This window comes from Rhineura floridana, chromosome 8 (genome assembly GCF_030035675.1).
Source record: "Rhineura floridana isolate rRhiFlo1 chromosome 8, rRhiFlo1.hap2, whole genome shotgun sequence".
Classification (NCBI taxonomy): Eukaryota; Metazoa; Chordata; class Lepidosauria; order Squamata; family Rhineuridae; genus Rhineura; species Rhineura floridana.
In genome coordinates this window covers 117,540,429-117,828,786 of record NC_084487.1, presented here as the reverse complement: position 1 = coordinate 117,828,786, position 288,358 = coordinate 117,540,429, and the positions used below count along the sequence as shown (strand labels likewise).

At 41.7% G+C, this 288,358-nt stretch overlaps 5 protein-coding genes across 13 annotated transcripts in view; 2 read left to right on the top strand and 3 right to left on the bottom strand.

Annotated features, from left to right (window-relative positions):
* Positions 1-81,318, bottom strand: part of LMNTD1 (lamin tail domain containing 1) — a 327,152-nt gene extending 245,834 nt beyond the window's left edge. For 3 of the 5 annotated variants that reach the window (XM_061582240.1, XM_061582244.1, XM_061582245.1), the window contains exons 1-3: positions 81,095-81,318; positions 47,089-47,159; positions 35,842-35,929 (exon numbers count right to left, since the gene is read on the bottom strand). In XM_061582240.1, coding sequence (XP_061438224.1) covers positions 35,842-35,929; positions 47,089-47,132 — 132 coding nt within the window. In that variant the 5' untranslated portion in view covers positions 47,133-47,159; positions 81,095-81,318. Of the gene's footprint in view, positions 1-35,841; positions 35,930-47,088; positions 47,160-81,017; positions 81,049-81,094 lie in introns of those variants that run through there. The other 2 variants (XM_061582242.1, XM_061582241.1) reach the window with 2 other exon arrangements.
* Positions 81,319-106,922: 25,604 nt separating this feature from the next.
* Positions 106,923-255,530, top strand: RASSF8 (Ras association domain family member 8). Of its 4 annotated transcripts, XM_061582228.1 has the most exons (7): positions 137,137-137,777; positions 160,335-160,397; positions 163,845-163,991; positions 232,428-232,629; positions 243,828-244,714; positions 247,626-247,770; positions 250,297-255,530. In XM_061582228.1, exons 4-7 carry the CDS (start codon positions 232,527-232,529, stop codon positions 250,416-250,418), a joined length of 1,257 nt encoding a protein of 418 aa, XP_061438212.1. In that variant the 5' UTR covers positions 137,137-137,777; positions 160,335-160,397; positions 163,845-163,991; positions 232,428-232,526; the 3' UTR covers positions 250,419-255,530. The 4 variants fall into 4 exon arrangements, with proteins under 4 accessions (XP_061438213.1, XP_061438212.1, XP_061438211.1 ...); XM_061582229.1 differs by lacking the exons at positions 137,137-137,777; positions 160,335-160,397; positions 163,845-163,991 and adding exons at positions 106,923-107,017; positions 111,004-111,090; XM_061582227.1 differs by lacking the exon at positions 160,335-160,397.
* On the top strand, positions 227,716-228,159 carry LOC133390028 (histone H2A-beta, sperm-like). The gene has a single exon (XM_061637868.1). It carries the CDS (start codon positions 227,716-227,718, stop codon positions 228,157-228,159), a length of 444 nt encoding a protein of 147 aa, XP_061493852.1.
* Positions 255,531-260,024: 4,494 nt separating the features above from the next.
* Positions 260,025-264,668, bottom strand: LOC133390027 (uncharacterized). Of its 2 annotated transcripts, XM_061637867.1 has the most exons (4): positions 264,559-264,668; positions 262,472-262,656; positions 262,085-262,212; positions 260,025-260,449 (listed from the first exon to the last, which is right to left on the bottom strand). In XM_061637867.1, exons 1-4 carry the CDS (start codon positions 264,662-264,664, stop codon positions 260,428-260,430), a joined length of 441 nt encoding a protein of 146 aa, XP_061493851.1. In that variant the 5' UTR covers positions 264,665-264,668; the 3' UTR covers positions 260,025-260,427. The 2 variants fall into 2 exon arrangements, with proteins under 2 accessions (XP_061493851.1, XP_061493850.1); XM_061637866.1 differs by lacking the exon at positions 260,025-260,449 and having other exon boundaries at positions 261,678-262,212.
* An 8,616-nt stretch (positions 264,669-273,284) lies between these two features.
* On the bottom strand, positions 273,285-281,084 carry BHLHE41 (basic helix-loop-helix family member e41). The gene is made up of 5 exons (XM_061582224.1): positions 280,666-281,084; positions 280,318-280,381; positions 279,873-279,980; positions 279,157-279,268; positions 273,285-278,495 (listed from the first exon to the last, which is right to left on the bottom strand). The coding sequence occupies exons 1-5, from the start codon at positions 280,725-280,727 to the stop codon at positions 277,435-277,437; spliced, it is 1,407 nt and encodes a 468-aa protein (XP_061438208.1). The 5' UTR covers positions 280,728-281,084; the 3' UTR covers positions 273,285-277,434.
* Between the last annotated feature and the right edge of the window lie 7,274 nt (positions 281,085-288,358).

The window sequence follows — 288,358 nt, the reverse complement described above, 5'->3', positions numbered from 1 at the left end:
TAACTCATTGTTGGTTTTATTATTTTGAATGTTTTTAAATACATGTCTTTAACTGTTTTGCCAATAATTTTACTGTTTTAATTCTTTCTGTAAACTGCTTTGAGATTTTTTTTACAATAAAGCAGTATATAATAATAATTGTAAATAAAACACATAAATACATTTTGGAGTCACTGTGGCCCTGGAGTCTCTTCCCACTTTTAGGAGCAAAGGAATCTGCCTTATACTGACTCAGGCCATTTGGTACCACATAGCTCAATACTGATGACATGGACTAGCATTGGCTCTCCAGGATTCCAGGCAATAGTCTTTTCCAGAGACTGAATTCTGGACCTTTCAATGCAAAGCATATGCCCTACCAATGAGCTACCACCTTTCCCCTGTTTAAAAATGTATCTTTTAAAATGGTTCTTTTCAATTCACTCTTGAATGCACATTATACCTAGGGCAGATCCACACCATTCATTTAAAGCACATTCAAAACCCATTTGAAGCACATGAATCCCACCACAGAAGCATGGGAACTGCAGTTTGTTAAGAGTGGTGAGAAGTATAACTGTGAGGGGGAAATGACACTTCCCAGGATTCTTTAGGGGAAGTCGTGCTTTAAATGCAAGTTGGATGTGCTTTAAATGTATTGTGTGGGTCCACTTAATAAATTTTGCCTGCATGTAAATTGTTTTAATTAATTTTTCAAAATGGAAATGAGCTATAAAGTGTAGTGGGTGACCATGGGCTGCTCACCATCTCTCAGCCTATCTACCTCTCAAGATGAAAACAATGGAGAACCACGACCACCCCAAGGAAGAAGGGCATACTTAAAATGTAAAGGAAGCATTGTACAACCATAGTGTGAAATAGGATACTTATTGGGACACAGTATGAAGAAATATTTATATAAGTATGACTATCAAATATGTTTATTATTTACACAACCTGTAAAGATATTTATAGTGCAATCCTATGTTTGTTTACTCAGAAGCAAGTTCCAATGTATTCAATGGGGCTTGCTCAACCAGGGAAAACTGCAGCCTCAAGTGATAAGGAACTTGTTCTTTTAACATGCTTTTTAAGTTGAGACCTTATCCCAATCTGTGTTCGAATTGCTTTTTAATATGTTTTTAAACATTTTCTTTTAAAAAAATGTTTTTAAAGATGTTTTGTTTTAATATATCTTAAAGTCTGTTTTTATTATTTTAAAAGTGTTTTTAGTGCTTTTGTTTGCCGCCCTGGGCTCCTACTGGGAGGAAGGGTGGGATATAAATCAAATAATAAATGAATAAAAAGAAATAAATAAACTTCATTCACCCAACCCAAAATTTGGAATCATGCCACTTTAAACTGTTTTGCAATTGTTTATACTTTTTTATGGTTATTTACACAAAAGTCCCATTAATTTACAGCACAATCCTAACCATGTCTACTCAAAAGTAAGTCCTAATGGAGTTCACTCCAGGTACATGGAAAGCAAGTATTGGATTAAATACTTTCGTATTTCATAGCCCAGGGTCTGACTCTTGCACACAAGAGAAAAAACAACCCTTTAAGCCATATTACTTACGCAAACTGCAAAATCTCAAAGCCACCATTTTCTGACGTTGAAATTAAGCCTAGGCATGCCTGGATCAACAAGTCACAACCAGAGCTTGGAAAAGTTATTTTTTTGAACTACAACTCCCACCAGCCCAATCCAGTGGCCATGCTGGCTGGGGCTGATGGGAGCTGTAGTTTAAAAATGTAACTTTTCCAAGCTCTGGTCACAACCCTGGCTTCATTTATTGGCTACAATCCTGAAAGGGCGGGGTTAGAGCCAGAGCTTGGAAAAGTTACTTTTTAAAACTACAACTCCCATCAGCCCCAGACAGCATGGCCACTGGATTGGGCTGATGGGAGTTGTAGTTAGAGCTAGGAGCTATTATAAAGATCTGTAAAACAGATTTAACAGTCGTGTGGGGGGCAGTTGACGTTTTGGTGTATATCTCGGGGAACCAGACCACCTAGAAACTTTCTTTTAATTGCAGCTGAGAGTCTGGAGATTAAGGGGTGCTAGCTGGAGAACTGGAGGGGACCCCCAAAAACCAGAGACTCTGGCTGAAAACCAGAGATCTGGTAACCCTAATTATTGGAGGCCACTGATTCATAGGGTCGCCATAAGTCAGCTCATAACAGATTTTTTAATTTTAATTGTACCATTGTTTTATTGTTATATTTTATTTTTCTATATTTATTTACAGAGAATTTATATTATGAGGCTCCTTATAAATAAAATAATATGTAAATACCAACAAGAGTACGTACATTGTGTTTTAAAACATTTGTAATTGTTGGTACGAGGGCCAGGAGTGCAATAAATGATACACTTTGCCCTTTTACCAGGCAAAGGAAGAAAGCCAGGCTCCTAATGTTCATATTAGACAGAGCCAATCACAAGCCCTCATACAATTTGTCAAATGGACTGGTGTTGTATATCCCGTCTCTTATCTGTTTGAAAAGAGCTCACCTCTGGGACCTTGTCACACACAGTCCATGTAACTCACTGGGCAATAGATACTGTGCAGTGTGAGTCAGCTAATAAGGGGGAGCATTTATATAGGGATTTATAATCACAGTGGCAGGGTTGAGCAAGAGAAAGAGACAAGAATACAAATTATGGTTACATGCGAATGGGATTTCAGATGCATGGCCACTGGTTCCTTTTTGCTGGTTAATTCCCAATGGCATCTTCAGCAGTCATGCTGGGATTGGTATCAAACAGCAGGCATGCTGTTTGAATAGATTCTGATCCTGCCCCCAATGCCAGGCCAAACCTACTTATCTTGCTGTAAACAACAAAGTTGTGGACTGTTCCCATCCCTTGGCCAGGGAGCAGCACAGTGTGCATTCCCACAACTTAGGCCGCTGCAGACTTGTGATTTTCACAGAGATGCAACAGCGCTCTCTGTGAGCAGGAGAAGAGCCCCAGCCCAGGTCCTAGATGTTCTGCAATTCCATCCTCACTGAGAGGATTTCCACCCCCACTCCCACCCCCATCCCCGCCTCCATTCTTCACTGAGAAAACAATTTATCGTCCCAAAAAGTAAATGCAGGATATTATTGATGGGAAAAGCTCAGAAATGGTAACAAGGATCATTAACACTGTAACATTTGAGTGAACAAATGCAGCATTTTGCGCAGACCTGCCATAACCAATTACATTTCTACATTAGATTTTGAACAAGCACGCTGCACATGAAGAATTTGCCTAATGTGTAATGAAGCCATATGTTTTAAATCCATATTTTCCCAATTAGACAAATGGACATAACATAGTTCAGTGGTTTCCCAGGATTCTGAGACTGTCTTTGAAAAGCTGCACAACCTCCTTCACCAATATGTAAAATAAATTATTTATTCCTATTTGATCTCTAATTAGAAAGCTCTGTGGGTTAATAAATTAGTATTTAAGAAAAGTGCTTGGAAGGCTTTGGAAATCACTTTGTCCTTTCATTCAAAGTTGGAGGCCAGGTTCAAGGCCAGGGATGAGCTGTCCTTATTAAGTTCAGCTTTTTGATAGCGTAGTCTTTATAACGGCAGATCTCAACATATTAATTTTAAAGCAGAAGATGGCTTGGAGCTTGTTCACCACTGTTATGTCCTGAATTGCTATGATCTGCTACTGTCTTAAAACCTGTTTTCCTCTTCAGACCTCTGCTGCTTGGTTGCTTTTCTTTGCTCATGTTTCTTCGTTCTTTCATGCCAATTTCATTTTGCTAAGCTGCTTCTTAGCTTGATTTGCATACATTCTATTGCTCCCGCTTGCTTTTTCCGCATTCTCCCCTCTCTCTGCTAACACTAGCATTTTCTCTCAAATCCGGATTCTCTACCATTATTTTTCACCATCAATCACTCTTTTTTTCTGGCCACTCCAAAAGGCTGGAAATCCTTCCCCCTCCTGATAGCCATTTGGCCTCTTTTCTCACTTCATTTAAGAAACTAACAAAATATTTCTCAGTGTTTTCCAAGCGAAGTGCTCTCCATCTCCCTTTCCTGCTATCCTTTTGTTTCTTATTCCATAGCATGTGCAGGCTGATGGTTCATCTTTTGCAATCTACCCAGTGACAGGCAAAATCATCATCATCATCATCATATAAATTATGTATGGTACGTTGTCATTTGAATGCAAAAGAAACACTATGCAAATAGGGAAAAATGTAATCTATGCATTTTTGTGGAGTGCAGGCAACAACACTGAATCTCGATCATATTTGTTGACTTGATTTCCATTCTGGACATGGGACAAATAAGAGAACATTAGCAATTGTGCTCCCATTTCTGTTATTGTTGGAATTCTCCATCACTAGTCATGACTATCGTAAGTCCCATTGATTTTAATGGGAACCAACTTCATATTCACACTATACATTAAAGCTCATTTGTACCACTTTATCAATCATCATGGCTTCCCCCAAAGAATCTTGGCAACTGCAATATACCCCTCAAAGAGCTACCATTCCCAGTGCGCTTTCCAAGGATTCTCTGCGGGAAGCCATGTGCTTTAAATGTGCTTTGAATGTATAGTGTGGATGTGACCTAAGTGCAGCAATACTACTCCAGCTGGGAAAAGCAGAGCAGAGTGGGGGATTGAACAATGAATCCCAACACTTGCCTCTCACACCAGCTAGGGCAGATGAGTGGTGGTGGTTTTCTTCTAATTTTTTGCTGTGCCAGCTTTAGGCTGACACAGCTGAGGGGGCGGAGTATTGGGGCCCTTGGGGATTTGCAGAGGTTTGGATCCAGAAGATTTAAAATCTCCACTGGAGCTTCCTTTCTAGCAGTGTTCCTCAGTGCCAGCAGAGGCCTACTCACCATCCTAACCTCCCACACACTTTTATTTATAAATGTATAAATATATTTGTACAGCGCTATTTCATTAAAAACATCAACATGGTTTACAACGTTAACAAACAACAACCGTACAATTAAAGCATTAAAAATACAAAACAAAGGTTCATTATTGTGAAAAGCCAACTTCTTAATTGCCTGCATAAGCCTGGCAAAACAGAAAGGTTTTCAGCAGGTGTTTAAGTTAAAATAGAAGGTGCCTGCAACTTCAGCTTGGGGGAGAGGTTAGGATTGCACTGTTAGTCTTGATTCATCCCATTCATCATCATTATTTTTATTCCCTAATCCTGCTTTTGTACACAGGGTTGATAAAGGGTGGGGTTTTTTCCTTGTACGCTTTCTTTCTTAGGGCTCATCTACATGGTGGTTTACTGTGTGTTTGGTGCTACTCACATCTCCTTTTAATTCACATGATGTTACTGGCAAACAGAAGCTATCACACAGTTTTCCCCCTGTAAATCCGTACTAATCCAATCCACTGATAATACGAAAAGTGGAGGAAAAACCATCTCCACTGCGCTGTGCTCCCCCTTTGCTCCGATGACTTTAAGTGGGTTTTTTCAATTGTTTCCCTCTCCATGCCCACTCCTCCTCCTCCCTTCTCTCATTTCACTTCCTGTGAGCTGACAAGCAACTTCTGGCTGCTCTGCTCCATTCTGCTGACCTTTTTTATGTTGCTGCAAATGGTGCCATTATTTTCCCCCTATCTTGTGCACAAAAGCAGAACACTGCTCAAAGAAAGATTTGTATTTCAGGTGTATTGTACCAGTGAAAATACAAATAATTGCAATTCCCAGTTGTTTTTTAAAAATGGAACCTACTGCAGCTGGTAGAACAAACTCAGCATGCTTGGTTGCCAAGCAACCAGAGGGAATGGAAATGTTAAATTAGAGGGCATTAGAGGGCTCTAACTCTTAGAGCAGTACGACAGTGGAACCAACTACCTAGGGAGATGGTGGGCTCTCCAACACTGGAGGCATTCAAGAGGCAGCTGAGAACGCGTCTGTCGGTTATGCATTAATTTGGATTCCTGCACTGAGCAGGGGTTTGATGTGATGGCCTTATAGGCCCCTTCCAACTCTACAATTCTATGATTCTGTGATATACAAATAGCAGTGACTCCTTTGCTTCTGCTATGAATTGGCATCTGTACTATGTGGTCTGTATATCTGATACTTGAGTTGAGTGGGTCCTCAACCAGACTTCAAAGATAAATAAGTAGACTGGTCCCCCCATGCCCCTCCTTTCTTCTCTATCAAGTTGCTCTTAGATATACTGCAGAGAGTTTAGAAGTGTTTTGCTACTTCTTTCTTTGTCTTGTCAGAAAAAGGTCACTCCAGGAAAAATGGAAAGTTCCATGGAGGTTATAGCATGGGCCTTTCACCTTCAGATCACAGGCTAAAATTAGTCTCTTACGGCTCAGCAGTCATTTGAAGGCACTATCGCCTCACAATTATTTATGTGAAGTGAAGTTTGAAGGGTGACTCCTGTTTTTACTATCCAGGTGTCTCTATAACAACAAAATCTATTATGAGGGTTCCCAAATTTTGCTTTCAAAAATTCTGGCACCTAGGTAGGAGCAGGTGGACAAAGCCAGGGACTGGTCAGGGGTGGAATCTGACAGACTTCAGCAAGACCAGAGCTAACAGCAAAAGCTATCTTTTTATTCCTGTGATTGATGCTGGGCCTGACAGATTTGGTGGACTGAACCTGTCAAGACCAGCACCTTGAATTGGGCCTGGTGACAAATAGGCAGCCAGTGAAGATCTTTAAGGACTGGTGTTATGTGGTCCCATGCAGTTAGGTCCATTAAAACCCTGGCCGCTGCATTTTGCACCAGTTGAAATCTCCAGGCCATTTCAAGGGCAGCCATGCATAGAGTAAATTACAATAGTTGAAACACGAAGGTACTAGTGTAGGAATTACTGTGGCTATCAGGTGATCCCTGTGCAAGAATAGCCATAGCTGTTGAATCAACTGGAGCTAGAAAATGGCACTCCTTGCCACTGAGGTCACCTGGGCTTGCAGTGTGTAGAACCCAGGAGTATCTCCTGGGTACACACTTGATTATTCAGGGGGAGTACAATCCTATCTAGAATATGCCACCTTCCTAATGTCTGGACCCAGCAACCACCAACCACAGCATCTCTATCATGTCAGGACTCAGCTTCAGTTGATTAGCCCTCATCCAACCTGTCAGGCCCAGGATGTGACTCAGGAACCAGACCAACGGCTGTAGTTAATTCGTGTTTTATTAGGGTAATGTCCAAACAAAGACTGCGTTTTCTCATGAAGCAATACAGGGATACAGGTCCTGCGGCATTGGGAGAAAGTTGACAGAGCAAGGGACTTCTTCCCGCCTGTTCTTTAAGAAGGGGCCAAACGGGCGCGCAATCTTTCGCTCCTCCTTAACTGCCCCTCAGGTACTGCCCGCCTTCCCCCCCTTCTCTCCTGTCTTTTCAGCTGTCTGCGTGTGCGCGGTGAGGGGGGAAGCATCACCCCCTCCTCTTCTGAAGTTTCCGATTCCAGGATGGGGGATAGGGGAGGGGCTGATGGTAAACTGCCTCCCCGCTTTTCGGCTGTGAGCAGCCCTCCCTCTTCCCCCTCTTGCTCTGAGCCTGAAAGAGGGGGAGGCGTGAGAATGTCCAGGGAGGGCTCAGGCTCCCCGTTGCTAAGCGACCTTATCACTGGCAGTTCCTCTGTTTCGTCTTCGCTCCAAAGGGGGGAAGTTCCTCCCCCTTCCCTCTGCCATCCATCCGAATACTCTTCTCCCAACTCTCCGGGATCCAGCTCCCCGGGATTGGGACCCCAGCTCTGCCTTCCGACACCATCCCCCTCCCAGGCTGTGCCCCCCTCCCCTTGTCTGGCTTGGGACGGTGGGGAAAACGTTGATGGAAAAGTTTTACCAAGTCTGGAGCATGCACATCAGCTGCATCTTCCCATGATCTGTCAGCCACCCCATAGCCTTTCCAGTGAATCAAGTACTGCAGCTTGTGGCATCTGATCCTGGAATCTAAGATCTCCTCAACTTCAAACTCAAGCTGCTCATTTACCAGGAGTGGAGCTCCGGGAGGTTCCTCCGGCCGTAACTCACTGGGACGGGCGGCTTTCGTTAAGAGGGATCGATGGAACACAGGATGTATTTTAAACGTGTCAGGCAGCTTCAGTCGGTACGCCACGGGATTGATTTGAGTTTCTATTTCGAAAGGACCCACCCTCTTGTCTTGTAATTTTCTACATTTGCCCAGCATCTGGAGGAAGCGGGTGGACAGCCATACCTGGTCTCCCGATTGAAGGGGGGGCCCTCCTTCCTGTGCAGGTCAGCAACTTGCTTGTACTCCGTTTTGGCTTCGTTTAACTGCTGTTTCAGTGTCTGTTGCGCCGCTTGCAATTCCTTAAGGAAGTTCTCAGCTGCCGGTACCAGCATTCCTTCTGAGCTGCTTGGAAAGACTTTAGGATGGAATCCATAATTAGCGAAGAACGGGGTTTGTTGAGTGCTGGAGTGCAGAGAATTGTTGTAGGCGAACTCTGCAAAATGCAAATATGATACCCAGTCAGTCTGTTGATAGGACACATAACTTCGTAAATATCTTTCCAAAACGTTCCGTCTGCCCATCTGTCTGGGGGTGATGGGCGGAGGAGAGTTTTAATTCCGTCTGCAACTGTTTCCACATTGCTCTCCAAAATTTGGCTGTGAACTGAGTTCCTCGGTCTGAAACTACGCTGTTTGGCAATCCATGCAGCCGGTAGACTTCTTTTATGAATAACTTGGCCATTTCTTTAGCCTCTAAGGCCCCTGCACAAGGAAGAAAGTGTGCCATTTTGGTAAGTAGATCCACCACTACTAAGATGGCTGTCATTCCTTGGGACTTGGGTAGATCAGTCATAAAATCCATGGAGAGGTCCTTCCAGGGTTCGTGTGGGACAGGCAACGGTTGTTACAGTCCTGCTGGTGTCCCTGTTTGTGTTTTTGTCCGCAGACAGACAGAGCGGGACTTTACATAACTCTCAATATCCCGACGCATTTTAGGCCACCAGAAGTCCTTGGCCACGTTCTGAATGGTCTTGTAAATCCCAAAGTGTCCCGCTGTGATGGAATCATGACACTGGCGTAGGATTCTGAGCCTTAATTCCCCTTCTGGCACATATCTGGCGGTTTTGAACCATAACAGTCCATTTCTCCAGTGAAAGGTTACTTCTGAGTCTTGACCTTGTCCCGTCTCCTGCTGATATTTTAGCATGTCTGCATCTTCTTGTTGTGCCTTTTTGAGTTCCTCTTCCCATGAAGGCTGGGATACTCCCAACGTTAATTTCTCTGGCGGGATTACGTACTGAGGCTGGTCCTCGGATTCACTTTCTTTGTATTGTGGCTGTCTGGATAAGGCATCCGCTCTCTGGTTTTTGGCTTGGGCATGGTAAGTAATCTGGAAGTTAAACCTAGTGAAGAACTGGGACCATCTTATCTGTCTCTGGTTCAGCTTTCTGGCTGTTTGGAGGCTTTCAAGATTCTTGTGGTCGGAGCGCACTTCAATTCGATGAGAGGTCCCCTCTAGGTATTGACTCCAGTTTTCAAAAGAGTCCTTGATGGCCAGCAGCTCCTTCTCCCAAACTGTGTAGTTCTTCTCTGCAGGCTTTAACTTCCGAGAGAAGTACGCACAGGGGTGCAGCTCCTTCCCTTCTTGGTCTAATTGTAGCAGGACCCCCCCGATGGCAAAATCTGAAGCATCTGCTTCCACTACGAAAGGGCGGTTCGGATCAGCAAAGCGCAGAATGGGCTCAGTAGCAAACCTTCTCTTCAGCTCCTCAAAGGCCTCGGTGGCGTTCTCTGTCCATTGAAACTTCTTCTTCCCCCTTAAACAGTCAGTCAGAGGAGCTGTTAATTTGGAAAACCCTGGAATGAACTTTCTGTAATAATTGGCAAACACCAAAAAACGTTGTACATCCTTTTTGGTGACAGGTTGGCCCCAGTCCAATATGCAGCTTACTTTCCCTGGGTCCATCTCCACGCCTTCCGCTGAGATTCGATATCCAAGGAAGTCTAGAGACTTGAGGTCAAATCCACATTTCTCTAATTTAGCATACAGGTGATTTTCTCTCAGTCTCTTCAACACCGTCTTCACATGCTGGTCGTGGTCTTCCTGGTTCTTTGAGAACACCAGGATATCATCTAAGTAACAGATTACATACGTGTCCAACAAGTCTCTAAACACGTCGTTCATGAATTTTTGAAAAATTCCTGGACTTCCACAAAGCCCGAACGGCATGACCAGGTATTCATACTGTCCGTAAGCGGTCAAGAATCCTGTTTTCCATTCATCTCCCTCCTTCATTCTGATCAGATTGTACGCTCCTCTCAAATCCAACTTCGTGAAGATTTTTGCAGAGCGCAGTCGGTCCAGCAACTCTGAGATCAGGGGCAGCGGGTAGCTGTTGGGGATGGTGATCTGGTTCAATGCGTGATAGTCATTACAGGGTCTGAGTTCCCCCCCTTCTTTTTCACAAACAATAGTGGCGCTCCAGCAGGGGATTGTGAGGGGCGTATGAATCCTCGCCTCAGGTTTTTATCCAGGAATTCCTTCAGGGCCTCCCTCTCATTCTCTGTGAGAGAGTAGATTCTCCCTGATGGGATGCTGGCTCCTGGCACTAGGTCAATCGCACAGTCGTAAGGGCGGTGGGGGGGTAAAGTCTCTGACTCTTTTTCATCAAACACATCTTTGAATTCTTCATACTTTGGCGGCAGGGTCACTTGCTCGATCTCTTGCACTGCCCCCGCTAAGGTGTTCTTGATTCCTTCAGGTTGACAGTTCTCCTGGCAATACTATGAGGTGAACCACACCACCGCCTCCTTCCAACTTATTTTGGGTTCATGCTTTGCTAGCCAGGGCATTCCCAGAATCACCTCAAAGTTCGAGAGATCTGACATGTATAGCGAAATGAACTCTTCGTGCCCAGGGATTTGAAGTTTCACTTCCTCCGTGGCTTGTGTCACCCCTCCTGACTTCAGGGGTCTCCCATAGATAGTCTCCACAGCTAGGGGAGCGTCCAGTTTCCACCGGGAAATTCCATGACGCTTGACTAACTTTGCATCAATAAAATTTGTGGAGGCTCCACTGTCAATTAAGGCAGTGGAATTAAACACCACTCCTCTGGAAGTTGTAATCCGAATAGGCAAGACCAACACCCCCTTTGAGGGAGGTTGGATCGTTGGGGGGCCTTTATACAATGCTGCCCCCAGTCCACCGGCCTGCACGTGGACTGGGTGTTCTAGTTTCCCGACGGCTCGGCTTTCCCCCCTTTCAGTCCACAGTCTCTGGCCACATGGCCCGGCTTTGAACAATAAAAGCATAAACGTTCCCGGCGTCGTCTTTCCTTTTCTTCTTCCGACAGTCTTGGCCTAGCCCCTCCCTGTCCCTCAGTTGCATTACCTGCCATCCCTGCAGTGGGAAGGGTCTTGTTGCGGGATGCCGAGGCTGAGTATCTCGGGACCTCCTGCTTCCTTTCCAGGTGCCTTCCTTCCATCCGGTGATCTATCTGTAGGCATAGCTGGATGAGCCCTGGTAGGTCAGCGGGGGGGGAGGTCCTGGCCAACTCATCCAGGATTTCAGCATTTAATCCACTCCGGTACATAAACATCAGGGCGGTGTCATTGTAACCAGTTTCCTGGGACAGAATTTTAAAAGCGTTAGTGTACTCGGAAACAGTCCCTTTAGCTTGCTTCAGAGCGCCTAGTTGCCGCGCTACTGTTTCAGCCCTTTGCGGGTCTTGAAACATCTCGGTCATCTCCTGTATAAATCCTCTGTACCTTCCTAAGACAGTATCCTTTCTCACGAGATACGGAGTCACCCATTTTGCAGCTTCTCCCTCCAGGAGGCTAATCACGAAAGCTACTTTAGCCCCATCGTCTGGAAATTCCGTGTGCCTGACATCCAGATATAACTCACATTGAGCCACGAAGGTTGCCAACTGATCACTTTGTCCCGCGTATTTTGGGGGCAATCCAATGGGAACCTTTACTACGGCAGCTGGAGGGGCTGTTCGCATCTGGTCTATCGTGGCCTTCAAGGTTTGATTATCCGTCTTCAGCGCCTTGACTGCTGCTAGCGGGGCTTGAACATCTGTCTGCAAATCAGCTACCTTAGTCCTCAAGAGTTCCACTTCTTCCGTCTCAGAAGTGGGGTTCGTCCCCCCCGCTGCTCCCTTTGACATCTTGTCCCAGTCAAGTGAAGAGAGCGTTGAGGGTGATTTAGGTGGCTCTGTCAAGCTGTCAGGCCCAGGATGTGACTCAGGAACCAGACCAACGGCTGTAGTTAATTCGTGTTTTATTAGGGTAATGTCCAAACAAAGACTGCGTTTTCTCATGAAGCAATACAGGGATACAGGTCCTGCGGCATTGGGAGAAAGTTGACAGAGCAAGGGACTTCTTCCCGCCTGTTCTTTAAGAAGGGGCCAAACGGGCGCGCAATCTTTCGCTCCTCCCTAACTGCCCCTCAGGTACTGCCCGCCTTCCCCCCCTTCTCTCCTGTCTTTTCAGCTGTCTGCGTGTGCGCGGTGAGGGGGGAAGCATCACCCCCTCCTCTTCTGAAGTTTCCGATTCCAGGATGGGGGATAGGGGAGGGGCTGATGGTAAACTGCCTCCCCGCTTTTCGGCTGTGAGCAGCCCTCCCTCTTCCCCCTCTTGCTCTGAGCCTGAAAGAGGGGGAGGCGTGAGAATGTCCAGGGAGGGCTCAGGCTCCCCGTTGCTAAGCGACCTTATCACTGGTAGTTCCTCTGTTTCATCTTCGCTCCAAAGGGGGGAAGTTCCTCCCCCTTCCCTCTGCCATCCATCCGAATACTCTTCTCCCAACTCTCCGGGATCCAGCTCCCCGGGATTGGGACCCCAGCTCTGCCTTCCAACACAACCCATTACTGCCCCCAGATACTAATCAAGCACCTGCACAGCTTTACCTTATTCATATGGTATGGAGAAATACAGCAGAGTGTTATCTGCATGTTGACATTTCCTACTGACATGGAAAAGGGAATATCTGGACTTTTAATGCCCTGGGTTATGGAACTCTTTGACGCAGAAAATCCAAAATCCCCCAAATTCCAATGCAATCAGGACGACACTCTACCATTTATTAATTAACAATTCCAAGAATCCTGCATTGTTTTGTGATGTTCTACCTAGTACCCAAAACATCCAACCAATATCTTCTTCCTTCTTTTCAAAAAGTAGCCTGAGTATCTCCATGCCTTTTTGTTCTCACAGAAAACCCCTTTCAGTAAATATCCTAGTAGTTTTCTAAATCTATAACTGCTCTTTTATCCCTGAGCATCCGTCCTGCCCATGCCTGTCCCTAAGTTCCTAGTCTGATGTCCAGCTATGGCCTAAGAATGCTGGCACCTATCCCAGTGAATGCCCTACTGTGGCCTGGGAAGCCTGACCCTTAGATCCATCTAACTTCCTTCTCTCTATCTTCCTCCATGGACCTCAACATACATGAGAATAGGTAAAAGCTCCCACCCTTTCTCGGCCTCTCCCTCTCACCTGCCTGACCATTTGGCTGATTTTCTTCTCCCCACTGCTCCTCCTGTCTCATTCTTGCCCCCTCCCCCACCCTGCCTGGATGCCACAACAAAGTCTTCAGCTTCCTGCAACTCCCCTCTTTTTCCTCCTTCCTTTCTGGGATAGCTTTAAGTGACTGATTGTGGTTTTGTATATTATTGCCTTATAATAAAGATACCTTTTCAGGCTTGAGTCCTAAAGTCTCAGTTTCCTCTCGGGAAACCCTGGGGAATTTTATTTATTTATTAAATTTATATTCTGCCCTTCCTCCCAGAAGGAGCCCAGGGTGGCAAACAAAACGCTAAAAACACTCTAAAACATCTTAAAAACAGACTTTAAAATTTATTAAAAGAAAACATTTTTAAAAACATATTAAAACAAAACATCTTTTAAAAAAAGAAGCTTTAAAACATCTTAAAAAGCAATTCCAACACAGACGCAGACTGGGATAAGGTCTCTACTTAAGCTGTGGACATACTGAAGTGTGGTCATTTTTTATTTATATGTATGACGATAACATTGTGCAAGGTGCCATCTACCACCACACACCCTGCTGGTGGGGTTGAGTGTGGCATGCAGATATATTTTTTTTAAAATTTAACCAGCTCTTTTGTACAAGTCTGGTATGTCAGAAAATTTGATTCTCAAAAAAGAAAAAAATGAATAAACATTGGCCCTGCACAAAGGAAGACAGATAACCTGTGTACATGCCAACAATGGACCTCAGGTTTCCAGAGCTCAGGAAGGATGGGGAAGTACTAACTGAGGGGAGGGGACAACAATACACAGTGCAAATACATCCCATCAAGCACCATCCAGTGGCATGGATGGAAAACCTTGAGACAAAGTTCAACTGAGTGTCTATGTGTGGACAAAAGTGCACAAAAGCACACATGAAAAAGTCGGATCTGCATTACCTATGTGTGCATCAATACTCTGGTGTGTATAGGGTTGCCAGGTTCAATCCCTGAGACTGATCCTGTATCTTTAGGAGAAAAGAAAGTCAGGCAAGTGCAGGTGTTCTTGCAACCCTGTAATGGGAAAAACCACAAGGTGGAATTCTCCCTCCCCCCTCCACAACTTTTAAAGATACAAAAGACCTCTTGGAGGCTGGGCCTTGCAACCAAGAGGTCTTTTGTATCTTTAAAAGTTGTGCAGGGGGAAGGGAGAATTCCACCTTGTAGTCTTTCCCATTACAGGGTTGCAAGAACACCTGCACTTGGCTGACTTGCTCTTCTCCTAAAGATACAGAATCAGTCTCAGGCCATGGACCTGGCAACCCTAGGTGTGTATGCACTCAAGATGTGCCCTGAAAAGCATGGTAATAATGAATGATGGGGTATGTAGTTCAAGCATTCACACTAAGTGATATTGATACTGACAATTTTCTGGTAAATTCCAGTTTGACTGACCAGTGGTAGAGACACATTTACTGTTGTGCCTGTTCCAGTGCATCTCTACCTCTCTTTTCTCAAAATGGGGGCACATGACACTAGTCAAACTCTGCCCCTTTTAACTCTTAAAACCTTGTCAGATCAGCTGCAGTGCATTTTTTAAAAATTCAACTTCAGGGAGGTTTCACAACTGACTGGTAGATCAACCCATTCATGTTCCAGGTGTGGCCAATGGAAACACTTTGCTGCAGGCTCAGGCAGAGACAGTGATTGGCCCAATGCTTTGCTGTGGGCAGTCCAAAATGGTCTGACGACCATGCAGAAAGGTGGTGTGGCCAGCAGAGGGCAGTGTTGCTTCAAAACACAGCTAGAAAAAAACATTCTGGCAGCTTTTCAGGTGACTAGTGTGCCCACAGCCCAGGAATGAGAACTTAGGATTCTAGTGATAACTTGATGAAGATGTCGACCCAGTGCGCAGCAGCTCTGAAAAAGGCAAACTTCATGCTAGTGATCATTAGGAAAGGAATTGAAAATGAAACTGCCAGTATCATAATGCCATTATACAGATTCATAATGCTGTGTACAGTTCTGGTCACCTCACCTCAAAAAAGATATTGCAGAGTTGGAAAAGATTCAGAAAAGGGCAAGCAAAATTATCAAGGGAATGGAGCAACTCTCCTATGAGGAAAGATTACAGTATTTGGGACTCTTTAAGTTTAGAGAAAAGGCAGGTAAGAGGTGACATGATAGAAGTGTATAAAATTATACCTGGCATGGAGAATGTAGATACAGAAAAGTTTTTCTCCCTCTCTCATAACACTAGAACCCGTGGACATCCAGTGAAGTTAAATGTCGGAAGTGTCAGGACAAAAAGAAAGAAAGTCCTTCTTCACACAGTTCATAGTTAAATTACAGAATTTGCTCCCTCAAAAGACAGCAATGGCCACCAACTTGGATGGCTGTAAAAGAGGATTAGACAAATTCATGGAAGATAAGATCACCAATGGCTAGTAGCCACGGTGGTTATGCTCTCCCTCTACGGCTGGATGCAGTCTGCTTCTGAATACCAGTTGCTGGAAACTGCAGGAGGAGAGAATACTCTTGGTCTCAGGTCCTGTTTGTGGGCTCCCTGTGGGCATCTGGTTGGCCACTGTAAGAACAGGATGCTGAACCCGATGCCTTTTCCAGCAGCCTTTTCTTATGTTCTTATATTACTCAAAAACGTTCTTGCAATTAATGCCAATTTCTGGCTTTTCATGCAAAAAATTCTGGCAAGCGGCACACAGATAAAAATTCTCTGCATCATTATTTCTCTGGTTGGTCAGCAAGCCTAAATACAGCCTGCAGTAACAAATGTGAGGTCTCACTGGATTTAGAAGTCGTCCTGTAAGAATTATCTTTTCTGTGCTGTAACTGAAAAATACCAAAGGGAAAACTTCTTGGTTTTGGATTTGGGTAAAATCACTGTAAGACAAATTAAATGCTTCAAGAATGCTTAGTTAGACATATGTGAACATCCTTGCCTTCTTCCTGTCCAATTTTGCTATCTCTTGGTAATCAGTCATCTGTATTCATCTTACTTAAATTAAACAGGTTCTGGAATTCAGCTTCCAGAAACCTTTAACTCTACTAATGTCTGTTGAAAACCTTCTGAGGGTCCTTTGTGTCTAATATAAATAAAAAGTCTGGGGGTAAAATACTCCAACTTACTAGCTAACAGTAGTTTTTGTTTACTTCCCATGCCATTCACAGTTGACATATTTTCAGCCATATCCCACTGCCTTAATTACCCATAACTGTCCCATTTATAATTTATTGATTTTTGACCTTCATTTAATTCATGTGCTTCACTGCTCCATTAAATATTTTTACTTTTTGTTTTACTTACTAGTTGACAGCATTTATTGCTTGACTTTGTAACTACCCTGTTGATCTTTTTGAACTTCTTTTCTTCCCCCTGAACTTGTCTTTCTTAAGTTAGTGAAGCTGTTCTTCTTCCTGTCAGTCTAGAGCAACAGATAAATAAAAACACGGACTGTGCTATCCTTCCTTTCAGATAAGTGAACCTCAGGTCAACTGAGCTGACAACCTCTTGCTCAAAGAGTTTTAATAGTTTCTTTTCAAATATTTTTGTGTGACCCATCATCCATGAGAAGTTTTCTGTTCTTCTAATTGAAATTGGCCTTTTGATTTTAGCAGTGGGTTAAACCTTTGCCCACTCTAATGGAAATGTAGATGAAATGTGAAGTCTACTAATTCCTGAAGTGGACCAGTTGTTGGATGTGTAACCATAACCATAGAGGAAGAAGGGCCAGGTCTTGGTGTCTGCAGCTGGTCCCTAGGCAATTGTCTCCCCAGTTACCAACTGGAATTGCAATTTCAAAACAACATTTTATTTATTTGTAGGGAAAGGGCAATAGCTTGGGGTTTCAACTGATTTGTATTGGGGAAAACAAACCAGTGATACCCACATTAAAGGTTAGTGCAATAATGACCCATAGCATTTCCCAGAGACAACATGTAAGGAAGAAACCTGTTTTCTTTGACTCTCTGAGCATTATGCACTACTCTATATGGGGTCAATGTGTCCAACCTCTCTCTCCTTCTGAGGTCACTCCAAGTGGGAAATGACCCAGCTGGATTACTGCTGATCTGTGTGGATTTTCTCTCAGTAGCAATGAGGGAAAGTTGTCCTTCCAGCAACAGTAGCTTCCATGAGATGCTCTACTAGAATGTTGATTAATTCTCAGCAGATAAGATCTCAACAGCTTACACAGAAGTCTTCAAGAGTCCGCAGACTAGGGTTGCCAGGTGTCCAGTTTTCGGCTGGAGACTCCATTCTTTTTGGGTCTTCTCCAGGTTTCCAGGGTGACTCACCTTAATCTCCGGACTCTTAGCTTTCATTTAAAAAGAAATTAAGTTTCTAGGTGGTCTGGTTCAAAAGATATAAACCAAAATGTCAGCCAACCCCCCCCCAACTTCTGTTAGTACAGGCTGCTCTAATCCCTGCCCTTTCAGGTTTTTAGCCATGTCAGGGTTGTGATTGACAACAGCAAGAGTTAAACCTCATTTCAGGTTCTGAGAACAGTTTCCTTTTCCTGCTTGTCTCACATCAGGAATTCAGTAAATATATAGCTTTCAGCAGCATACTTTCTCTATACTGGCATACCCTGCTTAACGTCGCTTCACTTAACGTCGCCTCGCTATAACATACATGCTCCATACGCCACCATACCCCACTTAACGTACACGTGCTTCGCAATTACGGACACTTAATGGCATGATGCCGCTGCCAACTGGTGGTGATTGCTGTGCAGTACATGCATAGATAATTGCTTCACTTTAAGTACATTTTCACTTTACACTTTCACTTTCACTTTACATTGCGTATGTTAAAGCGGGGTATGCCTGTACAGGATTGGGAGTTGCTTCTGAGTAAACATGCATAGGATTGCACTGCAACAGATCACAGCAGGATCTTGGTAGGCATAATAGTGTACATGCAAGGTTTTTTTAATTACTTACAAAATGGTATATTATACTTTTTATTTTTCAAATAATTATTGCGTGCCTCCCCAATCTCTGAGCGGTGAGATTTCCGGGGTCCCTGCACTCATCCAGGGCTTGGTTTCCTTTGGGAAGAAGGTCAGCAGAGACTGCGGTGTCTTTATGAAATATGGTTTATTTATTTACACACATTCCAACCTGAGCTTAGGATGGAGGGGTTCAAGGCATCAGCAGTCAAATATCCAACTTTCCCATCAGTGTTACAGGAGGCACCCCAAATGCCATGGTGCAGAGAGCCAGTCTCTCTGCCTGCCTCCAGTTCCCAGCAATTCTCTAGACAACTAAAAACACAAGCTTTTCCTAGGCTCCAGGAGGGGGGGAAATGCTCTCCTGAAGAGTTTCAATAACAAAAGGGTCTTCCTGGCCCATTCACCAGTTGCTGGGCAACATAGAACAATTATCCTACCTGACCACTCTATTAGCTCAACAAAAGAGACTCATCTGACCAGCAGAGCGAGTTCCTCATTCCAAGGCACAGGATTCCAAACCAGAGGCTGGAAAGGGGACCCACAGGGATCATCCATTCCAACCCCATATAACATAATTTTTGAACAGAGGTTTTAAAAAGTGTACATGCTTCAATGTTATTCTTTTCTAATTAAGGAGTCAAACAAAGTTTACATTTTACAGGACTGTGGAAGAGGGCAGCTTATTTGTCTTATTTATAACTTGTTTTGAAAACTTTCCCAACATGAAATTTTTCTGGGAGTAAAGCTGCAATGCTAATTCCACATACCTGGGAGTTAACTCCATTGAATTCAGAAGGACTTACTTTTGAGTAGACATGGTTAGGATTGTGCTGAAAATCAGTGGGACTTTTGAGTGAACATAGAAAAGGATTGTGTTGTAAATCTTTCTGTCCTCCTCCGATCCTTTTTTTATTTAAAGCAGTTAGGCAGGGCTTACTTAGGTGTCACTGCTTTTATTTGGCAGGAAACTAATACTTTTTTTTTTAATGTTCTGCAATGGCCAACTGTTTTTGACAATGAACTATTATCTGGGATGTATGTATTTTTACATCTCCAGTGTGTGTGCATATGGAATATTTCCAACAACCCTGTGAGGTAGGGTTGGAAACCAAGGCAACTCACAACAAGCAATAAAGCCATTTAAAATTCAATGACTGTAAAACAAATATAAAACAGTTGAAAACCGCTTAAAGTGGCATTTTGGATTGGGTGTGTGAAGTTCCTTATCATTGAATTGCAATCCCGTGCATGCTTCCCTGTCTGAGTAAACCCCATTGAATACATTGGAACTTGCTTCTGAGTAAACATGCATAAGATTGCACTATAAATATCTTTACAGTTTGTGTAAATAATAAACATCTTTGATATCCATATTTATATAAATACTGCTTCATACTGTGTCTCAATATGTATCCAATTTCATACTACAGTTGTACATTGCTATTTCCTCTACGTTTTAAGTGTGCCTTTCTTGCTTGGGGTGGTCATGGTCCCCCTCCATTGTTTTCACCCTGAGGGGCAGATAGGGCTGAGAGATGGCACTATAAATATCTTTACAGGCTGTGTAAATAATAAACAACTTTGACATATTTCTTCATACTATGTCTTCATATGTATCTGATTTCACACTATGGTTGTAAATTATTATTTACAAATTATTATTTCATCTACATTTTGTGTCCTTCCTTGGGGTGGTCATGGTCCCGCTCTGCTGTTTTCACCCTGGGGGTCAGATTAGGTTGAGACATGGTGCATAGCCCATGGTCACCCGGTACACTTTGTAGCTTATTTCCATTTTAAAATTTAATTAAAATGATTTATATGCAGGCAAAGTTTATGAAGTAACGCAGATCCACATAATATATTTAAAGCATATCCAGCTCGCATTTAAAGCACATGACTTCCCCTAAAGAATCCTGAGAAGTGTAGTTTCCCCCTCACAGTTATAGTTCTCACCACCCTTAACAAATTACAATTCCCAGGATTCTGTGTTGGGATTCATGTGCTTCAAATGTATGTTGAATGTGCTTTAAATGCATGGTGTGGATCTGCCCTAGTATGCTATGCATTCATTAGTGAATTGAAAAGAACAGTTTTAAAATATACATTTTTAAACAGGGCTGCAGTTCAGTGGCAGGGCACATGCTTTGCATGCAAAGTTCCAAAATTCAATTTCTGAAAGAGACTATTGCCTGGAATCCTGGAGAGCCAATGCTAGTCCATGTCATCAGTACTGAGCTAGATGGTACCAAATGGCCTGACTCGGTACAAAAGAGGAAAGAAACCCAAGGGCCACATTGACTCCAAAAATTATTTATTTATTTTATTTACAACATTTATATACTGCTTTATTGTAAAAAAACCTCAAAGCGGTTTATAGCAGGAATTAAAACAATAGAATTATTGGCAAAAACAGTTAAAGACAGGTATTTAAAAACATTCAGAATAATAAAACCAAAAATGAGTTAAAAACAGATATAAAAAACAATAGCTTCTACATGCCTGGGTAGGCTTGCGTAAACAAAATAATTTTTAGCAGGTGCCAAAATGAGTACAGTGAAGGCACCTGCCTAATGTAAATAGGCAGGGAGTTCCAAAGCATAGGTACTGCAACACTAAAGGGTCAATTTCTTACCAGAGCAGAACTAGTACTATGTGGAACCCATAACATGGAAAGCACACCTTGAACTTGGCCTAGTAGCAAATCAGCAAGCAGCGCAGATTTCAGAGCAGGGGTGTTATGTCTTGATGGGGTCTCACTCATGTCAGCAATTGTGCTGCACCATTCTGCACTAACTGCAGCACCCGGGTCAGGTTGTGCTGCATTGGGATTTCTGTGACCTTGGCTAACTGGCTGCCAGGATTTTTTTAGTTTTGGTTAGGAACCCTGACTGGTTGTGGCATACTGAGTTTTCTGCCTTACTCATAGGAATCTTGTTGTGGTTGGTATGGTATAGTATTTAGGAAATCATCACTGTCTTTTGTTTTTGTTTTTCTATTTGCATTTCAGTTACCTTTATCCTCACCCCCTTTCATACATAGAAGCAATGACAGTGGTTCCATGTGGTCAACTCAACCCCCTTAAACCCACTGCTGATGCACCTTGTTATTTGCATGGTGGTTTTTTTCTTGCCCAATAGTGGTGAAAGAGAATTCACATACTGGGAAGTGTGGCTTCAATTGCTGTTTTTCCTGACCTACAGCCTGTAAAGGTAGACCAAACCATGTGTGTTTTCTCTCTGTCAGTTATTACTCATTGGAATTGGGTTGGCTGGCAAAGTGAGTTTATAGCAACCCACAGAGTAGGCAGGAAAGAATAAAGAATCGTCTTAACTCTTACTCGTTTCTCAAACCTCTCTCTGCAGTGAAGGGCCAAGTCTGTAAAGAAGTTTGGAGCAGCCATGTTAAAAGGCATGAAGGTATTCCAGGCAGGGGGTTGCCAACCCTGATTTGATATGGATATTGTTGCAGAGGATACCTAGTCAAGCCTTACCAACAGCACAATCCTAACAATATTTACTCAGAAGCAAGTCCTGTTGAGTTCTATGGGGCTTACTCCTTACTCCCATCTAACATCTCCACAACATAAGGCTCCCTTCTTCCTACAATGGCTTTCTGGTGCCTGGCTGGGCCTGAGGGCACTTAAACCTTCTTGCCCGAAGCAAGTAGGCTAGATTAATGTTCCTTACCCAAGCTCTCTAAGCAGGTGAGAAGGAATGATCCTGTCACTTCAGCTGGATCTAGAAACACCCTCATTTAGCTAAGATTTCTATATTAATATCCAATCAGAGAATTTTTTTCATTTGAGTGGTATGCTCCAAGCAACTGTAGTTGATGCTTAATGTATCATGCTTAATGACATCACTAAGGCCCATCCCATGACATCACTAGGGCCTGCCCTTGAAATCTCAGGGTTTGGGATGCTTCTGACCTGGCAACCCTACTTCAGACTTCTCAGGAAGAAAGGCAATTCCTCAGGAGACATCTCCTCAGCATGTTTAATGAAAAGCTGTTGGCTGTCCTCCCCAGTCCTCTCACAGCAAACCCTCCTCCTTAGAAGGAATCAGCTAGGCCTACCATCTCCTCTTGCTATGCAACAACTCACAGACTCTCAAGAAAATCTTGCTCTCTCCCCTCCTGCCCCCCGCACACAACTAGTGATAAAAGCATTCTTGGGCCTGTCATTTCTTGAAGACATACACATGTTCTACTGCAAAGGAAATATAGATCTCTCACACTTTGTGGGAAGGCAACAACAGCATCACATATGTTCTATTTTTTATCCACACCTTCATGTTCAGAACAAATGTCCAATAATAAATCTTCAAAGAGCTTTGAACCATGTTTGATCTTGCACTCTTTCCAGCCCCCAAACTCATAAATAACCATTCAACAGCAGTCTTTCACCTTCACAAGTCAATAACAGCTTTTCTTCTTTTTAAACACATGTTGGATCTATTGCAGATATCTGGTGTTGAATAAAAGCAATTTGGAATCCTTGGAACGCTATAAATGTTGAAATAAGGACTATTTGATATTGAGTAAATACTACCTATATTATTCTTACCAGAGACAACAATATTTGAAGTGTTCAGATGTTACCAGGGAATCTATTGACTTTGGGAATTAATAGTAAATACAATATTAAATACACATTTAAATCTTGCCAGGAAAGAGACACCCGCTGATCAGCAGTACTTCATAAAGGACCACTTGTTGAGGGACTGTGGTAATATGCCTCCATATGTTTTCTAGACTTGTACCAAAAGCACACTTGCTCACATTATAGCAGTAAGAGCAGGAATCCAAAAGAATTCTGGGAAAGATTTGCAAAGTTCTTGTAATCCAAAACAAGGAGCATGACTTCCGGAAGATGTTGCATAGTGGCTAAAAAGCTGAGCTGTGAAACAAGAGGTCGCCGCTGCAAGCACACATTTGCAAGCAAGCAATTCTCTTTCAGCCTGAGCCCCAGTCTATAACACAGGAATAGCAAAGACCAAAGAGACAAGACATAAGCTATGGGTAGTGCACTTACCCATGTCAGCTGCAAAATGGGCCAACTATTTAAATCCTGGATACGTAGCAGACTGCCTCCCCCAGTACGGACCAAGTCAATTTTTAAGATTTACTGAAGAGGTCCTGCTGGTCATTCGATGACCAGCAGCTTGGCACTTGGCGACAATGTAGAAGTGGGGCCTCTCAGTCATAGCTCTCACTCTCTGGAATGCCATCTCTTGGGTAATTCACGAAGTGAAGACAATAAGGACCTTTTAATCCCTCTTTAAAACATCTATGATTGCCTAAGCTTTCCTGGACTTGGATTCCTAATTTTTGATTTTCTATTTTATGTGGAGTTCAGTATTATTTGTGATATATAATTTTGTTTTGTTGTTACCTTGTTTTTAGGAAATGTTATTGAATATTATTGTATTTTCATTGTTTTTATGTAAAGTGCTTAGTTATTTTATTGCATTAAGGGGTATGACATTTTTATAAACAAATAAAAACTAATGCTCATGGCAAGTGCATTTAAATGTGACAGGGCATGCACAGAACACTTGTAATGGGGAAGTGCTTTATTCTTCCTATCTGTCTTGATTTTATAGCAGCCTAACTTATAGGAGTGTTATAAGGATTGCTGAGAGGAAATTTTTTTTCTTTTCAAGGTGTTGGTTTCCCTGATAGATGACCTTCATGGGGACAGGGATGGGGGATCGCAATCCTGTTACTTTGGCTCAATCTCTCCGCAACCGTGGTATCTTCCTGGACCAGCTCTGTGAGTAGGGAATTAGAGGGGGGGACTGCTTTACAGTGGTTCTGTTCCTACTTATAGGGCCCAATTTCACAGAGTGGTATTGGGTGGCTATGTCTTGGCCCCCTGGCAAATATGCCACAAGGGTAGGGAACATTTTTTTCAGCTTGAGAGCCACACTGCCTTGTGGGCAACCTTCTGAGGATCACATGTGAGTGTTGGGTGGGCCAGAGGCAAAAGTGGGCACAGAAATAAATGTACATGTTATCTTTATACTGTAGGCTACTTTATATACACACACCCATCTCTATCCTCCATCCAGACAAGCAAGAAGCATGATCAGAGTGCAAGGACTCATTTCAGTATAAAGCAAGGCCAGTAATGACTGTGGTTTGGGGCAAGTGGGGGTGGCCTGGCGACAGTCCAAGGGCCAGACAGAGAGACCTGGAGGACTGCCTTTAGTCCTTAGGCTGGGGGTTCTCCACCCCTGTGCTACAGTGTGCTGCAGGGTACTGCCTTGCCCCCAGTGCCGCGTATGGTGTTCTAGTGCTATACTAAAAATAATAAAATAGTGTGCATTTTTTAAAAAATGATAATGAAAACCTTTCAGTCACTGCCATTTTAGCAACATGGTTAATGGCAGTGACTGGAAAGAGTTTTTAAAGCAATTTTAAATTAAAACTAACATTATAGCATTGTGCTGTTATAGCACTATAACTAGGACAGACAGACAGACAGATAGATAGATGATAGATAGATAGATGATAGATAGATAGATAGATAGATAGATAGATGATAGATAGACAGATAGATAGATAGATAGATAGATGATAGATAGATAGATGATAGATAGATAGATAGATAGATAGATAGATAGATAGATAGATAGATAGATAGATAGATAGATGATAGATAGATAGATAGATGATAGATAGATAGATAGATAGATAGATGATAGATAGATAGATAGATAGATAGATGATAGATAGATAGATAGATAGATAGATAGATAGATGATAGATAGATAGATAGATAGATAGATAGATAGATAGATAGATGATAGATAGATAGATAGATGATAGATAGATAGATAGATAGATAGATAGATAGATGATAGATAGATAGATGATAGATAGATAGATAGATAGATAGATAGATAGATAGATAGATAGATGATAGATAGATAGATAGATAGATAGATAGATAGATAGATAGATAGATAGATAGATAGATAGATGATAGATAGATAGATAGATGATAGATAGATAGATAGATAGATAGATAGATAGATAGATGATAGATAGATAGATAGATAGATAGATAGATAGATAGATAGATAGATAGATAGATAGATAGATAGATAGATAGATAGATAGATAGATAGATAGATAGAAAGAAAGAAAAGCATTTCAGCACTAATTAAAATATAAAATTTATAATGAGTCACTGCCCACATCAAAACCCCACCTTCTGAAAAATACAGAAGACCAGTTAAGGCTTTTACACTTGTGGAGATTGTGCTGCTCTTCTGAAAAAAGCTGGATATTTTGAGGCCTAAGAAAAGACTGAACAACCACAAAGAAAATACAGAATGACAATGATTGGACAATAGGGTTTGTGTCTTCCCCCTTTTTTCCTCGATGGAATTGTTCGCCATTGTGCCTTTAGAATTTCCTCTTTTAGAAACTCCATCGAGGAAAAAAGGGGGAAGACAGCAGAAGAAGCCAAAGTGGCTTCACAGAAAGCTTAGAGATGACCTGAAAACAAAAAACGAACACATGAAGGAAATGGAAGGAAGGCCAGGCCACAAAGGAAGAGTGCAGAAAGGTAGCACGGAATTGCAGGGATGGCATCAGGAAGGCTGAGAATGAGTTGAGGTTAGTGAGGGATGCTAAAAGCAGCAAAACAGCTTTTTTCAGGTACATCCATAGTAAAAGACAGAGGAAAGAAATGGTGGTACAGCTATTCAATGAGGATGGCAAAATGATAACAAAGAAAAAGCAGAAGTGCTCAATTCCTACTTTGGCTCAATCTTCTCCCAAGAGAGGGTCTATGACCCTCCTGGGAAATGTGAAGTTGAAGGGGCAGGATTACAGTTTGAGAATGATAGACAAATGGTCAAGGAATACCTAATCACTTTGAATGAGTTCAAATCTCCAGGGCCTGATGAACTGCATTCTAGAGTATTGAAGGAACTGGCTGAAGAACTCTTGGAACTGCTGTCTATTATCTTTGTGAAATCATGGAGGATGGGTGAAGTGCCGGATGACTGGAGGAGGGCTAATGTTGTCCCTGTCTTCAAAAAGGGCAAAAAGGAGGGACGTAGGAACTACAGACCAGCCTGACATTGATCCCTGGTAATATTCTGGAGCAGATTATAAAGCGGTAAATTTATAAGCACCTTGAAAACAATGCAGTGATTACTATAAGCCAACATGGATTTGCCAAGAACAAATCCTGCCAGATTAATCCTTATCTCATTTTTTGATAATATATCTCGACTTCAGCAAAGCTTTTGACAAAGTGCCCCATGATATTCTGATTAACAAGCTAGCTGAATGTGGGCTTGATAGAACAACTTTCAGATGGATCCACAGTTGGCTACAGAATCATACTCAAGAGTGCTTATGAATGGTTCCTTTTCAAACTGGGGGGAGGTAATGAGCGGGATACTGCACGGCTCAGTCCTGAGTCCCGTGCTCTTCAACATTTTTATTAATGACTTTGATGAGGAGGTGCAGAGAATGCTTATCAAATTTGCAGATGATACAAAATTGGGAGAGATAGCTAATACCTTGGAAGACAGAAATAAAATCCAAAGGGATCTTGATAGGCTGGAGCATTGGGCTGAAAACAACAGAATGAAATTTAACAGGGATAAGTGCAAAGTTCTACACCTAGGAAAAAGAAACCAAAGGCACAGTTAAAAGATAGGGGGTACTTGGCTCAGCAATACTACATGCAAGAAGGATCTTGGGATTGTTGTTGATCACAAGCTGAATATGAGCCAACAGTGTGATGCGGTTGCAAAAAGACAAATGCTATTATTGGCTGCATTAACAGAAGTATAGTTTTCAAATCGTGTGGAGTATTGGTTCCCCTCTATTTGGCACTGGTTAGGCCTCATCTTACTGCATCCAGTTCTGGACACCACACTTTAATAAGGATGCTGACAACCTGAAACAGGTTCAGAGGAGGGGGACAAAGATGATTAGTGGACTGGAAACAAAGCACTATTAGGAGAGACTGAAAGAACTGGGCGTGTTTAGTCTTGAGAAGAGGAGACTGAGGGGAGATATGATAACACTGTTCAAGTACTTGAAAGGTTGCCACAGAGAAGGCCAGCGTCTCTTATCCCAGAGTGCAGGACACAGAATAATGGGATCACCTTACAGGAAGTCAGATTTCAGTTGAACATCAGGAAGAACTTCCTAACTGTTAGAGTGGTACTACAATGGAACCAATGACCTAGGGAGGTGGTGGGCTCTCCAACGTTGGAGGCATTCAAAAAACATTGGACAGCTACCTGTCAGGTATGCTTTAATTTGGATTCCTACATTGAGCAGGGGGTTGGACTTGATGGCCTTATAGGCCCCTTCCAACCCTATGATTTTATGACTTCTGTCTGTCTCTAGCTGCAATCCACTAGTTTATGCCTGGGATGGACAATCTTTTCCAGCTCCAGGACCACATTTCCTCATAGGGGTGTGTGAGGCATCCTTCCCTGGCTCTCCCTGTCAGGTTCCTACCTGCGCGTGGCTACTGCCTGTCACTAGGCACCACCAGGGACTCCCCCAGTCCGGACCACTCTCTCTTATGGTTTCTCTCCCCGCTCTAGCACCAATCTCAACAGATCCCCCTGATAGGCAACCACCAGTAACGTCCCAATACTAGTATTCCCAGAGACTCTGAATACTGGTATTGTTATTCTCTTCACCGCTGCCACCATTTGTTACAGTTCCCCTTCAGCCTTGGTCATTACCTTACCCTCCCTTCTGGTCTGTGAAACCCCAGCCAAGGATCAGGCCTTTGGTAAACCAAATTAAGTATTTATTACAGATAACAAAGCTAACAAGATTAACAAGATTTCTTCTTAAGGCACATAAGCATATGGTTTTACTCAATACTAATCCGAACTCCACCCCCCACCTTCTTCACTCTCTTCTGGCAAACAACTCTCTCAAACCCCACCAAGCAATCCACTCTTTCTCTTCTCCCCCCTATTCCACTCTCACTCTTCCTTTTATACATTCAGCCATTTTAAACGCTCAGCCAATCATCTTGCATTCTACTGCCCATTCACTCCCCCTCCTCTTTCACTACTTACCATATATCTTCTAAACAACCAGCACTTACCATATATACATTAATATAGGAACATCACATTTCCCCCCCTTAAAACAACGGCAGAGTATTATTCCTGTTCCAGGATTTATATGTCGCGTTAACAAATAAAAGTCTCTATGGGGAAAATGTCTTTCTTTGTTCCTCCGTCTGGTCACGTCACTGCAGTCCCAGCCACTTGCCTGGAAAGTCCATCGGCCAGTACATTGTCCTTGCCTTTGATGAACTGGAAGTCCACTTGATAGTCCTGTAGGGCCCAGGACCACCTCTGCAGCATAGTATTATGGTTTTTCATAGTCTGCAACCATAACAAGGCCTGATGATCCGTAGTCACTGTGAATCTTCGTCCCCACACGTATGGGCGCAACTTGTTCAGTCCCCACACGACCGCTAGGCACTCCTTCTGGACCGACGAATAGTTTTTCTCCCTCGGCGTCAGCTTGCGACTCAGGTACGCCACTGGATGTCTGGTGCCTTCTCTCTCCTGCAGCAAGACGACTCCCAGCGCCAGGTCCGACGCATCTGTAGCCACGATGAATGGTTTCTCATAGTCTGGTGCTATTAATATGGGTCCTTGGCACAAGGCTTGCTTCAGCAGATCAAAAGCCTTCTGACATTCATCCGTCCATACCACACGCTCAGAACACTTCTTCTTTGTTAATTCATGCAAGGGGGTTGCTATTTCCCCAAAATTTCTCACAAACTTCCTATAAAATCCAGCCACACCCAGAAATGCCCTTACTTGTTTTTTGGTTAAGGGGATCGGCCACGCTTGTATTGCCTCCACCTTGCTCCATAAGGGGGTGATTTTCCCACTCCCCACCTTATGTCCTAAATAGATTACTTCCTTTAGTCCAAACTGGCATTTCTTAGCTTTTATTGTGAGGCCTGCTTTTCTTAAGGCCTCCAATACTGTTGTCAGGTGTTGAACATGCTCAGGCACCGACTTGCTAAAAATGGCCATGTCATCGATATAGGCCACTGCAAAATCTGACATGCCTCGCAACACAGTATTGATTAGCCTCTGAAATGAACTTGGTGAGTTCCTTAGTCCCATGGGTAAGGTCACAAACTCATATAACCCATCTGGTGTACTGAAGGCAGTTTTGGCTCTGGATTGCTCGTCTAGTTCCATTTGCCAAAATCCTTTACAGAGATCTAGTGTAGAGATAATGGTTGCTGCCCCCAATAACTCTAACATTGCGTCTACCCTAGGCATAGGATACGCATCTGGGACAGTAATTTTATTGATTAGCCGATAATCAATGCAAAACCTTGTCGTTCCATCTTTTTTCGGAACCAGGACAATACTTGAGGCCCAGGGACTGATGGATTCCCTGATCACTCCTAATTCCAGCATATCTTCCACCTCCTTTTTGATCTCATTCAAAACTTTCCCATTCACACGGTACGGAACAGATCTGATTGGAGCATGATCTCCAGTATCAATGGAATGTATAACTATACTGGTTCGGCCAGGTTTGTTGCTAAAGAGATTCCTATAGGTTTTCAAAACTCTCAGAATCTCTTCTTTTACTTCCTCCTTCACCTCCTCTGACCATTCCACTTGATCTACCCCTCCTTTGTCTTTGCTTTCCTGTACCAAATCTGGAAGTTCAGGCCCACTTCCCTCAGGGAATAAGGTAACTTGCAACACCTGTGCATCCCTGGTATGGTAAGGCTTCAACATATTTACATGAACCACTTTGCTTTTGTTTAATTGGTCTGTGGTGATTACATACGTCACTGTGTCAAGCCTTTCTCTGATGGTATATGGTCCTTCCCAGTTAGCCTGTAATTTGTCATGTTTCCTGGGTATGAATGCCATAACCATATCTCCCACATCATACACACGTTCCCTGGCTGTTCTGTCATACCAGTAACGTTGCTTCTCCTGTGCTTGACTCAAATTCTTTTTCACCATCTCCATCATTGATGTTAATTTATTGCGGAATTCCAATACAAAATCTACTACAGATGTTTTGTACTCTCCCAGGGTTCCTTCCCATGAATTTTTTAATAGTTGCAAAGGTCCCCTCACTTTTCTAGTGAACATGAGTTCAAAGGGTGAGAAGCCTGTTGACTCCTGATGGACTTCTCTGTATGCAAACAAGAAGCATCCCAACTGTTCATCCCAGTCTTGTGGGTGATCTTGAACATAGCTTCTGATCATGCCCTTCAAAACGCCATTGAATCTCTCTGTTAACCCATTAGTGGCGGGATGGTAAGTAGTGGTCTTTAGATGTTTTAGACCACAACATTTCCACATACATTGCATCACTTCTCCCATGAATACACTGCCTTGATCCGTCAGCACTTCATGAGGGAAACCCAGCCTCATAAAGATTTTTAATAAAGCCTCTGCCACTACAGGGGCTTCCACGGATCTTAGTGCTTCTGCTTCTGGGTACCTGGTGGCAAAATCCACCACCACCAATAGATATTTCTTGCCATGCCTTGTGGGTTTGGAAAAAGGGCCCACCAAATCTATCCCCACTCTATAAAAGGGTTGTCCAATTATAGGAAGGGGCTTTAAGGGTTCCTTAGTCTTTACTCCACTTTTTCCCACCTTTTGGCATATTCCACAAGATAGACAATGTTGTTTTACATCTTTGGAGATGTTTGGCCAATAATAGTGTGCTGCCAATCTCCTCTTGGTCTTTTTTATTCCCAGATGTCCTGCACATGGGACATCGTGGGCTACCTCTAGCAATCTGGTTCTGTATTTGCTAGGTACTATCAATTGCTTCACTGGTTCACATTCATCCTTTCTCTCAGCAGGCATCCACAGTCTATATAAAATCCCATTCTCACACACAACTTGATTCCTCAGTTTGTCAGTGAAAGGAATCTGTTGGGTCAGAGCTTGTTCCTTTATCTGCTTCAAACTTATATCTTTTTGCAGCTCTTCCCTGAATTGATCTGCCTCATCATTATCAGAGACCACTTGATACAGTTTGTCTCCTTCAGCAGGCCTGCTAGTGGTTGCTATGGTGACCTGAGGCTGGTTAACAGATTCCACCCTGTTTGTTTCAGCCCCCCTTAATATGGCTTCTTTTTCTCTGCCAATTTGCTGTCTGGTCACTACATAGATCTTTCCTTGGGCGCCCATTACATCTCTTCCCAGTATTACTGGTTCTTGTTGCTGGGCATTAATGCCTACTTTATATCGGCCCTCTCGGCCTCTCCAAGTCATATCCACCAGGGCCACAGGCAAACTTTCTGGTTGACCCCTCACTCCTTGGATAGTCACAGTTTCCTGAGGTAATATTACCTCAGATTTTATTAAATCTGGCCTCAGTAATGTCTGAGCGGCACCAGTATCAAGCAATGCCCAATAATTTGCCCCTTGTACACCCACTTCCTCTCTCAGACTTGAATCAAGGTCTGTTACTTCTGTCCAGTTTATCTGGCAGAACTGAACCTTTTTCGCTGTTTCTAAAGCCTTGGGCTCTGTTTTCACTGCCCTTGTCTGAGCAGGATTACTAATGGGGTTGGCAACCTCACATTGAAAACGTAGGTGCCCCGGTCTACCACATTTGTAGCATAAATTCTCCTCACTTTTAGGGTACACAGATCCACTCTGGGGTGTCCTGTGCCCTTCAGATTTTACTGGAGGACTCACTCTCTGTGGTACCACATCCCTTCTGCCAGCGTTATATGGTCTGGGTTTAAAATCTCTTGATGTTTTCCCCACCCAGCCAGTTCTGTTGGAGGCGAAGTGATCCGCCATCTCTGTGGCCTCCTGCACCGATGTAGGGGAACGGTCTTTGACCAGGAGCCTTATTTCTGGTGGTAACTGATGGTATAATTGATCCAATATCATGAGGTTTTTCACCTCCTCCACAGACTGAGCTTTTGCACTTGTCAGCCATTTCCCAAATATGTCCATCAGTTTTGCCCCCAGCTCCATGAAAGACCTCCCTGTCTGTATCTGGCAGTTTCTGAAAAGCTTTCTAAAATGATCAGGCCCCAGTCTGAATCTTTTAAACACTGCTTCTTTGAATTCAGCATAGGTGACGGGCCTGTCTGAGGGGAAATATTGGTATACCTCAGCCAATTCCCCTTTAATCAGGTTTGATAAATACTGCATGTATATATCTTCAGGTAGCCCCCACAACTGAGCTGCTTTTTCAAAGGTGCTGAGGTAAATTTGAGGATCTTGACCAGACTCATAGACAGCAAAGTCCTTTGGAGTAATTTTTATTTTTGCTCCATCTCTGTCCTTTCTTGTTTCATCAGAATGAAACTTCTCTCTTTCAAATTTTAGCTTTTCTACTTGTAATTCGGCATCCACTGCTCGTTGCTTCTCCCTCTCCTCAAACCCCATTCTCAACTTCTCAGTTTCCAACTCCCTCTGTTTGTCTTTTTCTTCAGCCTCAAAGACCCGCTGTTTGTCTTTTTCCTCAGCCTCCATCCTCATTCTCTCAGTTTCCATCCTCAACTTCTCTCTCAAGTACTCTATATAAGCGGGATTGCTTAAATATCCTTCTGGGGTCTCTTCTCTGACAGGTTGTTTTTGCTGGGCAGTTGCAAATCCTATAAGTGCTACCCTCAATTCATCTACCCCTTTACCCTCGTGAGGTAAATTGAATGTTACGCACTTCTCCACCAGCTCCTCTCTTTTCATTTTTATATATTCAGCCATGGTGTTTGAGTTCACTCACTCTTTGCCACACACTCTTTGCCAGTCACTCTCACAAGTAATCTTGTTTTGTTATTTCTGTTTGCCACACCACTGGTAGGGATTCTCTAGTATTCGTATCTCACTGCTACAGCCAACACCTGTGACGTAGTCTCCTTTGTTCGTATCTGGATTCTCTGTTGTTCGTATCCCACCGCTACTGCCACCACGTGTGAGGCGTCCTTCCCTGGCTCTCCCTGTCAGGTTCCTACCTGCGCGTGGCTACTGCCTGTCACTAGGCACCACCAGGGACTCCACCAGTCCGGACCGCTCTCTCTTATGGTTTCTCTCCCCGCTCTAGCACAGATCTCAACAGATCCCCCTGCTAGGCAACCACCAGTAATGTCCTAATACTAGTATTCCCAGAGACTCTGAATACTGGTATTGTTATTCTCTTCACCGCTGCCACCATTTGTTACAGTTCCCCTTCAGCCTTGGTCATTACCTTACCCTCCCTTCTGGTCTGTGAAACCCCAGCCAAGGATCAGGCCTTTGGTAAACCAAATTAAGTATTTATTACAGATAACAAAGCTAACAAGATTAACAAGATTTCTTCTTAAAGCACATAAGCATATGGTTTTACTCAATACTAATCCGAACTCCACCTCCCTCCTTCTCCACTCTCTCCTGTCAAACAACTCTCTAAACCCCACCAAGCAACCCACTCAGTTCTCTTCTCCCCCCCTGATTCCACTCTCACTCTTCCTTTTATACGTTCAGCCATTTTAAACACTCAGCCAATCATCTAGCATTCTACTGCCCATTCACTCCCCCTCCTCTTTCACTACTTACCATATATCTTCTAAACAACCAACACTTACCATATATACATTAATATAGGAACATCACAGGGTGCCACATAATGCCCCCCCTGGAGGCAAAAATGAGCAGAGCAATGAATGTGAATCTTACCTTTGTACAGTAGGCTCTACCTACCCAAATGTCAAAGGATTTTACACTCACACCTCTCCATCCAGGCAAGCAAGCGTCTGTATACATTCCAGCCAGGAAAAAGCACTTGAGGGGGGTTCAGAGCAAGGTTGGTTAGGGATGTGACCTGAGAGAGGGGGTGTGGTTTAGGGAGGGTCTTGTGGCCAAGATAGAGAAGCTTGGAGGGCCACATTTAGTCTCCGGACCTGAGATCCTCCATTCCTGGCTCATGCTAAGCATCTAGCTGTCTGTGTGCTGTTGGGCAACTCAACAAAGGCAACACTGACATTAAAACAGAGTGCCCAACAACAGTGATTGATGGATTCCACTGCTTTTTGGTAGGAACATGTTAAGCAAAAGGTGACTTTTCAATTATGTGTGTGTTGTTTTTAAAAATGCACATGCACTGCAGTGTTCTACATTTTCTTACCATTTAACTATTTCTAAATTACACCACCTTGGTTTATTTCCTCTGGCTTTTTTTTATTAACAATTATTTTTATTAACAATTGTAGTTAACAGAATTCCATATCTTTCCATATTATTTTCTAAGCTATAGTGTGCTAATAGGCTTTTTTATTACATTTGGGAAAAGGTATTACTTCATTTTAATAAGCCACTGTGGTAGTTAATAGTCCAGATGGAGAAAAATGTATAGTTTATCTCTTGTGCACTGGATATATGAAAAACACAGCATGTGATATAATCTTATAGTCATACATTTTGACAATAGGTTGTGGCAGTTTCCACTATGGTTTGCTTCACGTTTGCTTTATTAGCAGATGGAATCTTCTGAAACTTTGCTATCCAGTTTAGGTCCACATTACTCATGTCATAGACCTGTTGCACGCCACCCCAATCTCTGAGCGGTGAGAGATTTCCAGGGGTCCCTGCGCTTACCCGGGGGTTGGATTTCCTTGGGAAGAAGGTCTGCAGAGACTGTGGTGTCTTTATGAAATATGGTTTGTTGATTTATTTACACACATTCCAACTGGACCTTAAGATGAATGGCTTCAAAGCATCAGCAGTCTAATAGATCTTGCATTTCCCATCAGGCTTACAGGAGGCACCCTAAAACCATGGTGCAGAGAGCCAGCCTCTCTGCCTGGCTCCAGTTCCCAGCCTTTCCTCAGACTCAACTAAAAAAACAAGCCTCTCCTTGGCCTCAGGAGCGGGGGGGGGGGGTTTTCTCCTGAAGAGTTTCAATAACAATAGGATCTCCCTGGCCCAGTTAATGGCACTTGAAAGGTTAACTATTAACTCACCTGGCCGCTCTATGAGACTAACACAGGAGACTCATCTGGTCAGCAGAGTGGGTTTCTCATCTCCAGGTACAGGGTTCCAAATCAGAGGCTAGAAAGGGACTCACAGAAATCATCCATCTCAACCCCAAACCCATAACAGACTTTTCCTTCTAGTTGCATTATGAAAGCCTTAGTCTGTATGAAACTCCCATTTTGTACGATCCCTGGAATTTTGTTTTGAAAAGGATGAATTGGAATTTCTGACTAGGCTACGGAGCTGGATTAACTAAGATGTTAAATATGGTGTAATGTAGGATCTCAACCTAATGGGTCTCTGCTGTGGCAACAATTAACTGAGACTTTCCCACAGTAAAGAATGTGCTTCCCCTTTCCCCAGAGGCAGAGGCAGCTCCCAACATTTTGGTACCGAGAAATAAAATCTACATGGCAAAAATATAATAATAATCTAGAGCTGTTGAAAGAATGTCAAAAAGCCAAGCGTTCTGATAAGGCTATTGTTATCCTGACCTGTAAATAGATTTGCTTTTGATGTTCCAGTTTATGTTGAAGCTGTTGTTCTTGCAGCATCAGTAACTGGGGAAATTCTTCTTCATGCCTAAGTGGGATTAAAGAGGAAATTTAAATTATTCATATAATTGATTTTGATAGGCCTGGTTTGGAAATACTGCTTCCACTGACCAGGTCATCCTTGTTGGTTGTAACAACAAACCGCTGTTACTTCCCTTCTGGCACATGTCAGAGGTGTGGGGGGGGCGGGAAGCCCAAAGGTTACCCAGACTCATTCACAAAGTGATTAACTCTGATTTCATTTTGTGCCCAAACTGGGCTATATGCTTAAAATGTTTCATATATGTATTATCCTGGCAGTTCTTATAACAACCTTGTAAAGTAGATCATTATTATCATGCCCCTATTTACACATGATGGCCTGATTCTAATATCATCCAATGGGTTCAGGACTGAGTTGCTCATTGAATCTAGGACCTCTCTGTTCACTCTCTTAGCTACTATGCAACACTAGCTGTAGCTTTCACCCCAAAAACAAAACAGCAATGGAATGTACTTTCCCAAGTGATATTTTAGGTCAGATGGCCTGTAAAAGAAGGGAGAGAAAGTTCTCATAAGGTAAAAATAACATAATGCCACCTTAAAACACATTGTATTTTGCAATTTAAGCTTGAATGCATCCACAAGTGAGCCTGTGAACCTTACTTAATCGCCTAACAACATATTGAGGAGGATGCATACTGGTATATATATTTTCAGCAAAGAGTTCTCTGTACAAGAGCACTCATGCATTTCAGACACACCTACCCTCTTCTTGGCTGGATTGGGCTCAGGGTCAATATAAACTTCTGCTCTGGAGCAGAGGACAGATTTGCACAGCACTGATTGGCCAGCCTTTGCATCTACGATAAAGAATCGTGCCACTTTCTTGGACCAAGACTGTGCACAGCATTGATTGACCATGCTTTGGGTCAAGCATGAAGCAACCTTTCCCTCCCACCACCAGCAGTTTTCAAAGTGTAAAAAAAAGCAGTGAAAAAAGGCTGTTGAAAAAACATTGAACACACATTTGAGCAGATAAACCTGGAGGGTGGGGGGAGAGAAAACATAGGAGACAGCCCTTATGAAGCATACTTCTGGTGTAAAGTATTTATGTGTCAGTACAGGAAAGAAGATGGGAAGAATCAGAGTGTGCCCTGCAGCAAAGCCCTTTGTTTCCATGCATGCCTGTATGCACTGAAGTCTAAATATGTCATGCTTCCTGAACATGGAAATTGTGGCACCCTGTTTGGTGTGCAATTTGTGCCCAGCAATGACATGAGCCAAACTGTACCTGCTGAGCTGGTAGAATACCTTAGACTGATATTAGAAAAGAATAATATGCAGAAATCAGGGCTTGAATCCAGAGTTCACACAAGCAGACAGGGAGCTTTCTCATCCCCTGTTTCAATTGTAACCCCCTGTGCCCCCACCCCTGAAAGCATTAGACAGGGTGAGGTGGTCACACCTCAGGCAACAATTGCTGTAAGGGAGGAGAGCAGCACCAACACACAGTCTTCCCTAGGCCCCCTAAGCTAGCCTGCTATCTTCAACTGCAATAGAAGATGCACCATAGCGTACTATACCATAGCTCACTGGCGGAGCATCTGCTTTGCATGCAGAAGGTCCCAGGTTCAGTCCCAGGTGTCTCCAGAGAGGGCTCCTGCTTGAAATCCTGGAGAGCCACTGCCAGTCAGGGTAAACTGTACTAAGCTGGATGGACCACTAGTCTGACTTGGTATAAGACAGCTTCCTCACCAGTATTGATACGGCAACTTTGAACAGTTTCTGTACTTAGAAGGGGGGGAGGACCATCTTGTCCTTTGCCTTAGGCAGCAAAATGTCTTGGTCTGCTCCACCGAAAAGCATCTCCTGAGGGTCAGGAAAGTGAGAGGGGGCTGTTCTGGGAAGAGAAAACCTTATGCAACAGCACATATGAGCAGAGGAGAGGGATGAGAAAACCCATTCACAAGTGGCTTCAGCTTATGCAAACTTTGAATTCAAGCTAAGAACTGAAGGCCTCAGTGAAGAATATACTGTGGTATCCAAATGTATTTTTAGCTACATTGTCAAGTAGCTAGGGACATCAATGAGTGAGAATTGCATGGCCAAGACAGAATTTCATTCTCCTCGCTAACTGCCAGAACAAGAATATGCAAAATCAGAAGACAACATTTGTGTCATTATTTTCACTGTTAGTGTGCATGTTCACAGTCGCTAAGGTTTTTGTAAAGCTTAAGTCAGAAGTTCCTGTATAACAAAAGTTAGAAAAAGTTAGCTTTTAAGGTATTAACATATTTATGTTATTTTCCTTGCTATAGGGTGATACAATAACTATTCATTTTTAATAAAGTTACACTGAACATTTCATCTCCTCCTGCCTCCCCTGAAAAGAAGCATTGAAAGAATTGTGCACTTGGAGAAAGGTTCTCATTTGCCATGTTCTCGTCAAGGGAAGGCACTCTGCACATTCTTAAAGGCGTTTTTATTTATTTATTATTTATTTATTTTATTATTTAATCTGTATCCCGCCCTTCCTCCCAGCAGGAGCCCAGGGCGGCAAACAAAGCACAAAAAACTTTAAAACATCATAAAAACAGATCTTAAAATACATTAAAACAAAACAGCGTTAAAAACATTTAAAAAAAAACTTTAAAAAAGGTTTAAAATATTATTAAATAACATATTAAGCAATTCTAACACAGACGCAGACTGGGATAGGTCTCAACCTAAAAGACTTGTTGAAAGAGGAAAGTCTTCAAAAGGCACCGAAAAGATAGCAGAGATGGTGCCTGCCTAATATTCAAAGGGAGGGAATTCCACAAGGTAGGTGCTGCCACACTAAAGGGTATCAGAATTTTTCAGAATCAAACATTGTTAATGCATGGCCTGCTTTACACATTGAACAGGCCCCCAGTCCAGGTTGGGTAGCAGAGGAGAGGGCACACATCACTCCCTTCCACTATGCACCTAACATGAGGAGAAAGACTAATGTGAACCAGGACCTTATGTACAGTGGCCCTTTACACGGGCAGCCCATCTATCTATCTATCTATCTATCTATCTATCTATCTATCTAACTATCTATCTATCTATCTATCTATCTATCTATCTATCTATCTATCTATCTATCTATCTATCTATCTATCTATCTATCTATCTATCTATCTATCTATCTATCTATCTATCTGTCTATCTATCTATCTATCTATCTATCTATCTATCTATCTATCTATCTATCTATCTATCTATCTATCTATCTATCTATCTATCTATCTATCACCTTGGTAACAGCATTTGTATGTTGGCAGCTGATGAAGGCGGAAGCTGAAACGTTTTGTTAATATAATAAAAACCTCTGTTTGGTTAATCACAATTACGTTCATATATATATATTTAGGTGATTAACGGAATCCTTCTAGGGATCCAGAGCAAGCTTGAGTGAAGTTCTGTTTGTTGCTTTCAAAACTGTCTTATATATTATTCATCCTGTTTAGGATTTCAGGGAAGTGTTGTATAGCCAATTGTGTCACAGCATGAACACAATAATAAAACAACATATAAAATCCTTGGGGAAGGACCTTGGCTCAGTGATGGAGCTTCTGCCTTACATGTAGACGTTCTCAAGTTCAATCCACAGTATCTTCAGGTAGGGCTGGGAGAGGCTCCTGCCTGAAACCCTGGACAGCTAATGCCAGTCAGTGTAGACAATACGTAGCTTGATGGGCCCATGGTCTGAGTCAGTATGAGGCGGCTTTCCATGTTTCTTAGGAATTAAAATGAATAATTAATTAAAGTGCCTGGGTGAATGTTTTTTCCTGCCATGAGGCAGATTGAGGCAATTGCCTCAGGCAGCAAATGCTGAAGGGGGTAACATGGACAAAGCTGTGTATGTCACGTGTGTCACGCCCCTCAGCTAACCTGTCCCCCTCAGATGCAGTGGAGGCCACTGCATCATTGCCAGCGTAGAAGATCCAACTGGTGGGCTTTTGTACATGGAGTGGGAGGAGGCACCATCTTGTGCTTGCCTCAGCTGGCAAAACACCTTGAGCTGGCTCTGCCTGGCACCAAAAGGGGAGACTCTTGTGGGGGGGCATTCCATAGTTGGGGTACTACCACTTAGCAAGCTTTTTCCTTTTGTTCTTAAACAACAAACCTCTGATAAAAGAGAGATTGGAAAGGGATCTTGTCAGGGCCTGTGTCATAGATATGCTGATATGCAAAGACAACTGCTCCTTTAGGGCAAACAGGACACTGCCCCACCAACCTCAATCTATCCTCAGCCAGTCCTCACCTGCCTGCTTTCTTGCTTACAACCACTTCAGGATGCAGGCCTGCCTGTCAGCTTCCTCTTCCTCCTTCGTTTCAGTGTTGCCCCTTGTTGAACTCAGCAGGGAAGAGGATGGGGGCAAAACTAGAATGAGCTGGCGCTGCCTGTCATTGGCTACATGCACACTAGTTCCTTAAAAAGCAGCAAGATCATTTTGTCTAGGTGCAGTTTGAAATAAATCTGCACCCAGCTGTACACATCTTTATTGTTTGATTGGAATACAGCCAGCCCCCTGCTGATGTCAGACCTTTTAGGACCTTCCACCGTGAAGTGTTTCCCATTGGACACACCTAGGAGTCACAACTGATCAATTGACCAAGCAGTTTTGAAGTCAGCGTGAAGCTGGTTTGAAGGGAAAACATATCCGATCTCAGATTTTGAAAAGGGGCAGTGTTTGACTGACGCCGTATATCCCTGGATTCACAACACAAAAGTGGAGATTCACTGAAACCAGTATAACTGCAAGTGTGCCCATAGCCATTGGCTCTGGTTGCGGTGCAATTGACACGAAAAACTTTTTTGTCAGTTTCATTTCCTCCTGACATATTTATAGAAAAGCCCCCTTTTTTATTAACTAGTATGAAATGCAATTTTTATAGTGGGAGACAGTGTGTGTGCGCATGCCTTCTGTCACATCCGCTACCCTCGGAGTTGTTCCTTTCCCCCTCCGCTGGGGTGGCGTGCAGCAAACTGGAAGGGAAAAGCAGTGCTTTGTGTGCAGCTGCCGAAGTTGTTAGCCTGGGTCACAAAAGTGATTGCAGCGGAACACTTTATGCACTGTGGACTTTCCCATTTCTATCATGCCAGGGCATAAATGTCGATGCCACCACGTGCTTCGCAACCCAACATTCTCTTCTTGCAGATCAGCGGTGCTGTGTAGGAAAGTCGGGAGGTAGTTCAGCTTCGCTTTTGCAAAGCCCGAGGGAGTTTGGGTGGAAAGAGTTTGAACCGTGCTGAAGTTTAAAAGAGAAAGAAAGAAAGAACAGGAGTGAAGGAAGGCAGTTTACTGTTGGGGAAAGAGGCGAAAGAAAGGAGGGCTGCAGCAGTTCAGGAGCGGTCAGTCGGAAGTTGCTTGTCAAGCCGACAGAAATGAAATGGAATTAATCGAGAGTTTAGTGGGTGGAGAAAGGGGAGTATCTGAAAATGATGATCCACCCCCCAGCAAAAAACATTGGAGCAAAACACCTACATGGGGAGTAACGCTGCAAAGCAGAGACGGTTTTTCCTTCACCTTTTGCATTATCCCCAGATTGGTTTAATGCAGATTTAAAGGGAAAAACTGCATCCTAGCTTCTCTTTGCCTGCAATGTCATGTGAACCCTGCAAATTAAACAAGGGTGCAAGTAGCACCAATCTCACAGAAACTTGCCATGTGAACGAGCCCATAGTGTGGTTTACAGGTAGGTGGTTCCTGATTAGGATCTGGCCTGTGGAGCCAAAAAGGTTCACCACCTCTGCCTTAGTACAGAGATGGAGAATCTCAGGGCTGGGGGACAAATGTGGTCCTGCAGCCCTCTCTATCTGGCCCTTGGACCCTCCCTAGCCACATATCCTCTCCCCAGGACACCCTTTGCTGGCCCTGATTTGTATCCTCCTTGAATGTTCTGGCTAGAAGGTATCCTTGATCTCTGATGGACAGGGGATAAAGAGGGGCGTGTGAGTGTGTGTAGAAACTAGCCTGTTGTGCAAAGGTCAATTTCACATCCATTGCTCCACTCACTTTTGCCTCTGGCCTCACCTGCCACTGGGATGTGATCCTCTAGAAGATTTTCCAGAAGGGAATGCATCTCTCAAATTGCAAAAGGTTCCCCATCCCTGCTTTAGCAAGTTCACCTGTGCCCAGGATATCTATATAGTTTGTGGTAGCAAGAATACTAATCATTACTCTCAAAGATCATACTACTGCAATGCTTCTTGTTATTACACTTTTTAAAAATTGTTTAATCTCATGTTTAGTGCACATAGCACTGTACTAAGAAGATGTCTCCTAGGGGCATTAGCTACTATCAGCATTAGAAGGGCCATACAGATGATCAAGCTACCCTAGAGAGATATTATCTTTCAGTCTGGAGGAATAGCGTATTCGTCTGTATTAATTACAAGTGGGGCCTGCAACAAAATATGCAGTGTGGGGTGCTCATGTTCAGGGTTCCAGCTAGCCATTCCCTCCTCCAGGATACTGTATTCCAGTCCCCTCCCTCTGGTTTTCTCTTCTTTCCTCCCTCTGCTCCAGCAGATACTCAGCATTCTGTACCCATTCTTCACTTCACTGCTTTGGCTTGGGGCTGCTGCTGCCCCAGTAGATTTTTCCTTCAAATATTTTTTGTACATTTAGAAATTGGAGTGTTTCCTTGCACATGCTTATATCTCTCTCTTGTTTCTCAGTCGCCCCATTTTGACTACGATCCTGCTGGTGCTCACCGACTGAGTTTGTAATTAGAAGGAGTGGTCCTGCCTTTAAGATTTTTTAAAATCATATTACATATGCAGAAATGTAGTCCAATAGTTATCTGTATGGACTTAAAAGTAAGATCTCTTTTTTTGGCTAGCTGTGTAAATGCTAATGACTTCAAAAACTACCATAGCCTTTCCCAACTGCTTTTCCCCTTTTCTTTTCTGTAGGGAGAAATTCTATCTTGATGGGCAGCCCACTCAGTATGTGGTTCTTTCCAAAGATTCTTAGATTCAAACCTTATTTTTAAAATAATAAAAGGCTTCTCTCTAAAAGATTTGTACAGAATAGTATTTCTATTTTTCTAAATTAAGTAGAGCATCCCAGTAAGCCTTTGGCTGTGGGGCAATACAGATGTCTTCTTTCCAGGAGCCATCCCTGGTATTGTTTTTCCAAAATTCAAGCCGTAGTTCAGGGTGACTGGCTAAATTCCATTGTCTGCAGCCATTGAGGATAATGTGTGTAGGTGACTGGACAGTGCCCATGACACCATGGAATGACAATTTACACACAAACACTTCCTGTAGGCATACTTTTTCTGGGGGGACATTATAAAAGGTGGGGTTGGCCGGGGTGCAGTCATCCAGGGTTGTGGGGGGTGACCCTTTGCTTTTTTGGGACCAGGATCCATGTGTACAGCTAATCAGCATGAAAGGAGAGTGTGTCAGCCACTAAGAGTCTTCTCACTTGGCTAACAACATGCTTCCTTGTTCTTTTGTGCTGATTGGAGCCATTCAAAGTGAAAGAAGGTGAGTCAGTCACTAAGAAACCTCTTCTCAGTAGTTAACACACACCATCTGTTTCATGTTGATGAGTTCATCGGGTAAGTGAGAAGTGAGCTTCATGACAAAGTACCTTGGTCACCCAAATCCTAGTCCCATACTCGGCTTCATTTCAGAATTCTTAAAATCAAAACATTTCTGGGTTTAGCCCCCATGGAGAAAGAATAGGGGGGAATCCTATGCACATAGCAGCTTTATTTGAATTCTATAATTCTGTAATTGCAGAAGAGACAGTGAATTCTGGGGGCATGGCATGATTATTATGAAGGGATCTCTCACTTCTGAATTTGACACTACATTACTGGGGTTGGCCTTTCCAGGCTGTATGTTTCTCTGTTCTAGTGCATAAAGATGCACATGTCACATAGCCCCAGTTCTGGCACCAAAGTTTGGAAATCTCTCGGGCATGATGTCCCCACAGGCCCTCTTTCTGGTGGGTCCCCACTTAAATCCTAACCCATGCTTGTAAAGGTGGGGTGCCGTTGTGGGGTGGGGTGCGAACCCAGGCAGCAATGGGCTGAGGCTTAACCTCCTGCCCACATTCCAGTTCTCACAGGACCACCTGTAGTCCCGGGCAATCCCATAAGAGCTCTCAGAAGGGGCTGGGCCAGGCTTAGGCCTTCTGGTGGGCCTCCACTTAATCTCTCACCCAAAGAACCAATGGGCAGAGTTGCAAGAGAACAGGCAGCAATGATGAAGAAGAGGAGACGCAGCAGCAACTACCACACCACCACCACTCTGGGTGAGGGAATGGGCTAGTGAGCAACAGTGGTTGCTAGTCGTTAGTATTTTCTCTGCTTACCTATCCTAGCAGTTAGGTAAGCAGCAGGCAACGAAAACAGTGAGGCAGTGGGTCATTCCAGGCATCGAGAACAGGGCTGGCAATGTTGGGTATTCCTGTAGGAATCCCACTTTTGATCCCTAGAGCCTCCTTGCTGTCAAGAAAGGACAATCCCTCTCCCGAAGCAATCTCCCACTGTCTCAAGGTTTTATTGTCTTTGAAGAATATGCCGTCTTCCTTTCCTAGTACTGGAATTTATTTCCTCAGTTGTTTGTTTATTTGTTTGCACATATATAAAGCTCTTTGCTCCAAAAAAGGTTGCCTTCCCCCTTCCTACCGTAACAACTTTCTCCATAACATCTGAACATTACTCACACTATGACTCCCAAATAGGTGCTGCTATTGCAACAGTAGTGTTGAGTGTAGTGTATTGGGTCAGTGTGGTTATGACTGGTTGACTGAGCATGTCTGTAATGCATTGTTCTTCCATTGATTATTTAGGGCTGCCTGAAAAACAGATTCAGGCATGCCCCCTGTGGGTGTTTCTTTTTCTTTCTAGAATATTCAGTAAAAGAGTAAGAAGCAGAAAACTCCACTTCTGACGCCTGTGTCTTTCTGGCTAAAGGGAAACAGGAGGACTCAACATTGAGGGAAGCCAGTGCCATAAGTCTTAAAAATAAAGTTTCTTTCTTTGTTTGTTTAAAGGTATAAATCCCATCATTTGATTACAGAGCCCCCAAGACAGTTTGCAACAGAAATGTATAAACAAATACAAAGAAATACTATAAATTGTAATAATATCACAACAAAACACAAAGAACTGAGAGGCAACACTAAAAAACATTCGTTTCAATATGGTGCAAAAGTACAACAATCCAAAAACCTGGTGAAATAAGAATGTTTTCACAACCTAAAGGGTAACATAAACAGGAAGCCAACTGAGCTTCCCTAGGAAGGGCATTCCAAGCCTTTGTGCCATTACTGAAAAGGCCCTGTCCTGTGCTCCAACCTACTATGCCTCTACATGGAGAAAGGCCTCCATGTAGGGCTTCTAATTTAAGGGTAGGCAGACTCATGTGGGAGAAAACAGTCTTTCAAATAATCTGGTCCATATATGGCATCAGGTGTAGGACAGGGGGGCCTGACTTGGCCAAAATGGTGTTGTGGGCCAAATGGAGAGGCCTAAGGGCCTAATTAGCCCTATGGGTCAGAGGCTCCTCCCTAGAGATTTAGACAATACTAAGCTAGATGGACCAAGGATCTGACTCAGTAGAAGGTTCCTATGTCCCTATGTCTTAAGTCTCAGTTTATTTGCCAACATCTCATCCATAACTGTGTTCAAGCAAACATCTTGGTACTCAACCTGTGAATATACATACAGAGGTCACCTGAGACAAGGAAAACATTACCAGAAATGTAGTAAAAGGCACAGATTAACTTTAATTGTGCCTTTTCAAATACCCAACCTCACTCAGCAATTAAGATACTCAACTCTGAGAGGAAGCCTGCCATTAAGAACAATTTATTCTAATCTCAGTGGTATTTTTATAACAGGCTGTGGTGGGAGAAACATAGTAGATCATCTAATTCTTCATGTCACAATATTTTTTTGTTTAACTCTGCTTTGTTCATAAGGGGGAAGAATGAGCTTATTACTAACTACTCAATGACTGTCAAGAAACATTGAAAATACCTTCTGTTTCACATCACACCATGAACCCAAAAACATAGGAATGTAGGAACACCTCTGCCAGATCAGGCCAGAATTTTGTTTCTATCAGGGATCAAACAAATGCCTTCAAGAAGCCTATGAGGAAAACACCCACCCTCTGTTTTTCCCCGAGGATTCAGATACACTGCTTCTGACCACAGAGGTTCAATTTAGCTATTGTGGCCAACAGCAGTTTCATATCAAAATAATAAATGTAAATGTAATCAGGTTTCATTAATGTGTAAGACAATATACTGAGCTGGATCAGACTAAAGGTCCATCTAGGATAGCATTCTGTCTCTTAACGGCAACCAGCAAGATGTCTCTGGGTCCGCATACACAAGTATGGTGATGGCTTTTCCTGGTTGTTTGTACCTAGTATGAAGTATTCAGAAGTCTATTTGTTTTGAATATTTCTAAACTACCTGCCCAATAGATTCCTGGGCAGTATACAAGAGAGTTAAAAATTATTCAAACAAAATACAGTAACGTACTTCACAGAAATGTACAGACTGAGAGGCAACAAAAAACCTACAGAAACTTAAAGCTGGCTGTTGTAACTTAACCTTTTCGAATGCCGAAGGAAATCAAAATGCCTTAACCTGGTCCCAAAAGTATTGTAGTGCCACTTGTGGCTTTCTGGTGAGGGCATTCCCGAGTCAGGGTGCCATTGCAGACAAGGCCCTTTTCTTGTGCATACATAACACATCACTGCTAAGAGAGGCAGTCAGAGAAGGGCCTCAAACAAAGATCTTAAAACATGATATGGGAAAATGTGCTTTAAGGTATTTGGGACCCAAACCATTTAGGGCTTTAAAGTTCAGTACCAGCCCTTTGCATATCGACTCTGATTGTGTAGATTCTGTTTAATTTACATGGTTAAGATTTGTTGATAGACCTGACCTCCATGAATTTGCCTTACATTTTTAAAAATGCCATCTAACCTAATGGCCACTGGCACACCTTTCAGCAGTTAATTCTGTGCTTTGTGAAGAAGCAGTGCTTGCATCGCTTTGCGAGGCTGCCTGAAATGGTTTTCCCTTTTGCCTCTGCAGGCCTGTGATGTTGGAGCAGGGTGAAAAAAGATTATGGTAAGCAACAGCATTGCAGCAAATGTGGGGTGCAAAGCAGTGTTTGTGGCTAAAACCTCACCTTTCCCTTGTACGCAGTTTGGGACCCTTGGACAGGTCAGTCATCTCTCTGCTGTCATACTGGTTTGTATCCTGGAAAACATGCATAGTTTCAGCAAATGTAGGAGCAAAAGAGCGCTAACTGGGCTTGGTGTTTGGGACTCAGTCTCCAACCCCACCCCTGTCTTGTACCTGGTTGTGGGTTTGAGCAAGTCACTTTTCTCCCTCCAGTCCAGCATTTTTTTCCAACAGCAGAAAGCCAAATGTTTCTGGGAACTCGCAAGCACAGCAAAAGGGCAACAGTATTCCCTTGTTATTTAGTATTTAATACTGTCAGAACATTTATTATGGCTAACAGGAGAGATTTCAGGTGAGGGAATTAGTTCACTGTTCCTGTAAGAACTGGAGAGCAAATGTTGTTAGAACTGGCTGAAACCAGTAAGCAGACTATGGTGGCTGAGCAGAAGGAAACCAGTCCCAAGTTTATTATACAGCCACAAGGGTGGCTGTATACTATAGCCAGCATGGATTTTTTGCATTCCTCAATGTTAAATTGAAAATACCCCCATCCCATTCTGATGCTTCCCATAAACTCATTTAAAAACAAAACCTTACAAAACTTGTAGTCCTGAACTCAGAAATGCTTGCTTAACAACCCTCTAAATTTTCATGACGATACACAAAACAGTCAGAGAGAATCGGAAGTGCAAAGTGTAAAAAGAGAGAGAAACCAGTCCCCTGTTGGGTTTTTTTTCTGTCCATGTTCTCACTTGTTGAAATTAATTAAAAATCACCCATTTTCACAGAGTACCTGTAATACTATTACTGCCCTTGCCCCATACTCTGACTTTCATCTTCTGCAGTTTAAAAGTTAAAAAAAATGCCTGGCTGATTTTTAATTAATTTAAGAAATTTAGCACTGGAGTCAATGATAAGGCTGGGCATGCTCAGTAAGAACCAACTGTCAGTGTTCTGAAAGCGAGATTCACAGCTGCTTGGCTAATCAGGGGGTCACACCCACACCAAACCTTTATTTCACTTTAGACAGTCATGACTTCCCCCAAAGAATCCTGGGAAGTGTAATTTGTGAAGGGTGCTGAGAGGAGACTCCTGTTCCCCTGACAGAGCTCCAGTGGCCAGAGTGGTTTAACAGTCAGCTGCTCTAATTGAAGCTCTGTGAGGGGAACAGGGTGTCTCCTAGCAACTCTCAGCACTAGGGTTGCCAGGCTCAGGGCCTGAGAATGATTCTGTATCTTTAAGAGAAGATAAAATTAAGCCAAGTGCAGGTTTTCTTGCAACACTGTAATGGGAAAAACCACAAGGTGAAATTCTCCCTTCCCCCTGTACAACTTTTAAAGATACAGAAGACCTCTTGGAGGCTGGGCCCTTCCCCCATGGTCTATTTTACCTGTCTTAAGCATGATTGCACAGGAGTAAATCCCACTGAACTCAATAAGCATGCAGATGATCAGACCTGCCATTCTCCTCCTTTTTCTCTCCTTCCTCCCTTCTTCTTCCCCTCCCCCTTCTTCCTCCTCCCCTGCTCACTCCAGCCCTTCCTTCCTCCCTCCCTCTTCTTCTCCCCCCCATGGTCATTTTTACCTATCCTAAGCATGATTGCATGGGAGTAATCGCACTGAACTCAATAAATATACAAATGATCAAACCTGCCCTCCTCCTTCCCTCCCCCTCCTGCCTGCTCCCACCCCCCTCCTCCCCTCTACCCTTCCTTGATGAATCCTTGATGATGCAGGCCTCTCAGATTCAATAGAATTACTTATTTTATTTTATCAGCTGGATACTTACTACTCATTCATCACTCCAAATTAAAAGACAGAGCATGATACACATCTGTACAATATATATAGGTCAGATTTATTATTTATAAGATCTAAAAATACCAAAGGAGTTCAGGAACATCCAGCTACTAAAAATCCAAAGTACTCAGTGTAGAAGACCTTTACAGGTTGAAATGCGTTTGGGAAAGATCTAGTACAAGATCTGAATGCAAGGAATGTATTAAGGATATTTTATTGCCATACATTATGGTTTTTAATGATGTTTTATGATTGCTAGTTAATATGTATTAAAATTACATTTAATGCTTTAGATCAGCCTTTCCTAACCAGTGTGCCTCCAGATGTTGTGGGACCACAGTTCCCATCTTTCCTGGCCATTGGCAATGCTGGCTGAGGCTGATGGGAGTTGTGGTCCAACAGCATCTGGAGGCACACTGGTTGGGAAAGGCTGCTTTAGATGTTCTTTAAATTTGCCATACATGTCAATGTTTAGAACACTAAGGATCCTCTGTAGGAGGCAATCAACACAGATGGCTCAATCAATTATTTTTAACAAAACAGAACTAAACCCTGCAACCATGGTGTTGTGATATTCCATGTTTGCTAGCTGTAGGGCTGTTTTTTCTGTTATAGAAAAAATAATTCATATAGATGCACAAGATTTTAGTGGTGAGTCTGCTGTGGAAGTCTACTAGACACATTTTCCCACACAGATCAAACTTCCCACTAGGGATGGTGTAGAATATTTGCAAATTTGGATTTGGTATTGAATTGAATTCTGGGATAATCCACAAGTTCGTCTCATCGCTGAACAGGCTCCCACTCTTTGTGTGCATTCATGACTGTTAGCAACACCACAATTGTTTAAAAAAATCCACGGCGAGTTTTACGTAATTATTTATGTAATTATTTTTGTAATCAGCAGTATAAGGAATAATGGGGAAAATTACATAATTTTTAGGGGAAAATAACAACAAAAAAAGGGAGAAACAGGAATCGCGATAACTAGTGGACCACAATTTATAGTGACTAGGAATTGGCAGCCCATTTGACAAACTGAAAAATGGAACTGAATCAGATAGCGAACCCCATCCCTACTTTCCACACATATCTTCTAGTTTCCTTTTGCACAGTGCAGATCAGCAGCACATTGTATCAGTAACAAAGCCATTCCTTCCTTTTTAGAGCATGCCACCTCCCACTCCTTCATGGAGCACTTTTTAAAGTGCAAAATTAAAAAGATAATAAAGCACAGAACAAATGCCTGAGCAGATGAACATACAAGGTGCCTGAAAACCAGGGCTGTGGAGTCGGAGTCGTGGAGTCGGAGTCGGGAGCAATTTTGGGTGGAGTCTCCCAGGTCATAGTCCAACACTCTAACCACTATGCAACACTGGCTCTCACAGTGTTTAGGATATTATAAATGCACATATATTCAACACTGGCTATTTCTTTATTTCTACTTGAATTCTGCCCATGACTTTATTATATATTTTCTGTAGGCATTTACACTTTCAAGTACTCACACTTTTGCTCCACAGCAATGTATGCACTCTGTCAGCTATTATTAACAGATGCCATGATCATAGCATTTTGCTATTTTTAAGTATAAGGCCAATTCAGACTATTTCAGAAAGTGCTGTGTTGTCATTTTTGGCAAAGACAGAGAGTTTGTTTAAACATAACGGTCACAGTATGAAGGGAAACTATGGAAATTACCTGGAAATAAAACACTAGAGGAGGAGAAAGGACACACATCTATGGTCTCCTGTCATCTGGAGCTACCATCTAAAGAAGATCTAAACTGCGGCTGCCTTTATTTCAACCAGCAACTTGCACATGGGAACAAAGATCTGCAAGTCTGATGTCTTAATTCAAAATCAAGTGTTGGGATGTAGTGACTAGAATGCTGGGCTTATCTTAGGGCTGTTCTTATATCGCAGAGGTGGCTAACCATTTGACCCAAGGGCCACATCACCCTATTGTAATTCCTCTGGGGGCCGCATGCCTGCAATGAGTATGGCCTAAAAGGCGGGCAAGGCCAAAAAGATGGGGACAACTGCATTCTCATGTCACACACATGCAGGCAGCCACAATTTCTTTCTCATACATAGACATATGCAGGCCGGCACTTTCCTGAGTAGCCCTCTCTGCCTCCCTCTATCAGCAGGAGAGCGGGAGGAGGAAGTCTGTCTAGCCCCCTCCCTTGTCCTGCCAAGCCTGCCTTGCTATGGAAGGATTTTTGGGGCCGCTCCTGTTTTTGCCAGCCTTCTTCCTTCATCCTGCACCTTGATTCAAGGCACTCCATCCGATTTCTCTCACAGTTCCCAAACCCAATGCAAGTGCTAGCAGAGTGCATGGTGATAATTGTTAGCACTTGGGTACTATCAAAAGCTTCAGATGTTTCTCTAAGTGCTGGTGATCATTTCAGAGAAGCCTCAACGTGGTGGTAGGATTGGGAATCATCATGACAGAAGCACAATGGAGTGCCTTGAAGGAAGGGACAGAGAAGCTCTCTAAAGACTAATACTGTTTGTTAAACACACAAACAACTGCTGCTAGTTGCACACTCCTTCACGCAACTGCAGAGTGGTTTGTTACATTATTTTTTTGCCCCAGTGGCAAGTTGTCAGGGTCTTGGGGTGGCATTTGAAATTGTCTGGAGGCCAGATTAGCCATTCCTGCTTAATTTCAGACCTACCTCTGAATGTTCAAATTTCATTAGAAGAAAACTGCATGTATCTATCTTTTTTGCTTACAGAGAGATAAGGAGGGGATACAATTTAATTTTTATATTTTTGTGTATATTCTTTTGTATTATAAAATCCCAAATAAAAATATTTTTTTAAAAAGAAAGAAAAGAGATAAGGTCGGGTGGAAGGACATGCACACACAATGGCAGCATTCTGCTCAGTTGCTCAGGGCTGTTACTGGTTTTGCCAGTGAGTGCACAAGCACTTGAGGATCGACAGTACTTAGCACCAATTTTTAGTTTTATTTTATGAGAAATTTTTAATAAACAACTAATGTACACATGTTTGCCTGCTTGCATTTCTTTCTCTTTCTCCCCATTTTAACTTGATTTTATGATACCTTCTCATACACATAATTTCTTGCTACTAACATTTAACCTTCTCTTGTCCTACTGTTTTTCTGTACAATTCCCCATTTCACCTGTGTTTCTCTCAGCCCAGGTTCCAAATGTTTGGTCACAACCACACCATACATTTAAAGCACTTTAGCAGCCATGGATTTCCCCTGAAGAAACTTAGAAACTATAGTTTGTTAAGGACGCTGTGAGTGGTTAGGAGACTCCTTGCAGAGCTACAATTCCCAGTACCCTTAACGTTCCATGCTTTAAGAATTATGGTATTTATCAAGTGCCTGAGAGCCAGTGTGGTGTAGTGGTTAGAGTGTTGGACTACGACCTGGGAGACCAGGGTTTGAATCCCCACATAGCCATGAAGCTCACTGGGTGACCTTGGGCCAGTCACTACCTCTCAGCCTCAGAGGGAGGCAATAGTAAACCCCCTCTGAATACTGCTTACCTTGAAAACCCTGTAGGGTCACCATAAGTCAGAATCGACTTGAAGGCAGTCCATTTCCATTTTTGTATCAAGTGCCTAAAAGACTATGTGCCTGGACATCATGATGTGATATAATCTCTATTCAGAAGTTCCAAATTAGGCATATATTAGCCAAATCTGGTTCACACATGCTCCATGTTGATGACTGTAGTATTAAGTGATGTTCTGACTATTTGAATGAGTTATCATCACAAACCAAACACTGCAAGCAGACCTTCTGTATCACCTCACCTCACCTTAAACACAATGCTTTACAATGGCGTCAGTGTTCACACATCTCACACACCTGTTGAGTCATCAAGTGTTAAGTAATTAATTGATGAAAAATGGAGTGATGTATATGCAAGTGTGAACCAGCCTCTAGGTACATGAGGGTCATGAGGAGCAAAGGGGAGATTAAACTTTTGAAAACATAAGCAAGATGCTGGATACATTTCCTCCTTATCTCTAGTAAATAAATTTAGATTGAATACCATAAAATGACTCTAAGAATGTTGTTTTTGCTTACTACCTCCTCTAATAGGGCCAGCAGTGTCGTGGCAAATTTAGAAGTGCAGGGCCCCTTCATAATAGTCACAGCCACGCCCTTTCTAATATTATACAACCTTCTAAGATTAATGTCAAGAACGCCTGGTTTTGCTAAGATTTGCTAATAAAGATGGTTCTGTGGCAAGGAATTGTGGGGAAAACATCTTGCCTGAATTAGGGCCTCTAACAGGCCGTGAGACTGTCTCTTCTCACAGCTGAATCCAGTAAATTAAGCAGTTAATGAGAAGAGGGCCAGAGCCCCGCATGACTGAGTACTTGGGCACCATCCTGCCCCAGGCTTGTGGTGCTCACCCGTGTGTCCCACCTACCTCTTCCATCACTGTGAATGCCGTGCACACTGCATGCATGCCTACTATCAACCAAGATGGCGATGGGGGCATCAGGCCCTTAGGGTTAATGGTAGGTATGATACACAGCATGCACGCAATTCATAGCAACATTCACAGCGACAGGAGAGGTACGTGTGTGCAGTCTTATTGAAGCCCGTGTTGTCTGTATGGGGGGGGCTGGGAGCTCCCTCTCCGTGATCCATTGCAGGGTTGGGAGTTGATGCTGCCATGGATCAGGAGTGCTACCCTCACACCCTAAGGAGGGGCCCCTCTGGGCTGCAAGGGCCATCAAGGAGGGCCCAACCTGGTTGCCCTCTGGTGCTGGTCCTGAGTGAAAACACCTGCTTATCAGCCTGACTGGTACCTCAATGCCACAGACCTGGAAAGGTTGGAGAAACTGTATGACCATTAAGCGAGAAAGCACTAGAAGGTTTCATCATCAGCAAGCCCTCTGAATGGCTAATTAATTCCTGGCTGTTGCCGGGCTGTTCCCCAATAAATATAGAGCTACGATTTTGGCTTTTGTTCTCCAGTGTTCCTATCTGATGTTAGGGTTCCATCTTTCTATTGCTGTCCAGGCCATTAATCTCTGAGGGAGATGTGGAACCATGAAGTTATTCTGCCTGTCTTCCTATCATGTGTGAGTATAGAAGCTAGACAGATTTGTTACTTTTGTCCTGTGATTGAACTCTCTGCATTTTTGAATTTTACCTAACCTTCTGGATTTAGTTTAAGGAAATATTTTGCTGCTATATTTTTGCACTTATAATTTTATTTTAATAAAGACAACCTCTTATTTACCTGTGTGTGTTCATTGCAGGGGAAGTTTGGCTCTGAATCTAACACCTTGGCCATTTGGCCACAGCCCACCATATTTTTGCCTGAAGGCTCCAAGACAAGGAGTTCATTTTTTGGCTCATGTATTTTCGAATCCTTGGTGGGTCTATTTCTGAAACTTTGGGTTTCCTCTTGACCCAGAGTGGGTGACCAGGTTTAAGGGGGGGTGGCAGTCTACCTATCTTACAGGGTTGGTATTTGGATTAACCAGTCCTGGTAAGGGAGGCGCAGGTTGTGCCTGGCTGGAATAAATTGCCCTGGAGTTGGGAATTGACTCCCCCCCATTTCTTTGCAATTACAGAATAATCTGGCCAGGTTTGAATACTGTTTTCTGCTTCTCTATCCTTATTAATGCCTTCTCCCGTCCCTAGGAGCTAATCAGCATGAAAGGGAATTTCTCAGTGGCTGACTCACCTCCTTTCACTCTGATTGGCTCCAATCAGCAGCAAATGCTGGAGGTATAGGGACCCTGCTAGAACTTGGCTCCAGGCATGTAGTGAGACAATTGTAATTGGGTGGGCAGAGACAAAAATTGGGGAGGCAGAAGGGATGGGGCATCGGTCACTACAAAAGAGGTTTCTGGGGGGAGTTTTCTTAGGTACTGACAAAAATAAACCCCAATTTATGCATTTTAGTTAGGAACTAGTATTTGTGAAGTTTACAAAAAAAGCAAATCAAATTAAAATACAATATTTTCCACATGCAAAATAGTTACGTAAACTAAATAACAGTGACTAGGAACTAAATGTGTATTGTGCAACTCATCCTACCATAATGATCTGAACTGTCAATAAAGTCTAACATGCCATGATTTCTCTGCAAGAAAGAAGAAACTGTTTACTTGAACTACCTTCAAATACGCCTACACACGCTTCGTACCAGCCCAATATCTCAGTAACCTTTCCATTGTTAGTGTCCCGTTCAGAGCCGAAAGAATGAGGCTGGATTGTGTGTGCAAGTAAATCTCATTTTATTAGAGTAATGGATACATCAAAGGCATTGTGCTTCATAGGAAACCCTACACTAACTCACTAAAGTCCCTAACTATACTCTAGACATGCTCTGCAGCGTGTGAAGGAAGTTGACTCAACGACCCCCACTGTGAGCGGCAGGCTTATATAGGAAATGTTTTTGAACGTAATCTCTGACTCCTTCGTAATTCCTGTCTTTGCCCTGTCCGTTTCTCGCGGCGACAGGAATGAGGAGACGGGACGTGCATCCAACAGCTCATCTGAAGACACCTGCTCCCAAGGAACAGGCTCGAGGTCAGGGGGCGGTGCCATGCTGGAATCCTCCTGGGAACTGCTTGGAAAAGGAGGGGCTGGCACTGACTCTGAAGCTTCCTCCCCCAAGACCTCGGCATCAACTGGGGGCGGTGTGCTCGGCTCCTCAGAAAGGGCATTACTCGTGGGAACTGGCTGAAGAGCAGGCTGCCCCCCTCCCGCACGATCCTGCTCAGACACAACAATCCCCAACTCGGCTTCTTCTGGCTGCGGAGGTGCCTGAAACTCATGCCTCCCCCCTTCCTGTCCCTTCTGAGTTGGCTGCAGCGCAACAGTTAGATACAGGAAAGCCTTTACTATGGCGAGATTCAACGTAATGCCATCAGTTCTCCTCGAGGGCAGATTTCGTGGAGTCCCACGCGCAGCAAGGCTGTGCCCATGTGGGATCGGAGAAGTCAAGACTATAACGCATGCACTCTTATATTGTACTTTTTATCAAAACATTTGTTCTTTTAGCATTACTCCTATCGTCCCAATGTTTCCTGGTCGTGATCCTCTATTTTATACGAAATTTTTGCTGCAAGATCACTACCCACAAATCACATATATTGTTGCTAGATTCTGTGCCATGGCTATCACAACTCGTAGAACAATGGTAACTCAAATGTCTACATGAGAGACCCGGCATTGGAATATCTATTCTAGTTTGTCTTAATAATGGTTTCAAACATTGTGTGATGATTTTGTATTGGCCTTTGGCTGTAATAAAATTCATTTCAAATTCATTTCATTTCTTCAAATATGTTATATTCAAAAGCCAAGATTACTATGTTTGCTATCTGAACATGGCAGAAGAAGCCAAAGTGGCTTCACAAAAAGCTTAGAGATGATCTGAAAACAAAAAAAGGGCACATACAGGAAGTAGAAGGAAGGTCAGGCCACAAAGGAAGAGTACAGACAGGTAGCAAGGAATTGCAGGGATGCCGTCAGGAAGGCTGAGAATGAGTTGAGGTTAGTGAGGGATGCTAAAAGCAACAAAAGAGCTTTCTTCAGGTACATCCATAGTAAAAGACAGAGAAAGGAAATGGTGGTACAGCTCCTCAATGACGATGACAAAATGATAACAGATGACAAAGAAAAAAAGTGCTCAATTCCTACTTTGGCTCAGTCTTCTCCCAAAAGAGGGCCTATGACCCTCCTGGCAAACGTGAAGTTGAAGGGGCAGGATTGCAGCTTTGCATCCTAGAGTATTGAACAAACTGGCTGAAGAACTCTTGGAACCACTGTCTATTATCTTTGTGAAATCGTGGAGGATGGGTGAAGTGCCTGATGACTGAAGGAAGGCTAATATTGTCCCTATCTTCAAAAAGGGCAAAAAGGAGGAACCTGGGAACTACAGGCCAATCAGCCTGACATTGATCCCTGGGAAAATTTTTAAGCAGATTATAAATTTATTTATTTATTTCATTTACATATCTCCCTATAGCCGAAGCTCTCTGGGTGGTTTACAGCAATTAAAAACATTAAAAACAAATATACAAATTTTAAAACACAAAAAACAATTTAAAAACACAATTTAAAAAATTTAAAAACAATTTAAAAACACATGCTAAAATGCCTGGGAGAAGAGGAAAGTCTTGACCTGGCGCCAAAAGATAACAGTGTTGGCGCCAGGCGCACCTCATCAGGCCAATCATTCCATAATTTTGGGGCCACCACTGAGAAGGCCCTTTCCCTTGTTACCAGACTCCCAGCTTCCCTCCGAGTAGGCACCCGGAGGAGGGCCTTCGATGTTGAGCGTAGTGCACGGGTGGGTTTGTGTCGGAAGAGGCGTTCCATCAGGTATTGTGGCCCTAAGCCATGTAAGGCTTTATAGGTTAAAACCAGCACCTTGAATCGAGCTCGGAAACATACAGGCAGCCAATGCAAGCGGGCCAGAATCGATTTTATACGTTCGAACCGTCTGGTCCCTGTTACCAATTTGGCTGCTGCATTTTGCACAAGCTGCAGTTTCTGAACCGTCTTCAAAGAAAGCCCCATGTAGAGCGCATTGCAGTAATCTAACCTGGAGGTTACCAGAGAATGGACAACTGAAGCCAGGTTATCTCTGTCCAGATAGGAGAGTAACTGGGCCACCAACTGAAGTTGGTAGAAGGCACTCCATGACACCGAGGCTCCTCAGCCTCAAGTGACAGATATGGTTCTAGGAGAACCCCCAAGCTACAAACCTGCTCCTTCAGGGGGAATGCAACCCCATCCAGGACAGGATGGACATCCACCATCCGGTCAGAAGAACCACCCAATAGCAGCATCTCAGTCTTGTCTGGATTGAGCCTCAGTTTATTAGCCCTCATCCAGTGCATTGTCGCAGCCAGGCACTGGTTCAGCACATTGACAGCCTCACCTGAAGAAGATGAAAAGGAGAAATAGAGCTGCGTGTCATCAGCATACTGATGGCAATGCACTCCAAAGCTCCGGATGACTGCACCCAATGGTTTCATGTAGATGTTGAACAGCATGGGGGACAGAAATGACCCCTGCGGAACCCCGTACTGGAGAATACACAGTCAGAACCCTAAATGCAACAATACAGCGACTAGTACGTGGGGACAAAGAGAACTATTACAATAGTTACTGAATAGAAATAGAAGAGGACAACAAAAAGGGCAGAACAAGAGCCCTGTTCCAAAAGATTAGAGAAATGAAAGGGAAATTTAAACCAAGAGTAGGGATGTTGAATAATCAAGAGGGGAACACACTGAATGACCAAGATGAAATAAAAGGAAGATGGAAGCAATACACAGAAGAACTCTATAAAAGAGATGCCAGGATGACAGATTCATTCACGGAGGAACCGTATGATGAAGAACCAGAAATTTTAGAATGCGAGGTGAAAGCTGCTCTTAAAATACTTGGAAGAAACAAATCACCAGGAACAGATGGCATACCAACAGAGTTGCTACAAGTTACTGAGACTGAATCTGTCCAAATTTTGACAAAAATGTGTCAACAAATATGGAAAACTAAACAATGGCCCACAGACTGGAAGCGTTCCATATACATCCCAATTCCAAAGAAAGGGGATCCCAGGGAATGCAGTAATTATCGAACTATTGCCTTAATATCCCATGCAAGTAAAGTAATGCTTAAGATTCTACAACAAAGGCTCTTACCATATATGTAGCGAGAAATGCCAGATGTCCAAGCTGGATTTAGAAAGGGAAGAGGCACCAGAGATCATATCGCAAACATACGTTGGATAATGGAACGGACCAAGGAATTTCAGAAGGAAATCACCCTGTGCTTTATAGATTACAGCAAAGCCTTTGACTGTGTAGATCATGAAAAACTATGGACTGCTTTAAAAGAAATGGGGGTGCCACAGCATCTGATTTTTCTGATGCGCAACCTATACTCTGCACAAGAGGCTACTGTAAGGACAGAATATGGAGAAACATATTGGTTCCCCATCGGAAAGGGTGTGAGACAGGGTGTATTTTATCACCCTATTTATTTAATCTATATTCAGAACATATTATACAGAAACCAGGATTGGACCAAGAAGAAGGAGGTGTGAAAATTGGATGGAGAAATATCAATAATTTAAGATATGCAGACGATACCATACTACTAGCAGAAACCAGTAATGATTTGAAACGAATGCTGATGAAAGTTAAAGAGGAAAGCACAAAAGCAGGACTACAGCTGAACATCAGAAAGACTAAAGTAATGACAACAGAAGATTTATGCAACTTTAGAGTTGACAATGAGGACATTGAACTTGTCAAGGATTATCAATATCTTGGCACAATCATTAACCAAAATGAAGACAATAGAAGACTAGGACTGAGGAGGGCAGCTGTGAGAGAACTAGAAAAGGTCCTCAAATGTAAAGATGTATCACTGAACACTAAAGTCAGGATCATTCAGATCATGGTATTCCCGATCTCTATGTATGGATGTGAAAGTTGGACAATGAAAAAAGTGGATAAGAGAAAAATCAACTCATTTGAAATGTGGTGTTGGAGAAGAGCTTTGCAGATACCATGGACTGCAAAAAAGACAAATAATTGGGTGTTAGGACAAATTAAACCAGAACTATCACTAGAAGCTAAAATGATGAAACTGAGGTTATCATAATTTGGGCACATAATGAGAAGGCATGATTCATTAGAAAAGATAATAATGCTGGGAAAACAGAAGGGAGTAGAAAAAGAGGAAGGCCAAACAAGAGATGGATTGATTCCATAAAGGAAGCCACAGACCTGAACTTAAAAGATCTGAACAGCGTGGTTCATGACAGGTGCTCTTGGAGGTCGCTGATTCATAGGGTCGCCATAAGTCGTAGTCGACTTGGCGGCACATAACAACAACAACAACAAAATTCTTTCTGTAAACCGCTTTAAGATTTTTTTATAATAAAGCAGTATATAAATGTTGTAAATAAAATACATAAATAAATTTTAGAGTCACTGTGGCCCTTGGTTCTCTTTCAATTTTTAGGAACAAAGGAATCTGCCTTATACTGATTCAGGCCATTTGGTCTTATCTAGCTTAGTACTGATTACATAGACTAGCGTTGGCTGTTCAGGATTCCAGGCAATAATATTTTCTTGACATTGGATTTTGGACCATGTGCCCTACCACTGAGCTACAGCCCTTCCCCTGTTTAAAAATTATATTTTAAAATTGCTCTTATCAATTCACTAATGAATGCACAACATACCTAGGGCAAATCCACACCATGCATTTAAAGCACATCCAACACACATTTGAAGCACACCAGTCCCACCACAGAATCATGAAAACTGTAGTTTGTTAAGGGTGGTGGGAACTATAACCATGAAGGTGAAACTACACCTTCTTTGGGGGAAGTTGTGAGTTTTAAATGCGAGTTGGATGTGCTTTAAATGTATTATGTGGATCTGTATTAATTCATAAACTTTGCCTGCATATAATTCATTTTAATTATTTTTTTAAATGGAAATCAGCTACACGGTTTACTTGGTGACCATGGGCTACTCACTATCTCTCAGCCCTATCTGCCCCTCAGGGTGAAAACAATGGAGGGGGGGCATGACCACCACAAGCAAGAAAGGCACACTTAAAATGTAGAGGAAATAACAATGTACAACCATAGTATGAAATCAGATATATATTGAGACACAGTATGAAGAAATATTTATATAACGTGGATATCAAAGATGTTTATTATTTACACAACCTGTAAAGATATTTATAGTGCAATCCTATGCATGTTTACTCAGAAGCAAGTCCCAATGTATTCAAACAGGGAAGCATGCACAGAATTGCAACCTTAAATGATAAGGAATTTCACTCACCCAACCCAAAATTCAGAATCATACCACTTAAAGCTGTTTTGCAACTGTTTTATACTTGTTTTATGGTTATTGGATTTTAAATTATTTATTTCTTGTAAGCTGCATTGGTTTCCAACCCTACTCCACAGGGTTGTTGGAAAGATTTCATATACACACACACTGGAGATGTAAAAATGCATACACCCTATGTAATAGTTTATTGTCAAAACCAGTTAGTCATTGCAGAACTTTTTTTTTTTTGAAAAATCATTAGTTTTCTACCAAATAAAAGCATTGACTTTTGGGTGAAGGGCTGGTAATAAATTCTAATTCTAATAAAAATTCTAAGTAAGCCCTGCCTAGTTGCTTTAAAAAAAAAAAGGACTGAAGGGGGAGAGAAGGATTTACAACACAATTGTTTGTGATATTCACTCAAAAGTCCCATTAATTTACATCCATAAAGATTTAACATCCATAGTGACCTAAATATCTTCTGACTGAATCTTAATGGGACCTATTTATTGCAAGAAATGTGTGGAGTCCCGCATGTATGATCTCATGGATGGAATGAATGGTTTTAAAACATAATCAAAGAACTGAGAAATTGGTTCTAATATTGAATCGTTACCTGAAACTATAGGATGACCTGTGGGAGGATTAACACCCTTATGAATCTTTGGCAACACAGAAAATAAAGGGACCCTTGGATTTTTCTTGAGCAGAAATTCAAACTCAGATGTGATTACATATCTTTATTACGATCGAAGATCAGCAATACAAATATAATACAATCAGCTGGATATCGGAATAGCAGTAAAATGCAAAATAACAGCAAGGGCTGATTAAAAAGTAGTTCGGCAATGGAACCGACTGCCTAGGGAGGTGGTGGGATCCCCTTCGCTGGATGTCTTCAAGCAGAGGCTGGACAGCTATCTGCGGGAGATGCTCTAGCTGTGGATTTCCTGCTGTGAGCAGGGGGTTGGACTCAATGGGCTACAAGGCCCCTTCCAACTCTATGATTCTATTATTCTAGTCCAGGAATGTTATAAAAGAATCAGAGTGGAAGGAGTCAGGCTGCTTCGCAGCGCATAGTTCCTTTCTGCGAACCATAGCGGCTACACAGAATGAGGCGATCTTTGCAGTAATCCGAGGATCCCGATCCGCCAATAAACGTCGCAGAAACTTAGCCTCAGAACTAGGATAGAGATTAGCTAAAATTGGAAAAATAAACTTGTGGCGAAGGTTAGAATAGAAAGGTCAACAGAGCAATACATGACACACCGACTCCACCTCCTCAGCACCACAGGGGCAGGTTCATTCAGAATGTGGGACACCCTTATATCTGCCCTCCAATAGCGCTGAAGGAAGAACATTGAATCGTGCCAGGGTAAATGCTCTCCTAAATTTTGGGGTAGATACATTCGAAATATAGGAGGTGGGGACAAAGGGTTTCATATTAATGTGGCTTAAGGAGTAGACAGCAGCCAAGCACTGGTTGTTCTGGAGTTCAATGTCTGTAAGGCGTTGATTGATTGTTGTTTTGGCCCTCATATACCCTAGGGCCCCTATCGCTGGTAGCAAGAAGCCAAGAGATTCTAATTTGTTGGACAGCGTCTGCTTCCATTGAGACTGGAAGGGATCTTCCAGAGTTAAAGGGGCCAATCCTGTGGGTATGAATAGTAACTTCAGCCAATAGCTGAATCTGAGCATCCAAACTCGGGTCTCGATTAAAAGGGCACCCAGTTCCAAATGTAGTGCCACACTAGGGACACAGCACGGGACACCCATTACCGACCTCAGAAAGTTGGATTGAACCACCTCCAGCAATGTATAATTGCCCCCACTACAAATTTGGGTCCCGTAAAGTAGTTGCGCAAGAGCCTTGGCATTAAACACCTGGACAGCCGCAGGAACATATGAGCTGCCCCTTGTATAGAAAAAGGCAAGCAAAGCCTTTACCGTTTTCTGGGCGGTCTCAACCGACCTTACGAGATGTACCTTCCAGGATCTCGAGGACTGGTATACTATACCAAGGTAGCTAAAGGCATTAACTTGGACAATAGAATGATTTGTCAATTTGCCATCTGTACTTATGCCTCTTCCTGGAGAAAACTAAGACCTTGCATTCTGCATAGTTGATTTTTAAAAGTTCATCAGTACAGAAGGCTGCAAGTTTTCTTAATGAGCGGCGCAATCTAATCGGCGTTTGAGAAAGTAAAACAATATCATCAGCGTACAATAAGCATGAGCTATGTCTCCTCATAAGTGCAGGGGGATGAGAATTTACTGTCTCTAGGCGTTTAACCAATGGATTAATATAAAAATTAAATAAAGAGGGGGCCAAGACACATCCTTGTTTTACACCCTTAAAAGATGCAATCGGTGCAGACAGATGTCCAGCCCGATTGCATCTTACCCTTAGCTGGGTCCTTTCGTGCAAACATCAAATTAAGCAAAGTAAACATCTATCGATGTTTGTGTCCCTTAGTTTCACCCACAGCCTCTCACGAGATATTACATCGAAAGCTGATTTGAGATCTATAAAAGCAGTAAAAAGAGCCCCTCCCTTGCGTAAAGAGCATTTTTCGGCCAAATGCTGAAGGACAAGGCCCTGGTCCATGGTGGAGCGCCCAAGTCTGAATCCGGCCTGTTCGTTGGCCAAGATGTTTTCATCATCCATCCAAGATGTTAGCTTCTCTAGAAGATGGCTTGCGTAAAGTTTACTAATGATACTAAGAAGGCTTATGGGTCTATAATTTGAAGGATCCATCCTCTTGCCCTTCTTATAGATGGGTATCACAATGGCCATTCTCAGATGTGCTGATCCAACCCATAATATGGCCCTCCTCCGGAATATCTTTAATGTGTGTATTCAGTCAGAAGATATTTTGGTCACTACGGATGTTAAATCTTTGTATACAAGCATTCCATAAGACCAGGCATTGGAAATAATTTTTGACATTTTACAGAAATGAGAAGTACGGAATCCACCAACTCATTTTTTGATCTCCTTGACCGACATAGCTTTACAGAGAAATTGTTTTTCATTTAATAAAAAGTTCTTTTGGCAGACCAAGGGGGTGGCCATGGGATGCCCTATGGCTCCAGAGGTGGCTAATTTATATTTGCAACATTTTGAACAACAGTTTATTTTTGCCAACAAACCACATGGTAGAAATATGCTCTCATGGCTAAGATTTATAGATAACATATTTATGATTTGGCAAGGTACAAATGACGAGTTGAGGGATATTTTTCACTGGGTTAACTTTCAAGATTCCAGTCTCAGTTTTGAGACAACTTCTAGTAATGAACAGGTTAATTTTTTGGACATTATAGTCAAAAAAATCTACAAAGAGTTTAATAACCACCATTTATAACAAACCCACTGATAGAAACACTTTCCTGAACTTTGACAGTTACCATCCTGCTCATCTCAAGATACATACAGCCAGTTCTTAAGAATAAAGCATAATTGTTCAAGAAACCTAAATTACATCCAGGAATTCCAATCTTTAGCACAATGTTTCTACGATAGAAGATATCCTGTTAAGGTGGTGAGAACAGCTATGAACAGAGCTAATGTCTGCAAACATGATACTCTGTTGGAAAATGGAAATGGACTGCCTTCAAGTTGATGCCGACTTATGGCGACCCTATGAATAGGGTTTTCATGGTATGCAGTATTCAGAGGGGGTTTACCATTGCCTTCCTCTGAGGCTAGTCCTCCCCAGCTGGCTAGGGCCTGCTCAGCTTGCCACAGCTGCACAAGAAACCCCTTCCTTGTCCGCAACTGCCGGGGGGGGCAATTGTGCTTCTTGGGACCAGTGGCGTCACTAGGGTTGGTGTCACCCGGTGTGGTAACTCCTTGGCGAGCCCCCAAATGTCCTGCTGAGTGTGCGAGCGTGTGCTCGCACACACACACACAAGGCCAGCCATCCATGCTCTTGGGAGGGCATGCGCCGGAGGGGCACCCAGCCAGAGAAGCAGGCCTGGGAATGCCAGTGCACCTCCCCGCACCCCGCTAGTGACGCCACTGCTTGGGACTATGCAGCTTGCCTACAGCTGCACAGATGGCAGGGCACATAACCCCTGAGCCACTCACTGTGGGGGTGATCTTTAGCTAGCCCTTGACACCCAGGAGACACGAGCGGGAATTTGAACTCACAGACTCTGGACTCCCAGCCAATAGTGCAGAACCGTATGCTTGCATTCTTCCATTCAATCCAATCACAAAGGGACACAAAACATATATTCGCTCCAATTGGCATTTGGTCCAAGACTTGCCAGGCCTAACAACACGACCCATGGTAGCATTTAAAAGAACAAAAACCTTAAAGATTGGTTAATCGATACAGAATATGCCACAAGAGTGGCTGTATACTATAGCCAGCATGGTTTTTTTCACATTCCACAATGTTAAATGGAAAATACCTCCATGCCATTCTGATGATTCCCATAAGCTCATTTCAAAACAAAACCTTACAAAACATAGTCCTGAACTCAGAAATGCTTGCTTAACAACTTTCTCAATTTTCATGACGATAAACAAAACAGTCAGAACGAATCGAGAGTTCAAAATCTAAAAAGAGAGACAGAAAACCCAGAGCCGTTTTGGACTTTTTTCTCTGAGTTCTCATAATCTGTTGAAATTCATTAAAAATCAGCCATATTCACAGAGTACCTGTAATCCTATTACTGACCTTGCCCCATACTCTGACGTTCATCTTCTGTAGTTTAAAAGTTAAAAAAAATGCCTGGCTGATTTTTAATTAATTTAAGAAATTTTGCATTGAACTGAGTGATCTCGGGCATGCTCAGTAAGAACCAACTGTCAGTGTTCTAAAAGCCAGACTCACAGCTGCTTCGCTTGGCTGATCGGGGCCACACCCACACCAGGCTTTAATTTCACATGAGACAGTCATGGCTTCCCCCAGCGAATCCTGGGAAGTGTAGTTTGTGAAGGGTGCCCCTGAGAGAGCTCCAGTGGCCAGAGTGGTTGAACAGTCAGCTGCTCTGATTGAAGCTCTGTGAGGGGAACAGGGCATCTCCTAGCAACTCTCAGCACCCTTCACTAACTACACTTCCCAGGATTCTTTGAGAGAAGCCATGACTGTCCAAAGTGAAATAAAGGTCTGGTGTGGTTGTGGCCAGGGACAGCTTTGGTTTAATTTGGGTGGGAGGCTACATGTGCCTGCTGTAGAATAAAAAGGTGGGGGAAACCCTGAAAAACAATGGTACTGTTCACAGTGTTTTCCTTTTGGAAAGGGACTTCCCCTCTGCCCAGTGCCCACCCACCCAATCACCTCCCCTCCCCCTCCTCCTACCTGTGTTGGACTACGACCTGGGAGACCAGGGTTCAAATCTCCACACAGCCATGAAGCTCACTGGGTGACCTTGGGCCAGTTAATGCCTCTCAGCCTCAGAGGAAGGCAATGGTAAAAGCACCTCTGAATACCATTCACCATGAAACCCTATTCTTAGGGTCACCATAAGTCAGGAAGTCCATTTCCATTTTCAAACGTGATTGCACAGAAATTAATCCCATTGAACTCAAAAAGTATGCAACTGACCAAACCCACCTTCCCTTCTCCTCCCTCCTATACCCTCCCTCTTGCCCCTTCCCTCCCCTCCCCTTCCAATCCCCTCCTTTCCCCTCCCCGTCCCCCTCCTTCTCCTCATGGTCAGTTTTACCTATCTTAAGCATGATTGCACAGGAGTAAATACCATTGAATTAAGAACATAAGAACATAAGAAGAGCCTGCTGGATCAGGCCAGTGGCCCATCTAGTCCAGCATCCTGTTCTCACAGTGGCCAACCAGGTGCCTGGGGGAAGCCCGCAAGCAGGACCCGAGTGCAAGAACACTCTCCCCTCCTGAGGCTTCGGGCAACTGGTTTTCAGAAGCATGCTGCCTCTGACTAGGGTGGCACAGCACAGCCATCATGGCTAGTAGCCATTGATAGCCCTGTCCTCCATGAATTTGTCTAATCTTCTTTTAAAGCCATCCAAGCTGGTGGCCATTACTGCATCTTGTGGGAGCAAATTCCATAGTTTAACTATGCACTGAGTAAAGAAGTACTTCCTTTTGTCTGTCCTGAATCTTCCAACATTCAGCTTCTTTGAATGTCCACGAGTTCTAGTATTATGAGAGAGGGAGAAGAACTTTTCTCTATCCACTTTCTCAATGCCATGCATAATTTTATACACTTCTATCATGTCTCCTCTGACCCGCCTTTTCTCTAAACTAAAAAGCCCCAAATGCTGCAACCTTTCCTCGTAAGGGAGTCGCTCCATCCCCTTGATCATTCTGGTTGCCCTCTTCTGAACCTTTTCCAACTCTATAATATCCTTTTTGAGATGAGGCGACCAGAACTGTACACAGTATTCCAAATGGGGCCGCACCATAGATTTATACAACGGCATTATGATATCGGCTGTTTTATTTTCAATACCTTTCCTAATTATCGCTAGCATGGAATTTGCCTTTTTCACAGCTGCCGCACACTGGGTCAACATTTTCATTGTGCTGTCCACTACAACCCCGAGGTCTCTCTCCTGGTCGGTCACCGCCAGTTCAGACCCCATGAGCGTATATGTGAAATTAAGATTTTTTGCTCCAATATGCATAATTTTACACTTGTTTATATTGAATTGCATTTGCCATTTTTCCGCCCATTCACTCAGTTTGGAGAGGTCTTTTTGGAGCTCTTCGCAATCCCTTTTTGTTTTAACAACCCTGAATAATTTAGTGTCATCAGCAAACTTGGCCACTTCACTGCTCACTCCTAATTCTAGGTCATTAATGAACAAGTTGAAAAGTACAGGTCCCAATACCGATCCTTGAGGGACTCCACTTTCTACAGCCCTCCATTGGGAGAACTGTCCGTTGATTCCTACTCTCTGCTTTCTGCTTCTTAACCAATTCCTTATCCACAAGAGGACCTCTCCTCTTATTCCATGACTGCTAAGCTTCCTCAGAAGCCTTTGGTGAGGTACCTTGTCAAACGCTTTTTGAAAGTCTAAGTACACTATGTCCACTGGATCACCTCTATCTATATGCTTGTTGACACTCTCAAAGAATTCTAATAGGTTACTGAGACAGGACTTTCCCTTGCAGAAGCCATGCTGGCTCTGCTTCAGCAAGGCTTGTTCTTCTATGTGCTTAGTTAATCTAGCTTGAATAATACTTTCTACCAGTTTTCCAGGGACAGAAGTTAAGCTAACTGGCCTGTAATTTCCGGGATCCCCTCTGGATCCCTTTTTGAAGATTGGCGTTACATTTGCCACTTTCCAGTCCTCAGGCACGGAGGAGGACCCGAGGGACAAGCTACATATTTTAGTTACCAGATCAGCAATTTCACATTTGAGTTCTTTGAGAACTCTTGGGTGGATGCCATCCGGGCCCGGTGATTTGTCAGTTTTTATATTGTCCATTAAGCTTAGAACTTCCTCTCTCGTTACCACTATTTGTCTCAGTTCCTCAGAATCCCTTCCTGCAAATGTTAGTTCAGGTTCAGGGATCTGCCCTATATCTTCCACTGTGAAGACAGATGCAAAGAATTCATTTAGCTTCTCTGCAATCTCCTTATCGTTCTTTAGTACACCTTTGACTCCCTTATCATCCAAGGGTCAAGCATGTAAATGATCAAACCTGCCCTTCCCTCCCACTTCCTTTGTCCCTCCCCCTCCAATCCCCTCCTTCCCCCTTCCCTCTCCTTCCGCTGCCCTCTCCCCTCCCTTTCTCTTTCCCTCTTTTCTCCCTTCCCCCTGCACCTCCCCCAAGGTCAGTTTTACCTATCCTTACCATGATTACATAGGAGTAAATCCCACTGAACTCAATAAGCATGCAAATAATCAGACCTGGCTTTCCCCTCCTTCTCCTCTCCCTTCCTCCTCCCCTCCCCTCTTCCTTCTTCCTCTTTCCCTGCCCACTCCAGCCATCCCTCCCTCCCCACCCAGTCAGTTTACCTATCCTAAGCATGATTGCACGGGAGTATATGGTGAGTGGTGGCAATACCTGCAATCAGCCCAAATAATAGCAACAACACATGTGCTGTGCTGATCTTGTTTTAGCAGGGAGGAAGCAACATTATTAAGACAGTTGACATAGTTCAGATAATCACTTTAAATATGTTTGATTTAGTTTGCAATTTTAGTAATGTTTAGTTATGCTTCTATTTCTGTGAATATGTGAAGTACAGCAACACTTTGCAAAATTTACACTAAAAAAACTCCAAAAATAATTGTGGAATAATGGCACTGACTATTCTGCAGAATAGTCTGCAGTGGATATCAGGAGTGTCTCAGTTTGCACAAGATAAAATAGCGGGAGGTGAAATATATTGTACCAAAATTCTAGGTGTACTCTATGTTTTTAATTGACCGTGTCCACCTTGCCTTAATTGAAGTGGTTTAAACATAGCAGGCTAAAAACATGCATCTTGGGCAGGCTAGGTTTGTTTCCCCAACAGCTAGAGTTATTGCTGAAGTAGCAACATATTGTAATCAATCTGATTTTACATCAAACTACAATTTCAGATTCAACAGTTAATGCACCCAAAATAGAAATAGAACATGACCTCTAATTTGAAATGCAAAAGGCTGTCTTCACCATCATATGACACTGACCAATAAAAAGTCTTTGATATTAATAAAAATAAATTTGACACAGATTTCTAGGATGAATAATGAGAGAAATAAAATTTTCTAGTCTAGATTAGATTGTCTGTAGAAACAATGAAGCAAAGTAAGAAGAACACCAACAAACATACAAAAATGTAATTCTCCATCTTTGGAGATGGCAGGTATTGCCACCACTCACCATATGCTCAGAGGCACATGTTAACAAATTATTCCAAGCTACTCAGGAAGTGGATTGGACTGTGAAAGACCAACCCAAATGGTGTTTGCATTTTGACCAATTTGTAGGGCAGTCCAATATCTCAGAGAGGAGGTCAGGTCTCCTGCTGCCCTGGTGCATTCACTATAGCTGTCCAATTTCCCTGCTTTTAAAAGTTTGATAGAAATATCTGTGGGCTGTAGGTACATTCTTAAACCGCAAGGTTTTTTGCCTATTAATGAATCTATATACTGAGTATGAACACTAGCAGCCTTTGAGTTTGATTTATATTCAGTGTGGGGCTTCGGTAAAGAATTTTCATTGCTTTTACAGAGCCAAGGAAATATAGCTCCACGGGTCAGTACAGGGCAATGTTTGTTTGTTTTTCTGGGGGGAGGAGTTTTTCCAGCTGCTTTGTTATGGCGATCAAAAGGTTCTGTTTTATTTTAGCCATATATTGTGGTTTTATAACATGTTAGTTCAATGTTAGTGAATGGATATGTGTCGTGAATCACTGGGAAAATTTTAAATGTTTTTTTAAATGATTTATATTGCGTGCGGTCTTTAAAAAAAATTTTTTTTTAATGTTATGCCTATGTTTATGACCAATGTGTTGTCTCCACGACACTAATTTGAGTTTGGTTGAATGTTTTTAGCTCCTGAGGAAGGAATATATTCTGCAACACGTTGAGCAACATAATAAATCTATAACTAGCACCAGAGCTTGTCTCCTCTTTTTGACCTTCATTTGATGCTTTCCCCCCTTTTTGTTCCTGCTATGGAAAAGCAGCAACAGAGTTAAGTAGCAGCTGTTCAGTTTGCTTTTTACATATCAGAGCATGACGCTGGCTGGGGCTGATGGGAGTTGTAGTTCAAAAAAGTAACTTTTCCAAGCTCTAGATAACACTATGATTCTGAACCAAACTGTGAGTGACTAGCTTCACTTTTATCTGGTCATTATTTGTTTAATGCATCTGCCATAAATCAAAACTGAAAATCTGAGGTGAGAGGTTGGCACAATACGGCCTGTTTTAAATGCACTCAGATTTATTTCTTTATAACTTTATTTATAACTTCTCATTGTAAATGCCAGCCCCATCCTAGTCAAGCCCCTTCCTCATAGTTCTCTCCAAACCAAATCCAAAGTCCTAAAAACTTTTCCCTTTGGGTAGGTGCCCCACAATTTGGGAGAAACACCACTACAGCTTGTGACAAATATAAATTCGCCAATGAAAACTGGATAACACCAAGACTCCAGTTTTCAGAACATCTGCCATAGGATCACTTCTCATTTACAAGCCAGAGACCAATGATTAGTCCAGGATGTACAGATGGATTTTTACAAGACACTAGCATTAAGTTTGGGATCATCTTGTCAAAGCAATTAGTGGGACTGGACAGGAGGAAACTTCTTTTCATATGCAACCCACAGAGCAAGAAAATAACTAGCCTTATGTTGTGACAGTTCCATTATCTTGCTTTTACACGGATGATTTATGGCTTTGTATTAAGCACATGAGTCACTGTGATGTTAAAATATACCTGTCTCTTACTTAAAATCACATCTGCTTGATACCTTTTATATAAATAATGTTTAAAAATAATGTGCATGGAATTCATCAATATGATTGAGAACAAGGCAAATAGGAAACCTAAGAGTAGGGCTGCCATAATAATCCACCAGGTTTGATTTCCAATGTGGATATTGTTGTTCCACAGTTGCAGACTACTGTCCCTAACTTTACTTATGCTATCTAATTTACTTTCTGTGTCAGAAAATAATAAGGAGCTAGATGTGCAAACTCTTGTTTAAGCTAGACAAAGAAGAGGGGGACGCAGATACTGAGAGAGCATTGGAATGCACATCTAAGCATGGGTGTCTGTTAACATTGCACTCCTCTCAATGGAATGCACATTCCAACCAGCACTCCAATGCACATTCTCATCCACAACTAGTACATGTACCTAGAGATGGACTGTGGCATATATGGGCAAAGCCTAAGGTGCAATATAAACAAGCAAAGCCTGGAGCTGGCACTTTCCAAAGTAGCATACAGGCAACTGCTTGCAAATGCAGCATTGCTCTTTGCTCCTTTTCAAACGACAGTGTGCCTGCACATCATTGCAAAGCAGCGAAATAGAATTGAAACCATGGCTTAACCAACAACATCTTATGTGTATTTGTATATTTTTTATTTATAAAAGCAAGCATATCAGAGACATTCTGTGGACTTTCTATGGATACACAAAGCTGAAAACTCAGTGGCAATAAAATGACAAGCTTCAGACACCCTTATTTAAGAGTTTATTATTTGCTAAGGCAATAATGTCTATATCCAGCACCTAGTAAAGGAGCTGAGCTAGTGAGTTCTGAAACAGTAAGTGAGCTGGAGCTGGACACTGAGGATATCAATAGGGAGCTGTTAACCCAGCAAATTCTAGAGGAAACAGAGAGGCTTATAACCTCACTGCCAATTCCTTCTCTTTTGATTATCTAGGAGTCACTGTTCACACCTAAGTCTTCTCCCAAGTAGGTGCTGGTAACAGTGATTTTTGTATCCAAACAGTCACTCCTATGCTCGCTCGGGACCTCCTACTGTGTCCACTGCCACTTTTGCTTTACGGGCCTGGTTGACAAAGGGGGAGAATTGGGGATCAAGGCAGGGCTTATGCAGTGGTTGGATGGGTAATTGTGGGGGGCAGCTCAGGTAAGAACCCCATGAGCTGAGGCACTCCAGACTGCTTTGGGACTTTTTGGGTTCTTCCAGGTCTTCAGTTGTATTGGGGTTCTCCATGGATTCCCATGCCTCTTCCTCAGAGGAGGCCTCTCCAGGATCTGGGTCTGGATCTCTCATTAGAGACATAGATAGCTGGACTTGGGATGGGCATGCAGACTGTGTGGTGACTTGTTTGCCTGGCACAAAAAGTTGCAGATGTCACTCGTCATCTAGATGGCTGGTAGAGAAGACTGGGGCAGAATCAGTGGCTGTGGAAGTAAAATTTTGGTTGCTAGGTAGGAAGTTGAAAGCCAGGACTGTCTGAAATGCTGCCTGTTCCATACACAAGGCCAGCTAGACAGGCAAAACTGAGGAGTCTTAATGTATGGGTGAGATGGTGGTGTTGGAAGGAGGCATTTGGATTTGTCAGGTGCTGGGGAACATTTTGCGATAAGCTGGGTCTGTACTAAAGGGACAGGCTGCACTGAACCAGAATAAAACCAGACTGTTGACAGTTAAAAATGGTGTCAGAGCAGCTTTTCAACTGATTCCTAGGAAAGACAGCAGGATTTGAGATGTGCATGATTCAGGATAACTCATCCCTAAGAATGAGGGTAAAAATGTTTCTGAATGTCAAAATGGGAGGGGGTAAAACCGGACAATGGAATCAATGGGACTTGACAGTAATTCAAAAAGGCCAGAACACTGTAGGGTAAAACACACATGCCAGAGATGTTTGGAAAGAGGCATTGTGTATAGATGTCTCCTTCTCCTTCTCCTTCTTCTCCTTCTCCTTCTCCTTCTCCTTCTCCTTCTTATTCTTATTCTTATTATTATTATTATACTCTGAGCCTCCAAGCCAAGATGGGCACACTGGAGTACTTGATTTTAAAAGAAAGCATAGGTATAGTGGGCATAATGGAAACACAGTGAAACTCTATAGGAAGGACAAGGAAAGCAATACTGGTCTCACTCTGTACACAAAAGAAGACATGAGTACAACCAGCTAGAAATACAAAAACGTCTTCACAGACTTTCTGTGGGGGCAATACCAGGCCCCACGAGTAATTTAGTACTGGGGGTGTATTATCACACACCAAACCAAAATGCCCAGGGTGATCTTGAGTCAGAGAATGAATTCAAAGAGGTATCCAATGGAGGATGTGCTGTAGTAATGGGGTACTTCAGTTACTTGGACCTTTGGACAACCAGGAAGTCAAAGGTGTGCTACAGGAAGAAAGGGGGATTATTTGTGTCAGTCTTCATGGTGGAAGATGCAGCACAGATCCCTTTGCCAGTACTAATTTTCTCAGGAAGGGGATCTGAGGAACTGAGGCAAATACTGGTAACAAGAGTTCTAAGCCTTACTGAGAAATTAAAAACAAACAAAGATGGTATCCACTGATGAATTCCTACATTATTCACATGTGAAATTGCTGGTCTTTTTAATATACATATACACATAATTTTCTTTATAATTGTATCTAACAATGAAAAGAAGACCATTTTTTAAATAAAAATTAATTCCTTTCAGGTCCCCCATGCCATTCTGCTGCTTCCCATAAGCTCATTTCAAAATAAAATCTTACAAAACTTATAGTCCTGAACTCAAAAATGCTTGCTTAACAACTGTCTAAATTTTCATAGTGATACACAAGACACTCAGAGAGAATTGGGAGTTCAAAGTGTAAAACAAGAGAAAAAACATCCAGACCCCTGTTGGACTTTTTTCTGTCAGTGGTCGCATAATTTGTTGAAATTCATTAAAAATCAGCCATATTCACGGAGTACCTGTAATCCTACTACTGACCTTGCCCCTACTTTAATCTTCATCTTCTGCAATTTAAAAGTTTAAAAAATGCCTGGCTGATTTTTAATTAATTTAAGAAATTTAGCACTGGAGTCAATGATAAGGCCATGCATGCTCAGTAAGACCCAACTGTCAGTGTTCTAAAGCCAGACTTACAACTGCTGGGCTTGGCTACTCAGGGGGCCACACCAAACCTTTATTTCACTTTAGACAATCATGACTTCCTCCCAAAGAATCCTGAGAAGTGTAGTTTGTGAAGGGTGCTGAGAGGAGACTCTTATTCCCCTGAGAGAGCTCCAGTGGCCAGAATGGTTTAACAGTCAGCCACTCTGATTGAAGCTCTGTGAGGGAACAGGGCATCTCCTAGCAACTCAGTACCCTTCACTAACTATACTTCCCAGGATTCTTTGAGGGAAGCCATGACTGTTTAAAGTGGAATAAATGTCTGGTGTGGTTGTGGTCAAGAACAGCTTTGGTTTAAATTTGGGTGGGAGACTACACATGTCTGCTGTAGAATAAAAAGGTGGGGCAAACCCTGAAAAATGATGATACTGTTGTTGTAAAAATCCAATCACACCGCAATCCAATCACACCGCAATCCAATCACACCGCAATCCAATCACACCGCAATCCAATCACACCGTCATGTAGCAGGAAATTGAGGTTGAAACAAAAGAAACCAAAATTAATCTCAAATGACTGGTATGCAAAAGGAATGTGGGCGGTTTAGCCAGTGGGCGGTTCACGGCTAGAGGCGTTTTTTTAATATACTCTTGTAGTTTTGCATTTTAAACTGTATAAAAAGCCTTTGTTCTTTCTCCCCAGGGCCAACTGAACTCAGCCCTTTGTTGCTGATGTATCTGATCGTGCCACTATTGCAATAGCTTAGATAAATAAAATCTTTTGAACTTGTTACTGTATCAGGTCATTCTTTCTTGCATTCATTCCCGCCTGGAAAGAACCCTCTTGGTTCAAAGTATTTTTGTAACACTGTGAACAATGTTTTGCTTTTGGAAAGGAAAGGGGCTTTCCCTCTGCACAGTACCCACCCACCATATGATCAGAGGCACATGATACCAAATTCTTCCAAGCTACACAGAAAGTAGATTGGACTGTGAAAGACCAACCCAAATTGTGTTTGCATTTTGACAAATTTGTAGGGTAGTTCAATATTTCAGGGAGGAGGTCAGGTCTTCTGCTCCCCTAATGCATTCACTGTAGCCGCCCGATTTTCCTGCTTTTTAAAGTTTGATAGAAATATTTGTTGGCTAGTTAAATAAATATAAATAAATTTAATTTTTGAGTCGCCTATCTGGCCGAAACCACTCTAGGCGACGTACAACATTAAATTCAACAATACATAATAATACAATACATAATAAAATACAGCGCAGTCAACAATAACCATTTTTAAAAGGGGCAGTACAGGGCCATCAATAGACAATTTTAAAACAATATAAAGAAATTAGCCCACCCCGGGGACCCCAAAGGCCTGTCCAAAGAGCCATGTTTTTAAGGCTCGGCGAAATGTATCTAGGGAAGGGGCATGGCGAAGATTGAACGGGAGGGAGTTCCAGAGAGTGGGGGCCGCCACTGAGAATGCCCTCTCTCTAGTCCCCACCAACCTAGCTGTTTTCGTTGGTGGGATGGAGAGAAGGCCCTGTGTGGCTGATCTGGTCGGGCGGCTTAGTTGGTGGTACTGGAGGTGCTCCTTCAGGTAAACTGGGCCAAGACCGTATAGGGATTTAAAGGTTAAGACCAACACCTTGAATTGGGCCTGGAAAACAACTGGAAGCCAATGTAGATGAAATAACACCGGCGTGATGTGATCACGGCGGCAGCTGTTTGTAAGCAGGCGTGCCGCCGCATTCTGCACCAGTTGTAGTTTCCAGACCGTTTTCAAGGGTAACCCCATGTAGAGCGCATTGCAGTAGTCTAAACGAGAGGTAACCAGGGCATGTACCACCAGTGGGAGCTGATGAATAGGAAGGTAGGGTTTCAACCTCCGTATGAGGTGTAGTTGATACCAAGTTTGTTGTTATGTGCCTTCAAGTCGATTACGACTGATGGCGACCCTATGAAACCACGAGGACTTTTTGCCTATTAGTGAATATGTAACTTGTCCCTAAGGTCAGGCTTCATACTCTACAGCTCTACTTCTCCTTTACATCTTCTTCAGGTGAGGCAGTCGACGTGCTGAACCGTTGCCTGGCTGCGACAATGGACTGGATGAGAACTAACAAACTGAGACTCAATCCTGACAAGACTGAGATGCTGTTGGTGGATGGTTTCTCTGATCGGATGGTGGATATATACCCTGTCCTGGATGGGGTTACACTCCCCCTAAAGGAACAGGTGCGTAGTCTGGGAGTCATCTTAGACTCTTCCCTCACACTTGAGGCTCATGTAGCCTCGGTGGCCCGGAATGCGTTCTACCAACTTCGGTTGGTAGCCCAGCTACGTCCCTATCTGAGTAAGGAGGACCTCACATCAGTGGTACATGCTATGGTAACCTCGCATCTGGACTACTGCAATGCGCTTTACGTAGGGCTACCTTTGAAGACGATTCAGAAGCTACAGCTAGTGCAAAATGCGGCGGCCAGACTGCTAACAAGAACTAAGCGGTCTGAGCATATAACACCTCTGCTAGCCCATTTGCACTGGCTTCCAATATGCTTCCGGGCCAGATTCAAAGTGTTGGTACTTACCTATAAAGCCTTATACGGCGCGGGACCACGATATCTGTCGGAACGCCTCTCCCGATATGAACCGGCCCGTACACTACGGTCTACTATGAAGGCCCTCCTCCGGGTTCCAACTCATAGGGAAGCCCGGAGAGTGGTGACAAGATCTAGGGCCTTCTCAGTGGTGGCCCCCGAACTATGGAATGGTCTGCCCGAGGAGGTGCGCCTGGCGCCGACACTATCATCTTTTCGGCGCCAGGTTAAAACCTTTCTCTTCTCTGAGGCATTTTAATTCCTGTTAATTCTAAATTATTATATTTTGATTTTAGACTGTACAGTTTTTTGTACAGTTTTGTATTGTGATATACTGTATTGTGTTATTTTTATTGTATTTTTAATGTTCACCGCCCAGAGAGCTGTTGCTAGTCGGGCGGTATATAAGCTTAATTAAATAAATAAATAAATAAATACCTGAAAGCTGGAAAGTGGTCAATGTAACACCACTTTTCAAAAAAGTGGATCCAGAGGGATCTGTGAAACTACAGACTTAATAGGTAATCTGATGGAAAGCATTGTTAAATATACCATTACAAAGCATACAGAAGAACAAGTCTTGCTGAAGAAGAATAGGCATGGTTTCTGCAAGGGCAAATCTCCTATGAGGACAGTTTACAATGATGGGGCTTTTCAGTTAAGAAGAAAAAGTGTTTGTAAATGACAACATAATGATTGGCTATCAACTTGCATGGCTTTAAAAGGGAGCAGATTCTTGGAGGATAAGGTTATTAATGGCTACTAGCCATTGTGGATGTGGACTACCTCCAGTATCAGAAATAGTATGCCTCTAAATACCAGTTGTTGTGAAACACAAGTTGGGAGAATGCTGTTGCATTAATGTTCTGCTTATGTGCTTCCCATAGGTATCTGGCTGGCCACTGTGAGAACAAGATGCTGGACTGGAAGGGCCTTTGGTCTGATCCAGCAAGGCTCTTCTTATCTTCTTCTTCTTCTTCATTATTATTATTATTATTATTATTATTATTATTATTATTATTAAATATATATCCCACCCTTCCTCCCAAAAGGAACTAAGGACAGCAAAAAGATAACAAAGCACTGAAAACATCTTAAAAGCAGAACATTTTAAAATATAGTATGCATCTGTATTGGAACTATTTTAAAAATGTTTTTAAAGATATTTAAAAAAAATTCCAACACAGATGCAGACTGGGATAAGGTTTCTAGATAAAAGGCTTGAATAGGAGGGAATATAGGGGGTGAAATGATCCGTCAATTATCCAAGAAATAGCCACAGCTGTATTACCAGCCAGAGCTTGTGTTATGCAAGGTAAGGGTGACACTTAAAAAAAAAAATCTAGATGGGTACTCCTAGTACCTCTTGGCTTCAAGGAATGCCAAATTTTTAATCAGTGGTATCAAAAACTATGCTGCAATTTAATAATCTTGTGCGAAATATGAAGGCTTTGAAGATAAAAGGTATTAATCTTTTACATGTCCTGTAGAATTTCTGCATATAGCATTATCAAGAATCGGTAGAATTCACAACAGATTTAGGCATAGAGTGCTCTTTAAATGGGTGTTATGCATAGGAGGGAGTTATGTTGTTATGTTATGTTACATTAGAGTTAATTTCTAGGCCGCCTTTTGGCCAAAAAGGTCCCCAAGGCGGCTCACAGACAAACTGAAAAACATAAATACAAATCTAAACAACACAATCTACATGAATTCAAACCAACAAAATTATAACATTTTTTAAAAGCAACAAAAACAAAAAGCAGACATGCCATTTGATTCAATTAATTTGTATTTTTTTAAAAAAACTTTGATATATCTCTAGAGCTGGATGAATATTTTATAAACAAAATACAATAAAATTTAATTCAAAATTAATCATCTTCTCCAAGTAGTTAAATGGGCTGTAATCTACCTGGACTGGGTGCCTCCTTGTGCTTTTTATCACCCATTTGAGGCTTGTTTCCAAAAGGGTTGTACATTTGATTCACCAGTGCACAGGTTCTGTAAACATTTGGGACCACTCTTCACATATATGTATGCATCACAGTTGAAGACAGTGTGGATTTGCCCAAACTGAATCCTACTTGCTCCCCTATGCCTGAAATTAGGGGCTTTCAAACTGTTGAGGGATGGGGAAAGGGTTTAGCAATGGTTTCTTACCATATTAGTGGAAGTCATTCCCTCCATAAATTTCATATAAATTGTATGTGTAAAATGGCCTTTGACTTCACTCTTTGAAAAAATGCCGCATTTCTTTCCAAAGGGCACTAGGAGAATGGTCAGAATGACAGGCGAGTCAGATCACACCCTCAGGAAAAGCCTCAAAGAAATGGGCTGAATCACCAAAAAAGTATCCCAGCATTTTGTAAAATGGAAGGTACTTAGACATAGCATGTGTATTTGCTTCAGAACAAATGAAGAATTGAACCAAATAGAGTCCATCCAGTTTGAGTTTTGCTCTTCCTGAAACAAGTGCATTGAAGAATGGCTGGGTACCAATGGATATGTTTTGTGGCATCCCATTCATATCTATTCACTATTCAGGGTGGGAGAGGCTTATCTTACTCTGGTGGTGACAGGTGAGTTGATTTCAATGCCCACCCCAGCAGCTGCCATTTTTACTCAGATGTCCAGGATGTTACTTCATTCCATGTAGCTGCCACCATTGCCCCCCTGCCAAATGCCCAAGAAAAATGCACCATCCAGGAGATTGGAGGTGGGGAGGTAGCAGTAACTGGGAAGGGATGCAAAACTTAGGGGGAATGGAAAAAAATTCAAAAGCAAATAAATGAAATAAATGTATATCTAATTAAACAATAATGAAACAATTGCAATTGTAACTAATATACAACTTTTTTTTCGTAACTAAAACAAATGCAATATTGAATTTTGAAAAAGTCTTGTACACCTGTAGATTAAACCAACAGCAGCTCTTGGCTCCCAACATTGCAACCACATGAAGAGGCCAGGACAGGCAGTTGTGCCCTTTCAGATCACATTTAAGAATTTATCAGGAACACTGGATCTCTGGCTATTTCATTAATCTGCATAACAAGACTATTGCTTTAAGCAAATATGTGGATATATATATATATATGCTAAGTATGTATGGTAAAGGCACAAAACCCACTCTTGTTGTTTTAAAGAGCGGCTGTTGAGCGAACCTATACTGACATCAGCACTACAGTTATTATGAAGTCTAAATTTTAGGGTTTTTAGGGTTTGTCTTTATGATGTTTTAAAGTTTTTAGTGCTTTTGCTGCTGCCCTGGGCTCCTGCCGGGAGGAAGGGCGGGATATAAATAAAATAATAACATAAATAAATAAATAAATAGGCACAAACACTTAGCAAATGCTCTTAAACTAAACAGAATTTGTGTATTTGTAATTTAATCTGGATTATATCTAATAACAGGTTTTGAACCTTCCTCTGACTGTTGCTCCCCTACTGCAATCACTTCACCGCTAGCCCTAGGCAGGACAGAAAGCAAAGCAAAACACACAGATCACTTATCAGCCTTAAACAGTAGCTAGTACGGGATAGTCCACACAGCTATCTCAGTCATGGTAAATGCTCTGTCTGGGAGGGTGCTGCATTTTCTCAAGGAGAAAATATTGCACTTTAAATGCTCATATCATGTAATATCACCCCAACAGAAGTGCAACCCTGAGGAAAAAATGGCAGATTGAACACAACAAATTAAAACCATGTTTATTGCAGGAAAAAAAATGTGCAGAGAGAACTCTTGGAGAAAGATTTTGGGAAGCAAAAAGTACATTGCTCTGAAGCATAATTAGACATAATCTGTGCAACAGCCTGAATTATACTGATTGGAAATGAGAGATGAAGGGTTAACAAGGATTCCATCTTCTCAGCCAATTAAGAGCTAAGTAGGAAGGGAGTTTATGGTCTGCTCAACATTTCATCATCATTATGGTCTACTCATTTGTAAAACTGCCCTCAGTTTCCTCAAGATGACCACCCTCATTTTGGACATAAAAGTTGTTCAGAATTCTCTCCTGTTAAAACTGCCCAGGCTACATTGTACTGAAATTAAATCAGAAACTGAGATAATAGGGATACTAATGAAAACAAGGATACAAAACTGCCAAATTTCTGATTGACTCCCCACCCCCATGGGCAAACATTGCTGAAAGATGATGCTGAGTAGTTTCAAGTTTCATTCCTTAGCAAAATTCTTGTCATATAGCTTACTCACATAGCTATGATCAGCATGTCTCTGAAGAGAAAGTATTTAATCTCCTGATCATTACATTGAATGCTGGCTCAGGTTACCTTCCTCCTGTGTTATATCAGCTGGACACAACGTAGCTGGGGAAGGACTTGAAGTTAATCCTGGAATTTGCTGTGCTCTTCTAGCTACCCATCAGAAGTTATAAGTAAATTATAACAACGTTGTTATAACACTGACTAGCTTTCTGGAAGTTGCTGCATATTATAATTCTCCCCATGCCAGGAATCTTGAGTGGAGCATCAATGAACAGCAGCCACACCTTACATTATGCTTGATCCCTGTGACTAGCTTAGGCAGAGTTGTTGTCCGTTGCTGTAGGCAACTACATTTGATTTATTGTCACCATGAACTTTCCATCCAAGAAGTGTGGCCACTCCTGTTCTGTTTCCAGCAGAGGCAGCTGTATGAAGTGGGAAAACGAAAACAGTACCAAGTATTGTGAAATTGTGGCCAGACTATTGTGAAAGCCATAAGCCTGTAAGCATTTTGATTTCGACAGGACTTTTTTTGCTTTATTTTTGGGGGCACACACGTTGGGTAGAAACACACTCGCTCTTCTGCCAGTTCCAGTGTGTCTCCACCTCTCTCTTCTGAAAACAGGGGCACACGACGCTAGTCAAACCTTGCCCCTTTTTACTGTAAACCTGGTGGGAGCTCCTTGTCTGTTTTTTTTTTAAATTCAGCTTCAAAGAGATTTCACAACTGATCAGCAGATCAACCCATTGCGCCTCCAGGTGTGCCTAATAGAAACATTTTGCTTTAGCAACTTGTGTGTTCACAATGTTTGCGTAGCTCTTATTTAGAGATCGGTTGAAAGTTTGGTTTTGTACAATTTCTACATATTATGCTATTTAAAAAATTATTTTGAATTATTCTTTAATTCATGGTATGGAAGTTTGAATGCAAAAAGCTCCAATAGATCACAGGATACCAATTGTCAGCAAATGCATAAACAACTTTACTGTATGTAAAAAAAGAAATTAAATTAGTAGATCTCCAGCTTATCCTAAATCTCTTAATAGCAGCAAGGATATATATTGCTCAACTCTGGAAATCAGCAGAAATTCCTAACAGTGTAGAATGATTCTAAGAAGAAAAAAAGATATAGCCCTACTTATGAAACTGATCTACCATTCAAGAGGCTTACACAACTCATAAAGTGATAAATTTATAGAAAAAAATGTCCTTGTTTGTTAGTTTCTAGAATGAGAAATTTCAAAACATGCAACTCTATGTTTTCTTTTCCATGTTGTAACTACAGTAGGACATTATAGAAGTAGTATGGCTTAATGACACTTATAAGCCCATAACCCTGTGTGTTATTCAGTGTATTTATTCATGTCCTTTATTTCCTGTAAATATTGGTTTCCGTCAATTTGTATATTAGGGTGATGGGCTGTCAGGCTCATCAATCCTTTGCTGGCACCTAACCATTTAAGCAGGCCCCATTCCAAGCCATTAGGCACTAAGTAGGCAATGGCTGCTGAGGAAACCAGATTCCTTCAGCAGGCCTCTTCTTCCAGGGTGGCTGTTTCAATGTAATTCTTTCTCCAGAGTGTCCAAGTCTTCCTTTTCCACTTCAGTTTCCTAGGAAATAAATCCCAAAGTACAGGGGCAGTCAGATCTTCCCAGAGGCACCTCAGGGTTCCAGGTAGAGTTACCAGGTCTCCGGTTTTTGGGGGGCCCCTCCGGCTCTCTGGCTAGCACCCCTTAATCTCCGGACTCTCAGCTCCAATTTAAAAAAAAAAAAAGTTTCTAGGTGGTCTGGTTCCCGAGATACACACCAAAACATCAGCCGCCCCCTGCGGCTGTTTAATCTATTTAACTGATACGACGCTGAAGTTGGTTCCTAGTTCCCAGTTCCTTATTTGCTTGAAAGTTCAAAACACTAAAAGAGAAGAAGAGTTGACAACTACAGCAACTTCAAACCAAACTTAACATGTCTCTGAACCCCAAAATATATGTTGGGGTACCCTGTATGATATATCACTGTGATTGGGGGACTCTCCCCGTCAAGAATAACAATACATTTATGCAATCAAAATCATCAGGCTTCTGATATTATCATAAATACATAATGATGTCATAAAATCATAAAAAATAAGTAACTGGGGGTGCCCACCCCAAAATCTGCTCTGGGACAGGACAAATCATATACCCCGGGAAAGGGGAGGGTGTCCTCTATGAGATGCCACTGCGTCCCACCTGGACCAGAGCTTCTGCTGGGCGCAGGGCACGGTGGAGGGCATCTATGCAAAATTAAAATGGATAAAAACACGTAGAAAAAAATAAGTAACTAGGGGTGCCCACCCCAAACTCTGCTCTGGGCCAGGACAAATCATACACCCCAGGAAAGGGGAGGGTGTCCTCTACGAGATGCCACTGCGTTCCACCTGGACCAGAGCTTCTGCTAGGCGCAGGGCACAGAAGAAAGCATCTATACAAAATCAAAGCAGAAAAAGACATACAGGAAAAATAAGTAATTGAGGGTGCCCACCCCAAAATCTGCTCTGGGCCAGGACAAATCATACACCCCATGAAAGGGGAGAGTGTCCTCACTGGCCCAGAGCTTCTGCTGGGCACACGGGAAGGATGAGGGCATCTATGCAGACAGAAAGGGTAGAGAATCTTCTTACTCTTACTCATTTCTCAAACCTCTTTCTGAAGTGAAGGGTCAAATCTGTAAAAAAGTTTGGAGCAGCCACATTAAAAGATAAGGGCAGGGCATTCCAGGCAGGGGGTCGCCAACCCTGCTTGGAGATGGATGTCTTTGCAGAGGATCCCTAGTCAAGCTTTACCAACAGCACAATCCAAACTATATCTACTCAGAAGTAAATCCCGTTGAGTTCTATGGGGGCTTAGTCCCTTAGTACATGTGTTTAGAATTGCATCCTTCAGGGGCATCCATCTTTACTCCCGAATGCTCCCATCTAACATCTCCACAACACTAGGCTCCTTTCTTCCTACAGTGACCTTCTGGTGACTGGCCTGGCCTGAAGGCACTTAAACCCTTCTTGCCGAAAGCAAGTAGGCTAGATTAAATGTTCCCTACCCAGGCTCCATCTTTTAGCTAAGATGTCTAGCTTAATTTCCAGTCAGATTCTTTTTAAAATGTACGCTCCAAGCAACTGTGATTGATGCTTAATGTATCATGCTTAATGACATCACTTGGGCCCGCCCCGTGACATCACTTGGGCCCACCCCTAAAATCTCAGGTTTTGGGATGCTTCTGACTTGGCAACCCTAGTTCCAGGGGAGGCTCTTACCAAAGAGGTCAGGGATATCCAGCCTCATTGTCTTTGGTCTAGGCAGACATAAGTCCAGAACTCCTGTACCTCTCCATGGAGTAGGCAGGCTAGGCAAACATATGCTGCTGGTATTCCCTCTCTGCCCATGCCCAATGGGGTTTGGGACAGCCTGAATAAAGAAGGCCTCGAACGGGAGAGGAGGGGAGCCCTTCTGTCTCTTTCTTTGTGAAGGAACCTTATTTAGACATCCCAGTTGCCTAGACTGTTCCCCATGTCTCCACTGGGCTTCTCCCCCTTCTTCCAGCTCTCTGTGGCTTTTTATATCCTCCTTGTCTCCCCACCCTTGAGGCACAACAACTGGGCTCCTTTCCTTCCACCAGGCAGATGACTGACAGTGACTTGCCATTCTTCTCCCACAGGCAGAGCTTCAGACAATGTCCAAATGTGGGGCATAGACAAAAGTGGTTAATGTGAAGCAATGTTTCTCAACATACACCAAACCAGATGTGAGTTGGTGTCTTCCAGGGACAGATTTAAACTTGTTGTGGCCCTAAGCTATAACATGAGCCCTAAGCTATATATGCCACCCTGGGCTCCTGCGTGGAGGAAGGGCGGGATATAATAATAATAATAATAATAATAATAATAAAAGTGAGGCCCTTCCCTCTTCAACAAATAATAAAAAATTTAAATGCAATATACGGGCTGTACAATTAAACAGAATTTGATAGTCGTGTAATATAGGTATTAAAAATGCAAGTTATATGTGTGCATGTTCTTTATTTAGGTGTTTGTCAAACACAACACAATTAATATAATTATAAATTATATATAATTTATATATACGTGTAGGCTGTTTTCTGCAAGAATCCAAAAGGCCGCATGTGTATGACATTCTACAGAATTGTTTACTGTTTACTGTTGTCGGCAAGTGAGCCGCAACAATGATATTCAATACCTACCAAAAATTATCTTCATCTTGTGTGATGTTGTAAACGTTTTTCTTTCTTTCTTTCTAATGCGAGGCCCCTCTTAATGTGAGGCTCTAAGCGGTAGCTTTTTTAACTTGTATGTATATCCGGCCCTGGTGCCTTCTTTCATCCCTTTCTCAGGTGTGGCCCATGGAAGGTGTGGAACATGCCTCTTTGATGGGCCTCTTCCCCAGGAGTAGAGCACAACGATATATGGAGATAGACAGATTTATTTATTTCAGTTATTGACCAGCTCATGTGAAATACAATATGATATATGTAAGATACTTTTTTTAAGGATAATGCATCCACCATTATGAAAAATACAGAAACAAACAAAGATATGTGTATTTGTGATAATCTCATCAGCCTTTTCCTCTGTTGCCCTACCTCTCTATTTCCCCCCCTCCTTCCCTCTCTTTAGTTGTTTCCCCTTTGTCCCCTGCTCCATGATCTAGATTGTAAACTCCTTGGATCAGTGCCTTGCCTTTGTTGCTTATGCTTATCTTTAAAAGGCCTTGTATAGAGTGATGGCACTATATTAATGTTTTTTAAGTTTGAAATGTTAACTGATGAGGAAGACAATCCTATGGCAACAAAAATGTGGGATGGAAAAGGGGTGGTCCTATAGTCCAGCACTTAACTGAGCACCACTCATAGAAGAACATAGGAAGCTGCCTTATACCAAGTTGACCCATTGGTCCATCTAGCTCAGTATTTACACCAGGAGTAGAGAACCTATTCTGCTGGCCAATGGGCTAGATCCTTATCCCTACCCTGGAGGGTCAGCTACTCATCTGCCAATCAATTGATGTCACTGTGTCATCAGGTGATGCTGTGCTTTAAAACCCCAACTGTCAAGACTTCAAAGTGCTACACAGAGTTGGTCGAAAGCCCTTTTGCAAACAGCCTCCCAGAGGGGCAAGCAGTTTCTATTGAAAATGCTAAGATTCCACTATCTCACCTCCATTTTAAGAGTGATTTCAATAGAAACAGCTTCCCTCTCCTGGAGCAAGGTACACTCCCATCGCCCATCAAGGCAGTGGGAGTGTGCCTTGCTCCAGCAAAAGAACAATTGGGAGCTCACTTTAAGCTCTTGATTGTTCTTTTGATGCTGTGTCAGTAGCCATCCCACACAATAACACATATGACATCAGGCAGGCCTGGCACCAGCGGCTGCCAGGTCAGGCACTGCCTGAGGGCCCCTACTGCTAGCCAAGGGCTCCTGCTGCTACCAGGGTGGAGCTCCAGCTCCGTGACCCCCACCAGCATCAGGTCATGAGCCATGACTGGATAGTGGCATGGGTTGTGAAGCAGGAGCTCTGCTCTCTCAGCTGACATCACCCCTGCCTGTGCATGCAGCTGGTGGGCACTTAAATACGCCCAGTGTGACAACATGCCCCTGCTGCCATCTTGGGTGATGGCAGGCATGTGTGCTAATACATGAGGTGGTGCAACCATGCCTATTTAAGTGCGTGCAGGCCCATACACACAGAGGAGAGGCAGGGGCCTGCGGCAGGCTGGGGTCCAAGGGCCCATGACAGGCTGGTGCCAGCACCGATATCAGGTGTGGGGTAGGGGGTGCAATTTGGGAAAACTGGCCTTATGGGCCAAATTGGGGGCCCTGCTGGGCCAAGTTTGGCCCATAGGCTAGAGGTTTGCCACCCTTGTCTACACTGACTAGCAGTGGCTCTCCAGCATTTCAGGCTGAGGTCTTTCCCAGCCCTACCTGGAGATGCTGGGGACTGAACTTGGGACCTTCGGCATGCAAAGCATGTGCTATACCACTGAGGGTACATTTAGTCCAGTGACAAAGGCACCCATGATCTCAGAAGAAACACACAGGGCTAGCACGCAAGAGATCCCCGATTCAAACCCTTGCTACAGTATGTTTTCCCTGGCTGTGTTCTCCATGGAGAAGGGCTTTCTTGCTAAACTGCTAGTACCATGGTGGCACTGATATGGGCAACATATAGATCCTCAGCCCTGGTGGGTTGTCTCTCCAGTGTTCTTGCCCATCAGAGAGATATTTGAGAAGTGCAACAAAGGAAGCGGCAGCAGTTCCCTAGCTCTGCCAACTACCACATGAACAAAGAAACACAGCTGAAACACTCACTGTTGTAATTGAATGAGGTCAGTTGCAGAATGAGTTAAGAGTATTGAATAGTGTCACAGGAAAATGGCTTGCCAAACTTTATGACTTTTTTTTTGTAGGGACCCTGTGTCCCAAATGTAAAACAAAGGAGCAACAAGTGCAGCTTTCTCCATCACTGCATGTTGATGTTGGGTACAGTTGCACAGTTATCTTACTGTCAAACACTGGAGAGGCACAGGAATCCTGGCAGAACAAAAATGGCTGCTCAACAGAGGGACAGCTGGCTTCTCAGTGGTCACTGCTGCGGTAGGCTTCCCTGGTTGTCTGCATATGGTTTTGCATATATTGAATAGCGGCCTTTGGGAAAACAAGAGAAACATGGAGGTGAAAATAGGTAGCAGCTACAACAGATAGGTTAGGTGACTAGGTGCTTACAAGAGGTTAAGTGAGTAAAAGTAAGAAAGAGTTCCATTCCGCATGCCTCATTCTACCACCCAATTTCCCATTTGCAGTCCCCCCCACCCCCAGTGTCGACATTAGAACTTTACCTGTTGGGAAAGACAATTTAGTAAGCAACAAAGTTCCTCATCCATTATAAGTAGTCACATTGGAATTCTGTCCGCAATTTCTGTTTGTTCTGGGCATTATGAATTGTTTCATATCCTTCAGTGAAAATGAATCATTTATATTTAGCCAGCAGCAGCAATTGTTTCAGGGGACCCTCTTCGTTGTGAGAGATTTCAGAGTGACTTGTGAGCTTGTTTGGGCCTAGGTGAGAGCCAGTTAGTTCAGTGGAACTAACCCCTCCATAGTGTGTTTAAGATTGTAGCCTCATTAATCAGCTAAAACATTTATTGGCCTACCACTTAAATTGTACAAAGTATGGAGCCCTAGTAGCGATTTTTTAAAAAATGAACATGATCTTGCCAAAGTTAAGCATGTTTAAATCCCGTGGATTTTATTTGGCTAAATGGAAACATTTCAGTCATATACAGCAATAAACAGAAGTCAGATTGTGTCCATTTTTCCATCCCCATCCTCAGCCTGCATTAAAAATTTAATAAAAACAAGCTGTTCTTTAAATATTTATCTATTTGGCACACAAGGAATTTCCTTGAAGCTTGTTTATCAGTTTGAAGAGAGGACTTTATCAGCTCTTCTCTGACTCACAGTGCAGCACACCGAATGGTATGAGAGGATTCTGTTTTTCTGTTCAAGTGGTTTTCTCCAGAGGTTTACCATGGAAACAATTCACTTTAACATGGTGGCGTATATCTTTTAAAAAGAGTTGTGTAGTTTTACAGTTTGTTTCTATGTGAATGACTAGATTGTCCTCATATTATTTATTTATTTGTTTCATTTATGAATTACTTCCCATAAAACGTCCCAAAGCAATAAAAACATATGTAAATCCAATAAACACATATATAAAACATTTTTTTGTAAACAAGTTTTTATTCCTTTTCTTAAGGATACAACACAAACAATATATATATAAATACAATTTCAAGTCCATTACAGACACAGATTAGGATAAAAAGCTCCACATAAAATGCTTGTTGGAAAGTCTTCATTAGGTGCTGCAAAGATAATTATGACAATGCCTGTCTGATATGTAATGGGAGGGAGTTCTAAACAGTAGGTGCTGCCATACTAAATACTTGATTCCTAAATTGTACGGAATGGACCTCCTGATGAGATGCTGAAGAGTGCAGTGATCCATTGGATATATAAGTGGTGAAATGACATTTTAGGTATCCTGGTCCCAAGCTGTAAAGGACTTTGTACACATGTACCACCACCACAGCGTTGTAACTAATTGGCATCCAGTGCAATTCTTTCAGCAGCAGCATAATATGATGGCAGTATTTTCTGCCCCAGTGAGCAGTCAAGCCATGCATTTTACACTAATTGCAGATTCCACAGCAATCTTGAAAGTAATTCCACATAGAACACATTATTTCATTAGATCATCAGAATCCTTTTCGTACCTGCTCAAGGGTGGCTTTTTTTGGTAAGAATATTTTTGGTAGTACAAAGTTTCTAGTGCTGAAGCTCTGAAAGAAGCGTCAAAACAAATTAATCAAAAGGCTGAAGTGCCAGCAGATTAACAAAAGAGGGATCCCAAATAATTATTTATTAATAATTTTATTTCAAAAAAGTCTAGATAACTGCCTTCATATATTTATTTATCACAGCAATTTCTATACCATCCTTCGACAGAAATTCCCAATGCGATTTACATTATTTATTTAAAAGTATTTATATACTGCTTCATATTTTAAAAATCTCTAAGTGATGTACAGTCTAAAACAAACAATATAACATTAAAAAGCCCACACAACCTAAAACCAGTAAAACAACAATATAAAAATATATAAAAGTGGATAAAACATAAATTCAGAAGATTCAAACACATAAAATGGGTTTCAGACTTTGTGTCTGGTAAAGCGTAGGCAAAAATACAAGCCTTCACAACAGGCCCATAGCCACATAAAAGGTTTTTTTGCGGGGGTGTACCCAAAAAGTAGGGAGTAGGGTTTTTTTCTGTAATAAATTTGTTTAATTTTTGTAAATAAAAATAATGGGGGCAGAAATTTTGGGGGGGGGGAGCCCCTTAGCCCCCTCCTGGGTGCAGGCCTGCTTCACAAGACATCTGCAGCAACTGATGGTTGCTGCTTCACATGGCACATGGAATGGCATTTCACAGTGCAGACGTAACAGTGGAAAATGCCCGTTTTCAGTTCGCTGCCCTATAATGTTCTGCAGGGTGCAATCATGCCATGAGTAGAATTTCCCCATATGATCTTGCAGGTCTATACAGTATAGGGTTGCCAGGTCAGATTCATCCCATACCTTGAGATTTGGGGGATGAGCCCTAGTGATGTCATAAGGCCTGAGTGATGTCATGGGGGCAGACCCGAGTGATATTAAGCATGATACATTAAGCATCAACCACAGTTGCTTGGTGCATAAAATTCATACAAAAACATTTCTCTGATTGGAAATTAAGATAGAAATCTTAGCTAAAAGATGGAACCTGGGTAGGGAACATTTAATCTAGCAAACTCACTTCTCGCAAAAAGGGTTTAAGTGCCCTCAGACCAGGCCAGTCACCAGAAGGAAGGAAGGAAGGAGCCTAGTGTGGTGGAGATGTTAGATGGGAGCACTCAAGAGTAAAGATGGATGCCCCTGATGGTTGCAATTCTAAACACACTTACTAAGGGACTAACTCAACTTACTAAGGGACCAAACAAATAACTCAATAGGACTTACTTTTGAGTAGATATGGTTTGGATAGTGTGGTTGATAAAGCTTGACTAGGAATCCTCTGCAAAGATATCCATATCCAAGCAGGGTTTGCAACCCCCTGCCTGGAATGCCCTGCCCCAACATGGCTGCTCCAAATTTCTTTACAGATTTGACCCTTCACTTCAGAAAGAGGTCTGAGAAATGAGTAACAGTAAGAAGATTCTCTGCTCTTTTCTGTCTACCCTGTGGGTTGCTATAAACTCACTTTGACAGCCAACCTAAGTCCCGTGAATAACAGAGAGAAAAATGAAGGCTTGGTCTACCTTCATACGCAGTACCTTGGGAACAACAACAATTGCAACCATGCTGCCCAGTATGTGAATTCTCTTTTACCACTATTGGGAAAGAAACAAATGTCATGCAAACAACAAGGTGCATCATCAGTGGGTTTAAGGGGGTTGAGTGGAGCGCATGGAACCACTGTTGTTGCTTCTATGGATGAAAGGGAGTGAGGCTAAAGGTAAATGAAATGCAAATAGAAAAAGAAAAACAAGACAGTGATGATTTCCTAAATGCAATACCATACCAATCACAACAAGATTCCTATGAGCAAGGCAGAAAACTCAGCATGCCACAACCAGTCAGGATTGCTAACCAAAAACCAAAACTAAAAACTTCTGGCAGCCAGTCAGCCAAGGTCACAGAAATCCCCATTCAGCACAACCTGACCCGGGGGCTGTGGTTAGTGCAGAATGCTGTGGCATAATTGCTGACATGAGTGAGACCCTATCAGCACAGCTCTGAAATCTGCACTGGTTGCTGATTTGCTACCAGGCCAAGCTCAAGGTGTGCTTTCCATGTTACAGGTGCCACATAATACTTGTTCTGCTCTTGTAAGAAATCAGTCCTTTAGTGTGGCAGCACCTGTGCTTTGGAACTCCCTGCCTATTGACATTAGGCAGACACCTTCATTGTACTCTTTTCAGCACCTGCTAAAAACATGTTTGTTTAGCCCACTCAGGCATGTAGAAGCTATTGTGTTTTTATTTGTTTTTAACTCACTGTTGGTTTTACTATTTTGAATTTTTAAAAAATACTTGTCTGTTTTTGCCAATAATTTTATTTTTTAATTCTTTCTGTAAACCACTTTGAGATTTTTTATAATAAAGCAGTATATAAATGTTGTAAATAAAATACATAAATAAATTTTAGAGTCACTGTGGCCTTTGGTTCTCTTTCAATATTTATGAACAAAGGAATCTGCCTTATACCGACTCAGGCCTAGTGCCATTTAGCTGAGTACTATTATATGGACTAGCATTGGCTCTCCAGGATTCTAGGCAACAGTCTTTTCCAGAAATTGGATTTTGGACTTTTGCATGCAAAGCATTGAGCTACAACACTTCCCCTGTTTAAAAAATATCTTTTAAAATTATTCTTTTCAATTCACTAATGAATGCACATCATACCTAGAGCAGATCCACACCATTCATTTAAAGCTCATTCAACACATATTTGATGCATATGAATCACACTACAGAATCCTGGGAACTGTAGTTTGTTAAGGGTGGGGGAACTATAACTGTGAGGGGGAAACTACACTTCCCAGGATTCTTTAGGGGAAGTCATGTACTTTAAATGCAAGTTGGATGTGCTTTAAACTTATTGTGTGGATCTACTTAATAAAATTTGCCTGCATGTAAAGTGTTTTAATTAATTTTTTAAAATGGAAATGAGCTATAAAGTTTACTGGATGACCATGGGCTACTCACCATCTCTCAGCCTAATCTGCCCCTCAGGATGAAAACAACAGAGCGGAACCATGATCACCCCAAACAAGAAGGGCACACTTAAAATGTAGAGGAAATAGTTATGTAGAACCATAGTGTTGTTACACCAGAATTAAGGTTCATGCCGCTGGATGAGAAAACCCAATCACTCAAACAACAGAGACTCAGAATTGGCAACCAAGGCCTTTTATTCGCTATACATTTTGCAAAGTGGAGAGCTCACAGTGGCTTGTGTCAATCTGTGAGGTCTAAAGCATTCATAATTTACAGGCAGTTATACACTTTGGGTATCAAGCATTTGGCAATACATGAACATTCCAACGGTGGGAGGGAGCTCTACTCGTTCTGCTGTGCTTCACAGATAAGGAACACTCCCTTCCTGAATCATCCTGTGTTCTTCTCACTGACCGCTTTTTGCTTCATACAAGGTCGTTTTTAAACAATGAACAACACTGAGAACCAAGCATTTCTTCTTAAAGCAGGCAGGAAACTAAAATCCATTCTTTCTATTAATCAATATTCTATATTTTTATATAACAGTGTGAAATCAGATACTTATCAGGACTTAGGATGAAGAAATATTTATATAAGCATGACTGTCAAATGTTTATTATTTACATAACTTGTACAGATATTTATAGTGCAATCCTACGTTTGTTTACTCAAAAGCAAGTCCCCATGTATTCAGTGGGGCTTACTCAAACAGGGAAGCATGCACAGAACTGCAACCTCAAGTGATAAGGAACGTCATTCACCCAACCCAAAATTCAGAATCATGCCACTTTAAGCTGTTTTGCAACTGTTTATACTTGTTTTTATGGTTACTGGATTTTAAAGGCATTTATTTCTTATTGTGAGCTGCCTTGGTTTCCAGTCTGCAACCCTACCTCAAAGGCTTTTTGGAAATATTCCATATACAAACACACTGAAGATGTAAAAATACACACACCCCATATAATAGTTTATTGTCAAAACCAGTTGGCTATTGCAGAACATCTTTTAAAAATAAAATCAGTATTAGTTTCCAACATAATAAAAGCAGTGATACCTAAGTAAGCCCTGCCTAATTGCTTCAAAAATTGGATTGGAGGGGTAGAGAAAGCCTTACAACACAAACGCAATTCTTTGCTATGTTCACTCAAAAGTCCCATCAATTTACAGCATAATCTTAACCATGTCTACTCAAAAGTAAGTAGCAAGTATTGGATTAAAGCTTCATACTGGGAGGGTTTTGAAAACATTGCCCTCTTCAACAGCCCAGGAAAATTTAACCTTGTTTGACTCCTGCACACAAGAGAAAAAAAGACTGAAAGCTATATACTTACTCAAGTTATGAGATTTTCGGATAAGCAGGAAAAAACTAGTTTTCTGACTTGCAAAGACGTCTAGCTACTGCCTTGTCAACCACAACCCACACTTCACTTACTGGCTACAAACCTGAAAGGGCAGGATTAGAGCAGTCAGCTAAAAGCTCATTTAACCTAAATTGTAAGGGGGGACTGATGTTTTGGTGTATATCTCATGAACCAGACCACCTAGAAACGTAATCTTTTTAAAACATGAAAGGTGAGAGTCCGGTGATTAAGGTGACTCACCCATAGACCCAGAGAGCACCCCAAAAATCTGGAGTCTCCAGGTGAAAACCGGATACCTGGCAATCCTAATACAGGGGCAGACAGTCTTTTAGGTCGCCTAGTCCCAAGTTGTTCAGGGCTTTATATGTTAACAAGACCTTGAATATAGTCCAGTAGCTGTTCAGCAGCCAGGACAGTTCCATCAACACAGGTGTAATATGTGTGTGTGAAATTCCCAGGCAGACCATAAAAGCATGAAATCAATCTTGCCCTTGAAGGACTGCTATATGTTGCTGTGTTTAGCTTGGTAGTTCTCCCCTTAACTTTGCCTTCTAGCAATCCAATTTTAAAACCACTGTCATATATGATTTGAGCTTCCTGTGTGGTCACACACCTTGCAAAGTGCCCTGGATTTTGCCTTCTTCTGACTACCATTCAGGAATATTCACTCTTCTGAAAGCCCTCATGGTTCACTATCCCTTTCCAGCAATGAATTTATTTCATTTATAATTCTTTAAGTTCATCTTATCCTGCTATAAAACTGTAACTAAGAAGTGCAGTAAATTAATTTCCTAAGGGATTCCTCTTATTGTTATGCTTCATCATATCTGTCACCTTACATCCCCCCCATTTTTCTTTATGACTCAGCTGTACAGATGATTTATTTTGCAACCTTATTAACCATTGATTGCTGTCACATACTATTTGCTAGAAGAGAACCCTCACTTCATAAAAGCTGGAATGTTAACTTCTCTGCAGTGTCTACTTCAATAGCAGGCCTGGCCCTGCACATTATGACCCACAAAGCTGAATGGTGACCTTAAATCTGATTTTCTTGCCCACCTAGACTACACGGCTGGTGGAGTCCCAGCCAGTTTTCAAATTATAGGAGAAGAAGTAGAGGGACCCTTTATAAAACCCACAAGGGGTGCCCCAACACACCCAACATTTAACTATATCATGATCCTCACAGATTCCTAAAAATATAAGCTAAGGAACCAAGCAAACACAAAAGGTAAGGTGTGCAGGTCCCTCTGTTCCCTACTGTAATTCAAGCGGTGTGAACTGCCTTTAGCTAGGCGTGCCACATTTACTTTATTTTATTTTATTAGATTTTTAAACCGCCCTATAGCTTTCTAGCTCTCAGGGCGGTGTACAAAAAGGTAAAAACAGATTAAAATACAATAAACATGATAACAATACACTGTAAAATATAGAAACAAAATCAAGTCAAAGACAAATTAAAATAAAATTAAATTAAAATGCCTGGGCAAAGAGGTAGGTCTTTACCTGGCGCTGAAAAGATAACAAAGAAGGCGCCAGGCGTATCTCATCAGGGAGGGCGTTCCATAACTCGGGGGCCACCACTGAGAAGGCCCTAGCTCTTGTTATTACTCTCCGGGCCTCCATATGTGTTGGAACCCGGAGAAGGGCCTTCGATGTCAAACGTAGTGAACAGGCAGGTATATAGCGGGAGAGGCGTTCCACCAGGTATTGCGGTCCAATGCCGTTAAGGGCTTTATAGGTAAGAAACAACACTTTGAATCTGTATAGGCTGGTTTTAGTCTACATTGTGGGTTCCAGGGGATGAGAGCAGTGTTAGTCTTCCCCCAGGGTTCACTAGACCCTGGGTTCTCAAAATGGGAGGTAGTCCTCTTAATGGACACTAGAACAATTACTAAGGGAAGTGCAAGACTTTGACATATATACCTGCCACATTTATGTAAAGTAGGTGTGCACAACATACGATTCCCCAAGGTGAACAAAGTCCATACCAACTATCGTTACCTTCCAAATGTTTAAATCCTCTGTGTTATGCAGAAGGTATTACCATCTGCAGTCTTTGAGATATGCCCTGCACTTATTCACCATTCACATTGGTCTGAACAGCCTGTTGACTTGTATTGGTCTGCAAACCTTTCAAAAACTTTGCCAGTCTTTGGTTTATTCGCTAATAGATCACTGTGTAGCTAAAATATTCTGAATGGCATTTCCCTGCATAATTTCAAAACTGGACACATTTTTCTTTCTAAAAGGCATATCTCCTGGGAACTATTCTCAATGGCTGGCTGATTAGCAAGTCAAGGCGTTCAATATAAGACTGACAGCATACCATAGGAAATTGCTTCTGGATATTTTTCTTTCGAGCACAGAGAGTAGTACATAAACGTTTTTAAAAAAACAATGTTTTTTAACCTTTTTAAAAAAAACGTCTTCAAAGCTTTTAAAAAATGTTTTTAAAGTTGCTTTGTTTAATGTATTTTAATGTCTGCTTTTATGATGTTTTAAAGTGTTTTAGTGCTTTCGTTTGCCGCCCTGGGCTCCTGCTGGGAGGAAGGGTGGGATATAAATAAAACAATAAATAAATAAATAAAGCCTGTGCTTGATGGTTCTTTTCTGAATCATATTTTCTCTCTTGTTCCATCAGGTTGCCGTTTTTTTAAATGAGAAAGGATGAGTCAAACATACCTCCAGCCAAAAGAACCAAAATTTACACCTGAATCTCTATTTTGCACAATTATACAGTATGGGAGCAAGACTTTATATGCCAGATAATTTTCAAAGGCCTAGGAAATATATATATTTCCCCCTGTCAAAAGGACAACAAAGTAGGTGAACCTCTGGTAGCCTGTTATAACTGTGAATTTTGAGTGTACTACACTGTCTAGCGTGTATATTACAATTTAAGCACATCTGTTATATTGTTAGCAGGATTTGTGCTTGCTGTACTGGACATCCTCCCACCTTCTACCCAAGGAATAAATAAAATAATGCTTCAGCCTCAGTGACTGACAGACTGACTGACTGACTCACTCAAAGTACCACAATTGTTACCGTATTTTCACTCTATCAAGAAAACTGAAATTTGGCAGATGTAAACTCCAAGGCAACCTGAGTACTAGAAAATTGGACATTTGTACATATTTTCCTCAAAACGAGGGGGGGGATAAGATGACATTTACACTTAATTGGCTAAGATTTATTCACACCATTCAGAAAGCAGACATTTGGTTTTTATGTAGGCTGGCCAGAACATACTGGTCACTAGACAGGTTTTGAAAGGAGGATATTTTACAACTGTCCAAATGTGGAACCAAAACAGAAGCAATGCAGGAGATCCATGACCAAATGTACAAACCTTTACATGTTTGTTTCGGAGTAAGTCCTTGAGTTCAAGACAGTGCACACGAGATGAAACTTCCAAGGAAAAGTATATTGAATTGAAGCATCAATCTCCAAACATCTTATCTTTTTAATTTTAAAGCAGCTGTGGGAGGGAGAGGAGGGGTTGCTGGGAAGAAGCTATTTAACCTTTCACTGACTGTCATTAATTTCCAGTTTAATTTTGCAGCCGTTTAAATTTTGAGCACTAAAATTTTGTTCAGCTTTGCTTTGGAGAATTGGCATTTAAAGCACGTGGCTTCCCCAAAAGAATAATGGGAACTGTAGTTTACCCATCACAGAGCTACAATTCCCAGCACCCTTAACAAACTACTATCCCCAGGATTCTTCAGGGGAGGTCATGTGCTTTAAATGTATGGTGTGGATGCAATCATGATTCAAGAAAAGTTTGTATGGATTTTACTACAAAGTTTCTGTCTTTGCATACATTTCTTTTATAGCAGCCTGCTACAGCAATCTATGCTACTGGATAATGTATGTGTGTATGTACTGCCTTCAAGTCAGTTCTGAGTTATGGCGACACTACGAATAGGGTTTTCATGAGGCTGAGAGGCAGTGACTGGCCCAAGGTCACCCAGTGAGTTTCATGGCTATGTGGGGATTCAAACCCTGGTCTCCCAGGTCATAGTCCAACACCTTAACCACTACACCACACTGGCTCTACTTGGATAATGTATAGGTAATAACAATTAACAGAAGGTACAATTTCCTTCTTTAGCGCGTTGATATTAAATTTAAAACATGTGTGTCGGTTCTCAGAATATACCTGAGTTAGGAAAATCACTGAGAAAGAACCTGATCCCCTGTGTTATGTATCTTGTACCTCTAGCATATTTTATTTATTTATTTATTTATTATTAGATGCATTTTTATTTATTTTCTAGTGTTGAAGGTTGGTGGTGTCACATACTGGTGCTCTCCAAATAGACATGAGCAAGCTTCCAGTTGCTTCTTCAAGGCTTCAGACTTATTGTCCCTGGGTGCTGCTCTGAGGTACAAGCTAACTCCTCTAGCCCTCTACTAGCCTGGCCTTACTCCTTGGGAAGCAATAGCAAGGCCTGCCTCAAAACCAGAGCACTTCAGAAGAATTAGTTTAGGAAAGCTACTTCTGTAGAGAGCAGGCCTGCTAAAGTTCATCAGCTCACCTCAGTTCTTCAAATCCCAATCAGCAATACTTCAAGCCACAGCACAGAAAATACATGACACTTTATTAAGAATTTAAAAATATGGGATAGAGACACAAAGTAACTTTTGGACATACTCATCTATACGGGATTCTTTGCCCATTCTCAATTACTGCCAACTATTGGAGTGTCAGGATTAAAGGTTTCAGTTTCCTGAAAAAGATTTTTTTTCCCTCAAGCCTCATGCTTTTGTATCCGCTCACAACAAGTTGTTGCATGCATTTTTTCTTTTTCTTTTTTGATTATCTGCTAGAGGAAATTTCCACTGGCCTGGTTTGACCAGTTTTCTTTCTTTGATGGTCAACATTCTGGCTTTCTCACCTGGTGTGGAAAGGCAATAGTGGCATTCCTTTCTTTTCATGTGATGATTCCTCACACAGCTTGGGGAAGGAGACAAGTTAACTTAGGAATTTTGATAAGACTAGGAAAGCTCGATGCATAGACTCCTGGTTCTGAAAAACATGCCAAATTCAAATTCTTTATTGTCTTGAACATGCATACATGCAAGTTATACCAAGACATTTCAGTTTCAGAGTTAATGGAGATAACTGGAAATGAAAATAAAATTCATTTCATATGCTGCTGCACAAGATGTAAACGTTGCCTTTCTTTCATTTCATTAAATGCCTGCAGAATGAACATTTGAATCAGTTTGGGACTCATAGTACAAAACTATGATACAACCATAAATCAATTCTTTTTATATCTTGGTTTATATATTTTATACATACATACATACATACATATACATATACATTCTCCCCAGAACATATTCAACCTTCTGTTGTTTCCACTTCAAGACAAACTTCTATAGAAATACCCAAATTAAGAAAGTTAATAATATTTAAATTAAAAATATATAGGGGGCAATCCAACAGCTGACCAACGTGCACAGTAGGTACAGTGTGCTGTAGTAGAACTAAGCAGACACATTTGAATCTCTACTTCACCCCAAAGTTCATTGGGTGATTCCTGCCCTCTCTCAGCCTCATCAGTTTTTTGTGATACCAAACAGTATGTTGAAGAGGGAACAGCCATGTATGCCACCCTGAGTTCTCTGGAGAAGAACAGGACTACAATTAAATTAAGAAAAATAATAATTATAAATATGGTAATCAAAAGGCTTTGTACATACACACTGAATCGTGCTGGGAGCATGTGTACACAACTGCCTCAATCCAACCACTGGATATAGTGCATATGAGGATTTCCCCATCCCTCTGCCATAACCAATGTTTACATCTTTTCAGCATTACATAAAAGAATTTTCTCTTCTCCCAGCCACTGGAATGTTTGTTTGTTTATTTATTATTTGATTTCTATCCCACCCTTCCTCCCAGCAGGAGCCCAAGGCGGCAAACAAAAGCACTAAAAACACTAAAACATCATAAAAACAAACTTTAAAATACATTAAAACAAAACATCTTTAAAAACATTTTTCCCCAAAACATTTTTTTTTAAAAAAAGGTTTAAAACATTAAAAAAAAAAGTTTAAAAATACATTAAAAAGCAATTCCAACACAGATGCAGACTGGGACTTAAAAGGCTTGTTGAAAGAGGAAGGTCTTTAATAGGCACTGAAAAGATAACAGAGATGACGCCTGCCTAATATTTAATGGTAATCTTTTCTTTGTAGCAGTTGATAGTATTTCCCCCGCCTTTGGGGGCTTTCTGTGATGGTTAGACCCAGTGCTTTATTTTGGTAAAAAATGAGGTGCTGGTATTCATATATCGATTAAAACTGCCATGTGGGCCAACATAAAATGACTGCTATGGGCAGCAAAAAAAGAGGTGCCAGTACTCTGTACTGGTGAGTACTGTCACAAAAAAAGCCCTGGTTAGACCTATGTTAGGGGATGGAGAGGTTGTTTTTATGGTTTGCTTGCCTCACATTGTGCTTTCCTTCTAATTGTTTAGTTTTTCATATGTTGTATTGTGTATTTTAGTATTATTGGTAAGTTGATTTGAAAGAGTTGTGTAAATCAACTAATAAACTTACTTAATATTATTAACAGCCACCACACCATGATCTGGTAGGGCAAGAATCCCCCTCTCCCAATAAAATAAAAATGTGGGCATCCAACGGCCTGGGTCCTCACACACAGGCTGTTTCTCCCTAAAATCAGAAATGGAAGGTAGGCCCATAAGCTGCAGTCTGGTAGTCCTAAATGTCAAGCTGCAATCTATGTGGGAGGTGAATACTTCCAGGTCTTGAACTGAGATAGCCAGTATGGCATAGTGGTTAGAATGATGGAGTGGGACCTGGGAGACCAGGATTCAAATCCCTGCTCAGCCATGAAGCTCACTGGGTGATCTTGGGCCAGTTATTGCCTTTCGGCTTAACCTACCTCACAGGATAAAATTGGGAAGGAGAGAGAAACACCTTTGTCCACCACCTTGAGTTCCTTGGAGGAAAGGTGGGATAGAAATGTAATAGTAAATAAAAAATAAAACAAACTGCAGATACAGGAGGGGGGAGGAGGGATGGCCTTGTTCACTTATTGGGCTGAGTTGGTTGCTGGGGTCTCTGTTAACCGCTCTAACCGACTTTCGTATGTTACTCTGTGACCTCTGGTAAGTGAACAAGCACCTCACCTCAGCCCCAATGCAGGAATTAATTAGTAGGGCCTACCCCTCTCCTGTCGTGTCCAGGGCTGGACTCAGGAATCAGACCAGTTGATGAAAGCAATTCAGTTTTTATTAACGTGATATCCAGACAGAGACTACGTCTCCTCATGAAGCAACACAATACACGTGTCCTGCGACATGCAAGAGAGTTGACAGAACAAGGAATTCACATTCATCCGGTCCCTTAAGGAGGGGATTTTTTGGTGCGAATTCTCTCACTCCGCCTCAACATACTTTTATCCACGCCCCTTCTCTCTCTCCCCCTTGCGCATTTCTGCTGTCTCCTAGTCCGGGGTGAAGGGGGAAGCTCTGCCCCCTCCTCTTCTGAGAGTTCAGACTCGAGGATGGGTCTTGGCTTAAACTGTCGAGCGGGCTTTTCTCTGGCTGAGGAGGGAGTTGCATTCCCCCTCCTTTTGCCTCTAACTGTTCTGGTCTGGTAAGGGGGGTGCGCGTGGGAAGTTCCTGGGAATCATCTGTGCCTGGAGCTTCAAGGTCTTTACTGCTAAACAGTCCTGTCTCTGGGAATTCTCCCCCCTCCTCTTCCTCTAATGCACACAGCTCTTTGAAAGTGATCTGCTCCTCCTCCTCATCCTTTGAAGTGCTAGGGCCCCAATCCTGCATCCTGACATCTCCCAGCAACAGTTTCTTTAAAAGGGTGAGTATACCTAGCAGTTTAATGTCAGTTCAGTCCTTCTTGTGTTTTTTTTGTGTTGTCCACATGACATCAGCCTCATCCAAAAGCTAGCCCAAACTTCCCCCATTTAATACATTTTTTCCTAATTCATGGATAATTCAATAAAAATAAACGCAGTATCAATTTGCATGCAGCACAAGTGTGTACACACTAGCGTAATATGATAGGTTTTTTGTGGGCAGTTATTTACATGTGTGGTGACTTTCTTGGTGGGTGCTCTTTTTCACCCCCTCACTTCCATTTTGTCCTTATCTGAGAAGACCTCAACCATTTTTCCCCTGGGGACCTCAGTTACCTGATGTGTTTTCAGTTTCCTTCCTTTGAAAAGATGGCAGATAATGGTACTGCAGTCAATGGGTGCAATGGCTCCACTGGATCTTGGGGATGTTTGGGGAGGGAAGAACTGCATACAATAGGTTTTTGTTTATTTTAAATAGAGAAGTCTTGTGCAAGAGCTGTCTTCTGAAGGACATTCCCCAACTTTTTTTTTTAGAGTTTTAAACCAAATGGAAATGGATATTGCTCCCACCTTAAAAACAGCATGAGCCTTTGAATGAGAAAACATTATCACAGAGCATTGGTGCTACATGCTGGGGTAGACAGTAGGGATGGTATTGCAGCTGCCCTGGAATAGGGAGAGGTGAGTGACATTCTCATCACAGCATATCAGAAAGAACAAAATATATATATTAAGGTGAAGGAATTAGAACAGAGGAGAAGGGGGAGAGCAAGTTCCTTAGTTACCAGAAAACTTCCTACAGTGAAGGTAAAAATGCAGGACGAGAGATCTTTGGCCATTGGGGGAAGTGCCTTTATGGCTCTATGTGCCAGAGGACTCGAGATTTCTATGTGCATTTTGAAACTATACAGCGCCTGAGGGGTAGATGTGGGCAGAGGCTCTGAAGGGTAGCAGTGTTGATTACAGTGGGAGATACTGTGGATATTGGAACGGCATATACAGAATCACTGAGAATTTGGGGTTTTTTATTTTTAATATATCAGTTTTGCACAAATTGCAAAACAGCTGTACAGTATTTAAAAAAGTGTGTTCATTAGAATATAATCCAGCAGGCCAGCCCAAGGAAACCAAAGGAACTGGTGGATTCCACACCTCCTCATGGTTTCTGCTATGTGTGCATGTGTCCACGCGTGCACATGCATGTTGAAGAGAAGTGATGCACAAATTGGAAAGAGAGGTGAAGGGCAAACTTTTTATTAGTAGTAGTTAGTACTATCATCATCATCCTTTTTTTCTTTCCTACTTCCTCCCCAAGACACACAACCCTCCATTTTGCCCATGGTGAAACATGTCAGAAATGTTTGCTCTTGGATACTTCCTGGGTGTGTGTAGAGCTTGGAAGATTACTTTTAAAAAGTAATACATTTCAGTTACAGTTAAATGGCCCAAAAAGTAGTAATTGGTGTTACAGTTGCTCTGATAGTAACTGATTACTTTACTTTTATGCAAAAGTAATCATTACAATTACATTTTAGTTACTTTAAAAAAATGCCTATAAGGTGCTGGCCTTGGGTTCTGCACATCTAAGTAACCTAAAACAACGTTAAAAATAAGCACGCACACACAGAGGGTAGTAGAATAAAAAAATTATCTGTAAGATTAACAGAATGGCATAACAGAATCTCACATCCCCCCACCCCACCCCCAGCAATGATGATACCCCAACACACATATAATTCACTTGAAATCCAATTTTACACTTGAAATGCTGCTTTTACAATACATTTCTGTTATGTCTCTAAAGAACAGGATGCTCAAAAGAGCACGTCAGACAAGGAATGTCTTTTTACAGATTATGTTGCCACCAGTACTGAACAGGCATTCTACTGCAGCACTTGAAGGCATGCCTTGCAAAAAACAACGCAGCACCCCTTTCAACTAAAACACATTTTGATCAATACGGCAATCCCCTTATCATCAAAGAAAAATGCAAACGCTAGTACTTTACTAGTTGCCTTTGTAATTTTTTTTGTCAACAGTATAATTTAGAGGTAACTTAATTCTGTACATACTTGCCAGGAAGTAAGCCCCATTGAACTCATTGGGTAGACATGTATGCACAATTGAACTGTCAGAAGCAGCACTTAAGAGACATAACATAGGTAAACAGAAAATGCACGTATCAAAAGTAATCCACCAGCATAAACGTTATCCCTTCTCCTGCAATTAAAAATGTGGTCTTGCCCAGCATGTAGTGAAACTATGGAATTTGCTCCCACAAGAAGTAGTGATGGGCACCAACTTGGATGGCTTTAAAAGAGGATTAGAAAAATTCATGGAGGATAAAGCTATCAGCGGCACCTAGCCATGATGGCTATGTTCTACTTCCACTGTCAGAGACAGCATGCTTCTGAATCAGTTGCTGGAAATATAAGTGAGGAGAGTGCTGTTCGTACACTCAGGTCTTGCTTATGCGCTTCCCTTTAGGGCATCTGATTGGCCACTGTGAGAACAGGATGCTAGGCTAGATCGGCCACTGGTTGGATCCAGCAGGTTCTTCTTATGTTCTTATATGTATTGCAACAAACAACAAAAGTTACTTGCGGGGCCTTACAGATCAGGTATAGCCAACATGGTGCTCTCCAGATGCTGTAGGACTACAATCTCCATCATCCCTGATAATTTGTTATGTTGTCACGATGCTGAAGTTGGTTCCTAATTCCCAGTTCCTTATTTGCTTGAAAGTTCAAAACAGTAAAAAACAATAAAAGTTCACAGCTACAACTCCATAGGAAAGTTAACATGTCTCTGAACCCCAACATATATGTTGGGGTACCCCATATCATATATATCACTCTGATCTGGGGACTCTCCCTGTCAAGAATAACAAATTTATTCAATCAAAATGATCAGGCTTCTGAAATGCTCATAAATGAATAATGATGTCATAAAATCATAAAAAATAAGTAACTGAGGGGGTCTACCCCAAAATCTGCTCTGGGCTGGGACAAATCATACACCCCAGGAAAGAGGAGGGTGTCCTCTATGAGATGCCAGTACGTCCTGTCTGGCCCACAACTTTTGCTGGGTGCAGGGCAGGGATAAGGGCATCTATGCACAACCAAAATGGACAAAAAGATGCAGAAAAAAAAAAGAAATGGAGGGTGCCCACCCCACAGTCTGCTCTGGGCCAGGACAAATCATACACTCAAGGAAAGGGAAGGATATCTTCTACAAGATGCCAATGCTTCGCACCTGACCCAGAGTTTCTGTTGGATTCAGGACATGCATAAGGGCATCTATGCACAACCAAAGAGACAAAAAGCAAAGCAAAGAATAAATATCCGGGTGTTCACCACAAAATCTTCTCTGGGCCAAGACAAATCAGACACCCCAGAAAATGATAGGGTGTCCTCTATGCTATGCCAGTGCTTACGGCCAGTGCTTATGATCTATGTGGATTTTTTAAAAAATCGTATTGGTCTTCCCTGTTATTTTGTTATAGCTCAGTTATTATTTGATGTTGGTGACTGAAGGATTTCTGATTTCTTGAAGATGTAATTTCATAGATGACACTCTAAAGTATGCATGGATGGCATCTCATAGAACACACTCTCCCAGATGCATGGAAGTATGATATGTGGTGCCCCAAATCATCTTTTAGGATGGGCACTCCAATTTCTTATTTTCTTTCCTCTGCATATTCACTATTTTTCTAATACATATATGCCCTTATCTGTATCATACATACAAAAGAAGCTCTGAACTGGGTGGGAACCCTCTCCTGCATGCATGGATGTATGACTTGTAGTGCCCAAAGCATGTTTTGGGGTGGGAACATGCAGTTCCTTATATTCCAGGCAGGATGCAGTGGCATCTCATTGAGGACACTCTCCCCTTTGCTCAGGTGAATGATGTTTCATGGCCCACAGCAGATTTTGGAGTGGTCACCCCAAATTACATATTTTCTTGTACTTACTCTTCATTTTAGTTCTGCACAGATGACCTTATGAGTGCCCTGCGTCCAGCAGAAACTATAGGCCAGGTGGGAAGTACTGGCAGCTTGTAGAGGCCACCCTCCCCCTTCCTGGGATGTATGATTTGTCCTGACAGCAGGGGTGTAGTGGCCAGGGACTCAGAGAGTCCTAGACCCCTTACTTTTGGGGGAGCTAATATGTTTCCTTGTCCTTTCCTGCTGATTTGAGCGAATCAGAGTGAAAGGAGGTGAGTCACCCACTGAGAAGACTCTTTTCAGTAGCTAATACTCTCCCCTTTTATACTGATCGTCTCCTAGGGACATCAGTTGTTGTGGGAGAAGGCATTAACAAGGACCTCATTCTCAACCCAGGAGCAAAATAAGGGGGGAGGGCAGTCTGGCTGTGGCTGAGACTATCATGAAGGGGCCGTGCACTTCTGAATTGGCCACTATACTACCGCCTGGCACAGTGCAGATTTTTGGGTGGGCACCCCCAGTTTCTTATTGTTTTCTGATATTTTTGTTGCTTTTATCCCTGCCCTGCCCTTATCCCGCCCTGCACCCAGCAAAATCTCTGGGTCACGCAGGACACACTGGCATCTCATAGGGGACACCCTCCCCTTTCCTGGGGAGTATGAGTTGTCGTGGCCCAGAACAGACTGTGGGGTAAGCACATCCAGTTACTTATTTTTTATGATTTTATGACATCATTATGCATTTATGAGCATTTCAGAAGCCTGATAATTTTGATTGAATAAATTTGTTGTTATTCTTGATGGGGAGAGGCCCCAGATCACCACGATATATGGTATGGGGCACCGCAACATATATTTCAGGGTTCAGAGACATGTTAACTTTGGCTTGGAGTTACTGTAGCTGTAATTTTTTAGTGTTTTTAACTTTCAAGCAAATAAGGAACTGGGAACTAGGAACCAACTTCAGTGTCATTTAGGGTTGCCAGGTTCTTGGCCTGAGACTGATCCTGTATCTTTAGGAGAAGAGAAAGTCAGCCAAGTGCAGGTGTTCTTGCAACCCTGTAATGGGAAAAACCACAAGGTGGAATTCTCCCTCCTCCCTCCACAACTTTTAAAGATACAGAAGACCTCTTGGTTGCCAGGCCCGTCCTCCAAGAGATCTTCTGTATCTTTAAAAGTCGGGGAGGGGGGAGGGAGAATTCCACCTTGTGTTTTTCCCATTACAGAGTTGCAAGAACACCTGCACTTGGCTGACCTTCTCTTCTCCTAAAGATACAGGATCAGTCTCAGGCCATGGACCTGGCAACCCTAGTGTCATTATGTTATCTGAGACTGATGGGAGTTGTAGTCCAACAACATCCGGAGGGCACTATGTTGAAGACCCAATTAGATTAAACTTCCCACCTACCCATCTGTTTCAAACACATCCAGAAAAGTAAGTCTCTTAAATTCTATGTCTGACAGAGTGTTCTTTTCAGAGGTAAACATTAATCTGCAATCCTATATATTTATCCATTTAACTCAATGAGGCTTAATTTGGAGTAGACATACATAGGACTGGACTCCACCAGAATACATTTCAGCATTTCAGGGGCTATACTTTATTAATGCTGTACCAACTACAACTACCAACTGCCAGTTATGTACATATATTGTCTCAGCCTAAGCTACCTCACAGGGTTGTTGCAAAGATAAACTGGGGGACAGAATGGCAATGGTCATGGCATTCACAAATCAAAAGTAAATCTGGGGAGGAAGGCACACACAAGTAATAAGATGTCTGACAGAGAGAATGTTAACAGGTGAAGCTTTCCCCATAATTGTATTTTCATACAAAAAAGGCTTACTCCATTTAATTTCTACCTGCCCCACAGCTGTCCATAAGAGCCTGGTCTCCTGCAGTGCCATCCCTAAACTATGCAAAGAACTCAAGTAAAAAAATACAACCACCACAGAATTTGGGCAATTTTCTTTTTAAAAGAACATCTGTAACAGTATGAAATACGACATTCTCAGGCAAACGGAAGTTTTGAGATAGAAGACATAAAAACCCACACGTAAAACCTTGACAAAGAGTGACATTTTCAATTTTTACTCATCATTGTTTTTGCTTATTTATTGCCTTGGGCCAGTCCCTAACTCTCAGCCTAACCTACCTCACAGGGCTGTTGTGAAGATACAGAAGGCAGAATTAAAATGGGGAAAAAGGAAACTAAGGCTGCAATGCAATACATGTCTACTCAGAAGTAAGCTTCATTGGGTTTAATGGGACTTGTAAGTGTGTACACAATACACACTTGCCTGGGAGTAAGTCCCATTAAACCCAATGGGACTTACTTCTGAGTAGACAAGTACTGGATTGCAGGTTAGTTATTATATGCATCAAATATTACTTGCCTTAACCAGATTGATGCATCTTTGTACTATAAAGGGTCATATTTTTTCTCTCTCCCGCACCCCACAAATTGGCACAGCTTCAACCAGTCTTTATCTTGCCTAATTATATCCTATACCCAATTTGATTTACCTGGGAGTAAGTTCCATTAAACATAAAGAGACTTCTGAGTAGACTTGTATATATTGTACTGTAAGTCAGCTATACAATAATTTTTAACAAGTGCCTGTTTGAAACTCCTTGCATTTGCCATGGGGAGGAGGATTTGCACAAAAAAAACTGGAAACAGCAGCTCTTTAAGACCACCTGACTGCTTGCTGTTGCAACTTCTGGCTGCTCCTCGATCACCCTGAAGCCGTGGCTCTCTTGCTGGTAACAGAGGAGAGGTGGGGAGGCAGAAGCCACCTTGAGCTTTGCAGGACACGCACACATCCTCGTCTCTCACCTCCGCAGCCAGTTCTTCCTGTCCATTTTTCTGCTGCCTCCTTGCCCTCCGGCTCTTTTCTCCCTCCACTCCTAACCATTTTTATACAATTGTTTTCTCTACCCCGTCTTGCTCTCCCCTTCCTCCCTTGTCGCCTCCTAAACACCCATAGAGCACGAGGGAAGAGCGACACTGCACAGAAGCCCAATTTGAAGCACATGATTTTTATCCACAAATCAGAGGAGCAGAAGACTTTCCCTGCTCCCCCCCCCCCAAGTAACGCCCAAAGTAACTCTGGAAATGTTACAGTCACAGCTCAAAAGTAATGAAGTTACTACTTGTTCTATATATATGAATGAGTACACACACACATATGGTACATGCATAGAAGTACCTCATTCTCAGTTGGGAAAAAGCTGGTGGAAGTAACAGAGAGAAAGTAGTAATTGAGGAGAGAGGTCAACACACCACACTGTGCAAACATTCCATCAAGCACTTCTCATTACTGTAGACAGGAATCACTGATATAGGTATAAGAGGCAACCAGTGTATCATTTTTATATATGGTAAATGCACACCCAGAAAAATGGACAAAAAAAAATAGTAAAATGATAAAATAGACAATTTAAAAGATAATAATCTAAAACAGGGAGCAGAAGAACATAAAATACCATAAGACCAGCTAAAATCAATTAGGTGCCACTGCCAGATCTGTCTGGAGCCTTAAATTTAACAAGCTAGGTATAAGGTGAGCAGCCCTGCACAGAGCATTCCATAATTGGTTGGTAGTGGCGGCTCACCACCTGAAAGGCTCTTTTCCCTGTTGCCCCCTATTTAATGTAGGAGTACTTGGAGCAGAGCTACTAATACAGGACTTAATGCATGGGCAGCTTCAAAATGCCCATGGCAATTAGTGGACTAATTGTACCTGACTTGTGTGCCTGTGACTTCTAGGATTCCTTGGTTGAGGCTGTAGGCATTTTCTCAAAGTAGGGCATTGTTCATATAATTCTTTGCAGAAAGAGCTAAGGACTTGCCGCAGCAGACACTACCAGTGAGAGCAGATCAGGTTGTTTTAATATATATTGCCTGTCTCCTGCTCAGAGTTGTGCTCTTTCATAATAGGGATGGCCAACATTTGTATTTGGGGCAAAGGGCATGGAAAGGAATACTGTATTTCCTTGCAGCCCAACCTTGGAAAGATTTTTCTTTTGCTTAGAAGAAAATGAGGACAAAATGCTTACAAAATGACACCTTGATTCAAATTTGGTAAGGTCACTGAGAGCCAGGTTGAATGATTTCAGACTATGGTCTATCTCATGTAGCCAGTTCTGCCTTAAAATGTTTGTATGCGTACAATAACAGAAGCTAGACATCGCCCCATGTCCCTCTTGCAAAAGTTAGGATGATTACACACGGCAGGTTCTTTCCTCTGGTGGATCCATGTTTGTGAGAGACATAGTATTTTTTATCATCATCATCATCCATCATATTTAATTTTAGGAATCTTGCCAACATTTTTTGTTCACTAGGCTATTAGCTGATATTGATATAGTTTTGAGCGTCCTCACAGTTGATTGTGAGGAACACTCAGTTGAATGTAAACTTAGTAAGGTTCAATTTTTTATGTATTAAAAAAAAAGATGTACTGTAGAGGCAGGATAGATTAGATAGAGATCCACATTTTGGCACTGAAAAGCTGTAAAAATGTCCTTATTTCCACCCCAGGGCCCGGAAATAGAGCCTTTGACTCAAGAAAAGACAAAATACGTGTTAAAGTTTTACAAGTTGCAAGAAAATCCTGTGTTTCGTTCCTCAAGAAAAGAAGTCATAAAATCTCTAGGTAGAGTTCTTTGCATGGGGGAAAAGACTGTGCATTTCTTAGATCAGTTTAGCTTTGCATGAGTCTGCTAAGGAGTTTAATTTTTCATACCCTTCATTAAAAAGGACCACAGGGAGGAGCAAGTATGAGCCAGCAAAGCTTTAAATATGTTGCAGATGTGCTCACAGTGTGGTTTGGGGACCAGAGTCAGAAATCATTTGGCTAGAGAGCTGACTGACTCTTGCATTAGTTTCCTGTGAAAATCTCTTCCTAACATGAGCTAGTTCCTCTCTGTTACATGTAGGAAAGGGTCACATGGGATCCATTTTTTGTATGATGTACTTTGAAGGAACCATGATTGCAGGAGCAGACATTGTGTTTCATAAACTAATTGAAAATGTACAGTGACTCCAAGGAGCTTTGAAAGTGAGTCACAATCTCAACAATGGCCTTCAACTTTACCAGTCCTGGGAGGCACCTTTTCCCCAACCAGCAAGACAGGATTTTAATTTTTCAATATTACTGCTACTAATCTTGCCATTTCTCCATGGAGATAAGCACTCTGTACATGGTTCTGTTCCCCCCACCCCCAACATTATGAGACAGGCTGTGCTGGGAGATATTGATTGGCTCAAGGTCACTCAGACAGTTTTATGGTTGACACTAATAAATTGTTTTTTCTTTATATAATCTAGCTAGCTATTAACCTTTTCTGTTTTTCTCTCTCCTTTCACACTTCCTCTCTTTCCCCCTCCCCTCTTTCTCAAACCTAATTTGTAGGCTTACCAGGTACACATCCAATTCCTATGGTGGAAAATCAACCTAGCATGCACCCTCCTTCACCAAGTTTTAGATGTAACATCTGAGGTGAGTACAGAGGATTCTTCATACATAAGGGCATTTCATGCCACTTCCCACCCACCCCCTTTTTTTTGTAAGGGAGAGAATTGTGTGAAAACTGAGTGATGACTGTGCAAACAGGCCTCCACATGAAGCATCTATGTCATAATTCCATGGGAGTGCAGTGGTGATGTGAACTTGTTCCTACAGTATGGGAACTGGGCCCTAATCTGTTTTCTTATAAAAACTGTATTATTACCAATTTAACAAAATAGCCTTGACTCCAGATTCTAAAATACCCTCAGCTGGAATTCTGCCCTTCTAATGGCGGGAAAATCCACTGAGAGTAAATTTTCCTTGCATAGGAGGTTTGCCTTAATTGTAAAATGCCACCGTATGTAAACTACTCACCTAGGAGGCTTGATGTTTTGCTGCCCTTAACGGTACCTGCAAACAAAACTTGGGTCTTTGGCTCCAGAGTTGATTAAGAAGGAGCATGTAAATGTGAACTTTATTAAGCTATATTTATAGCAATGTCTGAGGCAGGGCCTCTTGGAAAAAACTCTTCCAGTGCTAAAGCAGGGGTTCCTAAATTGTGGTCCATGAACTTCTTTTAGGTAGTCTGCAACATGTCCATATGAAATATTCATATTAAATTTTAATTGTATTTTTATTTCTGCTTTTATTTCTTAGATTTTTTTATTGTACTACCATTCGAATGGTACCACTAACAGTAATACCATTTGAATTCTATGGAATGCAAACTGTAATACTATTGTCAATTCCGTATCGTCAGGGGTCTGTTGACATCAACTCCAGGAAATGGAGTTTTAGACCCTTCGGAGGCCCACTGTGAATTGTTTGCAAGGCACTTTGAGGGTAAAGTTGCTCGCCTCCATAGCAGTCGTGATGCCCCCTCTACATCTACTGTAGTCCCCAATGAGGTGTCCAGTGCGACATCTGCTGCAACTTCTTGGGAACGGTGTCAGTTGATGCGGCCTGATGACGTGGACAAGGTGCTTGTGATGATACAGCCAGCAATGTGTCCTCTCGATCCTTGCCCTTCTTGGCTTATTAAAGCTTGCCGAGCGGGTCTGACCGAATGGATCCAGGGTGTGGTCAATGCATCACTGCGAGAGGGAGTGGTTCCAACTGCCTTGAAAGAGGTGGTGATCCGACCACTCCTGAAAAAGCCCACCCTGGACCCATAGGTCTGTGACGACTACCGACCGGTTGCAAACACCCCCTTCTTAGGGAAGGTGATTGAGAGGGTTGTGGCTCAGCAACTGCAAGTACTCTTGGATGAAACAGATTATCTTGATCCATCCCAGTCTGGGTTCAGGCCTGGTTATGGGACTGAATCGGCCTTGGTCGCTGTCAGGCCCAGGATGTGACTCAGGAACCAGACCAACGGCTGTAGTTAATTCGTGTTTTATTAGGGTAATGTCCAAACAAAGACTGCGTTTTCTCATGAAGCAATACAGGGATACAGGTCCTGCGGCATTGGGAGAAAGTTGACAGAGCAAGGGACTTCTTCCCGCCTGTTCTTTAAGAAGGGGCCAAACGGGCGCGCAATCTTTCACTCCTCCTTAACTGCCCCTCAGGTACTGCCTGCCTTCCCCCCCTTCTCTCCTGTCTTTTCAGCTGTCTGCGTGTGCGCGGTGAGGGGGGAAGCATCACCCCCTCCTCTTCTGAAGTTTCCGATTCCAGGATGGGGGATAGGGGAGGGGCTGATGGTAAACTGCCTCCCCGCTTTTCGGCTGTGAGCAGCCCTCCCTCTTCCCCCTCTTGCTCTGAGCCTGAAAGAGGGGGAGGCGTGAGAATGTCCAGGGAGGGCTCAGGCTCCCCGTTGCTAAGCGACCTTATCACTGGCAGTTCCTCTGTTTCGTCTTCGCTCCAAAGGGGGGAAGTTCCTCCCCCTTCCCTCTGCCATCCATCCGAATACTCTTCTCCCAACTGTCCGGGATCCAGCTCCCCGGGATTGGGATCCCAGCTCTGCCTTCCGACAGTCGCCCTGATGGATGACCTTTATCGGGAGAAGGACAGGGGGAGTGCAACCCTGTTGTTCTTGCTTGATCTCTCAGCTGCTTTTGATACCGTTAACCGTGGTATCCTTCTGGGCCAACTTGGTGAGCTGGGTATTGGAGGCACTGTTTTACAGTGGTTCCGATCCTATCCCCAGGATCGCTCTCAGAGAATAGCATTGGGTGACTGTCTTTCAGCCCCCTGGCAGTTGTGCTATGGGGTGCCGCAGGGTACCATCTTGTCCCCAATGCTGTTTAACATCTATATGAAGCCCTTGGGAGCAGTCATCAGGAGCTTTGGGGCAAGGTGTCAGCAGTATGCTGATGATACCCAGCTCTATTTCTCTGTAACATCTGAATCAGGAGAGGCCGTGCAAGCCCTTGACCGGTGCCTAGACTAAGAGGTGGGCTGGATGAGGACCAATAAACTGAGTCTGAATCCTAGCAAGATGGAGGCGCTGTGGGTTGGTGGTTCCCGAGTTTGGATATTTGGTCAGTTGCCTGCTTTGGATGGGGTCGTACTCCCTCTGAAAGAGCAGGTCCGTAGCCTGGGGGTGCTCCTGGATCGATCTTTGTCGCTAGAGGCCCAGGTGACCTCAGTGGCTAGGAGTGCCTTTCACCAGCTTCAGCTGGTGAGACAGCTGCAGCCGTTTCTGGACCAGGATAGCCTGACCACTGTTGTCTACGCACTGGTAACCTCTAGGCTTGATTACTGTAATGCGCTCTATGTGGGGCTGCCCTTGAGGTTAGTCCGGAAGCTGCAGCTGGTGCAAAATGCAGCGGCGAGACTGCTCCCTGGAGCAGGGTATCACCAACATGTCACACCGCTGCTGAAAGAATTGCACTGGCTGCCCATTTGCTACCGGGCCAAGTTCAGGGTTCTAGTTTTAGCATACAAAGCCCTATATAGCTCGGGACCAGGATATGTGAAAGACCATCTTACCCCTTACATACCCAGTCGATCACTGCGCTCTGCAGGTGAGGGCCTGCTGCAGATACCATCTTATCAGGAGGTTCGTTCTGCACAATATAGGAAACGGACCTTTAGTGTGGCGGCACCTACCCTGTGGAATTCCCTCCCTTTGAATATTAGGCAGGCGCCATCTCTGCTATCTTTTCGGTGCCTTTTGAAGACTTTCCACTTTCAACAAGCCTTTTCAGTTGGGACCTATCCCAGTCTGCATCTGTGTCAGAATTGTTTAATATGTTTTTTAATAATGTTTTTACAACTTTTCAAAAGTTGTTGTTTTTTTAAAAATGTTTTTAATGCTGTTTTGCTTTAATGTATTTTAAGATCTGTTTTTATGATGTTTTAAAGTGTTTTAGTGCTTTGTTTGCCGCCCTGGGCTCCTGCTGGGAGGAAGGGTGGGATACAAATTAAATGAATGAATAAATAAATAAATAATACTATAAAATACAATATAAGAAATAAAAGAAGCAACAAAAATACAATTAAAAACCATACAGCGTCTAGTACAATGCATGACAATTGCTACAACAGGCAGAAAAAATCATTGTGGTCCACGAAGACCATCAGTAATTTTCAAGTGGTGTGTGTGTGTGTGTGTGTGTGTGTGTTTGGGAACCACTGTTCTTAAGCACTGTTCTTCAACCTTGGGTCCCCAGATGTTGGATTACAACTCCCAACAATCCCACCCAGGTTAGCCAAAGGCCAAGGATGATGGGAGTTGTAGTTGAACAACATCTGGGGACCCAAGTTTGAAGAACAGTGTTCTAGAGCACAATCCTCAGCTTACAGATAACCATTATACCACACATCTCCACCTGATGTGTTGTAACATTCCCCTTTGCCATTTACAGGATGATAGCAACCTTGGGGTGAGAGAGCAAACCCCCAGATAATTTGGTCATCTAGGCTTTCAAGAAGTTTTGAAGCAGAATTCTTTTCTCAGTCTATCCCATTCTGCTGTTTCATGGCTCCCTGAAGCCTGATTAGTTTGAAGATACCTCAAGGCAGCTAGGAAATACAGTAAAAATAACAATAAAACAACAAGAAAGCAGATTAAAAAAACAATCAGTAATGACAAAGAGTCTTCTCATACCTTAAAGTCTAACAAATTTAGTACTGCATAAGCTTTTCTGGACTCAACTCACTTTGACAGATGCGTGAAGTGAAATCTTAACTGGCAGCTATAAAAAAGAGAAAATTGTAAGGTGGGCAGACAATGGCAATGAGATGCAAAAGTTACAATCAGTGATAATTAGAACTTAAATGTATGCTGAATAGACACACTTTTTACTCTAGCAGACTGGTGATAATTTACTCACTACATTCACAAGTAACAGTAATAGGTAACACATGTTGTGCGATAAAAATCATTTGTCTCAATTTCAAAGCTGGTGCCAGGCATGACTGGGCCATTGGGCACCAGCCTGCCCTGGGCCAGCAGCACCATACAACCCACAGCTGCTCCTGATACAGGCAGCATGCAGCTTAAATAGGCCCACTTGCCCCATCTATCTGTCTGTATGCATGCCATGCATGCTGTGCACACACCCCTGCCATCAACCAAGATGGCAAGTGGGGCATCAACCTCTTTGGAATGCCCCCACTGTCATCTTGGGTGATGGCAGGCATGGACGCACAGTGCAAGTGGTGTACACACTGATGCACTAACGTGACAGGTAGGTGGGGTGGGTGGTCATATAGAAGCCCGCACTGCCGGTATCAGTGTGCGTGCACTTGGGAACTCTGTTCTGCATTCCACAGCAGCTTTGGGTGACATGAGTGACAGCACCCCTCTGGGCTGCAACCTGGATGCTCACTGGCACCGGGCCTGCTCAGTTTAACCCACAAGTGATGACATTAAACTTCTTGATAAACTTCAGTTTCACACTGTATTCCTCCTTTGTTCCAGAACTCCCACCTTAAGGATAGTTGCAGAGTTTCCTTAGAGATTGAGCTGTTCTTCTACTGATTTATGGATCTTGCCATTTCTGATGTCAGATTTGTGTCTCTTTATTCTTTTGCATAAAGATTGGCCTGTCTGGCCTATATAGAATGCAGAAAGGCATTGTTGGCAGATGATTGCAAAAATCACATTGGAAGATGAGGTTGTAAATTAAACCCTGATGTTGTGGATTGCATTATTTGGTCCTGTTATGTTGACAAAGTAGAAATGGGGGCAGAGTTGGCTCAGAGTCTGCCACAGGGTCTGGTCCCTGTGTCTGAATCTCTGTTGTGTGATTTGTGGTTGGTGAGTATGTAGACAAGGACCAGTCTGCCTTTCAAGGCCTGTGAGAGCAAAGTGTCATCGTCCATGATGGGCTATAGATTATTGATAATTTGTTTGAGTAGTTACAGCTGAGAATTATAAGTGGCAACAAGTAGCGATCTGTCATTTTCTCTTTTAGGTTGTCCTGTAATAGATTATTCCTAGTCACCAATCTGACCATGTTGATCTGTTCCCCTGCCCCCTACATTGGTGGGTTTTGTAGTCCGAGGAATACCTGATATAAATTCTTAAATTGCTCCTGTCAGATGTGTCTGAACAGATGAGATTGTATCATAGGGCTTGGCTGTAGACAATGGATTTTGTGGTGTGTTCTGGGTGAAAGCATGTGGGTGGAAGCAAGTATGTGAAGTGGTCAGTGAGTTTCCTATATAAGGTGGTGCTAATCTGTCCATTGTACATTAGTGTCCAAAAAGTGAATATCTGATGTGGACTGGTCTAGGCTCAGATTTATGGTGGGGGTGAAAGTTATCAAGTTCTGCTGAAATTGCTCAAGTGCCTCCTGTCCATGAGTTCAGATTACAAAGACATCATCAATACATCTCAGGTAGAGGAAAGGCTTTTGAGAGCAAGAGCTGAGAAATAATTACAATGAGCCAGCAATTAAAAGCTTTAAGAATTAATCAACTAAGAATGAAAGGGATGTCATAAAACCAATCAAATGCCATTGTTTCTATGCTTTAGGAGCAGGTGAAATCTGTCCTGTTCTTTTGAATCAGCCCTGCAGACCCTTTAAAACTATTCTAACCATATACAGAGGCTTTTAATGTTTCACACTCCTTTATCTGTAATTCTCCTATGTTCTGTATGTGTGTCAGGTTTGTCATTAAATATTAAACATTTAATTAGCAGTGCAGGAAACGAGGCTCTGTCACTTTGAAAACATCTTCCTTCACTGCAGTTCTTAAAGCAGCTCAGTATGTAATATGCTATTCTGGCAATTTGACATACAACTAGTTGGTAAACGGCTTGAACTGCCAAGTGGCAAGGAGAATTTTACTTGCTCCTTAGATTTCTGATCAAAGGCAGAAGTATGGTAAGTTTTTCCTTTGGCAGATCAACACAGATGACCAGTTTACCAGGTGGTTACATCTGCACCATTTTAAGTTATTATTATTATTATCATTATCATCATCATTATCATTATTATAAATTTATATATACCCCGCCTTTCGGGGTGTAATTTACCATTTGGCAAATTATCATCTGTATTCACTTCATGCTGTGACACTTCATAGAAAAAAATATCCACATGTTCTGAGCTGACAGGATTATTAATAACAGTATAAGAGTCAAGCCAAGTTTTATTTGTTAAAAACATTAGGGGGGTGGTTGTGAGAGGCAGTGTGGTGTAGTGGTTAAGGTCCTAGACTACAACCTGGGAGACCAGTGTTCGAATCCCCACACAGCCATGAAGCTCACTGGGTGACCTTGGGCCAGTCACTGCCTCTCAGCCTCAGAGGAAGGCAATGGTAAACCCCCTCTGAATACCACTTACCATGAAAACACTATTCATAGGGTTGCCATAAGTCGGGATCGACTTGAAGGCAGTACATCATCATCATCATGTTTTATTGTTTTGTTTTTATACTATGGTATATTAACTTTTGTTTTGAACAATGTCGTAAGTCACTTGGAGACCTTTGGGTAACAAAGCAACTAATAAATCTAATTAATAATAATAGTAGTAGTAATACAAATATGGGTGGTAGGGAGAAGTAATTTTATTTACACTTCAGCTAATAGGCTCTAATATGAAACAAACATGAGATGAGACAGCCTGTATCTGCAACCTGGCGATGGTGTAATTGTGAATATAGCATTGCTCTGCCTAATTATAAACTTGTATACTTCTGTAAATTTAGGGAGTCTGTTTAATTCTGGGAGAACCACAACAAACAAAGTGCAACAAAAATGAGATTAATAAATAAATAAAAAGGAACTGGAAACAGACACAAAAGTCAGAAGTGTAGATAAGAAATAGGTTTATTGACCCAACATGTTTCAGACACTACTGGTCCTTCTTCAGGGATATCTAAAATATTTAAAAAATAATAATTGCAAACTGCAAATTGCAAACTTTATAATATATTGCATAAAAATAAAAAGGAGAGTAATTTGTACCCATTTAGTACAAAAGGTAAAACATGCATATTTCAACTATGAACTCTGTAATAAAAGCTTTCTGTTAGACCAGTGGTTCTCAACCTTTTTTGCTCCATTCCCCCCTTTCACCATTGTTCAGAATATCATTCCCCCCTTCCCAAGATAGTCTCTCATAGCGTGTTGACATTTCGCGAGTGACGGTGGTGTTTCTCGTGAGAGAAAAATTTCTTAGTTTATAACAGAATTTCTTGGAGCACTTTCTGGTCTTTAAATAATAATTTAATTTTGCAAATGAAAATAATGCTGCATGTTCAAGAATCGATTTTAATCTGCGACATTCAATAAACTTTATTGAATGTCGCAGATTAAATTTAAAAAAACTACAATTTTTCAGATTGTACATAATCTACAGGACATCACAGTTTGCTGAATAGTGGTCCCAATTCCCCCCCTGGAACCCTAAAATTCCCCCCCCGGGGGGGAATTCCCCCCTTGTTGAGAACCCATGTGTTAGACCAAGGCTTCCCAAACTGTACTCCATGGACCATCACAGTCCACGAACAACATTCAAGTGGTGCATGGTGTGTCAGTACTTCAAGATGGGAGACTCACGTCCATCACACTGAATATTCATATAGATTTGTAATTGTATTTTTATTGCTTCTTTTATTTGTATTTTATTATACAGCCACAAGAGTTTTTTGCAATCCACAATGTTAAATTGAGAATACCTCCCATGCCATTCTGAGGCTTTCCATAAGCTCATTTCAAAACAAAACCTTACAAAATTTATAGTCCTGAACTCAGAAATGTTTGCTTAACAACCCTCTAAATTTCCATAGTGACACACAAAACTGTCAAAGAGAATCAAGGGTTCAAAGTGTAAAAAGAGAGGGGGGAAAACCAGACCCCTTTTGGACTTTTTACTGTCAGAGTTCTCATAATTTGTTGAAATTAATTAAAAATCAGCCATGTTCACAGAGTACCTATAATCCTATCACTGACCACCCCATACTCTGACCGTCATCTTCTGCAGTTTAAAAGTTTAAAAAATGCCTGGGTGATTTTTAATTAATTTAAGAAATTTAACATTAAACTCAATGATAAGGCCTGCCATGCTCAGTAAGAACCAACTGTCAGTGTTCTAAAAGCCAGACTCACAGCTACTGGGTTTACCTAATCAGGGGGCCACACCCACACCAAACTTTTATTTTACTTGAGATAGTCATGGCTTCCCCCAAAGAATCCTGGGAAATGTAGTCTGTGAAGGGTGCTGAGAAGAGATTCTTATTCCCCTGACAGAGCTCCAGTGGCCAGTAGTTTAACAGTCTGCCGCTCTGACTGGAGCTCTGTGAGGGGAACAGGGCGTCTCCTAGCAACTCTCAGCACCCTTCACTAACTACACTTCCCAGGATTCTTTGGGAGAAGCCATGACTGTCTAAAGTAAAATAAAGGTCTGGTGTGGATGTGGCCAGGGACTGCTTTGGATTAAATTTTGGTGGGACGCTACATGTTCCTGCTGTAGAATAAAATGGTGGAGGAAGCCCTGAAAAAGAATGATACTGTTCACAATGTTTTCCTTTTAGAAAGGAAAGGGGCTTCCCCTCTGCCCAGTGCCCACACATCCAATCTCCTCCCCTCCCCCCCAGGTCAGTTTCACCTATCCTAAGCATGATTGCACAGGAGTAACTGAACTCAAAATGCATGCATATGATCAAACCTGACCTCTCCTCCTCCTCCATGCTATCCCCTCCCTCTTGTCCTTTCCCTTTCCTTCACCCCTCCCTTCCCCTCCCCTTCCAATCCCCCCTTCCCCTCGGTCAGTTTTACCTATCATAAGCAGGATTGCATGGGAGTAAATCCCACTGAACTCAATAAACATGCAAATGATCAAACCTGCCCTCCCTCCTCCTCTCTCCCATTCCCTCCCTTTTGCCCCTTCCCTCCCCCTTTCCTCACCCCTTCCCATCCCCTCCTTCCTTCTCCTCCTCCTTCTGCTCTCCTCTCCCCCCTTCCTCCTTCCCTCCTCTCTTCCTTTTTCCTCCTTCCCTGCCCACTCCAGGGCTCCCTCTCCATGGTAAGTTTTCCTTATCCTAAGCATGATTGCATGGGAGTAAATCCCACAGAACTCAATAAATTTCCAAATGATCCAACCCGTCCTCCTCCTCCCCCTCCTCCCCTCCCCATCCCCTGTGGTCAGTTTCACGTATCCTAAGTATGATTGCAGGGGACTAAATCCCACTGAAATCAATAAGCATGCAAATGATCAATCTATTCTCAGCGAACTTGCACAGGATTCCATTTCTTACCTCCTGGATTAAAAAGCAGAGAAATTCACTAACCTTCCAGTTTAAGAACATACCTATAGCCCACAGGTATTTCTATCAAACTTTTAAAAGCAGAGAAATTGGGCACCTATAGTGAATGCACCAGGGGAGCAGGAGACCTGATATCCTCTCTGAGATATTGTACTGCCCTACAAATTTGTAAAAATGCAAACACAATTTGGGTTGGTCTTTCACAGTCCAATCCACTTCCTGTGTAGCTTGAAGAATTTGGTAACATATGCCTTTGAGCATATGGTGAGTGGTGGCAACACCTATAATCAGCCTAAATAACAGAAACAAGATGTGCTGTGCTGATCTTGTTTTAGAAGGGAGGAAGCAACAATATTATAACAGTTGATATAGTTCAGATAGTGACTTTAGATATGTTTGATTTCCTTTGCAATTTTAGTGACGTTTCCTATAGGAAATCATTTTCTTTTGCTTCTGTTTCTGTGGCTATGTGAAGTACAGCAACACTTTGCAAAATTTACACTAAAAAACCTCCAAAAACAATTGTGGAATAATGGCACTGATTGTTATGCAGAATAGTCTCCAATGGACATGAGGAGTATATCCATAAATCAGTGGGAAATGAAATATATTCTAACAAATTTCTAGGTGTGCTCTATGTTTTTAATTGACCATGCCAATCTTTCCTTAAGTGGAGTGGTTTAAGCATAGCAGGGTGAAAATATGCATCTTGGACAGGCCAAGATTCATTGGGCAGGCCAACAGTTAGATTCATTGCTTAAGTAGCAACAGATTGTAATCAGTCTGATTTTACATCAGACTGCAGTTTCAGATTCGACTGTTAATGCACCCAAAATAGAAATAGAACATAACCTCCAGTTTGAAACACAAAAGGCTATCTTCATCATCATATGACATTGACCAATAAAAAGGCTTTGAAATTAATAAAAATAAATTTGACACAGATTTCTAGGATGAATAATGAGAGAAATATAATTTTCTAGGTAAGATTCTCTATAGAAACAGTAGTAACACACGAAAGAAGCAAAGTAAGAAGAATACCAACGAGCGTACAAAAATGTAATTCTCCATCTTTGGAGATGGCAGGTATTGCCACCATTCACCATATGCTCAGAGGCATGTGTTACCAAATTTTTCCAAGTTACACAGGAAGTGGATTGGACTGTGACAGACCAACCCAAATTGTGTTTGCATTTTTACCAATTTGTTTTGTTGTTATGTGCCTTCAAGTTGATTACGACTTATGGCAACCCTATGAATCAGTGACGTCCAAGAGCATCTGTCATGGACCACCCTGTTCAGATCGTGTAAGTTCGGGTCTGTGGCTTTCTTTATGGAATCAATCCATCTCTTGTTTGGTCTTCCTCTTTTTCTGTTTTTCCCAGTCTTTTCTAGGGAATCATGTCTTCTCATTATGTGTCCAAAGTATGATAAACTCAGTTTCATCATTTTAGCTTCTAGTGACAGTTCTGGTTTAATTTGTTCTAACACCCAAGTATTTGTCTTTTTCGCAGTCCATGGTATGCGCAAAGCTCTCCTCCAATTGATTTTTCTCTTACCCGCTTTTTTCACTGTCCAACTTTCACATCCATACATAGCGATCGGGAATACCGTGATCTGAATGATCCTAACTTTAGTGTTCAGTAATACATCTTTGCATTTGAGGACCTTTTCTAGTTCTCTCATAGCTGCCCTCCCCAGTCCTAGCCGCGTTCTGATTTCTTGACTATTGTCTCCATTTTGGTTAATGACTGTGCCGAGGTATCGATAATCCTTGACAAGTTCAAGGATTTAAAGTTACATAAATCTTCTGTTGTCATTACTTTAGTCTTTTTGATGTTCAGCTGTGGTCCTGCTTTTGTGCTTTCCTCTTTAACTTTCATCAGCATTTATTTCAAATCATTACTGGTTTCTGCTAGTAGTATGGTATCATCTGCATATCTTAAATTATTGATATTGCTCCCTCCAATTTTCACACCTCCTTCATCTTGGTCCAATCCCGCTTTCCGTATGATATGTTCTCTGTATAGATTAAACAAATAGGGTGATAAAATACACCACTCTCACACCCTTTCCGATGGGGAACCAATCGGTTTCTCCATATTCTGTCCTTACAGTAGCCTCTTGTGCAAAGTATAGGTTGCGCATCAGGACAGTCAGATGCTGTGGCACCCCCATTTCTTTTAAAGCAGTCCATAGTTTTTCATGATCTACACAATCTATAAAGCACAGGCTGATTTTCTTCTGAAATTCCTCGGTCCGTTCCATTATCCAACGTATGTTTGCGATGTGCTCTCTGGTGCCTCTTCCCTTTCTAAATCCAGCTTGGACATCTGGCATTTCTCGCTCCATATATGGTAAGAGCCTTTGTTGTAGAATCTTGAGCATTGCTTTACTTGCATGGGATATTAAGGCAATAGTTTGATGATTACTGCATTCCCTGGGATCCCCTTTCTTTGGAATTGGGATGTATATTGAACGCTTACAATATCGGCCATTATTTAGTTTTCCATATTCCAAATGTGTAGGGCAGTACAATATCTCAAAGAGGAGGTCAGGTCTCTTGCTGCCCTGGTGCATTCACTATAGCTGCCCAATTTCCCTGCTTTTTAAAGTTTGATAGAAATATCTGTTGGCTGTTAGTACGTTCTTAAACTGCAAGGTTGTTTGCCTATTGTATTACGCTTTGAATCCTAGGGAATTAGAATTGATGCAACAGTCTGAGAAAACATTAAGTGGACTTTTTACCATTACTGTTCTGAATTAGGATGTGGTCAATATATTTGGCCTCAGTTGCTTCATAGAATAGTAGAGTTGGAAGGGGCCTATAAGGCCATCTAGTCCAACCCTCTGCTCAATGCAGGAATCCAAATCAAAGCATTCCTGACAGATGGCTGTCCAGCTACCTCTTGAATGCCTCCAGTGTCAGAGAGCCCACTACCTCTCTAGGTAATTGGTTCCATTGTCATATGGCTCTAACAGGACGTTTTTCCTGATGTCTAGTTAAAATCTGTCTTCCTGCAACTTATCGTATTGCTGAGCCAAGTATCCCCCATCTTATAACTGTGCATTTGGTTTCTTTTTCCTAAGTGTAGAATTTTGCATTTATCCCTGTTAAATTTCATTATGTTGTTTGCAGCCCAATGCTCCAACCTATCAAGGTCCCTTTGAATTTTGTTTCTGTCTTCCACAGTATTAGCTGTGCCCCCCAATTTTGTATCATCTGCAGATTTGATAAGCATGCTCTCTACCTTCTCAACAAGTCATTAATAAAAATGTTGAAGAGCACTGGGCCCAGGACTGAGCCCTGAGGTACCCCACTCATTACTTCCACCCAGTTTGAGAAGGAACCATTGATAAACACTCTTTGAGTACGATTCTGGAACCAACTGTGGATCCACCTAATAGTTGTTACATCCAGCCCACATTGAGCTAGCTTGCTAATCAGAATATTATGGGGCACTTTGTCAAAAGTTCTGCTGAAGTCGAGATATATTATGTCCACAGCATTCCCACAGTCTACAAGGGAGGTTACCTGATCAAAAAATGAGATAAGATTAGTTTGGCAAGATTTGTTCTTCATAAATCCATGTTGGCTCCTAGTAATCACTGCATTGTTTTCAAGGTGCTTACGGACTGACTGCTTTATAATCTGCTCCAGAGTTTTTCTAGAGATTGATGTTAGGCTGACTGGTCTGTTGTTCCCGAGTTCCTCCTTTTTGCCCTTTTTGAAGAGAGGGACAACATTAGCTTTCCTCCAGTCATCCGGCACTTCACCGGTCCTCCATGATTTTGCAAAGATAATAGACAGCGGTTCTAAGAGTTCTTCAGCCAATTCCTTCAATACTCTAGGATGCAATTTATCGGGCCCTGCCAATTTGAACTCATTCAAAGTGATTAGGTATTCCTTGACCATTTGTCTATCAATCTCAAGCTCCAATCCTGCCCCTTCTACTTCATGTTTCCTGGGAGGGTCATAGACCCTGTTTTGGGAGAAGACTGAGCCAAAGTAGGAATTGAGCACTTCTGCCTTTTCTTTGTCATCTGTTATCATTTTTCCATCCTCATTAAGTAGCTGTGCCACCATTTCTTTTCTCTGTCTTTTACTCTGGACATACCTGAAGAAAGCTTTTTTTTGCTTTTAACATCCCTCACTAATCTCAGCTCATTCTTAGCTTTAGCCTTCCTGACGCCATCCCTGCAATTCCGTGATACCCGCCTGTACTCTTCCTTTGTGCCCTGGCCTTCTTTCCACTTCCTGTATGTGTCCTTTTTGTTTTCAGGTCATCTCTCAGCTTTTTGTGAAGCCACATTGGCTTTTTCTGCTGTTTCCCCCCTTTTTTCCTTGTTGGAATTGCATGCCATTGTGCTTTTAGAATTTCCTTTTTTAGAAACTCCAACACATCTTGGACTCCTTTTCTCATTAGGGTGGCTTGCCATGGAACCGTACTTACAATTGTTCTGAATTTATTAAAATCAGCTTTCCTGAAGTCCAGGGTGCGCGTATGGCTACTCTCAGCTTTTGCTTCCGTTAAAATCAAGAATTCAAGGATGGTGTGGTCACTTTCCCCCAGAGTTCCCGTAACTGCCACTTCACCCACCAAAGCATTTCTATTGGTTAGAATCAAGTCCAGGATAGCTGATCCTCTGGTTGCTTCCTCCACTTCCTGTAGGAGAAAATTATCTCTAACACAAGTCAGAAATTTATTGGAGGGGCCGTGTTTGGCAGAATTTGTCTCCCAACAGGTATCGGGATAATTGAAGTCCCCCATTACTACTACATCATGCCTCCTCGAAACATTGGCAATTTGCTTTTCAAAAGTTACACTCTCATCTTCTCCTTGATTGGGTGGTCGGTAGTAGACACCAAGCACCACATTCCTTTTATTACTTGCCCCATTAATTTTAATCCAGATACTCTCGGTGGAGGTACCAAGCTCATCTTCCTGTATTTCTGGGGATATATATTTTTAACATATAGCATGACTCCATCTCCCTTTTTATTCCTTCTGTTCTTTTTGAACAAGTTATATCCTTCAATTGCTGTCTTCCAGTCATGGGAGTCATCCCAACAAGTTTCAGTTATACCTATCAAGTCGTAATTACCCTCCTGTGTTAAGAGTTCAAGTTCGTCCTGCATGTTTCCCATGCTCTGTGCATTTGTATACAAACATCGAAGACCATGTGATTTATGGCTTGGCTTCCTTACTACATTTTTCTGAGGACTGTTACTAGGTCCTATTAGAGCCAACCTCTCTGTTCCTGTATTCTGATTTAGTATAGTATATGAAACAGAAGAGGCAGCACCTGTGAAGTTTGAACCACTGGTCTCTGAGGAAGCAGTTCATTTCTGATTTTTATATACATCTATGTATACTGTTTTCATGAAATTTGGTAGAAATATATTAAGAATGGTAACTTTCATTGTTCTATTAGGAAGCTTTTATTACAGAGTTCATGTTTGAAAGATGTATATTATACTTCTTATAATGCATTTTGAATGTGGGATACAAATTGTTCTTTTAAAGTCTGTAATGACTTTTATATTCTGTGGCATGCACCCCAGTCTCCACGTGGTGACAGACTTCAAGGGCTCTAGAACTTACTCAGGGTTTGAGTTCCTTGGAATGAAGGTCACTGGAGACTGTGGTGTCTTTAGGATATATGGTTTTATTTAGACATTATTGTTATTGTTGTTATTATTACCCATCCTTCACCCAACGGTCCCAGGGCAGGTTACAACAATTTTAAAATACAGCATTAAAACCAATTAAAAACAAAAACAAAAATTACAAAACAGAGTGAGTCCTAAAAATATACAGGTGTCAAAGGCCAGGGTAAAGAGGTAAAAAGGCCCCCAAGGCGGCTTCCACACAAATAGAAAAACACAAATACAAAATACATATAAAAACAATACAATTTACAAAGATTTCAAGCCAACAAAATCCTAGCATTTCTAAAAAAAAAACAACAGCTAAAAGCCAAAAGCATTCATTTTCCTGTTAAAGGACAGTCCCCAGAAAAATGTCACTAAGACCAGTGGTGAGGGGGCAAAGCAGGTGGACAAGCTTGTCCCTTGATGGTCCCAGCAGTCTCACCCCTGCAGCAGTACCTCTCAGTCTGCAGCTCCTCCTTATACAGATCCAGGCAGAGGGGTGGGACAAGGCAGGTGGGAAAAGCTTGGTGGAAAAGCTTGCCCCTTGATGGTCCCAGCACAGTTGTCATGGAGGCCATGAAGTCCCAAGCTTGCCCATTTGAGGCAGCCTCAGCATGGATATTGAAGTCTCCCAGCACTATAGTGAAAAGGTTCTCCAACACCATATCTGAGATTTATTTCAGCCAGTTTGATTAGGAAGGTTGTAGCAGAGCGGTACACTAACAACATCTCTGTTCTGTCTCTCTGGCCTCAAACAATCCTTCAGAACAAGACACCATGTGGACTGGTGTCCTGGTGAGGGAGATGGAATGTGTATGGATGATTGCAACTCCCCCTCCCAATCCCTCTGACCTGAAATAGTGCTGCAACCTGAGCACAAGATGGAAAGGTTCTCAGCATTAACTCTCCAACAGATCCTGCTTCCCCATTAGGTTCCCAGGGAGGCCTCCCGAAACCATCACTTTGGATTTAGCACAGAGAGCATTCTTTTCCAGCTCCAGACAAGAGTAGTCTAGACAAGACTAGCTTCTGGGCTATTGTTCCGTCTACAAGATTACCTCCAGCCAGATGAATGGGGGAGGAAGCCTACTCCCCTCCTGAAAGATCATCACCAACCAGTTGTTCCTATGGCAACATGGTCAATTATTTTGGCCAAGTATGTGTCATGCATATAGGTTGTTCGACAGACTTAGTCAGACCAGTTTAGTGGTCCCTTCTGCTACAAATTCCATCCTTACAATTACAGAATCATAGGCATAGAGGGGGGGAAAAGACATCATCCAGACCAACCCCTCAATCCTGTAACAATACATTGTTTGAGATTGTTCTATACAATATACCACTGGGTTTTGTAACTATATAAGTATATATTAAATTTATCTGAAGTAGGAAGCATAGGGTCTGAAACATGTTGAATCAATACTCTTTCTTTTCTATCTCATTGCTTCTGCTTTCTGTTTCTGGGAGGTCCATTTCACTACCAAACTGAAGGGACTAGCTAAATTCACTTTTAAAGGGAATGATATTGATTACTAGTTCAGGGTACTTCTTCTAAAGTAAACTGGGAGGGGGAGTGGAGGTAGTGGAAATGTTATGCAGATAAAATCTATTCAGCTTAGACTCACCTCCCCCCCCCCGGTTGCTTTTGTCATTATCTTTGCTTCTGTGCTTTTGATTCTTAGGGCACCGAATTCACAACCTGCAGAGGGAGGGGGTATACCCTCCATAAAGCAAATGAGATTTCTCTTGCATGGATAAGACAGGAAGAGTGAGAAGTACACTGAGCTGTTTTCATAGCTCCAATTTTTCCAGGCATCAAACAACCCAATTATCCTAAAATAGTAATCCAGTTTGTTTCACTGCAGGAAGGCATAACAAGCTTCAGTCAAAAGGACCAGAAAATTAGTTCTTTGTTAAATATGTGAATCTTGCCCTCTTGTATTTCCACCTGGCAAGCTACAAATGTCAGCGTAGAAATCTCAGGAAAAAGACATCAAAACACCACAGGACAAATGTTTAGAATACAGAAACCAAGTCTCTCTATCCGAGTTTAAGTGCAATGCTTTGGAAAAATGACTAATTGATGCTTTCTTAGGATTTGCACAGCAAGATTTCAAATCTCTATGGGGTTCATACAGATCAGGGCATGGTGTCAATTTATGTTAACTATCAGTGGTGTAATAATTCTTAGCTGAGCATAAAATCATGCTCCCATGAAGTTGGACACTCACTTGCTGATTCACAATATTTACATATATAGCTGCATCTATATGTTCTACTTAAATGCATTGTCTGCATTCAACAGTATGTAAGGCTTTGAATTTCTCCAGTTCTCCTTTTTTTGCCTCTGAATTCTCTCAAAGAGAGGTTAGCTTCCTCCAGAGAAGATTCCAGAGAATACCTTTTTATCAGCAGATACAGAATAACCAACTACCAGAGAAGCATGTTTCTCATCGCAAGTTCTAAAATGACTTAAAATTCCTATTTGTTTTTCTATTTGATCTCATCTTTGTCATGCATTTACATTATGTTTCACATATACATGTGATGAACATGACTTGATTATGAACAGCTGAATGTTTTAACTCTGTTGAAAAGCAACTTGTCCTCTCAACCCTTGCGCTTCTTGGCTTATTAAAACTTAACAAGGTGGTATGACCGAGTAGATCTAGGGTGTGGTCAACACATCTTTGTAGGAGGGAGTGTTTCCAGCCACCCTGAAAGAGGTGGTGATCCTCCGCTCCTAAAAAAGCCCACCCTGAACCCATTGGTTTGTGACAACTACTTCCTGCTCGCAAATACCCTTTTTAGGGAAGGTGATTGAGAGGGTTGTTGTACAGCAATTGCAAATCCTCTTGGATGAAACAAATTATCTTGACGAATACCAATCTGGGTTCAGGCCTGGTTATGGGACTGAATTGGCCTTGGTTGCCCTGATGAATGACCTTTATTGACAGAAAGACAGGGGAGTGCGACCTTTTAGTCTTACTTGATCTCTCAGCTGTTTTTGATATCATTAATCATTGTATCCTTCTGAACCAACTTGGTGTGATGGGTATTGGAGGCACTGTTTTTTCATTCATTCATTGGCGATCACTCGTGGCCGAGTAAGATTGTCTTCCAGGGTAAGGTCTTTAACAGTGGGTCCATAAGTGACTGTGGAGCCCAATTCTGGATCCACACAGCCTCCCACAGTGAGGACATAGGTTTCCAGATGGAAGATGGTCACGATGAGGATTTGCTTGACGTGCCTTCCGCTTAGCTCGTTTGTCCCTTTCGCCCTGTACTCGTGCTTCTTTGAAGTCCATAGCACCTTTGATAATAGCTGACCTCCAATTGGGACGCTCATGGGCCAAGGCTTCCCAGTTCTCGATGTTCATGTTACATTTTTTTAGATTAGCTTTGAGAACATCTTTAAACCTCTTTTGCCGTCCACCGATATTCCGTTTTCCATCCTTAAGTTGGGAGTAAAGTAGCTGCTTTGGAAGACAGTGATCAGGCATTCAAACAACATGGCCGGTCCAGCGAAGTCAATGTTGGTGGATCATTGTTTCAACACTGGTGGTCTTTGCTTCTTCCAATACGCTAACATTAGTCCGCCTATCTTCCCAAGTAATTTGCAGAATTTTCCGGAGGCGCCATTGGTGGAATCTTTCAAGAAGTTGGGAGTGGCCTTTATAGATGGTCCATGTTTTGCAGGCGTACAGTAAGGTCGGTAGTACAATGGCTTTGTAAATAAGCATTTTGGTCTCCCTGCAAATATCCCGATCCTTGAACACTCTATGTTTCATTCAGGAGAATGTGGCACTCGCAGAACTCAGACAATGCTGAATTTCAGTGTCGATGTCACCTTTTACAGAGAGATGGCTGCCAAGATAAGAAAGGTGATCGACATTCTCCAGCGTTGCACCATTAAGCTGGATTGCTGGTGCTACAGAGGGATTGGTTCGCACTTGCTGATGAAGCACTTTGGTATTTTTGATGTTAAGCGAGAGGCCAATCTTTTCATATGCACTGTTTTATAGTGGTTCCGATCCTACCTCTAGGGTCATTTTCAGATAACAGCATTGGGTGATTATCTTTTGGCCCCCTGGAAGTTGTGCTGTTTAACATCTATATGAAGCCCTTGGGAGCAGTAGAGTAATGGCAAATCAAAAGTGAAGGGTTTCTTCATGATAATCATGGCCACGCCCCCTCTCCTCTCCCTCCCCCTCCTTTTTTGCTGAGAATAAGATCCTTGTCAATGCCTTTGCCTACCACAACAGATGTTCCTAGGAGCCAATGAGCATGAAAGAAGTGTTTTAGTTACTGAGAAGAGTCTTCTCAGTGGCTGACTCACCTCCTTTCACTTTGATTGGCTCCAATCAGCAAGAAAGGACAAGGACGCATGTTAGGAGATTCTTCTCAGTGGCTAACACTCTCCCCTTTCGTGCTGATTGGCTCACAGGATGCCAGAGACATAGGGACCCTGCTCCTAAAAATGTAAGGGGTCTAAGACCCCCTGAGACCTTGGACAACTACACCCCTGCTTGGGAGTAGTCATCAGAAGATTTGGGGTGATGTATCAGCAGTACACTGATGATAACCAGCTCTATTTCTCTGTAACATCTGAATCAGGAGAGGCCATGCAAGCCCTGGACAAGTGGTGCCTGGACTCAGTGGTGGTCTGGATGAGGGCCAATCTGAGTCTGAATCCTACCAAGATGGAGGCGCTGTGGGTTGGTGGTTCCCGAGTTCAGATAATTGGTCAATTGCCTGCTTTAGATGGGATCGTATTCCCTTTGACAGAGCAGTTTCATAATCTGGGGGTGCTCCTGGACCCAACTTTGTAGCTAAAGGGGAAGGTGACCTCAGTGCCTAGGAGTGCCTTTGACCAGCTTCAGCTGGAAAGAGAGATGTGGCCTTTTCTGGACCAAGATAGCCTGACCACTGTTGTCCATGTACTAGTAATCTCCAGGCTGGATTATTGTAATGTGCTCTATGTGGGGCTGCCCTTCAGGTTGGTCCAGAAGCTGCAGCTGGTGCAAAATGCTGTGGTGCAACTGCTCACTGGAGCAGGGTATCTCCAACATGTCACCCCGCTGCTGAAAGAATTGCACTAGCTGCCCTATACAACTTGGGATCAGGATACCTGAAAAATTCGATTGCCCCTTATATACCCAGTCAATCAATGCACTCTGCAGGTGAGGGCCTCCTGCAGATACCATCTTATCTAGGACGATACCATCTTAACATAGGAAGCGGACCTTTAGTATTTTGGCACCTACCCTTTGGAATTCTCTTAAATATTAGATAGGCATAATCTCTGTTGTCTTTTTTATGCCTACAGAAGACCTTCCTCTTTCAACAAACCTTTTAAGTAGAGACATTAACCCAGTCTGCATCTATGTTGAAATTACTTTTTTAAATGTTTTGTTTTAATAAGTTTTTAAAGGTGTTTTGTTTTAATAAGTTTTTAAAGGTGTTTTGTTTTAATAAGTTTTTAAAGATGTTTTGTTTTTAAGATGTTTTAGAATGTTTTTAATGTTTTTGTTTGCTGCCCTGGGCTCCTTCAAGAAGGAGGCGCTGGGCATAATAATAATAATAATGAGAAGAACTCTATTTGTGGGGATTTAATCAGACTGCTCATGCATGCTGATAATTAACAGATGTTCCTCTTAATGAGTGATTAACATGCATGTGTGGACTGGCCCAATGGCATTAAACATTTGTGCTGAGATTTCAGTTTCTTTTTTCTTCAAATCTTTAAATTCTGTGGCAATGAGTAACCTTGTCCAACAGGAAAAAGTGAGAAAGGATCTTTTTGTATATATCAAGCCTCTTAAAAATGTTTTTAAACAAGTTACTTTGTATTTATTATTGCCCATGACAGCAATATATGATGAGATGCCAAAGTGAAAACTGATGGTTAAAATGTGTGAAATATATAACCTAAAATAGATTTAGACAGCAGTCCAGTTCCCTGGTTTACAGCAGTGAGGCTCGATGGAGCAATGTACTCATCACTACATCCATATCCACACCATTTGTGTTGACCAAGGTGGAGGGGGGAGGAGGAAGGAAAAAATGTTTCTTTGCTGTCCCAGCTCCCAGGATGGCACAGTGAAGAGGCTCAGAGTGAGTGTATTGCTGTCACGTGCCAGCAGCAGGGCCAAATCAGGATCCAGTAGATCCTGTGCTGGCCCCGCCCGCCCCGCCCCAGCAATCTCCCACTGGAATACTGCCAGCAGTAATTTCTGCCTCCTGTTTGGGTGGGTGGTACATTAGGGTGCTCTGTGCTGACAGAGCTCCCTCAACAGCAAAGGTCAGCAGAGAGACAGCTCTGCTAATCCAAACCCCCAGCATGGCAGATTGGGCTGCTGGATTGCTCTGCCCATTATTTCAGAGGTTGCTGATTAAAGGCTGTTATGCTGAAATAATGCATTCTGCTTGCCTAGGCAGGGAATTCTACAGGGGCTGTTTCAGCAGCTCCAGTCTGTATGCAGGATTCCCATGGATGCATGACTCCATGTTCACAGGAGGGCACCATCTTCTTTGATACTGGGGAACAGTCGACAGAGACATATGCTTGGAAACCTGTACATGTGGGGCCCTGTAGACCTTTGGATGACAGCAAGAGTATATTAACCATCTTACTTATTAGCTTGAGTCATTGTCCACTTGCTGTGCTTGCAGTAAATTCTGTACTCATCCCATAACACAGATAAGGGGCAATTTCTTTTTACAGCTCCCATCCAGAATGGATACCCAAGCTAAGTGTGAATGCACATTCTCCACCCAAATGTGTTCAATGAATGTGCAGAGGGGAAAGCAGTACTATGCCTGCTAAATCTGTTCCAATGTCTGTGCGTAGGCCCCTTTCACACTAACACTGAATACACAAAAATCTGAACTGGGGTGGGTGGGCCTGATCTTGCTCCCCATCTATGTATTCAGTACATGTCAGACTCCTGGGACTCTGAAGCTCTAGGTCTCTGTGTTGGTGCCCCTAATAGTGAACTATTAAAGACTGCAGAGTAGAGAAAGAAGCCGCAGCATTACTCTGTTAAGTCCCAGCATGGCTTCACCTTTAATTCTACCTGATCTGACATGGTAGTAAACACTTCCAGGTTATGCCTGAGGCCTTTCAGTGTCTTCATTGACTCCTTCATTGCCTATTTGCTCCCTTTTAGCTTTTAAGACCAATGATTTAGACCCTGCCATGTAACAGAGAAGATCAGTTCAACCAGCAATCTGCACATGTTCTGGAACTAAACTGACTCCTGCTTTGTTCTGCATACAATGCATATGAGACTATTGCCAACCTAACATAGGAGCAAACACTGGCTCAGGTTGATTACCTTCCTTAGCACAGTATGCATGGGACCAAGTGGAGTACAGACTCTGGCCCAATTATGCACCTGCACTACTTGCCACAGGCCACAGCAAGCATATGCCTCTGTTTGGTCATTAATTAGTCTAGGTGAGTGCAAAGCCTTTTCACCCCAACCAGCAAGACCCACCAGTAATTTAATCAGTGTACCATTTGCATTCTGTGGGAATAAGCCACTTCTAGTTCCCAAGAGGCATCCTGGTTACCTAGCAGTTTGGTTTGATTGGCTTAAGAAACCCTTAAGATCACCAATCAGTCTGAGGCAGAAAACCTGTATTGTTGTACCTGCCTATGATTCAGTACTTGTGCTATTGTCATTCAATGCCCCTTCCACCCAGTTTTGTCTTCAATGTAATCTTGTTTTGTTTCAGATGCCCCCTCCCCTCAGAAAGCCTTCTGGTTCAGTCATTCTTTCCTCACTTCAGTCTTTATGGGATCTTGCCTCATTGAGACTATTCCAAGAGAGTTTATCTACATGTGCTCCAACTTCAGCTAGCCTCCCTTCCCTGTCCCTTGGCCTCCCTCTGTGTTTTCTTCTGTTTAGTCAGGAACTTTGAGGAGATACAAAGCCAAGTGTTCTCCTTAAAGAAACTCTTCTACTTCTGAAACCATATCATTAGGCTCCTAAGAAGCCCTGGTCACTTGCTTGGAACATCAGGAGAGCCACCCTTTCCCTGGGATAGGTAATTATTGGCGTTTCATTCCTTTTTCTCTCCTCAATTTCCTAAATCTTGCCATTTTTCTGCTCTAGGCCTTCATTTCACTCTGCCATTTTCCTAATTCCATTCTCCTCTCCCTCAGCTCCTTGTACAGTAATTCTCCCTTAAGTGAAAGCTGTAGATACAGGCAATGTGAGTGTTGGCAGCCTGTGTATAACATTGCAATAACTAACCATTGTGTTATTCTGTAACATTGCATTGGCTCTTCTAGCTGCAAAGGCCTTTTACTCAACAACACCTATTTTGGTTCTGTAAATAAATAAATATTAGCCTGCTTAAACTCAGTGTGGGAATAAATTGTTTTTTGCACATTTTTCCACATAATGAAGTGAGTACAGATAAAGTACAATAATCTCTGTGGTGTGCAACATCTCTGAATTAAAGAACCCAAAATATCACAAGTCTATGTCATGAGTGGGAATACATGAGTCGCATGTAATGTGATTGGGAACACATGTAGGTTTGGTAACACCCTAGCTCAGCCTTTCCCAACCAGTGTGCCTCCAGATGTTGTTGGACCACAACTCCCATCAGCCTCAGCCAGCATTGCCAATGGTCAGGAAAGATGGGAATTGTGGTCCAACAACCTCTGGAGGCACACTGGTTGGGAAAGGCTATGGGGCTGGTACCATTTCCTTACTGACCCTCTTGTTAATCTGCCCTGGCGCTTGTTGCAGCTCTGGTCCTGCCAGACCTCAGGACTTGGCTGTTGTGTACTCAGTGGTCTATGGTGAGGGGTTTGGCATTGTAACTGCTTAAAAATAAATGTCTATCACTGTACTCATCCTACTTCCACCCTGAGTGCCCCTTTAAATAACTCTTCTGCAAAAAGCCCAAACATATTTTTAGACTTGGGAGTTTAAAATGCAATTTATGAGTTCCTTGGAGGAAGCTGTTAAATGGCAAATTCCAAAAAATGAGATGTATGCCGTCTGGATTGCAGCCCAAATCTTTTAAATGCTGTCTATGAAAAGAAAACCAACAAAAATTCTTGTGGCACCTTAAGAACTGTTGTAATGACTCCTTTTGTAACAGAACTAATGGATTTATTATGGCATAACCTGGTGTGGACTAAAGTCCACTTCATGAAGTGACCACTGAGCACGACTTGAGGTTCTAGCTCAAGAACCTGGCCTCAGGAGCTTGAGTTGGAAGCCTTCCAGATTTAAGGTAAGGACACACACGCAGTTTTGCCGGTTCCAGTGTCTCCATCTCTCTTTTCTGTAAACAGGGGCACATGATGCTAGTCAAACCCCACCCCTTTTTACTCTAAAACCCAGGTCAGATCAGCTCCAGTGTGATTTTATTTTTAATTAAGCTTCAAACAGATTTTGCAGCTGATTGGCAGATCTACCCCTTGCCCCTCCAGGTGTAGCCATAGGAATTGCTTTGCTGTATGTGTCTAGTGTGCTCTCAGCCTTAGATTCAAGTATGGCCACTCATAGATCTGTCTTGGTCCTGACATTCACATTTAATTTTAACAGTATCTCTCTCTTTCTTCCTCTTCTTTGTCTTCCTCCTGCAGTCCAGTTGTGGAGCAAAACTCACCAGTTGAAGACCTATGGATTAAGAGGATAGGAATCAAATTTTCAGATGAGTTTTGAAAGTAGGCCCTGTTCATATAACCATTATTCTGTTTGTAGACCATGTTGAGATTTTTCAGGCAATACAAGTTGAATTTGCCCACATTCAGAAAGTAATTTAAAAAGTTTCAGCATGTATCCAAATTGAGGATCACTTCACATTTGGAACTTGAAAGATAGAACCATTATTTCACACTTACAAATGTACTCGTAAGGATTGTGCAGGAAATCATTAAATGTTAATGTTTGCAAAGTTGAATAGTTTATAAGTGAAAATGTCTGCTTGCAGTAGGTACTGTCAAAGAAGCTAACAGCATGTTTAACAAATGTTCAAAAGAAAAAATAGCATATTATATTAAAAAGGGGAATTTAATTTTTAATTCATTTATTTTGGCAACAATTTGTGGGTTATGTGATATTACTATGGAACTTTAAACAAGGAAGACTCACACGTGGTAAACATCTGTAATGCCAAGTCACATGGTACACACACACACAGCTCCATCTGGGGGCAATTTTTGGAAGGGCGAAGAATCATGCACATTGTGCAAATCGCGTGTATGTTGTATGCACAATTTACCTGGCTCTCATAAAATTTGCATAGCGCCAGGCACACTCAGTCTGAAAAGCCTGGGTCCAGCTCCTCAGCCCATGTCCGAATTGGACTGCCGTGATGAGAACTCAAATGGCTATGTGTGAAGCTGCCTTAAGGAGTCACGTGACAGTTTACACAACCAAGGGCATTTCTTGATGCCTCTGCAGTGGATTTAACGAGTGGCCGCTAAATTAGCCGATTGTTGAAGGGCACTGCATCGCGTTTTAAAAGACAGGAGGATGTACAAAAGTTCTACTAGGAGTGATTATATCTGTGGTTTTAGTTTGCACGTTTTCGTATGCTCAAATAATCACTCGAAGCTGAAGGCTCTGAGAACCTACGTTTGTAAGCTAGCTCTGAGTAACATACATGCACGTGCGAAGCTGCCGTTAAGCAATCAAATCAAGAGATGTTGCAAGCATGTGTGAACCAGACCTTCTCGGCGGCTGCTTTAAGAGCTCCCACAATGCCGTGCTCGTGTCCCAGTTCCGTTACACGGTACTCCTGGAGCAGAAGTGTGTATATGTATGAGTGAGCGAGGCGGGCAGGCAGAAAAGGAGAGCAGCAGCGGTAGTTACTGTAATCAGAGAGCTGAAGCGCAGCAGGATAGTCGAGGAAAGCTGGAAAGACGCAGAGAGTGGAAGAAGGGGGAGGAGCTGCCTGTCCGCGCCCCGCCACAAACCAGAGAGAGTGTCAAGGTGGAGAGGGGGAGCCCGCCCGTCAGCCCGCCCCAAACTCTCGTGCCCTCGGCCAAACCCGCCCCTCAGTTCTGCAGCCAATTCGGCGTCTCCGCAACGAGAGCCCGAGGACAGAAAAGGGAGACACGAACTTCTATGTAGCGCGGCGAAATAGATGGGGGCTCCCTCAGCGTCGTCTCTCCACGTTCCCCATCAGCCTCTCTCGTTTGGCAAAGGGGGGGAGCAGAGCTGCGCTGTGCTTGGAGCTGCTGTCCAGAGTGGGGAAGGAAGTCTAGTGCCGGGCTTCGTTTTTTCCGACCGAGCGCAGAGGAGGCAACTGCAGTATCCCAGAAGTAGCAACAGCCGCCGCCTCCTTCATCGGCCTCGCTAGATTCCGCTGTAGAAAGGGTGTAAGTAGAAAGTTCGGACTTCGACCACTTTCCTCATCTCCCCCTCCCCCGTATTTCTTCACCCGCTGTCCTTCCTTCCTTCCATTCCTTTTTATGTGTCCCTCCTTTTACGCTCTCAGGGCTTTGCTTTACCTCCCTCTGTTTGTCGTTCTTACTCTCCCTTTTCTCTGTTCATTTTCCATTTACACCCTGCTTCCTGCAGTGTTTTGTCTGCCCAATTCCTGGTGCCTTTCCCTTTTGGATTCCCCTCTTCCGTTTTGCGTACTTTGCTTCTTTTTTCCATTTTCTCATTTCCCCCTTTTAATGCCTCTTTTACATCTGACTCTTCTCCGGTTTCCCTTTAAATAAATAAATCTACAGCCTGTTTCTGTTCAAGTTAAGTGCCACGGAGTTAAATGGGACGCACTCTCAAATACGTATGTATAGGATGGTGGGTCACGAAGTATTAAAAAGTCTGACTAATTTTTCAGTCCTGTTGAGTAAGAAGGCCCCTTGTACTCTGTAGGGTAATAATAAGTCCTTTACTTTTTTTTACTTTTTTCTTACCTGTAAGAAAATTGCACACACATAACCCATCTCTGCAAAGTGGACAGTTTGTTAATCTCCTCCTTCTTAATCCTTGTTAATCTCTTATGCACGCTTACCTGGAAGACCCATTGAACATGGTGGGAATTTATTCTGAGTAAAAGCATGCATTGGATCCAGCCAATCAACTTTGCCACTGAGGGGTGGCTCTTTTTCTTCGAACAGCAGCAGTTTTATCTTGCTGTAGAAAAGGTTGAACTTTAAGGTTTCATTTGATGGATTTCAATTTGTTGGTCGATGCAACAATACGTTTGTAAAAGTCTGTGATAACTCTTTTTATGAGTAATTGATAATGGTACAAAGTTCTGTATGTGTGCATGTGTGTGTTTCAAAACTCCTAATCCTGTGCTGTGCGGTAAAGCTTTTGTCATTTTGACATCAGTGAAGCCACTTGCTAAACTGCAAGTTGATATATTGCTTGTAGGTTTGAGCTATGTTTATAAGTAAAAATGCAATAGAAGGAAATGCACTTTTGAAAATTCCCTGTAGAATTACACCTGTCACATCCTACACTGGATGGCAGAAGAGATATGCCTGTGCGGAAATGGGAGTGTAGAGAGAAGGAATGTTGCTGGAAAATAATTGCATCGCTGACAAAAAAACATGCTGTCTGTTTGAGTTGTGGAGTTATGAAATCTGCTTTGTGTTTTGCTCAGTTCTGCATCATGCTTAGGCAGCATCACTACTAGTTAAAATTAAAAGCTCACAGGAGTGTGAAGAGATAGTAAGTAAATTACTGTCCACTGATTTTTATAAAGGCATCAGAGTTTCTGGCCAATTGTATTTTGCTTTTACTCTTCTATCAAGGATTGAAGCTTTCTAATCTGATCAATTTATACTTTATTCTTGGTAAGGAAAATGTGCATGTTTGTGAACTTTAACTGGGCTAGCCCTGGAATAGCTTGCACTCCTTCACCGTATAATTTTTCAAGAAGAGTTTTTGATTTTTTTTGTTTCAGTACAGTTGCTGTCTTAATATTACAGATTAATATGAGGTTGCCATCTTTGCTGTTTGCATGCACGTTTGTAGAGCAAACTGATGTTTTCATGAGTACCACCTCTTGTTCATTTAGATGAGATTGTGAAACTGAAAGCTATTCTGGCCCCTATCTGGATCTAGATAACAGTTGTGGCCAAAAATATCCTCATTGACTAAAATGGCATATTCCCATTCTCAGTGCAATGAAGATAAGACTGCATGCCCTCATCCATACCATGGAAGTGCAAATGGGATGTACATTGGATCTGATTGTGCCTCACAATGTGAATGCTCATTTAATCTCTAAGTATGGTGCCCGAGTAGTCATGGAAATCTGTGCATAAAAAGAGGTTCTCTATACAGTTCACTCTCATTGGATTGGGGCACATAACTACAGTTTTTCTGTGTAAGAGATGCAGATTCAGCATCCATGCACCAAGTGTGAATACACCACTTTTTCCCCTCAGTACTTGTTCTGCAGTTGTGGAACTTTTTGAAGCTTGCAATCAAAAAAACTCATCATTTAGAAACAAATGTGTGCCCCCATAAAAGGATAAAGACCCAAACATTCAGGAAAAAGAGCAAATGTATTTACTAAAAACTAATAGGAATATATTTTAATTGAGCTCTCCACAGACGTTTATAGCTGTAAGAGCTGCATAATGGAAATTACAGAGGAAAGAGAAATGTATCTCTTAGCTGTCAAAAAGAGCATAATTTTTATTTATATTAGTCACTTTTCTTGCAAGTCAACCCAAAGTGACTTACAACAATAAACATTAAAACCAATTATAACAGACAAAAACAACACAACAACCTAAAGACACATCAGTACAGTACAGATAAAGACAGGTCTTAAGAGATCTGCCACATTAAGAGGCTGCTGATACCTACAGCCCTTCAATTAAGAGCCAAAAGCCTGGGTAAAAAGGTGCCAGGCATACCTCCCTGGAGAGAGCATTCCATAAGTAGGGAGCCACCACTTAAAATGCCTGTTCTCATGTTGCCACCCTTCCATCCTCCCTCTGAGGGGACATAGAGAAGGGCCCCAGGTGAAGAATGCAGGGACAGCCTAACTTCAGTTGTCTATAATCTGGTAACCTCTAGGTTGGATTACTGCAGTGTGTTATACGTGGAGCTGCCTTTGAAAATAGTTTGGAAGCTGCAGCTGGTGCAGAATTTGGCAGTCATATTGCTGACCAGGGCAGGATGATCAGAACATATAACACCTATTCTGGCATGAGTGGACTGGCTACCGGTTAGTTTCTGAGCTCAATTCAAAGTGCTAGTTTTGCCCTATAAGCCTTATGTGGTAGAGTTAGGCAGCTTTGCAAGTTAGTCCGCAGAAGTTGCTAGCCCACTTGCCTAGGCATATCTATTTTTAAGTCATTTGTGGAATACTGACATGGAAGAAAGTGGGGATGGGGAAGAGAACAGCCCAATTAAAAAAATCTTGCCTGGGGTGGTGTTTAACTTACAGCAGGTAACTGGGCAAGTTGCTCTATACCTGAAATAGGGACTTTTTTAAAATTAGGAACTCTGATAAAGCTAGAGATCTGCATTGTGATCTTAAGCATGTTTACTTGGAAGAAAGCCCCGCTAAGTTCAAGGGACTTGTTCCCAAGTAAGTGTGCATACGACAAGATCCTTGGGCTAAAAGGACCATTGGCAATGCTGGCTGAGGCTGATGGGAGTTGTGGTCCAACAACATCTGGAGGCTCACTGGTTGGGAATGGCTGAGCTAGTATGTCTGCAGCCTAAGAGTACAACTTGTGATCTGAGGAGAAATTCCTTTTAAATCTCACTTCAGCCATGAACTTGTTAGGTGGTCTTAGGAAGTCCACTATTCTTTCAGCCTCATTCTCCCCCCCACCCTCTAATTACAATATGAGGGTACCTTAAACAGACCTTCATTATTATGACAATCACAATAGACTGCATTTAAGTCGATCCCGACGTGGCGACCCTATGAATAAGGTTTTCATGGTAAGTAGTATTCAGAGGTGGTTTACCATTGCCTTCCTCTGAGGCTAAGAGGCAGTGACTGGCCCAAGGTCACCCAGTGAGCTTCATGGCTGTGTGGGGATTCAAACCCTGGTCTCCCAGGTCATAGTCCAACACTCTAACCACTATGCAACACTTGTATATGGCCTTGTAAAGACTCCTGAAATGAAGCACTCTGTATACTTGGAATGCTCTAAAAATGTTAGTGTTTTGTAAACTTTGAGAGTTAGAGTGTAGAGAGCAAAGTGGAACGGATTAGTGCATTAAATAAGATACTTAGTTAATCTAATCAAGTTACACAGTTTAAAAAATTTGTTTGTCCTGTTTACCCCAGTAATGTACTGAAAAACAGCATTGTCTTCAACAAAAGAAATTGTAATGCTTTCTGTAATCCAGGATTACTGAACAAAGCATCATGCTGTGCAGTATTGTCCTTGTATTCAGTGTTGTATGATAACACATGTTACTCAGCTGTTGAGTTTTCAGTGGCATAGACTTCAAAGGAAGGCTGTGAAAGAGAGCTGTGGAAAGATAAAAAAGAGGTTTTAACTTCACGGATCTGTGCCATCCATCTGTTAAGTACTTTGCTTGAACAGCATTTGACAGTTCAAGCATCCAGATAAGGCTAAGAAGCCTCTGGAAATGGATCATTGGTCTGAGAACAACCTAGACTAGTCTTACTTTCCAGAGAGAGCTATTGCAAAGTAAAGGAGGTGGTTATATTCTGTTAAAAGTACATTTTGGATCCCACTTCCTGGGATGTAATGATTCATCTAACTCTTCTTGCATATGTCGGCCTATAACTTTTTAAAAACTCTGTGTGTGTAACTGCCATCTTACTTGGGAAAGTACTTGACTTCCCCTCCCTTTGTTTACCAGTGCTGTAGAACTTTTGGCAATTGACATTTGTACTCTATAACAGTACAAAGTGTTAGGAACACAGACGTTTGTTGAAACTACTCGCATATTTTTGCTTGTGTAAGTCTATTAAAATTATTGGGGGATAAATGAAATCAATGAGATGTTTTACACATATCTTGCACACTCCAGATCTATTACAATTGTTTAGATTTTTGCCACTTGAAATGAAATGGACTGCCTTCAAGTCGATCCCGACTTATGGCGACCCTGTGAATAGGGCTGTCATGGTAAGCAGTATTCGGACGGGGTTTACCATTGCCTCCCTCTGAGGCTTAGAGGCAGTGACTGGCCCAAGGTCACCTAGTCAGTTTTATGGCTAGGTGGGGATTTGAACCCTGGTCTCCCAGGTCATAGTCCAACTCCTTAACCACTACACCACACTTAGGCATACATTATTGGTACCCATGTAATAAAATGCAGGGTCAAAGTTTTTTTATTCCTTTTTGGGGTGTTTCTAACTGGAGTTATTCCTTTCATCTGTATTGTGTTTTTAAGTATTTTGATAGATGTGCTCATTATATTTTTGTAAAACACTTTTGGTTGCCCACACATGGAAGTGCCACATGTGGCAGGGTGGTAGGAGTTTGTGGTATACCTTGCCCAGGGCTTGGAGGATCTGTGGTCCTGGTTATGTCTGAAAAGCAGACCTTCCATGCCTGTTCTGCTCTGCACCCCAGTACTTCCACCTGATCCACGGTTGAGAGAACACATGATGATAGCAGATCTGTTTGTTCAAATGTGGATTGGCCCCATTCCCAGATAAGGCAGGGAGGGTGACTTGCATCCTTTAGAGCAGTGTTCTCCAGTCTTGGGTCCCCAGATGGGCTCCTGCAGGGAGGAGGGGCGGGATAATAAATAAAATAAAATGTTGTCGGACTACAAATCCCATCAACCCCAGCCAGCTTAGCCAATAGCCAAGGATGGTGAGAGTTGTAATCCAACAATATCTGGAGATCCATGGTTGAAGAACAGTGCTTTAGAGAAGATCCCCAAGAGTTGAATAACTTTCGCCCAGTCTCTAATTTACCATTCTTGGGCAAGGTGATTGAGCGAGTGGTGGCCAAACAGTTACAGGCACACTTGGATGAAGCAGATTATCTAGATCTATTCCAGTCGGGCTTCAGGACTGGACATGGAACTGAAACAGCCTTGGTCGCCCTGGTGGATGATATGAGGAGGGCGTTGGGTAGGGGAGAATATACCCTCCTCGTCCTCCTGGATCTCTCAGCGGCTTTCGATACCATCGACCACGGTATCCTTTTAGGTCGCCTGGAGGGATTAGGAATAGGGGGCACTGTTTTACAGTGGCTCCGTTCCTATCTCTCAGACAGGCGTCAACGAGTGGCATTGGGGGATGAGGTTTCAGGCCCTTGGCCTCTCACTTGTGGAGTGCCACAGGGTTTTGTCCTGTCCCCCATGCTATTCAACATCTATGTAAAGCCGCTGGGGGCCATCATCAGGAGATTTGGGCTGCAGTGCCACCAATATGCGGATGACACTCAGCTCTATCTCTCTTTTAAATCCTCACCAGAGTTGGCTGTGGATACCATGTCCAAGTGCCTGGACTCCATAAGTGAATGGATGGGAAGGAATAGGCTGAAACTAAACCCCGACAAGACCGAAGTGTTGCTAGTGGGCGACAAGGGAAGATTGGGAGATATAGACCTGGTGTTCAATGGGGTAAGTTTGCCCCTGAAAGACCAGGTCCGTAGCCTTGGGGTCATTCTTGACTCCCAGCTGTCTATGGAGGCTCAGATTTTGGCTGTGAGCCGGGCAGCCTGGTATCAATTACATCTGATACAAAGGCTACAACCCTACCTTCCAGCCCATCTGCTCCCACGGGTGATACATGCTCTGGTCTCCTCTTGCTTAGACTACTGCAATGCGCTCTACGTGGGGCTACCCTTGAAAACGGTCCGGGAATTACAACTGATACAGAATGCGGCGGCTCGGTTGCTCATGAATAGCCGTCGCCGTGATCATATTACTCCGGTGTTAGTAGATCTACACTGGCTACCAGTTATTTACCGGGCCCAATTCAAGGTGCTGGTGTTGACCTTTAAAGCCCTATACGGATTCGGCCCAGTTTATCTGAAGGAGCACCTCCAGCATCACCAATTATGCCGCCTGACGAGATCAGCCACACAAGATCTTCTCTCGTTTCCACCAGTTAAAACAGCGAGACTGGTGCGGACCAGAGAGAGGTCATTTTTGATTGTGGCCCCCCCCTCTGGAACTCCCTTCCTTTCGATCTTCACCATGCCCCCTCCCTAATAGGTTTCCGCCAGGCCTTGAAAACCTGGCTATTCAGGCAGGCCTATGGGATCTCTGGGGCGGGTTAGTTATTAATGTTGTTATTAATTGGTAGAGTGGTGCTTAGACGATTGATGGTCTTATTGATTGTATATTGTATTTTATTGTATTAATGTACGTCACCTAGATTGGCCGTTAATTCGGCCAGATAGGCGACTCATAAATAAAATTTTATTATTATTTTATTATTATTAAGATGCAGCCTGTGGAGCCTCCCCATTCCAGTGCAAGTATTAGGAGGATTTTCCCCCCAAGCCTATTTGAGCCAATGGGAAACTTTATTTTAAAGCCTAATTGTGATGTGCATGTGTTAGGGGAGGGGGAGTTTTCTAAAGGGTAGGTGCAGCTGGGGAGGTAAGGGTTAATTCTCTCTTTTCTGTGTGCTGTGACACCCCCTGGCAGAAAACTTCTCCCCGCACCACAATTAGACTTGAAAACAGCTTTCTATTGGTGTCATTGAAAGGTTGTTTCAAGCCTAACTGCAGTGTGTGACTGAGAATGAGTGAGAGTCTTGCATGAGCAGGGTATTGCTTGCATGAATGAGGGTGGCACCCATGTCCTATCTTGTTTTGGTTTGCGCACTGCTGGCATGGTGCCCCTGGAGTGTTGGCCAAGAGGAAATGTGGCCCACAAGCCAAAAACATTCTCCACCTGTACTGTAGAGAAAAGGGACACTTTGGAATGAAACCTTCCACCTGTCTGTAGCCTCCCTTCTCATAGGTTCTCTCTCCTCCATTAGTGACCTCTTGCTTATGTGTGTGAATGCAGGCTAGGTCTGGCTTACGTATTGTGAACTGTACAAATCTTACTTTTGTAGGAGACTTCTTTACTCATTTTTGCTTATGGTAGTTGAGGTTGGGTGCAATCTGATACAGAAGAATGAAGTACTTTGAGAAAAGTTCCAGGACTAGGTTATTTAAATACTTGAAAATGAAGTGCAAAAATTAACATGTGGCAATTTTTGATGGAGTGTATGAGTGAAAAGGGCTGTCATTAATCACTTCAAAAGAGTATGGAACCTAGGTAAATACTTTAAACCGGTGGTTTTTAATCTTTTTGGGATCACATGCCTTTGAGAATCTGATGAAAGCTATGGATCCACATAAATAATACAATTTTTTCTGCCTGGTTCACACACCCTCTGAAGCCTGTCCATGGACCCACAGATTAAGATCCCCTGCTTTAAACCTAGGTGTATTTTTTTTTTAAAAAAGGTATTGCTGCGTCCATGAAGTCACAGCTTTGATTCTAGTATTCACATAAATAATTGGCATTTGTATATTGCTCTAGAATGTCCAAAACATCTCATTTACCTTATCATGGAAATCCAACAGCCCTTCAAGGATAGCTAGTGCTAGACTCATTTTGCAGTTCAGTGAGGAATGGAACTGAGGGATGGGGGGAGTTGTCTAAAGCCCTAGTGCGGTCATCAAAAGTATAACATTTTAAACTGGTGACTTTGTGGTTAATAACTTAACCAGAGTTAGCCCCTTGAGAAATAATGTAAAAATACTGTGTTTAAAGTCGGAACGTTTCTTCTGTGTCTTGGATGTGTTTACGGTATTTTGAACTTAACCTGACTCTTACTGAAGCCAGTCAATTTTTTTTTACTAGAAATTTTGCCTGGCTTTTAATGAACTGACTTTTTTTATGGAACTCTAGGATTGCCATCTTGGTCTTGGCATGAATTCCAGGTGGTATGAACAAACAGACTAAGCCATGGTTTGTTCTTGGTTTATGCTGGTGCATGCTGGCTTTACTGCACTGAACATGAGAAGGTTTAATTCCACTCAGGTAAACACATTTAGAAGCCTTCCCATGATCAGAACCCTGACTGCAGGAAGGAATCTAAGACCATTCAGTTGAACACTGTTAGAATCTTTTGTTAGACTTTTATGCTCAACATGTGAAGATCAAAGCGAAGCCAGTGTGCTCAGGGGCATTGGTGACGGGGCTTCTGTGTATGCTCCTGCCTCCTTCCCTGTATGCCTTACATGCTTAACTGAATAGGCAGTGGAAGATCTGCTCTGACTCCCAGTTTGTTCTGTTGATATTAAAACCCTAAATAGCATGGGGTCAGGGATCTGAAGAACCACCTTGTCTCATATTATTATTTAAAATTAAATATTATGTAAAATATTTCTATCTCACCCTTCTAACCTAACCTCGGCAGCTCACAATAAAATTATACACAATAAAAACACACAGAAACATTAAAATAGATTAATAATACAAAAAATACAGTTAAGAAATCTAGAGGAGTAATATTAAAGAGGACTAAAGAGGTAAAACTAAAAAAGGGGGAACGTAAAATCAATCTCAGGCCCAGTCCCTCCCAAAAGTTGTACAGAAAAGGATGGCTTTCAAAAGTCTCTGGAACACCATCAGAGAGATCTACCTGTTGGGCTAGGTCTTCATTGGAGGCCCTGCTCAGGATGTTTCCACTATAGGAAGTTACAGGGGTGATCTCTGTTCTGCCCAGGAATTAGAACTCCCTCCCAAGATATGTTTGCACGGTACCTTCCTTTTTTAGCAGTGGTCTTGTGTGGTTGAGCAGACTGCAGAGGGAGGCACTTAATTCTGCTGCTATTCAGTCTCTAGGTTTTTTTTAACTTTTTGGTTGCATCTTTTATTCTGTTTTATTTTTATTTTAAAATTCATCTTTGTCTGTCAACTTGGTCAAAAGGCGAGAGGTAAATATGTTAAATAAAATAAAGGAAAAATGTCAGCATGTTACCTAGGCTTCAGGGTAAATTGCCACTATTTCTCAAAGGACTAAATATCTTATTAAGGAGAAGCTGAATCATAGTCCTTAGGATTCATGTGTGAGAGTTCAGGCAGTGGAAGTGATTATAGCAGTGAGAAGAAATTTAGTATTAATATTGGAATGGAGCCTCTTTAGATATAACAGTCAGAGAAGGTTCTTTCTGTTTTGACAACTCGTGTAGATATAAGATGCTAAGTTGCCCAAATTCATATATAACATGCTAGTATTGAGCAGAATCTTGGAACTATTGTTCAGACTATTGTGCTTTTGTCTTCCTCCTCTACTTGCCTCTCCCTTGCCTGCATCTATTTTAAATAACTTCTTTCTTCCAATACGTTATTTACTTGTACATGCCTGTTTTTGAAGCGGTCACGGAGCCCCCTCTTCAACTGGTTAACCTTTAGACTTGCTATGACATTATCCTTGTGTTAGCATTTTCAGTTAGTAGGTTGCGTGGATGTGTACATGCACATACCACTGCAGCATTCATAGTGCTTGCTAGTTGGGGAAAGGGGTTTGGCTACTTTCTCTTTTGGGGATAAGCATATATGATAGTTGGTCCATTCAGATGTACAAATATTATCCTATGTATTCAGTACCTCAACTATTACAGTCTAGAGTTAAATACATATTGTGCATTAAGAATTACAGTAGGGCCCCACTCATACGGCGGGTTACATTGCAGACCCCCGCTGAAAAGCGAAACCTGCAGAAAAGCGAAACTCCGTCAATAAAATGGTGCCCGATGCCCCAAAAACACTCTAAAAGCGGAACAAGTGCCGTATGAGTGGGGCCTTACTCTAATTGAAGCAGCTGTATTAGCGGAACGCCAAAAAGCAGGCCACCAAAAAGCAGGGCCCTACTGTACTCCATCTTCATCCAAGATGACGAAAAGAACCTGGGGTATTCATGCAGGGTTTTGGAGGGGGGCATGGGCCCCTTACTTTTTTTGGAGCAGGGTCCTGAAGCATGTTAATCACCAAGAAGAGTCCTTGTCCTTTTGTGCTGTTTGGAGCCAATCAGAGTGAAAGGAGATGAGTCAGCCACTGAGAAGACTCTTCTCAGTAGATAACACGTACCTTCCCTTGCTGATTGCCTCCTAGGGTCGTCTGTTGTAGTAGAGTGTAAACTTGGAGATGACACAGAGCTAGGGAGATGAGGGAAAGTGACAAAGAGGGTGTGACTGTGTGGGAGTGTGTTGTGACTATCATGAAGTGATCCTGCACTTCTGAATTTGCCACTACGCTACTGAAGAGAACTATTATAGAAAAGAAATTCTCAAAGCACAGTTGTAACTAGCTAAGTGTTTCTCATTGGGACAAGCTGGAGTGGGGAGGGGAACACCAGAGGAAAGTGATACTTTGCATCTAACATTTGCACAGGTGCACACTGTGTCTCCTTTTTCCTTGCAGAATCCTAAACAGTAATAATTTCTCTTCTCTCCCCTACCCCCTTCAGTTTTTTTAGTTTGTCCCATAGAACTCAGTAGAACCAGACCTATTTCCATAGTCACTACCTGAATTATGTTTCTTAGTCATACTGGAGTGTGATAAAGTAACAAAACGCAGGAGCTGGCTTTAATAACATGCAATAATGAAACTTGTCCCAATTATACTCTTCCATATTCCTTTTTTCTCAATAAAAAGTTGCTTGCCTTTCAAACAGTTTTTTGTTTTAAGCCAATGTTCCTTCTATGTTTTTAAGTATGAATAGGAATAATTTGTGAGCAGAATGGCTTGGATGGTTCTTAGATAGCAGGCTTGTACATCCAAACCACATAGCTGACATGAAGGCAAGTCCCTTTAAATGCCACTGGAATGTCCTTAAGACTCCAGGATGTTTGTTCTAGGGGATTTTAATATTACATGCACAAAGAAGAGGGGCTTCTTTGTGGTGATGCCTTGATTCTGGAGTGCCATTCCTCAAGGGAGCATGAGTTAAAATAAAGAGCAAAAATGTTATGGTGGGCAGAAGGTTAGACTGGGCTGGGGAGACCTGGTTTCAAATGTATGCTTAGCCATTAATTTTGCGTAGCTTGAGCCAATTTTCTTTCTGTTGACATAACCTACCATACAGTGGTGGCTGTGGATAAAATGAGATAACTGCCATACAGTCTGCCTGAAGTTGATTGGAGGAAGCGTGGAGTACAAATGTAGTTAATAAAATAAAGGTATGGTGAAGTTTACAGATGTGTAGGTCTAGATCAGGTGTGGGAAACCTCTGGTTTGTGGGTAAAACTTGGGCCCGCTTTGGGTTCAAATTCAGCTTGTGAGGCTCTAGGTAAATTAAGACAGCCTACAAAATTCAAACTTAAGGACTGTCAGTGGTGTTGAGAAGCCCTGAACTGAGAATGTAATTTTTTTATTAGGGGAAAAAGCACTACAATGGCATATCCTATGTATCTGGGAAGGAAATAATGAAGTTCTGAATAGAACATGGGTAGGGGAATTTACTTTATCCTTACTGAAAAACTGAGTGTTACATTTGATTCACAGAGAACTAAGTAGTAGATATCCTTCATTTGATAATCCCCACATTATTCTCCCAGGTTCTTGAAATTTTCTTGCACAGTGTTAATGCTTTTACTCTCTACTCTTGCTGACCAGAACAAACCTTTCCTTTCCCACACCCTTCTCATAGCTCTGGGACAAGCACAAAATAGCTCTTCTTTCTGCCCCCCACCCATTTAAAAACATTTTAAAAATCATTAAGTGAAGGATTGAGGAGATTTCATTAAGTGGCTAAATGAAAATACAATAAACTCCAGTGGTTAGTGTAAAAGCTTTGAAATTCAAAGTAAAAGTTTGGAATATTTGAGCCACTCTTCCCTGTGTGAGTGACCTATAGGTGTTCTAAAAGCTTGCAGGATCAGAGTTGGTTTCAGTGGTTTGGAAATGCAGTATGCTGTCTATGTCATCTACAGCTGCTCTTGTATTGTTCTGACCCCATTTCCCCCAGTGTTTGTACAGCCATAAAGTATTTACCATAGAAGTGCATAAGGGCGTGATGATGATGATGGGATTTTGTTTTTGGTACCCATGTTATGAATACTTAAGTATGTGTGATGAGAAAGTACTCTTAGCTGGTGTGGGAGATGCTTTTTAAATTTTCAAAAAGGGATTTCTCAAACCACGGCAGATTTAAAGTACATTCCTCAGGCCACTTATTCAGTATAGTCCTCTTGAACTAGGGCTGATAAAAATCAACTATTTTTTAAAAGTAAAAAAATTGGATTTTTAAAACTTAAATCAGATTTTTTTATTTAAATTGGGTTTCAACATTTTCTTAAAACAATTAGTAAAAAAAGCCTGCATTAAACGTATCATCATGAATACTGATTATACAGCTTCTAATCATATTCTATGAATATGTTAACAGTAGTTTATGGAGATGGAAGATAATCTGATTAGTCCTATTCTGCAGGTAGTGTACATTTAATGCATGCACTCTCTCTTTTTAGTTCTTTCTCTCAAGGAGTTGCCTCTTTGTAAGTGTAAACATTGTTGTTGTTGTTATGTGCCTTTAAGTCAATTACGACTTATGGCGACCCTATAAATCAGTGACCTCCAACAGCATCTGTCATGAACCACCCTGTTCAGATCTTGTAAGTTCAGGTCTGTGGCTTCCTTTATGGAATTAATCCATCTCTTGTTTGGTTTTCCTCTTTTTCCACTTCCTTCTGTTTTTCCCAGCATTATTGTATTTTCTAGTGAATCATGTCTTCTCATGATGTGTTGAAAGTATGATAACCTCAGTTTCATCATTTTAGCTTCTAGTGACAGTTCTGGTTTAATTTGTTCTAACACCTAAGTATTTGTCTTTTTCACAGTCCGTGGTATGCGCAAAGCTCTCCTCCAGCACCACATTTCAAATGAGTTGATTTTTCTCCTATCCGCTTTTTTCACTGTCCAACTATCACATCCATACATAGAGATCGGGAATACCATGATCTGAATGATCCTGACTTTAGTGTTCAGTGATACATCTTGGCATTTGAGGACCTTTTCTAGTTCTCTCATAGCTGCCCTCCCCAGTCCTAGCCTTCTTCTGATTTCTTGACTATTGTCTCCATTTTGGTTAATGACTGTGCCGAGGTATTGATAATCCTTGACAAGTTCAGTGTCCTCATTGTCAACTGTAAAGTTACATAAATCTTGTGTTGTCATTACTTTACTCTTCTTGGCATTCAGCTGTGGTCCTGCTTTTGTGCTTTCCTCTTTAACTTTCATCAGCATTCGTTTCAAATCATTACTGGTTTCTGCTAAGAGTATGGTATCGTCTGCATATCTTAAATTATTGATGTTTTTCCCTCCAATTTTCACACCTCCTTCATCTTGGTCCAATCCTGCTTTCCGTATGATATGTTCTGCATACAGATTAAACAAATAGGGTGATAAAATACACCCCTGTCTCACACCCTTTCCGATGGGGAACCAATCGGTTTCTCCGTATTCTGTCCTTACAGTAGCCTCTTGTGCAGAGTGTAGGTTGCGCATCAGGACAATCAGATGCTGTGGCACCCCCATTTCTTTTAAGTAAAAATAGAGAAGGTCAATGAATAGAGAATTTGGGGAGATAATGAACAAGGAGGAAATCACTGAAGTGGTAATCCAGCTCTTAACAGCAGTAGCCTCTTCTGCGAGTGTAGAGAGAATTTTTTTCTTCCTTTAGACTAATTCATTCTAAATTGAGAAATAAATTGGGAACTGAAAAAGCAGGAAAGGTTATATTTCTTTTCCAGACAATGAACAAGGAAGCCAAAGGCGAAGAAGTCTGAGTTAATTGTACCACCTAGTATTTTACGTTTCTCATGTTGACTTGGTTGAAACTGCCTAAATTTTTTTTTTTAAAAAAACTTTAGTTATTGAAAAAACTGAAATAGTTAACCCTTTAAAAATCCATGTGTGTGTTTTGTTAATGGTCCCAGGCTATGGTCTGAAGGCACATGAGGCCAGCACTCTGATGAAGCTAAGCAGGGTCATGTCTGGTCAGTGCCTGGATGGGAGACTGCCTTGGAACCTTATGTAAGCTGCCTTGGGTTTCTATCATGAAAATAAAGGTAAGGTATAAATATAATATATAATAGTGTTTGTTTATTCTTCTGGTTAGTTTCCTTCAATAATCTTATTAGTACAGTTTAAAAGCCTGTTTTGTGGTGGTGAGTCTGATACATCATGACAATTATATCATTATTAATTGAACAATTGGAGCTGGTTCATCTGAATGATTTCACAAGTTCATTCTGCTTTAGTACTAAAATGACCAAATTATCATCCTATTTTTTATGAAATTAATCTGAAATCAATTCAGAATAATTGCTTAATGTGTACCTACCTTCTAATGAAACCTACATCTCTGAATATGCATTAAGGTTATATTAAACAATAATGTACTTCTAGTAAAAAATGATGATTAAATAGAATCTTCCTCACTCATGATTTAAACTGAGATTTATATCATTAAAATTGAGACCTTCAGAGGAGCTATTTAAATCATGATTTAAATCAAATCAAGCCTATCTTGAACTAAATGAAGATTAATAGCGCCAAGTAGTTTTGTGTTTTATTTATTTTGTTATGTGGAAATCTTACTAACCTGACTGGTCATACCTCCATATGTTTTTATATATAAATAATATATATATAAATATGTGTGGTGTAGTGGTTAAGGTGCTGGACTACAACCTGGGAGACCAGGGTTCGAATCCCCACACAGCCATGAAGCTCACTGGGTGACCTTGGGCCAGTCACTGCCTCTCAGCCTCATGAAAACCCTGTTCATAGGGTCACCATAAGTTGGAATCGACTTGAAGGCAGTACATTTACATTTATACCCTCAATGACTAAACCGGGGTGGGGAACTGGATATGGCCAATAGGCCAGATAGCTATATCCTCATCCTCGTGGATCAAATTTGACTGTGGGCAAGGCCACCCACCTGGTAAAATCCTGACATCCCAATGCACAACCTATAAAGTGTGGACAATCAGCTGATCGTTCAGTCTTGTGAGGCCCTTCTCACAGGACTTTGCAGGTGTCACCAGTAAGCTGATTGGTAGTGCTAGCTAAACCATTTCAGCAGAGTTAGGCCTTTACTTGCCTCACACCTGATGTCAGGTGCAGGGCAGGTGGGTGTTGCTTGACCAAAATGGTCTCATGAGCCAACAGGCTGGAGGTTCCCCACTCCTGGGCTAAATCTTTGAAGGCCAAGAAAAGGCTGTGATAGTGAATGAGTTCACATACATGTGTTCATGTATCTCTGTTTCATTATAAGTCAGTATAGATGTAGTGCTGGGTGTTTGCTTAACCTTGGTGAAGATTGGGTTCATGCATTTCTGCCTGCCTGCCTGCCTGCCTGCCTGCCTGCCTGCCTGCCTGCCTGCCTGCCTGCCTGCCTGCCTGCCTGCCTGCCTGCCTGCCTCCCTCCCTCCCTCCCTTTCCTCCCTCCCTCCCTTTCCTCCCTCCCTCCCTTTCCTCCCTCCCTCCCTCCCTCCCTCCCTTTCCTCCCTCCCTCCCTCCCTCCCTTTCCTCCCTCCCTCCCTCCCTCCCTTTCCTCCCTCCCTCCCTCCCTCCCTTTCCTCCCTCCCTCCCTCCCTCCCTTTCCTCCCTCCCTCCCTCCCTCCCTTTCCTCCCTCCCTCCCTCCCTCCCTTTCCTCCCTCCCTCCCTCCCTCCCTTTCCTCCCTCCCTCCCTCCCTTTCCTCCCTCCCTCCCTTTCCTCCCTCCCTCCCTTTCCTTCCTCCCTCCCTCCCTCCAAACTGCTGCTGGCATGAATCTCCCTGTCCTACTTTAAAGGTAAAGGTGTCCCCGCACGTACAGTACAAGTCGTTTCCGACTCTTAGGGTGATGTCTTGCGATGTTTACTAGGCAGACCGTATATATGGGGTGGTTTTGCTAGTTCCTTCCCCGGTCTTTCTTTACCCCCCAGTGTATGGTACTCATTTTACCGACCACAGATGGATGGAAGGCTGAGTGGACCTCGACCCCTTTTACCAGAGATTCAACTTCCTCCTTCCGTTGGAATCGAACTCCGGCCGTGAGCAGCGCTTCGGCTGCGTTACCGCCGCTTACCACTCTGCGCCACGGAGGATCTTACGTCCTACTTTAAACAAGATTAAATTGGTGTATCATTTGTTGTCGTTAAAGCTAACATAATTTTCACCAGGACTAGCAAATCCTGCCAAAGAGGAAGCTGTTTGCATTAACCACTGTTAAAGACTTTGTTGATGTAACACCTAAGAAGTTAAAGTAGGAGTGGGGGATTTGTACTGGAGAAGAGATATGAGAAACTGTGTTGTCCAAGAGCAAATTCTCGATCTTCTAACCCTGGTTAAGGGATTGCCCAGCATTATGTTTTCTCTGGCACTGGGTGGGCTGTAAGATCATCTTTTCTGACCCTGGTGACCTCCAGCTGTTTTGGACTATAACTCCCATCATCCCTTACCACTGACCATGCTGACTGAGGCTGATGGGAGCTGGAATTAAATGACATCTGGAGGACACCAGCTTGGAGAAAGCTGGCCATAAAGGAAGGGTAGAAATTTCTCACCCATAGGGAAGTTTTCTTTTTTCTTTTAAGATGATCCTGATTTACCTGATTCTATATTAGTTTGGCAAATTTCTCAAGTTTTCTTGCTTTTAATGAACAAATGTCTGTCGTACAGCCTGGTTGAATGAATAGGGCTAGCATAAAACAGATGTAATTTTTAAAGTGTTTTGTTGAGATGTGCTCTACCAAGTGTTCACTTGATCACTGTGTATGTGGAACATTCATGTGCTGCTTCTGAAACAACCGTTTGTGTAGTTACAGCATTAGGAATATTAAATCTTCCCTTAAAAGCATCTTATGACTATGCTAGCTAGAAAAAATGCAAAAGCCATTATTGTTGTGTGTCCAAAGCTTTAGGGTATATCTGTGTGCTCCACCATCTGTGGTATTTTAGAATGACTTGACATAACAGGAGTGAAAAAGAAACAATATTTACAGGTGCAAGAAGTTCACTATCTGGCTAGTGGTGATCAGTTTTGAGTAATCACTTGTCTCTGGCTTCCTAGCATGGGGAATGAGTTGCTCCTTCTGATTGTTGCTGAAACTCAGCATGAAGTGCAGTATTATCTGTGTTTGCCAGAGGACTGGGAATGAGGGGAGATAGTGGCCATCACTAATTCTGTCTGGTTAACAAGTCTCACCATAATGGCTCTGGTGGTATAGGTTTGAGTGTGTGCATGTGCATGGACAGAAATAGTTAAAAGTACTAAATTAAAAAGTGGAGTTTGTTGTACAACTGATAATAGAACTACATCCTCTATAGGCTTGGTGACACGCCTAATGTAGGTTTTATACTAGAAAAGACATATGATACTGTTAATCCCCATACCAGTACTCTTTCCCGTAAGCTGATTGTATATTCTTCATGCAGTATCATATATGGGTTCTGTGCCTGCACAGCAAAGTTTGGGAACCTTTCTATAGCTAGGCTTTGGTGAGACCCACTACTGCATTGCCATCACACTGTGTGGTCACGGGGGGTGGCTTCCACCATTCTGTTTCCTTTTTGACCGAAGGTGCCCACCGGTGCAGTAGTGATTGACATTTTAAAAATGCAAATAAAGAGAAACTTTATCCTGGACAAAAAAGGTAGGTGAAGAGAAAAAAAGAGGCACAGCTCATACTTTCCTTAAAAACTGCAGAAAGTAAACATTCCTATTGATATCGTCCAGTTTCTTCAATGGTAATAATATGGAAGTCATTTATTTATTTATTATTTGATTTATATCCCGCCCTTCCTCCCAGCAGGAGCCCAGGGCGGCAAAGTCATGCTCCAAAGCATGCATTATCAAGTGTGTAAGCAGGATTTGTATTGCTTATCTCAAGAAGGTTCTGACTTTTGCTCTGGGCTGGTGCGGAGCCCATACATATGACTACACATACCAATGACCAATTGAAGAACCACAGTTAAAGGTTCCTTGTCAATAATTGTTAAATTCAGTGATGAATGTAGGTGTTTTGTAGATCTCTATAATGATCCTTGCCTTGTTTCACCACTTGGTAGTATAATGAAGCTTCAAATTCATGTTGCTGTATGCCTCCATAAGTTTGAGGAAAATTTTTCTGATGAAATATTTATGGGCAGGCTGATAAAGTCTCCAAATCACTGATTGCATAGATTATTGTGTAATGCTTTGTAACAGTTACAAACAAATTTACAAAACTGTGCCTGTTGATTAAGTTTTCTTTTGACCCAGTGGGCTTGGCTTTGTTCATTTATTAATGTGTATAAACTGAATTGTACTAATTAGCAGTGGGTGTTGTAGCCATTAAGCTGAATTAATGAGGCTCTTCAGTATGCTTTTGCATTGTTTGCTTACAGTTTTGTTTCTAGCCTTTGGGATATGTTTGTAAGCTGTTCAGTTAAAGTTCTTTACATGGTTTTAAATTGGGCATCAGTTCATGTGAGATTATATATATATATATATATATATATATATATAAACGTAATTGTGATTAACCAAACAGAGGTTTTTATTATATTAACAAAACGTTTCAGCTTCCGCCTTCATCAGCTGCCAACATACAAATGCTGTTACCAAGGTGGCAGTTATATAGCTTTGAGGATGGAATGCTCAGAGGGGCTTCATTTGCAGAAGCTAAGTACTGGTGGTACTGTCCTCCAGGTTCAGGCCATGTGGTGCCAATGTGTCCAGAGAGTAAATCCAAAAGTTTTCCCTTTTGGTCAGTGCTGCTGGATCTGCTGGCATCTCTATCGCTGTAATGGAAAAGTCCAACAGGCTGTGACCCTCGATGTTAAAATGCTTTGCAACTGGTTGCTCCACTTTTTTGGTCAAAATTGCTGACTTGTGGTTCTAGAAGTGTGTGCGTAGGTCAGTTGTGGTCTTTCCTACGTGTTGGATATGACATCCTGGTCTTTTGCACTTGATGATGTAAACTATATTGCAGGACCTGCAGGTGATGTTCTGTTTGATGTAATATGTCCTGCTTGTAACAGTGGCTGTCTCCCTGAGGTACACACAGGTGATACAGCATTTGGAGTGACAAGGATGGGACCCTGGATTGGTGATAGGTGGCTTAAGCACAGCTCTCACCAACAGTCTGCGCAAATTAGGAGGTTGGCGAAATGCTAGAACAGGAGGCCTGCTGATGGCTCTGGTAAGATGTTCAAAGTTTGCCAACAATGGGTAGCTCTCCTTGATTGCTCGGTGATAGTTAGGAGATGCTGGATGGAAATCTACCACAAATGGAATCCGTTGCTCTCTGCTCTTTGACACCTCAGTATGATGGAGGAGGTTTTCTCTGGACAGAATGGAGGCTCGGTGGATGTTGCAATTCATAATATTTATTTATTTATTTATTTATTTCATTTATAAACCGCCCATAGCTAATAGCTCTCTGGGCAGTGTATGTGGAGAATATCCTCTTAGAAGGTGTTCTTTAAGTTCACTTATCCTTCTCTGGTATTTATCTTCAGTGTTGCAAATAAGTTTGATTCTCAGAGCTAAGCTATACACAATGTTCTTCTTTATATGCCTAGGATGGCAGGATTTCCAGTTTAAATAGGTGTGGGCATCAGTGGGTTTGCTGTAGAGATCAGTGGCTATTTTGTTGTTTTCAGTGGTGAGAAGGACATCCAGAAAAAGGATGTGCGGATTGTCATTTGTACTATTAAATGTAAACTTAATAGAGGGATGGATATATATATATAGCCTTACACGGTGCGGGACCACAATACCTAGCGGAACGCCTCTCCCAATATGAACCTACCCGCTCACTACGTTCAACATCTAAGGCCCTCCTCCGGGCTCCGACTCACAGGGAAGCTCGGAGGGTAGTAACAAGATCTAGGGCCTTTTCAGTGGTGTCTTCCCGATAAGGTGCGCCTGGCGCCTACACTTTTATCTTTTAGGCGCCAGGTTAAAACCTTTTTATTCTCCCAGGCATTTTAACTTATTTGTGTTTTTAATCTATCTTAGGTTGTTTACTTGTTTAATATTGTATACTTTACTGTTTTTGTGATTTTATTGTATTTTATCCATGTTGTGCACCACCCTGAGAGCCCTTGGGCTGTGGGCGGTATATAAATTGAACAAAATAAATAAATAAAATAATATATATATATATATATATTCCCCTAGTAAAATTCAACTAAATTAAGTCTGCATAACACCATTAATATTAGGCAAGTATCTTTGCTCTATTGTTTTTGGCTTCTGCTAAAATCTTTTGGCAAGCCGACCCAAGCATGTAATTTTAACACTTAATTTAACTATGTATGATTGTCTTAAAATTGATGATTTTATTTAAATTTTGATAAAAATATTTTGTCAGTTTTTAATGCTTGCTTTTATTGGTATTTTTTCATATTTGTAAATCGTTTGATGTTTTCTGTTGTGAGCAATATATATATATATTGATAAATAAAATAATACCACCTACACTTCATGTTAACACTATAACAAACTGTAGGCTTGGATTTTTGCTTTTTTCTCTCCTGAGCCCTTACCCTTTATTCACTGCATGTCTTGTAATGGTCCCCTAATTGTTAAGCACATCTTGTTGGCATTTCCACAAATTTCATGTGCCTTTCCATATATCAGTTGCCCTGTTATGCAGTGGAGGCTGATCCATTAGAATGTCAGGGGAATGGCACTCCCAAGCTCAGTCTGTTCTCAGTCTGCCAGTGTTGTTTTTGTAGAATTCAGCAAGGATGGGGACAAAAGAACCAGTTGGCTCTGTCTGCCATTGGCTCTGGGTTCTATTGTTTGTTTGTTTATATAGCTCCATTAGATGCACATGGCGATGGACATAAAACAGTAAAAACAAGTCCCTGGCCAATAAGGCATACAATCTAAAATAAAATAAAATGAGGACAACAAAGGAGAGGAGGGGAAACAAATAGAGGACAAAGCAAGGACTTCAAATACATATACTCTAGGTATACGAAACTCCAAAAGCTTGGGGGGAAAGGAAGGTTTTAAAATAAGACTTAAAAACCGAAATTTGAGGGAGCAGTCTGCAAGTGCTCTAGGAGACAATCCCAGGAATATGGAGCAGCAAGAGAAAATGGGCAAAGTTGAGCTAAAGAGCAAACAACCCTGGGATGGGTAAGAAGCACAGAGTTTAAAGAGCAGAGATCCCGAGCAGGGCTATAATGAGAAATCAGAACTGAGAGATGAGGAGCCAGGTGGTATAAAGCTTTAACAGTTAAAACAAGAAGCTTGTACTGAAATAAATAGGGAGCCAGTGAAGGGACTTCAAAAGTGGAGTAACATGGTCAAAATGATGGGCTAAATAAATGACCTTGGCAGTGAAGTGTTGAATAGAAACCAGGGGACTGATACGAGCTTGTGGAAGACCAGTCAAAAGAAGATTGCAATAGTCAAGGTGAGAAATAACTAAAGCACAAACTAACCTCTTTGCAGAGGAGACAGACAAAAAAGGTCTGATTCTAGCAATATTATGGTGGGGAAAATTGACAGGACTTGCTACAGCCTTAATGTGGGAACAAAAGAAGGAGAAGAGTCAAAGGTAAAACCAAGACTAGGTGCTTCCTCCACAGGATAGAGAGGGACGTTGTTAACAGTGAAGGAAAATGTATATTTTGAAGAGGGCTTAGGAGGAAAAGGGGACAATTCTGTCTTCACCATATTCAGTTTCAGGTACTGATGAAGCATCCAGGTTGAAATGTCTGAAAGGCATGGCGTAATATGATGTTGGACATTAGAAGAGGTTCTGGGGTTGAAAAATACAGCTGTGTCATCAGCATACAAATGGTACTGAAGGCCATGAGATCTTACAAGGTTGCCCAGGGGTAGCACATAAGGTAGATAGATAGATAGCGTTTATTGCGGTCACAGACCAAACATATCAATTAGACATTCCAACATAGAAATGGTTAAAAACAATTATTTTACAGCAATTTAATACAAGTTAAAATATTAACATATACAGGGTATCAATTTTTTCCCTACTCAGATTTACTTGGAAAAAAGAGCTTTAACCAAGCAGAGATAGATGGCCATCAAACATGTGTACAGAGTAAGTATGAATCTCCTTGTGCATAAGCTCTAAGGCCTTTGCAATATTAACAAATCGGATATTAAAAGAATAAAATAAAATAAGTCATGGCAAATCTCTAAAGAGTCTAATTTCCCTAATTAAAGCGAAACCATTAGGGTTATAATGAAATCTTAGACAGCCAGCTAAAATTATCAACAAACATAAATACAGAAGTGGCACATAGGTAAACTGTTAAATACAAGTTAAAACATTATCACCATCAGGATATCAAATTTTTCCTACACTGAATAGCTGAGGCACAGAATTTAGCAATTTTTTCCGTGATTTTAGGAAAGCGATCAGATAATAAAAGTTCCACATAATAGCTGTCACTTTTTCCGGGAAACGAATCCAAGATAGGGGTGATTATTTTGATTCTAAGAGTACTATAAAACGGACAATGTAGCAGAACATGTGCAACTGTTTCTATTTCATCAGTGCCACATGGGCATTTTCTTTTGGCTAAAGGGATTTTTTTATACTTGCCCTGTAAGACTGCAGATGGTAGTATATTGAATCTAGCTAAAGTGAAGGCTCTACGCCATTTAGGTATCGTCAGGTTTGATAGATAAGACATCGGTATTAGGGGTTTTATATTGTATCTGTGATGTCTTATCAGCATCAAGTGATGTTGATAATCTATATCTTTGATCCGTTGGATGATAATTGTTTTGGCCTTTTCATAACCCAAATCTAGAATTATTTGAGTTGAAAAACCTAATGACGATATTTTATTTAACATCATCTGAGTCCAAGTAGATTGGAAATTATCACTTAATGTGTGTGGTGCCAGACCTACCGGGTTGAACAGAAGTTTCAGCCAAAAAATAATTCTATAACTCCAGATACGGGATTCTACTGAAGGTAGTCCTACTTCTAGTCTTATAATGAAATTTGGAATACACCGGGAAACTGACAAAATCGATCTTAAGAAAGAATTTTGAACTGATTCAAGTGAAGCAAAGTTTTGACAAGTATTAGCTTGCATACCATATGTCAGCTGTGGAATTACTTTTGCCACAAATATTTTAATGGCAGCAGATATAATTTGACCCCCTTTGTTATAAAAAAAGGATAGCAGAGCCTTCGATGTTCTCATCGCATTTAGGATAATCATTTTTATATGTAATTTCCAAGATCTGGATGATTGTAAAGTTATACCTAAATATTTAAATGCAGATACTTGTTCTATTAATCGACCATTTAGCCGCCAAAGGTGTATGGATGGTCTATTATTTTTCGAAAAGATCATGACTTTTGTTTTGTCATGATTGATTGTAAGATGTTCCTTATCACAGAAATGTGCTACATTAGATAGTAATCATTTTAAACCAATAGGGGTTTGGGATATTAGAACTAGATCATCTGCATATAATAGAATAAATCTGGGTGCTTCCGCTAATATCGGAGGATGAGAAGGAATTACTGCTAAAGAATTAACTATTGTATTTATATAAATGTTAAACAAAAGTGGAGCCAGTATGCATCCTTGCTTTACACCCTTATGGGTACGTATAGGATTCGTTAAATGACCTTTATTATTGCACCTAACTCGAAGGTAAGTGTTTTCATAAAGGCCTCTCATCAATGATAGTAAACGCAAATCAATATTAGTACCTTCTAGTTTTTCCCATAATTTGGCTCTAGATATCGAATCAAAAGCCGTCTTAAGATCGATAAATGCGGCATAAAGAGAGCCCTTTGTTCTTTTGGTGTATTTCTCTATTAGATGTTGTAAAACCAGGACATTAGAAGAGGTTCTGGGGTTGAAAAATACAGCTGTGTCATCAGCATACAAATGGTACTGAAGGCCATGAGATCTTACAAGGTTGCCCAGGGGTAGCACATAAGGGAAAACAACATGGACCCTAAAACTGAGTCCTGTGGTGCCCCAGCCAAGAGGGGGTAAAGAGGACAATGCACAACCTCCAGCCAACTCGTTAAATGAATGGCCTGACAAATAAGAAACAAACCAACCAAGAACATAATCAGAAAACTCCAGATCACAAAGATCCTACTGTTGAACTACCTGCCTTCCAGGTACCAGTCTCTGCTGCTGTTAGAAACTTAGTCTCAATTCTGGATGACAGCATTGCTCTATATTAGGGTTCCTGAACTCTTTTGGATGGCTATTCTCTTTTTAAGACTCTTTAAATTATTGGGAACAAGTTACTGGTGAAATAATTCTGTTGCATTTGTGACAGTAGTCTAGGATACAATGTGACCTAGCTGCAACTGTGCCATTAACTTCAATATCCTTATCCACCCCACTCCCCTTGTGTGTGTTTGCCTAACATCCAGCCTGAAGAGCACTTTTGCTTAATTTGAAAGCTTACTCAATACTTTTACTTCTTAGCTGGTCCCTACAGAGGTATTATGCTAATAGTGCTGTTTGAATTATACTGGTGTTGTGCATAGGGGGAGATTCTTGCCTATGACTTAATAGTCCTGGGTGTTAGTTTACTTCAATCTATGAAGTTCCAAGATCTGCATTATCTGAAATGTGGACATACACCCTTTTAAGACACTTTACAAACTCTGTAATCTTTATCTGAATTGAATCTGCCTAGATAATCCGCACACATCAGATCCCTGAAAAGAGGAGAAAATGTAAATGGCAACTTGGTATGTCTCTGTTAAGATGTTATCTTTTGTAGATGTGGATGGATTAGGAAACCTACTCTTTTTCTTTCCTTTAATGCACCAGGTATAATTTAAAACTCTTTATTGCTGTCTGGCTTTTGTGTGAATACTGCTGGTCATTATAGCTGGAGATTGCTTCAGCCTAAACTAGCAAAAAAAAAAAAAAGTTCTGTAACCAAGGTCAAAGCAGCAGTCATTTGAATGGAAAAATGGTAAAGGATCATATGTTTCTGTGTAATTTCTTTTAAAAATGCAGGTTACACTTTGTGTAACCATCTTAGCAGTATTTATTAATATTTATTAACAGCTGGAAGTCTGTGGTTCCTGGCTTGCTGCAGCAGGAGTGGTGACTGAAGTTGTGGGAGAATGATAACTCTCAATTTTCCAGGCATTGTTGTTATGTGCCTTCAAGTTGATTACCTGGAAACTACTAAATGTTAAATTTCACTTATATGTTCTTGATCAAGTGCAAGCAATATATTATTGAATACAGTGTGGTGTAGTGGTTAAGGTGTTGGACTACAACCTGGGAGACTAGGGTTCAAATCCCCACCTAGCCATGAAGCTCACTGGGTGACCTTGGGCCAGTCACTGCCTCTTAGCCTCATGAACACCCTATTCATAGGGTCACCATAAGTCGGAATTGTCTTGAACGCAGTACATTTACATTTTACTTCATAATAATGGGAGGAAATCTATGCAAGGAGATATCAAAATGAAGCACAATTACCAGTTCCTAGTGCTAGGTCAGCTATCCTTATGACCTTTTGTCCTACTTTTCAGGCAAGTATCTCAAATGGCTCACATCAGAATATGGACAAGCCTTGCCCTCAGGCTTGCAAGCTAAAAAGAACAAGATGCACAAGGGAAGGCGAATAGAGGGAAAAGGTAGACAAGAGAGATCCAGTTTTACAACACCTGAATAAAGTGGTGAGTTGTAACAGGTATTCCTTTCCAGTCGGAGCCAGGCTCATTTCACTTGCTGGTGATCTTTCTTGGATAAAGGTGCTGTAATGACCCAGCAGCCCATGTGCCTCTGGCTGGTGGCAGAGATCAGAATGTGTTTCCCCTCAGTTCTGTAGTCTTAGAACAACTGGCAGTTGTAGCTCAGTGTCTCTCTGGCAAGGAAGGTGTACCATAGTTCCTGTAGCTGCTCCTTCTCTGGTCCTGGGAGTTATTTGCTGTTACCTTACACCAGTGTGGTGTAGTGGTTAAGGTGTTGGACTACGACCTGGGAAACCAGGGTTCAAATCCCCACAGAGCAATGAAGCTCACTGGGTGACCTTGGGCCAGTCACTGCCTCTCAGCCTCAGAGGAAGGCAATGGTAAACTACCTCTGAACACAGCTTACCATGAAAACCCTATTCATAGGGTCACCATAAGTCAGAATTGACTTGAAGGCAGTACAGCAGCAATATTTTTAAGAGCATAAAAAGAGCCTGCTGAATCAGATCAATGATCCATATAGTCCATTCTCCTGTTCTCACAGTGGCCAACCAGTTGCCTACAGGAAGCACAAGAGCACTCTCCCCTCCTGCAAGTGGTATCAGAAATATGCTGCCTCTGATCATGAAATTAGAGCGTAGCCATTGATAGTTTATCCTCCATGAATTTGCCTAATCCTCTTTTAAAGTCATACAAGTTGGTTGGCATCACAGCCTCCTGTGGGAGCAAATTCCATAGTTTAACTATGTGCTGGGTGCATGAAGAAGTACTTTTCATTGTCTGTCTTGAATCTTCCAACATTTAGCTTCATTGAATATCTACAGGTTCTAGTGTTACATGAGATGGAGAAAAACATTTCTCTATCCACGTTCTTCATGCCATGCATAATTTTATAATTCTGTCATGATACCTCTTACTCATCTTTTCTCTAAAGTAAAAAGCCCCAAATTCTACAACCTTTCCTCAAAGGGAAATTACTTCATCACCTTGATCATTTTGGTTGCATTGTTCTGAACCTTTTCCACTATCCTTTCTGAGATGAGGCAACCAGAACTGGACACAGTATTCCAAATGCAGTTGCACCATAGATTTGCATAATGGCATTATGATGATGGCAGTTTTATTTTCAATATCTTTGCTAATGATCCCTAGCATGGAGTTGGCCTTTTTCACAGCTGCCACACACTGGATTGACATCTTCATTGAGCTATCAGCTACAACCCAAAAGTCTTGTTCCTGGACAGTTACCACCAGTTCAGACCACATGAGTGCATATGTGAAATTAAGGGTTTTTTTGTCAAACATGCATCGCTTTACATTTGTTTACAGTGAATTACATTTACCATTTTACTGCCCATTCACTCACCTTGAAGAGATCCTTTTGAAGCTCTTCACAATCCCTTTTTGTTTTAACGATCCTGAACAATGTAGTATCACTGGCAAACTTGGCTGCCTCACTACTCACCCCTAACTCCAGTTCATTTATGAAACAACTTTTGAAGCTCTTCACAATCCCTTTTTGTTTTAACGATCCTGAACAATGTAGTATCACTGGCAAACTTGGCTGCCTCACTACTCACCCCTAACTCCAGTTCATTTATGAAACAAGCTCGAAAGCACAGGTTCCAGTACTGATTCTTGGAGGACTACACTTTCTTTATCTCTCCACTGGCACAACTGTCCATTTATTTCTAGCATGCCTTTAACTCCCTTGCCTTCCAAGGGTCCAGTTGCCTCCCTAGAGGGTGTCCTACTACAAATGTATTGAAAGATTTCTTTTGTTGATCTTTGTTTTTAGCAATCTGCTCCTCAAATTCTTTTGTATTCTTATGGTCTGCTTGCATATCTTTTGCCAAAGTTTGGATTCCTTTTTGTTCTTCTCATTTGGACAAGGCATCCTTTTTTTTTTTTGCAGGAAGCTTTCTTGTTGCTAATAGTGTCGTTGACTGTGCTCGGTAACTACCCTTGTATTCTTTTGACACTGGTGATACCTTTCCTGATTTGTGGTATACGCTCCAGTTGCGTTTCTAATCTTGTGTTTTTAAACAACTTCCAAGCTTTTTGGAGTGATTTGACCTCTTGACATTGCCTTTCAACTTACTTTTTCCCAATCTAATTTTTTGACAGTTTTCTCTTTTCAAGTCAAATGGGACCATGTTGGATTTTTTCTTAAATGTATTTTTTATTTAATAGCAATATGGTCACTGATCCCAATCGGTTCGACAGTGCTTACAACTCACACCAGGTTCTGGGCACCACTTAAGATTAAGTCTAGGGTCAGTGCCCCACTGGCTAGTTCAATGACCAACTGTTCTAGGGCACAGTATCTAGAAATTTTACTTTTTTGTGATTAGAACACACACGTAGGCAGTATATCTGAGGGTAGTGAAGTCACTCGTTACTACAACATTTCCTCTTTTGGATGCTTCCTTGATTTCTTCTTCATTTCAAGATCTCCCTGAGCATTTAGATCAGGGGGATGATAGAATGTCCCCAGTACTAAATTACTCTTGGAGCCTGGTATCACCACCCACAATGATTCTGTGGAAGAGTCTGCCCCTTTTCAGATTGCTGGCTTGCTGGACTCAATGCCCTCTTTGATGTACTGAGCAACACCACCTCCAGTACTTCTGTCCTTATCTTATCTGTCCTTCCTATAAAGTTTATATCCAAAGATAACTGTACAAAGATAAATGGTTCTTTCCATTCCATCAGGTTTCTGTTATAACTACTATATTAATGCTGTTCTCTAAGATCAAGCACTCCAGTTCTCCAGTCTTGTCTCCGAGGCTTCTGGTGTTAGCATATAAACACTTGTATACAGTATCTCCCTTCAAGTGTCTTTGGCACTTGTCTTTTGGCCTGTGGTGCTTTAGCCTCTCTGAACTAGCTATCCTGTACCCCTGTACTCACAGTGCCTAGATCTATGCCTCTCCCATTTAAATCTTTATTTCCAAATAAATCTTTTTCTCTTTCTACGCCCATCCTCTAGGCCAGGGTGGGGAACCTTTGGCCCTGTGGATTAAATCTCCCATAATCTCTGACCCAAAGCTGCTTTGGTTTTCCAGATAAAAGTATCTCCACATACATACAGAGATAAAAAACACCTCAGGGTACAGCAGAGATTGGTTTAGTTCCGTTATCCCCCAGCACCCTCCCAGCCCAAATTCAGCACATAATTGCATCAGGCTACATTGACTTGCATCTCACTCTCTCACGCACTGCACTTTAGTCCAGGCAAAGCCTCACATGATCATACCAAATTAACCCTTAAGTTGGACAGTGTGTCAGTTTACTCTTTTTTCAGTAACAGTAACTTGCTTTATTTGTGTCATGCAGGATTAGAGATGCAACAAGTTAAATTGCAGAAATTGCATTTTATCTGTAAATCTTTCCTGGGGCAAAAAAGTGTGTAATGCTTATGATTTTTTGTGGTTATTTACATGGATTATTTTTCTGCCCTGAATAGTTAGGACAGAGCAGCTCTGAATGTCCTCTGTCAAATATCCTATAACTATGCTTCATGCTAGTCTTTTGGTAAAGGGTTTTAAGTTAGATATAGAAGCTAGACTTCCCTTCTAGAATCCATGCTGCAAGGAGGGCTGTTAGAGACCCTTCTTGTATGGTTAGTGCATTCTGGTTCCTCATTTCTAATCCTAGACAATCTATGTTCTAAAGGGACTAGAGAAAGTTTGCATAAAGTTTAGTAGCTTAATTTTTCTTCAGTACTGTCAGAGTTGGAGACAAAAATACCGACTAAAATTGTTAAGAGTGACAAATACACGTATGATTGGGAAATATAGTAAGGAATTTCCATACATAAGAAAAAAAGGACAGATTATGCATGTGAGGTGTATGTTGAAGCATATACATGTAAACTGAGTTACTTAGAATAACAGCACAATCCTAGGTCCATTTATTCAAGTTCTGTATTCAGTAGGACTTACTCCTAAGAAAGGGCACTTAGTGCATCCTTTGCCTGCTTCTAATATATAATGGTCTTTATTTAAATAGAGCCTTTAAAGGTTAACTAATACTTTTCCATGTAACATGTAATCTGTTTCTTTTCTGTTAGGCAACTTTGGAAGTGGAAATCTGGGGTGGAAAGTAGCAGCGGGCATTTTTCAACCCACAACTTGATTTGCACAATTAGCAAACAATTTGGATAATGTGCTAATAGGCTGCCTTGGTTTTTTGGCGGGCAGGGACTGGAGTATGCCAGCGCCTACCTGTGTGAACTCCACAAGCAGGCTCCCCCATTTTCCATGCCTGTGGCATTTCCAAAAGGTGCAATAGTGTGCTGATGCATAACATACTTTTCTGTGTAATCCCTGTACCTAAGGGGAATAGGCAGAAGGAATTTCATGAGAGTCCCTCACTTACGTAAATCAACCCTGATTTTCCTAAACACTTTAAAACATTGAGGCTAGTCAGATGTACAATAATGAAATAAATTCTCAATGCTGGGAATGAGTTTTGAGTTTTTAAAAAGTAAAAATAAATGGGTGAATACTGTGAATTAGGCACTCTGTCAGCTAAAATACTGGCTGCCTGCTCTGTCATTGCCACCTCTTCCTGTTAGAGTACAAAATGCCTCTCAACTGAGTGAAGTGCTCCAACTAAGAGACCCAGTTGGAGGTGGGAGCACTGGCAAGGGGAATGGGCAATTGAGTTTCTTGTTTGTGAAGGAAGGAGCTCCCTCACCTGCTCCTTCACTGCTACTGTTTCCATTCATGGAAGCTCCTTGTCTGGAGGCAGGGGGAACCCACTAAGCCCTTTCTTGATAAACATTTCTTGTCCCGTATTCTTTTCTTCAGATTTTTGATCACTCTGCATTAATTAACATCAGAATTTAATGGCATGCAGTGCTATCTTCAAAAACAAATTTCTCAAAGTAGTTGTTCAGAATGTTAACTTAGTTAAAGCAATAAGATTGACTCTGAGTTTAAAAGAGTCGATTTGTGCCTAGATTAGAAACAAGATCATTGATTTTTAAAGAGAAGGCTGGCCAAAAAGCAGTCTTCAGTGTTGGGATTTCAGATTTCCTTCTTAAAGTTCTATAAAAAGAAATTGGGCTTTACAGTGAAAATTACAGTAAATGTACAAGATAATTATCACACTAGGGCTGTAACCCTATACACACCTGAGAGTAACCTTTGTTGAACACAGTGGGACTTCGTTCTGAGCAGACTTCTTGGGATTGCATTCTAAGTATCAGGTAGGGTTTAACAATTGTGTCTGATAGTAGTGGGTTTGGGTTTTTTAACTTGCATATTGATTTTTATTTAAAAAATGTATATGCTGTGTTTGAGGGTGCAAACCCTTCCAAGGAAGATTACAAACATAATTAAAAAATATAAACCCATTTTAAAAACACAGAAAACCCATAAAAACCCTGAACACCACATCAAAAGACCTTTTATAAGAATTCACTCTAGAATAATGACACCTAAGCAAACTTATAGAAATATGTTTGTTGGTTCTGTGTCATCCAGCCTCATCTGTGAATTGAATTTGATTAAGCAACTATTCCTGACTAATCTTTATTATAAGAAGTAATTATCCACTACTCTAAAAGAATTTTTCATGTGATCCTTGGTGACACTTTTTATATTGATAGTCAACACCTTTTGTTTGCACAGAGCTTAAGTTGGCTCCAAAATGAATTTAGGGTGGAGTGGCAGCTGAGAGGAAAAGTTTGAACAGGGGTTTTCATCTTTCTATGTTTGTAGAGAGATAATTAAGACATTGTCTACACTGAGGAAAAACAGATGCACTTTTATCTTGAAACTGCTAGGTTGAAGATCATTTGTGTAGTAAAGCATAGCGATTTTTCTCTAGAGTTGGCAAATCCACATAAGCTGTAGGTAAATGTTCACGTACTGCAACTGCTTAACTTGCAGCTTATATTCAAACCAGTTCTAGCTGTGCTAGACAAAATGCCTGGGGAAAATAAGTGTGGAAGAGGGATTTAGTTTGTGTGACTGAAATACCTGCAAATCTGAGAGATGAATGAACTAACCATTTTGCACAAGTGTCAGATTGTGAATAATGGGGTCATATGGCAATGAAATTTTAAAAAAGGACAATCATTCCTCTGTCTTTATCTGCCAACTGAGGTTAACACTATTGCACATCTGATGAAGTAGATTCTAGTTGACAACTTTCCATAAAAGTGGTTAGTCTAAGGTACCTCAGGACTAACTTGTGTGCTTTCAAGTGTGAAAACTGTATGTTTTGCTGCAATTACATGAGTTGTTACATTATATGCAGGTTTTTCTGCACATAGGGGAAAATACTGTGCGAGATTGCCTTAATATGTAATCTGTAGAAAGAATACATTGGAAAACAAAAGTATTAGGCTTAAACAAGATGGTGAAATTGGGTTAGTTAAGTTTGGTTTAAATGATTTCATATGCCCTTTTCCCAAGCAAGTCTGGTTTGATTGTTAATACTTAAATTGTTTGGGTCTGGCAGACTGCTATCAGTAAATGTGCATTGTGACCTAATGGCATGTTTCACTGAAGCAGATTTAATAAAAGTATTTATTAAAACAGACTATATAATTACTGTTGCTATAAATACAGGCTGATCTTTGATTACATCTTCCTCTTCACACTTGGAGCCCATACATTTCTAAACTCGATGTATTTTGAGGCTTTTACTACATTCCTGGTACTTTGTGCTATCTCCTCTTGATGTGTAATGTCTCCCTTTACAGTGACAGTTGCATTAAAAGAGTTGTACAGGTTGTATTATTTTTGGAAATCTTCTTAAACTGGAGCTAGATTAAGATCTTTAAATCTTTCCCACATCTGTTCCATTGGGATTTTTATAGGAGAAGAAAAAGCCTTCATTGAATGTCTGTGTCTTCTTGAGCTTTATAGATTATATCTTGTTTTGCTAGCTAGTTTCCATTCCCGTCAATTTACTTTTTTTAATAAGCAATGGGCCGGGAAGTCATTCTCTTATGATCATAGTGCTAATTAGATAAAATTAAGCTACAGAAAAATATCAATTTGCATAAAGCTTGCTGTTAAAGTCCTACATTTCTTTCCTATACTCATTGGGAATGTTTCATATTAAAGAAACTGCTTTGTAGAGGGAGAGTTCTGATTTGTCTTCATCTGGCTTTTTCATGTTGTTGAACAGATGGTTAATTCATAAAGAAAGGTATTAAAGCACTGTAACAAAATCTGATCATCTGAAGATGGAGTAATAACAGCCTACTGCATTGGAAAATCCTGCTGAGTTTGTTATCATCTTGCATTGTAGCCAAGCTTAGTATAATATATAACTTGCATGGAGTTCAGCATTCTTCATGCTTAATGATGATCCCTGCATTTATTTTCCTTGATATCATAATTTGTTGCCCTAATTAACTTCACCGGAGCTGTCCTTAGTAGTGTAGTCCTTGCATTTCCTCCATGGGAATCTTGCATTAGGCTGTCTAATACTAGGTCACCTGCTGTTCCTTGTTCGCTTCCTACTTTGCTTTAGCAGCATAGACTGCAGCTGAAACTGTTGCTACTTCTGTCTTCTTGGGCACAGATTGAACATCATTTCTCCAGGGGTCAAAAGTTTTGATCAGAGGCAAGTAGTAGTCATGTCAAACCTAATAGCATGCATTTTAAGTGCATTGGCCAATAACAGATGCAGGTGATGAAACAGAATTAGCTTGCCTCAAGCAAGGAATGTAAGTAGAAATTGACGGTAAGTGTAGATATAATCTTGAGCTGTGCTTCTCAACAAGAGAAGAGTATCAGAAATAGGCTAGAGGCATGGATTTTCATGGGTTCAGCATGGTGTGTGGCCCTCCATCTCTTCTGCAGAAGAATGATGCTGGGGTTGATGAGGCAATCATGTCAGGATGGTGTCTGTGATGCTTTTTTTGTGTATTCCTAATATTGCAGCAGTTTCATGCAACAGCTGTTGGTTATGCATTTGTTTTTTGTCTGACTTGCTCATGTGAAGCTGTTGGAAATCTTGACTATCATATAGGCACAAGGTGGCTGATCTTCTTGCCAGTTTTCCACAGTAACATTCAGCCCATGCTGGGGATGGAAGGGAAGGGAGTCTCATCTACTACTCAGTTTGAAATCAGTTTAATTTAGTTGTGTAAAAGTCACACGTTTTGCCCCTTGAGACGCCTTTTCTTATATTGTTTTAATTTTTAAATTTCGTTGGAGACTTTTGTAATTTGGGGATTGGTAGAATCCTTGCCTTTGGCCACCTGATGTGCCTTTGAAGTTGTGTTGGGGAAAATATTTGTAAAGAATAGAATTGCATGCTAATAGAGAGTGTGATGTAGTGGGTAGTCAACCTGGTTTTGATTTCTCCTTAGCCACAAGTTCATTGTGGCTGGATCAGTCAGCATATAATCTCTTGGTTGTATCTACTTTCTGGGTTGTTTACAAAGATAAAATGGGATCAGCCTATATGTCTGTCACCCTGCGTTCTTTGGAGACAGCGGTGCAGCTGTAAATGTGATGAATAGAATATGTGGTTAATCAATAAAGCAAAATCTGTCTTCATTTATGCTTTTGTAAATGGACAAATCTGAAGAAATAAAAATGAGATGCAAAATATCCCCTTAAGCTTCATTGGCATTCTAAAGATTTACTCTGAACACCACATGCTGATTTCTAGGGACTCCCCTATTTTGAATAAGCTATTTAAGCTACGGATGAAAAGGACAAATCTTAAATTACAGGGAGAGAAATATTAGCTTTGCCAGCAGATGACGCAAAGGTAGCTAGGTTTTTTTTTGTCTCTGGACATGCAGTGCTTCTCTTCATCATAATGAAAATCTTACAGCACTTTGCTGAGTTATAGACGCAGAACATCAGTAGGTGATACTTTTGCTTTAAAGTATTAATCAAGGTAGTTAGTGAGAGTGTGTATTCATCACTTCTGACTACGTTCCAAAGGCTTGAAGGATGTTATTTTTCTGCACATTTTGTGTAGGGTAATCCTCAGATGGATGGTACTTCCCCCAGTGAAAATCTATCCTTTCTATGCTCAATGGTGTGTGTGTGTGTGTGTGTGTGTGTGTGTTATATGCCTTGAAGTCAATAATGACTTATGGTGACCCTATGAATCAGTGACCTTCAATAGCATCTGTCATGAACCATCCTGTTCAAGATCTTGTAAGTTCAGGTCTGTGGCTTCCTTTATGGAATCAATCCATCTCTTGTTTGGCCTCCGTCTTTTTCTACTCCCTTCTGTTTTCCTCAGCATTATCATTATTTCTAGTGAATCTTGGCTTCTTGTGATGTGTCCAAAGTATGATAACCTCAGTTTCATCATTCTAGCTTCAAGTGATAGTTCTGGTTTAGTTTGATCTAACACCCAATTATTAGTCTTTTTCATGCTCCATGGTATCCGCAAAGCTCTCTTCCAACATCATATTTCCAATGAATTGATTTTTCTCTTATCCACTTTTTTCACTGTCCAACTTTCCCATCCATACATAGAGATTGGGAATACCATGGCCTGAACGATCCTGACTTTGATGTTCAGTGATACATCTTTGCATTTGTTGAGGACCTTTTCTAGTTCTCTCATAGCTACCCTTCCCAGTCCTAGCCGCCTTCTGATTTCTTGGCTATTGTCTCCATTTTGGTTGATGACTGTGCCAAGGTATTGATAATCCTTGACAAGTTCAATATCCTCATTGTCAATTTAAAAGTTACATAAGTCTTCTGTTATTACTTTAGTCTTTTTGACATTCTACTGTAATCCTGCTTTTGTGCTTTCAAATCCAGTTTTCAGTCTCTCCTCATAGGGCTTTGTTTCCAGCCTTGATCATCCTTGTTGCCCTCCTGTGAACCTATTCCAGTTTGTCTGCATCCTTCTTGAAGTGCAGAGACAAGAACTGGATGCAGTACTCAAGATGAGGCCTAACCAGTGCTGAATAGAGGGGAACTAATACTTCAAGTAATTTGGAAACTATACTCCTGTTAATGCAGCCTAAAATAGCATTTGCCTTTTTTTGCAGCCACATCATACTGTTGGCTCATATTCAGCTTGTGATCAGCAACAATTCCAAGATCCTTCTCATATGTAGTATTGCTGAGCCAAGTATCCCCCATCTTATAACTGTGCATTTGGCTTCTTTTTCCTAAGTGTAGAACTTTGCACTTATTACTGTTAAATTTCATTCTGTTATTAGCCCAGTGCTCCAGCCTGTCAAGATCACTTTGCATTTTGTTTCTGTCTTCCACGATATTAGCTGTGTCCTCCAATTTTGTATCATCTGCAGATTTGATAAGCATGCTCTGTACCTCCTCGTCCAAGTCATTAATAAAAATGTTGTAGAGCACTGCGCCAAGGATTGAGCCCTGTGGTACCCCACTTGTTACTTCTGCCCAGTTTGAGAAGGTACCATTGATAAGTGTTCTTTGAGTACGATTCTGGAGCCAACTATGGATGCACCTGATAGTTGTTCCATTCAGCCCACCTTTAGTTAGCTTGCTAATCAGAATCTCATGGGGCACTTTGTCAAAAGCCTGAAGTCGAGATATATTATGTCAACAGCATTCCTATAGTCTACCAGGGAGGTTACCTGATCAAAAAACGAGATAAGATTAGTTTGGCAGGATTTTTTCTTGGCAAATCTACTGCATTGTTTTCAAGGTGCTTACAGACTGACTGCTTTATAATCTGCTCTAGAATTTTCTCAGGGATTGATGTTAGGCTGACATCTGTAGTTCCCAGGTTCTTCATTTTTGCCCTTTTTGAAGATAGGGACAACATTAGCCCTCTTCCAGTCATCCAGCACTTCACCCATCCTCCATGATTTCACAAAGATAATAGACAGTGGTTCTGAGAGTTCTTCAGCACAGTTCCTTCAGTACTCTAGGATGCAGTTTATTGGGCCCTGCCAATTCGAACTTGTTCAAAGTGATTAGGTATTCCTTGACCATTTATCAATCTCAAACTCCAATCCTGCCCCTTCAACTTCACATTTGCTAGGAGGGTGATAGACCCTCTTTTGGGAGAAGACTGAGCCAAAGTAGGAATTGAGCACTTCTGCCTTTTCTTTGTTGTCTGTTATCATTTTGCCATCCTCATTAAATAGCTGTACCACTGTTTCTTTTCTCTGTCTTTTACTATGGATGTACCTGAAGAAAGCTTTTTTGTTGTTTTTAACATCTCTTGTTAACCTTAGTTCATTCTCAGCTTTAGCTTTCCTGATGCCATCCCCACAATTCCATGCTTCCTGTCTGTACTCTTCCTTTGTGGCCTGGCCTTCCTTCTACTTCCTGTATGTGTTCTTTTTTTCAGGTAATCTCTAAGCTTTTTGTGAAGCCACATTGGCTTCTTCTGCTGTCTTCCCCCTCTTTGCCTTGTTGGAGTTGATTGTCATTGTGCCTTTAGAATTTCCTTTTGCTGTGAGAGAATGGGAAATAATGACAAGGACATTGGGACTTGGGAATCCTTGTGACACCGCCCAGAGAGCCTCCGGGCTTAGGGCGGTATATAAATTAAATTAAATAAATTAAATAAATAAATGACAGGTAATATGCATAGTTTAACTCGTATTTTTTCTTCTAGTGGAAATGTGCTGGATCCACAAAAGTTGACTGACTACCACTTATTGTTACTAGTAGTCAATACAATTTGTCTCTCTCATTTCTTGCTCCATAGAGGCACAGAAGGTGCACCCTTTTTGTATCTGTTGCCCAGCAAATGGTTTTACAGAGGAGGAGCAGTGCCAATGAAATTGTAGAAAGTGCTTCCCTTCAACCCATGACACTGCAACTGCATCTTGGAACAACACACTTCAAGCGCCATTTTGGAGAAGACCATCTCTGCCTCCCTGTATTGCCTAATGGCTTGTTATTCCTATAATGGAGCATACTAGAGGCATTTCCTGTTGGCTGCTAGAATTAAATTGATGGTTGCTACTAGTGACCATACTTGACGCGTGGCTAGATCTATTAATACATGGTGTTTTTATTGGTTTTTTTTAAAGTAGTATTTACTTTCAAAGTCCATTTCCATGGACATTTCTTTAGACGTTTTTGCTTTTAGGCTTCAGCTGCCAGAACTTTTGAGGACTCTAATGTATTTGGGTGGGGAATGGTCATTGCATAGAATATTATGTTTAGCACATAATATTTATAATTTCGGGGCATGATCTACAAATGACCACGTTATAAGTGAAGCATCACCTCCCAGCATAAAAAGCCATGTCCCTAGGCTCACACTGAAGAGCCTGGAGGCTGAGAAAACAGGATACCTGGATTTGTACCTTTGGCCACAAACTATTACATTGCAACTTCCTTCTCTCAGTTAACATAAGTATTTGGATGCTGTTGGTAGTAACTATCTCACAATAAATATATTAAGGACTGAGGCTGTTAACTGTGCTTCAGAATGCAGTAATATTTGACAGCAGAAATAAAACTTCTAGTGATTCTGTAAAGAACAATGAAAAGGGGCCATAATGTATCTTCTGAAGGAAGGCACCACATGGAGTGACCGTGTAGATGACTAGGCAAAGGTGATTGTTAACATACCAAGGGAGTACATAACGGGGGATGTTGTTGTGACCTTAACTTTTAATGGTAAAACCTTGCTGTGCACAAGGGGCATTAGATGTAGAAACTTGGCAGGCGTTGATTTATGGATGAATGACTGTTGTGAGGCAGCTATTATAATCTCTCTTTAAAGGCTCAGGCTTGTCATATGACAGGTTGCAACGGTTCAACAGAGGAGAGTTCTTGTTCTGCCCTGTTACAGAATAATTACTTCGAAAAGCTCTCCAAGGTAAACAAGTAAACACAAGAATATATGCACGTGGGTAAATACATATGTATTTTATTATTTTTTAAATTTCTTAGACACCTACTACTAAAAATAGTCTATATATAGCACTGCACATGCTGTCTCTCTGAGCTCTGCTATCACTTGTGATAGGCTCAACTTCTAAATAATTGTGGTAGATTCTATTTAAAACTAATAAATGCTTTTGTGTATTTCTTGCTAGGATATATTACTGGTCAGAATGATAGAGGTCACTATGTAATAAGTAACGGTGAGGAGATTTTGATACTTGAAGATACAGAGGGGGAGGCAAAGATGGCCTTAATCTTACACAAAGTTGGCTTTCATGTATCAGATTTGGACGTTGCTGAGAGTACCAGATAGGAAGCAGACAGATTTGATTCTTTGGGTATAGTCTGCAGGGAAGTTCTATACAAGCTCCATTGGAATGAATGGGAACTGTATCAGTTATTGGGTGGGTGGGAGCAGGGAAAGACAAATCATAGATGCTAAGTACTGATACCCCTAAAGGATTTATTTCTCTTGGAGAAAACATTTAGTGCTTTTTGGTAGGATTAAGTAACTTGACTCAGGTATGTGTCAAAAAGATTTGGGATTGGAATACTGCCTATCTGCTGTGACTTGCACCGTTATTGGAAATGCATGCTTTAAAAAACCCCATTGATATACTTGTGTGCTTAAGTTGGAAAACAATGAATTTAAAGTTTGTTTCTGTATTGTCCCTTAAGTTTTTGTTGTTCCTTTGCTTTCATGTTGTAACTCTGTATACATAAGCACCGGGAACTGAAACAGACACTACTTAAGATAAGCTGTTGTGGATTGCATGTTGGTCTCCTCTCTCCAGAATCCATGGTGCTGTAATGCAGCCTTTCAAAACCTTAAAGTTACAGCAATTGGAAGTACTAATGGTGCAGTTAGAGTGAGCTGTCCTAAACTATCTTTCTGTGATATACATGATAGTCCACAAGAGCAAAGTTAAGAATTTGAATAACGTGTTGGCAGCAGGGCTATGGAGTCGGTACACCAAACCTTCGACTCCGACTCCTCCGTTTTTCTACTGTCCGACTCCACCCAAAATTGCTTCCGACTCCACGACTCCGACTCCACAGCCCTGGAAAGCGCTGTAAATGTCTTTTTAAATTGGAAGCTCTTGTAGGAGCATTTTTATCACTGCCTGAATATGCGCTGATCTTGGCATCACAGCATTTGTCTTCATCTGGGTCCTGTGTCATACACTGACACACAAAATGTTTTCCATCTGGAGTTATGGTGAAATGCTCAACTACAGCTGACTTCATGGGACGCTTCTTTGACATTGACAAATTTTTAAAAATATAAATTCAGAATCAAAATTTATTTTGAAGCCGGAGTCGGTACATTTCTACCGACTCCGACTCCACCCAAAATTGCTTCTGACTCTGACTCCACAGCCCTGGTTGACAGCATGGCTAGAAGAATGTGCATTGTGATCAGCTTGCAAGGATCTTTCCTGGGCAGTTTAGCATTTGGGTCTCCTTGTTCTACTAATGCAGTATTATCTACATGTGTGTGCTTTATACAGTAATCTTGTAACTGTAAATCTTCACTGAAATTGGGAAGAGCTGGTTTCATTTTATTTTCTCCCACTGACCTCATAGCTTTCTAACTTTTGGCCAAAACTATTTCCAAGAAAAATAAATATGGATAAAACAGTCTTCATTTTGCAATACAACTTTCAGGTTTTATGACCTTATAGAGACAAATAAAGCAGAATGCTTCTTTTCATGATAAACTGGCTCTCAAGTAACCCTACTAGTTTGTGTAATAGTGCAGCTTTTCTTGGGAGAGGGGATATGACAAATATGTAGATTGACTGAAAATACCAATATTCATAAATCATAACAAAATAAGCTTAGGCTGCAACTCTACACATCTAGATGGGAATAAAGTCCAGTAGAATACAATGGTTTGGAACTGAAGTTGTTCATGTAAAAGAGGAGGACTTCCACAATCACCACTTTCCTCACCTTCCCCTCCATCTGCACTGTATCTGGCATGATTTCCCAGAGTCCTCTAGCTTCAAGGAGTAGACTTTTAGGGGGCAGAAGAAGCTGCAAAAGAAATGGGAAAAGAAAGGACCCTGTTCTGTGAGAGTGAACAATGCTCATGGAAGGAAATTGGAATCCAGGCCAGTGGAACTTGCATCCTTGAATAGGACTATTCAACTGAACTGAATTCTCATTGAATAATCTGTTTAGTAAATCCTCTTGTAAATTGAAAGTTCTGATGAATTTGTAGTTTCATTTTTTTCATAGACATTGCTGATACTGGGCATGGGCATACCTTTAAAGCCCATGTTAATTTACGCATCTACTTCCCTATCTCTCTTACCCCCCCTTGTGTGTGGGCATGCCTTCAGACCCCTCCCTCTTGCTTTCTCCATCTTGCATGAATGCACTCTTGCCTTTTATACGAGAATACAAGTGTTCAATATGATCTTTGTCTCCTCCTTGTTCCTCCAGAATCTGCATGAAAGCTACTCCATTTTGGTCTTGTTTTTTTAACCTTATTTACATTTAGTACATCCACTGTTTTATATTACATCTTTGTGTGAGTGTGCATGAGGGAGATTTTGAGGAAGATATTTCAGAATAAAAGCCGTTTTAAAAAATTTATTTATTTATTGCACTTGTATACCGCCCCATAGCCGAAGCTCTCTGGGCGGTTTACAGCAATCAAAAAAAGTAGTGTATGTTGTCTCAGGAAATTCAACTGAACATTTTTGATGGAACTTACCTAGTGCTTTCCAAGGAAGGTTTTGGTGAGGCAGAAATAAATTTCTGTTCTGTTAGTAGGTAGGGTAACTTGCTTCGAGATGCCTACTTAAGATATTGGAGATAAAACATTTATTTAATAATAAACATGCCAGTCACATAACATTCATATACCCTCTTTTATTGCATGGCAGAGACAACATGATCTAATATTAGGTTGACTTGGAACATTTTCAAGATAATTCTCTGGGTTTCCCTGTAAGAGTAGTCATTTCTCAGTGTGCCAAATTCAGCTGTGCATATAACTTGATGGAGCTGTCTTTTGGTTGCAGCTTTTGAAGAGAACTACTTTAAAACAAAATCTACATTTGTAGCTACATAAACATTTCCTAAATATCATAGTACTGGCTTGATTGTGGTTTTGGTGTAGAAAGGTTTTTTCCTCTAAGGAAGCTTGTAAGTAACCCATCTAAATTGTAAAACTAATACATTAATTATACTTGCTACAGAAAGCATCATGTTTTTCAGATGTGGCTAGTATGTTACGGTTATATGCATGACTTGTACCTACTTTTGCCCATGGTCTCTGTAGAGTTTCAGTCTGGCAAGTTTTTGTTTTTACTGTGATATGGATAGGCAGTTGTCTATTTTAAATGTGTGCACATTTTCTTATGGATTGAATACTAGTTGAACAGGAAGCAATGGGTGGAATAAAATGGACAGTTTTCATAATGGAAGGAAGGAAGTCGTGGGGGCTACAGATCTCTGAATTGGTGCTGGTGCTTTTTAACTTATTCAGAAGTGAGCTGGAGTGTGTTATGAGCAGTAAAATAATCAAATTTGCAGATGTGGTCAAATAATTTAGGATGGTGAAATTCAAAGCATACTGTGAAGAGTGCCAAAAGGACCTTAACAAACTGAGTGAGTGGGCAACAGCTTGGCAAATTAGAGTCAATGTTAATGCAGGGTGGAGCACATTGGGGTAAAAATCCTTAACATCAGATTGAACCAGTGTATGTGTTTTTTCTGGATATTCATCTAGTTCAGAGATCTGAGGTTGTGGTAGATAATGCTATTAAAACATCAGTTCAATCTGCAGCATTTGAAATACTCTGGAGTTTGGTGACCCTACCTTAAAAGGATATAATTAAAGTTGGTAGAAAGGTACACACAACTTCAATCAAAATTATCTAAGGTTTAAAGCACCTGCCTTGTAAAGAAAGGCAAGAGTGTTTGGAGTTGCTATATTGAAAAGACTAAAGGTGGTGGTGGGAGATAGATGAAATGTAAGTATGGTATAGATCATTACACTTGCACACCGTAGATCTAGGCTCTCTTGGATGAAACCAATTTCTGGGTCCATTTCAGTAAGGACTCAGGCCTGACTTTGACACAGAAGCTGCCTTGGTTGCCCTGTATGATGACCTGTGTCAGAAGAGACAGGGGAATGTGACTCTGTTAATCCTCCTTGATCTTTTCATATTATCACCTGTGGAATTCTTATGGAGTGGCTGTCCCGGTGAGCTTTGCAGTGGTTCCAATTCTATTTGGATGACCATCTCCTGAGGGTGGTGCTTAGAATCTTATTTGGCCCCATGGAGCCTTCCGTCTGGGGTGCTGCAGGGTTCAGTTTTATGCCCCATGCTCTTTCACATCTACGTGAAGCCACTGAGTTTGGGAATGCATTGTGAGTAGTATGCTGAATGATACACTGCTCTATTTCTCCGTTTCATCTCCAGATGTTTCAGTGAATGAGCTAGACTGATATCTGGCCTTGGTAATGGACTGGATGAGAGCCAGTACACTGAAGCTTAGTCCAGGTAAGACTGAGGTGCTGTTAGTGGCTGGTTCCCTAGACTGGATTGGTGGGACATGGCCTGCTATGGATGGGATGACACTCCCTTTGCTGAACAGGGCAAGATGGTCTGAACATATAACAACAATCCTAGCATGACTGCATTGGTTACCAACTGGCTTCTAGACGCAGATCAGAGTGCTGATCTTTAAATCCTTTTGTGGTTCAGGACCCCAGTACCTCAAGGACCACCTCTCCCCACATGAACCAACCTGGATCCTGTGTTAAATCATCTGAGGCCCTTCTCCATATGCCCCTTCAAGGGTGGTGTTGAAGGTGGTGACAGAAGAACAGGTCTTCTCAGTGGTGGCTCCCCATTTGTGTAATGCTCTTTTCAGGGAAGCATGCCTGTTGCCCTCACTGTCTCTGTTTAGGTGCCGGGCAAAAGCTTTCTTATTCGCGTGTGCCATTTGAACTTAATGTTTTGCTTATCTTTTGGAGGGGTGATGTTAAGTTGGATCTGCTCTTTTATATGTATTAACTTTCATTATGGATTATAGAATTTTAGATTGTTTTTACTTTTGCTTTTATACCTGCGTTTCATGTTTGTTTCTGGAAGTTGCTTTGAGTTCATCTTCCTGGAAAAAAGTGATAATAATACCAGCACCCAGGGTCTCATAATTAAATAAATGAGCGTTTGGTTCAATACACAGAAAAAGGATGCACAATTTCGACTTCCGGGAAGGGTGACTTAGCCTGTGCCTGCTTTTGAGACGGGCTCCTGCCTCAAAAGAAGCTTATTCAGATATATCAGTCAGTTTTTTCTTTTTTTTTGACTGATTAAACTTCTCCCGGGTAGGGAGAAACGAAGAGATTAACCTCAAAGCCTATTTTTGTTGGGACGACCAGATCTCATTAATTTATGGGACGAGGTCCAGCCGACGAAGGTGGGACGGATTTTCAACAGCAAGCTCTATCTGATAAAGCGAACGTTCACCTTATCTTCTAAGAGAGAACGCACTAACAGGCAAGCACCCTTCTTTCTATATTTTTCTTTTACTTGACTTAAATTGTTGCTGTTTAAAAGAGATTTGCCAGATTGATCGGTTTTTGACATCTCACTGGGGAGCCATAACTTCTCTCTGCTACGCACTAATTAATAGCTTATCTCTGTTTTTGTTGCAAAAAGCTGTCCTGGATTTGCATTCTAAAGATATACACAGAAGAGGGATTTCTATTCCAGATTTTTATTTTGAAGAATATTATATTGTCTGAGACTACTCTCTTTTTGGTCTATTTTATTTTGACGAATCTGTTTTCTGACGACTGCCATTAATTGTTTCGATCCTGGGAACTGCATTTTGTTTACTTAACTATGGAGAGATAAGGCTGTCTGCTCTGTTTATACTGTGATGTCACCAAGTTTGGAGTATTAACCCAATTGTTGCTGAAATAAGAAGTGGTTTTCCTATATTTTTCTTTTAAAATGGCTATTAAGAAAGTGGCTGAGAATCTGGAAATAACTATGTTTCAGAAAATAATGGATGAGATTGAGATAACGAAACAAAACCTGCGACAGGGTTGTAAGGAGTTGAAAATTGAATTGAGTAAAATGACGCAGGAGATTAAAGATATAGGGGTCCCTGTGAGAGAGGCGACCCTGGAAGGGGTCCCTGTGAGAGAGGAGACCCCGGAGATTGGAACAAACGTGGAACAGGAAAAAGATTTGGAGTCTATGGACTTTAGAAATAAAATCTATTGTTTGGAGACACAGGAGATTAAAGACATAGGGGTCCTTGTGAGAGAGGAGACCCTGGAGACTGGAACAGGGGTCCCTGTGAGAGAGGAGACCCTGGAGACTGGAACAGGGGTCCCTGTGAGAGAGGAGACCCCGGAGATTGGAACAAACGTGGAACAGGAAAAAGATTTGGAGTCTATGGACTTTAGAAATAAAATTTATTGTTTGGAACTCAATGTTATCTCTGAAGAAATTAATGAAGATTCTAGAGATAAAGTTATCAATGGCATGGATAATCTTCTGGACTGGAATGACGTGATGGAGCCCAATATAGAGAAAATCTATGGAATTAACTGCAGCCATGTGACAATGGAAAAACTTTCAAGAGATGACCCAGTGTATTTTGAAAAAAAGAACAGAGATATGATTTTACAGCAGTATTTCAGCAACCTATTCAGAATGGATGGCAAGAAAATATTTGGGATAGAGGTAATTCCCATCAGACTCTTACTATATGACTATGGCTTTGACAGCAAGATTATTATGGAATACTGATAATGGAAGATTGGATACTGAAATTACTGGACTTAACAAGACTACTGAAGATGGAAGATGGAAAATGGAACTAATAGGGATAATAGAACAATGGCTACTGAAATTACTGAACCTAACAGATTCTGATGTGATGGATTAATTGAAATGTTTATTTTGACTATGGTTATGACAATAAGATTATCATAATTAGTAATGAGATGGATTAATCGATATGCTTATCTGGAAAAAAAAAATTGATAGATATATTTCTTAAAGAATTGAAACCTCTCTTTGACTTTTTGTGGAAAGAATAAAGTAATGTTTATGAGATTTGATGATTAAGTAAGATAACTATTGGAGGAAAGTGATTTTATAATATGACTTAAGAGACAGGATTGTTATATATTATAGACTTATAACTGATCTGATCTTTGACAAATGGGAAGTCAATATTTTACTCTTTATTTTTTATTTTTATTTTTATTTTTATTTTATTTTTATTTTTTTGTTTAACTATTTTTGATTTTGTTTTTTGTCTTTGAATGTTTTATGATTTCGTCTTGTATGTTTTATGAAAATTTGAATAAAAATTATTGAAAAAAAAAAAAAAAAGGATGCACAATTTCACACAGAGCATAGTTGACATAGAATTCACTGGGACAGGATGTGGAAGTAGCCACTGTCTTAGATTATCTTAAAAAGGGCTAGACAAATTAATGGAGGATGTCCATGTGAACTAGATCTTTTGATTCCTGTGACTTTAAAATTGCTGTGTTAAATTTAAGCTGCTAATTTTCAGTTTATATTTGAATAGCATGTTGGCTTTCTATTATGAGCAGTTTCTCATTTGTGACTCTGTAAAACGTTTAGGTCATGGGACCGGTGATATGAGTCTCCTGTTTGTGTGAGGGATTTTTTCTGCTTGTCTGGGACTGTAAGCACCTAGAAGACCATAATATAGGTTTGGAGAAACTTTGTCCCTCCAGATGTTGCTGAACTAAAAACCCCATCATCTCTGGCCAATGGCCATGTTTGCTGGTGCTGATGGGAGTTGTAGTTCAGCAACATCTAGAGAATAAAAGGTTCCCCACACCTACCATGAAACATGGCCAATGGGCTGGCTTACTTGAGATTAGCAGGGCGGCTTTATTTGTCGTATTTTTTACATGTGACTAAAAAAAAAAAAGCCCTTGCCATTTCAACGTTGTGTAAGGAGGGGGTATGGATTCTGATTAACAACCTTGGTATTTCTGATAACAAGCAGGCTGTATATTACACTTACACCACAGCTTGCATTACTGATCCTGCTCGATTTACGATGGTGACCTTTTAACTAAGATGAATAATGTTCATTTTAAACACAAAAAGGTGCTTAGGTCACCTTGTTCCTGCTAGTGAGCTTTCCAGATAGACTGTGGCAGGGTAAAGAGAGGACTGATGGAATAGAAAGTGGCCTTGTACTCTTTTTTTTTTCCCAGGGTGTGGCAGAAAGGGCTTCCTGCTGGCTGCTCAAGGAGACAGAATTACTGTTCTGTTGGGGCCCCTGGCTGCTCTAGTCTGGATTTTGGACACTGTGATCTTTTGGTTTATTCAGAGGCACATGATGTTTGTGATATATGAAACATTTCCCTTCCATGTAAACATAGGCAGCCTCCAGGGTGATTGAGCAATCTGAATCCCTTTGTTAGCAATGTCTGATTGAAATTGGGACAAGGCATCTGGCTTATGCCCAGACTTTGATCTGGGGAAGTATATTCCCCCTCCTTTCCCCACCCTTCTTTGTCTTCATGTTGTCTGGCATCTTAAGGACCTTATATAGTGTTTAACCTCTGCCTTGTGGGTCACCAAAGGATAAAATGTTTTCTCTCTCTACTACTTCTCTTGCTAATAACTTCTTATTCAATAGGATTCTGAATGCTCTGTGTTTATAGTTCCTTTTCAAATCTTCCTTGAAATCCTCCTTTTATGCGCACCTCACTGGTCTTTTTTTTTTTTTAATCCCTCTATCATTTGCAGGAAGAGGGGGAAATTGCCTGTTGTTCATGCTGTCCATAGAAGCAAGTCTGACTATATCTTACTCTATATCTATGTGAGTTCTACATCTTGAAATGTTTCTAGAAAGATGAAAAAAGAGGGAGACAAGCTTCACGTCTCATATTTTTCCTTTCCTGGTAATGTGTGGCCATTTCATTTCCTTTAGCAGCACACTCTGGTTTGTGGTATACACTGTGTTTATGAACTTGCATAAGTTGATCATTGTGAGTTTGTTAAATAGAAAAGGCTGGTCTTTGCTCCTTTCATTCCTGTTTCTATAAAAACTCTTCTTCCATAATACCACTTACTATATTGTCAATGTAGTTTTACTGAATTCAGTTGGTGTCACCCTACTTTTTGCATTTTCTCTTTCTTTAGAAAAAATTATAAACTCATCATAAAAGCATCTCTAGTAGGATGAAAGCATAATATAAAATCAATAAAACACAGATTAAAATCAGCAAAATTGAAAAAGCAAGCACACAACTAAATTTATATGTCTAGGTAGGCTTGCTGAAGTAAAAAAATCAGCAGGTATCTAAAACAATATAGTGAGGGTACCTGCCTATTATCAATACACAGGGAGTTTCAGAGCATTAGTGCTGCCATGCTAAAAGGATGACTTCTCAACATTATATGGCACTTGTAAAAGTGCAAGATTGCAGTTCGAAGCAGTTGAGTAGGAATGTATGGGGCAGGGTTAATACTTATTATTTTGTTGTTATTATTATTATTATACCCCGCCCTTTTTCCAAACTGGAACTCAAGGCGGCTTCCAGATAAAAAGTACACATAATTAAGAACATACAAAAATCTGCATTAAAATATAAACTATTGAAATATTAAAACCATTTAACAACATTTAAAATACTGCAAACTCAGTTTAAATAGCCATGCAGATAAAACAATGACAGTACAGCACCCACTTCAAGCCCTGTCCTCAAGACCTTCAGGTCCCAAAGCCTGTAATAATACTTCCAAGCAAATTTTTTCTAGTGTTTCTTTAGTAGTGTGATGACCACCAGACGGTGGGATTTCTCAGTGTGCCATGTCAGCTTGGAATTTTCAAGGACAGTGGATGAGGATTGTCTACTAGTTGCTGACAGTAATATTGCATTGGTCCTTCATTAACCTTGCATTCTTTTCCATACTGCTGCTTTTTCTAAGGTGGCATGGGAGGTTGTCATTCTGAGGTGAAAGATGCCAGTGTTTTGGAAACCTGTTAACTTTCTCTCACCCTCAGCTTTCTGATGGCACTTCTCTTGATTAATACCTTTGAAGTGGTTCTAAAGTGGTAGATGGATTTGCTTACTCAGACATCTGGAACATTATTACAAGGACGCTGAAATCCAACAAATTTGTCTTCTTAATTAGACTGTACTTTTAACCCCAAGACTCTTAATCTTTCAAATCTTAATCTTTCTGTACGGACTCCCAAGTGTTAACATGTTTTCTGATAGAACATCTTAGGAATTCATTTTTATATTAAGGGAACTCTGATGGTTACTGTCTCAACTGCTCATATTCAGAGTCTGAGGTGGATGTTCTGAAGGTGGTATTTAGGGAGCACTCCTAGACAGGAGCACCTCGAGGTAGTGCTGGTTTTCTAAGCTACTCCTGAGAGAATCCAGATTCATCTTGAAGATTTCATCTGACTCTTGCATATTGCAAAGTAGACCCTACACTTCACTGGACTTTGAAGTCCTTGTCCCTACTCCCCACCACCACCACCAAATCAAGCTGGCCCTCAACACAACCAATAGGGGAAGCAACCCCAAGAAGAGCAGAGCTTGTTCGTTGCTGTCCAGAACTCTGCAGCTTCAGCTACAAACAGTTGTAAATGGTATCTAGAATTCTCATGTATCTACATAAATGTTCAGTCTGGCTTTAGCTATTAAGTAGCTACCAAATAACCATATTTATCCATAAGAGGTATGATTTAGGTAGTGCCAGAGCACAATACATATTCAAATAGTGTTATCTTATATTGGAAGGATTTTTCCTGAAAGAGATTTGCAGATGGGCTTGCCCTTGGAGAAATTCTATAATGCAGAAAAGTAATAGTCTTGAGTGAATGTCTTATCAAAAGAGCCCTGTATTGAGCAAGAGAGACAATGTAACATACTTACCCTTTCTCTTTTGTTTTTACTTATTTGTATTTTATATTAAGGTGTATGTTTCAGAAAATCTTGTTAAGAACCTGGTGCATAAATGTCAAGGTACCACTTGAGGAGAATTGCAAATTATCTTCTATTTTTATTTTTGTCATCTTCTGTGGAATGAATACTCTAGCACTGCAACTGAATTTCTTATTGTATTTTTGACTTGCAGCTAATACAGTAGGGCCCCGCTTTGCAGCGTTCCACTGATAAAGCAGTTGTCAATTGCAGAAAGGCCCCGCTCCTACGGCGCTTGTTCCACTTTTACAGCATTTTTTGGGTGTCGGGCACCATTTTAGACAATGCTAGTCAATGTGTTCTGCTGTACAGCGGATTTCGCTTTGTGGCGGTGGTTTGGAACAGAACCTGCTGTATGAGCGGGGCCCTACTGTATGCTGTTAAAAAGCTATTGGCTGATGCTTTTATTACTTAGTGGGGTTGAATAAAATCTTCATTGCTGTTGAGGTATACCAACTTTATTTGTTTCTATAAAGGATTGTAGCCGAAAGGATTAGTAAAATAGCTGCGGCTAGTAAACACTTCTATGTCTGTTGCAAATAACTCTTAATAGGAACAGACAATGGTTAAATCTCAGTCACATTTAGTAAAAGAAAAAGTGAATCTGACTTGTGTAACTTCAGGCCATCTTGGTGAACTTGCTGGTGAGAGAGAGGACTTACCTGTAATCATTACAGTAGGGCCTCGCTTTTCAGCATTTTGCTAATATGGCAGCACCAGCGGGGTGATCAGCTGGAGCCCGGGGAGCTCTGGCCGCCGTGCTCTAGCTGACAGCAATCAGCTGGAGCGCAGGGAGCTCGTGCTAGTATAGTTTTACTTAACTGCAGTACAGAGTGAATTTAAACAACTTAATGTTTACTTCGCACTTTCTACTTTGGCAGATCCAGAACTGACCCCACTTGCTTTATTTTTTATAATTTGATGCTGTTGCATTAATTTTGTTAAATTATGGGGAAATGTTTTTATTTTTTACAAAATATAAATATCTAACTTGTGTTAAGCTTACATATGAACTTGAAAAGGACTCTTAAGTTGTTGCATTTTTGTAAGGGTTTTATCTAACTAAGGAAAAATGTTTAGATAAAGATGCTGTTAGAATGAAGTTGGATTGTAAATAAGTTAAAATAGGCTGGTTCATTCATGACATCCATTTGAAATGGGTACTTATTCTGCTATAGATAGATTTGCAAAAAAGGAAAAGATGCAAATTTTGATTTCTTTATGTTATAGAAATATGGTTTGCCTGATACGGTATACTCAGAAACTTTGATTAATATCTGAGGTCTGTGAAAGGTCAGTTTTTGCAAGTTAATGTTAATGGCAAAACAAAAATATATACACTCTTGTCAAATGAAAGTACAGGCTTACTAAATTAGATGTTCTTAATGTTTACTTTCAACCTGGGACTAGCTCAATCACACATAATTGGGAAGTCCTTGATAAAGGAAATGTAGCCCTCTTTGACAACTGCATCCTTTGTCAAAAACCATACATGTCAAAAGTGTGCTTCTGTTCCAGAATGAAAGTTTGCTGGTTACCATTCTGGCCCTGCGTACAGAGCTGTGTGTACTCCATAGTCTGAAGTTCTCTGTCCAGACAATTCAAATTCTGAATACTGCAACCATATCAATCATGCAATTTGGCACCATTTTCCACATCATTTTATTCTGGTTATGCTATCCCTGGGTAGAGGCCAGGAGTTGTGGAGGACCAGGGGTCTGTGATTTTTGACTGGCCTTGCCCAAATACTGTAGTAGTCATTCCCACCTCTCTCCTTGGCAAGCACCCCCTCTTTGGTGGTCTTTTCCTTTGGAAAGCCCAGTGGAGAGGGGATTGAGCCAATTTTAACACTGTTGCTTATATATGTACCAAGTGTCTTTAAGCCGCAGTACCCAGGCAAGCTACTTCTCCCTAGCCTTTCCTGCTCCGGAGTTGGAAAAGATAGTGGGCCTTTCTCCTGGGTTAGCCCAATCCCGCCCTTCCTCACACCATTGGAGCTTGGGAAGGAGCGGAGATCGCTGTTCAACTATCACTACAATTCCTGCTTATTTCTGCAGCTTCAAAGTTGGAAGTAAGACTAGTTGCTTACCGCACTTGCCAGAGGGTAGTGCCACACTTGCCATGGCAAACAAAATTGTTGAAGCCTGTGGAATACACAGGAGCCCTGTGACCTGGCCAGTGGAAACCTTACTTTGCCACCGCTCTGGTTTCTGAAGTTTCAGCAGTCCTTGCTCATGCACTTGCAATCATGGATCCATGGCAACAATTCCTGGAAACTTCTTGAAATAAAATGGATTGTCTTGGAAAGTCTGCTCTGTGTTTCCATGGAACCATAGCATTCATATCCTCTTTGTATTATAACCTCAGGCTACTGGCCTGAAGGGTGAAACTCCTCCCTTCAGCTCTTAATGCTACTCTAGAAGGCTTTCCTGCCTGTTGACTAACCTTATCCTCCCCATTAATATGACTGTATGTAAATAATGTTCTTCTTGGGGTTTTGTCCCTAAAAGTACAGTAATGAATATTACTGATTAGAGAATTTTAACCATGAATAAGATGATGGTGCCAACACCCAATCTGGCCTGGTATTTATGTGATCTTATTGGTGGCTTCCCATAGATGTCACCTATCTGGTTGTCAACAGTCCAGACACCTTTAAATTTATTTGGCTGAAAATAGAAGAATATGTGTGCATTTAATGAATGCAGTCAAGGGTTGTTTGTCTGCTCAAGGAAAGGTTTATATAATCTGATTTTCAAAACTTGCTGGCCTTTTTCTCTTTTCAGTGAGCAAAATATTTCTCCTATATTAAATATCCGTTAGCTTCAGTGGGATCAAAGTTGAGTGGAAGACCAAACAGGAGCCAATAGAAGGCAGGAGGGTTCAGTTTTTGCCATATGAAGCAGATGGGAACTGAGCAAGGGGATTGTTTATGGGGACATTAATGATGGCAATAATGACTAAAAATGCCTCTCAGCATATTGGAGCAGGAAACAGATTATCATTAAATGGCAGTACCTGGGGAACTGCACAGTGTTTCTCCATATATTTTTTGCTTTGTCTTTATTCACTGCTGTTTTGAAAATATAGTCATTTACAATAAGCTTGAAATCTGCTTTTTCCTGGGAAAGATGGATTCCAATAGGTTTTGATACCCTGAAATTTCCCTGGGGCAAGTTGTAATTGGCTCTCATAGTTTTGTTGTTGAGGATTGAAGGCAGGGCTATCTTTTTGGGGCTTTTGTAAGAGCTGATCCCCAGGCTTTAGAGGTTTTCCAGCCTTACTTGGAGATGCCAGGGATTGAACCTGGGATTTCTTATATGCAAATCATGTACTCTTATCACTGAGCTATGGTCCTTCTATGTTTTAAATGTTCCCACATTAGAAAAACATCACTGAGCTTAGGGAACTAGTATGTCAGGGTAAAGGGTTCCAGGCAGTCCTTCTTCCCGACATAGTTGTTTGCTGTATGAAAGGAGGATTTTTTTTTTCATTCAGAAGAATGGGGAGCATTCAAACATAAAATCACCTACCTGCCATCTGATGACCAATCCATGGAAATCTCTGTGTGATTTTGTACAACTAAGTAGGTGCTTTCCACTTGGAAGCAACATAGTGATTCCAGATGCATTGAAAGGAGAGAAAGTAAGTCTAATAGAGTGGAGAAAGTATATATAGATCCCACCCACCCCTGCAAACAAACACATAATACTAGGACTCACCTAGTGAAATTGACAATGGATTCATGGTTGGCAGAAGGTGGTTTACTACTCACAAGCAACACTTAAAAAAAAAAATCTAACGTAGCAGTTAATTCCAAAACTTTACAATGGTTTCATTATTAGTCAGTAACTGTTTTCAGTTGAGCTTTCATCACACAGATCTTTAAGATTTCAAATGCTTTTTGCGTTTCAGAAGTGTGTTGTACTAGAGTTCAGCAGTTTTCCTTGCAAAGATTTACTTTTTTAAATATATATGATACTAACTTCAACAGTGTGTATACAGAGTATGCAGCTTAAGCTACAGAAATATGATTAACAACCTTCATAAGTGGGCTGATTCTTCCAGTGTTCAACTTTTCACTTACAATGTTATTTTGGGGGATTCCATGAATTACATACATTAGAGATGACAAACACTGCTTAGTAAAGTTTGGGTTCTCTGTTAACAGCAATGCAACAGGATGTGCTGCCACTTTCCTGTAAGCTTGCTGATTTGGGTTCTTCTACAAGAGTGTTTTAACTGCAAAAGCCCCATTTCATTATTTGAGTAGAAGGGGGCACATAATCTGCCTCCCCCCCAAAAAAAGAAGGTTAGAATGAGCCCTTTGAATTCAAAAGTGGAAGACAGGAGTTGTTTTTCTGTAAATGACTGACTACATTGTGCTGCAAGAACAGAAAGTACTTGAGTCTAAATTGAATCTTTCAACTTCTGCCTGGCAGCAAGTGAATCTGAAAGTGTGTGTTTTAATTAGGAGGCTATTAGATATTCTGAATTATGGAAGGAAAGGAACAGAGAATTCAGAAACCAAGATACATTGCTTTTTCTTGTTTCTAGTTGCTGCTATTATATGAAAAGGATACAGAAGGAGCTAACTCTAAATATGTAAATTAGAGTAAAATCTGATCTTAAGCCAAATAAAAACTGATGCAGTTTTCTGCTGCCATTGCTAAAGTGCTAGGGTTCTTTGAAACATTTCCCAGTGCTCCCAGTTTTCAAATCTGTGGTCTGTGGCTTAGAACATTTTGTTTGGAGATGAGTGAGGTTGTGATTACTAGGCCTTCTTCTGTCTGAACTTCCTTTATGTAGTTTTAGCATTGTCTTTCAATAGACAAGAAGTAACCTTTGTAAAAAGAAGTATCATTTTAAAGAGAAGTATTCTCATAAAAACAGGTTGGACAGTGAAAGATCTGCAAGCCTAAAAGATCTCATATCAAAATTTCACATATGAGAGCAATAATATCACTTTTTGCAGGGTTCCTGACTGCATAGAGAGCAACCTAAAGTGTATGCACATCACTGACATGTGGGTTGGAATCTGCCCCACCTGAGGTGTTTTACAAACATTAGTTGGATGTGTGGAAGGACTATAATTAAGATGGCTGTTTAGGTATACCACTTGTTATACCACTTTTGGTGTTGGTAACAATGGAAAGGCAGTATGAAATGGAAATGGACTGCCTTCAAGTCGATCCCAACTTGTGGTGGCCCTACGAATGGGGTTTTCATGGTAAGCGGTATTCAGAGGTGGTGTCCCATTGCCTTCCTCTGAGGCAGTATAGGAAACTATTCTCCCAACTATTCTGTCATGTCCAGCCAGTACTTGCCCTTCACACCCTTCATAATTTTCTGTTGTGTTTTTGTTTTTTCCCCATTTCTCTTCAGCATTGGTGTGTCCTGCTGCCCCTTCTACTCTCTCCTGACAACTGCTTAGATGTATGCTACTCTTTTCCCTACTCCAACCTGCCTTGGCCATTTTCACAGTCCTTATTTCTCACTTCCTTTGGTAAAAAGCCTGCTGATCCTTTTTGTTCCTCCAACATAGCCTGCAGCCCCAAGGGACTCATCCATTCCAGTAGGTGTGGAGTGAAGGGTACAGTAGTGGTGGATCTATAATACCAGAGGAGCCAATGTGTTGCCTTCCATATGTTGTACTCCAACACCCATCAATCCCAGCCAGTATGGCCAGTGGTCAGGGCTGATGGGTGTTGTCCAACAATATCTGGAGGGTACCATATTGGCTGTCTCTGCTCTAGTAATAGAGAAACAATGGGAGCACTTGGTCAGGTCTCCTTCTGCTGGTCGGGGTCTAATCCCCACAGTTTCGTGAGATAGCAGGTAGGCTACAGGCGTGCTGGGTTGGTCTAGGCCTCTTTTGTGCTGAATTGCCCTGACTGATAGACAGAATCAGACTTCAGAGCTGGATAGCAACCATTGGCACAAGTTAGCATTACTGAATTGCCAGAGTGCTACTCCTGTATTACATTGCCTACTGTTCTTATCTCCAGCTATTGGCTCCTTGCATTACTCAAAGCTTTAGAATCCAGGGGTGAAGATGGTGCTCCTTTAAAGCAGGTGTGGGGAACCTTTTGCCCCCCCCAGATGTTGCTGAACTACTACTCCCATCATCTCTTGGCGTTGGTCATGCTTGCTTAGGGCTGATGGGAGTTGTAGTTCAGCAACATCTGGAGGGCCAAAGGTTCCCCACATCTGCTTTTAAAAGCTGCCATTGCTAACAGTTATTGGCACATGAGCCTTCCCTGCTTTCTTGCAGCTGTGTTTCTGTATGGGTCAGAATTCTACCCACTGGGACTGCTTTGACCAGTCGTCATTCCAATGTTGTACTTGGGCAGACAAGGCCTGAGTTTTGATGTTATAGAACCTGGAAATTAACATTTTGAGGCTTCAGTCACATTCCAGTTAAAACCAGTGAATGCTATTTTAGCTTACAGTACATAGGCTACTGGATTTTTTATTTTTTAATTGTAAACCGAATGGAATGTTGAGAGTGAAAGTGCTGCGTTCTTATTGGACGCTGATGGCCATTAAGTGCTGGAATAAGAACACTGTAGCTGTAGCACTGTGTCCATGGCAACATAGTCAGACTTTTGAGCACATAAAATGTAAATAATTTGACCTTTCTAAACAAATGTCAAAGATTTATAATAGCAATAATCATCTACATGTTGGGCCCTTTCTGGCAATTGATGTTGAGTTGGATCTCAGCTTTACTAGGTAGTCATTTTATTGCTAGGAAAAGTTAAATTGGAGGTCATTATTACTTACATATCCAGCAAGTACTGAGCAAGCCTAACTCCTTACAGGCCTCTTGTTGTGAAATCCACCTTGTGAACAACATTTCTTTTGATATTTGTGAGTTGCTTGTGTGTGATACAGATAAAATTAGACTATTTCAGCAGCTTTTTAAACGTTATTTTACTTTCTCTGAAAATGCTTTGTTCTTGTATAAATATAACTGCAGCAGACATTTACACTGTATCTACATAAAATAACTAAGGCTTCCACCTATTATGCATTTGTATACAACAGTTAACAAAGAGTCAACTACCGGAAAGTGTAGGGTCAAGGAGGAGGAAGAGAAGAACAAAAAGGGAGAAGAGTTTATGCGGTAATACAGTCTAAAAAGCATTGCAGGTCCCCCCCCCCCAAATATTGCTACTTTGCTTTTAAAGGGAAACTGCTGACCTGGCTTGTGAGGAGTCATCATCAACTGTCTCCAGCACTTTCAAAAACCAGCAGCTGGCCTTGTTTCTCCGAGTTTCTTTCTATTCTTCCATTTCTCCATTGTCTATATAATTTGATGCATTGTTCAAAGGCAGGGACTCATCTTCGTATATACAATTGTCATTGCTGGTTTCAATCCCATTAAAGGTGAGCTGTAAATCCAAGTAGATAGTTACAATATAGAAGCTGCGTTTAATTGAAATTACTCTATTCTATATCTAATGCTATACCAATCTTAAAAAGAACAGTAGCTAGCCTATTCTTGAACAATTCAGTAATCGTGCATCGGGTAAGTTTCTTTGCTAGCTAAATGTGTCACATTTGAATCACTCTTCTGTCAACCAATTAAGTGGCGTGTTAACAAAAAGCTTCTGCGAGGTAGGAGAAGCTTGAGAGAAAGTGACTAGCCTAAGGCCCCGTCTGGTAAGCTTCATAGTTGAGGAGGGATTTAAATTGGAGTTTTTCATGTTATGTTGAAGCCTAACATTCCAGCTGTACCACTATACTAGATCAGTTCTTTAAAAATCAGAATTATGAACAATGTTAATTGACAAAACCTGTTGTTATTGGAATTCGTTTATTGAAGCAGCTATTGCAGGGCTTGTAATGTCATCTTTGGATGCAAGGCTTGACATTACTCTGCACTGGAGAGCCCTAGAGTTCCCATAATGCTGCTATATGTGAAGGAAAGGAAAGAACATACAGAAAGTCTGCTGGATCAGCCCAGTTGGTCTATCTAGTCCAGTGTCCTGTTCTCACAGTGGTCAATCTATAGGAAGCCCAAAATCAGGATCTGAGTGTAATAGCATTTGTCCCACTTCGATTCCAAGCAACTGATGTTTAGAGGCACACAGCCTCTGACAGTGGAGGTAGACTAAAACCACCTTTACCAGTAGCCATGGATAGCCTTATCCTCCATGAATTTGGTGGCCATCGCTACATCTTTAAGTGAATTCCACAGTTTAACAAATTAATGTCCTGAATCTTCCAACAGCCAGCTTTATTGGTTGGCCCCATGGGGAGGAGAGCCTGACTGGGAGTCCAGAGTCTGTGAGCTCAAATCTCTGCTCATGTCTCCTGGGTGTCAAGGGCCAGCTAAAGATCACCCCCACAGTGAGTGGCTCGGGTTACATTTTCTGCCACCTGAGCAGCTGTGAGCAAGCTGCATAGTCCCAAGGAGCCCAGTTGCCCCCCAGCTGGCAGTTGCAGACAAGGAAGGACTGGCTTGTGCAGCTGTGGCAAGCTGAGCAGGCCCTAACCAGCTGGGGAGGACTAGCCTCAGAGGGAGGCAATGGTAAACCCCCTCTGAATACCACTTACCATGAAAACCCTATTCATAGGGTCGCCATAAGTCGGGATCTACTTGAAGGCAGTCCATTTCCATTTTCCAACCTCTAGTATTGTGAGAAAAACTCTCTATCCACTTCTCCACACAATACATAATTTAATAAACCTCTATCATGTTCTCAGAGCTTGGAAATAATTCGTTAGGAAAATCAAATTACTTGCAATTGAATACTTTTTTGATGAATGAGTGGGTAATTCCTTTACATTTTGATTGTAATAGAACGAGCAATAATTTCATTACTTTTGAGCTGTAATTGTAATGAATACTGTGTTTCCACTTGCTGTGAGGGAGTAGTCCTCCCTGCCTACTTTGCTCCATTTGCAGCATTTTAACTTTATTGCACCCCAAGGGAAAATGTTTGCTTTGTGGCAGGGCAGCGTCTGGAAGGTGGTTGAGTGAGAGAGACTATGCTTGCTGGCTCAGAAAGAGTGTGGGGGTGTGTGCACGTGGTTTGATGGGCAAAGCTGTGAGTGGTGGCCTCTGCCTCCCTCTCTATCTCCCCTCTCTTACCATCAGAGAGATGAGTGATCACCACTGCTAGCTAGCCGCAGAACCAAAGGAGCAGAACCAAAAGCCCCCTCACAGCTGCAGCTTTGGGGCGAGCAAGGGGCAGGCAGAAGTTGTAGCAGCAAGCAGCCAGGATCCTAAAGAGCTGCTGCTTCCAGTTTTCTTTCCTGCCCTTCCTTTCTCCCTAACAAACAAGATGTGTTGGCGTGTGTGCGTTGTTGCGTGAAACAGCATACATTACGTTGGAGTTAAGTTGAGCAAGAAACTTCTTCAGAGCATTAGAGCATGTTAAGAGTCTTTATTAAGACATTATGGCCAAAGGCTTAAGAGTAAATATATGTAGAGTTTCTTCAGTCACCCCCCTTCTGGTACATCTCTCTTCAAAAGTAAACACAGAAGAGAACCTCTCAGTTCAGAGGCAATACACAGAAGACTCAGCTTAACACAGATAGCTGCTAGAACTTTTCCCAGTTTATCGCGATGGCTACCATAGCAACGGCCTTGGCAGTCCGTTCCCAGACTGGGCAAAGACATAACTCCCCCTAGTTACAGTTTTTCAGACTTGATGGAAAACAAACTCAGTGACAGTGCGGTTCAATGGTCAACAAGATGCATCTTCATCTTCTGAGGATGGTATTCCCAGGAAGTTCTTTCATGCAAATTTAAAAAATCCACCTCCCCATGGCAAATGCAAAGAGTTCCAAACAGGCACTTGTCTAGGCACTTGTTAAAAGTCATTGTATAGTTTAACTTGCAGTACAATATGTACAAGTAAGTCACTTTATGTTTAATGGAGCTTACTCCCAGATAAATCAAATTGGGTATAGGATTGCACTAATTAGGCAAGATAAGTACTGGTTGAAGCCTTGAAGCTATACTAATTTGCAGGGGTGGGGAGGAGAAAAAAATATGACACTTTATGGTACAAAGATACATCAAACAGATTAAGGGAAGTAAAATTTGATGCCTGATAATGCAAGGACTAACCTGCAATCCAGTACATGTCTATGCAGAAGTAAGTTCCATTGGGTTTTATGGTGTACATTGGAGGACACACTTACCTGGGAGTAAGCCCCATTGAACCCAATTTATGTCTGAGTAGTCTCCTTTTGCAGTCATTTTAATTCTGCCTTCTGTATCTTCACAACAGCCATGTGAGGTAGGTTAGGCTGAGAGGGACTGGCCCACGGAAGTAAATAAGCAAAAACAGTGTTGAGTAAAAATTTAAAATTTGCCACCCTGGGCTCCTACTGAGAAAGGACGGGATATAAATCTAATAAATAGATGATAAAATGTGAAAATGCTCATGCTATTTTGGTTGCTGTTAGTGTTTTTTATGTCTACTGTCTCATAACTTTTTTTGCTAGAGAATGTTTCATACAGATGTTCAGAGGTTACTTTTTTAAAAAAATAGTGCAAATTCTAGAGGTTTTGTTTAACTTGAGTTCTTTGCATGGTTTAGGGTTGCCATTATCAGGCTCTTGTGCATCTAACAGCTGTGGGGCAGGTAGAAATTAAATGGAGTAAGGCTTTTCTACTATGGAAACCAAAGACCCTCCGTGGCGCAGAGTGGTAAGCGGCGGTAAAGTAGCTGAAGCTCTGCTCACGGCCGGAGTTCGATTCCAATGGAAGGAGGAAGTCGCATCTCTGGTAAAAGGAGTCGAGGTCCACTCAGCCTTCCATCCATCCGTGGTCGGTAAAATGAGTACCCGGCATACGCTGGGGGATAAAGAAAGGCCAGGGAAGGAACTGGCAAACCCACCTCATATATATGGTCTGCCTAGTAAATGTCGTAAGACGTCACCCTAAGAGTCAGAAATGACTTGCACTTTAAGTGCGGGGACACCTTTACCTTTTTTTTAAATATAGTAAAGTGGGTGCCATGCGAACCTCTCTGGGGAGAGTGCTCCACAATAAGACAGAATAGCAGGGTCAAGATTTTGGGTGTGCAGAACTCTATCCAAAAAAGTCAGGTAACATACAGTATCTTATGTTGGCGTGTGCGTGTATAGATCATACAAGGATGGAATCCAAGAGTCGCATAGAACAGGAATAAGCCAGGCCAGGCAAGTTTCTTGTAAGAGTCTTTACTAGGCAAAGACATTAGACACAGTTCTCTTCACAGACAGCTTTTCCCCCACACTGAGCTTTTCCAAGCATCCCACCTTATCAGGCTTCCCAGCCAGCTGCTGACCTTGGCAAACTGGCGCTCTGTTCTCACAGCTTAACCCTTCTGCTTCAGGTTTCACTCTCTTTGCTAAAAAACCCTGTCTGTGAGTCTCACAGCCTGCTTCACTGACCAACAGCCCCCACCTGAGACTCACAGATTACAAAACTTCATTGTTCATTATTACATTTCTACAATATTAACTTTTCATTACAATACATATCAGTACATGGTTTGTTTTCTTACAGTTTCTATTTACATTTTCAGTTCAGTTCTTGTCTCTTTATTTCTTTATTCACACAGGTTTTACAGAGTCATTTTTGTTCACTTTTATTTGATAATACATTTATATTTCATTCCTCAACACAAAACTTCCACATGAGATCCATTGTTTCTTTATCTATTGGTCCTTCTTTTTCCCATTCTACTGGATATTTATCTGTTTCATTATTCTGTTGTGTAACATTAAATGTGAATCTCTGAGGTGGTTGACCTTTCGTTTTTCTTTCTGATCTCCTAACATTATCTATTTCCATTTCTTCCTCACTTTCAATTTTACTTGGACCTGCACCTGTGTCTGCACTTGTACTTGGCATTTCTTGCATTGCCATGTCTTCACCTCTCAGCCTTTTTACAGTACGTTTGCCACCGTGTATTAGATCAGTCAATGCCGTTCTTAATGGAATTTGCTGCCCAAAAGGAACATCTGCTGCTTCCTGCTTGCTTGCACTATCTAGGATAACTGTTTGACTGTCTCTCCAAGGTTTATCTATCACCTTTATGCTTCTGCTTAACACTACTTGTTGTTTCTCAGGCAACCAAACTCTATAATATGAATTCTGAAATCCCAAAATGCGTCCTGCCTGAGCTCTTGAGCCTAATTTACCATGCCTTTTCTGTTTTGCAACATGTACCCAGCATTTTGCCCCAAAACGTTCTATGTGTTTCACCCTGGGCTTTCTTCCAGTCAGTTTCTCATAGGGAGACATGCCTATTGTTCTGTGCATAAGGCGGTTCTGAATATAAACAGTGTACAGAATACATTCACCCCAATAAGTGTTATTCATATCAGCATCTGCTAGCATGGCTCTCATTGAATCCTGCAATGACCGGTTCCTCCTCTCTGCAGTTCCGTTGGAGGATGGGCTGAAGGGAGCAGTGAGACTCTGTATTATTCCCTTCTTTTCCAAATATGTTTTAAATGAATTACTGGTAAATTCCCCACCTTGATCTGATTTGATATTTTTGATAACAACCCCATATTGTGTCTCTGTCCTCTGTATAAATGCCTTCAATTTCTCTTCTGCTTCACTTTTCTTTTTCAATAAGAACACATGTGTAAATCTGGAGAAATCATCCACAATCACTAAATAAAACCTTGCTCCACCTTTTGAGCACTGGAAAGGTCCAGCCAAATCCACATGTATGAGCTGATAGGGTTCAGTGGTCGTGCTTTCACAGCTCTTATTTACCGGAGTCACAGTCATTTTTGTTTTATAGCATACCTCACATTCATCCACATGCTCACAATGTGTTAATTTCAAATCTTGACTATGCTTTGGGGTGTTTTGTACCTTTTCGAAATGTGTGTGTGCTAATTTTCTGTGCCATTCATGTAAACAATTATCATGTTTATTTTTATTAACTCCTATCCAAGCACACGTGGGTTTATCAAGATTGCACTCAACCATAAACATCTGGTTCTGTAATTTCCCTTGCATGCATATTTCACCATCTTTTCTCACAAAACATCTATCCCCTTCAAATGTAACTTTGCAACCTATTTGAGCCAATTTTCTTACTGATAGAATATTATATTTTAAACCAGAAACCAATAACACATCTGTTAATATAGTTCCCAAATTACTCAACCTGTAATTTTTGCCTTTTGCAATCGCGTCCTGAGTCGATCCGTCAGCCAGATAAATCTTCTCCTGCGCCGGCTTTGAAGTGTAAAATAAACTAGAGTCTGTGATTAGGCAATTAGACGCTCCACTGTCGAGAAGCCACTTAAGAGTTAATGAGTTTATTGTCCTCCTTAGTAACAAAGTTCACGCTTGTTCTCTGACTTTCAAAGTCCCTGTTATTCCTCTTCTTTAAACAATGTCTCTGTATATGTCCACGGGACCCATAAAAATAACATATTTTATTCTCTTGCCTGCTTCTTTGATTTTGTTGTTGTTGTACAGCCACAGTCTCTTTTAACTCTGTTTTCTTATCCTCTTGTCTTCTATTCCACTCTTGTTGAAGTTTCTGTTCTACAAAGTCCAAATTCAGATGTCCGTCGGGTAAAGTTTCCAGACTAGAGACCAGGACACCCCATTTTTGATCAAATGAAGATAACAGTATATAGACCATCTGAATGTCACTATGATGCACTCCTCTATCTTGCAGCTCAGCATTTAATCTACGAAATTCAGCCAGATGCTCTGTCATAGTCACTTCATCTGTAAAATGCATCTGATAAAGTTTCCGTGCTAAACACAGCCTGCTCCCAGCAGTTTGCTGCACATGAGCGGCTCTTAGCTTCTCCCACATCTGATTAGCTGTCGGCTCATTACTCACCAGCAACAGTTGAGAATCAGACAGCCCCAGAGTAATAAAAGCCTTCGCTTTCTCATCTTTCTTCAACCACGCTGCTGAAGGAGCTGCCGGAGGGGGGTTTTCTACGACATCATTCAAATCTTCTTTAATCAGAACTGCTCTCATTCTCCATTTCCAGCTGGAGTAGTTCACAGCATTCAGCCTCTCCATCGGCATCCCGGATAACAGGTTTACAGCCATGTTGCCCACTCTTACTTGCCTCTTTCTTGCACTTTGTTTCTTCTCAGCACCAACGTCACGTCAACACTCTCGAACCCGCTACCTTGTATGATATGCTGGGCCCATAACCCCTGTTGGCGTGTGCGTGTATAGATCATACAAGGATGGAATCCAAGAGTCGCATAGAACAGGAATAAGCCAGGCCAGGGCAAGTTTCTTGTAAGAGTCTTTACTAGGCAAAGACATTAGACACAGTTCTCTTCACAGACAGCTTTTCCCCCACACTGAGCTTTTCCAAGCATCCCACCTTATCAGGCTTCCCAGCCAGCTGCTGACCTTGGCAAACTGGCGCTCTGTTCTCACAGCTTAACCCTTCTGCTTCAGGTTTCACTCTCTTTGCTAAAAAACCCTGTCTGTGAGTCTCACAGCCTGCTTCACTGACCAACATCTTACAGTAACTGAAGATGATGAATCAAACACCTGAACATTTCCTGTCTGTAAAAAGAGTGCTGGGATAGCAATGCTGAATCGTTAACCTCTGCAATGTACTGAAAACTATGAAAATCCAGTATCCAACTTGTTTATACAATAAGTCCCAAGTGTACATGAAGAGCAGAGATACCCTAAGTCAAATGATGTAGCTTAGGGAATTTTGATGGCCTTTGCTGACTTAAATATTTGTTTTCTGCAGTATAACTGCAGTTTTACCAAGGACAGAATAAATGTTTTAAGGTGTGTTTCGCTTTCAGGGCTTTATCTGGATGTTAAACACAGAGATGCATAAGTCTGTATGGAATTTTTGGAAGACATCCCCCCCTTGAGGATTACAGATGGTTGCACAAATGTGATGTTAGCTACCTGCTCCCAAACACTCCATGTGGAGGGGGCCCAGAATCATTCTGGCTAGCCTTGTGCTACCCCTTCCCCATGTCCTTGTGTCATCAGCTTTTCTTCCCAACTTCCACCTGTTGGGATGAAAGTGAGAATTGGGTCTGTGTGGGTGTAAACACTGACTGACCAAAGTTCCCCGTTGTATTTATTTCTTTTGAAAAATTATATATCAATTGTAATAGTCTAAGCAGTGTACAAGTGACTCAATTAAATGAAGATAGAAACCAGTTAAAACTGTAGAATCATATTTCAGTTAAAATGCCTGCTGAAAGTTTCCCCCCACAAAAATCTTCCAAGTGCTCTCCGTGTAGAATCCTAATTATCACCTTGTTCATCAGATGGAGGTTGGGTCTGGAGCTAGAGGGCACAAGTTTGCTCCTCCCCCTTCACAAGACTTAAGGCAAGATAAAAATAACTTGGAAGTGGCCATATCTGTATAGATGGTAATCTTTCTATGCAGAATAACCAAAGTGCTTAGACTTCATCACAAACCTCACAGGGGTGTTGTATGACTGCATTCCATAGTTTTACTCATAGTTCACAGGTGTCCCAAGAAATAAGGATTTGCTTAAAGCTATTAGTGCATGATAGAGCAGGGTTCTTAATCTTTCCCATAGTCCATACCTAGCATTCCCTCCTGGATTACACTGGCTCTCCTGTTGTCTAGAGAAGATGACTGGAGAAAGGTGCCTTATGCAAGTATCTACTGGCCCAAATCTGCTAATTCCTCCATCCTCTTTTTTAAAATGTTCATATGGTTGACCTGCACGTCTGTGTATGCCATTACATGACTTAGTTGTAGGATACATGAACATCCTCCATAGTCAAGTACTGCTTTTGAAGTAATACTGTACTGAGTGATGTCAAAGCTTTATCTGTGGCATTTTAAACTCTGATAGCAAGGGTAGCCTGTCCATATAGGCGAACTAGACAGTTGCCTGGGGTGCCAAGTTAAGGGCCCCCCACCAAATTCAAGGGAAAAAAGCTAACGAAACAACAACTGTCATTTCTTTGTAGCACTAATGAGATCACTGACCTTACAGAGCAATCTCCCGTCAACTCCCCCCATGCACTGTGGGGCCAATTTTGGGGAGATGTCGGAGGAGGGGGTGAAGCCATGTTCCTCTAGCAAGAATCCTTGCAATGGCTCCTGCTAATTGGACAGTTAGTTGAATCTGTCATTATTTCAATTCCTATGTGCACAGAGAATATGAATTAGAATAAATAAGGTGGTCCATAAAAGAAAAGTAACAGCATTAATCAGAGCATTTTTAAGGCGGGGCACATAGGGCAATTGCTGCAGGCCTCACACACTGAGGGGGCCACATGAATGTTGGCATTGCTGCATTGTTGCCAATTCTTTCAGAATCCGACTGACTTGAGCACCATAAACCTAATGGGGGGAAATCACACTATTGGTGTTAGTTTCCTTTTGTCATGATAGCATGAGCAAGATGGTTGAAGCCATATGCAGAGCTAATAGTAGCAACCCAGCCCAACTATAGTCAGACATTTTAAAACATATTATATTTATATCTTGCAAGGATATAAATTCTTCCAAGGAACCTGAGGCAGCTTATACAATCCTCCTCCTCCTCCTCCATTTTATCCTCACAACAACCTGTGAGGTAGGTTAGGCTGAAAGTCAGTGACTGGCCCAAAGTAGCCCACCGAGCATCATGGTGAAGCAGGGACTAGAACCTGGATTTCCCCAGTCCAACACTGGTGACCCATGGGAGGATGGGGGAGGGCTCGTGACCTGTGGAGGGTGCTGCTGGAGGACTGCCAACCTGTGAGGGAGGTGCTGGCAACAGTAGGCAGGGTTGGTGAGCAAAGTGAGCAGAGATGGAACCCCTAATATAGTAATAAAATCTTAACATTCTGAGTGACTGGGAGAGGTTTATATTTGAGCATGTGGCAGATTGACAATTAGGGATTGTTGCGAGAGTTGGTGTTGGATTGCTTGGGTTTATTTAGTGGTAGAGAGTGTAGAGTTAATGTTGGTTTATTATTTTGGATTTAGATGGTGAAAGGGTGGAGTCAGAGTAGGTATATTTTATGTGGGTAGGTCAGGCAAGATCTTAAAAGTTATAAAATACACAGTAACTTAAGTGAGGGAACAGAAGAGTTTTGAAACCATATGCTTATGAACACAAAGTAATCTTGCTCATTTTAAATACATCTGTTCTTAAATACTGTTTTATTTCGTACATGTGCCTTACTATTTGGCTACACTAATGGTTGGTTCAGAAACATGGTATCGGTGGTGGCAATATATACCTGAAGGGGTGTTATAGTAATAGGTTACAAGGGCTCAACTCATAGCTGTGAGCTTTAAGAAGACAGAGTGTCACAGAGGAGTTGAGGCTAGCCTATTTACCTGAGCCATTATAGCAGTAGAACTAGGGGAATATACAGAGGAATCCCTGACAGCATTGCTATATTGGGTGGTATAGAAGTAGTACTAAAACCATTCCCCCCTCTGCTAACAAGTATAAAGTGGGTTGGTGAGGGGTGGGGGTGCAACAGGTTTCACTCTACATTCTGGGTGTGGTGTACAAATCTGTTCTGAAAATTCTGTGTCTCTATTTTATCTGATCTTGCAAAACATTGGTTGGGCAGACAGATGGATGGACAAAGTGAATAATTATGTCTCTCTTTAAATAAATGTGTTTATTAAATATGCTTGGATCTGTAAGGGTTTTCTAACTCTCAGTTGTTTAACAGTAGCAATATAAAAAGACTGTAGTCCTATACATACCAAGCTGCTTAACCTATCATGTGCCTTTGCATTCCCCACCTGTGAAATGGAACGTAATGCTTAAGAGTGCAGACACAAGTTGCTGTTCCTGTTTAAGTTGTTCCACCTTTAAAATATGAGAGTTGCAGTTGGTTAGGTCATTGTGCAGCTCTGACGGCTGCTAAGTTTTGAGTTAGAATTGCTGATCTGTAGCAATTCAAATGTAGATTTGTACTTGTATATGCAGGTTTAGACTATTGCAGGTTGACAAAAATAATTTTTGTTTTAATAATTTTAAAAATTGAATTTTTTTATTAATCGGATTTCAAGATTTTCTTAAAACAATTAGTAAAAAAGAGCCTAGGTCAAATATATTTCCATGAATACTAATTATATAACTTCTAATTGTCTTCTGTGAATATGTTAACATTAGTCTATAGAGATGGGAGATAACCTGATCAGTCCTATTCTGCAGGTGGTGTACAGGAAGTGCACTCTCTCTTTCTCTCTCGGCCTTGCCTCTCTCTTTGGGGAGATGGAGTAGATCTGAACAAGGAGGAGACAACTGAAGTGGTAATCCAGCTCTTAACAGCAGTGGCCTCTTCTGCAAGTGTAGAGAGAATTTTTTCTTCCTTTGGACTAATTCATTCTAAATTGAGAAATAAGTTGGGAACTGAAAAAGCAGGAAAGCTTGTATTTCTTTTCCAGCCAGTGAACAAGGAAGACAAAGGTAAAGGAGAATAAGACTGACTGAAGTCTGTACCGCCCAATATTTTAAGTTTTTTACGTTGACTTGGTTGAAATTGCCTACATTTTATTTTTTAAAAAAACTTTATCTAAAAACTGAAATAGTTAACCCTTGAAAAATCCATGTGCATGTTTTGTTAATGTTGTTTATTCTTCTGGTTAGTTTTCTTCCTAAACAATCTTATTAGTATAATTTAAAAGCCTATTTTGTGGTGGTGATTCTAGCACATCATGACAAAAATATCACAATGAATTGAACTGTTTGGAGCTAGTTCATCTCCTGAACGACTTCACAAGTTTATTCTGCTTCAGTACGAAAATGACCAAATTATCATCCCATTTTTTGATGAAAATTAATCTGAAAAAATCAGAATAATTGCTTAATGTGTACCTACCTTTTAATGAAACTTATATCTCTGAATATATAAAGGTTATATTAAACAATCTACTTCCACTGAAAACATGATGATTAAATAGAATCTTCCTCACTAGTAATTAAAACTGTGATTTAAATCATTAAAATTGAACCCTTCAGATAAATAATTTAAATAAAGATTTAAATCAAATAATCCCTGAACTATTGCAGTGTTCTGTACATAGGACTGCCTTTAAAAACAGTTCAGAAACTGCTGTTGCTCCAGAACAGGGACACGAGATTATTAACTGAGACTGTGTGGCTTATTTGCAGTTTGTTTGCTTGCATAAATATCTATACTACCAACATTAGGAAATAATACTATGGCAGTGAACAGCATAAGATCATCAATAAAATTACATTCATAAATCAAATACAATATACATTACACATCAGTAGATCAAATTACCAACTTAGGCGGATCATCCTTCTAGGTAAAGCCTGGATAAATTATATTGTTTGGCCATAATTCATCTGTGGTTTGTCAGCTGCACTGGCTCAGATCTGTTCCTGGACACAATTTAAAGTATTGAGTTTAACTTTAATGTCTTGTGACCAGGCTATCTGAAAGACCACCCTCTTCCATATATATGTGCCTACCCAAACCTTAAGATCCTCTTTTGAACATCCTGCTCTGGATGCCCCTGCCAAATGAAGGCAGGCAACTACCAGGGAGAGGGCCTTTTCAATAGTGGCACCCCAGTAATGGAATACACTCCAGGAGGTTTGGCTGCTGCTGCTGATTAGATGCTTTTCTCACCAAAAAGACTCAAAACAACTTGCATGTTAAAAAGGATAAAAACAGCACTTAGTCAAAAATATCAAAAACTCATCAATATGTTAAAAGCCAAAAAAATAGATAATAGTCAATAATACCATCCTGAACTCAACTGTAAGCTTAAAACCTGTCAAATACAGAAAGAGTAGCTGGGATATCACACATCATGCCAAAGGCCTGGGTGAAGAGGAAAGTCTTTGCCTGTCTGCTAAAGATGGATAAAGATGGTGCCAGGCATGCTTTCCTGGGAAGAGCATTCCACAAGTGGGAGGCAACCACTGAAAACTCCCATTCTTGTGTTGCCACCCTCTGACCCTGCTATGGAGGGGGCACGTGAAGATGCCATTGTTGTGGTCTTTTCAGTGTCAGGTGAAGACCTTTCTGTTCGCCAAGGCCTTTTAAATAAGTTAGGTGGATTTGGTCCTGTGTTCTTTTTTTTCTTTTGGGAGTGTGTCAAATTTGGTTTCATTGTATTTATCTAGTTTCTCCCCCTTTAATTGTTGTATGTAATTTTTGCATATTGCTTTACTTACTAATTTTAAGCTACTTGGAGAACTTTGTTATGGGGTAGTATGCATATGCTATATAAAACAAAATCCAGTGTATGGCTTGTTCGGACAATAGGTAATAGGCTCTGACCTAACTACTTTGCACCTGCTCCAGTTGGTAGACTTGAGGTTTTAGTAAAAACAAACAAACAAAACCATTGGAGTAGATCCCATAGACCTGAAATCTGCCCACATAGTTCATATTGGACTCTGGTGAGGTCTCGGGGGCTTCATCCTTTAAGGCAGCCTTTCCCAACTGGTGTGCCTCCAGATGTTGTTGGACCACAACTCCCATCAGCCTTAGCCATTGGCAATGCTGGCTGAGGCTGATGGGAGTTGTGGTCCAACAACATCTGGAGGCACACTGGTTGGGAAAGGCTACTTTAAGATCTCACTAACTGAAAGTGTAAGCTGGAACATAGGTAGTACCGTTGTCTCTTGCAACTGTACATAATACAGGGAAATACTGGCAGTGGTGGACAAGCTGTCATTCGGAGAACTGGTTAACCGTAACTGATCTTCTCCAATGAGAAAAATGTCTCTAACACAGTTTTCTCCAGGAACAGCTAGTCCGTAACTTAATATACAGACACTAAAGCAGTGTACTACTTAGTGGCAAGAAGCATGATTTTGATACTGATTCAGCATTATGGCAGATTGAGTGACCGCTTTCTACTTCCTGCAGCTCCCTCATCAGTGTTGTATTTGGATGGAACAACAACTATTAACCAGGTCCTGCCCTACTTAAGTTGTTGGAAAGCTGACAAGATCACAGTCCAGGAATTTGGACATTAAGTTACCTCAGGGGCCAAAGAAAGAATGGGAAATTAGGATTATGGGATTAATGACATGTTTTGTGCGCTCAGTTTTGGCATCAGCAGTTAGATTTTGCCCTTCGCTATCAGTAAGCAATAGAATGTGTTTTTTCTCAGGCCTAGTAACAAGGTGCTGCAACAAATTTCAAGTGTGGTCTTTCTTATGGTAAGTTGTCTCCTTTTTAAAAAATTGTACTGTGAAAGCTTTCTTGGTCTTTCAATAGGTTCAAAAAGAAATATGTAGGATAACCAGTTACTTTCAGTCTCGTTTGTCTTGGAGCTAAGCTGCAAACTAAGCAAAATCAGATTGTACAAATGTTTCCTGGCATGTACTTATTTCAGCAAATGTTGAGGGCATGTGAAAGCTCCTTTATATTAAAAAACAACAACCCCAAGTCTGCCTAGCATATGGTTTTAAAAAATCAATGAAAGCACATGTATAAAAATCATACAACTTTCACTTGTATTTTGTTTTCCTTCTAAATCTCATAATCTAGAAGGAAAATGGATGATGTTATATTGGGAAACAAACTCTTGACTACATTTTTCAAGAATGCAAGCTTCTCATCTCTTTGCTTGCTTTCCTCTTCCCCCTTCTCAAAAAGATTATTATGAAACAATATGATGCTTGTTCCTGCACAGACTGTGCTGTGGCTTTTATAATGACCTTGTATTTATTGAGCCCAGTGAGACAGAGCATAGCTTGTAGATTTAATGTGATTATGATTAAAGCTTCTGAATTAAAACTCTGTTTTCTAAGCTATTAGCCTTGTTGACACCTAAATTGGTGGTTGATTATTGCATACTTGTGTAATGTATTCGCTTTTCTCTGCTGTCCTTTTAATAGTACAACTTCTGAATAGTGACTTCTCAAATACAGCTGAGAAGCAGAGTCTACAGAAAGCTCAAAATCCATAGAGGGTCATTTAACCACTTTTCCAGTGATCCCAGGGAATATTTTGTACAGTGAGACCTTTGCATAACTCTTTTGTCTTCACCTCCAGATAAATACACCTTGTGAGTCTCATAATTTTATTTTATTTATTACATTTATATCCCACTCTTCCAAGGAGCTAAGGTGGCGTACAAATATGGTTCTCCCCCTCCCGATCTCACAACATATGAAAGAAGCCTCTAAGTGATAGTCAGAGATTACCTGTAGTAATGATTTTAACTGTAGAGAAATGCTAAATAACAATAAATACTAAAGATCACAGCAAAACATCCATTTCAACAAATAACCTTTTGCAAATTCCTACAGATGAATGCTAACATCCAAATCTTTGGGCAGCTGAGGGGGAGGAGTTTCTTATCAGATTCCAGCTCAGATGATGAAGTCTTCGTTGTGTTGCATTAAAGTGGAAAAATTACATCTACCTTCTATTTTTTTGGGAAAGAATTCCTCCTACAAAATATGCATAATTCTGTCTTATCACATACCATATGATATTAAAATATCAAAACAAAATTACACCAACCTAGTAGTTAATTCCACTGGCCTAAGGAAAAAATAAATTCGCCCAAGATCTCTATATCAGCTCTGGCAACACTGAGTGCCTCTCATGCATATGGAGTAGGACATATGATCATATGAATAACATTTGTGGCATGATATGTAGTGAGATCCATTAAAGCAAAAACATTACTGTCTTTAGGATTAATAAATAGCTTTGTTTATGAAGATTGTGGAACATTTTACCACATCTATAGAGACAAACAGATGCTGGTTATAATTGTGCATTAAAAACAACTTTTTGAAGAACTATTAAATAACTCCTAATTTTATGATTAAATCAGTCTGTGGTTGGTAAGAACTGCTTCCAGTAGAGCAGATGTAGAAGCTTTACCAAAGTCTGTCTTTTTTAAAATCTTTTGTGACTTACGGGCCTGCATGAAAAGTAAAATGTGTTAACTATGTGTACATTCCCCCCTGTGCTATTGGTTGGGAAATAGAGTAGGTGGCAGTACCCACCCTGAGGAATTCCTTACTTGGGGCGGTCACCCATTATTTATATATATATATATATATATATATATGGGGGGGTGGGTGTGGGTGTACACACACACACACATACATACATACACACACACACCAGGGGTGGCCAAACCGCTGCTTGTGAGCCACATGCGGCTGTTTGACATATATGTGTGGCTCTTTGATATATATGTGTTGTTGCAGCGTTAGATCCAAATAATACAAAACTTCAGCGACTAATAGCACAAACACCAGCTTCACGCCACACCACAGAGAGGCGTATCTCCCAGATCAGTGCTGATGTTGCAGGCAAAATGCAAAATGATTTAAAGAATTCCCTTGCATTCAGCTTTGCTCTTGACGAATCTACAAACATACAAGACAACCCACAACTGGCGGTATTCGTTATGTTTCCTCTGATGTAACTGTGAAAGAAGAGATGTTGGATCTAGTGGCACTAAAAGATACATACATTCCCTGATATTGAAATAAAACACCACAAACTGGAAGAATACAAAGATAAATTACAAGGACTGCTTGATAATTTCCTAGACAGGTTTGAGGACTTGCAGAAGCTGAAGCGCTGCTTCACCTTCCTTGTAAATCCATTCATGGTTGATGTGATCAGTGATGGTTGTGCAATTCTCGAACCTCTGGTTACAGAATCATCTGCTGTGGAAATGGAACTAATAGAATTGCAGGAGGACCTGGGTCTAAAGATGATCCATAAATCCCAGTCTACAATTGAGTTCTGGAAGCAAGTTCCAGAAATAAAATAAGCTGAACTGAAGAAAACCAGTGTGCGATTCATCTCAATTTTCAGCACAACATACTGCTGTGAATCACTGTACTCTGTAATGAAGTTTGTGAAGTTGAAGCATCGTGCTATCGTTACAAATCAACACCTTTACTAAGACACATAAATATCATTAAAATATCTGTTTTACCCCTTTGATTTGCATATTTTTCTTAGATGTTTCCATAGTTCATTACCGTATTAAATATGCTCAATATAGTTAAAACAATAATCATTCAGGATTTTCAAAACATTTGATATAGACATGTGTACTTTGTGATTATTGAAACTAATACGAATTAACAGTTTAAAAACTACATACATGAATAAATATTATTACGTACATATATTTCTTAATATTTATATAACAATTTTGTAACAAAACGTGCATGTAACAATAAAAACGTGTGTGTAATATTTGTTCATGTCTTGTGGCTGTCTAACATCTGAAGTTTATCGTATGTGGCTCTTACGTTAAGCAAGTTTGGCCACCCCTGATATATACAGTGTTTTTCCTGTACTGAGAAATGTTATGATGTATACTTGCCCCTAGTGGGTCTTTACATACTGGCATCTTTCATGATCAAGGGTAAGGTGATGTATTTGCTACTGTACTCTATATTCAACTTGAATCTGATATAGGAAAGAAATTTTCTGATGAAAACTGCCATAGCAAGCCAAATCAGCATCTAGTAGTGGTTTTATCAATAAATGGAAATGAGACTATTTTACATAACCACTATATTATATAGTGGCTGTATACTATAGCAAGTATGGATTTTTCACATTCTGCCATGTTAAATTGAAAATACCCCCCACACCATTCTATTGCTTCCCGTAAGTTCATTTCAAAATAAAATCTTACAAAACTTATTGTCCTCAATTCAGAAACAGTTGCTTGACAACCCTCTAAGTTTTCGTGGCAATAGATACAACACTCAGAGAGAATCCAGACTTTAAAGTCTGAAACAGGAGTGTATGTGTATATGTGTGTGTATATTGGACTTTTTTTCTGTCAGTCTCGTAACTTGTTGAAATTAATTAAAAATCAGCCATGTTCACAGAGTACCTGTAATACTGTTGCTGACGTTGCCCCATACTCTGACCTTCATCTTCTGCAGTTTAAAAGTTAAAAATGGATGGCTGACTTTTAATTCATTTAAGAAAATTAATATTGGAGTCTAAGATAGTGCAGGCATGCTCAGTAACAACCAACAGTGCTCTAAAAGACAGATTAACAGCTGTTTGGCTTAGCTAATCAGGGTCAGCTTTCATTTACATTTAGATGTCTGCTGTAGAATAAAAAGGTGGGGGAATCCCTGAAAAAAATGAATACTGTTATCAAAGTTTTCCTTTTGGAAAGGAAAGGAAAGGGGCTTTCCCCATCCAATCTTCTCCCCTTCCTCTCCCTTCCCCTTCCCATCCCTCCCCCCTTCTCCCCCCCATCCCTCCCCCCTTCTCCCCCCCATCCCTCCCCCCTTCTCCCCCCCATCCCTCCCCCCTTCTCCCCCCCATCCCTCCCCCCTTCTCCCCCCCATCCCTCCCCCCTTCTCCCCCCCATCCCTCCCCCCTTCTCCCCCCCATCCCTCCCCCCTTCTCCCCCAGGTCAGTTTCACCTATCCTAAGCATGATTGCACTGGAGTAAATCTCACTGAATTCAATAAGCATGCAAATAATCAAACCTGCCCTCCTGTTCCTTCTTCCTACTGTTTTCCCTTCCTCTCCTTTCTCCTCTCTCATCTCCCCTTCCCCTTCCTTCCTCCTCCTACCTTGCTGCTCCAGCCCCCCTCTCTCCTCCTCCTCCCCAGTGATCAGTTTCACCTATCCTAAGCATGATTTCACAGAAGTAAATCCCATTGAACTCAACAAGCATGCAAATGATCAATCTATTCTCAGCAACCTTGCACAGGTTCCCATTTCTTATCTCCCAGATTAAAAAGCAGAGAAATTCATTAATCGGCAAAAAAAAACCTTGCAATTTAAGAACATACCTATAGCCAACTGATATTTTTATCAGGTGTTGCTACAACTCACTGTATGCTCAGAGGCACATGTAACCAAATTCTTCCAAGCTACACAGGAAGTGGATTGGACTGTGAAAGACTGACCCAAATGGTGTTTGCATTCTGACGAATTTGTAGGGCAGTACAATATGTCAGAGAGGAGGTCAAGTCTCCTGCTCCCCTGGTGTATTCACTATAGTTGCCTAATTTCCCTGCTTTTTAAAGTTTGATAGAGATATCTGTGGGCTATAGGTATGTTCTTAAACCTCAAGAGGGTTGTTTGCCTATTAGTGAATTAAATCAAATTATTTGTATCCAAAGAGAAAATACAGGGAACTAGAATCTTGTGAGAGTGGTATATGTGATGTGTGTGTTAAATGATTCCCTCCAAATAAGCATTCTGTTCTTAGCTCTTTATTTTCCATTCAGCTTTTGTTGCTACAGTCAGTGGTGGTCCCAAAGTACAACTTTTACATTGTTTGAAAGCAATTAAAAAAAGAATAAAGATTAATCAGCATTAAACCAAACAGATACTGATTAAAAAATTAAAAACCAAAAGCAGTTCCCAAAGCAGTTCTTAACATCAGAATTTTTAACCTCACTAATACATGTTTTTTGCATTAGCTAAAATCTAACAAAGCCATAAATTCTTAAACTGAAGGATCCTTTTATATCATACAGCAAAATTCTTTAGCCAACAGATCATATAATGGCATGCATCTAACTTCAGAATACAGAGAACCATTCAAAACTTAATGATGTAACTCTCAATCTATTGTGAGGGTGGCATTGATAAGCTACTGAAATTCTGTGTACACTTGGAAGTCACACAGAATTCTAGGTAAAAATCCATAGGATAGCTCAGTTGCTTAACTGTTCTCAATAAAAGCATTGGCTGCAAAAAATGTTCTCCTTACAGAAGGGACAATCTGCAGCTAAAATGATTCCTTGAATAAACCTCCTCTATAGCAAACTTCTGGAGAGCCATGGTCAGCAACTAGTTTTACTGAAAGACCACTTTAAGAAAAGCTGAGAAGGTGAAAGGTCAGACACCAATGTTGCTGGCGCAGGAGGACTGTTAATAAATCCCACAGTTGCAGCTGCTTAATCCTGCTGTGAGCTGCTTTTGCACCTTGGCAAGTGAAGAAAAAGGGAAATAGGACCTCTCTCGGGACCAGATTCCATTTGGGGACTATTGAATGATCTCTGTTCCAGAGGTAGTTGATGCAACCAGATCCTATTATGTTTTCTACAGTTGGTAATCGCTTCAGAGAGTTTTTACAGCCTCAAATGTTCTGTATGGATTTTAATACACCAAATATTGATTCTGGGGCATCATTTTAATCTATATTATAGTAAAGTATGAATACTTTTTTTTTAAAAGTCATAATTAAATATATGTTAGATATTAAGGTCTGCTATGGAAAAGGTATGTTTTTTCCTTTTTAAAAAATAATCCTATCATTCCCTCTGGCCCATAATGGCAATGGGGGGGGGAAGGAAGGGGGAGAATTTCATTTAGCTGTTCATGACAAAGACTAGTTTTACAGTGCAACCTTTTGCATGTCTACTCAGAAGTAAGTCCCCCTGAATTCATGGAGGGCACTGAATTCAGTAGGACTTGCACCAAATTGGGTGTATAAAATGGTAACTTTAGGCAAGCGTTAACTGCCTATTTAGAAATAATCCTGAAAAGCCAGAAGCCATTCTTCCTAGCATTTGTTCTTCAGTGCCTTTAGGGAGGTCCTTGAAATGACCTTCCTGGAACCAAAAGTGTTAAACAAGTATCACCCAGTGGCAAATATCCCCTTTTGGGGGCAAGGTGCTCAAGAGGGTGGTGACAGTCCAGCCTCAAGCATGCTTGGAAGAAGCTGATTACTTGGATCCATTCCAGTCTGGCTTCAGGCCTAGCCATAGCACTGAAACTGCTTTGGTCACCCTGGTGGATGACATGGGGGGAGTGTAAGCCTGCTTGGTCTCCTTGATCTCTCTGTAGCCTTTGATACTGTTGACCACAGTATCTTTTCTGGAGGTGGGTGTTGGGGGCTCTGTGCTTCATTGGTTCCTCTTATACTTCTGGGGCTGCTTCCAAAAGCAGTTATGGGAGGCTATTGTGGCACCATGGAAGCTGTCCTGTGGTGTTCTGCAGGGTTCTGTCTTGTTCCCCATGATATATTTAACATCTATATGAAACTGCTGGGAGCTGTCATCAGGTTATTTGGAGTGTCATCAATATGCAGATGACACCCAATTCCATCTATCTGTTCCGTCTGAATCGGGAGACTAGAGGAACTAGACAAGTCCTTGGAGGTGGTGATGGGCTTGATGTGGGCCAATAAATTTGAGGCTAAATCCTGAAAAGACAGAGGTGTTGTGTGTCCAGAGTTCTTATGTCTGGGAGATGGGAAGACAGCCTGTTCTGGATAGAGTTGCATTCCCCTTGAAGAAGCAGGTCTGCAACTTGGGGGTACTCCTGGATCCAATATTGTCACCAGAGGCTCAGGTGGGTAGAAGTGCTTTTACCAGCTCCAGATGGTTCCACAGCTTTGGCCCCTTTTGGATAGAGATGACCTGGCCACAGCACTCAATGGTTTTGTAACTTCCAGATTGGATTATTGCAGTATGCTTTATGTGGGGCTGCCCTTCTGAAGACAGCTTGGAAACTTAAATGGTCCAAAATTCAGCAGCCAGATTACTGGCTGGGGTTCCCTTTAGATCTCATATAATCCTGTTTTAAAACAGCTGCATTGGTTGCCAGTTGTTTCCAGGCCCAATTTAAGGTGCTCACGTTAGGGTTTAAATCCCTAAATGACTTAGGCCCCAGAAATCTGAAAGATCTCTCCTTCCCTACAGACCATCTCAGGTGTTGAGATAAGTAGAGGGGGCCCTTTTGGTAGTTCCACCATCCTCAGAAGCTTGGAGGGTGGTGGCCTGGGAGAGGGCATTCTCTGCCAGCCCCTAAATGGAACTTTCTCTCTACTGAGGTGCATCTGAGTCCAGATAATTGGTCAGTTGCCTGCTTTGGATGTGGTCATATACTCCGTCTGTGAATGAGCAGGTTTGTAGTCTGGGGATCCTCATGGATCCATCTTTGTCGCTAGAGGCCCAAGTGACTTCAGTGGCCAGGAGTGCCTTTTACCAGCTTAGGCTGGTAAGATGCCTGTGGCCGTTTCTGAACCGGGATAGCTGACTGCTGTTGTCCATGCACTGGTAATCTCCAGGCTGGATTATTGTAATGTGCTCTATGTGGGGCTGTCCTTGAGGTGGTCCAGAAGCTGCAGCTGGTGCAAAATGCAGTGGCACAACTACTAACTGGGCAGGTTATCGCATTGAATTGCATTGGCTACCTATTAACTACTGGGCTAAGTTGAAGGTACTGGTTTTGGTGTACAAAGCCCTGTACAGCTTGGAACCAGGATACTTGAAAGATCATCTTACCCATTATATACCCAGTCAATAACTGCGCTCTGCAGATGAGGGCCTCCTGCAGATACCATCTTATCAGGAGGTCCATTCCACACAACATAGGAAACAGACCTTTAGGCACCTACCCTTTGGAATTCCCTCCCCTTAAATATTAGACACCTTTCTGGTGCCTACTGAAGACCTTCCTCTTTCAACAAGCCTTTTAAGTAAAGGCCTTATCCCAGTCTGCATCTGTGTTGGAACTGCTTTCTAATATGTTTTTAAAGCTTTTTTAAAAAGATGTTTTTAAAGATGTTTCGTTTTAATAATGCTTTTAAGGAGGTTTTGTTTTAAAATATTTTAATGTCTGTTTATATGATGTTTTAGAGTGTTTTTGTTTGCCGCCCTGGGCTCCTACTGAGAGGAAGAGCGCAATATAAATCTAATAATAAATAAATAAATAAATCTGGCAACTTCACTGTTCAGTTTTGGGGCGATTGCTGAAGATGCACCTGTTAATCTAGCCTTTGTCAACTAAGACATACATTTTTAGGGCCCACCCTATTTTGAGAGTTTAGGTTGTTTTGTTTTTAATGTTGTATTTTAAAATTATCATAACTCACCTTGGAACCTTTGGGTGAAGGCCAGGTGATATTTATTTATATTTTATGTATTAGATTTATACCCCACCCTTCCTCCCCATGGGAGGAATAATTGATAACAATAGTGATGTAGCAGCAACTGCTCTGGCTGTAGCTGACCATTTTTAGTATTCTCTATGTATAAATTGAGTTTAACAATAGTAGAGAGAAAAAATCAATTCCCCTTTGATTATGAACATAGGAAGCTGCTTTTTATTGGATCTGTCTTTGTCCAACTAGTCCAATACTTCTACTAGGCACACTGTAATATGTTCTCAGCCTAAAACAAGTTTTGGGTAGAAGCTTGGGTGGCACGCTAACCCTGTGAAGGAGTAAAGTGCTGCTCACATCTCCAAAGTTCAGGTAGTACTGCTCCCGCTCTGCTTGCAAGCCTCTAGGCTAGCGGATTGCAACTCTTCTTCTGGGAATTGGGGAAACTCCCAGCAGACTCTTCAGTGGCTGCTAGAAGGAAAAGCCTACCTATTTCCTGCATGCCCAAGCAGTTCCTTTAATGATCATCTGGGCTGGAAAAAGTTGAGGGGGGGCAAAGGAAGCTGATCTCTCAGCAGAGGTGATGGAATAGCCCTGCTTCTTCTCTCAGTAAGGTTTAATGTCTTCATTGTTAGTGATGTGGTGTCTTCCAAGTAGCCACCCTAAGATAATGCATTTTAAATTTGTTCATAACTGATGTCTAGGTCAGAAAAGGAAGAATGTGTTCAGCACCCACACACTTGGGGAAGCTGTTTCTCTGCTGAACTTCTAACTTCTCAGGAGAGTTTTAAGTATTTGTGATGTTTACTTTTTTCAGTCCCTGTGTTTGGCTTTCATTATGCTGGTCTCATTTCATTAAAGGATTTGTACGGCTGTAAGAACTGCATCCCCCTCTTGGCCTTAACTGCTTATATATCATTTACCCTTGTTTGATTAATATTCTCTCATTAGGTGAGGGGAAGGTTATGCTTGCTTGACAGGTTTCAGAGAATGAAAAAATAGTACACTGGCAGTAAATTATTCATACTGACAGGGTTTGTTTAGTTTTCCACATAATTATTTCACCAATCCAGTGTGTTTAATCCTAAAGTTTTCATTTTTGGTGACTGGCTATCTTGTGTCAAAATACCAATTAAATTGTGATTTTCTTTTGGGATTTTACTTTCAACACTAGGCTGCCTGTATGGTTAAGGGCAGTCTTTGTGAGAGCTATAGAGGCTCAAAGTAATGTCCTTTGAATTTTAAGGCAGTGTTCCTTGGACTTGGGCTTCCCTTCTAAACTTGCTGTATCTTCTGAGACTTCCTCACTTCCAATCCCAGTGCTGGTGATCTATTGCATACATGCTGCTTCCCTCTCCGAGAACTGAGATGCTACTGATTGCAGCATTCCAACTTACAAGCACATTCCCCCAACTAGGAGGGAGACTTTCTGGCCACTGCTTGTCCTCTGTCAGCAGTAGGGATGGGATCCATTTGGTGGTGCTGGTTCGGATCTGATTCTGCCAACTTAGCAGGTGGTTATGGTCTGTTTTCATGATTTTCTGCTATCCTTTGCTTTTACATATTTGTTTTTTCCTCCTGGAAAATGCCATTGTCATTGTTTGTCCTCTGTCAGCAGTAGTTGAGACTGTTATTTCTTTCCTGTTGGAAAGGAAAGTAACTTTCTCTCTGCTCCATGCCCACCCACCAATTCCCCCCGTCTCTGCCACCTCATCCTACCCTGCTCAGCTGTGAGAGAAAGCCAGAGATCATCTAGTCAGTTACTGTGAGAGAGATTGCCTGGTTAGTTTCATGTTAACAAAGCAAAGATGCATGTGATCCCTTTAACCTTAGCACCAGGGCTGTGGAGTCGGTGTCATGGAGTCGGAGTCGGGAGCAATTTTGGGTGGAGTCGGAGTCGGTAGAAATGTTCCGACTCCGATTCCTGCATAAATGCCAAATGTATATTAACTAGTAATAACAAATTTACTGTAGTAAAATGGTAGCGCAAGGCATTTCATCACCATTCATGTGACCGCTGCCGAGACGGGGCCCACGCGGCCCGGCAGCCTCAGCAGGAGCTGTGGAGGGCAGGCCGGGCCGGCTCCTTCTTAGCCCCGGAGCCGGTTCCCCTGCTCAGGAAAGGACGGCCGGCGGCTTCACCCCTCCTGCTGTGGGTGCCACTGGGCGGCAGCGGCCGCGATGGGCCCCCCCAGCCAGAGATTGCTGAGCCCCATCGCGGCCGCTGCCGCCCAGCGGCACCCACAGCAGGAGGGGTGAAGCCGCCGGCCGTCCTTTCCCCCAGCCAGAGACTGCTGAGCGCCTGAGCCTCAGGGGAACTGGCTCTGGACCGGGGCTAAGAAGGAGCCGGCCCAGCCTGGCCTCCACTGCCACCGCTCGCCTCCACCCATCACCCTCACCTGTACTTCTGTGGGTGGCAGGAGCAGGCAGGGGCTGCTGCTGGAGGGGTCCCTGCAGGGGCAGTGGCTGCTCAAGTCCTCGTCTCTAGTCCCTGCCTGCGGCTGCCTGACTGAGAAAGGACGGGAAGGCAGCCTGCCACAGCCCAACGTATGCGTGTCAATCACGCATGCGTGGCTAAGGGGGCCGCTGAAAAGCCGGAGATCCACCAGTTAAATTGAAGTATTGCCGGAGGCCGGAGACGGCCCCCTTTTGCCGGAGACTCCGGCAGAAAACCGGAGACCTGGCAACCCTAGGTAGTACTGAGCAAGATTGTCCAACAATCTGACTTGGCTTCCTTCTGTTTCCTCAATAAGCTATTAGCAAGGCTTCCCTGTAGACAGGTGTTCCTCACACACACATTCTATGAGCCTTATGAATTAGGAACTTTACACACGGGCAGTAGCGCATCTTGGCAGATTTTCCCAGTAACTTACACTCACACAGGTCTTAAAAATGGCGATATTAAGCACACACACAATCAGAATACACACATTTAACACTTCAATGGGGAGTAGCTCAGTAACAATGTGCATTTCTTTAATGTGAAGGAATTAGCTAAATAAACCTACCCATTATACTAACACATTCTCTCAACATACGCACGCATAAAGGAGCAAGCACACAAGGCATAAGAGGAGATGGAGGGGGTGGGGTTGAGTTCAGTACAACTGAGGAAGGCACACTAGCCTGCCCTTTCTTTCACTCAGGGCTCACTTTGCAAACCAGGCCTCAGTCATGCATGGCTAGGCAGAGAAGGTGTGGCCTCTGAAACACTTCCACACCCACAGTTAAAGATAGGCAGGAGGAGTAGATGTGGAGGCTACAATGTGTAAGGAAAGGACCTCTAGAAGACAGGGAGGAGAGCACGATATACCTTTCCCAGTCCTGGTGGGCAGTCCTGAAGAGGTAGAACTGGAGCATGTTGAAACTCCTGGGTCAGGCAGGGAAAACAGCAAAGGTGGCAGGCCCAGAAATGGCAGCTTGGATCTTTGTTTCACCTAGCAAAGATCTAGGGGGAAAGTAAGAAAAGTAGTGGAGCCCTGAAAAGGGCTTCTGAAGCAGCTGCAGCACATGGGGACCTCTGCTTTTTGCAGTCAGGGATACAGAGATAGTGGAGGGAAAGCAGGGGAGTCAGACCTCTGGGTCCTGGCTGGCTAGTGATTGTCAGTCAGTGATTTTGGGCAGAGTGATGTTCAGTAGAATGGAGCTGGGCAACCAGAACCCAGAAGTGATTCACCAAGTGATTTCATAGTGGAACTGGGCAACCAGAACCTAGAACCAAAAAATTGCTCTAGGAGTCCAGTTCTTATATCTTTCTAGAGAAAATCCTCAAAGCAAGATCCAACATTGATTAGATCAGGGAGGTGTAATTCCTCAATTTCCTTACCTAGTATGTGTTGTGTGGTCAGGTTGGTGGGAATTTGTTTTGTGGAGACAGGTATTCTCTCTTCAGCTAGTTTGATTAAATCTAGATTTGAGCAATGGGCTCCTCTTCTGAGGGACAAACTATTGCAATTATTTTTGGATCACATTGATTGAATTGCAAGAGGTCATGTCCTGTGCGTATGGCTACCGACATCCTCTCAGTTGAGATGACAAATTTAACTCTTTCAGCTACTTTCTCTGTCAGGTCTCAAGTAGCCTCTTGCAGAGTGAAGCAAACTGTAGCCATTTTAAAAATTATATAGTCAAGGTTGGGATGGAGTGTCTCCCAGGTTTATAAGCTAGTAGGTAGCCTGCCAACAATGCATGATTTTTAAAAAAATAATAGTTTTGGTCATTGTATCTAAATTATGGATTGTTCTATTACAAGGTGGAGAACCTCTGGCTCGCAGGACAAATCTGCTGCTTTGTGAGATGTGCTTGTTTTCCAAAGAAATTGAGCTCACCCAACTGAGCATAGCTACTTGCATATAACTCTTCGAGTGACCTGCTATGCAACCAGTTTTAGAAGCTATGCATGTAGTTTGGCTTGACACCATGGTGCTAGCTTGGGCCATGGATTTCTGACATGGCTATGCTGCATGCCCGGTATTGTGGCCTAATGCCAAGTGATGTAGAACACTATATAGCTATGCTTTTTTACAGTACTAGCTTTTTTTAAATTGGGCCTTACACCTGCATTGAACTGTGGGTTAGTAAAATGTGTCACTACTCCCTTCTCATGTTCTGCTGTATTAAATGACAGAAAAAATGGTCTGGAAAGTATAATGTACCAATTATTGTAAACATAAACATACAAGAGTAGAAAATCTGTGGCAGTTTGAGAAATAAAAATCAATTCCCTTCCTCCAGCTTAGGAGTTAAGGATTTGGCATTTTTAAAAAAATGTTTTTTTTAAATTGCTCATCTAAATTATACAGGCTTCCCATTTGAAAGAAGGGTATCATATGTGTGCAATTTCCTCTTTATTGTGTAAAAAATGATTTCAACGCTTGAGATAACAAAAATCTTTCTGAATAGAAAGTACTACACTAAGGCTAATCTGTGACGTATGATTACAATTTAAAAGCCTTATTACCATGTCTGCTTCATCAGATGTAGCTTTATGAGCTTGACATAAACCATAATAAATGCTCCAAGATAATCATAAGTATCAATCAAATTCCTGTATTCTAAAACTCACAAAATGAAAATTAATTATATTTTCTTTTTGTTTCCCTCAGTGGAAGCTGCATAGAATCACTTTCACTGTTTGCCTTGCATGTATTTTTCAGGCACAGAATAATCAAAGACGACTAAATCTCTAAATGCATAGGTTTTAATCTGTTTGGGGTTTTTTAGATGTTCTTTAAATCTCAAGAGCATTTTTGGAAACCGTGTAAAGGTTTTGTATAATCAAGTGGTGTGTGCGTTATGTGTCTTCTAATCGATTACAATTTATGGCGGCCCTATGAATCAGCGGCCTCCAATAGCATCTGTTGTAAACTACCTTGTTCAGATCATGTAAGTTCAGGTCTGTGGCTTCCTTTATGGAATCAATCCATCTCTTGTTTGGCCTTCCTCTTTTTCTACTCCTGTTTTTCCCAGCATTATGGTCTTTTCTATTGTTTATTTATACAGACACACACACACACACACACACACACTCCCTTCCTTTCGGCGAAAGGCCCTTTTCTAATGAATCATGTCTTCTCATTCTGTGTCCAAAGTATGATAACCTCAGTTTCAGTTTCATCATGTTAGCTTCTAGTGACAGTTCTGGTTTAATTTGTTCTAACACCCAGTTATTTGTCTTTTTCACAGTCCATGGTATCTGCACACCTGTCCTCCAATACCACATTTCAAATGAGTTGATTTTTCTCTTATCTGCTTTTTTCACTGGCTAACTTTCCCATCCATACATAGAGATTGGGAATACCATGGTCTGAATGATCCTGACTTTGGTGTTCAATGATGCATCTTTGCACTTGAGGACCTTTTCTAGTTCTCTCATAACTGTTCTCCCCAGTCCTAGCCTTCTTCTGATTTCTTGACTGTTGTCTCCATTTTGGTTAATGATTGTGCCAAGGTATTGATAGTCCTTGACAAGTTCAATGTCCTGATTATCAACTTTGAAGTTACATAAATCTTCTGTCTCTACTTTAGTCTTCTTGACGTTCAGCTGTAGTCCGGCTTTTGTGCTTTCCTCTTTAACTTTCATCAGCATTCAGATCATTACTGGTTTCTGCTAGTAGTATGGTATCATCTGCATAGTTTAAATTATTGATATTCCTCCCTCCAATTTTCACACCTCCTTCATCTTGGTCCAATCCTGCTTTCCATATGATATGTTCTGCATATAGATTAAACAAATAGGGTGATAAAATACACCCGTCTCACTCCCTTTCCAATAGGGAACCAATTAAAAATTGTGTACATCAGGCTTTAAAGTAGTTAAATTGGTTTGTGACACAGGAGCATACTATCAAGTTCCACAGAGCTTTTCATCATGCAATATCTATTCTGGGCTTTGCACTGTAATTTTTGAATCAGAGGGTTGGTGGAGGAGGCTGTTCCAGCCAAGGACAAGATGGAGAAGCATCTCTTGAGCATCACTTCTGCCTTAATAAATATCTCCTTATTTAAGTTACAGATCAGAATGTTGCTTGCTACCTCACCTTTTAAAAAAAATGCTGAGTTGAGAGTTTCTGGTCTGTAAACTACATTTGTTTCTTTGTTGCATATCGGATATTTTCCCACTAAAGGCCACATGTGCAAAGCTTGTAAACCACCATGTTAAATTGGCTATTAAATTTCCAAGTTGCCTCCTTACTTTTAAAAAATGCATTGATTTTATGACCTTGTCCTGTATTGCTTAATCTGAAATGTCATGGCTTAAGTTAGGTTATACGTCATTCATTCTATATCCACCAGCCCCCCCCCCCAAGTTTTAGATGTATTTTGGATGTATTTGTGTAGTCTTTGTTGAGAATTGGGGAGGGTGGAATATCCCTTGTTTAAAATCTTTGTTTTTTAAAAGTATTATCGAACCATTTTCATGCAGAATGAAACAATATTTTTAAGCTTGCATGTTTTTTGTGGGGGCATCCTTTTCCTTTTAGTATTTGGACTCAAAACTGTAACACAGCTAAAAACTTTTGGCAGGTTTCCTGAATGAAAAAGCAAAGATAAATTTTGGCTTCAGAGAAAAAAGAGTTAAATTACTTGTTGTTGAAGCAAAGCAGATCCTTTCGTTAGGGCTTTGGAGAAAAAGCAGTCCAAACTCTGAACAAATGGCTTCAATCAAGTTCCTGCCTAAAGTCTTAAGCATTTTTACATTGTGTGAGTATGTAAGGGTTATGACACACTATGACTAAAAAAATTGTCTGACATTCTACATAATTTGTAAACCCAACTAATAAAAATAACTTGTTTTCATATAGTTCTTGGTCAGAAACAACCGTTTTTATATCTTGATGAATATTGGCAGGGAGCAGATGTTGATCATAATGTGAGTTTTTAATGTACAGATCTATCCTTGTGTTTTGGAAAATCTTAACTTGTTTTTTTGTGTGTGTGTGTTAACCTTTACTCTTCCACATATAATTTACATATTGGGGATGTACAAAAAGTATGTGGATCAGTTTGTGGCTTTCCACTATTTTGGCGAGGTAAAGAGAAAAAGAGGTTGCCCCCATACCTTTTTGTATAAGTAGGATAGTATGTCAACATTGCGAGGGCCAAGTGATGAGGGAAGAGGTGAGTCAGCTCAGCATATGTCAGCAGATAACGGCTAATGGGCACAGTTCTTTCTTGGCCACATCCACTGCACATTTACTCTTACTCAGTGAACATGTTACTTTTCACCAGAAACCAGTCCTCTTCTTCTTCCTCTTAGTTGCCATACCCTTTTATCCTTCCAGCTGCCCATCCCCTATCCATAGAGTACTATTAAGTAGAGCTAGCTCTCCTCACCCATAATAGAGGGACAATCTCTGACTTGTATTAAAAATATTTCATTGGTCACTTGTTCCACGGGGCCAACCATGTTTACTAAAATATATTGTTGATCTGTAAGCTTCCAGTGAAGTCAGTCTGTCAATCCAGACATCACAGCAATCTGTAGATAGCTTGCAAACAATGGATTACAGACCAATCTCAAATTCATTGCTTGTTGATTCAGATTCACCCCCAAACCATTTATTTATTAAACTTTTATACCGTCCCATAGCCAAAGCTCTCTGGGCGGTTTACAATAACTAAAAACAAATACAATTTAAAATACATCTTCTAGCCAGGAAATATTTGGTTGCTATCCTATTTAATGTATTGCTGCACGTATTTCAAACTGGCTTGTATTTCCATTTAATCTTCTGTTTAATGTCACAAATTTCTTTTAGTTTAGTAGTAGTTCAAGATGAAAAGTTAGTTAGCTTGCATCAGCTGCTGCCAGTGGAGAATTCTGCAGTGCATGTTGCTCCAATTCTAACTCACCTGGACTAGTTTTCTTGCATTCCAGACCAAATTCTAGTTGATGGTTATTGCTTTTAGAAATTTACCTTAGGACTATACATATATATTGCCTTCAAGTCGATTCCGACTTATGGCCACCCCACAAATAGGGTTTTCATGAGGCTGAGAGGCAGTGACTGGCCCAAGGTCACCCAGTGAGCTTCATGGCTAGGTGGGGATTCGAATCCTGGTCTCCCAGGTCGTAGTCCAACACCTACTCCCCTCATATTTCTCACTGATTCTTCCTTGCTCTGTGTTTCCTCCATTTGCAGGGGTTTGAGGCAGGGCTCTTTTAACATAGAAGTGCCTATCTTGTGGAATTTCCTCCCTAGACAGGTCTTCTTGGCCTCCTTCCTAACTGTGCTGCCAGGTTAAAACCTTTGTATTTCTGAACGCTTTTCCAGCTAGCTCATGAGTTTAAACTTTTTTTTAACTTTGCTAGGTTTTATATAGCTTTTACTGCTGCTTTTTATTACTGTATTTGATTTTATTATAGCTCAGTACATAAAATAACAAGTGCTTTACCCTGAATTTTAAAGACATGGCCCTGCCTGAAGGGTTGCAATCTTAAGGGAATTCCAAAACGGGAAATAGGGGTGGTGGTGGTAGCAGTTGTCATTTTGGTAATGAACTTTAAAACTGAAGGTAGACTTGTGAGCTAATTGATACACATGCCAACCTACAGGAGCAGCCTATTCTATTAATCAGAAGAACTTATTGCCCTGGTTTGTATGGTTCAGTAAGTCAAAGTGTGACTTAGCAAGACCGCTTGGGCTTTTGGAGAAGAGTTTGCAGCCGCTTTTCTCTTGGGTCCTTTGGTTATAGCTCATGGTTAGTGAGGACACTAACCTGTTTTGGACAACACCCTTATCCAAACCTTAACTCCATGAAACATGAGAGGTAAAAAGGATCAGGAAGAAGGAACAAGCTCCTCTCTGGAACTCTGTATGTTTGAGTAGTCTTCCTAAGCCATAGTTTGGCTTCCTGTGTTGTACAAATGAGCTGGGTGTTTTTAAAAAAAATAATTCTGGCACACTTTTTGTTTTAAGCTGCTCTGAATATATGAACTACATCTAATGTTGCACATAACATTACAGTGAAGGTTTGAGTTTTTCCTTTTTTGTTTTTCTTACAAACCTTCACTTTTTGAGAGAAAACATTAAACTGGGGACAATTTTCTAGGTGTTTCTATATCAAGCTGAAAATAGTATGTTGCACATTTTAACTGTGGCTTGTTTCACCATGTCAACTGTTTGCAAACTTGATACTGTAAATTATATGGTAGCTTCACATCAGAGGTTTTCAGAGAAGAAAATGAAATAAATAGGATGATATTTCAGCTCAAGCACAGGGATAATAGAAATGATTTAACAAGTCAATACCCTCCTGTCTTCTGACCTGGGTAACAATGCACATAGCATCCTATTGGCTAGCATCCAGCCTATCAGGTGCCATATTGCCATTCACTAGCAACAGCATAAAAAGGCTCTGGAAAACTCAGTGCACAAGATTTGTTTTTGTGGCAGCCTTTCAAATGATAGCTTAACCTGTAAGGCCACGAAGAAATCCAATAAAGGGCAGGGTAGAAAAACTGAAGCAAGGGGTAGAACAGCTAAAAAAAACACCAAAGCAGCAAAAACCCAGTGAGGGTAAGAATTGCCGGAGCAAAAGGAGCAACTTAAAGAGTCAGACCAAACCAACAAGTGTCAGCTGAGTGGCAAGCTGGACTGTGACCATGACTGGCAGTCTGTGTGATACAGAAAGCTCTGAAGAGCCTGAGCCATCCTGCCGGATAAGGAGGCCAAAAACGACACGCTCTTGCCGGGCCGGACTGATATTCCCAGTAAGCCGCATTGATAGATTCCTCCGGAAGGGAGACTATGCAGAGCGGATTGGGTCAGGAGCATCAGTATACATGGCTGCAGTGCTTCAGTACCTGACATATGACATTGTGGATACTGCTGGGAACATTGCTGAAAATGACAACAAACGTCGAATTGCCCCGCGGCATCTACAGCGAGCCATCAGCAATGATTCTGAACTCCACTGTCTGCTTGGAGGTATCACCTTCCCCCAGGGGAACACCCTGCCCAAGAATCGGCCTGCCACATCAACCAAGAAGGGGAAGGGCAAGAAATCTGGCAAGAGCGTAAGAGCTAAAGATATTGTTGCTGCTTAAACAGTGGTGATGCTGTTTATCTGGACTTTGGATGGAGTCTCTAATATCCAGCAGAGTGGTCTAATAAAAGCTGCTCTGATTATTTCTTTTGTTGCGTGAATGTATTTTGTCCTCATGAGTTAACTGGGCAATTATGTTGAGTTAGCTATCTTTTTAATAGTATGGCATTGATAGGGTAATTGAAGGACTTCATGTTTTATACAGCAAAGCATGTTATGACATACTCACATTTTCATGTATCAGGTGTACTCTTTTGTGAAGCAAGAGTCCAGTATCTGGTTGCTTTCCAATGCTGACAACCTATTTGTTTGTTGTGGGGATAAAACATTTTCATTCCTTTTTGTATTTCCATTTAAGGACAGTAGATTAAAGGCATAGAAGCCTGTTCAGACATCAGATCGAAGGTTTTCCCAAACAAAAATTAGAATCTACCCACCGTTACACTCCACAGAAAGAAAGTAATATCTGTTTGTGTGAATGTCCAATTCCTACATGGTTAATCCAGGAAGAATGCAAGGTTTAGGGTTAAATAATGTTCACTCTCTGAAGCCTAAATGCAACCTCAGAAGCCTAACTGATGTACCACATTCTGTAGAACTCTGGTACAAAGGAAAGAATGTTCTGGGCATAACTGATCTCGCCTATAGGTAAGCAATAAATGCCTGTGGGACTTCAGGTTCAACATGTATCATAGTTCTATTCTGAGATTACTACTGGAGAGAAATCTGACTGTCTCATGCTCCTGAACACGTACCCTGATACCTTACTATAGAAATAGGTGAGAGTAACACATGGTCTTAACTACCCTATGAATTTGAAAGCAATATCTGCCCAACTCTCATTAACTGTCTGTTGAAAAAAATGAGTGTTTGAAGGAATGAGTGTTTTCTGTTGTAGCTTCAGGAAACCACCACATTCTGTACTAAGACTTTATGCCTAAGATTGGCATTTTTAAAAATTGAATTAAATGGCCCATCTGTTCCATTAGTTCTTCATCTGTATTTTGTTTCTTCTGAACTGTGATAATGCGAGGGTGTGCTGAGGTCCTGGCCAGTGTGGTGAGCCAAACAACTTTTGAAATGCTCCAGGATGGGTTGAAAGGAATAGATGTTCTGGAAGTAGCAAAGATGCCAGGATGCTTGTTGAATGTCCTATCTGCCTCTTTATTAATACTTTGTAGGATGGGAAAGAGTGGTATACTTTGAATTGGTGCCAAATGAAGTCCTGCTTTATTAAGTGCTCTAGCCGGTATGGATTGATCAGCATATCTCTTTTCTGAATCAGTTTCACATGCACCTAATCATAAGTCCATTTTGTCCCATTTTTGCAACTTCTTTAAAAAAAAACAAGTTGCATTTAAATTGTATGTGTATGCATTCTTCCCTAAAATACACATTTTCATATGGTTTCCAATCCATTTCTCCTGAAATATGAATTTGTGTGCATTTTTAAAACCGAAACTGCATCACAAAATTCAGAGAAGTGTGTAATCTAATTGATAGCTGTGTCCCAATTTTCATATATGTCTGGATCTGTTCACTTCCAAATGCGGACCTGCTAGATTTCTCCTTCACCCCTCTAGCCAGCTGTTCATAAGAGATGAAATCAATGGATCGACTGTCTCTGGTGTTAGAAGGAAAATGAAACAAGACACATTGTTTGGGCCTTTAGCTTGGAGGTAAATATGAGAAAAGTACAGGGGTCCATCGAACCTTGGCTGTATGTAGCAAACATAACAGGTCATGGGAGAAAGAAGGAAGAAGTGGCCTTGACTTTTAAAATCCAGTTCAGATACAAATTGTATTTGTTGGACTTAAGTTGGAAAGTTTCACCTCTCAAAGTTGCTGTGCCATTGGGAGTAGAGTAGTATGTGCTGAGCATGTGCCAGATGGAGCAGGAGAAAACCATGGGACTTGAGAATGCAGTTGTAGTAAGATGATATGGGGTGGTGGTTAAAGTATCACTTCTTTTCAGTTTGTTTTCTACATAAGATTACTTAAAGATTCTACTTACAGATTACTTAGTTAGTCCTTAATACTCTTGAGTTCTAACTGATGTGGAAGATGGTAGATTGTACTTTTCACTCTACATTAGGAGTGAGCAAAATGGCTATTCTGAAGTCGTGCTTAGTTATGAAAGGCATAGAACTGGGGTTAGCAATTCTGAATTAAATGGTTGTGGGCTGATTAACACAATGTGGCCACCCACATGCAGAACATGGGGCTACTGTTAGGTTTTGCCTAGGCCAGCCTCAACTGGAGGTGCTGTCTGCTTGAACTGGTAGTGCCTCCATGTGAAGTTTGTGTACATGACTGCATTTGACACCAATTTTGGTAATTACCATAATTAGCTAGTGTCTCATCTTGGAACTGTTCCATACCACAAATTTTTCCCCTTTTTTGTATTATAGGGTCACCTGACTGTTTCCCTTTTTAACATTGAGTATATCTTCAATGTAAAGAATGCATGCTTGCTTTTGTGCCCACTGCAAGGATAAATGGGCCCCTAAAGCAGTTTAGTATTAATACTCTGTATCTTTCATGCAGGGTCAAGTAAACAAATGTTTTTTCATTCAGGCCTTAGCATATGATAGCTTGTGTAAGCAATGTGATAATAATAGCGAATTGTGACATTTCAGTGCTTGCCACTTGTAGACTTTTTTCCACTGCTGCCAACAACCAGGTGGGGATCATTGTGTGTATGTGCAACATTTCCTTAATCTCCTTTTGCAGCTCACTCTTTTGGTAAATATCATCTGGTTTTAATTTTTGTTAGCAATTAATATATTTCCATAGTCACTGGAGTATCACACCCTTATGGCTTGTGCTTGCTTGTCATTGGCCAAAGGGAATTTATCAGTTATAATATAACCTAAACATTTATCGCACAAGGCTGAATGTCCTTGGGCTGGATTCTGAGGCTATGCAATATCACCTATAGGTAGTTCTTCACATACCCGCTTGATGCCATCTAGCGCTTTTGAATTTTGACATCAACAGAACATAACGGCAAATTCCTGGAATGATTTTTTCTCCATTTTCTTACAGGCCAGTTAAAACAAATGTATGAAAACTGTTCCGTCAAACAGTTGCATCCCAGTTGTTCTGATTTTAAAAACAAACATTTGTTTTTTATATCGTCTGGAAATCTCCATACATAAACTGAATCTCTGATGCTAACAGGAGTTCTCAGAAATATAGTTTATGGCTGAAATCCAAAGAGTTGCTTAAGATATTTCCAAGAGATTGGCAATTATGCCTTGAAAAATTGACTTTCAAGCTGTAGATGCTTCTGGCACAACACAAAATTGCTATAGACCCGTTTCAAAAAAAAGTTTTCCATCTGCATCACCTAGAGAACTGCTGTTAGTTGAGTAGCTTGGTTTTTCTTGAATTCCAGCCTATATGTTCAGAAAGTAAGGCTCTTCTTAACTGTGTTTATGTTTCTATGGGCATCCCAGACAAATTTGGGGTGGGGTGGGGAAAACAGGATAAAAATGTCATAAAAGGGTAGAGTATATTCCAGCCAGTGATATATAGATGGGTTGATCTGGGCCAGTTCTGTATTACCACAAGTGTGTCTTATTTTTATAAACATGGAGGAACCTGAAGTAGCATGACTGCTTAATTGGCTGTTAGTCCCAGATTGGCCTTTTTTCCCCAGTGAGAAGATGTTTCCAGTGAACATTTATTCATTGTGCTTTAAAGTTCTACAAAACCCACCTAAAATACACTATCTTAAGAATGGATCTGAGACATGTACAAAGCAGCCACTGTCTGTCCATACTGATACGAGCCCTAATTAAATAATTGAACAAGTACTGACATTGTCTTCTTGGTATGTCGTACAAATAATGGAACTAATTTCTAGTCATTTTTTTGTTGAGATAACAAAATTAACTTTAGCTTTTTAAAAAACAAATTGCAAATGGAGGCTAATTAAAAAAAATTATGTATAATTAGAGAAAGCTTGCTTTTAAATGATTATGTAAAAGCATGTCCTACTTCTAAAACTTATTTCTCTGCTTTCAATAGTAAGAATGTGTACTCAGCCAAATAATAAAATGACCTGACTACCTTATCCTCATGGGGGAGGATGGAAAGTGCTGCCTTCAAAAAATGAGTTTTGTTGAAAAATGAAAGTTGTATTTTTGTACTACTTAAGATTACTTTTTAAATTGTAGGCATAAAATGTTACACATAGGGAAGAAATCCTTTTGTCTCTCTAGTCCATCATGAACCATACGAGGTTTTTTTTTTCTTTTCCAGATAATTCCCACCAGTATGTTGGCACTGTCTGGCATAGCTGTAAACGTGACTTGATATCTTGATGACTGCATCCATGGCTGTTGGGTGATCTGGTAAATCATGGAGCTGAAAGTATGGGTGGATGGAGTCCAGAGGATTGTTTGTGGTGTCACAGAAGTTACGACTTGCCAGGAAGTTGTTATAGCACTCGCTCAAGCTATAGGTAAGTGAAATACTGTCCTTGTGCTTAAGGTGCAGGGAATGTTATACTTTTTCTGATGGTGTAGGCAACACTTTTACTTATTTTAAGAACCTCAGTGTATGAAATCCTACTAGGCTACATATGATGCTCTAGAGTACGATCTGATGTCTTCAGATGAATGCAAAGTTTTCAGTCAATTCTGTTGTGCACCATTCTGATTTGGGTTGAGGATCTGTGGGTTGAAAGGTGCCCCTTCAGTTTCAGGTTGATCAGATTGGGTGTGTTTGGGGATGTCCACTGAGACTAAGAGAGAAATAGGTTGATTAAATAATGAGTTGCAATCCTTTGCCACATTGGCTGTGGTACAGCTGAATGTATGTACTGGGGATTTTCAGAAACACTTTCAAGATCTTGCACCACTTCATACACTTAGAAATCCAGTTTGGTGGGTAATCTGCTGAAAAGAAAACTCACAGAAAATCTCCAGGATAGCATGGGTAGAAAATGCCTCATAATACTTGTGGGTATCATATTCCCACAAACTATTTTCTGGGTCCTAGCAATGGCCACTGTTACGTGTTCTCTGTGGGCTTAGCAGTGTAGAATTCAGAACTATGAGGACCCTTTCCTCTTTCTAAGTTTCTATATAGTATTTGAATGGCAGTTTACCTTAAGAGCTATGCTAAATGGACCAAAGGCCCTAGTGGCCTGCCTAGAAAGACACAATGAGCCTCTGATGGGTGTTAAGTCGTGATAAGGGAAACATTGTTTTTTGGAGCTACTTGGCTTTTTAACACTTTGAATTTCCAAGGATTGACTACGATTCACATGTATTACAGCTAGACCATGGTTTAACATTAAATGGACAAGCCTAATAGAGTTCAAGCAAAGTGTTAGGCTTGCACACTCCCACCCTTTCCTTTCCTCTGCCCTTCTGAGCATGAGGAGGACTTGAATTGACTTAGTTTGGATGAAGACGGCCTGGAGGCCATAGCTACTGCAGAATGCAGCTGCTAGCCTGGTAAGTAGGGCAGCCCAATTGGGACCCTGTGTCACAGATCCTAAAAGCCCTGCACTGGCTTCCGGTGAGTGCCCAGGTCTAATTCAAGGTGTTAGCACTAGCGTATGAAGCCCTAAATTGTTTGGGACCCAAGTATCTAAAAGAATGCCTTACCCAGTGTCAGCCATCTTGAATCCTACAATTGGCAGGTGAGGCCTTGTTGGTGGTACCACCATCAAGTGCTGCCTGGTTGGTGCTGACCCGTGACAGGGCCTTTTCAGTGGTAGCTTCCTGCTTGTGGAATGCCCTCCCCAGTGAGGTGTTTGTCTCCATCACTATTGACTTTCAGGAGGAATTTGAAAACATTCTTGTTTACCCAGGCATTTGATGGCTGAAGGAGACTGCTCTTGGCAACCCAAAGATCACCAATAAATGAATGTTTTTAACTGTGTTCTATAACATTTTAAATTGTAATTGTGTTTTGGAATGTTTTAACTGTTTTTAGTATGCTTTTCTTTTTCTAGTTAAATGGTTTTGTTGATGTTGCCTCCCTGGCCTCCTTCAGGACAAAGGGTGGAGTATAAATTCAATAAATAATAAAATAATATTTTTACTTTAAAAGAATCCCAGTTTAGCCTTTTGTTCAAACAAGGGATCATGGTTTAAGATAAAACTAACTTTTCTTTTCAGCCCAGCGCTCCAGCATATTAAGAGCACTTTGAATTTTGTTTCTATCTTCCAGGATATTAGCTACCCCTCTCAATTTTGTATCATCTGCAGATTTGATATGAGTTCCCTGCACCTCCTCATTGAAGTAATTTAGAAAAACGTTGAAGAGTACTGGGTCCAGGACCAAGCCCTTTGGTACCATGCTCATTACCTCCCCCAAGCTTGAGAAGGAATGATCTCATCATTCTCAGCAAACTTGCAAAGGAACGCTAAACGTGCAAGGGAACCCCACCTCCATTATAAAAAGCATGGAAATTCACTAACAGTTAAAAATCCTTGCGGTTCAAGAATATAGCTATAGCTACAGATATTTCTATCAAACTATAAAAAGTAGGAAAATTGGGCGGCTATACTGAATGCACCACGGGATCAGGAGACGTGATCTCCTCTCTGAGATATTGTACTGCCCTACAAAGGTGTCAAAATGCAAACATAATTTGAGTTGGTCTTTCACAGTCCAATGCACTTCCTGTGTAGCTTGGAAGAATTTCGTAACATGTGCCTCTGAGCATATGATGAGTGCTGGCAACACCTCCAATCTGCCCAAATAACAGAAACAAGATCTGAGCTGTGCTGTGCTGTACTGGTCTCATTTGAGCAGGGAAGAAGCAAGAATATAAAGACAGTTGATGTAGTTCACATATTCACTTTAAATATGTTTGATTTACTTTGCAATTTTAGTGAAGTTTCCTATGGTATATTATTTTCTTTTGCTTTTGTGTCTTTGAATATGGAAGTTGTTTAAAAACACTATATTAGAAGCTCAACTGGAGTGCATACCGCAGATCAGAAAAGGTACCGCCAGGGCCAAGAAGATGCCAGCATGGTTAACGAGCAGAGTCAAGGAAGCTCTTAGAGGCAAAAAGTCTTCCTTCAGAAAATGGAAGTCTTGTCCGAATGAAGAAAATAAAAAAGAACACAAACTCTGGCAGAAGAAATGCAAGAAGACAATAAGGGATGCTAAAAAAGAATTTGAGGAGCACATTGCTAAGAACATAAAAACCAACAACAAAAAATTCTATAAATACATTCAAAGCAGGAGACCATCTAGGGAGGCGATTGGACCCTTGGATGATAAGGGAGTCAAAGGTGTACTAAAGAATGATAAGGAGATTGCAGAGAAGGTGTAAATGAATTCTTTGCATCTGTCTTCACAGTGGAAGATATAGGGCAGATCCCTGAACCTGAACTAACATTTGCAGGTAGGGATTCTGAGGAACTGAGACAAATAGTAGTAACGAGAGAGGAAGTTCTAGGCTTAATGGACAATATAAAAACTGACAAATCACCGGGCCCGGATGGCATCCACCCGAGAGTTCTCAAAGAACTCAAATGTGAAATTGCTGATCTGCTAACTAAAATATGTAACTTGTCCCTCGGGTCCTCCTCCGTGCCTGAGGACTGGAAAGTGGCAAATGTAACGCCAATCTTCAAAAAGGGATCCAGAGGGGATCCCGGAAATTACAGGCCAGTTAGCTTAACTTCTGTCCCTGGAAAACTGGTAGAAAGTATTATTAAAGCTAGATTAACTAAGCACATAGAAGAACAAGCCTTGCTGAAGCAGAGCCAGCATGGCTTCTGCAAGGGAAAGTCCTGTCTCAGTAACCTATTAGAATTCTTTGAGAGTGTCAACAAGCATGTAGATAGAGGTGATCCAGTGGACATAGTGTACTTAGACTTTCAAAAAGCGTTTGACAAGGTACCTCACCAAAGGCTTCTGAGGAAGCTTAGCAGTCATGGAATAAGAGGAGAGGTCCTCTTGTGGATAAGGAATTGGTTAAGAAGCAGAAAGCAGAGAGTAGGAATAAACGGACAGTTCTCCCAATGGAGGGCTGTAGAAAGTGGAGTCCCTCAAGGATCGGTATTGGGACCTGTACTTTTCAACTTGTTCATTAATGACCTAGAATTAGGAGTGAGCAGTGAAGTGGCCAAGTTTGCTGACGACACTAAATTGATCAGGGTTGTTAAAACAAAAAGGGATTGTGAAGAGCTCCAAAAAGATCTCTCCAAACTGAGTGAATGGGCGGAAAAATGGCAAATGCAATTCAATATAAGCAAGTGTAAAATTATGCATATTGGAGCAAAAAATCTTAATTTCACATATACGCTCATGGGGTCTGAACTGGCGGTGACCGACCAGGAGAGAGACCTCGGGGTTGTAGTGGACAGCACGATGAAAATGTCGACCCAGTGTGCGGCAGCTGTGAAAAAGGCAAATTCCATGCTAGCGATAATTAGGAAAGGTATTGAAAATAAAACAGCCGATATCATCATGCCGTTGTATAAATCTATGGTGCGGCCGCATTTGGAATACTGTGTACAGTTCTGGTCGCCTCATCTCAAAAAGGATATGATAGAGTTGGAAAAGGTTCAAAAGAGGGCAACCAGAATGATCAAGGGGATGGAGCGACTCCCTTACGAGGAAAGGTTGCAGCATTTGGGGCTTTATAGTTTAGAGAAAAGGCGGGTCAGAGGAGACATGATAGAAGTGTATAAAATTATGCATGGCATTGAGAAAGTGGATAGAGAAAAGTTCTTCTCCCTCTCTCATAATACTAGAACTCGTGGACATTCAAAGAAGCTGAATGTTGGAAGATTCAGGACAGACAAAAGGAAGTACTTCTTTACTCAGCGCATAGTTAAACTATGGAATTTGCTCCCACAAGATGCAGTAATGGCCACCAGCTTGGACGGCTTTAAAAGAAGATTAGACAAATTCATGGAGGACAGGGCTATCAATGGCTACTAGCCGTGATGGCTGTGCTGTGCCACCCTAGTCAGAGGCAGCATGCTTCTGAAAACCAGTTGCCGGAAGCCTCAGGAGGGGAGAGTGTTCTTGCACTCGGGTCCTGCTTGCGGGTTTCCCCCAGGCACCTGGTTGGCCACTGTGAAAACAGGATGCTAAACTAGATGGGCCACTGGCCTGATCCAGCAGGCTCTTCTTATGTTCTTAATACTGTATGTGATGTACAGCAACACTTTCCAACACTAAAAAAAAGCTGGAAAAACAGTTGTGGAATAATGGTACTGCCAGTTGTGCAGAATAATGTCCAATGGACATGAGGAGTGTCTCAGGCTGCACAACATAAAACACTAGGAGGTGAACTAAATATAAATATGCAAATTTTAAGTGTGCTTTCTGTTTTTAATGGACCATGCCCACCCTTCATTAACTAGAGTAGCTTAAGCATAGCAGGCTGAAGGCATACATTTTTAAATTTTGTAAATTTTTAAATATTTTAAATTTAACATTCTAAACTTAATATGATCTTAATTTATAAATCTCAATGGCAATTTTATTAATGTTTTATAATTGTACTATATATATATATGTTTTCCACACTTGCTCATATTTTAATTGTGATTTTATTTGTTGTACACAGCCCTGAGAGCTTTCTGCTATAGGGCGGTCTAGAAATGTAATTAATTAAATAAATAAATACATCTTTGCAAACCAAAGTTTATTTTTTCCAACAGCTAGATTCATTGCTTAAGTAGCAGCATATTGTAAGTCTGATTTTATATCAAAGCGGCAGGCTTAGATGCAAATGTTAATGCACCCAAAATAGAAATATAATAAGAAGAGTCTGGCTGGGAGGGGGCCCCTAGCTCAGAGGCAGGACCCACACAGTTTGTATGCAGAAGGTCCCATACTCAATACCTGGCATTTCTACTTTACAAAGGGATCTGATGTAGAAGCACTGTGCACTTTATCTGAGACCTTGTACACTTGCTAATCAAGAGTATATAAATCTTGGCCTCTTGGGCCTATGTTGCGGATCAGGATAAAATAGCTTCATGGATTTTGCTCACTAATCGAAATCAGTGTGACCTACAAAATGCAAGGTACTGTAAGCTAGGTCCAAACACCAGCCCAAGGAAATGCAAATGCCATCCAGAAACTAATTATATAGAATAGAATGTTATTTTAATACAACAGAAAAAGTCACTTTAATATGTATATGTATCGTATTGTATACTATAATATATAGTGTGATTTATTTTGATCTGAAGATTCAAGGTTTTAAAGAAATAGATGTTGTTGTTGTTGTTGTTGTTGTTGTTGTTATTATTATTATTATTATTATTATTATTATTTTTCCCCAAGGCTTGGAGTGGAAGAATGAAGACGTACAGGAAACTTGGCCTGGCTAAGATGCATGTGTTTAACCTGCTATATGGGCATGGTCTATACAAAACATAAAGCCCACCTAGAAATTTGCATATTATCCAACAATTGTTTTTGGAGGTTTTTAATGTAAATTGTACAAAGTGTTGCTGTACTTCACATATTCACAGACTCTTTTCAGATTTAAGAATGTCAGAACTCACAGTTGCTTCTTAAGTGTATAATCTGTCATAGCGAGCCCTATGACTGCCATTCAGAGATTAAAGCAGAAGAGGTAGTAACTGCTGATACTTTGCAAAGTAATATAGATTGCAAGATGTACAATGTTTAAAGAAAGGGTGTCAAGCATATTTCTTTGTGTATCCCCTGTAGAGTATAGGAAACATAGGAAGCTGCTTTATACCAAGTCAGACCATTGGTCAATCTGCCTCAGTACTGACTGACAAGGTTTCAGATAAGGATCTCTCCCAGTCCTAATTGGAGATACTGGGTATTGAATGTCGGGACTTTTGCATGCAAAGCATGTTCTCTGCCACTAAGCCATGACCCTCTTGTAAAAGTAAAGGCATTCTTGATGGTAATATAACATTTAAAATACCCTGCTGAACTATTTCTGTTACTGCTGGTGCTAACTTGCACAGGATCCCATCTCTTACCTCCCGGATTAAAAAGCAGGGAAATTCACTAATAGGCAAAAAACCTTGCGGTTTAAGAATGTACCTATAGCCCACAACTATTTCTATCAAACTTTAAAAAGCAGGGAAATTGGGCAGGTATAGTGAATGCACCAGGGGAGCAGGAGACCTGACCTCCTCTCTGAGATATTGTACTGCCCTACAAATTGGTCAAAATGCAAACACCATTTGGGTTGGTCTTTCACAGTCCAATCCACTTCCTGTGTAGCTTGGAAGAATTTGGTAACACGTGCCTCTGAGCATATGGTGAGTGGTGGCAACACTTGCCATCTCCAAAGATAGAGAATTATATTTTTGTATGTTTGCTGGTGTTCTTCTTACTTTGCTTCTTTCCTGTGTTATTAATGTTTCTACAGAGAATCTATACTAGAAATTTTTATTTCCCTCATTATTCATCCCAGAAATCTGTGTCAAATTTATTTTTATTAATTTCAAAGCCTTTTTATTGGTCAGTGTCATATTTTGTGACCATCTGAACTATATATGAGCATATGGTGAGTGGTGGCAACACCTGCAATCAGCCCAAAGAATAGAAAGAAGACGGGCTGTGCTGATCTTGTTTTAGCAGGGAGGAAGCAACATTATTAAGACAGTTTATATAGTTCAGATGGTCACTTTAAATATGTCTGATTTCCTTTGCAATTTTAATGACGTTTCCTATAGGAAATCATTTTGTTTCTATTTTTGTGAATATGTGAAGTACAGCAACACTTTGCAAAATGTATACTAAAAAAACTCCAAACATAATAATGGCACTGACTTCTGCAGAATAGTCTCCAGTGGACCTCAGGAGTGTCTCAGTTTGCACAAGATAAAACAGTGGTAGGTGAAATATATTCTAGCAAAATGCTAGGTGTGCTCTATGTTTTTAATTGACTGCCCACCTTGTCTTAAATGAAGTGGTTTAAACATAGCAGGCTGAAAATATGCATCATCTTTTTTCCAACAGCTAGAGTCATTGCTGAAGTAGCAACATAATGGAATCAGTCTGATTTTTCATCAAACTACAGGTCCAAATTCCACTGTTAATGCACCCAAAATAGAACATAACCTCCAATTTGAAACACAAAAGGCTGTCTTCACCATCATATGACACTGACCAATAAAAAGGCTTTGAAATTAATAAAAATAAATTTGACACAGATTTCTGGGATGAATAATGAGGGAAATAAAAATTTCTAGTATAGATTCTCTGTAGAAACATTAATAACACAGGAAAGAAGCAAAGTAAGAAGAACACCAGCAAACATACAAAAATATAATTCTCTATCTTTGGAGATGGCAAGTGTTGCCACCACTCACCATATGCTCAGAGGCACGTGTTTCCAAATTCTTCCAAGCTACACAGGAAGTGGATTGGACTGTGAAAGATCAACCCAAGCTGTGTTTGCATTCTGACAAATTTGTAGGGCAGTCCAATATCTCAGAGAGGAGGTCAGGTCTCCTGCTCCCCTGGTGCATTCACTATAGCTGCCCAATTTCCCTGCTTTTTAAAGTTTGATAGAAATAGTTGTGGGCTATAGGTACATTCTTAAACCGCAAGGTTTTTTGCCTATTAGTGAATATTAACTAAGAGTGTCAGACCATAGCCTTTGCCCTGAACATCAACACTTGTTTGCTGTTTCCCATCTTAGATTTTTAAGAGGTGCTTCAATTGCCAAGATATGCTATATTTAGTTTGATTTTGCCACAGGTACATTATACGTTACTACCCACAAAGAGATGTTTTGCCTTCCCAAACTATATGTTGATGCCTATCTGCATGTTGCTATGTGTATAACTCAATAATTTCAGTCAGGTTTATTGTCAAGATTATTAGTTGTAACACAATATATAGGTTGAAGTCATGTTCATTTAAAAACAAAGAAAGACTGACACCATACATCATAGTAACAGGTAATAACACTACATGTTGTAATTCCAGTAAATATTAAAACAGAATTCAGTATGAGCCTCATAAACTGGTATAGTGAGCATATCTATACTCCAGACTAAAGCTGATTTAACAACCTTTCGCTCTTTCCAAGGAACTGTGGTTTGTGGGGTGGTGAGCACTAGTCAGTCCCTCAAAAAAAAAATATTGCTCCTGCTGTCAACAGCAGTTCCCAGGGTTGTTTGGGGAAAACACATCACCATGGTAGTTTACTATTGTAAAACAAAATAAGGTTTGTGGCATAGTTATACCCTTAGACTGTAACTAGTGTGGCATGGTGGTTCATAGAATGAGTTTGGAGCCAGGAAGGCCCCATATTCAAATTTCATCTCAATCATGAACTCACTGGAGGGTCACAGTTTCTCAGTCGGAATTCCTTATATATTATATGAGGGTGGTAAAATCTACTTTGGTTGTTTGTAGAGATTTCTCAGGTGGTAACTGAAGTGCTTTGAGTACTTGGGAGAAGTGCTATGTTGAGTAAATAGTATTAGAACTACTAATTCAAAGCACTACAGTAGGGCCCCACTCATACGGCAGGTTCCGTTCCAGGCCCCTGCCAAAAAATGAAAACCACCGGAAAGTGGGGCCCTACTCAGCTATAGCGCTGGAACTTCCCATCCTACAGCTGATTGCATGTGAGCTCACCATGCTACAGCTGATCAGCTGGAGCGCAGGGAACTCCAGCCGCCGCGCTCCAGCTGACAGGGATCCGTTGGAGTGCGCAAGCTCCCCACATTCTAGCTGACAGGGATCAGCTGGAGCGCACGAGCTCCCCATGCTACAGCTGAGCAGCTGGAGCACATGAGCAGCTGGAGCGCTGTGGCTGGAGCTCCCTGCGCTACAGCTGATCGTCCCACAGGCACCACCGTATTAGCAGAATGCCTAAAAGCGGGGTGCCGACAAGCGGGGCCCTACTGTGTTACACATTGAGATGTGCATTGCAATCTTTGAGTGTTTACAGCTTGATCTCTTTCTAATTTTGTCATAGATTTAAGAGCCAAAAAGAAAAGCCAGATCAGTCCAAATCAATTCCACTATCGATTCAAATCAAAGCCATGTTGATGTTCTCAACATTGTTCTGTTCCATTACTAAATAGTTTTTCCCCACTGCAGGTATTTGATTTCAGTCGACCTATATTTTACATGATGTTCTTGGATCTGCTTTTCAAAATTCGAACAGATCAATATAAGCAGGGAAAAGACACAAAAGTGAAGCAAATGTTGATCTTAATTTTCCTAACCTGAAATTAAATAACACTATTGTTAAAAGGGTCTCTGATATATATAACAAGCAGAGTTTGTAAGTTTAATGGTATAAATATTAGACAGGAATTTTAACAGCATTGGGTTCTGCCATCTGAACCTCTCTGACTTGTGTCAGGAGAGCTCCTCCTGGTCTCCATTACGACAGCTCTTATACATCATTGGATAAGACTTTTTCATTAAAGGCTAGCTCCAGGTCCTTACAAAGTTTTTGAAATGTGCTACCACTGTTGGTTTTTTGGTGTGTTTACTGAGTTCTCATGCCATGTTACATAAATATTGTTTGATATTTTGAAGTAAATTACTTCTTATAAAGACCTCTCAAGTAACTTGTTCGTATTTTATTGTCAGTACAACACCTGCCAAGACCCATAGGAAATACAGGCGTATGTTCTTTATGGATTATCTTACACATTCTGATTAACACGGCAGCCCAGAGTTTGCTTAGCTACTGAGATACGAGAATTTATCAGTGAGAAGCATGCCATGAGCCCGAGCCTCTTGCATGTAATGCTACACCATAAAACCAGGCCGATGAGAGCTCATAACGATGAAATATTTAATACATAATAGGATATTTTCCAAATAGCAACCTTTTTTGAAAATTGAAGCATGGTAAAAGTCGTTACCACCACATTTGTTGGCCTTCTACATACCTTTTTTTTTTGCATGTGTGAGCATACAGTGCGATACATTTTAGCACTGCCATGAACAGAATCTATATTCTATTGTGCCCACAAATGCACACACTACCTCTTTTTCTTCAGTATTATGCTAATGAAAGTGGTATTATGTATTTTTACTACATTTCATAAATATTCCAGCTTCTTGTAAATCAGGTTGAAAGGAGTTCAAGCCTAAATGGGAGATGTGACTGGAATACAGTGAGGTGAACTGCTGCACTACAAATAACTCGTGTATATTTTTGTATCCAACAGAAACACTTGTTTTGAATTCAGACCTCTATTCATTCCTAATTTTTAGCTTGCATTCTCACTAAGAAGAAAAAAGAATTTTCTCTACCTCCCCCCAAGTTTTTGAAGATTGCCTTAGCTTCTTAGTTTTAAAAAAAAGTTTTTGTTTTAAAAGCCGTAATGGAATAATCTATTAAAAGCTCACAGCACTTGTGACCCATGAAGCCAATGCACCAGTTACATAGGGTGACTCCATAAGCCACATGTGTTTGCTGCTTGCTGGGGGTTGCAAAAATGGAGAGATTGTTCAAACACTTGATATGCTACAGATATGTGTTTTTAAAGATACATTTTTTAAGCAGTGTGGTATATTATTAGTACATACGCTTTCTTAGCTTGCATAAACTGATTGCTCTGTGAATCCAACCTATATTAATATGTAGCTTGACTGACTGCCCAGTCTGTCTTGTTAGTCCTCTCATTGTGCAACTGTTCCCTCTGCTGGGCTGTTCTGGATATTGCACACAACATTTAAACCATGTTTTCTCCTTAGGTCGTACAGGAAGGTATACCTTGATAGAAAAATGGAGAGATACAGAGAGACACCTGGCACCTCATGAAAATCCTATAATTTCCTTGAACAAATGGGGACAATATGCAAGTGATGTACAGTTAGTATTACGGCGTACAGGGCCATCTCTCAGTGAGAGGCCAACCTCAGACAGTGTTGCTCGGATACCAGAAAGAACTTTATATCGTCAAAGCTTACCTCCCCTGGCTAAGCTAAGGCCTCAGAATGACAAACTGATAAAAAGGAGGGAGCCAAAAAGAAAATCGTTGACTTTCACAGGAGGGGCAAAAGGATTAATGGACATTTTTGGCAAAGGCAAAGAGTCTGAGTTCAAGCAGAAAGTTCTCAACTGCAAGGCAACAGTTGATGAGCTGAAGAAGCTGATCCACCTCCAGACTGAGAAGCTGCAGTCCGTTGAGAAACAGCTGGATTCAAATGATGCTGAAATCAAGTACTGGGAGCACAGGTTCAATTACAGCCTGGAAGATGAAATTGTCAAACTGGAGCAAAAGATCAAAAGGAATGAGGTAGAGATTGAGGAAGAGGAATTCTGGGAAAATGAGCTCCAAATTGAACAAGAAAATGAGAAGCAACTAAAGGAGCAGGTTCAGGAGATGAGGCACAGGATTTTGGACTGTGAAAGCAAGCTGAAGGAATACCTGGCCCAAATCCATGGCATGGAAAGTAGCCTTGAGGCAGAAAAGTTGCACCGGGAGGTGCAGGAGTTAAAAGTTAACGAAGAAGAAGTCAAAGAGAAGATTGAAAAAGTAAAGGGCGAAATTGATATTCAGGGACAGCAAAGTCTCAGGCTGGAAAATGGCATTAAAGCTGTTGAAAGATCTCTGGGCCAAGCCACCAAACGGTTACAGGTAAGAGTATCCATCTTGTATGGGACGGTTTTAATTCTTGAGATGTCATCTAAATGATTCAATGGACTGCATTTCAACCATGTCATATAAGCACTCTAGACTGTGTCTACTCTTTGAGTAAAGATGAGCAGTACACTATGTACTCTATAGGTCAGCAATAGGGGAACCTGTGGCCCTCCAGGCCTACAACACCTATCGTCCTCGACAACTGGTCATCCTGGTTGGGGCTGGTGGGAGATGGGAGTCCAATATCAGGAGGCTCTCGGGTTTCTCATCCCTGGTTCTTCTGAAGCAGGCACAGTATTCTTCTCCTTTTCTTTGCACACCTCAACAAAGAAGATTGCAAACTCAAAGTGCTTCCTGTAATTCCTCCCCCCATGTAGGAACAGAATAGCATGGGAGTGGCAAGAGATTTTTGAGCTTTGCTAATTGCCTATTGTAATGTAAACTTGTCCATTCTCAAGAATTCTTGCATATAATTTTGAAGTTGCACAGAAGAATTCATGGAGAGAGGAGAAGCAGGCCATCAGTATTGAATGTTACATAGCTACTGAATTTTTTTTGGGGGGGTGGTCAAAAAGTGCTATCCAAGAGTTTATAGTTAGAACAACTGCCTCTTATATAACATTAAATATCTATATTCCCAAGCCTTTGTGCATGTGCTAGGCTTTGTTCAAATCCTTAGAATCCTAACTTGCATTTATTTTATTTATTTTAAGTTTCACAATCTCACAGTTCCAGAGAAATTGTGAAAAACTACACTCTGAATTAAGACCTGAATAAGAATTTTGCAGATATTCTGTTTGCTTGGTGTAGCATTTGGGATTACATCTCACACATGATGCAACAGGGAACTCAGTATACTGGAGTGCCTGTCATATATGCCCACCCAGTTCACACAGTTGTTCTCCACCACCACCACCAGTGGGGTAAATACTTTATATAGAGATCACATGTTAATGTCATATTTCTAGCCAATGATGGTGTGAGTTGATCCTTGGTTGCCTTCTAAAGAGAATGACATGATTTCATAAATCCAGGTTGGCTAACCCCCAGTTCAGGGGCCTTATCCAACTTCCACCAGCAAATTTTTCTGGCCCGGTCTTTGGCAACAATCGCAAAGAGAGGGAAAAATCAAGCAGACCCAGAGCTTGGGTAGGCAGAGCCCAGCACCCTAATGGGGATGCAAATGATCGCTTCCCTGGTCACCAGACTGATCATTTGAGTGCAGGTCTGTACCTGGGGGAAGGGGCTGTATGCCTGTGTGTGCTGAGTGTGGGGTAACCACACCCACCAGTGGCATGAGCCTCCCCAAGGTTTGGCTAAGGGTGGATGCAACCCTCAGGACTAAAAAGTTAACCACCCGTGTCACAAAGGGCACCTGTCAAAGTGCTTCTGCTAACACAAGGACTTTGGGCTGCACAATGGAACTCCTCTGTTCTCTCCTTTCCCCTCACCCCCCGCAAAATGTTCTGGGGTTTCCCTCAAACCTCCAGAGCCAATTTGGGGAAGGTAAGTGGAGTGGGAGAAGGAAAAGTTCCATCATACAAGTGGAAATCCTTGCGCTAGTGGAAACACTTCATTGGATATTGCCCAAAGGATAGCTCTATCAAGGGCTGCAACCATGGTGACTAAAAGCTGAAGCTGTATTCATCAGCAATATACCTCTGCATATCAGATGCTAGAAATCAGAACAGACAGAAGGAAGTACTTCTTTACTCAGCACATAGTTAAACTATGGAATTTGCTCCCACAAGACGCAGTAACGGCCACCAGCTTGGATGGCTTTAAAGGAAGATTAGACAAATTCATGGAGGACAGGGCTATCAATTGCTACTAGCCATGATGGCTGTGCTCTGCCACCCTAGTCAGAGACAGTATGCTTTTGAAAACCAGTTGCTGGAAGCCTCAGGAGGGGGGAGAGTGTTCTTGCACTTGGGTCCTGCTTGCGGGCTTCCCCCAGGCACCTGGTTGGCCACTGTGAGAAGGGGATGCTGGACTAGATGGGTCACTGGCCTGATCCAGCAGGCTCTTGTTATGTTCTTAAATCAATAGAGTTTTGCTATGTCTGTCATACTGTGCTTGGGGGATTCTGAGCTGGCTGACTATTATTTGGGACACAGTGCTAAATTAGGACCTTAGGTGTCTAGCAAGGCAAATCTAACATTTGTAGTGCTTTAGGTGGCATTCTTAGGGGACAAAAAAAGGGTCTGCCCCTATTATAATGCAGAAACCATAATATTCTTACAAGTATTTAGCACACCAGCTTTGAGACCATTTACACTACATGCAGATTGAAATTTTTCTCCTCCATTAAGTTTTTCATAATCTCTTCAAGTGTTGGAATGTGACTGGGGATAAATCTGAAGGCATATGATATGAACCAAATTTTGCCTCACCTCTTCATGCATAATGTGCTCCATTCTCCTAATGAGCTACACATCCCACTCAGTCCCTCTCCATATGCGCCAGTTGATGCGTCCATAACTGGCACCTAGAATTTAAAAGACATTCTATGTGTGGTTCTAGAATGAGGAAGGGGCAGAATATCAGTTCAGTCTGAAGTCAGCATTTGCTTAGTACATATGAAGTCCCCCCCCCAAAAAAAAAGTTTTTACCATCGGTAAAGAATATTTGAGACCTTTGAATGGTGGTGGTAGAGGGTATCTTGTTCAGTGGTGGTGGTGAGGAGGTGTATGTTTGGGTATAGCGTGAGAGTACGGTGAAGCATAATGCAGTTGTTATGGAAGAAAATGACAAACTCAGAATAATATTCTCGGATATAGATCGGATATAGTATTTTCTTGAATACCACTCATGTTTGTATCTGTTTTAAAATGAAACCATATCTTCCTGATTTCTTTAAGTTCTGTGCATGTGTGAATAAGCTTATTTACATTTTTCTTCTCAGGACAGAGAGCAAGAACTAGAGCAGCTGACAAAAGAGCTACGGCAAGTCAATCTCCAGCAATTTATCCAGCAAACGGGGACAAAGGTCACTGTGCTACCAGCAGAACCTACTGAACTGGAGGCTTCGCACACAGAGCTTGAGAGAGGTATGTTGTAAGAACTGCAAAAGCCTGCCTCTTCCTCTGGAACTTTTTTCAATTTCTAGTTAGGAATTGGTGACAGCCCACCCAGCTCACCTTGAAAACAGCCATTTATGTTTGAATGTTCTGTCAAATGCACAGTACCTTTGGTTTTTCATGCATTTAATGGGAATGCTCAAAAACACAAAAAAGTGAAGCGTGCACACTTTCTTCTGCCAGTCCCCCCTTTCTCTTCCCAACCAAAAACTAAATCCCCCAAATCCTTGCATTTGGGGGGGGGGGAAGCATCTTGCAGCAGGAACAGGAGAAGCCCTGTGTGGCCCACTTTTTTTTTTATCAGGAATTATGAAGCTAGTGAGCGTAATTCAGGAGTCAGAGAAACCTATAAACCCCATGACAGCAGGACAGGTGCCACACTGGCTGTGTCTGTTCAGTTCCCCAGCCACCTACGTAACCAAGAGCCCTGTGGCATCTTTAAAAGATTTTCAAAAATTACAGAAAAAATTGAGTACAGGGGGGTGGGGGTGCCAAAAAGCTATGAAATGCAAAGAACAGCGGTAGTCCTGTGTATCATTTCTGTGTAGAGCTTTGTTATATACTGCTACTCTCTGCATTTCATGCATTTGTGCCCAAGTATTTACAGTTTTTTCTGTGCACACATGTGTATACATTTGTGCATGTTTAGCTATTGAAAACAGAGTTGTTTGTCTGTAGCTTATATCCATTGAAGATTAGATTGGTTTTCAGTTTTAATATGGTTATTACGTGTGCTCAATACTGTAGTGCTTACATTCAACAGTTCACCACCTTAGTCCAGAAATCTCTACTAGATTATCGCGAGCCAGCTAAAGAGAGGGAGTTAGAAGCAAATGAGCAGTGAATGGACCACGAGATTCCAGAATTGGACCAAGAGATTCCTGCAGCCTGTGCTGGTGTTGCACTGAGTATCCAGGTGGGCAAAGCTGGGTCAGATCAACTCTTCCCAGCTCACCCACCCAAGTTTCAGTAATGGACACAAAATCAGCATCCTCATCCATGATCAAATCATGGATGAGTGTGATCTTATTGTGTAGTGATCTGGCGTTAAACGGCGTACGCAGGCTATAGATGTATATCATCTTTAAAGTAGTTAAAATCCCGCTTTTCAACAGTGGGGGAAAAAGCAGTAAATGTCACCTCTTAGTTACATGGAAGTAAAAACAGAACAGCAGCATATAACTTCCAATGCCCTCTAAAGGTTTGGGTACAGCACTGTTGGAATAACGTTGAGGAACGTCTTCCAAAAAGCTGGGGAGCAGTTGACTATCCTGACCTTTTTTACTTCAGGAGATAATCTCTAGTGAAGCTTACCCAGCAAACCACTATGGATGGGCGAAAGCAGCTGGTTATGTAGCTGTTTTCCCCCAGGAAACTTCCAATTTTAATTTAGATATATGGGCATGTGGTTGGGCCACTGTAAGAATGGGATGCTGGACTAGATTGGCCACTGGCCTGATCCAGCAGGCTCTTCTTATATTCTTATGAGGAAATGTTTAAGGTAACAATACACACACCTATCCTCTATATAAGAACATAAGAAGAGTCTGCTGGATCAGGCCAGTGGCCCATCTAGTTTAGCATCCTGTTCTCACAGTGGCCAACCAGGTGCCTGGGGGAAGCCCGCGAGCAGGACCCGAGTGCAAGAACACTCTCCCCTCCTGAGGCTTCCGGCAACTGGTTTTCAGAAGCATGCTGCCTCTGACTAGGGTGGCACAGCACAGCCATCACGGCTAGTAGCCATTGATAGCCCTGTCCTCCATGAATTTGTCTAATCTTCTTTTAAAGCCGTCCAAGCTGGTGGCCATTACTGCATCTTGTGGGAGCAAATTCCATAGTTTCACTATGCGCTGAGTAAAGAAGTACTTCCTTTTGTCTGTCCTGAATCTTCCAACATTCAGCTTCTTTGAATGTCCACCAGTTCTAGTATTATGAGAGAGGGAGAAGAACTTTTCTCTATCCACTTTCTCAATGCCATGCATAATTTTATACACTTCTATCATGTCTCCTCTGACCCGCCTTCTCTAAACTAAAAAGCCCCAAATGCTGCAACCTTTCCTCATAAGGGAGTCGCTCCATCCCCTTGATCATTCTGGTTGCCCTCTTCTGAACCTTTTCCAACTCTATAATATCCTTTTTGAGATGAGGCGACCAGAACTGTACACAGTATTCCGAATGCGGCCGCACCATAGATTTATACAACGGCATTATGATATCGGCTGTTTTATTTTCAATACCTTTCCTAATTATCGCTAGCATGGAATTTGCCTTTTTCACAGCTGCCGCACACTGGGTCGACATTTTCATCGTGCTGTCCACTACAACCCCGAGGTCTCTCTCCTGGTCAGTCACCGCCAGTTCAGACCCCATGAGCGTATATGTGAAATTAAGATTTTTTGCTCCAATATGCATAATTTTACACTTGTTTATATTGAATTGCATTTGCCATTTTTCCGCCCATTCTTTTGTGCTAATAGATACCTTCTTCTCTCACAGAAGCAACATTTCAGACTGGATCCCTGAAACGCCCTGGTTCATCAAGACAGCTTCCTAGCAATCTTCGGATCCTGCAGAATCCACTGTCCTCTGGTTTTAACCCAGAGGGCATTTATGTATAACATATATCCCTTCTGGAGAGGACCTGTGAAGGTACTGTGGACCATATACACTTCTCCTATTGCATCTGTTCACCCAGTGATGTGTGGAAAGAGAGAAAACAAACTTCCTTTCACAAGCCACCAGGCATTCTTATGTGTGTTTTTTAATCAGATCTACAACAGACTTGGAATCCTGCCCCATGCACTGATGACAATGAAGAACAAAAAGGACTGTGGAGGCACACTTCAGCAATGTTGCAGTCACTCCCAAACAGTTATAGTGCAAATATCTATCTTTTTTTTATTGCTATTTTTGAAGCATTTAAAGAAGTATTATTCCTTAGTAGGCATAAATGGGTGACCAGAGTACAAGAAACTGTCTACAACTGCCTTTAGGGTTTAATTTATTCCATTTAATCAGTGGATGTGTGAACGTTGCTATAACATGTAAATCCCTCCCCCAACACACACACTTCTTGCCTAAGAGCAGGACTACAAGCCCAACCCTGGACTGCTTCCTTAAACAGCACCCCATACTAAGTTCTCCCCATCTCCATTCATTCAACTTGTTTTAATGACATGATGTCACCATGTTGTGCCATCTACACGTTATTGTGTACTTTCCTGCTCCTGCCAATGTGAGTCCACAACCTGAAATAAATAATCCTGCACATTCAAGGTTAGAGGGGAGACATCAACATGGGTATGCTATTTTTAGTGACAGCTGCGTGCTGGGCATAATTTGTAATTCCGCACTAATATTTCATATTAACAGTCTTGAAAGGGTGTGTGTGTATAAGAGTATGTGAGAGAGAATTTGCACGTGCATGAATTTAAAGTGAGAACAGACAACTTCGTGGTTTATCACTACAGTGATTCACAATTTCTTGCTCTGTTGCAGATTATGTTATGTTGAAACCATTGCAGGGTTTTTACAGTGGCTTATCCAGTTAAAGGTCCACAGGACTTAATAAGTATTTGAGGATCTTCTAGTTAGATTTTATTATTCAATTTATATTAGAGATATTTTGCCGCAATAAATATGCTAATCAAGGAACAAAACACTACGAGATATCCTCAGTCTTGCCAAAGGAGTTTATCACTTTTTTGTGTAGCATTTCCCCCCACTATAGCATTCTTGTTTTGTAGTAGGCTTTGCTCTTCCACTTAAAGACACAGTAACTCAGTACAATGCTGATCTGTGCTGCTTTTGACTCACTGAGCCAAACACAACCAATCAGCCATGTATGGCAGCCTGCCAGAGGCTTAAAAACCCTCCTGTTTCTGCAGTACCAGACAGGGAGCAAAACCAGGAGCTTTATCAAGCCATGTGATGGTCTCTGCCTATACACAGCTGGTGAATGTGTTCAGCTTTGGAGGCAATCAAATAGTCTAAAGGCTTGCTTACAGAATGAAACAGTATTCCATTTTTTTTTAACTTCAGTAAAAGTGTGCAAAATTTATTTCTGATCTATGTGTTACAATGCAAAGGTCTCTAAAGAAATTGTCCCTTTTGAAAATGAGACCTCATTCATTTAGAAAATACTTTGTCACGAAATACAACCTAAAACAATAGAGTAGGTCAGGAGAAGAAAATTGCATGCTGAAGAGAAATAGGAATAAGTGCATAAAAATCTTTGTCCATGACAAGTTTTGTTTGGGTAATTGGATCTCTGACTATTTGAATAATGTGTAGAACTGCAAGATCACAATGATTTATATGTATTTTAAGATACTACAAGCTATATGCTAGAATCCAGGCCTCATATTTTTAGCTTGCCTGAACAACAGTTAAACATCAGATTCATGGAGGGCTCTTTGACTTCAGTGGACTAATATATGTGCATTTGCTGGCAAAATTCTAAGGTCCGCTCCTGCGAACAGTTTAGCGTTCATCCCCTGTAAGTTCAGGAATCATTTTTAAGACAAAGGTCACTTGCTCCAACTACCCACAATATACTTTTTAGTGATTAGTGTCCTGTAAGTCACTTGCTGGCTATGGAATAAGTTTGTTGTCTTCACAACTATTCTAGTACAGTACACAAATACAGCATATCCAAATCCACTGAATTTAGGAAAATAGATGAACATCCTGATATATTCCATTAAGTGAGGGACTCTTGCCTCTTAATTTGGTCTGTTTATCTTTTTCAATCTTGTGGCTGATGAACTGTGCATTCCTTACCTTAGTCATAGAGGGGGGTTTTTAAAGAAAGGACTGGGGGAAGAATCCTTCTTTCTGACTAGGGCCACATTCAAACCATACATTTCCCACTATTCTCCACTTTAAACAATCATGGCTTCCTCCATAGAATCCTGGGGACTGTAGTTTGTGAAAGAAGCTGAGAGTTGTTTCCCTCACAAAGCTACAGTTTCCAGAGTTCTCTGAGAGGAGGGACTGACTGCTAAACCACTTGGGGAATTGTAGCTGTATGAGGAGAATAGGAATCTCCTAACAGCTCTCAGTACCTTTCACAAGCTACCCATCCCAGGATTATTTGGGGGAAGCCATGATGGTTTCAAGTGAAATAAGTGTACGGTCTGGGCTCATGGTAACCTAAAAGTATCCAGACAATAGAATCTGTCTCACTGAAATGAGGCTTTAGCATACAAGTAAATGCTTAAATTTCATTGGGATTTAAAGAAACTAGTTTTTATGGATCATGTCCATAGGTAAGGGCCAACACATACTACTCAGATCTATCAGTGCAGGATTGAGTTCTTAGATCAAGGAGTTTCCAAAAGTATATAGTACACAAATACCTATTTATTCACCAAGTAGAATACTGAGGGGTATCTCTCTAAACTCCTTTAAAAATAAAAAGAACATATAGAATTCCTAACTGTTAATTTTATATGCAGACAAACATTTAAATCACATTTCCATTAAAATTTTAAGAATGCTCCCCATTCATAGCTATACTCTACAGATGAACAGACAGGATGCAGTTCAAACTGAAACAAAATCTGCAAACCTCATGGAAGCATATTACATTTTCATAGTTATCACTAGAAACGTTATTTTAAATCCTTGAAAATATAAAAAGATCTTTTCTAAAAAAAAGTCTATGAAAAAGATACTATTCTTTTTCCCTGTCCACAAATGAGACAGAAGGCGGCATTAATTCCCTACCGTTTTACTACTCAGAACGGCTAACTTGTGGTTCATATTTGGAGTGCTCAAGACATTAACTTGGAAGGAGAAAAATAGCCAAGCATGAGACACACGATCAGCTGAGAGGGCTGTGGCAGCCAAATTTACTTGAGCATGTATGCCTTCGTGCAAAGTTCAATACAAAGGCACACTTCATTTTTGTAAATTTGTCAATATTGTCATATGATGTCTGCATTATGTAACATTGCAGAGGCAGCACTACTTGATGGGGGACTCCTTTGAAAAGGGAGTGAGTGCCAAGCCCTTAACCTGCATGTGGGAAGCTTCTGTGTACCTCCGATTGCACACCTGAGTTGTGCCAGCCAGTCCCTTTGCCACAACTGCACCCTCCTTTTGCCACTAGGTTGACAGTTGTGGGGCCAGGAGAACACTCCTCAGGAGCCCAGGGGTTCATTACAAGGTGTTAAACTCAGTCCAACCGCCCCACCACCACCAAACCCATTTTAAAAAAATAGTACTGGTGCTTTTTAAATTAAGCAAGGGGTTAGGAACTTAATTTAACAGTTGATGTATCTGATCTAAATGTCAACGTAAGGGGCCTCCAGGCAGAATTATATGACCGTAGTCACTATTATATATTTCCTTTAAAAAATGTGCCCTCAAATAGACATTTGCTTATGTGAACAGCAAGTTTTCAGAGAAGGCAAAAATTGTAGTGGGGCTGTTGATACTGTCAATATTATGTAAGCCACCCACTTAGCAGGCTTGAAGGCTCCATCAACTACTATAGAACTGCAACAAAAATACAAGAATTGGTTGTTGCATTCTCTGGGTTGTCTGTTACACATTGAGGAGCACAAGTGAGCCTGAGGATTATACACCCTTCCCCACCTTGCATATAATTTTTTAAAATAAGAATGGGTAGTTTTGTCAGTGTTGTCCATCCACTTGTTTTCTTTTTTGCACTGGACAGATTGTATAAGCACTGGCAGGAACATGCCTAGGCTCATTCTCATTAAAGATAATAGAAGCCAGCTATGGGGTCAGATGTGGTTGGACTCCAACTCCCATCAGCCCCAGCCATAGCCAGCATGGCCAGCAGTCAGAAATGGAGATGTAGTCCAGCAGCATCTGGATGGCCACAGGTTCCTTACTCATGATATAAGCAGTGGGAGAAGGAGTGCCAGCTGAGGCCTATGTAAATAAGCCCAGAGTTAAAGCTCCTTTTCAGCTTTATATTTTCAAAGCGATGGTGACACTGCTACAAGGCACTCATGTGTCTAAATAATATATGCAAATATGATGCGAGAGATTATGGGTGATATCTAATGTTAGTTATACTTGGACCCATTAAAATGAAATCAATAGACTGAAGTTACTTAAGTCCAGTGATTTCAATGGATCTGCTATGAGTATGACTAATATTGGGTACCACCCTACGTATGTAGGAGACTTGTGTAAGGCAAATGATCACTGTTCATAGATCCACTGATTGAGGTAGTTTGATACCTTGTCCTTTGTATTTGCATGAATTTTAAGAATGGCAACTTTCAAAAGGACACTTGTGTCTCTAATATATAATATGAGGTTTAGTTTGGTAAAATTGTTGTAGCTTGCAACCACAATATTGCACATTTATGGGATGGTTGAAAGAATAATCCTTTCTCATTTTTTCCTCCAAACTCTCAAAATTATATGAATTCCCAATGTGCTTTACTTTATGTGAACTGGGCCTTAATTATCCATGTAAATAGCAAAACTGTATTCAGATTTATTTTCCATTATTGAATAGTTCTGTGCTGTATTTTTTATGTCAAAAGTGTTACTTTTTATATCCTAGCTTTTTTTTTAGACCATTGATTCATGCACGTTTATTCTATTTGTTACAATATTTTAACGTTTTGTATGAAGGCCGTCAACAATATGGAGATGACAAAACAAACTATTCTGTCAATTTATTTATTCAGTATTTTTGCTGCTTTACTTTCTGAAATAAAGTTTTCATTGCCAATACACTTAACAGATTGAAAAACATTACTCCATTTAATTGTGTCAAAGTATTTATTCAGATATCAAAATCTGGTATTTTAAATATTAAAACAAGCACTAATACTACACAATAATATAACTGCACAATTTTGTTTTGAACTTCAAAGTAAAATTATCCCTTCTTCAGCACAGTTTCTTAAGGGCATGTTTAAGCATTTTGCTGAGCAGGCTCTATCCTGTAAGGTTGCAATACTCGACAGTTATGGTCAAATCACATGGCTGTAAGGCATATAGCAGCTGCCATTTCCTTCAGCCTGTAGCAGTTCCCTGTGTTGTGGTAAGTGGGTCATGTGCAATCAAGCATACTTGGGGCTTTGTTGGGAATGAAGCCTAGAGGGCTAAGAAAGGGAGATAGAAGAGGACAGTTTTTCCTTTCAAGGGAACATCATGTGGAACGTGTATGGGAGTCAAAAGAACTTGTGCCTAAGGTTCCCTCTGTCCTTTCCAAGATATAACATAGCTGAAGGAAAGTGACTGAACTTAAGTGGGAAAGAAAGGGATGTAGGTGACTGAAGAACCAGAGGGGGACAAAACAGGAGGAAAACTGCTGAGAGTGCAAACTGGGGTGGGGTCACCATGCAACCCTGGCACCTCTCAAATCAGGAAGCTGTGTATGACTGGTTGGCCTTTCCTAAGGGAGTGCAATCGTCTTTTGAAGCGGAAGGTATAAAACATTTTCTCTTTCAAAAGTATCATACAAGCCTGAGTTTAGAAACAGATAATAGGTGGTATCAAATTGTAAAAACAAAATGTATAAACCTGGCAATTTCCTACACAACTTTTAGCATCACAAGTGTGCACACAAGACAGGGACTAACCACTCTAGCCTTTTTTATCCATTACTATAATGTCTTGCTTGTTATAAATCCATACAACACAACAGGAAACCTGTTGCATTTCTATGATTTCCACATCTTTTATTTAGATATTTTTCCGACCCTATTTCACTTTGTTCTGTCTCTTGCGGTGTTGCTGGGTGTTTACAGTGTGGAACAAAAATATGGGTATTTGACACAAAATGACGCTGGGTCACAGGGTGTGTACTGCATACAACATCCAAAAAATGTTCTGCAGAGGTAGCCAGCCATAGAGTGAGGTGGCAATAAAGCAACTTGAGAGAATACAGGAGCAAGGTTGTCTGAGAACAGCCCACATGCTGCCACCTAACATGCTGTGCTACCCACTTCAGTGTTATGGTGTGGGTGATATAGCATAATGTACAGCATAACACATGTGGAAAGAGACATAACCCCACCTTTAAGAAGCAGCAAGAGAATTTTGCCTTAGCAGTGCAAGGGGCCCATATGGGTGGAGGGAGAGGGAGGAGACCCATAGAGAAGTGGATGTGAATCTTTTCCAGCAAAGAAAAGGTCCTCTGAAATTCTCAGAACCGTCTTTGCTGACCATCCCCTTGTCCTGAATGATGACGGCACACACTATAAGATGTATTTTTTCTTTTCAAATTTAACATTTGAATTCTCAAGGTCTGCATACATAAAGAAATCTTGCACCAAAACAGGATCATGCTCAAATGTTGACAGCACACACCTGGGAGTAAAAGAATTTCAGATCTGAGCAGAGGCTGTTGAATAGTTTCTTCGGTATTTGCACTTGTCCCACAAAGGCAACAAACAAGGTTCTGATGGAATGAACTTTCTGGTACATTGCACTATAACAAACATAATTATCTTGATCTGTCAACTAGCCAGGGAGGGAATAAAAGTGCCATAGCAGTTGTTGCAGCTGTAGAACAATGTGGCTCAGATATTGCAAAGCTAAGTGCTCCGTAGTTTACACAAGAGGGCAGCAATAATCTTCAGTATTCTGGGAGGCATGGCTGCCATACAACTTATAGGTATATCCATATGATCTTGAACCAAAATGATTAAATGCTCTAATATGCAAGAAACACTTCTTTTAGCAGCTGGCTGAGACAGGGAGTCTCCTGTTCCATCCTTGCCTATTTAAAGACATCAATTTATTATGTTTAGAGCTGGCCTTTCTTCCAAGAAGCTCAAAGCAACATACCTGTTTCTTCCCGCCCTGATTTATCTTTGCAACAACCCTCTGAGGTAGGTGAGGCTAGAAGATCAACTAGCTCAAGGTCACCTAGTGTGCTTTATAGAAGAGTGGGAATTTGAAGCTGGACCTCTCTAAGCTGAAGGGCTAATTACTACACTAGCTCTCGGTGGGTTTAGGAGCATCCAACACTGCGTAGGATTGTAGATTGTAACCATGTGTATCAGTGATGAATGAACTGCGAGAGACAGGGATGGGAGATCAGTGAGAATAAGGTATGAGGGAAGGAGACTGCTTAGGGCTGTATCCCATAGCCTGGCTTTTCTTCCTCACCCATGGAAACCATGCTGTTTGCTATCGTTCTGTCAATTTAAGAGATAATCCAATGTGCTTTGTATAGGCTGGGGATGGTCATCTTCTCTAATCTTGGAAGAAGCGGGTCTCTATTCTCCTGGCCTGTTGAGAGCTGGGGAGAATCAGCAAGCACATTTACATTTTCTTCTGAAAGGCTGCAACTACTGCTCTGATGCCTGAGCAAACAAGCAGATGTTAGCTCACAAAGAGTTACCTGCATTCTAGGAAATAATGATAAAAGGAAATAGTTTCAACACAGTGTTGTATATTATGGCCACGTCCCCACTATACATTCAAAGCACTAAACTACCACTTCCCCTAAAGTATCCTAGGAACTGTAGTTTGGTCTCCTCACATAACTACAATTCCCAGAATCCCTGGGAAAAGGGACTGATTGCTAAACTCTGCAAATTGTAGCTCTGTGAAGGGAATAGGAATTTCCTAACAATAGGAGTCTCAGCATTGGGAAACTACAATTCTCAGGATTCTTTGGAGGAAGCTATGACAGTTAAAGTGATGTAATAGTGCTTTAAATGTATGGTGCAGTTGTGGCCTAAATTTATTCAGATTATGTCCCACTGCATCTAATAGGACTTACTCCTTAGTAAGTATTTTAGGGTTGGAGTCGTAATTTGCTTATGGCTCACTTAGGCCAGGGCTGGAGAATTTGTGGCCTTCCAGATGTTGGTGGACTTGCATCGGCCCATTAACAAAGCCATTGGTCAGAGGTGATCGAGCTGTAACATCTGGAATACTACAAGTTTCCCATCCCTGCTGCAGTCAGTAAATCAGAAATTTCCACCAGGAGCATATGCTGAGGGCTTGTTCCATATGGCTAAAGACTGTGAATGAGGAAAAAGTGATTTTATTCTGCTGCTGATCTCACCCCCCCCCAAAAAAAACCCCACTTAGTTTCCAGCATGCAAACATAACAGCATAAGAAGATGAGGAAACTGGGGAAGAAAATAGAATTCAGCATCTCGTGAATCTCCAATAATCCTACAAATAGAGATGAGATTAATTTGGCATTGGGGCGAGTCTGGAAAGCCTTGAGCCCATTGTGAAGGTTGCTCAGACACTCTGGTGTTGAGTGTAACTCATAATTGGGTTAATACCTGCCTTTGGGAGCCAGTCCTCCATGCCAATCCTTCCTCCTTTCCACGGAAAAAAAGTTCCTCTTAAGGAAGGGGATTTGGTATCTGACAATGGGAATGTTTTTAAGTTCTCTCTGAAAGTTAATAATAAGGGCAACAGACACTCCTCACCAGATATGGCATCCCACAAATGGGGAATCACCACTGAGGAAGCCCTGTCATGAGTCAATGCCAACTAGGCAGCATCCAGCAGCGGCACCACCAACAGGTTATTCTGCTGCTGCTGCCAGTTATAGGGCTCAAGATAGTTGTTAAGCACTTTGGTCCCAGGCCATTTAGGGCTCTGTATGCTAGTGCTAACATCTGAATTGGGCCCAGTAGCTCACCCAGTACAGCTCTTTTAGGATATATGATCTCATTGGGCTGCCCCACTTACCAATCTAGAAGCCACATTCTGCACTAACTCCAGTTTGTGGACTGTCTTCAGTGGCAACCCCATGTAGAGCATGTTGCAGTATTCCAGGTGGGAGGTCACCACAGCATGGACAACTGAGGCTACGCCATCCGAGTCCAGAAAAGGCCATAGCTGGTGAACCAGCCTAAGCTGGGCATAAGCACTCCTAGCCACAGAAACCACTTGAGACTACAATGACTGGTTGGAATCCAGTAGTACTCTCACACTACGACCCCATTCCAGAGCTTGGAAGATTACTTTTACCAAGTAATAAATTACAGTTACAATTACATAGCCCAAAAAAGTAATAATTACCATTGCAATTGCTCTAAAAGTAACTGATTGCTTTTTCTCAAAAGTAATCGCTACAATTACATTTGTTACTTTTTTAAAAAAATGCCTACAAGGTGCTGGCCTTGCCTGCGGTACATCTAAGCAGCCTAAAACAACATTAAAAATACACACACAGAGGGTAGTAGAATAAAAAAAATTATCCAAGATTTACAGAATCTCACATCCCGCCTCCCAGCAATGATGATCCCCCAACACTTGAAATCAAATTTTACACTTGAAATGCTGTTATTACATTTCTGTTATGTCACAAAAGAACAAGATGCTCAAAGAGCATGTCAGACAAGGAATGTCTTTTTACAGTCATTACGTTGCCACCAGTACTGAATAGGTGTTCCACTGTGGTGTTTGAAGGCACACCCGTGTTGTGCTGCAAAAAACACCGCAGCACAAGTGGAAAGCCATGAAGTGATGACACTTCCCTGCTAGGAGACCTCAGGTACCTCAACAATTCCTCATCAGCAGTGTCCACTGCTGACTTCTTGCCCTGGGGCTGAATGTTAAACAAGTCATTTTCCAAATCATCTCCTGTCTGGCTTTGTCTGAAGATCAGTCACTGTCCTCATTAAGTGCACCCATCCTTTATTCCAGCTTTCAACACGGCTTCCATGTATATCTAAGAAAGAGAGAGGATATGTTAACACATATATGTTAGGAAACCATCATCTGCTCTTGATTTCCTGATGCTTGTCATGTCCCCTGGTTCAGGGTCCAACTGTCAGCCTGAGCCTGTGGATGATGACATGGAAGGCAGGAAGGTGACCAAGTCACCACACTCATGGGGCAGCACAGCAAGCCCTTAAGGATTACCTGCAGCACCCAAGGTTGTGATGGGGAGCTCCAGGAAGAAAAGGCCCAGCCCCTGCCTACCACCTTAAACCCTCTGATGCCTCCCTTGAGACAACATTTCCCTTGGAGTAATCCACCCAAAGAGCTTCGCTAATGTTCTTACTTGTTGGTGTGGGTGGTTGCCTGGCACAATTCCAGCCACTCTAGTTTGAAGCAAGGGTGTAGGCAGGCTGCCAGAAGAAGCCTCTTGTCCTCCCAGATAGCTGCAAACTGCTTTCTTAGAGCTTCGCACACACCTCTCAGCAGCTGAAAATAGTATGCGTACCTCACAGGTTTGTTTTCCAGCCCTTCTAACTTGCGGTCCAGATTGTAGAGCATTGGTAGCAAATACCCCATGAACATGCCATTCTCCCATTGCAGGATGTCTAGGGACTGGGCTAGTGGCCCCATGATCTCTGTATATTCCTGCACCACTACAGTCTCAGCAGCTGTGGTCCTGTGCAAGGAGCACTGGTCTATTACGGGATTCATTTTTAGTGGCACAGTTGACAGGAGCTCATGTAGTTGCTTCAATGCATCAAAGGTGGAATTCCACCTGGTCTTGTTTGGTACCTTCAGATACACAGCACATTGTGCATGGATGTACTCAGCAATCTGTGCTGACTGGTTCTGCTTGGACCACAACTTGTTGCACTTTTCCATCAACTGTTTCTTGAAAGAACCAAGAAGACTACTTTTGGAGGAGTCAGAAAGCATGGCCTCTATGTCTTGTGTTGCCACCAAGTTAAGGGTGTGGCTAGCACATCTCTGGTGTGGTGGTAAAACAAAATCTCCTGAGTCTGCAGCTTCTTCCTCTGCCTCAGGTCCTGTGTCCAGGATCTCAGAGATGGGCACAAACTCCACCTCAGCCTCCTCCTCCTGGTTATCACCATCATCGTCACTGGTGTCTGCAGCTTCTACTGGTTCTTTGGCCATGAAAACTTTGAACGCTTTCACAAAGTTGGAGCCATTGTCTGTAGTAGTGCACATAACTTTGTTGTGAATCTTGTACTGCACATGCACATCATGCAGTGCTTTTGCAAGGACATCATATGTATGGCGCCCCTTCAGTTGCTTGCAAGCCAAGGCCCCGACCTTACATTTCAGGGTAGTTGGGTTGATCCAGTGGGCTGTTACCCCAAAGTAACTCTTCTTGCTATTGGTTCAACAATCTGTAGTGGTTGCTATATATGCCACAGCACCCATTTGGTTTGCAAGAGTTTCTCTCATGTGGTATGCTCTCTTCTCAATTCTGTCTCTCTTGGCACATACAATGGTGAGATCTTTCGGGAGTCCAATGCAAACCAGACTAATGAATGAAGGTTTGTCCACAGTCTGAAGTGGTAATGTCTCCTCTACAATGAAATCAATGATTTTCCTATCGAGATTGCTCTGGGTGACAGCCTCCCTGCCAGATCCCCACCTCTCAAGGGTTGTCTGCTGCTGCTTCAGCATTTTGGAAGGAGAGGTGTCATGCATTGGCTCAGGATGGCCACGTCTCCCTGCCTTTATTGCGTCCTCAATTGCTCTCAGCTTCTCAGGGTGTACCCTCTGAGGAAGAAGATGAACAAAGCATGAATCCAAGAAAAAATGGAAGAAGCACTTCACAATTTAAACATAGACAATGGACACTCTTTGAGGACCAGTATGACAAAGGCTCACCTCTAAATGTTTCTTCACATTGGATGAGGAGGAAATAGCTGATCTTAAGAGTTTTGATCCTTGGAAGGCAGTAACTGCATCTTACAATGACATTTCTCCTACTCTGGCTCACAAATGTACAAGCTTTCTCAAAGCCAAACCATGCTACCTGCTGTTCTGCAGATGTGGCTGTTGGCAACTGGCACTGCTTCATGTTGTCCTCCTCCTCATCTACAGGGCCTCCTTTATGAACGTCACTTTCCAGTTTCAACTCCTCAGGATCAATGAGCTGTGACTCAAGTGGCTGCACCAACTGGCTGTTGCTCTCAGCAGCAACAACTGCAACAGGCTTGTCTGTAATAAATAAGAGAGATTTAGATAATGCTCCTAGATGGGTGAACTTCAGCTATGATGCCATGTGAAGTGTGCCCCCATCTTTTCCCCATCCTGCAAGATCCCCCGAGACAGAGTGGCAGTAAGCAGGCTGATAGCACAATTAAAAGAGATCCTCTTTGCATAATTTTTGCTCACCAAATAACCCTGCCTGAGCCAGTCGCTCAGCCTAACCTACTACCTCACAGGGTTGCTGTGAGAATAAAATGAAGAGGGGGGAGAGCAAAGTACAATGAATTGAGGTAGGATTTGAAGATGATTATTATGATGATAATAAATATGCACCATTTCAAATTGTATGAGAAGCAAACTGTATGAGAAGCATTCCATCCAAGCTTGGAACACCAAGGAGGAGGTAGAAAACGTAGGCAAAACTACTTGTGACAAAATGCCAAATGATATCCTTTCTATCTATCTAATTAGTAATAAAGTGAAATGATGTATGTAAAGAGTTCTTTCTCTTTCCCTTTTCTTTTTTATTATTTTAGTACTACTTTGTTGTTTTCTTTTCCTTAATAAACATTATTTTAAAAAATATTAATAATAATGATAATTAATTCTGCACAAGCCTCTATGCACTATTACAAAATTGCCTATAGTGGGGGGGGGGTGACGTCCTTTCCTGGCACCACCTGTGACGCTCTCACTTGTGGCTACCAGCAGACAGGATCGTCAGGTTTATTTTTACCTTTCACCGCACTAGCACAGATCTCAGAAGATCCCCCTGCTAGGCCTTACTACCCAACACTCTGCATCTCTTATAACCTTTAGTCTGTGCCTTAGTCTCTGCCAGGCTATCTCGATACCTTGTGTCTATGGGTATAGGTAATTCCCAACCCCCCTGCAGCCTCTTGCACTGAAGCTTACAGCCCTGGGTTTCTCTGTGGTACTGGATACAATATCTTTTCCTCCGCCACTGCCACCATTCGATACAAACTGTTCAGCCTTGGTTACTTTGTTATTCCCCCTGGTATGTGTATCCCAGCTGAAGGAATCAGGCTTTTATTTAACCAAGAAATATTTATTAAGAATTAGAAATAACAAGATTACTTAAGGAATGTTTCACAAGCGTACGGTTTCATCTATATTCTGTTATGTACTTGACTTCTTACTAATTGCCTCAGAACTCCGACTCACTCTCAACAACAACAACCTCCACACACCACCTCACAGCCACCACCTCAATTCACCACCAAACTTCCACCCAGATTCAACTGTCATTCTTCCATTTATACTCCCAGCTATTCAAACACTCAGCCAATCATTCATCATTCTACTGCTCATGTACTCCCCCTCCTCTTTCACTCCACTTACCATATATCTTCTATATAACCAGCACTTACCATATTTACAATATAAGCAGGAACATCACAGGGTGCATGGATGGTTTGAAATGGGTTTGCTTTGGAACTTTGGAATGAAGGAACTATATGGAACAAACTTCCCCTGCCAGCAACTAAGGCACTTGTGGGGCTTGCCTGCCCAACAGAGGAGGGGAGGGAGACAGAGGCCACCACTCAAACCTTTGTGCGCCAAACCAAATGCAGCCCCCTCTCACTCTCTCTTCCAGCCAGCAAGTATTGACACATGCCCAGGCCAACATTTATTTATTTATTTATTATTTTATATATATCCCGCCCTTCCTCCCAGGAACATTTCCCCCTATGATGCAAAAAAGGGCAGCTTCCCTCACAGCCTCGCTCAGTGCAAGCACACACACTCTCTTCCAGCCAGCTAGCATTGTGGCTCACACACACCCAAGCACCTGCATGCAAAAAAGTTTAAGCATTTCAGATGGAGCAAAGTAGCCACGAAGGGTGGCGGACAAGAAAGTATTCACACACACACCCAATCATCACTCACCTCCACAGTTCTTCATCTCCATTCTGCTGCTGCTTCCTTTGCCTCCTTCATCCACGTCCTTGCCCTCCGGCTTTCTCCCTCCACTCCTTTCTTCACCACTGTCCATTTTTGAAGCAATTTCTCTCTCTCTCTCTCCGCTCCACGGCCATCTCGTTCTCCACCTCCTCCCTTGTAGCCTCCTAACACCCACAGAGCACAAGGGAAGAGCGACGCTGCACAGAAGTACATTATGGGGCACATGACTTTCATCCACCAATCAGAGGAGCAGACTTCCTCTGCTTTCCCCCCCAAGTAACGCCCAAAAGTAACGCTGGAAAACTTAGTTACAGCTCAAAAGTAATGCAATTACTCCTCTTTCTATTACCAGCAAAATGTAATGAAGTTACCCACTCGTTACTGGAAAAAAGTAATAAATTACAAGTAATTTGTTATTTGTAACAAATTACTTCCAAGCTTTGCCCCATTCCTTTTGGGGCTGGGCTCACCAGCTTGAGTTATGCTTTTTTAGTTCTTGCTTTTAAAAAAATTGTGCATTTTAGATGAAGATAATGTTTTGAGTGAGTTATGCCCTTTTATAATTTTACACTGCCCCTTGACTCTGCTCGTTCCAGCACTGAGGCCCCACCTGAATACTGGAATATTGTCTTTCAGAGGCTGGCAACTATAGATCTGAAGTGGTGGTTTTCCTGTCGAGAGGCAGAAACCAGGACACTAACTGAATTCCTCTCAGAACTGCAGGGTTGAGCTGTTCTAAAAACTGGACTTCCTGAACATCTCAGAAAGTGAATACTTCTGCTGGGTCCAAAACTTTTATTGGTATAGGCCTTGTGAGGCATATCATGCCACACTAAAGCAGGAAGTTTCTATACAGGCCTAGTGCAGCCCACAACATCAGCAGGACCAAGGTGTTAAAGAGGATGGAGCTATGTGTGCCACATGGTCTGCCCTGAGTCCCCTCATCAGTTGTGATGGAGGATGCTGTCCCATTACCGTTATTGAATCATGAATCAACTGCCAATCCAGTCAGCTTCTGTACATTGAATTGGGGGGGGGAGGGGCACTATCTGCACATATCTGGTGCTGTGGATTATGCTACAACACTGGGATGCCTGCAGAGATGCCGGAAGCACTGTAGTGTCCTTTCTCTAGTCTAAAGGTTTGACACTTCCAAAGGCTGAGAAATGTATAATATTCTTTTCAGTCAAGCATTTAGTGGTTTGGCATATGACAGGAGGCTTTTTCCTCAAAGGCAGATTTCTTAGGATATGTTTCATGTGCTTGGTTTTAATTGCTTATTTTGAAATGGTATTGCCTGCCCTGAATCTTCCAGGACAGGATGGAATTAAAATTTATTAATAAAAGAAATCAATAGGCTAAAAGGGAGCGACGTATGGGTCAAGGATCATAGAATCTAAAATATTATTTAAAGCCAGGGGAGATGTCTTGTCCTTGGTAGTTGCAGCTAAAGTCCCCGTCTTTGAGGTGGAATGTACAAAACACATACAGTTTTGCTGTAGGGATAAGACTGTGCTGAAACCATCCAGGGCCAAGCTTTTCCACTTGCCTTGCCCTTTTTGACGTCTTTCTGAGGACTGCCGTTTGACAGAAGATGAATGTATTTGGCTTTTAGGTGGCGTGTGTGTTTTAATGTTTTCATTGCTTAAATTTTTGTAACTTTTTTCCCTTGTATTTTGTGTTCATGCATATTTTTTTGTGAGCCACCTTAGGGGCCTTTGGGCCAAAAGACAGTATAGAATTTATTTTTTTTTAATGAGGATTTGGCACAGAACCTCTGTGTGCTTGTAGCAGTTTCATGACAGGCAGGTAGTCAACTGGTAATGCTATTCCTAGTGTAGAGATGATAAATGGATGCAGTTGCCCCTGTTGAATTTCTTCCTGTCTTGTGGCTGGAAGGGCACAGAGATACTGCTGTGAAATTACATACAAATTAACAACTCAGGGGTGGGGATGGGGAGTGAGCATCACTGTTCCAGGCCAACCCTTCCTAAAAGGTTCCTCTCCTTACCAAACATGCCCAGTGGCCTTGCTTTTTAACAGCTACAACAAGTGGCAGAAATTCAGCAGGGGCAACTTCCTCATTGCTGCATTTCCATGCTTCGGGGGGGGGGGGAAAGTCTACCTGTTGATTTCTTCTTACAAGGCAGCTCTTAAAGACACAGAGCCTGAGTCGATAAACAAGACAGGGGCCCTAGAAAGGATTTCATTTTTCTCTTGTTCTCGTTCGCTTTCTTCTTCAAGCAGGAACCATTGTTCTTCTCAGTCCTCCTCTCCCCCCCCCCCCATTCCTAGCAGCCGAGGACGCCTGTCAGAGTCTGCCAGCACTGAGCCGCCAAGCAGTCGGTCACATGCGAACCCGTGTGACAGGCCGAGCACCGAGGTTCCCTCTTGCCTCTGCTACCAGCACTGTACTTTGAACGAGGCTGGGAGGAGGGAGAAAAAGAGAACGGAATGATGTCAAGGCAGATTTATTGCTAGGCAGCAAAATAACGGCTGCCTCTTTCAAATCTTGGAGCTTCAGCAAGATCCAGTGGCTTTATTCCATCTCCACCCAAGCTTTTTTCTTTCTTCGTGATATCCTGTTCAGAACCACACCTCATCCAGCCCTCCTGCTTTTCAGTGACGTGGACCCTGGACAAGATTAATCTAATCTGATCTATCTGCATGTGCCGGTACATGCTGGCTGGATCCATGTGCAGAACTTTAAGATTACACAAACACACAAGCACTCAGGGTGCTGACAAATCAGTTTCCTAATCCAGTGTCGTTGTCTATATTGTGGGAAATAATTCCTGACTATGTGTGAGACAGAGAAAAAGAGTCACTTCAGATACACACACCACCTTTCCCCTCAGATTTAAATAAGAGTAACAACTAGGTTTGCCAACTTTTTTTTTTTCTGGCAAGAGGGAGACATTTCGTGTGCAGACATGAGGAATATCAACAGGGCCTTTCTGTAAACTGGGATTGCTTCTGACAAAGTTGATTGTTACTGTATTACCATTATCTTAGAAAAGTAAAACAGCTATGGGGGGGGGGTTATAAGAAACTGTATTTGTGGAGCCTTTGTCCTTAATGGCTATGTATTATATTTACCAAGGAATTTGGCTTGGGGGGGGGACTGGGGAAATCACCACCATCACATAATTATGACATCAAGTGTCAATCACTGTCTGGTTAAAAGCTATCATTTGATAAGTTTCCGTGACCCACCCCTCCATGCCATCAGCAGGATTGTTCAGTGTATGATCCCCCTGAATCGTTGCTACTGCTGAGTGAAGAACATAGCCTGTGACAAACATAACACGCAGTCCATGCCTCATTATACTGAATGAGGTGCCAGGCTGAATTTTTTTCTTGCTGTACTTTTCTGGCCATTTAACAGAGGTCTAAAGCAAGATTCACCAGTGTGCCCCAGAAGTCCACACATCTTTCCCCAGCGCTCTACTTAGTTAAAAGGTAGTAGCCTCAGACTACTCATTCCTAGGCCTTGAGGCAGCTGAAGAGTTAGATTTCTGGTATGTATTTCTCATACATAATGTGTGTTCCAATTTGTTCTAAACGAAATGGTCTGGTCATCATTCCTTGTGTAAAGAATACTCACCACAATATTATATTTCTGCTGCACTCAATCTTCCCACACCAAACTAACAACCGCAATCAGTAGACTCGCGCTATAGGTAATCCCAGGTAAATCAAGCTGCAAACACCATTTCCATCATCAACTGTATCAAGTTGCCAGACTCATAGGGTTCAAGAAGAAATATATATCCCATCATGCCTCTGAATAAAACCATTCCCCCTTCTCTCTCAGCATAATTAATTACAGTAGGGCCCCACTCTTATGGCAGGTTACATTCCAGACCCCCGCTGTAAAGGGAAAACTGCTGTAAAGCGGAACTCATTGAATAGAATGGCACGTGATGCCCAAAAACCGCCGTAAAAGCAGAACAAGCGCCATATGAGTGGGGCTTTAGTCTAATTGCGTCTGATTGAGACCGCTATATTCGTGAATCACTGTAAATCGAAGCGCTATAAAGCGGGGCCCTACTGTATTCTATTTATTCCATCAGCTTTTAATGAGGGTGAACTGCAGCAGAATTACAAAACACATTTTAAACAATAATTTTAACCCCCTCTTCCCATCCAATTAACAAAAATAGCATACGTTTTAAAAAAGGGAATTGTAAAAAGTACATTTATTGTACCCCACACTATGTCCAGTGGTGCTCACTCAGCCAAGTAGGCAGTTCAGTACAATAAAATACAGCAATTAAGATAAAAATAAGCCAACGTATAACCAGGGAAGACAAAGACAGTCCCGGGGCCTAGCTAAGGTTGTGTGGGTGGGGCCTTCAAGGAAACAGCTCTGAGTATGCTGGGATTGGATTTAACTGCTGTACAGCCCTCATAACAACAGATGGAGTGGGAGCTCTCCTGACAGGGTCTGGAACACAGGCAGTCTGTCCCAGCCCAGCACATGGCTTTTCTGCTTAAGAGACACATGGGAGAGACCTCTTTGCCACAGGTGCGGCACAGAGACCTGACTGGCTAGAGAATAGGAGATTGAGAAATGCCACCTCAAGCGTCTGGAAGTTCATAGAAGTATATGAATGTCTGTGAGTCTGGAAAAGTGTGTGGCTTAGAGATTTGGGGGGGGGGAGATGTTTAAAAATGCTCGACATTCTTCTTGGGAGGGCCATGGTCCCATAGCCCTATTGGATCAGCCTCCATTGCCTACCCTCAACTCACACCATCCAGATTACAGTATGCCACAAGCAAAGAGCAAATGCATGAACCTCTAGAGGCATTTACAATGAAATCACTCCAGATATTTCATGCAAACAATCCAAGACAAAAATTAAAACTGGGAAGTATCAATCCTTCAGGATTGCCAGGGTATCTGAATGGAATAAGTAGGAGTAGGTGCTGCTGGACCTCTTGGCAGCCTTCAATACCATCGACCATGGTTAGGGTTGCCATATTGCCCAGTTAGCCAGGTTTTACCTGGATTCTATCCATGCCACCCGGTGCCCACTTAGTCCATTAGGTGGCCTGGATTCCCAGCTTCCATTTTTTTAAAACTAGTCTCTAGCCCTTGTGGATCCAGAGATAGAAGGCAAAACGTGGAGGCAGTTTTCTGCCCATTTTGCCCAGACTTCCAATGCAAAGTGAAGTTTTCACCAGAGATGAGCAGGGCTTTAGAGCGACAGCAGTCTCCATCCATAAAGTCCATAATTCTATGTCACTTCCTTGCTTTTTCTTTTAGAGCTTTGGCGGGTGCACATGCTGCCCGCAAGTAATTTTTTATTGTTACCGCAGCCTCCCTTTGCTTGGTCAGGTTGCTATGATGAGTACAGGGGATGGTGTTTCTCGCGCATGAGCTGAGTGGTTCCATAGGCCCTTGAGTATGGGGGGGGGGGAAGACTGGCGGCTCCTGAGTCCCAGGCAATGTTCATCCCAAAGGGATTAATGTAAGAGCATATTTTAGTCATAGAGAAGGTCCTGCTAATCTCTTGTCTAGTTTACAAAATCAAGTCTAAAATCCTTTCACAATTTCTGTAAAAGATTTGAAACCTTTTATCTTGGGTAAGTCTAATATCACACCAATGTTCTACATAGACTTTGATTCGTAGTTTATAATAACATTCTCCTGCGTAGTGCACTGCTACAAACTGCATTGATCACATATTATAGCCATTCTGCCCCTGTGTTATCCTATAGGTTTTTTTCCAGCGGAGCTAAAAAGAGGAGTAAATATTAAATGTAGAGGGACAAAATGTATCTTTTTAGAGAAACAGAATAAATGTGTTGATTACTGTAGTAGAATATATGAACAGATTGTTTCTTTAGATGTACTTTTAAATGTACTTTAGATGTGCTTTTTGAGACTAGTAAACCTGTATCATTTACAGTGCAATACATGTCTACTCAAGTAAGCTCCATTGGGTTCACTGAGATTTACTCCCAGGTAAGTGTGTGTTGGATCGCAGCCTTAATTATTTTTTTATGTTTGTTAGATTTTCTGTGTATTTAAAAAAAGAGAGAGATGTGGAGTAATTCCAATAGATTTTGTTCATTTTCTTTCACTACCTCATACTGAGGATATGATCAGAATTTCCCATAGCCCTGGAATATATTGTTATTGTTCCTAGTTAAGGCTATTCTGCCTGCCTCATTTAGCATAGATGTTCAGTGTAAAGTTTCACAAGTCAGTGAGATATATTTCATATATTTTACAGTCTTCTGTACAGACCAACATCACGGTGTTGCAATACAGAATTAGTAAGCTACAACAGATGTTAAAGAACTATAAGGAACAAAATCAGCAGGGAAATAATATTTACAGAGTTAGACCAGTAGCACAATGGATTTAGATCTAGAACTTATAGTATTTCTAAAATTATTATCTGAATTTTGTCTTGTTTTTAACAGTGGAAGGGCAGGATATAAATCCTCTTAGTAAATAAATATTCCATAGTATTGGAAACTAAAGTCTAGGCATTTAAGGCTGAAAATGTAAGGTTTTTCTTTTTTTAAAAAAGATTCCTCATATCGTCCCCCAGTTTTTGGTGGTAATTACTAGGCACAAAAACAAAACAACTGGACAATGCAACTATTATGTAATTTACATAATTGCATAATACGCAAATTAGCCTGCCCGGATTTGTGGAACTGGAATATGGCAACCCTAACTGGTATCCTTCTGGGCCGTCTAGCTGGGATGGGATTGGGAGGAACTGTTTTATGGTGGCTCCGGTCCTACCTGATGGACAGGACCCAGAAAGTGGAGCTGGGAGACTACGGCTCAACCCCCTGGCTGTTGGCCTACGGGGTCCCGCAGGATTCCATTCTGTCTCCCATGCTCTTTAACATTTATATGAAACCGCTGGGAGAGGGCATCTGGAGATTTAGAGTACAATGTCATCAATATGCCGATGACACTCAACTCTATCTCTCCCTACTATCTGATTGCAGGGAGGGAGTGCTCATTCTAAACCAGTGTGTGGAGGCTGTGAAGGGCTGGATGTGGGCTAACAAACTGAAACTTAATCCAGACAAGATGGAAGTGTTGCTGGTTAAGGGGGAAACTGTGCCAGGGATAGGGTTGCAACCTATTCTAGATGGGATTTCACCCCCCTTGAAGGAGCAGGTTGGCAGTTTGGAAGTCCTCTTGGATCCTGCCCTGCTGCTTGAATATCACGTGGCTGCAGTAGCCAGGAATGCTTTTGGCCAACTCAAACTGGTCTACCAGTTGCATCCATTCCTGGAAGCAGTTGACTTGGCCACAGTGACACATGCATTGGTGACACTGAGGCTTGACTACTGTAACACATTCTATTTGGGGCTGCCTTTGAAAATGGTTCGGAAATTAGTTGGTTCAAAATGCAGCAGCCAGAATGTTAACTGGAACACGGCACAGGGAGCATATCACCCCTGTATTTTATCAACTTCACTGGCTCCCAATTTGTTTCCAGGCCCAATTCAAAATGCTGGTTTTGACCTTTAAAGCCCTAAACGCCCTTGGACCAATGTACCTGAGGGACCACTTACGCCCCTATGTACCTGCCTGGGATTTAAGATCATCTGCCTCTGGTCTCCTCTGCGTGCCTCGAATGAAAGATGTTAGATTGACAGGCATGCGAGACAGCCTTTTCAGCTGTGGCCCCCAAGCTTTGGAATACTCTACCCCAAGAAGACTGCTCTGCTCCCTCCCTGATGGTTTTATGGAGACTTCTGAAAACCATCTTGTTCCGGAGAGCCTTTGGGAGGGACTGATGGAAGAGCCTGAGACTGTTTTTATGCTTTTTTAAAACTTTTTTAGTCCCTTTAGTACCACTCCCTTATATATGTGTGTGTGTTGTATTTTATGCATTTTAATTGTATTTTATGTATTTTAATTTACTCTGGTTTTGTGTTGTTTTTTATTGTGTACAATTTTATTATGTATGTGTGTGTGCGATTTTATTGTAAGCCACCCTGAGTGCTCTATTATATGGTAGAAGGGTGGGATAGAAATATTTTAAATATTGAAAATAGGAGGGAATTCCTTTCGTAAACCAAACACTGTGATCAGTAAAACCCATACCATAAGCAACTAAGCTATCCCAAAGAAAATGCAGTTGGCACATATATTCATCATGCCATTCATCATCCCATCTCTCATTGTGGCATTTTAGTAGATCAACACTACGGCCTAATTTAAATTAGGTTTAATAAAATCACAAGCGAAGCACTTACTTGTGTAATAGTAAGCTCCATGCAGCTGATACCGTTTAAAAGGTGTGTATCGCTTATCTGACCATGAGCCTTCAGTTCACATTCAGTCGTCGTGACCCCAGCGTATGCTATGTGGCATGGTGCAAATGCTGCACATATGTGGCCCAGTGCTTAAGGTAAGCCCTGTGGAACCCGAGACCACTTGGTACATCTATACAAGGGCATTGCACTACACTGAGAGTGGGCATCAGAATCACACTCATTTTTCTTGTATTGTATATTTTGTCCTTATAATTGTGCCATTATGAAATTAGGAAAATGAAACCAATGAGCCAGCAGAGGGAGCCCAGAACTGTATTTTTTAAATGTCTCCTTATGTAAGCTGCAGCCTACGGAACCTAAGTGTGCGTCTGACACAGGATTATTTATTTGCAATTTACCTCAACTCCAGAAAGTTAGGTGCTGAGGGGAACTGTTTTCCAACATAAAAAATTACTACAAGTTTCTCCTTGTGCTTTATTTTATTTTTGCTGAACATAGCTGATGTTTGCATTAACCAAGTTATTTATTTATTTCATTTCATTTTTAAACCGCCCATAGCGAATAGCTCTCTGGGCGGTGTACAAACAGAGTTAAAATACAATGTTACAATAAAAAACCAAGTTGTTACTTGGTTGCTTTGGTCCGGAATTGTTAATGGCCCACTAACTAGGTTTTGGGTCCAGTTGGATCAGAAGCAATATGCCTAAGCCCCTCACAAGTTGAAATCCATTTGACAGCCCCTCTAACATGCAGACAAATCTGGAGCAAACTTGAAGTCCCCCAAACCATAGTTTTATCCATTATCAGTTTTATATCCATGGCAGAGGGTAACAGCTGTTGCTGTGCAATTTCCAGCCATATCATGTACCAACATGATCAATCCAACGTACAAACCAACCTTTAAGACAGTTGTGTGATAGCCATGTTTGGTGAGTTCGGTTCCTGATGAGCTTTCCTAACATTTGTTGACAATGTGTGCTAAACACTCAAGGTGTATGGGCCAAATACAATTTAAAAGGAAACATCAGTGCTCAAATTACTGAGGCTGGGGTGGGTAGGTGGGTGCCTGAATCTCTTGCCTTTTGTGACAGCCCCCTGAAGTATTGTTTTTAGAAGGCCACAGAGGTGCATGATTTGACTAAAATTGGGTCAAGGGTCAGGAAATGGGGCTTGTAGATTTCATTAAGAGCCAACCTACCTTTCCCCCCATTTGTGAAATTCAGTTGTATATCTATAAACCAAACTACACGGTGCAATTCTGCATTAAAATTTGGATTAAAACTTGGAGATACTCTAGCAGTGCATGCTCAGGGTATTGAGAGCTGTTCTAAAGTAAGTAACAAAGTCTGCCCGAGCAAATAAAAGTATCTGATGTAAATAGGAAAGTGTGATGGTGCAAATAAGGGTGTCACATTTTTACAGAAGCCCCTTGGGGGGGGGATGACTAGACTCCACTAACATAGAGCTGTTATTTGTGAGAACATGTTTTGTAAAGCAGTGGTTTTGTGTAATTGCAGAAGCCCCCACCCTAAGGGCTGTTGTGACCACACAGACTTCTGTGGCTTCAGGAGTCTCTGAATGAAAATTAATTCAAAAATCAGAAAGAAACAACCCTGTCTATGCTAAAGGCCTTCGAAGATGTCATTGTTCACATGACTCTTTGAAGGATGGCCATCTCTGAGGTTTTTAACAGTTTTAATTACTAGACAACCCATATTGCATATTAAAGTTTTTTTATATTTTTTAGTAAGAATTTGTGTTTAAATCACAAAATATTGTGGAAATATTTTTATAGCAGAATTCATGGAGTGCTGGAAAATAATGAGTATAAAGATCGATTCCTAATATCTCTCATACTTAAACTGTTCTTAAAACAGCTGGTTTCTTGCAAACAGTATTTTATTTAATTTAATAATTTAAGACAGCATAAGCTTGTACCAAGCATTAAGCATTGTAACAAAAGTGCAACTTTTTTTCAGCAGTTCCTCCTCAAAAGAAATATTTTAACTGAATTATCATTAACACATATCTTCTTCCTAAAAAAATAGCATGTTGGACATCATTAATTGAATGTATTAACAACTATTTACATACCGCCACTCTGTAGGCTAGTAAGATTTTTTTTAAAAAGGACCAACGTTGTTGAAACACAGCGTTTGAGGCAAACAGCAGCAACAGCAGCAGCAAATGCACCCAAAATGACTAACAGACTCAGGCATATTCACTCATAGTCAGACTGTTGTGTCTCACCTCTTACATAACATTCAAGTGAGATTTCTCACAGTGCTACCTTGGCAACAAACTAAAAATATCTAGGGAAGGTTCTTGGCTTAAGCCTTATTAACAAAGCTTTAGCTGTGTGATTATCTGGTGTCTGGCAACAGTCCACAGAAAGGGAAACTGGGATATTTGGAGACAGAAAGACCTTGCTAAGAATCCTTATCCCACCTTTTCCCAATTACCAACACACTATTTTTAATTACAATTTGTTATCTCTTTCAGCTTATTTAGCAACTCTGCCTTTTAACTGTGGCCTGATGCGCAGATATTAAAGCCAGCAAAGCTTTTCCCTTCGTTTTAACCTCCATGCCAGGAAAAACTGCACTTTCTTTTGCCCCAAACCACCAAAGGAGAACCACACACTGAACTGATGCAGATTCAGGCTTCCTGTTCTTAGTCACAACATGATGTTCTTCTGGGACTACTGAATGGGTGGATGTGTCTTTTACTGCTGATGGGAAGGCATACTCCCATCTGGGGCCATTAGCTTGTGCACAACTATAGCTAGATCTGGCCTTGTGGGTTTAGACCACTGTTTAAAGGCACAAGAGCAGGACAAGAAAAAATTTAGCAACCCTATCTATTCCTTTGGGATACAATTCAAGGTTAGATTAGGTGGCAATCCTATGCATGCTTACCTGGGAGTAGCCCCACTGACAATAGTGGGCCTTATTTCTGAGCAAATATGCATAGGATTGTGCTGTTAGTAGTATGGGATGTCTCTTTATTATTTTTAGTCCAGTGCAGTGCTGTTCCTTCACATACAAGGTAATTTAAAATCAGGAACACTGCAAAACTAAACAATAAGACATGGACAAATGCACTTGCTTTAGCAAAAAATAAATTGCATCATGGGACAGTTCTTGCATTCTCTGACCCCTTGACCTTATGTCAGGAGCAGCTCTATAAATGCAAGCTTGACAACAAAGAGATATAAACAAGGTCAATTCATTCATGGTCTGTTTCTCAATAAAGTGCTTGCTTATAAAGTAAAAGCTCTTCTTACCTCCTTTTCCTCTCCCCCCCTCCCATTTCTCCACAATGGACTAATCAAAATCTTCCAGACATTCCATGTGACAAAGGCAACATATAGTCCATTGAAAGAAATGGTTCCTAAGCTCTGAATAAACACAGACAGGATCTAATGCCAGCCCCAGTGATTTCAATGAAGTTGAGATGCACTTAAGTTTTACTGGCTTGTACCCAATTATTCCTGTATGGAGCCACCAATTAAGAAGTCAGTAATGGTGCAGCAAATTCTCTGGAATTTTTAGGCTGCCATTCCCAAAATGACTTACTCCTATCCAGAGTAATGACACAGGCTTCAGTGGAACTATTCCAAAGGAAGCAATTTGCCCATTGACTTGGGAGCTGCTCCTTTGGATTTCAATGGAACTGACTTCAAAGCAATTGTTATTAAAATTGCAAACTTCTAACATAACCCTAGGTATGCTTACTCAAGCAAATCTCACTAAATTCAGTGGGGCTTACTCACAGGTAAGCAAGCACAAGACTGCAGCCTCACAGAGCTATCCTACATAAATCTACTCAGAAGAACATCCCCGGTAAGTTCAATGGGGCTTACTCCAGGAAACTGGATTTCCGCCTGAATTAATATAGCTCTGGACCACTTTATGCTTAAGCTTGCCCTGCTATGAGCACAATCCTTCCTGACAAACCCCGGGGAAATTAACACAAGTGCACTTCAGCACTCTAAAATAGCTTCCATTTAGTCAATAGAACTTGCGCAGGAGAATATCCTGCTGCGTTATTCCCCTTTGAGTCAGTTCCATTACAATCTATACAATACATAAGCATTAATAAAGTGCCTGTAATTATGGTATTGGTATGATATATATCCCACATCTTGACTTTCCAGTTCAAGATGCTGCAGCCCCCTCCCCTTTTCCTTGGACCTTCTGAAATGTTAAGCATCCTTCTCTTATGAAGGAAGTTCCACTCCCTCCTCCCACTCTCTAAGGGAGCCTTTCCATTTGCTTTTGTTTCAGCTGAAATGGGGGTGGGGGTGGAATTGGGATTCTGCAGCATTACAAAATTTGTGAATAAGTTTTTTAAAGAAATATAAAAAGCATGAAAAACTGTGGTTGAATAAAGATGAACCAAAAGATATGTGGGTGGGGAAAGACCAGTTTTTTTAAATAAGAGAGAATAAATGATCAGCCTTGTAAGCTTTCCCTTAAACCCATTAAGAAAGGGGGAGAGGGCTTGCTTCTCATTCTTGTGAGCGATGGATCCTTCCTGTTAAGTAGGAAGCATGAACTGTGTGGTTTCCTTTAGAAAAGCTGTAATGTTCGCTCAAGGATTTTCCTCTGCAGACTGCAAAGGCTGTTCTTGGGAAGGGAGATCCGTGTCCACATTGAGCCCAGCTGAGTTGCAGGTAAACAAATGGGGAAGGTGCTGTGTAGGAGAAGCCACATCGGGTGAGAGGAGGACTGAGGAGGTTGCTGAAGCCAGACTGGCTTTCTCTGCCGGCGCCAACACAGAGGAGAGATAGGGAAAGGCGGCAGCGGCTGCTGCTGCACTTGCAGCAGCCTGAGCTGGAATTCCTGGGTAGATCAAGGGGATGGGAGCAGCAGCAGTGGCTGCAGCTGGGTAAAGATATTTCTCCAGATTGTTTTTGTCCAAGAACGGCTGCATGTAGGCAGCTGCTGCTGAAGGAGAGATGAAGTAGAAAGGCAGGCAGAAGGGAGCAGCAGATTGCTGGGCAAAGGGAGATCCTCCTCCCCCCAGACCTCCAAACCCCATCAAGGAGCTGATCAGGGCTGGATCAGGGCTCACGAGGGCAGCTGCTGCTTGATCTGGGCTCAGCACCGCAGAAGGGCTGCTGCTGCAATCCAGCTTCAGCCTTTTCGCTGCAGAAGGTGCCTCATCCCCAGAAGGCTCCTGCTTGATCATCAGGTTGCCTTGGCTCTTCTCGCCATCCAGCCTCCCTTCACACTCCCCACCGTAGCCACTATCAGTGTCTGTATCATTCTCTCCACCAAGCTCCACACTACTGTTAGGGTGATGGGCATTATTATTATTATTACTATTCTGAGTCCTCTGGATGACTGGCACACAGTTTGGCTGGCTCTCTAGCTTTGGAGCAGCATGACTTTGCTGCACACATGAAGAAGCAGAGGAGGTGGAGCACAGTCCTTTGCTCCCACAAACCTTTGGAGTCAAGAGCTGGGGGCTGGGGAGGAACCGAGTGCAAACCAAGTGCAGATGGTTGATGAGTTGGGAGCAGCGCTGCTCTCTGGGAGTCCAACTTTCATATCTGGAAAGGTATTGCAAGACTTCTTTAGTGCATGTCTGGAATCCCGAATGAAAAGCATCCAGGTCAGACTGCAAAGGAGACTTCAAAGACCTCTCTCCTGCAATAAGGGGAGCAGGGGAGGGGAGGGAGTGGGGCAAAATAACAGGCAGGAAAAACAGATCAGTATTAATACTGCTGGCTTGGGATCTAGCATTACACAGAGTGTGCCTGCTGTATTAATAAAATCCCTCTATAATTGTGTTATGTTAAAGTACTAATTTTCTGCTTCAAAGTTATCAGTAGTGAATCTAGAACTGTAATTTATGAGATGTCAGTTGGTGTCTGTTTTTCAACAGATAACATGTTAAAGACTGCAACACTGGACTTGCTTATTTGGGAGTAAACCTCCAACACGATTGGACTTACTTCCAATTAAGTACATAGAGGATCAGATTGCACAGCAGCAATCCTTCACACACATACTTGGGAGTTAAGCCTTACTGAATTTAGGAGGACTAACTTAAGTGAAGATGTAATACTAACAGGTTACATGACTGTACAGGGCACTTACTTTGAAGTAGTCCTACAGACTTAAGTGTGGCAACTTAACTATGAAATTAGGCCAATAGTTCACAAACTACTAAGACTCTTTATTATTATAACTCTCTTCTTACTATCAAAGCGTAATCTTCCAAGTTATTTTTTCTTTCTGTGTTTTTAATGTTTTTGTTTAAATGACCGTATCTCCTATGTTGTTTCTGTGCTGGGCATCTACTTACCATTCTGTAAAGCAATTATCTTCTGATGCTGCTGCTCTGTTAAGGCTGTTAAAGCTTTTAAGTGTTTCAAAGTTAATTCCAAAACTACAGCTTTCTCCAGATGCCCTAGTGTCTGCAATGGCAAAAAAAGCAGGGGCATTTGATTAGTCAAAATCAAATAGAATTTTATTCCTTTCAAAGTGAGTTCAGTAAAGTTTTTAAAAACAGAGTATATTATTATTGCCCTTGCTTAAATGGACGATATTGCTGTACTAAGGAACTGTGGTGCTTTTCTAGCAGAAGTGCTGTCAGATCAGTATTTTCCTTTGTATGTGTATATGATGCTCTAAAGAATAAAAATACTGGATACCTTGGAACCCCCTAAAAAATTCACTTCCAATTCAGCAGAATTTTAAATGATGTACTCCATGCAGTTTTATATAAGCTTGACTAAACTCAGTGAGACTTACTTCTGAGTAAACAAACTGAATTGAGCTTTGGGGGTCTCATTTCCCCCCCAAAAAATGTACAACATCTTTTACAGTGTAGCCATATCCATGTTTACTCAGGAGTAAGCCCCACTGGGTTCAATGGGCTTATGGCAAAATAAGTGTGCATAGGATTACAGCTTGAATAGTAAAAGCTTCACTAAGAACCCTTACCAATGTGTGATGCTGCAAAAAATAAGAGATAGATGAGCACATACATACGTGGGCACACCCACCGATCAAACTTACTGTCAGTTTTAGATGCTCCGGCAATAAATCTTTCAACTGAGCAATGCACTCATTAATCCTGTCTCGTCTTTTCTTCTCTATTAATCGATGTGGCAGTTTGTATGTTTCCTAGTCAGAAAAATCAGGGAGGAAAAGGCCAAATATTAATTTTACTATAATGCTTACCAGAACCGCAGCAACTGTCCTGCCAGGCACTTCTTCCCCATTGCAAGCCACAGCACATACTAGTGCAAGTATTCCCCCCCACACACACTTTCCTCCACAACTGTTATTCAGCGAAATAAAACCAAACCACCCACTATTGATAACAGAAAGGAAGTTAAGGAGAACACAAAGAGCTGTATAGCATAAAGCTGCGTTCTCATTCATCAGAAGCCCACCTGCCCATTCCCTGTTAAGTACTGTGCAGGTGCTGAAGAGCCTTAAAAAAAACTTATTATCTCACCTTGCTCTCATCCCTCTTCATGCCTCTCTTGGGCTTGCACATGTACAAGGATGGATAATCCAGCCTACAAGAGGAGGAAAAGGGGAGACCCATCTCAGGTAAGATACACAGCAGTCCCTTTATCTATTACTTTACATGAAACCACACAAGTGTCTTCCTTTAAAAGGGATGTAGAGGGACACGTGCATGTTTAAAGTGTGCCCAGCCAAAACTCCCCCCCCGTTTTTAGAGAAAGGAAAAAGCAAAGATATTTGTTGAAGAATAACATGTCTTTTCACTGCTGGGTATCCCTTTAAATTAAAATAATAACAATGTAGAAACACCGCCTTGTAGGCACTGCCACCTCACCCGATGAAGTCCCTCTGCTCCAGTAACTGTCTTTCTGGCAAACGAGAGATCCCTTCGTCCATGTTTGGCAACAGCCTTTTGGTGGTGGTGCTGGTGGTGGTTGCCGCTTTTGATGGACGCTGCGGGATGATGCTGTCTTGGAAGATCTTTGGGCTAAACGGTGGCACATGCAGCCTGGTCTTTTCTTGTGCCGTTGTCGGCGGTGGCGGGGAGTGCCGAAGCCGGTTTTTCTTCTCTCCGCTCTCCGTTTCTCTGTCTCTCCCTACCCAAATGCGACTCACTCCCGTCTTTCTCTCCCTCCCTCTCACGGTGCTGGTAGTTTGCACTCACCGATCAGTTGTTTGGCCACAGGGCACGCGCGTCGCCAGCCAGCCCAGCACCCGGCTCACGTGCGGAACGTACCATGCAACCTCCAGACTCGGGGAGTGGGGAGCATGGGAGGGCACGGAAGGAGGGACGCCGGGAGGGGCGGAGACAACTCGCGGTAGGCGTCCGGAAAAAGAAAAAGGGTGGGGAACACCCAACTTTGCCTAACTAAGCGTTGTCCTGCAAGCGGTATCACAGGCAGGCCGGGAGGGTCTCGGGGCGCCAAGAGGCCCTTCCTCCCCCCATCATAAGAGCCCGCTTGGCGGCGAGGTAGCTTCTGGTGAGGAGGTCATTTGGTCCATTGCTATACCTCAAGGAGGGGGGGATTGTCTTCAGGCGGGTCAAGGAACAGCAAGTGCTTTGGGCTTAGAGGAACCTCCCAGGATGAAGAGGAGGAACCTCCCAGGATGAAGAGGGGAAACCCTAAGGCGAAATCTGTTTTACACAGGAAGCGACTTGTATGACAAACACACACACCCTCCAGTCCAGGGATTAGCAGCGCACCACGTCGAGCCCTTCCCTCCTACTAGACCTCGGCTGGTTGAGGCCAAGGGGCTTTAACCATACCTAAAGTCCACTCCTAGCGGGGTTTGGTTAGGAGTCGACGTTCGTAGTAAAGTCGGGCTGGATGTGGCGCAGACTTCCCTGGGTCACTTCTCACTAACTCTTGCAAGCCCGCAGCCTGTGAACGCTGACTTCCAAGGAAGCCCGTTGAAATCTATGGGCCATATCTTAGCAAGGCTGCAATCTAGCGCACGAATACTTTGAAGGAAGTTTCACTGAACCAAGCGGGGCTTTCTTCCCAGTAAACGCTCGTAAGATCGGGCTACTAAAGCGAACAGTTTATTGAACGTTTCATCTTATGAGGCAATTTATTATCCGCTCCCCACAGTCCCCCCCCCCCCCGTGCCTCTGATTCCAGAGTGACTGAGGGGGCAACTCTCCGCACCCTTTCTTGGGAACTGCTCACATTGAACTCAATGGGGCTTACTACCGAGTAGACATGCTTAGAATTACGGTGTCAAGACCGATACACATGTTGTCCTTCTTGCACGGAGACGTTTATGGGCTTTTCTCAGGACCACGGGCCAAACCAAACTTTTTTTTCTCCTTAAAGCCTTGAAATTATTGCAGATGGTTAAACCCTCTAGGCGAGGGTCGTGACCCACCTGTGTTCCGCCCAGTAATACATGTTTAAATGGACATGTATTGTGTGTAATTTTGGATTTCGTTGAAAAAGTCAGCCAGAAAGATCCTCCCAGCAAGTTGTTCATCGCATGTGGCTCTGACAGTCTCTCTTGCGCAGCTGCAGAAACAGAGCGAAAGCGGACGAGGTTGGCGAGAGGCTTTTTTGGGAAAGCGGGGGAGGGGGACAGAGAGAACCATCCCAGGAGGGTAATGATGACTAACCAAGCCTTGTGAAAGTGAACTGCAGCAATCTGTTCTGTCTGGCAGCGGTACGTGACGGTGCATCCGATCACTCTACCCCCTGCTCCTTCCGCTGGCTAGTGTGCGTGCAAACCCACGTTTACTACCGTTGCTGGCCCCTTAAAAAAAAAGAAAGCTAAAGAAAGCCCTCCTCTTTTAATCCTATCTCAAACTGGTACGAGCACAAGGCTAGCAACGTGATCCGACCTCCTCCCGCCGCCGCATCCTGCAAAGGGAGGTCCGTTGGTGCTGCAACGGCAGTTGCTGGTCTGCTGGAGAGGAAGCCCGGCTGGGTGGCTGTTTGGGATTTGTTAGGGCGCATCCTCCTTGCTGCCGCTGGGAAGCGTTAATACTGTTCGACGCAACCCTGGATCAAAATACTTTCACGGTCTGAGCCTTACTAGCATATGAAAAGGGGAAAGGGTGCTGGAGACGTCAAGTTCTTAACATCAACTCATCCCAAAATAAATACCAGATGTGTCAAAGGAGTGGCGTTTATTCGGCAGTGAATGCCTTGGAAAGCATTCTGCACGTCCTCAGAGACACTTTTTCTTATGCTTAACATGTTCCAGAGCTGAAACCAGCCTTGCTGGACTTACAGGTTTAAATGTGTCTGTACGCTAGAAGTAGCTCGAAATGTGCAGGGCAGGAACGGATCTCCTTCGGTAACTGATCCTCCTTTGCCGCTCCCCTGCTAATACCCTTTTCACTCCCCACCATGAGTTCTGTATAGCCCATTAGACAGGCAAGTAGCGCCCAGATCCTAGCCCCGGTTTGCTCGAGCCTAAATCCCACGTACAAATGCGCGTGGGACGTTCACAAGCCCGTTACCGCCTCCCCTCAAACTCAGGTGAAGTCACGCTGGGCTTGCTCCAGGACCCGAGCCGGCTCGGAAAGGGAGCGCCGACGGTTTTCCTTTGGAGGAATCATCTGCTAGCTCTGTTTGCTTGCTTGCTTTTAGCGTCACGCCAACGTGTTGGCCGCGCTGCAGAGTCCAAACGAAAACACGTTGCACCGAAGAGCTCATCGTCGCTCCAACTAGGAGAGGCGCAACGTGGGCACGTGCGGCCCTCTGGGCAGGCGGCGGCACTGAGCTGCCACAGCGGTGTAATTGCATAGCTTCCCGCTCGATCTATAACCCAGCGAAGCGAAAGTATTAGGATTTAGACCGCTGCTCAGGATCCACGTGCGTCTTTGGGCGTGTAAGTCCCATTGACTTCAGTACATCCGAGTAAACGTGCGTAGGATCGACTTACTCATCTTTCCGTCTCCCGCCTGCCTAATGGCATTGAGCTTAGCACACCGAAAGGAAAGAAGAAAGGGAAAGCAATTGGTTGTGCAACCTTACTTTTGTTTTCTAACTGCATACAGCAAGTGGGGAAGGACACTTTAGAGCGTTTTTTAAAGTAACAACAAATATTCTATGCTTCTGGAGAGTATTATTTTTGAAAAAGGAAAATAAATCCTGGAGAAAGATAAAGAAATGGATAACCAAAGTAATCTGGTTTAGAGCACCTTCCATACGAGGAAAGGCTAACTCTAGTATGACCAGATGCAAAATAGACAAGGGCTTGTGCACCTTTAATAGTTGTGTAGAAGAGGGGATTTCAGCCGGTGTATAGTTTGGAAAGAGAGCCAGTGTGGTGTAGTGGTTAAGGTGTTGGACTACGGCCTGGGAGACCAGGGTTCGAATCCCCACGTAGCCAGGAAACTCACTGGGTGACCTCGGGCCAGTCACTACCTCTCAGCCTTATGAAAACCCTAGTCATAGGGTCGCCATAAGTCGGAATCGACGTGAAGGCAGTACATTGCAGCATAGTTTGGAAACGCAACTAAAAGTGCACGAGCCCTGGACTCGCTTGTAACTGGCCGTCGCTGCTCACGCGTGTGTGACTTTTTAGCTGGGTGTGTGTGTGACTTTTAACAGTGCAATCCTAACCGTCTGTGCCTGCTCAGAAGTAAGTACCATTGAGTTCAGTGGAGCAAACTTGCTGCTAGTAAGTGGGTAAGGCTGCAATCCGATACACACCCAACGGGTCTTACGTTTGACTACACACGTGTAGGATTGCATTGTAATTAGGAGCGTAGGGATGTAAAAGAGCTGGAATCACCAGCGTGACATGGGTGCAGTGATGTCCCTGAGGATTTCACCTGGCAGTGGCAAAGTCTCTGGCTCCCCCCCCCCAATGTGGTGGTGAGTTGGGTTACTTTTCTACTCTTGAAAAGCTCATAGAGCTGAAGAAGGAAGTTAGAAGAGCAACACTGTTTTGAAAGCTCAGACTGGCATCCAAGTTGCCGACAAGCACACAGAGGAAGCGGGAAGAATTGTGGTCTTTTGCACTTCCACTTTCAGCACTATGCACTTTTCAAGGCTCAGAGAAGCTGAACAGAAAGAGGAGTGACTCAGAGAGTAGGATAGAAAGGGGGACAGTAAGGTAGGAGGAAAATGGAGGGACTGGAGAAGAGGCAGAGGAGAGAAAATGAGGTTCTGCAGATGACAGGACAGTGAAGTTGCACTCACCTCAGATCCAGTAACTGGATCATTTTTTCATGGATTCCCACCACCAAAGCACTACCTGAACCACAGTAATTACTGTACAGATTAGGTCATTCTAGCAGAGCCATGGTGCAAAGGGGGGGGGAACCACAGGTCTGAGACATGGCTCCTTATGTTTTCTTTTACAAGGGATTCTCTCAAAATACCACTACCAAATTATAGGCCATGTTTGAGCCCATAGATGAGTTCTGTGATACATTGGTGGTTTTATCGATGCCCTATGTAAAACTCGTGAGAATCCAGTGCCTGGGATCAATGTTTTTGTGTTGCTGGAAAGCATTCTGTGATTTTTACTGTGCAATCCACCAATGTAAGTTGGTGGCAGAGAGAAGCAAGCACAGGAGATGATGCTCACAGCATTTTTCAAACTTTAAAATATGTCCATGGGCCCAAAAAGATTAGTGACCCCACTGTAATAGATGCTTATGAATATTGTGGATAAAGGGGGAAAATACTGTCTTCTATAATATTAAATTTAGTTATGTAGTTGGCAGTAACTGCATGCCAGACCAAGAAAATACTTCTTCACGGACCTTATAATTGACATGTGGAGTTTGTTGCTACAGAATGTTGCGATGATGACCACCAGCTTAGAAATATGGTTGGATCAATCATTGGCTATTACCAATGCTAGTTCAATGGACCCTCAAAGCAGAGTCAGCATCTCTTTGAGTATCTGTTTGCAGACTGCGTCTAGTTTGCACATGGAATTCAAGCACATAATGACAAACTGTGGGGAGGTTAGATGGCACTGTAGAGAGCCAGTGTGACATAGTGGTTAAGGTGTTGGACTGTGACCTGGGAGACCAGGGTTTGAATCCCCACACAGTCATGAAGCTCACTGGGTGACCTTGGGCCAGTCACTGCCTTTCAGCCTCAGAGGAAGGTAAACCCCCTCCGAATAACAGTATTCATAGGGTCGCCATAAGTCGGAATCGACTTGGAAGGCAGTCAATTTCCATTTTTTTTTTGATGGTGCTGCATCAAAGCAAGTGTTATCCCACACTTTCCAGTGCATTTGTCCATCACTTTTCTTGTTGAGGTTTAAGAATGTACTTATAGGCAACAGATATTTCTATCAAACTTGAAAAAGTGGGGAAATTGGGCAGCTATAGTGAATGCACCAGAGGAGTAGGAGACCTGACCTTTCTGAGATATTGTACTGCCCTACACATTTGTCAAAATGCAAACACAATTTGGGTTGGTCTTTCACAGTCCAATCCACTTCCTGTGTAGCTTGGAAGAATTTGGTAACGGGTTTGTAGGGGAGGGGTGAAGGAAGGGGGAGGGAAGGGGCAAGAGGGAGGGGACAGTAGGTTTGATAATTTACATGCTTTTTGAGTTCAGTGGGATTTAATCCTGTGCAATCATGCTTAGGATAGGTGAAACTGACCTGGGGGAGGGGTGGGGAGGGGGAGGAAGGAAGGGCGAGAGGAGGAGATTGGATGGATGGGCACTGGGCAGAGGGGAAGCCCCTTTCCAAAAGGAACACATTATGAACAGTATCATTCTTTTTCAGGGTTTCCCCCACCTTTTTATTCTATACCATGCACATGTAGCCTCCCACCCAAATTTAAACCAAAGCTGTCCCTGGCCACATCCACATCAGACCTTTATTTCACTGTAGACAGTCATGGCTTCTCTCAAAGAATCCTGGGAAGTGTAGTTAGTGAAGGGTGCTGAGTGTTGCTAGGAGATGCCCTGTTCCCCTCACAGGGCTTTAATCAGAGTGGCTGACTGTTAAACCACTCTGGCCACTGGAGCTCTGTCGGGGGAATAGGAGTCTCCTCTCAGGACCCTTCATAAACTACACTTCCCAGGATTCTCTGAGGGAAGTCATGACTGTCTCATGTGAAATAAAGGTCTGGTGTGGGTGTGCCCCCTGATTAGGCAAGCCCAGCAGCAGGGAGTCTGGTTTTAGAACACAGACAGTTGGTTCTTACTGTAGTTCAATGCTCAATTTCTTGAATTAATTAAAAGTCAGCCATGCATTTTTTAAACTGCAGAAGATGAAGGTCAGAGTATGGGGCAAGGTCAGTAATAGGATTACAGGTACTCTGTGAACATGGCTGATTTTCAATTAATTCCAACAAATTATGAGAACTCTGTCAAAAAAAAGTCCAAAAGGTGTCTGGTTTTTCTCTTTCTCTTTTTACACTTTGAACTCTCAATTCTCCCTGACTGTTTTGTGTATCGCCATGAAAATTTAGAGGGTTGTAAGCAAGAGTTTCTGAGTTCGCATCTATGTGCTTGGTTCGTGAACTTACCTCTTCTGGCTCGTGAGTCTGATGCATCATTGGTTGCCTTCATGCATCATGATAGGCCCAGGTATAAAGATGTCTAATTCTTTGAACAGTTCAAGTAGCCATGTCATCTGTGTCAACTCTCTGCTTGCTTCAGAAGCTGACACATACTCTGCTTCTGTGGAAGAGAATGCTACAGTCTCTTGTTTCTTACTTGTCCAACTGGCCACTGAATCTTCATAGTAGAAGATGTTTCCACTGGTGGATTTTTGATCTGTAGTGTCTTCAGTCCAATCTGCATATCCCAGTAGTTTGGGATTTTGGGTAGCCGCTAACTTCAGTTTCATGGTTGCAGTACCCTTCAGGTATCTTGCCACTCTCTTGATTGCTTCCCAGTTGGTTGGTGAGCTGGTTTTTCTGCACAAGTATCCCACGTCTCCCGCCATATCGGGCCTGGTAACAGTGCTGATATACAGAAGTTCCTCTTCTATTTCTCCATGCAAGAATGCTGTTTTTATATCCATGTGTTCTACCTGCATTTTCTTGTTAGCAGCAACACTCAGAAGAGTTCTGATGGATCCTGTTTGACTACAGGAGTAAATGTTTGATCGTAGTCTTGTCTATACTTTTGAGAGCATCCTTTGGCTACTAGTCTCACCTTGTATCTCTCAACATTTCCTTCAACATCCAGCTTTTTCTTGAATATCCACTTGCAGCCTACAGCTTTTTTTCCTTGAGGAAGCTTGGTCAGTGTCCAAGTTTTATTCTTGTGTAGAGCTTCCAGCTCTTCCTTGGCTGCCTGCCTCCATCTCTCAGCTTCATCTTTGGGTAAGGCTTCAATCTCTTTCCAGGTATCTGGCTCTAGAAGTTCATCTCTCATGAGGTAAGCAAGTCTTTCTGGTGGTACACCTTTGTTGGTACGTTCAGAGCGTCTGGGCGCTGGTGCTTTGGCTTCCTCTTCTGGCTCTGGTGCCTCTTCTGACTCAGACTCCTCGTCTTCCTTTGCTGGTGTATTACTGTGTTCCCTTCTGTTGTGAAAGAATAGCTCAGGGTCTTCTTTTTGCTGTCATCTGTTTGCTGTGGTGCCTCTTTTGATTGG

Excerpts from the sequence above, each read along its gene's own strand:
- RASSF8 (XM_061582229.1), top strand. The coding sequence starts at position 232,527 with ATGGAGCTGAAAGTATGGGTGGATGGAGTCCAGAGGATTGTTTGTGGT. Across the intron at positions 232,630-243,827 it reads AGCACTCGCTCAAGCTATAG|GTCGTACAGGAAGGTATACC; the intron begins GTAAGTGAAATA and ends TTTTCTCCTTAG. Across the intron at positions 247,771-250,296 it reads GCACACAGAGCTTGAGAGAG|AAGCAACATTTCAGACTGGA; the intron begins GTATGTTGTAAG and ends CTTCTCTCACAG.
- LOC133390027 (XM_061637866.1), bottom strand. The coding sequence starts at position 264,664 with ATGGACAGTGGTGAAGAAAGGAGTGGAGGGAGAAAGCCGGAGGGCAAG. Across the intron at positions 262,657-264,558 it reads GGAGATGAAGAACTGTGGAG|ACAAGCCTGTTGCAGTTGTT; the intron begins GTGAGTGATGAT and ends TATTTATTACAG. Across the intron at positions 262,213-262,471 it reads CCACATCTGCAGAACAGCAG|AGGGTACACCCTGAGAAGCT; the intron begins GTAGCATGGTTT and ends CTTCTTCCTCAG.
- LOC133390028 (XM_061637868.1), top strand. The coding sequence starts at position 227,716 with ATGACTGGCAGTCTGTGTGATACAGAAAGCTCTGAAGAGCCTGAGCCA.
- BHLHE41 (XM_061582224.1), bottom strand. The coding sequence starts at position 280,727 with ATGGACGAAGGGATCTCTCGTTTGCCAGAAAGACAGTTACTGGAGCAG. Across the intron at positions 280,382-280,665 it reads GAGCAGAGGGACTTCATCGG|GCTGGATTATCCATCCTTGT; the intron begins GTGAGGTGGCAG and ends CTCCTCTTGTAG. Across the intron at positions 279,269-279,872 it reads CGGAGCATCTAAAACTGACA|ACACTAGGGCATCTGGAGAA; the intron begins GTAAGTTTGATC and ends TTGCCATTGCAG.